The sequence below is a fragment of the Rhipicephalus microplus genome, unplaced genomic scaffold (assembly GCF_043290135.1).
Source record: "Rhipicephalus microplus isolate Deutch F79 unplaced genomic scaffold, USDA_Rmic scaffold_18, whole genome shotgun sequence".
Taxonomy (NCBI): domain Eukaryota; kingdom Metazoa; phylum Arthropoda; class Arachnida; order Ixodida; family Ixodidae; genus Rhipicephalus; species Rhipicephalus microplus.
In genome coordinates this window covers 6257346-6463827 of record NW_027464591.1, presented here as the reverse complement: position 1 = coordinate 6463827, position 206482 = coordinate 6257346, and the positions used below count along the sequence as shown (strand labels likewise).

General features: G+C 45.2%; 6 protein-coding genes across 17 annotated transcripts in view; 2 read left to right on the top strand and 4 right to left on the bottom strand.

The window, feature by feature from the left end:
• Positions 1-8244: 8244 nt before the first annotated feature.
• On the top strand, positions 8245-56489 carry LOC119178613 (GATOR2 complex protein WDR24-like). 2 transcript variants are annotated; one of them, XM_037429826.2, is made up of 14 exons: positions 8245-9329; positions 9417-9533; positions 9614-9691; positions 9776-9920; positions 11340-11556; positions 13019-13220; positions 16999-17321; positions 17947-18181; positions 22802-23109; positions 27073-27378; positions 30095-30197; positions 37348-37540; positions 39834-40008; positions 51587-56489. In XM_037429826.2, exons 1-13 carry the CDS (start codon positions 9224-9226, stop codon positions 39967-39969), a joined length of 2469 nt encoding a protein of 822 aa, XP_037285723.2. In that variant the 5' UTR covers positions 8245-9223; the 3' UTR covers positions 39970-40008; positions 51587-56489. The 2 variants fall into 2 exon arrangements, with proteins under 2 accessions (XP_037285723.2, XP_075739635.1); XM_075883520.1 differs by lacking the exon at positions 27073-27378.
• Positions 48150-107645, bottom strand: LOC119178617 (putative sodium-coupled neutral amino acid transporter 11). Of its 4 annotated transcripts, none has more exons than XM_037429831.2 (13): positions 107507-107645; positions 68303-68338; positions 67988-68075; positions 67774-67907; positions 66656-66731; positions 65188-65253; positions 64980-65086; positions 62816-62895; positions 62670-62740; positions 61895-62056; positions 58245-58357; positions 57480-57617; positions 48150-51923 (listed from the first exon to the last, which is right to left on the bottom strand). In XM_037429831.2, the coding sequence occupies exons 1-13, from the start codon at positions 107555-107557 to the stop codon at positions 51684-51686; spliced, it is 1362 nt and encodes a 453-aa protein (XP_037285728.2). In that variant the 5' UTR covers positions 107558-107645; the 3' UTR covers positions 48150-51683. The 4 variants fall into 4 exon arrangements, with proteins under 4 accessions (XP_037285728.2, XP_075739638.1, XP_075739640.1 ...); XM_075883523.1 differs by lacking the exon at positions 107507-107645 and adding an exon at positions 84604-84749; XM_075883525.1 differs by lacking the exon at positions 68303-68338.
• A 75-nt stretch (positions 107646-107720) lies between these two features.
• On the top strand, positions 107721-134181 carry LOC142761638 (MOB-like protein phocein). 3 transcript variants are annotated; one of them, XM_037429828.2, is made up of 8 exons: positions 107721-107851; positions 108156-108299; positions 108667-108729; positions 108802-108902; positions 109321-109363; positions 112013-112179; positions 118542-118653; positions 132224-134181. In XM_037429828.2, the coding sequence occupies exons 1-8, from the start codon at positions 107849-107851 to the stop codon at positions 132344-132346; spliced, it is 756 nt and encodes a 251-aa protein (XP_037285725.2). In that variant the 5' UTR covers positions 107721-107848; the 3' UTR covers positions 132347-134181. The 3 variants fall into 3 exon arrangements, with proteins under 3 accessions (XP_037285725.2, XP_075739645.1, XP_075739646.1); XM_075883530.1 differs by having other exon boundaries at positions 109321-109372; XM_075883531.1 differs by lacking the exon at positions 107721-107851 and having other exon boundaries at positions 108143-108299; positions 109321-109372.
• A 344-nt stretch (positions 134182-134525) lies between these two features.
• LOC142785104 (ribonuclease P protein subunit p25-like protein) lies at positions 134526-141260 on the bottom strand. Of its 4 annotated transcripts, XR_012888851.1 has the most exons (7): positions 139925-141260; positions 137997-138142; positions 137830-137922; positions 137062-137096; positions 136847-136963; positions 136213-136370; positions 134526-134699 (listed from the first exon to the last, which is right to left on the bottom strand). XR_012888851.1 is itself a non-coding variant. In XM_075883527.1 (6 exons), exons 1-6 carry the CDS (start codon positions 140205-140207, stop codon positions 134573-134575), a joined length of 801 nt encoding a protein of 266 aa, XP_075739642.1. In that variant the 5' UTR covers positions 140208-141256; the 3' UTR covers positions 134526-134572. The 4 variants fall into 4 exon arrangements, 3 of the variants coding, with proteins under 3 accessions (XP_075739642.1, XP_075739644.1, XP_075739643.1); XM_075883527.1 differs by lacking the exon at positions 136213-136370 and having other exon boundaries at positions 139925-141256; XM_075883529.1 differs by lacking the exons at positions 136213-136370; positions 139925-141260 and adding an exon at positions 138529-139910.
• A 5021-nt stretch (positions 141261-146281) lies between these two features.
• On the bottom strand, positions 146282-179455 carry LOC142785105 (uncharacterized). 2 transcript variants are annotated; one of them, XM_075883535.1, is made up of 4 exons: positions 176419-179455; positions 175413-175597; positions 175220-175311; positions 146282-174995 (listed from the first exon to the last, which is right to left on the bottom strand). In XM_075883535.1, the coding sequence occupies exons 1-4, from the start codon at positions 176565-176567 to the stop codon at positions 174984-174986; spliced, it is 438 nt and encodes a 145-aa protein (XP_075739650.1). In that variant the 5' UTR covers positions 176568-179455; the 3' UTR covers positions 146282-174983. The 2 variants fall into 2 exon arrangements, with proteins under 2 accessions (XP_075739650.1, XP_075739649.1); XM_075883534.1 differs by having other exon boundaries at positions 146282-175311.
• Positions 179456-186403: 6948 nt separating this feature from the next.
• LOC119178269 (ras-related C3 botulinum toxin substrate 2) overlaps positions 186404-206482 on the bottom strand; it is a 51066-nt gene continuing 30987 nt past the window's right edge. The window contains exons 2-6 of one of the 2 annotated variants that reach the window (XM_075883533.1): positions 191292-191482; positions 190371-190485; positions 189922-190039; positions 188057-188193; positions 186404-186677 (exon numbers count right to left, since the gene is read on the bottom strand). In XM_075883533.1, the coding sequence (XP_075739648.1) occupies positions 186600-186677; positions 188057-188193; positions 189922-190039; positions 190371-190485; positions 191292-191410 (567 nt within the window). In that variant the 5' untranslated portion in view covers positions 191411-191482 and the 3' untranslated portion in view covers positions 186404-186599. The remainder of the gene's footprint in view (positions 186678-188056; positions 188194-189921; positions 190040-190370; positions 190486-191291; positions 191483-206482) is intronic. The other variant, XM_075883532.1, reaches the window with a different exon arrangement.

Genomic DNA, 206482 nt, shown 5'->3' with positions numbered 1-206482 from the left:
AATCACAAGTAAGGAGTCATTGTTAACCGCCTAAATATGAGCAAGGAAGTGATAACGAAGAAAAGGAAGGCACTGCACTTCCAGATCACGCAACCTTTTAATGCAGCTGAGCAGCAAATTAATGATGGAGCTAACCGGGAGCAGCTGCTTACAACACAGGCGCGGATTAAAGGAATAAGCGACAGTCTCCAGAGTGCGAACGAGCAAATGGAAAAGTTTCTGACAGAAGACAATGCCGAAGCTGAATTCGAAAGGGTCATAGAGTACGATATGAAATGACCGATGACCTTGTCTGCAATAGAATTTAAGCTTCGACAGCCTGCACAATCGGATTCAAACGATAGGACAAGGCAGGTGACGCCATAAAGTACAGGACAAGAAGCAACGGAACTAGTTAAGCTACCAAAGCTTGAAATGATAAAGTTCGAGGGAGAAGCTTTGAAATGGAACCGCTTTTGGGCTCGGTACGAATCGGCAGTTCACCTGAGACCAAACATGAGCAAGGGACAGATTTTCAACTAGTTGTTAGCATCGCTAACCGAAAAAGCGGCGGCTGCTATTGAAGGACTTCAGCACTCTGCGGAGAAAAATTATGGCAACGCATTCAAAATACTGCGAAAAACGTTCGGAAATTGCAAACATGCAATTGAGGTGCACATAAATGAGCTCTTAAATTTGCAGAAAGTGAGGTCTGCTCAAGCGATGACTTAAATAGGCTAGTACAGAGAGTGCAAGTTAATATATTGGCACTCAAGTCCCGAAAAGTGGAAACCGAGAGCTACGTGCTAATGTTGTTACCTGTATTAAAAAGAGCAATTCCACCAGAATTATCGGTGCAGTTCAAGTCAAAAGAGGCTATGAAAAACAGCTCAGCTTCAGAAAACGGTGAGCAAAGCAACCCAACAGGAAAAGCGTGCGAGGAAAAGCTGGACAGGCTTATATTATTCTTAAGAGAGCAAGCAGCTTTTCGTGAAGAAACACAATGTGAACAAGAAAGGATAACTGCAAAACCAAGAGATAACGGCTGACAGATATGCACAACTTCAAGCTTCTATTGCTCAGCGGACAGAATATGCTTATTCTGCAAACAGAAAAACCACGCAACCGAAAACTGTCGTTAGAGCACTCCAATGGATGAAAAAAAAGCTATGCTTACCAAAAATAGAGCATGCTTCAGATGCACGCAACCCAATCACACTGCATGCATTTGCAAAGCCCAAGTGAAATGCAAGCAATGCTAGGAACGACATGCCACATCAGTGTGGAGAACTGTGATGCAGAAAACAAGGCCAGAGCTGGTCTAAACAGCACAAGCCGAAGCGACGACGTCTACGCTACATGCAACCGAAAATATCAAGCATAAGTTTGTGCTTTTGCAGACAGCTGTAGCATGCATAGAAGGAGAAACATGTGGCAGACATTGCCATTTGCTATCAGACAGGGGAAGGTAACATTAATTTATTGAAGCCGGATTAGCGAAAGAAATAGGTGCGAAGGTGTTGCAAAAGGAAAGACTTACGATTGGTTCATTTGGAGGAGACGAAAAGGCCAAGCTAATAAACATGGTGCAAGTGACTATAGGACCTCGAGAAACAATAACGACAACAGTGACTGAAGCGTTACAAGTCGACGTTATCTCGCACAGTTGTATACCCACTCCAAGTCAGAAACTCGGCGAGAAAATTAAACAGCTAAAGATGCAAGTGGCGGATGACAGGATCGAGACGACTGCAACAGATTCTGTAGGACTACTGATCGGCGCAGACTATTATTGTAAGTTCTTTACTGGTAGAACTCGAAGAATCAAGGACAGACTAATGGCTGTCGAAACTATACTGGGACGGGTACTGCAAGAGCCGTCAGAGCAAAGCAAGGCAAAACTAACACATAATCAAGCAGTCATGATTCTGAAGGTTGAAGCTGCGGGGACGGAACTCCAGCAAGAGCTACAAAAGTTTTGGAGCCTGGAGTCAATGGGGATCACAAGAAATAGTTGGAATATCACAGGAAATGAAGTGGTCGAAGAATTCGAGCACAAGATTCTACAACAAAATAGTCGCTACTAAGTCAGCTTGCCAAGGAAACAGGATGTAAACTTGGAAAGCAACAAGAAAAATGCGATAAAAAGACTACAGCAACTGACTAAAAGGCTGCAGGAAAATGAAGACATGCTGCATCGCTACAACAAAGCTATATCAGAGTACATGGCATTAGCAGTCGCAAAGGAGGTTCAAGAGCCATCAGAAGAGCCAAATGCACTTTGCTATTACATGCCACATCATGCGATCATTCAAGAGGACCGAGCTACAAAAAGGTTCAAGTAGTAGTGGTCGACGCCTCATCACATTCTCGAAAAAGCATGTCTTTAAACGATAACCTACAGGCAGGACCCAATTTGAATGAGGACATGCTATCGCTGCTCATGAATTTCCGAAAAGAAAAGGTAGCATTAGTAAGAGATGTTGAAAAGGCATTTCTACAAATCTCTATACACGAAGAGGATAGAGATTCAATGAGATTTCTGTGGTGGAAGCATGACGCTGGGGGAAGGTTAATGAATGGAGTGCAAACATGGTGCATGGCAAGAGTAACGTTCGGAACAACACCAAGCACATTTATCCTGGCAGCCACAATTAAGCTCCATTTGAAACAAGTGGAAGACCGGTTTCCTGATATGACAAGGACACTGCAGAAAGCGATCTATGTGGATGACGTCAGTCTGGGAGCAGCAACGCTTGATGAAGCAGTCAAGTTGTACAAAGTGGCAAAGGAAATGTTCAGAGAGGCAGCGATGAACTTGAGAAAATGGACATCCAATGAAGAGTGATTAAACAAAATAATAGATGAAAATGAAAGGGACAATTCTCACATGGTGATTCGATCTAGAGGATTTACAATGCTTCTGGGCTTGATAGGGAAAATATAATTTTCTTCCTAGTTAAAAAGTAAGAATTCTTATCAGATGCAGCGTACTTGACAAAAGGGGCCGTGTTACAAGCCACAGCGAAGATATTTGACCCGCTCAGTTTGTTGTCCCCGTTCACAGTACGCGCGAAAATAGGACTGCAGAGAGTGGGGAAAATGAACTTCATGTGGGACAACCAGCTCCCTAAAGAAGAATGCGACAAATGGAGGAACCTCCTGTCTGAAGCTGCAGACTTTCGAGTTCTAGAAATTATCCGATGCTACGCAAGCAAGAACCAACCAGTACAAGCATACAAGCTGCAAGTCTTGGCCGAGGCGAGCCCATCAGCATAGAGCGGCAGCATACTTAATAGCAGTATATCGCGATGGAAGCAAAGAATCAAGGCTGGTAACAGTGGAAAGCCGCGTAGCTCCAATTAAAGAGCTGACATTGGCACGACTTGAATTGATGGCCACGGTAATAGCATCAAGATTATGCGACTACATCAAAGGTCACTTGAACCAAAGATTTCAGGAAATACACTTGTGGACGGACTCGATGATTGTGCTTCACTGGATCAAGAGAACAAGCAAAAGGGATTCGTTGGTTACCAATAGAATTGCAGAAATCACAGAAAAAACACTTCAAGAAAGCTGGTCATTCGTTCAAAGTGACAACAACCCTGCTGAGCTACTTACATCAGAAATAAGCGCAAATGTATTGATAAACTCAAAGTTATGGTAAAGTGGTCTCGAATGGATAACATCACTGGAAAAGAACACCGCAAGCATGATCGGCACGAATACAGACGTGGAAGGCCAGCATAAAACACAATGTCGCCAATGCATAGGAAGAGCCGAAATTGAACCAATCTTGGAAATCGAAAGGTATTCATCATATGGACGGCTCAAGAGTGACAGCATGGGTGGGTCAGTCTCATAGACAACACAAGAAGGCAAAATCACGAAGCGCTGCTGACAAAAAAAGACGTAACAAATGCCGAGAAATATTGCATAAGACAGACCCAAATATCACGGAGACAAACAAAGGGTGAGGCCTATTCAAACACTCAATCATTTGAAATTAATGGACACGAAGTCTACCTTGATGATGATTGAATCATCAGACAGAAGGGACGATTGATGTGCAGCCAAGAATTCAGCAAGCACGTCATAGTAATTGCAAATGATGGGCATTTTACGGAACTTCTAATATGTCACGTGCATAAAATGGTATTACATGAAGGAGTTCAGGCGACGCTGGCGCAACTTCGAACTAAGTTCTGGATATTGCAGGGTAGACAAGCAGTGAAAATAGTTCTGAACAGATGTGTCGTCTGCAAGAGGCGTAACTCCAGACCGGCCACTCAAAACATGCCTCCACTCCCGGCAGACAGAGTCACCAAAGCAGAGCTATTCAAAGTTACGGGAGGTGACTTTACAGGACCTCTTTACGCAAAGGACAAGTACCAGATTGTGAATTAATATGTACTGATATTCACCTGCGTGGTAATGAGAAGAGTACATGTTACCAACGATTTGTCATCGTCAAGTTTTCTAGAAGCATTCGGACCATCTACAGCTCGACGGGGAATGCCTGCAGTTATCTAATCGGACAACGCTAAAACATTTACAAAAGCTGGAACAGAAAATCAACAGTCTTAAAGGATTAATGCAGTGTCCAACAAATTAGTGGAAAACGATAGCTGAGTGCGCCCTGTGGTAGGGAAGATTTTACAAGTGCCTCATAAGAAGCCTAAAGACATCGATGCGAAAGCAAATATCAAAAAGTACAGCTTCGGTAGAGGAGCTACACACTATTGTAGCAGAAGTTGAAGGAGCACTCAAAAATAGACTGTTGACTTACGTGTATGGAGAACTTAACGAGCCAATGCCACTAACACCGGCAGACATCATCGGCGGACGGCGACAGCTTCAAGACGGACAAACAAGACTATACAACGGCGACATTGAAGAAGCATGGCAAAGCAGATGCAAACTCGTGCGAGCTTGGTGGAAGAGATGGAATCGAGAATACATCAAGGAAATAGGAGCTATGGTCAAAGCCAAGACGCGGCAAGCAAAACCACTCTCACGGGGTGACATGGTGTTGGTTGAGGACAAGGCTCCAAGAACATTTTGGAAAATGTGCCGGATTGAAAAACTCTATCCTGAGCGAAACGGAATAACAAGAGCTTGTCTCCTTCACACAGACAAAAAATAACTTGTAAGAAGATCTATGAACCACATAATCCCTATGGAGCGTTGTTTCAAATAGCCCGCAAGAGCTCATCCTGTTGCAACTTGGGTGGGCGGGAGCCTATAAAATATCATCTTCAAATGCCAGAAGAAGAATAAAGAAGACTGCTGCCTGGAGCGAGCGTATGCTACTTCAATTCTTCTAATAAACCGTATTCATTCGAAGCAGTTCCTGGTCTCGATTGTCTTAATAGTATCATAGTGATAAGAGACAATACGAGCACAACTGGAAAATTTAGTAGTAACGAAAAAATACAGGTGTGACTGCAAATTGAAATGTCTTTACGCATGTATATGTGGCTTTTCACAAGAACACAGCATACCTGAGCATTGTTCCAACATGCACTACTGCATTGCAGCAATATTATCATGAAATGACCTCAACAAAAATGATGATTACCAAGATTTAAAAAGAAGCTCCATTTCTAGCTGTAATATGAGTGAACTCCTGCTAGGATCTGGCAAAATTCCAGTTAAATATTCATCCACTTTAAGTTGAATTATCAAATCGTAAGTCTTTCCACCTGTAAAAATTCTCATATTAATAATCTATTTGGAAGCAGCACTTGTTCCTCTGGGAATTATGATATGGGGTATTTAATGACATGCAATGACCAGAAGCTGTTTAAGAGTGCATGAATGAACCTATGAATGAGGTTGTGATGGCAGTGCCACTGTAAGGGCATCATTACTTGCAATTAATAAGCACCTTTTGAAACGCATTGCTATGGGGCGTATAACAGCTTAGAAGACTTATGTGTTGCTATGAACATGGTACTGAGTGGCACACATTTTTGCTAAGAGACATGGAGTCATGAAAGAAGCTTAACTAAACACAAGCACCAGTGTTGCATTGCACTCATAACCACAGTCCCAGCAGGCTGGCACATGAGGCGAAAAAGGCCGGCCGACATTACTTTGAGTAATTCGGCATCGCAGTGCAAGTCTCAAACCTGAAGGCCATGCTCTGATTTAATGTTTGAGAGGTCTCACTCCTAGCATGTCTACTTCATTGCAAAACTACGCAGAGCACATCTTTGATATATTTATCCACATTAGTGATGCTTTCTTAATTAGTTTTGGCAAATGGTGTTTTGGAACAACACAAGGTAAATTCAACTTGCAGATGCCTTTGTATTCAGACTACAGCAATGTGGTGCTGCATTAGTATGAAAGATATGCAGTGAATTACTCACGTTGCCATGGAGAAGCTTTTCAGAGCATGGAGAAGTTTTATGAAGCATTAAAATGTGTTTAAACACAAAACAACGTGCTGATCTTACATAATTGAGTGTGCCGCTAGGCCTTGGCAAAATCAAGAAATCTATTCATGCCACTCTGTGTAATACAAAAAATTCGTTGTGTAAAATTAGTTTTGCAGAAGCTGATAAGATGGAGAAAATTTGATGAAAGAAGAAAGCAAACTTGTGAGCCGATTTTCTTATAGCTTCATTCCAGCACAATCATTATCACTATAATTATTATCATAATATTCGTCGTTATCTAGAAATTGTGTGCATTCACTCTTATTGTAATAGATTGCTATACATAGCTAGTACAACTCATATGTTGTCATGCAATAAAAAAGTCAGTTTTCTATTCTGCCACCTGTAACCTAATGGAGGGCATAAGGAACCTGTGCTTGGAGATTTGCTGGGTAACTGATTGATTGATATGTGGGGTTTATCGTCCCAAAACCACCATATGATTATGAGAGATGCTGTAGTGACGGCCTCCGGAAATTTCGACCACCTGGAGTTCTATAACCTGCGCCCAAATCTGAGCACACGGGCCTACAATATTTCCGCCTCCATCAGAAATGTAGCCACCGCAGCCGGGATTTGATCCCGCGACCTGCAGGTCTGCAGCCGAGTACCTTAGCCACTATACCGCCGCGGCGGGGCTTGCTGGGAAACTGACAGTGAGAAATGCTATATTTTTTATATGCATGCACTGCATATGCACATTGACGAAAGAAGTATCTGATGGAAGTCTGAGGCTGGGCCTGTTGGTACATAGTTTGTAAAATCTATAAACCAAACCTTAAAAGACTCGTAGGGAGGAGAAATTTGGACGATCACACACTGGGACTAGCAACAGCTTAATGAAATAACAGCTACTCAAAAGTAAGACCCAGTGTGTTGTGCTTCGTTTTGTCATATGCCTACTGCACTCACTTCTGCTGTATCATGTACGGCACATGCGTGCCTTGGCTTTCCTTGTGAGTAGCTGTTATTTCATTAAACTGTTGCTAGAGCGTATATGTGTTTGCCAAATCTCTCTTCATGTATGAACATCTTTCATAACTGGGTTCGTTGGTCTTTTGAGTATGTGATGCTTGTGTACAAGGCCGTAAAGTGTTTCTATATGTTGTTCTGCAAGAACATCGAGAACGGATATCCCGGTTTTATTCTTGGAAAATAATTGATGCTCTATGTTTTTATAAAGCAAAAACGTACAGTAAATTAATCAACAGCACTTGTGCTAGCTCGCATCAGGAGACCTTCAACTTAGTATTGTAACATATATATCAGTAAGTAACATAAGGTGTGTTTATTTTTTTGCATAATTTGCACCGAATTTCCAGAAAAAAAATTCTGCAAATTAGGAAGCCTAGAGAATCAGGTAAATAACTTAATTATATAGATAACTATCTATCAGCCTGCTTGGTGTATCTTTTAAAACCTATATACACCATGGAGAAGCTATAGAAGCTGGTGTATAGCTTTAAAAGCTATACACCATGAAGAAGCCAATAAAACCGGATGCCTGCTTCGTCCACAATGAATGCAATAAATTGTAATTGAATAGATGTAATATACCAGTGTTTTTTTTTATTAGCGCATTCATGTGCACATGCGCACCCACAAAATCGTTTTCACGTACCATGTCAACAGCTGCAATCATAAGTAAATTACGTGTTAGGAAAAATACTTTTTCAGTGCCAGCAACTTTCATTACATATTATGACACCTACAAACTTGTGAGAACACTGGAATCCCTAATTGGCAGGCATAATTCTAGATGTGCGCGCTCAGCACGTACTACATACGCGCACTTCATGCTCTCTGGCGCGCTTGCCAACACAGCTCAGATCAACAGAAAAGGGCACGTATTTTCGTGTATCTGCTCAATTATTCAACATATACGGGAGCACACATTGAGAAGTACCTTGTCAACCATGACGCGGGTTTGGCAACGAAACCACGCATGTTGTACGTGACCGCTGTAGAGTGTGCTAGATCTGTACCGCTTTCCCGCGCCGCATATAGGATCAGCGCTGACTACCTTGCTAGAAGCGAATGCTGGCTTCACGTTATTCCCACGAATGGAGCTTCGAGGGGAGATCAATCAACACAAAAACTGTCGCATGCTTTTGAGCACATTTGGAGTAACCGCTGCTGCGACATCTCAGCAGTCAAGGTTGCTGCTCGCTGCGCGTGACAACCGAGCGGGCTAAACTGGCAGGTGTTCTGTGGTTAAGCCTTACTGCAAGTTTTATACACGTCAAGCTGCATGCAACCGTATTACAGAAGTTGTTTCTGCGTTTGTAGGATGCTCGAAAGAGACGGTTACTGCACTACGTTTTATAAAGGCACTCTAGTTTCTTCGAGAAAGCGAAACTTGTGAACGGCCGAGTTTCGAAACGATTGAATGGGCAACGAAAGGCCACTGCGCATGCGCGTGTTTTCGTTGGACGTAATGGAGCCGTACACGGCGTTGCAGTTGTTTCATCGAGTGCATACTACGCTTGTTTTAGACGCGTTGCTGTCATTATATTAGACCATCATGCGGAACAGAGCTCACAGCTGGGTTAAGATCAGCTGTGAGCGGCGGAGTATCTTATGCATAGATACGGAAGCATGTAGATATCATTGTTTCCGATAAGGTTAGTGCGACGCTGCACCGACCGATCGTTTTGCGCAAGTAAGCAGTTTTCGTCATTTATTTACACTGCGAATATAGTCGCTGTTGACAAGAACACTGTTCGTATTACCTACTATCGCGCTCCATCTCGCGGTCTTCGATTGACGAAAGAAATTAGTCCACCGGTTCTACAATGACGATAGGGGCAACCAGGACGATGCATTGCACCCTAGAAGGGCCCGCAAACGCCTTGGCAATTAACCGAGACGCTACTCAGGTCGCCGTCGCAGGACGGAATGGTATGTGGCTCTAAACTCTGCTTCAGATCTCTTTTTGTCTTGTTGTCTTTTCACTGATGCTGTATCGTTTGCCTGCATGCCTATCAGTGTTCAAGGTGTTCAGCTTGGAGAACGAGGAATTTCAAGAGAGGCTAAATCTGCGCGTTGGCAAGAATCTCAACCTAAACTTCAGTTGCAGCGATGTCGTGTGGAACATGGTTGACGGTAAGTGTCATGCGAGCGATTGCAAACATTGACGTTTCTTCTAATGAACACGTGCCAATTCTACTTAATTATTTTTCTAGACCATATCCTCGCTACCGCGGCCACGAACGGAGCAGTCGTCACTTGGAACTTAAACAAGAGTTCTCGATCTAAACAAGGTAAAATGTTCGGCGCGTTCTCAAAGGCTCGTATAGTGTGGGATGAGGACATTGAGTAATGAACTCTGGCATAAAACCTTGCAGACATGGTGTTCCAAGACCACAAGAGGACTGTCAACAAAGTCTGCTTCAATCCGTCTGAGTCGCATATTCTGTTGTCCGGCTCTCAGGATGGAACAATGAAGTGCTTTGATATACGTAAACGGGAGGCGGCAAGCACTTTCCACAGGTATGTTTCAAAATTTACATTGAGCTGCAAGTACATTAAGGTCAGCCCATGCTGACTCCTATAGCTAGGGAGAGCATATAAATATACAGACCTGCGCTGTCCAGCGGGCCAGGGAGTTTATAGAGAGGCAAGGTCTTCCATTCTCCATTTGAGTGGTCTGGCCAAGACTAGCAACTATCCAGATTTAGCGAAAACGTTGTTTCATTCATCAGGCTGGTAGTGATTGTGTAGTTGTTAGAGCCTTTAAAATGCATTACAAAGTTCCTGTTTAATCTTGACCATTGATGTCATGCTCACCAGCTTTTTTTTTTTTTACCACTGTGCCATCTGAAGCCAGGGAGGTTTGACTTAACCAGGATCTGTGGCTTCATAGGAGAAAACCTTTGCAATTGGCTTCAAAATACTCTTCTTATGCTCAGTCGGCTAATCAAAGGCTGAAAATTCATTATGAATATCTGACACTTAAAATTGTTATGAGGTCACTGTATTTGGCAATTTCTGTGCAGTACAGAAATTTCTCACGTCTAAGAATTTGGTGCAACATGCTGTGACCAGCAGGAAATTTATTCGTGTAAAAATTAATATCGTTGCTCGACAAAGCTATTCACGTGAATGTCTCACTTTCATAGCACCTGTGTGTGGCTGAGAGCAGTTTTCACGGTGGTGATTTGCTAGAAAGTTCTTGTGCTGACCGACAGCAACTACATGTTGTAATAGTCACTGCAGCTCGCTACTGTGCACACATTGTTTTGCTTCGTGCATAACTAGTACAATAGGAAGTAATTAAGCACTTAACTCTTGTGAAGCAGCTCAGCAGAGGCTGCTTTTGTGATATTTGTGACGCAAAGTTTCGGAGGTTTTACATAGAACGCGAATGAGGCTAAAGTTGGTTGTTTCAATCTATTTCATGGAGACTATAATTGTTGGTGAAAGAAGAAAGGTCAAGGACCTGCAGGACATGGTTTTATTTAGTGTTTCATTGTCCATTTAGCTTATAAATTGAGGCCCACCTTTGAACCCTCAAGCTGTGGGTATTAAAACAGTTGCAGAATAAAAAAATGTGATGTTCTGGCCAGTAAGCACAAGTGCACTTCTTGGCAACTACGTGGCAGAACAAAGTTTTAACTCGCTTGCCCTGCTGGAAATTGGCAGAATGGGACTGCCAAACCTAAAAGTAAGGTCACCGCTCTCTTTTTTTTTTTTTTTTCATGTCGAGATAAAAGATTTGGTCATGTTAGTTGCAAAAACAGGCCTCAGGTCAAATGGCGAATGACTGTACAGCTTGGTGTTTTTAGAAAATAAAAACTTGTCGCACTGCCCTTGGTGTAAGGGCAGTTTATCTGTCATCGACGCATGTGTGATTATGTGAACAATGGGGCATGCAGTCTCGTTGAATAACTTCTGCCTCGTGCTGCACAGTTCATCGGAGAGTGTGAGGGACGTACAGTTCTGCCCTCACCACCACTTCACCTTCGCGGCTGTCCAAGAAAATGGCAACGTCCAGCTCTGGGACCTGAGGCGCTCGGACAAATGCGAACGTCAGTTCACGGCACACAGCGGGCCTGTGTTCACATGCGATTGGCACCCGGAGGAGAAACGTTTTCTCGCCACTGGCGGTAGGGACAAGGCAATCAAGGTAAGCGTCGGGTGTACAGAAATTTGGCTTTCAAAAAAGTTGTTGGTTAATCATAATGATATCTTTTATTTAATGTCCCAAAATCACAATATGATTACGAGACACGTTGTAGTGACGCGCTTTGGAAATTTCTACAATCTGGTGCTGTTCAATGTTCACTGACGTCAGTCACACTGTGCATTGGCCTCTAGCATTCGCCTCTATTGAAATGCAACCGCCGTAGCCGGGGCTGAACCTGGAACTTTCAGATTAGCAGCAGAGCACCGTAACCTCTACACCACCGTGGTGTAGGTGGTTGTTCATTGAAAAGCGCTTTGGTGATACCTGTCCCATTCATCAGACACATTTGTTACATGCAAACTTGTGATCTTTGTTGAAATTTCTTGGTATGACAGACACGAGACCCTGGTAAATTGCCAAACTCTGTGCTCATTAAACGTTTATCTAGGTTGATCTTCTGTGTTTGGCATATCACCAGACGTATTCAAAATAGACAGAGTAAGGGTGTTTGTTTTACAGTGATGCAACAAAGGTGCCCTAGAAATTACTGATGCACAACACGAAGTTTGGTTACTTTTCATGTTGGTGAGGAACTTAGATAAGAGAAAAAAACTCTTCATGTTGTCAGATATTTTAAAGTACAGATTCATTTTCCAGCATTCCTACTCAAGATTTTGTCAAAGTGAAACACTTATTTGCTATACCAATGTCACACTGACTGGGATATATTGGCTGAAACTAGGATGTCACTTGGCTTGAACTACAGCATCTCTGATCAAATATTGTCCCACTAGAAACAATGTCAACTTCGAAGGTATAAAAGTTGGTGCTAGTTGTCCAGCTACGGCACTGAACTGCGATGTTTCGTAAGCAGTTTTAGTTGTGCACTGTTGAGTACAAAATGATTCCGTGGTACAGCACTCCACCATAAGGGAAAGTTGTAGCGTTGTTGTGTTTTGCATGCCCACAGGCAGAGACATGTGGTCGAAAACTTCTGTGGAAGTCTGCAAGGTGAAGTAAGTTTTATATAATAGGGAAACAGATGTCTACACGACATTACTATGAAACTTGTATGTACAGTAGTCACAGATTCAAAATGACATCATATTCTTTTAGATTAAAGGCTGGTATGTGCAATTACTCACGATAGCAAAGCCAAATTGCGAGGAATCTGGTCTGTAAAGATAATGTTGGCTCCAGATGATGCGTTCGGATTGAAATTACTCTGATACGACCGGAATTGAAGACTGGAAACGTGTGTGTGTTGCTTAACTTAAGTTGTCCTATTTCAATCCCTGAGTACTGTACTGTTGAAAACAAGCGTGAGCTCTTTCGTGTGGCTGATGGATTTAAACCGAAGACCATTGTTTTTCAAGTGTAGTTGCTCTGCCATCCGATTCAGAGCTTTTGGTAGGATGGCAAGGCTTGCTTACGAACCAGTCTCACTGGAGGACTTTTCCAGATCTGGGACGTGAGCTACAAACCCGTGCTGCACCAGTGCATTCAGACGATCGCCTCAGTGGCACACATCAAGTGGCGCCCTCAGAAGAAGTACCACATTGCCAACAGCTCGCTGGTGGTGGACTGCACCATCAACATCTGGGACACGCGACGCCCATACGTGCCTTTTGCTGCCTTCACTGAACACAAAGACGTGGCCACAGGTGCCATGCCTACTACATTCATTGCTTTTCGTTGTTATATTTTTATTTATAGGCTTGCCTTCAAGAGATCAATGAGCCACTTGTGAGTGGCATGCTTCTCTACTCTTCTACTACTTTGCTGTAGTTCTTAGTTAGGCACATTAACTGTGGTGAACATGCTCTTTAGTTACAGCTTAGTGCTGTCCAGGTAGTGGTGTAGCTAACGCTTAAAGGGGTCGGACCATCAAATTTCGACGCTATAACTAGCCTCTTGTGGGTTTTCTCTGTATGCGAGGACACTCCACACGAACAGTTGGACACAGCAAGTGTTTAGAATACACAGTAAACCCGTGATAATTCAAACTCTCATAATTCATACTTTTGGTTAATTCAAACAATATTCAATTTTTTGGTTGGCTCTCAGCACTTTCAATGTATTCAAAAGCCTCTTAATTCAAACTCGTTATTTGGTTAATTCATACATTTTGCAGTTCCATACCGGAAAATATCTGCTGCTTTCCCACTACCATTTAAAAATTTGCATGCTTATATAATCTAACAGTCTAAAAATGCCAAATAAGTGCCTTAGGCGTTTGAGGAAAAAGGCTTTGCTAGTAAACAAATGTTTTAAATGAAGCACATGTACGGTAAAGCGTTATGCTTCTCAACTTGTATAAAGAGGTTTGTGCTGAGGGCATATATTGCAAATAAGCAGTTGGCAATTCATGATTTTTTTTAAAGGTCTGATCAGCAGTGAATGGCCAATAATCTTGGGGACCTTACACCTCCGCTTTTTGTTCATTGGGTGCAGTTAGGGTTTAAAAATGCCTAAAAAATTTTTGAATGTGATAAAATCATTGCCTAATCATAATGTGTGGTGTCACTTAGCCCATATTCATATATCTGAGAACTTCTGATAATTCAAACTTCTTTGAAATTCAAACCAAAATCAGAGTCGACTGTATTTTAATTCACTTCTAAGGTGTACCTAAATGCTCATTCTCCCGATCGAAGGCCCCTTGCCAGCGCGTCCAACAATGACGTAGCTCTATAGGAAGTACAGTGAAAGTTGTAGTGACGTCACATAAGATCTGTAGTGAGGTGAGTGGCCTCCAGACCTCCACCATGTACATACCGACAAAGCATCTCGGGTGCCGCAGCAAGCGGGGCATTTGTTTTGCCAGTATGTACATGGCGGAGGTCTGGAGGCCTTTAACCTCGCTGCAGCGAGCGGTGCGTTTGCTTTGCAGCTGCTCATGTGGCACGTGTGTGCGAGAGCAGACGATACTCAGCACGATGTGTGTCACAGCTTCGTGTGGTCACGTGACCAAGCCACTTGCACTGCTACGTCACTCCCCCTGCACCCAGAAACTGAAATCGAAAATTGTCCACATAAATTAGATGATATGTAGGCTTGTGTGAATATTCGAATGCTTCGATTAGCATTCGAATATTCAAACAAATATTCGAACGAATAGTAGGATATTCGAATTCGCTTCGATTCGAATTTATATTATTGAAAATTTCGAAGTATTCGCAAGAAATGAAGAAATGCATATTGACCCGAATATATTGTCTGTAAAGGTGGTTTCACTGCAGTCTATGGGTGCTAAACCATGAAAGCACATGTTCAGGAGAAATCCGCTTTGCCGTTAAGCCCCTCTTATAATTTAAAGGGGCCCTGCAACACTTTTTCAGCATTGTCAGAAAATGCTGCCGATCGGTAGTTGAGACTACCGAGGACACACAAGCTAAACAATATAGCGCAGCACGCGGCGCGTGATTCACAATGCATTCTCAAGGTTGGCTAAAAATTGCTCTCTTCTCTCGGAAAATGACTCCACAAGCTCAAAAAGCACGTGTGACGTATTTTCTTTCCCGGTGCCATCCCTCCCTGCTTAGCTTGCAGCGCTTTCATCAGAATGAGAAGAGAGAAGGCATTTGCAGCGTGCAAGAAATCTTTGCAACTACACATGTACTAGACGGATTCTAAAAATATTTAGGGCAGTTAATTCATGAGGCAATAAATTAGCTTCTTTAGTGTACTCATTCCATAGCTACTTGAAAAAATGTCGCACGGCCCTTGAAATGAAAATATTACTCTCAAATCAATTCATCTTATTCAGCTTAAAAGCTTATATGTTCTAAGTATAACAAATTTTAAAATGTTACGTATTTCAAGGGTTATGACTCTCATTCTGCTGAAAGACAAATCTTGCTACTGCTCAAAGTTCTTCCGACTTTTTTCTAACAAAAAAAAAAAAACAGAATTTGCATAGAGGCCCTATTTTAATTTTTTTAATATATTGTGCAGGTTAGTTAGGTCATTATAAATGTGCCCAATTTTCTTTATATGTCATATATACAGTTCGAATTCGATTCGAAATTATTCGACTAGAATCACTATTTGTTTCGAATTTGCTTGTAACCTCAATTTCACTATTCGTACAAGCCTAATGATATTAAATTATTTAACCAGTATAAATGGATCTACGTGCATGTATCGTGCTTCGTGGAGCTATAAGAAATGCTTGCAGCAAAGAATGTTCAAGTCACAAATAGGTTGGCACCATCCCCATAAAGTTTTTTTGTGCAGTTTAATTTCTATTTGTCAAACATGGATATAAGAAATTGTCAGATAAAACAAAGCAAACCGTAAATTTTTTTTCTGCGGATATTGATGTACAAAAACTATGTATCATTGCGACAAAGATCAGACACTACATCAAACATTTTTATCTTAGCTGCTACAGAACTGTAGCAATACAATTAGTATATACTTTCAAGTGGGATGTTTTTGTTTCTGCAAGTATACTCCACCTCGCAGTGCTTTTAAGGCAGCAGAAAACTGTGGCACAGAACATGTCTGCTTTCACCTCTTATATGTGGGCTGTATGCTTAAAACATTGTCAACAACATTGCACCACAGGCACTACCGAAATGACAGCTGAAGATGCTTGCTATGTATTGTGATAGGGTTGTCACCGATGAGTCGTACTAGTGCATTTGTTAATAGTTACCATAATGTTCTCATGCTTTCCTGGTGCGACGCAGTTGGCGTCATTAGTCGGCTGTTTTCTGCACTTACAGTTAAAGTGGCAGACATTTTGTGGCTCATTTCGGTATCGGCCATACCATGACTTAACCCTCATGTGACATGAATTGAATGTGGTAAGCAGTAATAAAGAAAATATCTTGAGTTTTACATGCCAAAACCACTATATAATTATGAGGCATGTCGTAGTTGGGGTTTTGACAATCTGGTGTTCTTCACTATGCAATGACATTGCACAGTACGTGGGTCTGTAGCATTTCAGCGAAATGCAATGCTGCAGTTAGGGTGGTAAGCACTAACTAGTTGGCATACGATAAGCCACTGAGGCTGAGCGGTCGGCAAATACATAAGGCTCTGTAGAGGCTCAGTGAAGGATTTGGGGCAGCGACATTTGGACAGTTAGTACAGCTTCAATTGGTGCATGATAGCGGAGCTTTACTCTATTAAGTGTTCCTCATTGCTCATCAAATGTAGTTGTTAGTATGTGGCTGTGCAGTGTTGTTGTCTTCCTCTGTGTGGAGACCTTTTTTTGTGCTATAGTTTCAACTTCTGATTATACTATATTCTATAGCAATCGCATAGGGCTGTTGTAAGTTGCTGCCAATGCTATTGGTATATAAAAACTCATGTTATGAGGCCAAATGCAATAGCCACTGAGCCACCAGTTCAGTTGAGGTTGCATGGCTATCCCATGGAAGCGAGATGTAACATTCCGTCTTCGCACTTTCTCATGCCTTGCCATAGGTTTTGCATGGCGAAACAGTTCTGGCGTGTTGTTGTCCACGAGCAAGGACAGCACATTGTTCCAGCATGTCATGAGCGACGCCATCAAGCCGGCGACACATGCCGACTCACTCTCGGTGGCCCACGTGCTGAACCCATCGGGAGACCTAGCCTTTGCATCTAGCGACCGTTTTTTTCCCGAGCAGAGCAGCAGGTCTCGGCCAGGGCCCGTACACCCGGCATCGGCCAGGTTTCCGGCAGTCTTCAAGAAGAGCACAAACCTTGGCGACAAGTTCAGCTACGCGCAGAGCACGTTATGTGTCTTTACCAACAAGGAAGTTGAGGTAGTGTATCATAAAAGTACCACTTATACCATGTACCAGTTGCTGTACTGTTATAAGGAGGCTCAGTTGAGGCCACTTGTTACAGTACTCAAGTGCTGCCAAAATTTCATCTGTGTAAGATAGTGATTCTGAGGCATGAATATGTCATGGACTCCTTGTGGAACGTTATTGCATTCCAATTTGTTGGTATTTGAATTCGCTTTGACAAGAATTACAAGTTTAAAAAGTTATCAATTAGTACATATTAAAGGTGGACGAATATGTAGACATATTTTAATGCACGTAGCCTTCTTGAAAACTTCAAAAAGTAGTTTCACTGCTGTGTGGAACTGTTTTGCCACTGAACAACTTACTCAGAGAAAAATCATGCTGCCATGGTTAAAGTATCATATCATCTCCTTCCTGGTTAGCTTTGAAACTATCATACGAGCTATTCATAGCAAACTTGAAAACATAGCATACTGTACCCCTTATATCATGCACCCTACTACTATAAAAATCTTGCTATTTCTCTCATTTGTGTAGAAATTATTTTATGCTAATAATCATTTGCTTCGGCATCACTTCTAACCAGGAAACTGGTCTTCATATATGCCTACTGACTTGCCATTCATGATTACCGCAGACACTGTCATTGACCTGGCTACGTGAGAGCGCTCTGCGATACCAGCTGTCAGGGCGTCCCTTCGGAGAGCTGTGCGACCGCAATGCCAATGTGGCCGCTGACCTGGGACGCCACCAGGTGGCACAGACATGGCGCATGCTTAAGGCCCTTTACACCCTGCAAGCCAGCGGTCCGGCCGACTTCCTCAATCTTGGTGGCCTTCTCGACTCTGCGGCCAGGGGCGATGCTGAGCGCAGTAAGTGGGTGCCGTAGCTACCGTATGTACCTCAATATTACGGGCGTGAGTTATCTTAGGCCAGGGGTCTCAAACCCACCTCTGCCGGCTGGTCGCCGTCACACAATTTAGTTCCGTAAGTAGTGCTGGGCAAAGATAAAGACATGAAGAGGAGGAGGTAGTTTATGGAAGATTGTCAGCAAACATTATTTTTTGAAACAAAATCCTTTCCATGTCTCAAATTCGGATCATATTAAAGGAAATATGGTGCCAGAATTCTAACATGTCGATAACAATTGCAGAAGTGGCTAAAAATCTTAGTGTCTATCCTGAAATATAGTTTTTGTTTCACGGTTATGTTTCAACTCGTGGTGGCCATGTGGGATACGTCACGAAAACAATGCTTTAAACCAGGCATGCCCAGTCTAGCTCACAAACATGCTTACTATTAAGACAAAAGAAAAAGGAAAAGTAGGATGAAAACAGTCATGTGCGAGCCACAGGCAAAAAAATCGTGTGTCATGTGTTTCCTCTGCCTTAGGTGATACATTCCTTGCTTTGTACCAGGCACAGTGTGATAGTTAGTCTCCATTCTTGCCTTGATTCTGGCCCCTTTGATCGAAATCAAGAGAATATTTATTTGCTCCATGGTAGGATTGAACCTTGACCCGCAACACAAGGGTTTTTCTTTTCTCTGTACCAGCACATAATTTGAGTTTGAGTTTAGTTTATTTACCACATACAGTTGTACAGTAAGTGGCTGGGACAGAGGAAAAAAGCTGTATAAAACAGCTTAACAAAGACCCTGTACAAACAAGGTACTACTCAAAATATATATAAAGAATAAAGCTATACAGTGAAACCTCGTTAAATCGTAGTTGGCCGGAGCTCGGAAAAAGTACATGCTAAACGGTAGTACTGCTTAACCGAAATAGCGTCAGGTCGCTCACTTACCTGTCAAAAAAAGAAACCTTGCAAGCTTCGTTTCGCAAGCTTCGTCTACGATGTTTGAAGTCTTGTTGATGGTGTCACTGACGTCATCTCCGTCGCCCGCACACACACTGAAGCCAGCACGCTTGAAGCAATTTTTAACTGTCGTTGCTTCAACCTGCCACCACGAGTATTCGAGCAGGTGAATCGGGCCAATCAGGTCGATGGAGAATGGAAATCTGCACAGCAGATTCTTCTTGTAGAGCTGTTTTACAGCTCGAATGATGCCTTGGTCCAAGGGCTGGGCAATCGCTGTTGTGTTTGGTGGCAGAAACGCCAACTTCACATCCGTCAGGTTGTCCAGGGCGACGTGCGCCGAAGCGTTGTCTAAAATAATAACTCTTCTGTTCTTAGCCGCAAAACGACGATTGACGAGGCTCACATACTCCTCAAAGAGTTTTGCCGTCATCCATGCTTTGGTGTTGCTGCGATAGATGACCCCTGATGGCAACCGGGTGCCTTTGAAACATCTAGGCTTCGCCTACTTTCCAATCACGAGGACGGAGTTTTTGTCAGTTCCATTCATGTTTACGCAAAACGCCACTGATATTCTGTCTTTTGCATGCTTGCTGCCAATGCACGTCTCACCTTTGAACGTGAGCGTTTTGTCTGGTAGCAGCTTAAAGAATAGCGCTGATTTATTCATATTAAAGATGTCATCAGGTGCGTAGCCTTCCAAGATGTTCTTCAGCTGACCATTTTGCCACTGCTCCGCGCCATCCATGTCAGCAGCAGCACCTTCTCTCGAAAAAGTCCTCGTGGTAATGCCGTGCCTCGCCTTAAATCTGGCCAGCCAGTCATTACTGCACACGAAGTTGTCATGGTTGAGCTACGAGGCAAAATTGAGGGCCTTCTCCACGAGCAGGGGTCCGCTGATAGGCAGATTTTTTGACCGTGCAGCTTTTAGCCACTTCACCAGCACCTCCTCTACATCCGAAAACGCCGAACCGCGTAGCCGGCACCTTTTCGCAGTTGCAGCAGCACTGCTGAGCAACTTTTCTATGGAATTCCGAATTCCACACTCTGTGGTTAACAGCAGGTCCTTTTCGCGTGCCAGCGCTGATTTTTTTATGCCACTTTCAATAGCACGAATTATGTCCAATTTCTCCTCTATTTTTAGCACTCGATGCTTTTGTCCCATCTTCGGCACGACGCAAGTACGAAGCAGCACAAGCACACATACACAACACGTGAAAAACGACGCGAGAGCTGTACGGCACGGATCAACCAGAAAACACCTATGCACGGCGCCAAAGGAACAAAAAAAGCAAAGCAAGTGCAGACCGTGTTTGCGTGTGGCAGCTTGGGCTGGCATGACACTAGTTGGTATGGCATGACGATAGTTATAGCGCGAGAACAAAACGACGACACAAAGGCACGGAGGACACGAGTGCTCGTGTCCTCCTTGTCTCTGTGTCGTCGCTTTGTTCTCGCGCTGTAACTATCGCCGTGTTTGCGTGTTTGTGCAAAGTGCCATCGTGTGGACAACACCAGAAGCCTAGCCGGCCGAGGGCTTCTTGTTGCAGAAAAATCCAAGAGATGGCGCTCACCAACACAGCCGCCATCATCATCAACACAAACAAGCGAGGCGTGTTTCGATCTCTGGGGCTTGCTGTTCTGTCGGGACGCCCAGTGGGGGACGACATGCCGCGGCGAGTGCGCAACGAAAATTGGAAAAACTACTTAATAACCGATACATACGCGATAAGCTGGTATGGCTTATGCGGATACAAAATCCATTATTTTCAATGGCCGCCGAGTCGGGGATTTGACTTCACTACTTTTAAAACGAAACTACTGTTTACGCGGGTACGGTTTAACGAGGTTCACTGTATATCTTTTTTCCTGTCTAAGGGCCACAGTCCTGATTTTCTCCAAGTTTCTTTAAATTAAAGAAAGAAAGTATTCTTGGGGAAATTTCTCAACCACACAGCAGATGGCACATCAACCTTTCAAGAAATGGAGTGTGCAACTTAATATACCATATTTACTCGCATAATAAGTGCACTTTTTTTCCAGAAAGTCCAGCTCCAAGTTTGGGATGCGCCTATTCGTGGGGTAAAACTTCAAAAAATATCATTTCCATCTACAGCATAGACTGCCAATAATGTATACGTCGTTGAAGTTACGAATATCCGCCCTATATCCAAAACAACTTTTTTCATAGGCTACACCAGCTCAAAACATGTTGAGCATGTGGTCTCGCTTGTCCAAGAATTGAGGCATGCGTTGGGTGTGCATTCATATTTCAAAAAATTTAACATCGAAAGACTCACATCGCCAACGAAATGAAGGCGAAAAAAAGAAAAGCACGGCAAGACAGCGCCATCGCAGAAATTCGCCGATTACGTTTAGGCCACCTAGATTATGCGCATTATTACTACCAAAATTTCGTGCACTGTACGTGGTACCAATCGTTTGATTTCGCGGGCTTGCATCGCATATTCAAGACATTGTAATCGAATCGCGAACCACCATTTGAGTGTTGCAGCGCCACCCAAGGCCTATTTTCTCTAAGTAGAGCCATCAAAAAGAGTTTATTCCGTACTAAACCGCAATTTATATCGCCCGTGACCGCCACCGAACAGTGATTAGGCCAAGCCTACGATTCGGCATGTTGTCCCGAGAAGTTTGTACTTGACAACATGAAGATAGGCGGCGAAAAGATTGCACTCAAGCACTCATCCTGGAGTAGTGTGCGTGATACAACGTTTAGGTTTGTGGCCGGGAAATCAACTGCGAAAAAAGTCCACAGAGTTTGTGCAAGTCCGCGTGGTGACTGCACTGACAGCAAAGGTGAAGTCTCACGGCAGAATGCCAAAAAGCTTTTAAATTTGCGGACGAGGTGACAAGCGTGATAACGACGACGCTTTTTCCGACAGGAAGGTCAATGAGCACTTGACGAAGACTTGATTGTTCGTTGGCCGGAGCGAAGCTACCCCGGCCCTGGTGCAAAGGTGACACTAGGCACCATAGTGACACCTAGGCAACCACCCTTCTTCACTGGCAAGCCCGCGGAGCTGCTGCAGCGCTGCCATGGTCTTTTCTTTGCCACAGTTGCTTTCATTTTTGCTGCTTCAGTTAACGTAAGAGGGTGTTGAATTGCAAACGTGCAAATTTGGTGCTAAACTATCAATCAGGGCTAAGTTCGGGCAGTGCTTATTTTGCATGGAAATAAAAAAAAATCGGATTTCTGACCACCAAACTGGGGATGCGCCTATTATGTGAGTGCGCCTATTATACGAGTAAATACAGTATGCGAGTAATCATTAAACAATATAATAATGTTTTGTGACATGTAATTTTTTGCATGGGGTGTCTAGTATTACTATTTATAACTGTTAACCAAGTTAGACTGAAACTAACTCCAAAATGAAGATATTCGAAACACAAGGTACAGTACACGTGGGCTGAAACGCAGAGCTCTATGTTTCACTTTTTGCGTCTAGCTTCGTTCCCAATGTCTACAGTTTGTGCCATATCAGCATAATTTTGATTTGAACAGTTGCACCATAACCACCGTTGCCTTTAGCAGCCACATTTGCCACATCGCCTGCAGTTACTTATAGCAGTTGTTGTTCTTTAAAAAAAACTGATGCTTTATATCAATTTCTGAGCACGGTACAGTCATACGAACATACATGCATGCAGGTTCGCAGGAAGGGAGCAACTTCCACACGAGCCGGCACAACAGTGGCAACGCACGCAACCGCAACCACAGCGGGGGCAAGAAGCCTGCCGTGGTCAGCCGGCACCTGAGCGGACAGGGTGGTCTGGACAGGGGCTCCCAGGCAGGACCCGACGCACAGCAGACCACGGGCGAGGACTCTGCCTCGAGCGGCATTGAGGATGACCAGACACTGGCTTACATTGCCAGTGGCATGGCCAACACACCGGGTGACTTCCTGTTCGGAGATGACAGTGTAGCTTCAATACAGGGGTTCTCCTGCAACCTACAGGTAAGCACACATGTTCTGCTACCATATTCATTCCATGTGATGAGACTGTACAGCAATACTGCGATATCTTGCATGACTACTTAAAGCTCACTGCATTCAATGATAACTGCTCAACAGCTATTCATGCTTATTACATGACTTTTTACATTACACACTGTCTCTGTGATCATGCACAAGCCACAAAAGTATGAGGGCTTCCCTTGGCCGTGATCAGCCCATTTGCCATGCGATGATGTCATCGTGTAATGTCACATTATGAAATTTCATAGGGACACCACTAATTTTGGCAATCTGTGATGTCATGACGACGTCACATGGTGATGTCATCACATTACAGTGAAAGCTCATTAATTCTCAACTAATTAATTTGAACTTCTGGGTTAATTCGAACTGATGTTCGTGGTTTCACCATAATATATAGCATCTGTGGGTTAACCAACTCGTTTATTCACGTGCTCATCGGTTCTCCTATCGATAATTCGAACTGCGCGCCGCTGCGTAGTGGTATTTTATACTGCCGCCGCAAGCTTTTAGGCGTCTCTCATAATCATAGAGTGGTTTTGGGACGTTAAACCCCACATATCAATCAAATCGCAAGCTTTTATGGCTCGACCATAGATGGCGCGAGCACTGAGCGCAGCGCCCAGGTGCATGCCGTCACAGGCATCATTGCGCTCTCTCTTCACATTGTGTGGTGGTTCGTGCCGGACGTGTATGTGGGGCTGTTCAATTTTCAGGCCTCGGCATCTCTCTGGCAGCCAGAGCTAGCCAGAGGGTCAGTCAGCTAGTGCCGGTCTGGACAGGAAACAGCGTTGTGGTCATGTGTGTGGGGAACTCAAGACAACCCGAAGCTGCCCGAAGATCACAATATTGAACACTGGGAGAGATAGCGTAAACGTAAATAAGCTCTACCGTCGTGTCAGCAAACGAAACAATGTGCCCCATGCGCGTTGGTTTTTTTCTGCACTGTCCGCTTGGAAATACGTAGCTAAGCTCACCAAAAAGCTAAAATAATATCCTCGAGCGTACGCATTTGGGGTATTATTTCGTACGCTCGCACAATCACTTGTCGCATCCTCGAACAAAACAGCCAGCTGGCGCATGCCTAAGTTCTAAGAACTTCACGCTCGCAAACATACGACGAAGCGGGCTAGTTCGATCACAATTGTCTTCGCTAAGTGCTCAGAAAGCACGAACGGCTCCACAAACAACTACTGCGGAAAAAATTTTAACAAACTCCAAAGCTGTGTCTATGCGTGCGTACAAACGTGGAGTACATAACTTTTGAGGCATGTGCACGACGCAGTTAGCAGGTAACAGTTCACCGCGTTGTTCACAGGAAAAAGCTTCACGGGAAACATAACAAAAGCGATGCCCAGTAATCGTAATCACCTCATTTCCAAAGGTGGAACAAGCTTTAGAAGATAATGCCACGTGTAATTATAAGCAAAGGTGCAGTCCTCAAGTGCCCTCATTGCAATCCGTCGAGTCCTCACAAAGATGGCGCAGAGCGCGTATTGTACCTTTTCGGCGTCGTCTAGCACGAAACCTGCCCAAAACCTCCCCTTGGGTCGCCAGAACCGTCCAATTCTAGAAAAACGAACGCCAACCGAAAGTGCGTTGTGGGGGAAACGGAGCAGCCCGAAAAAAACAAGCACGCTCTAGCTGGTTCTGGCAGCCCGCGGACAGCCAGAAGTAGAAAATCGAAGAGCCCCTGGGTAGTCTCTGTGCTCTTTGTGTAGAGCACATTCAGTCGCCAGGGCCCGTGTGCATCAGAGCGACGAAGTCGTTCACTGCAGTGCCGTGAGTTTCGTACCATGTGCAGTGATGTTATTGCCTTTGGCTGCTGGACCCAGCATATCCACGCTATGACTTCTCACGGAAGAGGACAGAGCACCAAAACGCTCAAGGAGAAAGTAGAAATCTTTCGTCAAGTGGACAGTAGCAAAACAAGCTAGCTTTAAATCGCAAAGAGGCATGGCATCCCAAAAAGCACTGTTTCAATGTATATAAAAAAAAATGAGAGAACGACTGAGGAGGCCTACGCAACTGATGCGTTCACTAACATAGAAGTGTGGCAGCTTGGACTAGTTGGTATGGCATGACGATAGTTATAGCGCGAGAACAAAACGACGACACAGAGACAAGAAGGACGACTACTGCAACTACTGCGAAGAAGGACGACTACTGCGACGACTACTTGTAGACTACTAGCGCTCATGTCCTTCGTGTCCTTCTTGTGTCTGTGTCGTTGTTTTGTTCTCGCGCTATATCTATCGTCGTTCACTAACAGTCGCAAGAAACTTCACTTGGCGAAGCACCCGGAATTGGAGCACGAAGTGTTCACGAGGATCAAGTAAATGAGGAGCCAAAACATCTCACTGAGTGGCCCTATCGTTATGGCGAAGGCAGCAGACTATGCGCTTCACCTGATTTTAAAGCTTCAGAGGGCTGGCTCCATCGTTTTCGAGAGAGGCGCGAGATTGTGTTCCGCACCGTGTCTGGGGAAGGCAAAGAAGTGAACAGCGAGACATGTGCAAAGGGCCAAAGCGGTGCTTTGCAAGAACACCTTCACGTGTATTCGCCACGCTATATATTTAATGCCGACGAAACCTCATTATTTTATAAGCTGCTGCCGAGCAAAACATTTATCTACAGAGGCGTACATTTAATTCAACTGTGCTGGCGGGAAGAGAAGTAAAGAGCGTGTTACTGTCTTGGTCGCAGCAAACATGACTGGGACCGAAAAACTGCCACTGCTGATGGTAGAGAATGCCCTGAAGCCTCGTTGCTTCAAGAACTTCTGCACACCACTGGCAGAGTATACAGCCAACTGCAAGGCATGGATGACCCCGTAAATATTCAGACAGCGGCTGCTAAAGCTCGGTCGCAAATTTTAATCAGCTAACAGAAGGGTGCTCTTGATAGTTGACAACTGCTCAGCACATGTGGTTGAATGTGGGCTTGAAGGCGATCAAGCTCTTGTTTCTGCCGCCGAACACAACGGCAGCTTTGCAACCAATGGAACAGGGGGTCATTAAGAACTTTAAGTGCTTTTATAGGCACCTTATGTTGAAGCGTTTGGTGTTGTGTGCCGCTGCTATGAAAGGTTACGATGTGACGCTGCTCACAGCCTTGCATATGTAGAACCGGGTCTGGGATTGGGTCGCGGCAACAACTGTTGCCAATTGCTTCTGCCACAGCGGCTTTTGTGGGGCCAATGAGGGCACAGCTTGCGAGCCCGACAAACGTGAGGCCAAGGTCATTCCTGCCTGACTGCAGGATGCGCTGGAGGACGTGAGCTTTGACGACTACGTCGATGCAGATGGCAGGGCAGTGGTCTGCGGCGCATTCATCGACGATGATATCATCATGCAGGTGACTGATGGAGAGGCGGCTGTTGTCAATTGTAAGTGAGGATGATAAAAAGGACGAGACGCTGACGCGGCCCTCAGCTTTGGAGCTGATGAAGGCAATGCATGTTGCGCGCCTATTCTTCAGCTTCGAGGAAGGCGAAAAGGATGCTTCCCGCCACGTTTGTGCGTTGGGAAACAAGGCTGTGGTGATCGCATTCAAAAAAGACAAGAAGACAGGAATCATGGATTTTTCTCGCAGAAAAATATTTTGAGTTATTTTACAACAATCTAGTCTCGTCTTGCTGTTTCTTCAATGAATTTCGTTAGTTAGAAATAAAGAGCTTATACTGTACGATATTTGGGGTCACTAGTTGTGGCCCCAGTTGGCCCCAATGCCGACAGTAGTTTTTCACGTTTGATGAGGCACTTAGGTTTTTCGCCTTCAAATATATGCAGTAACTGCTCACAACTGTTGCTGGAAATGAAACCATAGAGCCACTTATGGGCAGTATGGTTATTGCTCCACATTTAGGCGTATCATGCTGCTCTTCATACCTTTATTTATGTATCTATATATTTTCAGTTTATTTTTCAATGAACGTGGCAGGTTCCTAGTTCTGGAGGTATGGACAATTTGCAACAGCAGCAGCAGGAGTGGTCACTGCCCACCGAGGCATTTGAGCCACGTCATCCTATTCGGGACTCACCGCCCGTGCCAGACCTGGGGCACCCACAGAGCTCGCCCACTAGTGGGGACGAGGAAGACGGACCCGAGACAGTCATGTTCGGTGGCGGCATCGGAGGGGACACCGAAGATCAGGGCAAAGTGCTGACCGTGGTCAGGCCCTTGTGCGTGCCTGCCTGGAATTGCAGAGAAGTTGTTCTCAGCATGCTTGGACACTACGTAGACCAGGCAGGTGGCTTCGTTCTTTGTAAATCTCGCCACAATATATATGATGTTTACTGCATTTGCACAAATATACCGTAATATCTTGTAAACATTAGCTAAAAATATGCGGCAGATACAGTTCAACCCGACTATATCGAAACCGTTTACGTAGAATTGTCCTGTACATCGAACAACTTCTGAATACAGCATAGTTAGTGAGATTATGTAGCGACAACTGGGGTTACATCGAACAAGAATTGCAGCGACTTCCGATATGTTAAACGTCAAGCGAGGCGAAAGTGCCTCGGAAGTTGGCTTTCCCTCGTAGTGGCTGGAGCTTTTTCCAACGCTCACTTCAAAAGTGGTTTGGAAAGCGCATGACCCACACTCCCTACCATGAACTCGCTGCGTTGGTCAAGTTGCCGTCATCCCCCTTGCAATAAATTATCCTGACCCGCCACAGCGTTTGCTGAGACAGCCAATCGGTGCCTCTTGTACTTTCGTCGTGTGAGCGCGTGGGTCGTGCGAGTACCATATTTACTCGATTCTACCGCGCCCTCGATTGTAACACGCACCCGATTTCCACCGCGAAAAAAGAAAAAAACGTAAGACATCGATTGCAACGCGCACCCATTTTTCTCGCTGGCCCGCACGATCACACCACTCGAAAAAACAACTTCTTTCGGGAGCGTCTTCCATTTAAATATGAGGTACGGGCAAAGCTTGTGCCCATCTGACGTGTAACAGAGCATTGCCGTCACTGTAATTTTACCGTGGACCAATGTCAGCACGCGAACTTGCTTCGCCCCCTTCTTCTCGACGGTTGTGGTGCCAGGCATGTCAAAGTAAAGAGGTATCTGATCGGCATTCCCGATTTGCCCATGCAAGTAGCCGTTGTTCTGCCGCAAGTTTAGGACGAACCTCTGAAAACTGTGAAGCTTTTCATCGTACTCCTCCGCAAAACTTTTCGCATATGCATGTTCCCCTTCGGAGGGAAAACCCTTTCCTCTTCATAAAGTTAGATAGCCAGCACCTGCTCGCTTTAAACTGGCTCCACATTAGACCTTTTTCTAAGACTAATTGCATAGCCCGCACTTGGAGCAGTTCTGTCGTCACGGGCCGCTGTGCCGCTCGCTGCTCAAGCACATACTCGCCGAGCAGCTCTTTGATTTGCGGAAACCGACCCTGCTGTGGTCCACTGAAGCCTTTGCGTGAAGCTTTGCTGTCGACAATCTTCTGCTTTTGTTTCCGCCGGTCCCGCATGCACGTTTCGGGAACTCTGAACCACCGCGATGTGGCCCGATTTCCGTCCGTTTCTGCACACGCGATGACTTTTCTTTTAAAAGCGGCATCGTGGTGCACTCGAGTTTTCGGAGTCGGCCCTTCCATGCCGTCAATGCTAATGCACTACTAGATGAGGAACTCTTCAGCACACGTACGAAGTGCCGCATGTGAGAAACACATAGGCAGAAATGGCCGACGTGCCATGCCGACGCACGTAGGGGGCGGCCATTTTGGAATCGCCGATGGCAATAGATTGACCGTAATTTTTTTTTTTTGGTACTCGATTCTAACGCGCATGCGATTTATGAACTCGCTTAACCGGAAAAAAGGTGCACGTTAGGTTCGAGTAATTAGGCTATATGGTGGTTTTGGGATGTGAAACCCCACATATCTCCGACGCCTGAACTCTGTGCACAGCATCTCCGACGCCTGAACTCTGTGCCCAAAGGAAAAGGAAAGTAAAGGCTGCGGTGGAATGTTTTCTCTCTCTCAAATGCCATTCCGCGACCCACCTGTGCCATGCTTCTTCCTTTTCCGTCCCTGCCACGTAAACACCCTTCTCCTTCTTTCAATGCCACACGCGAAGAGAGGTAAAAAAAAAAAGAAAGCTGTCAGGGAGTGTTGGCTCTCTCTCTTATTTGCCGTTGCCACGCTTCCCTCATTTCCCGTCCCTGCCACGTAGACCCTTCTCCTTTCAACAATGCACGAGAAAAGAGGGAAAGAAAAAAAGCTTCAGTGGAGTGTTGGTTCTTTCTCAAATGCCAATCCGCTTCTCTCCGCGTAGCAAAAAAAAAAAAAGGAGACACTTCTTTCTTGTCATGTGCTGGCCAAGCTGCGGCTGTGGCGCATATGACACTAGCAGTAGTAGGGTGTTCTCTGGTAGTAGCGGAGATTCAGTCATTGTCGTCGTCTTTAGAGAGTGTTGGCGCTGGACATTGCTGCGCGCAACTTCTCTTGCCAGGAGAATGTTGAAACCAAAGAAGAAATGCTTTGCAAGCTGGGTACGAAATTGATTGACTCGCTGCAAGGCAAACGTGTGCAGACGCGCATCCCCGATTACTTCAAATAATGACGGATGACCTGTGATTTGTGAATAAATGTAAGTCTTCTACAACTTCCCCCTCATGTGTTAGCTCAATGTACATGCACCACTGCTTGGTGAGCCCTCTGTTCATTTAGCTTTCATTAATTCAAACTTCTTTTAATACGAACAAATTTTCGGGCCCCTTCTATCGAGATTCGACTGTATTTGATTCAGTTCCGAAATTCACTACTCACACACCCCTAGTTGTAAGGGCTGTACCTCTGCTGTGAATTTGTAAGGGAATGTCGCAGCTGTTCAATGTAACTTATGATTCAATTCATTTATGCTTGCTATTTCTGTGTCTGACTGTTAACATGGAAGGTTATCTTTCTGGTAAAGTATGCTGAGCCTATGTTTGCTTGAATGTTGCAGGGTGATGTTCAAATGGCTGTATCGGCCACGATTGTTCTGGGAGACAAGCTCAAAGGCTGCATAGATGAATCGACATTGGAGTCCTGGTTTCTTGCTTACATAGGTAGGCAATGAATCTGCTTTGAGAGTCATTGTAGCATGTGTGTAGTGTGATCTTGTTTTTTCACTTCAGTGTAGTCTCAGTCATTAGTACAGAAAAGGGAACATTGTACAAAGTAGATATACAGGAGGAGGTTTGAAAGCACAAGGCTGCAGGGGGACCTCCTGTTTAAAATTGGATAACAAAAATTATTCAATTAGCAGTAAGAGTTAAAACAGGAAAATGAGTAAATTGATAAAACAAAAGTAAGATACAAATTATTACAGGGGAAGAAAAACATGTAGTAGTTAACTTGACATTTACTTTACTGTATTTTTCTTCTTGTATTTGCTTTGTGGTACTATTGAAATTGTTAACAGATATTGTGAGTTGCTCTCTTGATTTGTTAGTGTGGTGCAGATAAAGTAGTTACTTCAGAACATCTGAATTGCTGACCATGTGATCTGGCGTAATTTTTGTTATTCTTTTCATTTGAAAAGAAACGTAAGAGGATGTAACTGTCTTTGATCATGCAAATTTCACTCAGGAGGATTTCAGTTTACTTACTGGAGGGTCTTTTGTTGTGTAGGCCTCTTTGCATGTCGCAATGGTACTCTTGAAGCAACATTGCTGCCATATAAATGCCATAGATCACACGGTTATTCCTTCCCCTCTCTCCAAAAAACACAATATTGAGCTTTGTTTGATATTAACAGTCGTAATTTTAGTCTTCCATCTGTGATCCAGTAATTCTAAGTTCGTCCCTTATTGACAGAAAGGTAACTGCGAGATAAACACGGTTTTTAAAGTAATCCTGCAACACTTCTACTGCATGGTCACAAGATGCTGCTGATCGTTGGTCGAGGCTACTGAGAACACGCGAGCCAAGCAATATAAGAGACAGAGAGAAAGGACAGAAAGTGCTTAGAGTGTGCAGCAAATTTCAAGTACGCTTGCACTTGGTGGATTCTAAAAAATTTCACAGCAATCGATTCATGAGGCAATAAGCTTTTTTAATGAAGCCATTCGACGATTACTTGGGCGCTTTTCAAACATGCTTTTGTGAATGGGAATAGTCTGCATGCTTCACGTATGATATTAGCAAGCTACATCTTATAGTGTATTGTATTGGCTTGTGCAAATATTCGAATGCTTTGAATTTTGGAACGAATATTACGGTATTCGAATTTGCTTTGACTCGAATTAAATTGTTTAAAATTTTGAAGTATTCGAAATGAACGAATAGCCCCGCCGCGGTGGTCTAGTGGCTAAGGTACTCGGCTGCTGACCCGCAAGTCGCGGGTTCAAATCCCGGTTGCGGCGGCTGCATTTCCGATGGAGGTGGAAATGTTGAAGGTCCGTGTACTCAGATTTGGGTGCACGTTAAAGAACCCCAGGTGGTCAAAATTTCCGGAGCCCTCCACTACGGCGTCTCTCATAATCATATGGTGGTTTTGGGACGTTAAACCCCACAAATCAATCGAAATGAACGAATAGGTGTATATTAATCGCATATAACCTTTTTATAAAAGTTGTTTCACTGCAGTAAAGGTGTGCGAAACTGTGAAAGCACCTTTGCAGGGAAAATCCGCACTGCCGCGAAGCCTTACTTGAAGGTTAAATGAACATCATACCTTAATAATGAACATCATATTGATTCTTCATTTTTTAAGTTTAAAAGCTTGTTACTCCGGCTTATATGCTCCAAGTATAGTAAATTTTAAAATGAACATAATTTGCAGGTTATCGCTTGCATTCTACAGGAAATCATATCCTGCTACTATTCAAAGTTGTTTCATCTTACTATGAACAACAAAAAAAAGAGGCAGTTGCATAGGCCTTGTTTCAATTTTTCAAAAGTAGTGTGCAGTTTAGTTAGGTCATAACAAATACAGTGGACTCCAAATAAACGAAACTCGCTTAAACGAAAATGCTCCATTAACGGAACTAAATGGGCTCATATGGCTGGATTTTTATGTGTTGCGTAGTAAAATTCATCTGTTAATCGAAACAGTGCTTACTGGTCACCTACGGTTAAATGGCACAAACTCTAAACACAGCATAGACTCGCTCAGGCCAAAGGTAGTCTCACAACCGTGGCAACAACTCGAGACAAGCCAATCCAGTAGCCATTCTCGCTTGTGGTGGCTGTGGTAGAATGTACTAAATGTGTTGAGTGGCGTGACCGTGCCTCGTCGCCTGATACCTTCTGCGTTGCCCGTAGCGGCGGCGCTGCAGTCGAATAGTGCTGAAAGAGCCGTGCGCCGCATGCAAGAACTGCTATGAGCTTTGGCTTCTCTCGTGCGCTTTTTTGCTGCAGATTTCTTCGTACCTGCCTATCATTCATGTCTAGCACATGATGTCATAATCCTAGAAGTATGACTGAATTTAAGCTGCGTAAAAGTCCTTGGGAGAGATAGAAAATTATTTAGAAAGGGCGTGTCTTATTATGATTTTATCTGTCTTAACTCTTTCCTCGTTGGACAGGCGTCTACAATATTAAGAATAACTGAGCTGATTTATTGGAAGTTATAGCTGTGCTCAGAAAGCTGTGAGATGAAAAAAAAAAAAAAAAAAACATATGCCATGTCAATCGCACGGAGAACCAGGAGGCCCTAAGTAGAGAGGTGAGGAGAAGGGAATATGAACCTCCTACACAACCAAATTTTTTCATAATTTAATTTTTCAAGGATACTTAAATATTTACACGTATTCACAGCGACGAAAAATTGCCAAAATTAGTCGTTCTGCTGCACCCCCCCCCCCCTTCCCAAAATATCCTGTGTAGCCCTGCGCCGAATGTTTACAGTTGGCAAAGCTGAATATAGCGTGCCTCTGTACAAATGCGCACTATAATTTTCACCTTTTCGACAGTATGAGCTCTCAAAACTAGTTCAAGTCTAACATAGTTGGACGAAAAATGCACAGCGAAAAAAAAGCAGCTGTTTTAAGGGGCATTGCATGGAAACATATATGTGTGTGTGTGTGCGTGTGTGCATGTGTGTGCGTGCGTGCACATATACAAGTTCAATTTCTCAAAACAAAATGCCCCACTGCGTGCCTACACTTTTGACACTTAATAAGAACTTCACCTATAATACTAAACATCGTAATAAATTTGCTGGCTTGCAATGGGGTTATGCCAATAGAATATTTCGAAAGCAGTGCAATTTAAGCTGTCGATAAAAAAATGAGAACTGGTTTCAGTGAATTTACCCCAATTAACAGACAGGCTATATATATATACAACTGGCACTTTTTAACATATTTAAAATAACCCCTTTCTCGTAGAGTTCTTAACTGGGAGGTACAGGCATTCTTTCAGCGCTCGGCTCCCTGGCTCGGTTGCGTGGAGCTTGCATAAAAGAAGCAAAGTGAGTGCGAAAGCATGCGGTTACAACAAGAAAACCTTTCAGAAAGCATTAATTATTATCTTTCGCAAAAGTGGCATAATAAAACAGAGTTGTCACCGATATAAATGTGGTGACATTACTTGTACTCGGGTTTCTCATGAAACAATGGAGCGCATGTATACTTATACGAGGAACAGTGCTCTGGATATAGAAATTGCCGAGAAAACAAGTGCATGATTTAATCGCGGTATTGATGCTTATCTCTTTGTAGTTCGCCAGTAGCCACTTATGATGTAGCGCAGCTCAATGTGCTGCTTGAGCGAGAAGCTAAGTGGATCCGTGCGAATTCCGATTGTACATTTTTTTTTTTTTTTTGTCGGCAGGTTCTTGAAACAGTGAATGTATCGACGCAATTTCGGCGTGCTGCATATTCACTTGTCCACCATGGCGCGTAGCAGGTGCTTCCACTGGTAAAGGCTCAGAAACACATTAAACGCGCTAAAAACGAGCAAATACACGCTTTCACAGGCTACGGCGCGAGCGCTCCCAATGCAGACGCTCTTGAGATCTTCAGTACCATGAAACTACAGCGCCGCCGCTACAGTCACCCACCGGAAAATCAGCCGAGATACGGCACGGCCGCCTCGTTCAATCCACTGCCCCCTTCTGGTACACTGTAACTGTGGAAGCCGAGCCAACGAGTCAGTTGTGTGTTAAGCCTATTTGTGCGGCTAAGTGAGGTAGATCACGGTGTTATTTCAGCCTGATAGAAAGGATGCGGCCGCACTATGCACTCTCGCTTGAAAAAAAGCTGCAAATTCTTCAAGAGCTCGACCAAAGCGGCCTGCCCAAGACAGAGGTGGCGAAAAAAATACAACATCCCGAAATCGACGCTGTGGCGGATCTGCGAAGACAGAGAAAAGATTGAAGGCGCTTTAAAGAACGGGACCTTTACATCTAAGCGGATGCTGATGCGGACGATGCCTTATGAACAACTCAAAAAAGTACTTTTTCTGTGGTTCAAGTGTGCACGGAGTTCCAATTTGCCCATAAGCGGACCAATTCTCGAGCAGCAAACTCGAGAGGTCGCCATGCGAATGGGTGTTGAGAACTTCGTCCTAAATGACGGATGGCTCAACCGCTTCAAAACACGCCATGGCCTAGTCTTCTAAGTAATCTTGGGTGAGAGTGCTGCAGTCAACAGGGACATTTGCACTGACTGGCTACAGGCGCGGCTTAAGGAAATTTTGATGAGCTTTGAGCCACGAGACATCTTCAATGTCGACGAGATGGGTCTTTCTTATAAAGCGCTTCCATCAAAGACTCTCACCTTCAAAGGCGAAGTCTGTAGTAGAGGAAAACACAGCAAAGATCGCATCACCGTGCTGGTGGGTGTGATCATGGCAGGAGATGAGAAATTGTAGCTGTCGGTAATAGGAAAATCAAGGCACCCACGTTGTTTCAAAGGCGTTCGACACCTTCCCGTTGCGTACCATGTGGACGGCAGAGTGTGGATGACTATGGCCATTTTCGAAAACTGGCTATCGGAGGAATATGCAAGATTTACGAGGGAAGGCAGCAAAGTTGTCTTCATCAGGTTGAAAGACTCCAAGCCATCACTCTGGAGTTTTTGCCAGCCAATGCAACGGCAGTGGTACAGCTAATGGATCAAGGGGTTATTTAGAACATTAAAGTTCATTACCGCAGACTATTGCTCCACCGAATGCTGCTCTGTGCAGACAGCGGGAAATGCTACAGCATAGATTTATTGGCAGCCATCTACATTTTGGCTCATGCCTGGGAACAAGTGAAGGCAACAATACACAGATGCGTTCATCATGGTGGCTTTCAAGTGTGAAAAGCAGTACCCCATGAAGAAGAAAGCCCGGTTGATGCCGACATTGAGGTGCAGTATTCAGTGAGGTCCTGCCCTCTGCCCCTTTCACGCTGCTGGACTACGAATCAATTGATGAAAATGCTCATACTTGTCGTGAGGAGACTGTCGAGGAAATGATTGCCGAAGTGCAATATGAGGATCAACCTTCCAGCGATGGATGTGATGACAATATTTCCAGTGTAGTGGTGCCACCAGACAGATCAGCTAAAAAGGCTGCTGAACTTTGCAGTGGTTTTGCAGCACTACTTTGAGCATGAGGCTTGTTCAGAATTTCTGGCTAGTTTGTCAGGCATGGGTGCATATTTTGTGAAAAAACAACTCAAGCTTGCCAAACAAACTACCCTTCACTCCTTTTTTTCTCCTACTCATCCTCATGAGTAAGGTGGGGTTTGTGCAATTTTAATTAAGTTTTTGATTCACTAAATAAGTGTACTTTGCTTAAATGAAACTTCTGATTAATGGAACAGTTTTATGGATCCCCTTCAAGTTCCGTTTAAGAGGAGTCGACTGTATGCGAATTTTTCATTATAGTATATGATACAAGCTATGCAAATTCGATTCGAAATTATTCAACCGAAACCACTATTTGCTTTGAATTCACTTTGAAAATAAAATTCATTATTCGTGCAAGCCTAGTATTGTAATACATTCAAGTTATAGGTATAACTACGTGTCCAGTGACATCTTACTAGACCTTCAAAGATAAGCAAGTAAAATGTAGAAGTTATTTTGACACCACAATGCTTCACTGATTGTGTGATGTGTTTAAGAGTGCGAAAGGAGGGCTTCCTGATTTCCTTTGACATACAAGTAGCCATTGCAAAGATCTGATATGGAATTATTCAACATTGATCTGAATGTGTTCAATTCGCTCTGAAACACACTGCACATCATTTTTTGAGGCTCCGGAGCCCGCCATTACTGCATCTCTTATAATCATATAATGGTTTCTGGAAGTTAAACCCAATAATAATAATAATAATAATAATAATAATAATAATAATAATAATAATAATAGTAATAATAATAATAATAATAATAATAATAATAATAATAATAATAATAATGACATTATTATTATTATTATTATTATTATTATTATTATTATTATTATTATTATTATTATTATTATTATTATTATTATTATCATTATTATTATTATTATTATTATTATTATTATTATTATTATTATTATTATTATTATTATTATTATTTTGAGGCTTCATAACTGCATCACTGGCTAAATGGTATAAATCTATCATCTCATGCAGAGCCCATGTGTTACATCCGCGTTTTTTTACATAATTCAGAGAAATTCATATCTGAACTTCAGCGTGGCTGACACAGCAAATACCGTCTGAAAACGAGATATGACACATGACTGTCCTAGAGTCTCGCTTGTTTTTGATATTGTCAATGCTTTCAAAAGCATTCCAGATAAAGTGGTGTTCATGTTATCATTTCAGACATCACATCGCAACAGACGTGCCTCCGAAGCTTGATGCAAAATAGAAGAGCGCTATGAAACGGGGACATGGATGAGAGGCACATAGAACAGGCGCCTCTTGTGTATGTCCCCGTTGCATAGTGCTCGTCTGTTCCTCATAAGTAGAAACCGACTCTCCCAAGCATAAGTGTTGCTAATCCCTTGAAACATTTGTGCTTTGCCAAAGAAGAGAAGCTTTACGTACACACGTGTTGGAGAACGAGATCAAAGAACACAAGGGGGTGCTTGTGTCATCGTGGTCCTGTTCTATTCTCTTACGCCTGTGTTTGCACACATGGATATGTTCCGCGCCCAATCCCAACTAACTACAGTTCACCTTTCTGTCCTTCATAGCTTCTTTTTTGTTCCCGTTCTTCCACATTGTGTTCCACTACATTCACGTCCCTGTTGCATTTATCCACGCTGCAATGAAACCAGACCTGCTGAGTCGGTTCCAGATGTGGAACGTGATAGCACGGGTGCTGTCACTGAGCAACTTGGCCTCAGTGTCGTCGCTGAACCAGCAGTCCACCATAGTGCACACAGTGTGTGGCGGCTGCCAGAAGCCCCTGGCCCGCTCTGGCTGGCTGTGCGACCGCTGCAAGGCCATACCTGCTCCCTGCGCCATCTGGTAAGCTGCTTGGTTCATGCATGTCTTATTTCATTTACCGTATTTCATCACGTAATGGATGCACTTGCATAATGAATGCACGCCAACTTCAGTCGTCATAATTTTTCTTTTTTTCTCCCGCATAATAACACACCCCTTACATTCATCATATGCAGTTCAGCAAACCAACACCTTGTTCGCGTCTTCTTGCCTGTTGGATCTTTTCCAGTTTTCTTTATTGTGCTGATCCCCCCCCCCTCCCGGGCCGCTCCCCCCTTCCCCCCTTCATTTGCTTCTGTGCACCATTTTGTTTTTCTTTCTATCTGTGTGCTGCCCTCTCTTGTTTTGTTTTTTTTATTATCCTTGCTCCAAGGCATGGTTAATTAATGGTGCATACGGAGAGACATCGCAGCTGACAAGCACACAGCGAGCGAAGGTGACGAAACTGCCCGCACCAACCAATGGTCGCTTCCTGCAAATACAAAAGGCCCAATCACATGCACGCGATTTCCGAGCGATGATGACTGGGTTTGCTATCGCCATGGCTGTCGTGAAGTGCCATTCATCGCCATCACGTTGCAGGTTTCTTGAAATTGAGAAAAGGTCACTTGCCACCCAGAAAAGAGCGTGGCGATTTTCGCAGCATTGCAGCACCTCTGAATTTCACTGCTGTTGCAATTAGATCTTTATGCTTGTTATTCGTGCCTAATTCAAGGAACGCAAGATATAGACTACCTTTTCTACAGTCACTTCTCATGTGAACAGTAAGGTGGTGGCTGTATTTTGTCGTTAATCTTGTTATCGACAGTTCAACTTGATGATGCGGTGGTAACTTGCTGCAATGTTGGTTACTTGCTGCAATTTCAACGGCAGTGGCTCAGTCGTCGTGCGAGGTGTCCACGGAGTTGGCAAAGTGCATCGCAACGTCACAGCGCATACTTATGGGTGAACCATGAGGTCGCAGCGGATATCACTGTTGCAGTTAAATGATTCCGAGAAAAGAGAGCCACAAAATGCTTTTATGGACTGTGCACGGGGCATGGGGGCATCTTGCAGAAGATAGCACCATCAACCACTGAAGATGAATGAAGTGAAACAGAGAAGCTGTTTCCAAACAGTGCATTATATTAAATGAAAGAAGTAGGCGACCTAACTTTTTTTTATTAGCGTATTTTTTGCTCATCCCGAAATAAGTATTAATAACATTTGTCCTAAATAAAAAACGCACCCCTAAATTTGCTTCGATTTTTTGGGGAAAAGAGGTGTGTTAATTACGCGAGTAAATACTGTGTCTAGTACATGCTGCAATTAGAAGGTGACCAGCTTGCCGCGACGTCACGGTGAGCTAGCACGGCACCTTCAAGGCAGCTTGGCTACTTCTCTCTCTCTCTTTTTTTTTCGCTTTTCCTGGTTTGCTAAGTGTCTTGTCTCGTAGCAAGAGTGATGTTTTTGGTATTGTGGGTGGATATAATACTAAGTGAAAAAGTATATATGTTCTGGGCTTTAATTTGCCCAAACCACGATTCCTTAGGATTTTACACTATACATGTTAGTAAAAGTTCATCAGTAATAGAACATGAGTACAAATAATTCAATGACACAAAACATACTTTCCAAGTACAAACAAAATTAAAGAGCCCTGACCAAACTGAAAAGGTTTTTTTTTTAGACATTAAAGTACAGCAGCCAAAATGTCAATTTTTTTTTAATGTGGGTGAACAAAGATGTATGTCAGTTATTGATGTGTGTATAAAGTATGCAGCCAAAAATGTTAGTCATCTAGCCCCGCCGCAGTGGTCTAGTGGCTAAGGTACTCGGCTGCTGACACGCAGGCCGCGGGTTCGAATCCCGGCTGCGGCGGCTGCATTTCCGATGGAGGCGGAAATGTTGTAGGCCCGTGTGCTCAGATTTGGGTGTACGTTAAAGAACCCCAGGTGGTCAAAATTTTCGGAGCCCTCCACTACGGCGTCTCTCATAATCATATGGTGGTTTTGGGACGTTAAACCCCACATATCAATCAATCAATCAATGTTTGTCATCTATCGATGTAGCCCCCGCGCCCCCACTATATCGCTTTCGGCGGCCGCAGGATATCCCATGAATGGAGAGTACAGGATAAATGTTTTAAACCTTTTCATTTTTGTTGGCGCTCTTTCGTTTTTTTTTCTACTTCATGCTTCTCCCGACCATATGATGCTTAGTCAAAACATAGATATCAACACATACTTATCACCGTCTAACACAGGTTGTTCGTTTGTAGTGTCTTTGCAAAACCTCTGAATTGTTTTCTTTTGTGCATTTTGCTTGTGTGCAGCCATGAAGTGGTGCGTGGGCTGTTTGTGTGGTGCCAAGGCTGTGCACACGGTGGGCACGTGCAGCACCTGTCGGCATGGTTCCGCACGCAACGGCTCTGTCCTGCCGGATGCGGGCACATGTGCGAGTACACATAACACTAGCCTTCTCCCAGCTTTGCTGCTCTTCTCATCAGGGTAAGACATAGGAAGATTCTTCGATCGGGGGAAGGTTACCGGCTCTTGCTGTAGCCCGGGAACCACTTCCCGCAGCCTCCCAAGCTAATGCTACGGTGGTAGAGCTGTTACACATTCAGTAGGCTCTCAACAATTCTGTCTCCCAGAGACCATAGGAATTTAACTGTCCGAAGATTTCATAAATATGACCCGGGCAATGACCCGGGCAAGCTTGAAATTTGAAATACCCTTAAATAAGGAGATGGGGGGTACGATGGTGCTTGCTTCGTTATTACATGGCCTATGCACACATGTGCGATGAAGGCACAGTCTTAGTTTACTTTTTCACATGATATCAATGCACCGTGGCGACAGTGATTTTAATGTTTTGCGCGCAATACAGTAGACTCCTTCAAACGGAACTCAAGGAGGGCAAGAGAACGTCTTCCATTTATGGGAAGTTTTATTGAAACAAAGACCACAAAATTAGTGAAGTATGACTTTACTTGAAAAGCTCCAAGCATACTAGCTTTCCCATTTATGTGCTACGTGACAGGCAGCGTTGTGGTTTTTAAGTATCCCGCAACTACCACCTTCCTCTTATCACTGACATCCATGTTGGCACCTACTAGCACCGTAATCCGATTTTCGCAGTGCTTTTCCTCTGCACAGGTTTCCCCTTGTAAACGAGAGTCGTAGTCGGGAGTGCCTTGTAAGACTACCCCATTTCATCATTAAACAAGTCACATTCTTCTTGGGCTTCCTAAATTTCTTGCAGCCTCCACTGCTGGCAGTGGCCTCATACATCTTTGTCTAAAGCTGGACGTTCTCCCGAAACTGCTTTAAAGGCAAGGGCGTGACGCTTTTTTAAATGGCTCTGTCGGCCATTGGTCACCCTGAACCACCTAAAGCCCAACCGAGAAGTCTTTATGGCTTTTTCTTACGAAACGGGGCCGCTGATCGGGAAGTTGGCACTGTGCGCATGCTTGAACCAGGATAAAGCACATCTTCAATTTCTTTGTACGCCGACATTCTCATCCACATTCTGTCCGTGGCAAAGTGTCCAAGCTTCCCTCTGTTCTTGAGTATCCTAAATATAGCACGGACCTATTGACATTGAGCTTTTTCGCATTTTCTGTATTTGACAGGTGTTGTACATTCTTGAATAGTCATTACTTTTGTTACAAGCAGAAGCGCATTGTGCTGCAGTTTTTGTGTTTATTTGTTTCTTTCCATCTCAAATATACAACAGGCCGTCGATCCCTGCACAGCGCACGCAAGCATGTGTGATCGCTGGATTGTCTGGGTTCGGTATTTGTCCCATACATAGTTGCTAGACTTCCATGGTCATTTCCGATGTTAACAGAGCTTGCCCGATTTAGTTTCATTAAATCAATGTAAAGAAAAAGAATGTTCTGATTACCCGAAACTTTTTATCGTTACATATATAGGAGACCAACCAAATGTACAGTACATACTTGAAAATAGGTCGCGCACGAATATAGCTCGACCCCTATTTATACTGTTAAACTAGAGAAAAAAAAAATATTCGAACATAGGTCGACCAATGCTTTTTTTTTCTTTAGTTTAGAAACAGGAAAATCGAAATGTAGCACACTTTTATTTACATAACTCAGCACCCTAATTGCTGCCAAAGCCGTCGTCTTGTCAGATGTGATGTCATCATCGGATTTTTCTCAAGCATCCGCGACTTCCCAAACGACGTCATCCATGTTGCCACTGCTGATGATTGCTGGGCCGTAAAAGGCACGATGCCGACATTTGCACGCGAACAGACGGTCGTGCTGCTTTTGCCAACCCCTAATCAACGTCTCATTTACGCAGAACTCGCACTGCACGGCACAATTGCTCAAGTCCTCGGTAAAAGGTATCACTTGGCTCTTGAAGTCACCTGTGTAGCTCTGCTGACGTGACATAGTCGCAACTGCGCACAACCAAATGGTGGTTACAAAAAGGTGCCTAATTTTTGCAGCTTGGTAGAAAGCACGACGCAGCGTAAATGCGAACTGTCACCCCGTCCCGCTGATCGTACAATGAATGGAGGCGGCGAGCCCTCAGGCCAGTGCCAGTGCGGCTGCGCGCCAGAAAGCAGTACCAGAAGCATGGCTAGTAGGCCAGGGACTTCACGGCCAACACCTAGAGAAATCGTGGGTTATAATCGCAAACACGGCGGAGCGGCTGCATTTCCCGGGGGCGATTTGCGGCTATTGCATAAATAACTTTTTCTCAATTACTTAGGTAATCGAAAAGGAGGAGGGGGGGGGGGTGTCTTTGTTTCAGATTTCAGTATCTAACATGCGTTTGCAGCAGGCACCACTTGAAGAACAGCGGTCGCAGTTGTTGAACGCCATAAACTCAGCACTTTTTGTTGGTTTGATCGTGAATATAGGTCGAGATTCTTTGGTCACGAATATAGATCAATAGCTTGTTTTGAACAACATTTTCGGAAAGAAAAGGTCGACCTATATTCGTATAAATATGGTCCCTTAATAGTTTCGTTTATTGGTTTAACTATTTTTGTTATATCTGTTGTAGGCCCGTGTGCTCAGATTTGGGTGCACGTTAAAGAACCCCAGGTGGTCAAAATTTCTGGAGCCCTCCACTACGGCGTCTCTCATAATCATATGGTGGTTTTGGGACGTTAAACCCCACAAATCAATCAATTATTTTTGTTATATTGAAATAAAGTGATGAAATTTGGCTTGTAGATTTCATTTGTTGTGCTGATATCATAACTGAAATTGGTTTTAAGCGATCTGATGTTTTTCAGTTACAGCACTTGATAGACTCTCATTGTAATCCCAAAATAATTAATTAATTAGACATAAGTTTGTCAACATTTTTGCATAAGGATATTTAAAAGGGCCCCTTCTGTGCGCATGCTATTGGTTTATCTTTAAAGTTCAAGTGAGCACACAAAAGTGCTGGAAATATTGTCTTACTAACAACTTTACAAAATGCCAATTATAAAGCACTGTATATGTGCACACAAATATGGGCAGCTTTATGGCACTCACCAATGTCTCAGAATCAAAGTGCGGGAAACGGAATCGCTATATCTTCATTTGTTGCAAAATGGCACAGAGATGACTGTCAGCAACTGCTCAAAAAATGAAAGCTGAGAAAAGCTCAGTTAAATTGGAGCTGTAAGCTAAGGAAACGGAACTGGGAAGGAAGCAAGCTTTATTTTTTATTGCAGAAACGCAACTTAGTGGTTATATTGAGCTCCGATTTATCCTCTTGGTGATGATGCTAGTATGGTGGCTATGGGCCAAGAGAAAGCTGCAGATTTGCATTTTCTAAAGCCCAATTTTTTTTATAGCATTTGACGACAGCCCACCAGCAAACTGCCTTTTTCTCATCTTTTACTACTTATTTTGGTCTAATATTTAACCATGATGTGTAAAACATGGTCTCAGGATTGCAGAAAAAAGATATTTAAAAAAAATTGAACATTTTGACTAAATTTACCATTTTCATTGCCACGTCCCCCCTTAACAGTGTTTTGTTGAATGGGATTACACTGTAAACCAGACCATCTCGGTTTCTTATGTTTTCTTTTCATCTTTAGTTTACACGTGATTGTTTGTGTGCAGGATTTGGCTAGCTTATCCATGTTGCTCGCAGGTGATAGGTTTTATTTGGGACTGTTAATAATATATTGTAAATATTCACCTGGATCAACAAAAGCAGCAAATATTTTCCATTACAGACAAGCAAAAAGCATGAATTACTCAATTTTGTGCAAAGAAATAGTATGAGTTAAGCTAACCCATGTTGTGTAGGCAAAAAAGTTAAAATTGCAATAAAAATATAGTGGGGCAAACGAATATTCAAATCTGTTTGAATTACCCTAAGTTAGGAATTTTCAAGAGTTTACTGTGTATAAACTCACCGGAGTGCTCTGGAAAGGCTCAATATCATCTTCCGTTTCAGTCTCTCCTGGGCAGTTGTTAACCTTCTCCTTATAAAGCCTCGCTTTATAGCTCTATCAAAAGTGTACAAGCGGGTCGTAATGTTTAGGTTTGATACATAACATTGCATACTGTTTTGTTTCACCAACTCTGCTTGGCAACATTCATTGCAACTACTGCACATTGCACACTCAACATTCGTGCTGCGTGCCGATGCATCAAAATTCCCAATTTCTTGTCTCTCGTTGGTTGCACCCAGTACAGTAGTGCCATCTTGTGGTAATTCTAGTAAGTGTGCACATTGTTCATCACGTGGGAGCGCTACATATGTCGACTCGACATAAAACATTTTCACATAAAAGAGTTTGTTGCAGTTATTATTCAATGTTATATTATGTAGATATTTGAGTACCCTGTTGCATTAATATTGTATAAAAGCTGCTGTGGTGACTAAGCAACGAAATGAAATCTCTGTGCATCACTGCTGTTGTTTCCTATGACCATTTGAATTTATGTCTCTCCAAAATAAGCACTTTGAAACTGAACACGGCGTTGATTAGGAACAATATTTGGCTATAGTTACTGCATCACTAAAGAAAATTTTTTGTATGGTGATGGAAGTTTATACAACATTATAGACATTTTTGTATGTGTTTTTTTCGTGTGTTTGTGTGTACGTGTGTGTGTATGTGTGTGTGTGAGAGAGAGAGAGAGAGAGCGGGGATAAGTGACATGGAAACCGAGCGTTTGCTCTGTTTCTAAAACACCAATCTACATTCCGACATGATGACCTTGTGAAGAGCGTGCTTGCATTGTGTAATTTAGGGGTTCTCAAAGTGGGTTCTCAAAGCAGGCCCCTCCTCGGGGTACCGCGAGCCACTGATAAATTTTCCTTGGTTCTGCACTCGCCCACTCAACTCACTTAGATGGCAATCCCAAGGTGTGATCGATCTAGGGAACCTCCATTATTCACGCCCGAGCGTCAATAATCACATCTTAGTGCTTTTGTTTTTATTAAAAATAAACATGAAAAAAGCCCGCCTTAGGAGGGGGGGGAAGTTCCTTGGCACTTAATGGAGCTTAGCAGAGTTCCCTGGCAGCAACATGCTTGAGAACCCCTGGTATATTTCTTGAGTCACTATAAATGCACAGGCATTCAGTTGCGTCATAATTCGATGTTCTGCTGCGAACTTGTGTCCACTGGCACAAATCCAAACTTCAAGTAGTTTCACACACTACTGCACTAAAGAAACACACACCACACGTTGGAAAAGCGTGTGAATGTGCGAGTGTTTCAAGGGATTTTCAAGTTGTGCTAAATTCACTTACAATAGGACGAATTACCTACTAGCCCAACTACAGGTTTTAATATAATTCAGTTGAATCTCATTAACTTTAACACACTTTATTCCAACTTCCGGTTAATTCGAACTCGCGATAAGATCCCATCAGAGCTATGTGTATTCCAATGGGCGAAAACGCCCAGTAATTTGCATGCGCAAGCACTTGCGATGGTTAATTTGAATATACTGTGCTTCGAAAATGCTCTCAGCACCCTGCCCAATCCAGCGGCGGCACCTGCGACACCTCAATGCTGCGCGCGAAGGAAATGAAAAGGAAAGGACAGGCTGCGGTGGAATGTTTGCTCTCTCTCTCTCAAATGCCGATCTGCAACACGCTCCTCCCTTTTCTGTCCCTGCCACGTAAAGACCCTTATCCTTCCAACGCTGAGCGCAAAAAGAGAGAAAAAAAAAAAGCTGTCGCTGGGTTCAATCAATGTGTGATGGAAGGAAAGGAAAAGGCACTATCTTCTGCTGCCCTTGCCCCTTGCGGGAGCACGGCTCTGCGCCTTGAGGGGGGGAGGGGAGGTCTCTCACACGCCGGTGCCATGCTTTCCCCATTCCTGTTCCTGCCACGTAGCCCTTCACCTTTCAACGACGTGCGTGAAAAGAGCAAAAAAAAAAAAAAACTGCCATGGAGTGTTAGTTTTCTCTCAAATTCCGATCTGCTTCTCTCCGCATGGAGACGCTCTTCCTTTCTCGTCATGTGCTGGCCATGCTGCGACCGCGTAGCGGAGAAGCTATGCAGTCGTTGTTGTCATCGTCTTTAGGAAGTGTCGGCGCCGGACATTTTCGTGCGCAACTTCTCTTGCCAAGAGAATGCTGAAGCCAAAGTAGAAATGCTTTGCAAGCTCGCTGTAAGGCAAACGTGTGCAGACGTGCATCACCGATTACTTCAATTAATAAGGAATGTCCTGTGATTTGTGAATAAATGTAAGTCTTCTGAAACTTCCCCCTCATGTGTTAGCTCAATGCACATGCGCCATTGCATTGAGAGCCCTCCGTCTATTTAGCTTTTATTAATTGGAATTATCGTGATTCAACTGTATACTGTAGTTGTGGATGGGGACAATAAGTGTTAACATTCCCTTTTGCAGAGGGAATTAAATTTATTAATTTAGCCTGCCTGAGCTCATGAGATTTTGCTAGAGTTGTGGCAGTGCGATGTATTGCTTGTCTTTCTTATTCTTTCTTCAATCAGCCTGGACTTCATCTCTGTTTGAGTGCACAGCTGCAGGTGCCTGAAACAACCCCTATACCGTTCCCCCTCCACCTCTTTTTTTCTTGTTTCTTTTCTCTAGTACTCCCGCCTGCCGCAACGACTTGCTAGTTAATGCTCCCAACAGCTTTGAACTCCAGTTCCATAAAATTATGATGCATAGATGTTTTCATACAGTTGTTGCTGGCTGAACGTCTTTGTATTCCAGTGCAGTGTGTTGAGCTATAGCAAAGTAACAGGTGCATGAATGAAGCTGCCACGAAGTACTTGTGAGACTAGTGTCTTATAGCCCCATCTGGTGTGTGAAAACAGCATCGAATATTTCTGTATGTACAAAAGTTTCACATTAAGGAGCAGCCGAACTGAAGAGGTGCTGAACTGTAGCATACAATAGAATATCATTAAACGGAACCTGAAAAGATTGGGAGAATATGTTCTATTTGAAAGGAGTTCCGTTAACTAAGAGGTGAACAGGGGTGCAGTATGCAGGGACGAAACCAATCATATCACAGGCAGTTGTTCTATTTTAGCAGCAGTACCATTTAATAGATTTACATTTGAGAGTCCGCTGTATAGTTTAGCACAGTCGGGTGTAGGGAACGGTCCATGTTATTCGAGGCCATATATTTGCCTAATGCTTTATGCTCTTACATTTATGCACCACGCAGTTTGGCCAACATAGGTATTGTACAGTTGGAGACGTAACAGATGTAATCTGAAAAGCTGTATTGGCTAGACAATATTGCTGTGCGTGCTTTTAAGATCTTTCTGTAACCGGTCCGTTACACATACTACCACTGCTTTGTGCAAACCGCACTCAAATGTTTGGGAAACTTTCAGCTTTTTAGAATAGTCAAACAAGTTTGAGTGCACATTTAGAACAGTATAGTTTATTCTGCAACTAATGCAGCCTGCAGAAATAAAGCTGAAATATTCGAAGCCACATGTGTAAGTGTAGATGCGTCTTACTTCAGATCGGATTACGAACGAAAAACAATTGTTCTCAAGGTTATCGTTGCATCGAGTGGGTGACTTCTTTCTGAGCACAAATTTGCCCAATAAAGTGTTTCATCCCTCTCTGCCGGGATTCTGCTTGCTTCACTATCACAAGCACACCACAATATAACAATCCCTGCATTTACCGCTGCTTTATCAGTTATCGTGAGCTGTAACTGCCTGTTCATTCTAGTGTAAACAAAGATTAATAGAAAAATTGTTATTTTGTAACTGCACAATATTACATTTCTGTTAACTGCATCTGACTGTGCATACATGGTAACCATGACAAATTGCACATTGCTTTTAACCTGTAAATCATTGTTCTGCTTGTGCAACTTCTATTGAACTTGCTGCGTAAACAATGGCGCTTGTTGCTAAATTTGTACGTCATATAAATTCTCACTCTTGTGCAGCGTGTGGCATTGAAATACACTGTCGTGTCCGAATCAGTCCACTACTTGGGGTACTAAGTGTGTACTTAATAATAATATCTGGGGTTGCACGTCCCAAAACCACCATTCGATCATACGAGACGCTGTAATGGAGGTCTTTGGAAATTTCGACCATCTGGTGTTCTTTGAAGTGCTCTGGCATTACACAGTACACAGGCCCCTAGGATTTTGCCCCCACAGAAATGCGAAATAAGTACAGAGAACACACAGAGCCATGTTGTGGTGTAATGATATAAGTTTAATGTTAACGCACAATATTTTCAACAGTGTAGATAGGGCATACCAAGAAGTGGATCAACAACATGCATTGAGCCATTAAATCTCTTAATAGGCAGACATACCTACATCTTGTGCACACAAAAGTAGTATAAGATACATATTGAAGGGAGAAAAAGTCTTGTCGGGTCGCACAACAAGAAAACAGCTCAGCCAAGCTTGGTTGTAAACACTGATAGGTGGTTTGTACAAGGTTTTGGGCTGTTTTGAGAGAGCGAACTTGGCTTGCATCTGAACCTTTATCACTTGCAACACCTGTTTCATAGTTGCTTTTGAAATTACGGTACTTACAAAAGTTAGGTTTAGTAGTATACAATAGCACCCAGCTACATTAAAGAGCAAAAGCTGTGCTACCTGCTGATCCCAACACATGCATTTGAGCACGCACAACTTTTGAGGTAGTCGAGTCAACCATACTCCAAAAACAGTTTTCACCGTATGGATTGTGTTCCCCTACCTTTGTGAAAATGGAGAACCAAGTGTGTGACATATTTTCAAGAATACATATTAACATGTTCGCTTATTCAAATCAGCCGTCTCAGAGGGAACTCGTTACATTGTAAAGTATGCCCTGAAGTTGAAGTTGTCTGCTCCCTCCTGAAGTTGATTTTGAAAATTTGAGCAAGCTCTGCCACTGAGCAAATAGGCAATGTGGCAAAGCCAGCCTCTATTGACGGCAAGCATGTGCAAGATGGAAATGCAACATAAAAGATTGAAACAGCGATTGAAGCTGTGGATTTGTCATTCCTAGAAAATGCTGTCTTTTTATTTTTTTGTCTTGCAGCTTTTTATTACACGTCTCTAGACAATTTCCCTATGTCACTAGTATGCATACCACCCGAATGTTCTTGCTGGGCCCTTTGCTTTGGCGCAAGCAGTATGTGCAACGCACATGATTTTATTTGCTCCAACATTTTTCGTCTACATTACACGCATCACAACCTGTCAGTTATGTGCTAATAGATATTTTGCTGGCACAGCAGGGGTCAACAACATGTCATTGCAGTGGCAAACACCATATCACACTTGTCGCTAGTTAAATTTTTTTCGTTGTAACTTGCAACAAATTATTTATCTGTTTTGTACAGAGAAGCGAGAGTTTGTGCATAACGATAAACTTCAGTTCAAATACAAGACGAGCTTGCTCCAGCCCTAAATGAGAAACTTCTTCACAAATAAAAAAATGAGGATCCTTGTTCTCCTATTTGTCAATGAATGTTGACCTGGGAAGTTGCTTTAACACAATAAATGGAAACAAACAAATTTCTCTATACACATGCTTTCAACACCTAAATATACATACATAAAGCTGCATAATACTCATTGCATGTATGCGTGCACATAGAGAAAATGAACTTTGGAGAAAATGTTGACAACACTAAACGGGCATTATGTGCATATAGATGCCAAAAGCCCTTGCTTCTGGTAGGCTGAAGAAGCTCTTGGATATGTCGTAAATGCGCTAGAGAAATGCACTGTCTATGCACAGTCAAGTAAAGTTACTCAAACATCTCTTTCCAAAATGTACCAGGGAAATAGTATTCATACACTTGAGTTTTAATTGTAGCCAAGTACAAGTAGATGTAAAATAGTACCTTGTGCCCTGCCATTGGTTTAAGTGTGCTGCCACGTATAGGGCATGCCAGTATGAAAGAGACCACACAGTTATCACTCCAGCTGTGACTAAATCAGAAATAATGTGACCACACTCTTTTACACTAGTTGAAGTACTTCACTTTAACACTTTCTCGATTTGTGTGCAAACAGGTGGCCCCTTTCTCAGAAGACTCCTGTACATTCACAAAGGCATCCGTTCATTTGAGTGCTGACGACTAAATGGCAGAATGAATTGTAAACACCAAAACACCAAATATCTTAGGCTTTGAAAAATTATGGGGGAAATAACTGCAGGGTGATCAAAGAGCAAAGTGTATATTTCAAATAGACATTATACACGCTATGTACAGTGTGCCCAGAAGGGCAGAAAAAGGCCACCCGAGAGGGAGGCACCTTACTCTAGTAACTGTAGTAAATGCCCCGCCCTGTACGGCGAGTAGCGTAGAAGAATAGCTGTAACAAGGCGCAAACAAGATCTTTGCTTACTGCACAACCATCCTTTAACTCTTTGGTAAACAACCTCGTACTCTTTGCATTGCGGGAAAAATAATAAATGGCGCGCGCAAACAGTTGCTGAACGTGATTGGTGAAGCATGAAAGACGAAAGTGTTTCCCCACCCATACTCGTCGCGGTGGCAGTTGAAGTATTGGAAATTACACCGGCATACTTCAACGTTCATTAAAAAAAAAAGAAAAGAACACTTGATGTGTTTGCATCGTGTGAGGCCTTCAAATCATACTTGTCAAGATAATAAAATATAGTTAGTATAGATAAACTACCAGGGAGGCATAAAAAAAAAAGGTAGTTTTTTACACTGTGCGGCTGGCATTTTGGAATTGTCAACGTAAGTAAAAAAAAAATTGGGCTGAGTGGTGTTGGGCATAGATGTTCTCCTAAGAACCTAAGTAAGCTGCTCCACAAAAAAAAAAAAAAAAAAAAAATCTTTAAGGCTTCAGGGGTGCAACACTTGTGTACCCCATTTCACCTCCGCATCACTTGATTTTCTTGCATGTGTCCAAGGTGCACGTTTTGCACCAGAATTAAAAATGTTTGTTATAGATAGAATAAAGGTGTAAAAAAAAGGTAATGAACGTTTCATGAAAGTGTTGCCTTACGTGTTCTGTTTGTAACAACTCTCCTGCACGTTTGGGAGGAACAAGACAACCGATGCACCTGATATCCACATGGTCATGTTGACAACATTCTCAAAAAAAAAATTCTCAGCAAATACGCAGTTCACCGGCTCAGTAGTGTCGGTAGCGGCTGGTATGTTGATCTGTCTTTGCAAAGGTCTACCCTTTTTCCTGCGAGGTTCCACTGCAGGCTTTCTTTTTTTCAAGTACAAGTATAGGTGCTGCTTCTTTCTCATTTAAGCATTACGTTTAGCTGTGTACAAGTCACAATGCTTCCAACATATTTCTTGGTGGGTGTCTGTCGGAGCATTTACCACCGAATGCTGGCATAATACAACATTTTTCAAATTCTCACCATGGGTTCCCAGAAGTGGAGAGAACTGCTAGCTGTGAAGAGAGATGGCACAGCAGCATTTGTTGGTCTCGCAGAATTTCCTCTGCCCATCTTAGTACACTCAATGAACGCCTTGCGTAAAAAACAGATTTCGACAACAAGTATTCCTTACCACAACTTTTCTTTGTCATGGATACTGTATCGATTCAGCTAAGTTACTAGTTCAGATTATGGTTGCCACGTTGCTACAGCTCAAGGTTTACAGTTCTCACTTACTTTTTATCTTTTTTCAGCCAACTCATCAATCGCCTCGCGCTGGGAGAGATCCATCACACATCTTCGTACAGCGTGCAGCCGCAGCACAAGAACAAGGCGCACAGCCGCTGCATTCTAAATGGTGATGTTCGCCGCTGGCACAGTGCAGTAGGGCATGTCAGCTCCGTGGCTGCAACTGATTCCAGCATTGATGTCGATGATGGCTACCACGGTGCCGCAGATTGCAACCGCCGCCCCGCAGACCGCCAGCATGAGCGCTGGAAACTTGGCCCACGAGAGCAGGGGCCCGTTTTCCAGCTTTAGGTACGTGGCAGCCGGAAGGATGTAAGCCAGCGGTATGGCAGCCAGAACGCCCTGGCAGGAAAGAGGTGGGAAGTTGAGCGTGGAATGTTAAGCCTTTTTTTTTTTCCTTTCTCTTCAGGTGGGTAATTTACAGCATTGTACTGCTTTACTACGACAATGTCGCTAAGTTCAATGAGCAGCAGTACTGATTGTCCTTCTGTTTATCAGTGCTATCTGTATATAATACTGTACAGTATGCCCAGTTAAGAGACCCTCTATGACAAAGGGGAGCTACGTAGGCCTTGTATCAAGGCATACCTATACGCACAATTAGCTGGAGCAGTTGTAGTCTGTGTAACTACTACTATACTGCATCCACGGTGTTGCAAGCTGCATCTTGTGCTTAAATGCATGGTGCGAAGGTGAGTAGGTTGCACTGCATGTAACTTTAGAAGAGACGGTGTTCCTGTAAAGGCGTGACTACGATGACATGAACAAGCAATCAAGTCACATTCATTTGGCATCCTGAAGTTGAAGCTAGGCTGCTTAATTCACTGTAATAAGGCTGTTTTTTTTTTCTTTCGCATTTTCATAATATGTATACCGTATAAACCGGACTATAGGTCGAGTGGGAATATAGGTCAACACCCCAAGTTCAGGTTACCGAAAAAGAAAAAAAGAAGGAAAACAACCCAAAACTGTTGAACCACATTTATTTGCGAATTGGGCGCACCTTATCCCGATTGTCGGAGCTCCCCTCTACCACCATCGCAATTGTCGTATTGTCGCACCATCACATTGTCGCACCAACTGTCGCACCATCGCATTGTCTTGCGTTTGAAAATGACCAAGGGCGGAAGCTTTCTACCATCTGCCGTGCATGCCAGCATGACGGTGAAGCGGGAGTGCTCATTGCCAGTGGACACCAGCTTCACATCCTTGGTGCCGTGCTGCATGATCGTGGTCAACGAAGGCATGTCAAACCACACGGGGGTCTCATCGGCGTTGCCAATCTGCCCCATCATGTAGTCGTTCTGCTCCCGAAGCCGGTTTACGAAGCGCTGAAAGTTTATGAGCTTGTCCTCAAACTCCTCCGGCAACTTTTGACAGATGGATGAGCGCCGCTGGAGAGAAAATCCTTTGCGTCGCATAAATCGACGCACCCAAGAGTTCGGTGCACAAAACTCTTCTCTCGTGAGCCCAGCTTCCCGAGCGAAGTTCCACGGCTTTCTTGCCAATGGTATCCACGGTCACTGGCAGCGAGCGCGCACGAACTTCCCGCACAAAGTCCGCTAGCTTATCCTCCAGATGCGGATGAACAGCACTTCGTCCACGAAACGACATTTTTCGAGGATTGCACATTTGCAGCTTCCCTTTCTGCGCCCTCCAATAGCGCACGCTTTTTTTTTATACACCAAAGCGGCGCAGAGCAGCCATATTCCCGTTCGCTTCTGCGAACTTAACAACATCTAGTTAAAACGCAGCTGAGTACTGCCTCCTCGCACCGCTAGACATATTCAGTGAACGAAAAAAAAAAAGGGCACTAAAAATGCAGCGCAATGTCAAGCGGAGCGAAAACTCGGAACAGATCAGAAGCAAATCACCAACACAAAGAAAACAGACTGCGATTGGATTTGGATGTAGATATGGCCACGTCTAGCTTCACAAGCACATGCAAGCCTTATGTTGCCAGACAGCGTCGCACTTTCGGCTAGACACCGCTATATAAAACGAGAAGCGACCTTAGCTTATTATTTTATTGAAAAAATCCCGACCTATATTCCGGTTTATACAGTAATTGTTAAACAGACTCTTCACAAATAATTAATGAGATTCAAGTTCTTTGTATGGCTGTGCTAACGGTAAAAAAACATCTGCGAGTTGATGTCCGAACATATAAGTGTGAAATAAATTGCTCGAAATCATTAATATAGTAATGCATTCACAAGTAGATCTATCGCAAGCTGCCATTTATGGATGAAGTGAAATGATTTGTTATTAACATGTTTCGTAACCACGTCATACAAGTAATGCTAATGACCTTACATGTGAGACACCTTAAGTCTGCTAGTGGCATCACTTCTGTGTTTGCTCTTACAAGAGTATATTTAAAGCTTTAACACCACAGGGACTACAGCTACAGTAAATGCAGCTACTTTGTTTGCAAATTGCTATGTAATAAATAACGTTTAGTAGCAAAGAGCTAAAAGAAGCCCCTCCAAAAACATTAGGTTGTCCTACATATTAATACTTCACGTTTGTTCAGAAACGTGTTTGTAGTGTGTAGCCATGAGTTCTAAACCTAAGGACAAGAGCGCACATTCGATGGCCGAGCAAGTTGCAAGCTTTCGTTGCTTTTCTATTGGCGTTGGGTCTTAGTGCCATTACAACCACACAACTGCATGCAGATGGCGATGTGGTGGAAAAATCGGGCCACATTTGCAACAATATTCAGTGCTGCTTATTCTTCATATCGAATAGCAGAATTTTGCTACCGAGAGTTGTTAGTCACCCCAGTAAATCTACATGTAGAACTCAATGGAGCACAGGATAAAATACCCATACAAGCGCACAATTAGTGGTTTGTAAACATTCAAATGTGCACAAACTTTTCGTAGCCAGTCGTCAGATAGAGATAGTGCCAGCACGATCACAATGGGGCCTCAGCATTTGCTGTCAGATATTACCTAAACATACTCTGTGTGCAAGGTTATCTTTAATAAACAGGTTGTATTTTTATGAATTAATATAGTATCTAAAAAGGAGACAACTGTCACTGAGCTCATTTTACAGTCACGATAAAAAAAATTTTAAAAATAGAAAACACCATCATTTACTTTTTCTTTTTCACTTACAATTAGCTATTTTCTTATTGAGGAAGAACTAGAAAGTGCATGCTATGAAACCTGCATATGCGCATGCTTGCTGGTATTTCGCAGCAGTGGGGTATACTTGGTTCTATGATTGCATTACGATGTATCACAGATGATCCTGTTGACGATATTGGCAGGACCATCGCTTGACCACAGGTCAAGACGGGCAACGCATTGCTACGAAATACCAGTTCTTGAGTTGATGGCCCCATGGCCAGTGTGCTATCTCGTGTGAATACAACAATCATGCTGCTTTATACTAACTAGAGCACAAAAGTGTGTTTGCAGTTTAATATTGTTTGTACTCAATGTATCAACTTGTCAAATTGCTGATGGGCTATTGAAGTTCACAGGAGGCTGATCACCTGAAGACTGGTCAAGCTTGCGTTTGTCTTAAAGAGAGCATATATTTTTCTTTTGCTGGTATTTATAGCAAATGCAGAATATAATGAGGGCATTTTTATGCAACTTTCTTGTAACATGGTCCAACTGTATTGCTGCTCGAGACTTCATCATTTGCCAGAATAACTTTTTTTTTGAAGTTTACATTTGGTCAATACAATTGCAAATTATGCGAGCTGGTTTTTCTCTGCATTCGATTATCTTTACCTTATCAATTGTGCATTTCAATCAGACTGACAGATGCCCGTGTTCATTTGTAAGCTTTATTAGATATTTGCATTGTTGTTACCAGCAAAAATGAGCCTATCGATTCAACCTTCTTCTCTTGTATAATTATATGTTCAACATGGCGTTTGCGACACACAATAAGTTGTGTATCATAAATTAAAAAAACATGATGAAATATTTTTCACAAACAATTAATACAACTTCATGGAAGGTATTCCTCAAATGCCTGCAGTTAGTTGCAGCTGGCATCTTATTTATGCCTTCTTGTAGCTGTGTAAACTTTTTGTCCAAGTTACAATCTTCAATTTGAGTACCTATCGAATAAGTAACACACCATAAATAAGACACCTGCACTTATTTATGAAAAAGGTGAACAAATATTGTGGTAGTTTTTGTTTACGTTGTGTCAGTGACAGTTGAAATAATGGTTCTCGCATATATACATCAAACAAGTATAATTTCACTCTTGCTTCGCAACACTTCTCATGTTGAGACTTAAGTACAGCTGTACAGGCTTGCGTAGGTATGTGTTTTCACAAGTGGTGCCATGCATTAATTTGTGCATTTTCCGGAAGTGTTGTGCTCGAGCCCAACAGTTTCAGTTAGCCGTTGTACAGTCTCGAAATGTGCCTTGAATGTGTAAATCTTGTAAATAATAGACATTGCTGCTGTGAATATGCGGAGTTCAGGCAGTGTAGCTTAACTATGGATTAAGTAAAACTTCCGAACACACCTGTTTATTGCGAGAAATGCAAGAGCTCGTACCCTTAATCTTTTAAACTGATGCTCCATGATTTTCATGTAGCACAAGTAAAACTCTAGCGAGGCAGATGTAGCATTTGAACATTCTTGCATCTTTTTTTGCTTGTGCTGCATGTGCGATAGCTTCGAATTTAATCTCTTCTCAGAGACACACGTTCGATTTCATTAGAGTGACTTCAAGACAGATGATATTTCCTTAGCAGGTAAATCCCGCTCAGTTCTGTAGGTCACGAGTAACTTATAATTGTACAGGCAAAACAGCCTACAGGACATACTAGTAGATGCCAGGAAAATGACACAAATGTCATGCTGTTGTGTAGTAAAAGTGCATTTGTTGTGCTGTCGTTGAAAAATAAAGTTCGCAGCGCCTGTAGTGAACCTGTCACTGTCTTATTTTTGGGAGGATTTGAGAGGATGAAATTGAGACTACTGAAAGCCTGTAACTCCTGTCTGTGTCTTGAGACTAGACAAACAACTTCCCAACTTCAAGTCGCCTGTCACGGTCTTCAATGATTCATGTCAGGTAAGCAACAGAAGGCACATATAGCTTAGTTGTAGTAATTAGTGTCAAAAAGATTCCTGTGGCTCTCATACTACTGGAGCATTGACAATGGACTTAAAATGTGTTAATCGTAAAGGTTTGTTTGATCAAGCATTCTTAGAACAGTATTTTCTTTCTTTCTGCTCGTTACTGCAAGTAGAGTCAAGATGCATCGTCACAGAATTTCACAGGAGGTGAGAACGTCCTCATGCAGTATGTAGCAGCAGCTACAAGCAGATTCAGAGACTGTCTTGAACAGCAGTCGGGAATAGGAAGTGAGTCTTTGAAATTAAGAGGAGATAAAGTATTTAAATGTGTTGTTGACAAACCTTAGCACCTTGGATCGGCTTGTACTCTAACATTGATATAACAAACATGGATATAATAAATTATAAGAGATAACTGATTGAGGCATTCTTGGCCGATAGCCATGAGTGGTGAATTGAAACAAGAACCAAATTAAAAGCATTGGCAGAGGGCCAACTCTAGGGTCGTGTACTTTTTTTCATATGTGTCATTTGTCATCATATGCGCACCAAAAGACTTCACAAGAAATAACTAGACAAGGTGCTTACTTGTTGTGTTAATTTGTAGCTGTTCATTTCTTACATCTTATTCGTTCTTGTACGTAATAGGTTTTCAAAGATGAATACATGCTAGTTATGTTTTTACATCTTGCTCCATGTCCATATTCTTTGCTTACATGGTTTTGTTACTAGGGCTTGTAAACTGACCCAAATTCATACATTTGCCAAATTGAAAAAGTCATCATGCAAGAATCTCCAGTCCCCCACAAAATAGAGTATCATGCAAATCACTCACATTGAGTTCAAGGACAATGCCAAGGCAGTCAGTCAGCGTTGAAAAAGCAAAAGTTGTCAGTACGATAAACAATGTCATGATAATGTGCCGCACCAGGTTTGATGGAAACCTAGTCACGAAGAATGCATTGTCTAGAACCTGCAAAAGAAATTTTTGAGCATATGAGCAGCTTGCACTAAAAGTGCAAGGCTGAGTTACAGCAATAACAGTGTGCATAGGTTATATGTTCAGCTGCCTGTTCAACCACAAGTGGGAGATGCATTGCTTCTTATAGCAGTGTAAAGACAGTGAAAGAGTTGGTTAAGTGGTGTTCACTGCAGTGCACAGTTGGCACAATTTCTGCTCAAAAAGGCAGGACATAAGATGTCTTCACTTTTCACTTCATTTTGCTAGTTTTGGCATTTGAATTGTGATTACTCATTCTTTTATTGTTTAAGTAAAGTATTTATGTAAAGGCCAATAAAAGCTATCTTTGCTAATGCTTGAGCATGCCTAATCATGATTCCGATAAACATTAACAGCCACAGCATCAGTGCACAGTTAAAGAACAGCGGCAGTTAAACATTTTTCGTAGATATATCAGCTTACTATTATTGAATTAGACTCCAACTATATATCATGCAGATAATAGTATAGAATGCATGCCTGCCTGGAAATTACAACAAAAACTAAGCACTTCTTTTCTTTGTTACTATTTTCGGTATCCTTTTGTAAAATTTGCTAGTGTGTCCAGATTCTTCGAATGCAAAAGAGAAACATTCTTACCTCCCGCGTGACGAAACACTCGATGGGGTATGTCAGCATTATAGTGAGGGTGAAAAGTAGCCTAGCCACATTGGCAAGGTCATCGTCTTTGCAGTAGTTTTCAAAAAGGTCTCCTGCAAAAATTATTTCACATAGTGCTTAATTTCAGGCAAAGAAGTAGGTCACCAAATAACACATATTTCTGTGCTAAGACAGCATAACATGCTTCATTAAGTCCCAGATAGATATCACGCAGACATGCCATGGAGGACATCAGAACATGGGACCAGTGATTTGGTGCAGTTCTGCGTCAAGAACAAAGTTTTATTGTTAAATCATATGTATAACTTGGCTGATAATACCACGACAATTCTTGACATATTAGGTACATGACGCGCAATTGTGACCTTGTGGCCTGTAATTTGACAATCTCATCACGGTTGCCGTGGCACTTCCAAAATGGTTTGTGACAAAAACGGGACGTCAAAGGGTATTTTAGTTTTGCTACATAAATGACAGCAACTGTTCTATCATCTGTGCTTGTAAGGTATCTTTAGACTGAGTGTTAGACAGTTATTCTGACATTAATGGCTTGCTGCATCGTCTGCTGCCTGAAGTGGGACATTAGCAGGTGGAACATTTGCTAGTAAACAACATTCTGGCACAGGTGGGGCGAGAAACCCCATATAAAGGGGAACTCGGGCTATTTTTCGATATTCGCCGACTTCAATAAAACTGTCAACATATGGTCTCTTCGGTGGTACCTGATATGTACCAAGTTATGTAACCTCTTAAATTATTCAGTTATTTACAAAACGAATTTCAAAAATTGGTAGCCAGTTGCAGAATCACGCTTGTAAACACCGGTCACCCTGGTCATGTGACGTAACCTGCTTCCATTTCTCCAATGCCTCCTCACCAAGCATACAGATGCAGTGCACACTTTTTTTTACGAGGCGACGGCAATGACGGCACAGTTCAGTTTTGTCAGCTGCATAGCGTGTTAGTTGTCGTTGCCATCAGGTCTTGCAGTAAGCACGCACAATACTGAGCATCAAGGAGGTTGATGTTGGGCGTGTCAGCTTCTTCACGCGCCGGTGGGTTGAAATCAAAAGGCGATGCTTCCGTGTTCAGATAGTAACAGTAATAGTGGCTGAACTTGTCACTGGTAAGTTCAGACTGGCTGACACAGCTTGACTCTGTGTCGAATGGCATTGCATTCTTGCGTTTAGCACGACGGAAGAAGCACGCGTGCTTTTGTTGATACCCTGGTTTGACCAGCCGTGGTGGCATGTAGCGTATTCCGTGACGTCATCGCGTACCCAGCCCGGAGCAACTCCCTGTTTTGGTTTCGGTTTTGACAGGTTGTTTATTGTTTACTTAAAATTGTTGACGAATATCTCAGCAAAATAAACCATCCTAGCTGTTGCAGGACTGTTAATACTATTTGAAAACTACATTATCTCAATGTGGTCGAAAATGCATCAGAATTCGCCTTTAAACACATTGTCTTTTGATAGCCACCGCACTGCTGCCAGTCTGTGATAGATAGCCTAGCACCAATGCAGGGACACTACTGCCCAAAAAATATTCTACAAAAGTTCTAAGGAATCCTTGTATGCGTGTCAATATCTGTGTTTGATTATAATTGTGCACAAGTACTGACTACGTAAAGGGGTTGCAGAGTCCCCAATAAATTTTGCTGGAAGCCTTCATGCCTCTAAGACCTTCTCTCCCCTCCATGACTTTAGGCACTGAGGAACTATTCATAGCCATAGCAGTTTTCCGTCGATACTTTTCTGTATTAAAAAGATTTTTTAAGCACTTCAGAAAAAAATTTAAAATCTCAACTATATGCAGTTTTTGTTTGAAAGTATGGACAACTGTTGCAAGACTTGATGAAATTTGTTTTATATGTTACTGTACAACTTATGAAGACGTAATGCAATTTGCTGTACAACTTAAGTTACCTGGGAAGCTATTTTGACAAATAATTGTCAATAGCACCAAAAATCAACCACCTGTAGTAGTTAAACACCCTAAAGCCTCACTAATGTGAAACAGCATATCGATTTAATAAATTGTACTCTGAGAACTGTCATCAATTTTAGTATCATAGATTTATTAATGTAGCAGGAATTCAAGGTCAGAGCATCCTTTTTTTTTTTTAATTTTGTGCCAGAAATGGCATGTGTCTATATCACAGATTTTGAAGTCTATTTTTTATATTTTCGTGACATTGGTTCAAGGGATTCAGCCAGTTACCCTTATGAAACCAGTGGTTACCCTGCCTACGTGCTGATTGCCCAGCCTATGTCGATTTATTCTTCTTGATTTCAATTATGGTATCATTAGCACCTGTTTGTTCTTTGACGTACTCTAACCTCCTTTCTCTTAAGGCTATTTTATCATTTTACTTTCTATTCCTCGCTGCATTTTCCTTAATTTAAGTTGAGCCCTTTTTGTAAGCCTTCAAGTTTCTGCTTCTGCTCTGTAGGTAAGTACTAATAAGATACAGCTGTACCTTCCTCTTGAGGGTAGTGGTTAACTTCGTGATATGAGAATGTTTGTCGAATGTGATCCACCCTGTTTTTATTCTTTTAGTTACTTCGCTCTCATGGTTCGGCTCTGCAGTTATACCTGTCCTATGTAGAGGTATTCCTTTACAACTTCCAGAGTATCGTTACCTCTCGCAAAGCACTGTTCTCTCCTGAGACTCTTGCTTTCATTTAAGTTTTATGCATACCAATTTACAGACCTGCGCTTCTGCTTTCCTTGTCCTATTCAGTAAGTGTGAGTTGTAATTGGTCCCTTAAGTTACCCATCAATGCAATATCATCAGCAAATTGCAGTTTACTGAGGTCTGAGGTATTTTTCATTAACTCTTATCCCAAACTCTTCCCAATTTGGGGCTCAGCAAATCTCCTGTAGCCATATGGTGAATATAATGGGCGAGATCGTGTCTCCCTGCCTTACACCCTAGAAGTGGAACGCGCAGGGGTAAGGCAGCAGAAAAGTAGAAGGCAGATAAGATTAAGAAGTTTGTGGGTACAACGTAGCAGCAGCAAGCACAAGATCTGGTTCATTGGTGGAACACAGGAGAGGCCTTGTTATGGGTAGGTCCGGCTGATGATGGTTATGATGGCTGACGAAATTTCCTGAAACTTGATATGTAGTGCATGGCCCGTTCAAAAGACAATGTACTTCATTTTTACTGATAAAGAACGGTACAGGATTCAGTAGACGCTGTGAAAATCTACAACGACATAGGATGCATTGCGGAAATTTCAAGGTGGCGTCTGCACTAACATTTTCTTTTTGCACGTTTTCCACTTTACCGAGCTCTTTCTCCTGGCAAGTACGGTGACTCGGACTTGAGGAAAAATAATTTACTAAAATGGGAAAGATCTTTTTTTCATAGTTCTTCAGTGGCCATTCCATAGTTCTGGGCACAGATACGGAAAAGTGGAATACGGGCTATGGTACAGCACACCAGGTGAAACAGTGAACACAAACAAAAGGACAGAACAAATGCTTGTGTTGTCATTTTGTGTTCGTGTTTGTCGTTCCACCCGGTGCCCCCTGCCATATGCCGTAATGATGAACCAATCAGCTTACAAGTACATTTTAGAAAAGTGGTTGTCAGTAGCCAAATGACAGAGCTTGCTCACCCTGGCTGTAGACATGGAAGGAGACGTAACCACAGATGCCAAAGAGCACAATGATGACGCAGGAGAGCGATAAGCTGATGTGGGTCACCTTGTTCCATCGCCGTTGAGTTGGGTCTTTCAGAGCAGCAAATAGCAGGAACGAGTTGTGATGACACATGTATGCTGCAAGGATGCATCTGTGGAAGTAAGCTCACCTGCGTTGCTTTTTATTATCATTTCTTTTTCAACGCTCTATTTCATATTATAGTATTGAAATGCAACACTTTAAAAGCAATCTCAGGATCCATAATGGTAGGATAGTTGGCACTGCATATATTGAGGTTTAGTGCACAGGAACAAGAACACGGCAGCACTGTCTCCTTTAGTCTGCTGTAAACCTATCTAATTACTACATGCTGAACCTTAAAATGAGAACTCTCAGGATTATTAACAGAGGCAACCACGCACGCACGTCATCTTATACGCGCGAGTTTAGCATTTCTGTTGCACTCTCTGCCTCCCCAAATTCTACTTGTACAACAAAAAAGGTAGGGCTTGTTGCCTATCTACTCCACTATCTGTTAAGACGTATTCTGAACGCTCACACACAAATAAAAGAAAGCCTTGTGTGAAGGACAAAATTACTGACTGCATGTGCAGCGATGTCTCACTGCTTTCATTCAGTCTCTACACACTCTGTGCAACGCCTCATACGATCATACGTCAGAATTTAATACATGTGGTTTAAAAAAGCTTGTAGCATCTTCAATTGACAAGTTGCGTCACTACTGCTTACCAAATGCGATAACACCAATAGCCTTTGTGATGCCCCTGTTGGCAAACGCGTAAGATTCTGGAGAAGTGGGCCTGAAACGAACCGAAATTCAATGTTTAGGTGCACGAAGAAAATGGTTACGAAATCTCCGAATCAAAAGTACTTACACAACACCTACAAAGTTTCCTAACCGCACAATCACGAAAGTCAGGATGGCGAGGATAATTAATAGTGATGTCAGCGACACCTGGTTGAGAAAAGAAGGAAGTTGAGTGAATTAATTCTCGAGTGACGACTGGATGCGTAAGACTGCGAAGTAAGTATGAATGTACAGCATTGAAAGTTGTTACTCATTACATCTTTGCTGTGTTCGCTGGCCATATTGCCAGCAATCATTTTGCAATTTTCTTCCGCCGTGAATGCGCGCATAGGTGTGTGCATGAGGGAAGGGGGGCCATGTAGTTAGCCCCCATAAATTGACATAATAGGGAGAAAGGGTGCTTCGACTTAGGGGGAGGGGGCAAAGACAGTCCTTTGCATTGACATAATAGGGAGTCATTTGTCTCCGTGTCTTCGTCCTCAGTTTGCAGTAGATGGCATTTAGGTCATATCTCCCCCATCCCCCCAACACGCTTCAACCTTCTCCACTGCCTGGGCCCTAGCAGCACAGAGTTGCACGACTGAGGCCGGCTAGCTGAACTGAGTTTCAGTCCCCTGCTCTACAGCAATGCCATAAACCTGTCATGCAGTTTTGAGACGTTAATCAGCACAAATTAATTAAACAGATTTCTGTCTTTGTAGTGCTCCTTTCGTCACAACTTCCTATTAGCTTTCAATGGTCCGTTAATTAGACAAAGAGATAACTGTCCCGTAATTCCATTTTGTTCAATCCCAGTTTTATTTATTACTTGTGCACTAAAAACTGTATATTGCGTGGTCTACACTATAAGGTGTGTGCATAAAAGAAACTGAACTTTAAGTGCATGCAGCTGTTGGAAAGCACAGGGAAAAGCTGTAATACTTCAATGTAGTATTCTTGTACTACGTTTGCATCTTTCTTGCTTTCGCTTTGGTTCATGTATGGAAATTTCTTATGTAAGCAAGTATATTTGAGTTAATTATTGCAACTAAAGGCATCAATAAAGAGTCAGTGCAGGAACTTGAAGCCCAATTATGTCACGAACACACTCTGTATAGCAGAAGCATGATTAAATAATACAGCTAAACCTCTTTGTTTTTAAGCGTGAAGCTGTTCTAGCTGAGCATAATGTCATCACTCTCAAAACTTACATATTCGTGAACGAGTTATGTGTAGCAGAAGTTGGCTACAGATGGATGGGCATACAGCAAGGAGATGAGAGAAGGAGAAAAAAACGTTGTTTGCAAAAACAAATTTCTTGGGAGTCGGTGTGACACTAACGCATGCACCTACGATCAAAAGGCAAGCATCTTAATCACTATGCTACTTAGGCACGCTGACAGAACATAGCACAGCTTTGTATACTACCTTATAGCAAGCGGATATGAAAGAAAAGTGAGGGTGAAGATGAAGCAGAGGAGGAGGGAAGAGAGTAAAGTATAGCATGCAAAGAATGAAAAACATAAATACAAGAAAGGAATGAAAAAGAAGGAATAAAAAAAAGAAAAAATTGAAATAAATAAAAAATGCAGAAAGTTTGCACTAAGTCACACGTAGCTGGGCACAACGAAGATAGTCGATTCCTAAGCAAAATCTAGTTATAATATAGAAAAATTTAGCAAGAACCAGTTACATCCCAGTATTATTCAGAACCAACAGACAATAATGCCAATGAAAGCATAGGGAATATTATTAGAACTAATTGTAATTTATATTTGAAGAAAGAAAAGCAGACAGAGACTTGCCACCAGCAGGTTCGGATCCTGCCATTAGCAACTTATCTTTTCGGTCACTTTTCCTTCTTAACATTTACAGTACAATTACTTCTAATAACATCCCCTATGCTTCTCCTGGCGTTATTGTCTGTTAGTTCTCATTGATATTGCATCTATGAAAAAAATCGAGCCCTCAAATCGACACTTTCCTTCAGTTACAACATAGCAGCAGCCAGCGTTAGCCGAAAGACTTGAGGATCTATCTTCACTGTGCCAAGCTTTGGGCGACTTAGTGCAAACTTTCTGCATATTTTTTTTAAGTCTCCTTTGAGAGGCGCATTAAAAGGCTGTATTTGTTTGATACTGCTGACTTCTTCAGTTGTGAGCTTCTTGTGGCTTCTTCAGTTATGTAAAAAAATGAATCATTCAATTATTCGATGGCTGAGCTCATACTGAATCTGCACAATTGGCACTTGCCTTGTTGAGCTTCGATATGTTTCTGTGCAGGGAAAGAGGCAGGGTGACAATCAGTGAGGCCATGATAACAATGAAATGGCGGTTGCTGAGGATGCTGTCAGGTGACACTGTAGAAAAAAAAACGACAAAGAAATGGCTTTAGCAAGAATGAAACTAAAGAAACCCTTTCAATTCAGTGGCCTAGGGCAACATGTTCTTCCATACTCACCGCTGAAAACTCGCAGGAGCACCTTTGTGACTGTATCGCCGATTATGACATTGTAGCTGATCATAGCTGTTGAGAGTAAAATACAAGTTGTTATGCTCTGGTAATCAGTCAGGTTTTGAAAAAATTAGGCTTTGTACAAGGTTGTACCTTTTTGTGTGAGTATATACGTGTAAGAGTGTGTGTGTGCACTTTTTTTTTTTGACAGATAGTACTGGTTTTACTTTTTAGTTCATTTTCTTCTAAAATCTGAAATCGACTGCGAGAAAAATTTTGATGTCCAGATACCAGTTAAAGGGGCCCTGCAACACTTGTTGAGCATGGTCCGTAAACGCTGCCGATCAGTAGTAGAGGCTTCTCAGAACACGCGAGCCAAATATTATAGTGCAGGACGTGGCCTGGAATTCACAATAAATGATCAAAGTTAGGTAATAATTGGGTTCTGTTCTCTCTTCAAATGGTGACGCTCAAAAATCGCATGTAGAAGGCCATCTATCAGCCATCGGCTGATTTGAACATGGTGCGCTTGGTCGTTGCAGGGATCGCCGCGTAAGGCCGCGACTTGTTCACGCATGTACGCAGGATCGCATGGAAAAAGCCACATATTCAAAAAAAGAGAAAAAAAAGTGCTCAAGGTCACGCTGCACGCGTGACGTATTTTCTTTGCTCCTGCCATCCCTCCCTGCTTAGCCTCCAGCGCTTTTGCCGGGACGAGAGAAGAGGGAACGTGATTTCAGCGTGTGACAAATCTTTGCAACTACGCTCGTACTAGACGGATTCTTAAAATTTTGTGCCGTTGAATTCGTGAGGCAATAAGCTCTTTCAGTGAATCTATTCCTTGGTTACTTGAAAAAGTGCTTCAGGGCCTCTTCAACATCATAGTTCTATTTTCAACCTATGCAGAAATTGAGCTATTGAAGCCAGTAGCAACATTTGCTTCAGACAAACCACTAGCACATTGCTGTATTCATAGCATGATAATAGAAGGCAGTGCACACATGACATGGACAAAAAAAGGTACATTCAGGACAACACAGTGCTACTGTATTCTTACCCCATAATTCTGTATAAATGTGTACTTGTATTTAAGTTAGCATGTACTTAACGCTGACAGGGGCATTTGGTAAAGTTTGCATGAGTGTGAATGTATTTTGTGGCACCTATTACAGGCAGAGTTTTCCAAAATTGTGATACTATTAGATATGGCTTTTCCACTACCCCGCTTTATATTTGAGTATTGTGATGTGTCCTAGTTTGAAGAACTGGGAAATTGTTTAGATACATTTTTTGATGAGCATTCTGGATAGTGCATTGTGTCATGTAAACAGTGCTTGTCTTTTCGTGTGATCCATTTGGACAGGCCTAGCTGTGATATACGCTCATGTATTATGTTGGAATCTCTTCTAACTTGTACAATCTTCTTATTATTTCTTTTGGAAAGCACATTGTAAAGTTTGGCCTCAGTACGTACCAATGAAAGGATATATAAACTGCATGAAGGTCAGGACATAGAAGCCTGGCAGGCCAAAGGCAGCTTGAACAAGGTCCTATGCATGAGTAAAACAAAATTTTTGTTTTAACAACATGTTACAAAATTTTTGTTTTAATAACATGTTAAAGGCTTCAGTGGTACAGTAAGGTAATAAAGTACCACTGTTAAAGAGTAGCGATTTAATAACACCAGCCACCACGGTGGCACGGTGTTTATGATGCCTGGCTGCTGACGCAAGAAATGAGAGTTCAGTCTTCGTTACGGTGGTCACACTTTGATGGCGGCAAAACACTAGAGGATCGCACACTGTGCCATGGCAGTGTGTGTTAAAGAATCATAGGTAAAGTTATCCAGGGCCATTCACTGCTGTGTGCCTCATAATAATAATGTGGTTGTGGCTCTTCAAGCCCCGGAAATTATTACGATTTCTTAGCACGGTGTTGTGCTTTCTCGCCGGTAAATGTAAAAGTTGGTATTTTTTAAGCCTTGTGCGTGCTAGTTTTTGTTATACCTCGCATAACTGAACAAGCTTTTCATTTATTACTTTATAAATCTCTTCAACACAAATAATTGGAAAATGTTATATGATATTAATTGGAAAAACATTTTTTCTCCTATTAGTAAATTACTCTTTCACAATCTCCAAAGCACTGCACTTGCCACGAGCAAAAGCTTGATAACCAAGGAAATGCACGAAAAGAATATGCGGGTCGTGATCCCACCTTGAAGTTTCTGCACTAGACATCGTGACATCGGTTTTGACGTTATCTACTAGGTTCCTAAGTCATTCTTAATTATTGAAAATGAAGTACATTCTCCTCTAAGGGGCCCCTAAACTTAACGTACCAAGTTTAAGGAAATTTCGTTGAGTAGCAGCCAAGTGACAATAAAATTGCCATGTTACTTTTAACAGTGAGTGGCACTGTACATCAGTCCCATTAGGCACTGACACAGAGTGATCAAGTTGTGAATGGTTGTTATTGATAGATGTGACAGCCTGGAGCTGTAGACTTATGGTACACTGAGATATGAAGAAACAGCCTCGAGCTGTAGACGTATGGTACACCTTGATATGAAAAATGTTAGTGTATACCAACCTGATATGTTGAGGTGCCTGTGCTAATGCCAGCCTTGATTAAAATGCACAGAGAGTAATCCGTGATAGCCGCAAACATTACTAGCAGAATGAGTCCCATTCCAAAGCCAGCTTGCTGCAATGCGTACGCGATTCCTGTAATGTTACAGTAGACAGCCGTCATACTTTGTGCTGAAACAGCACTGGGTCGCTTTCTTGCAAGACATCTTGCTTACCTACAACTCCAGATCCAATAATGCTGTTGATGTAGTTGAAGCTTGTTTGTAATAAACTGCTCGTTTCCTGAGTGGGAGAGTTGTCCTCCTAAGTGATTGGACGAAAAAAATTGCGAGAATTTCGTGAGTGTGGCTGTAAGCCTTTTATAATGGTAAGATCGCAGCATGGTGTATAATATCCTTCTAACTTTAGCGCACAATTCGTGATGGGAGGAGACATTTTCACAGACACATGCATGCACACACAAAAAAGAGGCAGGATAACGCAGGCAGAGGTATATTAGTCATGCTATAAATAATGCAAGCACATCATACCAGCACGAGCTGCTTTGTGTCAGTGCTGTCATCACTCTGGAAGCAAAATATAGAAAGTAGTTTTAGAGACGTTAGATTGATTGCACTCTCAGGCAAAAACACAAGACTGGGATTTGTAAACTTTGACCAGGTTATAAGAGCAGTATGTAAGACTTGTGAGACAAATTTTTTGAAAAGTCAGGGAAGAGCAAGGATTCACTGCATAAACCATGCTAGCAAGAGTTGTAAGCAGCGATAAATTCAAAGTGCAAACGATAGATGAAACACACATCATCTAATGAATTGTCCCCTGTACAATTCATTAAACAAATCTTCCAGTGTACAATTCAATCTAGTGAAATGTTTTTATGACGTGGTTTTGCCTCTTTTATGAACTAGAGATCTGTTATGAGCAGATGTGTGATTGTGCCTTTTTTTAATAGTATAATAACTGTTCATAAATGATAATCATTGAAATTGTTCTTTCAATAGACTACCAAAGATGAGCTTCCAGTGATTGCACATTCAAAATTAATTTGTTCAACAAAGTACTTTAGATGCAGACGAGACAGAATTGTGTTTGAGGACAAACAGTTAAAAGGTTAGCACTACACACAGGGTCAAAAAAAGCTCTGGGATGAACAGACACCACAAACAATAGACACACACACACTACTTACATCACAAAGTATGCATATAAACTACATGTTATGCAAGGTATAATAAATTAAAAAGTGCATAATTCAAAATCAGCATAAAGCTTAGCACATGATTTATTTATTCATTTATTCTGAATATTTTACAGACCCAACAGAGCATTGTGTAAGGGGAGCATAAAAGGAATAGATACACGAATTTGCACAATTTTCTTACAAACAATAACATAAACCAATTGTTGATCATTATACGAGTCCTAACAGGAATAACAGTGAAAAAAATTTATAATTTTAATAGGAATAGAACGGCGATGAAAAGCAAGCAAATCAGCTCAATGTTATTCACACAATGAGTATTAAAGTATTGGGAAGGATTTAAATGGTGGAACCACATTTTAATGGATGCAAAGTGGTTAATGTCTGAGTACCGTGCGATATCAATGCATATTAAAAATGGTCAGAATATCTAGAGCCCTCAGCTATGGCATCTTTCATAATCATATCATGGTTTCGGGAAGTAAAACCCCAGATATTATTTTAATAAATAGTGAAACCAGGGCACATATCTGTTCAATATATTGAGTATACCATGTACTTGTGTTTTCTCAGAAAAAAGAAAGAAAAAACGAGCTAGTTTCAGTGTCAGATACCAAATGCTTGATTCCAAGGTTATTTGGGCAGCCTGCAACTTTGTAATGGATATGTATTTCAAGTGAGAAATGAAAGAAAGCTGACCAAATGTTTTAAAAAATTAATAGTTAGTGATGGAAAAAATACTTGTAAGTATACATGACTAACATTGATATGTTTTTTTTTTAGAAGACGTGGCCTTTTTCTTTTTTTGAAATTTCAGTAAAAATGCCACGAGATGCCTGGTATGTGGTCTACATGCATTTCGTTTTTTTTTTAGCTTTAGTTGAAGAGTAGAAATAAAGGCCAATATGTTTTTGCTGGTTTCATATGGTTGTGTCTAAATATAAAATTGAGAAGAGGGCTCTTCGCCAATTCCTTGTTTCATTCACACACACTCTCTTATGTAGCATGTATAGAGAAGCAGAAATTTTTATCGCGAATTTCCTAGCGTAGCCCACAATTTTATCACTGACAGCCTTGCTCTGTTAATGATATTTGAGAAGATAATTACTCTATTTGCCCCGAGATGCGGCTAACAGCATTATGTTTGTTCTGTCCAGCTACATGTCACTTGCGTACTTTTCATTGCTGTAGTAAATAGACACTCCAGCCATTTTCGTCGTTGCCCTGACGTTCTGTATAAATTCGAAGTCGATAACATCGGCCAGCACATTGTACGTTCAATGTGCGAGTGGAAGCGCACGTGGGTAACATGATCGTGGCTCAAGCGGAGAGTAAATTCGGCAGCCGTATCTTGTCGCGCAAAAAGTCCTGCCCATCCTGACAGAGATTAGCACACGGGTAATACCTTTGTATGTGTTGTTAACGCAGCTATGTCAGAGTTTGCTTCGAAGAAATACCGGGGTCGGCGTCGTTGGTTGTGAGGTGAAAATCAGCGTTGCCCGTGACAGAAAAATCAAGATGCATCTAAAATAAATAATAAAAAAATCTTCGGTTCGAGTGAGAATCGAACCCAGGTCGTCTGCGTGACAAGAGGTGTTCCAGCACACAGCCACAACACTTATTGAAACTGCAATATTTGGGGTGTCAAGGTACTCGGCTAGATACTTGGCTGCGGCGGCTGCATTTTCGATGGAGGCGAAATTACGAGAGACACCGTATGGGATTCGGAAATTTTGACCATCTGGTGTTCGTGCAGTACACGGGCCTCTACCATTTCGGCTTCATCGAAATGTGACCGCCGCGGCCACGGCGGACCCTGCAACATTTTGAGGCCAAAGAAAACCACCTTAGCCGCTGCACCACCACAGCGAGCAGGAGGAGTCTCTTTAATTAACGCATGTAATACTGCGTGGCAGAAGCATAGAATCGCACCTGGCGTTAAAGCATGCAAATGCACTATTGGCGAAAGTTATGACCACTAAAATAAACGTATCTGCATGGAAAATCGCAATAATCCTTCCCCCCACTCCCCCCCCCCCAAAAAAAAAAGAAGCTCGAGTATGCTTACTATCAGCGAAGGTCCAAACTGTGGAACTATAATTGATGCTATCGCATGTACGTAGCCTCATGCTTGCGGCAATACTGTGACACTTTTATTTTGGCGAAATTATATAGGTGACTGATGATGTTAAATATGGGCTTATTTCGAAAGAGCAGAAAAGTGGGAAGAAGTTCATCCCCTCCAATATCGAAAGCAGCAGTAAAGCCCACACATTTACTAACGTGATAAAAGCACAAATATATCATTGATACAACTCGTGAGCTAATAGCACTTGTAGAAGCTATATATATTATGTGATCAAAGACCTACAACCATTTACAAGTATGCCATTCTATCATCTCCCTTCTTCCACAAAACGATGTTGAAATTATTTTCGTAATAGTAGTTACACAAGGCAGCTACTCAGCAGAGACTTAGTTTTTGTAATCAGTCGTTACATACCTACATTCTTTAGGTGGGCTTCAACTAGGCACTAGTCAATAAAGAAAGATAAAGAAATAAAAAGACAGGTACTTGTGAGACGCTTATTCAGATTAGATAAACGCATAACTCTTCGTTTCAAAGCAGAAGTAGGGACTCCGACGGACATTACACATTACGCTGCAGGCCTAATCATTCAACATCGCACGAAAACCATCGCCAAATTCACGTGTAGAACGCCGCTGTAACCGCAATTATGAACCACATGTGCGCAGGCGTTATCTTTGCACCTATCTTTGAATCACTGTACCTAAATGCACTGTAAATATTTGCCACAGCTATGTCTTGCGGAGTCGAGATTGCTGCTTTTCCTAATCAATGTTATATTTGTCATGCTGCGGGCTTATACATTAATTACTCTCTTTCCTTTGCCCAGCCCATGTTGAGGCAATATGGCCATTAGCCAAACACTCAGGGGCTGTGTTTTTTTTTTCATCCTTTTTTATTATTTTCGTCAAGTTCCTGCATGGGCACATATTACGTACATAATCAAAAATATGTGTGGGAGATGGCAAAAATGTTTTTTGAACGGAATTTTCTTGAAGATGGGGAGCTACTATTGAGTTATTGTGATGCGAGTTTAAAAGATTCTGAATAAAACGTTCAATATCCCCGACTGAAAATATTGGATTGGCTGAACTCGGTTCCTTGGTGTGCGTAGTGAGAGGAGCGTTTCATCGTACTGTTTAGCTTGCTTTTTTTGTATGGTTACGCTTCTCTTGCGCGAGGGTACGTCAAGCGTCGGGCATCGGCACTAACACTACGAATGCGCGACTCTCCTCCTCCTCTCTCTCCAACAGCTCCGTTTTACTCTCTCCACTTCTCTCCCACCGCCTGCTAGCGCTCGCACCCCAAATGTGCATGCGCATCCCCTTCTCTCTCTCTCCAACGCTCCCCCTTTCCTGCCTCTGAACGCCGACGCAGGGAGCGTCTGCTAATCTACGCTTGCCCCCCCCCCCCCCCCCCTTCCTCTGCTCTAGGAGGAGGAGAAAAACTTCATTCATCCCAAGAGGGAAAGGTGCGGTGGTGGAGTGTCAGAGGAGCCTACCCAGCGTAGGTCTCCGCTACCCTCTTGGCCCAATCCAAGATCTGGTCCTGGACCTCGGGTGCCGAGCTGCACATAGCAGCCTCCCACTGCTCCTTACTATTAATGTGTAGAGAATTGGGTGGTGGGTTTCGAGTACACCCCCACATGATATGGTCTAGGTTAGCTTTTTGTTGACAGAAAATGCACAAAGAGGAGGGGTATATTGCGGGGTGTATAAGATGGCGAAAAGATTGGGTAGGAAACGTACGCGTCTGTAACTGGCGCCATAGTATTTCATGGTAGCGCGAAGCTCCATTATGTAAGGGGGGTATATAGTGCGCTGTAGGCGGTAGTGATTTTTTATATTGTGCAAGGTCAAAAGACGATCTCTCGCGCTGAAAAAGGCCGCGTGGTCTAAGGCGCCATCAGAGGCCTGTGCTCGGCCGGTCATTCCTCGAGCACAGGTATGAGCCGCCTCATTGCCACTCACCCCCGCATGCGCGGGCGTCCATATGAGAGCAAAGTCTTGCGTGGGAGGATGTTTCTTAAGAATTGAAAGGGCAGTTGATGAGATGCGACCTGCGCTGAAGTTGCGTATGGCAGTTTTGGAGTCACTTACAATCACAGTGATATTGGGAACTCTTCGGAGGAGGCTGCCATCGCTTTAGGTCTATCCATCCCCAATATCACTATGATTGTCTGCTCTAGGCATTCCTCCGCGCGACGTCTCGCAAAGCCGACGCAGGCAGCGCGTGCTAGCGAGTTTCTTTATTGAAAAAAAAAAAAAAAACTCGCTGCTCGCGGTGCACAACCATTCACTAGCCTCCCCCTATCTGGACCGTCAGGGCAGGGCCGGTGGGAGATTCCTTCTTTGCGATGATAAACAATAATGTTTTATTATTGCATATGAATGTTATTTTGTTTGCAAGTTATTGCTGTGTGGAGATGTCGAGCAAAACCCTGGGCCAACTGTTGATGAAATGTTTCACGAGCTCTTGAAGGGACAATCTGATATCCGAGCAGAACTTGTAAGCCTTAGAGCACGTTTAGACTCAACAGAATCATTAATAAGCACCTTTGGAGTGCGTCTGAATAACTTAGAAGCAAATGTTAAGCAACTACAAACTCAGAAGGGCGTGAGCGAATCGATACAGGAGTCTGTAGATTCCATTCAGCAGTTAATTGATATTCATCAGTCCAAGCTGGTTGACCTTGAGAATCGCAGTCGCCGGAATAATCTTCTTGTATTTGGTATCAGCGCTGCTGGTAGTGAATCTGAAGCAGAGCTACGTGAAAAGGTAGTGAAGGGCATATTTCATGATCGATTAGGGGTGAAATGCACGACAATTGCGCGGATTCATAGATTAGGCAAGCCGGTATCAAGCAGACGTCCTGTTATACTTTTTTTCCAAGATTATACGGAAAAGCAAGCTGTGTTGCGTCAAGCACATAAGCTGAAGGGAACCAAAATTTATCTTCAAAACGACTACTGTCCTGACACACTCCGCAAAAGAAAACTGCTATGGGCAACTGCAAAAGCAGACAGAGAAAGCGGTAGCAAGGTTGCTCTTGTTCACGATAAGCTTCGTATTGATCACACCTTTTTCTGTTGGGACGACTCGCTTAATGCGCGTAGGAAAGTGTCACATGAGAGTGCCGTAGGGAATCCCAGCTAGCAATTAGGGGAGCACCAACTTCGTTTGCTTTGCTTCAATGCACGGAGTATAACAAATAAAATTGAAAAGTTGGAAAATATTTTGCTCACGCACGATCCTCATGTCTGTGTGATAACAGAGTCTTGGTTACATGAAGCCATTGGCGATAGCGAGATAGTTCCGCCGAACTACCAACTTTTTCGATGTGATCGTGGTCATCGGGGCGGTGGAGTGGCTGTCATTATCAAGTATGGCATTGATGTAACTATTGCTGAGCGTTTTCCAGTGAGAGAGAGTCTGCTTTTAAAACTTTCATTTGCTGATATGTCATTTTTTCTCTGTGCGGTTTATCGATGTCCTAATGCTGATGATTCTTTTATGAGCGGTTTGTACGATGAACTACTACATCTACGAAGCAAAAATCTTATTTTAACGGGTGACTTCAATCTGCCAGCCATTAATTGGGATGATATAAATTATGGTACTTCTTCCTCGGCTGACACACTCTTAGACATAATGTTTTCTCTAGGCCTTGAGCAAATGGTAGGACACCCCACAAGGGGGAGTTCGATACTTGATCTGCTATTTACAACGGAACTCTTTACCGAAGCGACTATCACAGTTGAAACCGGTATTTCTGACCATAGATTAATATCATTTGTTTGGGACAGGCATGCACGTTGTAAATCAGTGAAAACGCCAGTGGAAAGTGTTGTAAGAGATTTCAATCGAGCGGATGATGTTGCAGTAATTGATTATTTAGAAACACATCTCCCCACATCTGTTAGTGATGTTGATAGAGCCTGGCAACGCTTCCGTGGTATTGTGGACTTCTGTACAAAGAACTTTGTCCCGCTTAGGAGAATACGCAGGCGTTCACATAACCCATGGATAAACCGTGAGATTATAAAGATCAAGAGAAAGATAAAAAGGTTACGAAAAAAACACAAGACTAGTACGCAACATTTTTCCGATCTTAAAGAAAAATTATTAGAGAGTGTTAGCAAGGCTAGGCATCAATTTTTTAACGACACACTACCTGAATTCATCAGGACAGATCCTGATAAATTTTGGCGCTATATTAAGCAAACTAAAGAAGGCGTTTCTGAAATACAAGTTGATGAGGTCACGATAACAGATCCGGCACTAATTGCTGATCATTTTAATAAATACTTTCAGAGCGTCTTTTCCGAACCACAGTATTATGAACTGCGAGACCCGATGCCCATAATCACGGATGATGTTCTGATAACTCGTGAAGGTGTTTTACAAATGTTACTTAAGGTTAATCCTAAGAAATCGTCAGGCCCTGACGGCATTGGTAATTCATTCCTACGACGCTATGCTGAACAAATCACTGACTTCCTTACTGCCCTTTTCAATGTATCATTCAAATATGGTCAGATACCAGCCGATTGGCGTAAAGCTCGTGTTGTGCCGATCTTTAAAAAGGGTAACCGCTATTCCTTGACAAACTACCGTCCTGTTTCTATCACTAGTAGCTGCTGTAAAATGTTAGAGCATGTAGTTGCAAATTACATTAACACATTTTTATCAGAAAATAATATTTTGTCGCCTAATCAACATGGTTTCCGAAAAAATATGTCTACGGTAACACAGCTTGTGTCTACAGTGCATGAATTCGCACGGGTTCTAGATATATCTGGGCAGACTGATGTGTTCTTTTTAGATTTTAGCAAAGCGTTTGATAAGGTGCCTCATGGAAAACTTTTGTTTAAACTCGAAAATATTGGGCTACCTTCGGGCATCGTTAAATGGATTCATATGTACTTAAATAACAGAACTCAATTTGTTGAGGTCAGGGGTTGTTTTTCTTCTTCGCTAAATGTTTCTTCTGGTGTGCCACAAGGTAGTGTGTTAGGCCCCTTGTTATTCTTAATTTTTATTAATGATTTAGTTGATGTCGTACATAAGGACATATCCGTCAGATTATTCGCGGATGATTGTGTTGTTTTTAAAGAAATATGTTGTGTAAATGACCACATATTACTTCAACAGTCTCTTACAAGTATAGATGAGTGGTGTCAAAACTGGGGCATGGAACTTAATAGTGACAAAACAGTTCTCTTGAGAATAACAAGAAAACGAACTCCCAGCCTTTATACTTATTTTCTCCGCAATAACCCACTCAAAGACGTAGAAAAATACAAATATCTAGGAGTCACTTTGACAAAGTCACTTACGTGGTCAGACCACATTACAAGCATATGCACGGCTGCACTTAGGAAACTGTGGTTTCTTAAGAGGAAACTTAAATCCTCAACGAAGGAGACTAGATTATTGGCATATAACACCTGCATCCGATCAAAACTCGAATATGCCTCGGTTGTTTGGGACCCTCAATGTAAAAAAGATATTGCCTTGATTGAAAAAGTTCAACGGAAGGCTGTCAGATTTATATTTAGCAAATATAAAAGATATGATTCGCCAACACAACTTATGCAACTAAATGATATCCAAACACTGGAAACTCGCAGGAAAATTAATCGGTTAACGTTCCTACACAAAATTCTTTCCGGTAAAGTTACAACAAGTCTGCCCAACTGTGTGAAACCTCTATCTTCTAGAAAAACAAGACATAAGCATAAATATTCATTGGCGCCAGTTTTTGCCCGTACCACTGCTTTTAAAAATAGTTTTTTCCCTAGGACTATTGCTGACTGGAACTCTTTACCAATAAGTGCTTTTCAGTCCGAAGATATTGAAAAACAGCTTGAAACTTTTTTTGTTTAGTTCTGAATGATGTATCCATATGGTGTGTATTCGCAGTGCCCGAGTAATGTAGTTAGTTGACTTCTGCTGCGCATGAGTGTTCTGATCACTGTTTATGTGCCGTAACTCTGTTGTGCAAGTGCACTATAAGTTGTCTAATTAAGTGCTGTGACATTATACTTTTTTGTTGTTTTTGCCCCTCCTGCTTGGGCCTAAGTATAGGCCTGCAGAACCTGTAAATAAATAAAATAAATAAATAAATAAAAATTCACAGCGTGCGCGTTAACTGAAAAATTACACGATCTTACCGAAGCGCACCATGGGGTGATGCGGAGCATCGCGGGAGTTTCCAACTCAACATTCCCGGGATGCGTGATAATGAACCATGTTAACAGCTTAATAACACGCAAGGTTCGCCGCAAAGAAACACCGCAAACCGTTTAAGAGCGCCGTTAAAAACACCGTTGAAACTTCCCGCGGTGCTCCGCGTCACCCCATGATCCCCTTCGGGGAAGATGGTGTAATTTTTATTTTGTACCCAGGGCCTCTAACAGTTGTGTCGTCACGTTCTTGTGGATTTCTTTTGTTGTTGTTTTTTGTACTCCATCCGTTTCCGCGCAATAGGGTAGTACAAATAAACGCAAGCGCTTGCTTACCCACGCCGCTATTGTGACGTGAGCCGCGTTAAACACCCTGAAGTGGTTCTTGAGAAAAAGGAAGAGAAAAGTGAGCCCCGTTATTGTCTGCTTCAGTGAGCGACACCGCCACAGAGCTCACAAAGGGATGGGGGTAAGGAGGGATAAAAGGGTAGAAGTAATGGTATAGGAAAGAGGAAGAAGAAGCAACAACAAACTGAGGGGATAGGAGAGACAGGAAAGATGGAAGAACGGTCACTGGAGTCCGAGGACGGGGAACACTTGCGAGAGATGGTGTCGGCGTCTGTAGATGGCGTAGAGCAGGACCAGTAAATCAGAGCTGCGCTGTCGTCGAAGGTCGTCGGCGACAGGAGGTGACGTAGGACGAGCCCAGTCGGCCAGCGCTCCCTGGATTTCGTGCCGACCGGTTGTGCGCCCGCGCGCTCCGCGCGCTCGCGACCTTCGGCGTCATCGTAGCGTTAAACACCCTGTCACAATGTCTAGGGACAACCTAGCGTTCCATCGATCGGCCATATGGCCCGCCGCGGTGGTCTAGTGGCTAATGTACTCGGCTGCTGACCCGCCGGTCGCGGGATCTAATCCCGACAGCGGCGGCTGCATTTTCGATGGAAGCAAAAATGCTGTATAGGCCCGTGTGCTCAGATTTGGGTGCACGTTCAAGAACCCCAGGTTGTCGAAATTTCCGGAGCCCTTCACTACAGAGTCTCTTATAATCATATGGTGGTTTTGGGACGTTAAATGACACATGTCAATCAATCGGTCGGTCACATATATGCGTGCGAAGCTTTTCCCATTCAGATGGAGGGAAATTTCTACGTTTGATGTTTGGCGCTCAGATTAATTTGTCATTTTTTTTATTTTTTTGCGTATCAAAGGAAACGGACACGCCATACATAAGTCACAGGTAAGTTAATCAGTAATTATCTTTAAATTTCTCGTTTCCGGCCATTAATTACCCTACTTATCAAAGCAAAAGTTTAATTTAACTACAGTGATTACATTAGTCTCACTTCGCTGCTGCGTGGTCCGTTTTTTTACGTCCGTCCGTACCCAGAAATGTTTTTCGAGGCGTGTTAACGTGCGAAAAGGCTACCTTTGACAACTTTCGGTCGGTGTGATAACGTATCAATACTTTGGTATACCCCGGATTGTTAAAGCACGAAAATATTTGGGGGGCTGCCAGAACCCCCTCATCTCCACACAGCTATACACCTTTTCACAGGAAGGAAAAAACTTCCGCCATATCCACGAAGTGAATGATGATGAGTGGGCGAAGCTCCGGAGGTAAACCTGGTAAACCATGAATCCTCTGTACATTTTGCCCACTCGATTTTATTACATCGCTCCCCCTAGCGTACGTCGCCGCACTAAATCGAACGATTGCCTTCAACCAATGACACGCGCCATATGTGACATCATTCCTATTTTATAAGATCTCGCGTCTTTCATCAACTACAAGTACCGCTTTCTAGTTTATAACATCTTGCATCTTTTCATCATCAGCTATAAGTACCACCATCTAGTAAACACTACAAGAACTAAACGAGAGCTGGCTACATGGATGGATGGATGGATGGATGTGGCTGTACCCTTTAGATCGGGCGGCGGCTAACGCCACCTAGCCGTAATACTTAGTGAACTAACCATTACATTTATCTTTTTTTTCCCTTTAAATAATGAAGTTGAGGATTCGTACTTCGCAGTGAAGGGTTTAATTTTCACTCGTGCCTTGACTTTAGCCACCAATCAGATAACCTCCTTCTAGTTAAGTCTACCCGCTTAAAGTCTATTTTGCCCTCGCTGTCCCTAAATCCCAGTGCTTTGAAAAACTCTGCGCCATCATCCTGAACTATAGGGTGAAGCCCTTTACAGAACATTATCAAGTGTTCGGCAGTTTCTTCTTCCTCTCCACACGCACTGCATACTGTGTCGACCCCTTCGTATTTGGCCCGATATGTCTTGGTTCGCAGTACTCCCGTCCTGGCCTCAAACAGTAGAGAACTACCCCGAGTATTATCATAGATCCTTTCCTTGGCAATTTCCTGCTTAAAAGTTCGATAGATCTCTAGTGCGGACTTCTTAATCATGCCCATTCTCCACATGTCAGTCTCCGTTTCCTTCACTTTTTTCTTAACCGATAGTTCTTTTTGGTTTGGCCACCTGCTGTTTTCTAAGTATTTACCAGTCAACTTCCTGGTTCGCTTCCTCCATTTTGTATCGACATTCTTCATGTACAAGTAGCTGAAAACCTTCCTAGCCCAACGCTCTTCCCCCATTTCTCTCAATCGCTTCTCAAATTTTATCTTGCTGCTAGCTTTCCTGCCCTCAAATGATGTCCATCCCATATCACCTTGTACTCCCTGATTTGGTGTATTCCCGTGAGCTCCTAAAGCAAGCCTACCTATTCCACGTTGCTTAATTTCTAATCTTGCTTGAACTTCTGATCTCATGCACAAGACCGCATTGCCGAACGTCAGCCCAGGAACCATGACCCCTTTCCATATTCCTCTCACAACATCATACCTATTGTAATTCCACAGTGCCCTATTTTTCATGACTGCTGCATTCCTGTTACCTTTAGTCGTCACGTATATTTCGTGTTCCCTCAGATACTCGGTCCCATTGCTTATCCATACGCCCAGATATTTGTATTTATCTGTTATCTCTACCGTGATCTCCTGTATTCTAAGCTCACTACCTTCGTTGTCATTGAAAGTCATGACTGCTGATTTTTCCCTACTGAATCTAAAATCTAACCTATCTCCCTCATTACCGCAGATGTCCATCAATCTCTGCAAATCTTCCTTGTTGTTGGTCATTAGCACTATATCATCTGCGTACATTAATGCTGGTAGTGCCTGATCAATAAGTTTTCCTTGTTTGACTAAAGAGAGGTTGAAGCCCAGTCCACTTCCCTCTAATTTTGCCTCTAATCCTTGTAGGTACATCATGAATAATAAGGGTGACAGGGGGCACCCCTGCCTAAGCCCCCGTTTTACCTCTGCAGGCTTGGATACCTGTTTTTCCCACTTTATGACTACCTTGTTACCTTTATAGACACCCATTAAAAGATTAGTGACTACATGTTCCACGCCTAGTGTGTCCAGTATTCCCCACAATTCCTCTTGAACCACGCTATCGTACGCTCCCTTGATATCCAAAAATGCTAGCCACAGGGGCTTGTGTTCTTTTTCTGCTATTTCGATGCACTGCGTCAGTGAGAACAGATTGTCTTCCAACCTCCTGTGTTTCCGAAACCCATTCTGCAGTTCCCCCAGCACCCCCTCATCCTCTATCCACGCCTGCAGTCTTTCCTTTATAATCTGCATCGCCAGCCTGTAGACCACTGATGTCACTGTTATAGGACGGTAGTTGTTTATGTCAGCTTTGTCCCCCTTTCCTTTATAGATCATGCTCATCCTGCTAAGTTTCCATCCATCGGGAACTTCACCATCGATTATTATTGTACTCACTGCCTCTCTCAAAGCCTGCTTAGACTTCGGACCTAATGTTTTTATCAGCCTAATTTTAATGCCATCTGGGCCTGTTGATGTACTACTAGGAACCCTTTTCTCAGCCCTTTCCCACTCTTGTTGTGAAAATGGAGCCATTGCACCACTTGATTCGTCTTTGTCTATTGTGGTGCATAAAGTACTTCTTTGTTGAAATTTTTCTGTCACCCTTGTTCTTATATATTCAATAGCTTCGTCCCTTTCTAGCCTAGCACCTTGGGCTGTAGTCATAAAGTTCTGCTCTAGGCTCGTCTCATTTCTTAGGGAGTTTAGATGGTTCCAAAATTTCGCAGCTGCCTTTCTATCTTTTTTATGTACTTCTGCCGGCCACTGAGCTCCCTTCCTTCTAACCTTTCATTGATCAGAAGGGATGCATCCCTTCTACAGCTTAGAAAGGTTGCCCATTTTCTTTCCACATCATCTGTCGGTTCACCCCGCTGCTTAGCATGTCTGTGTTTCCTAGAGGCTTCCTGGCGTTTTGCTATGGCTCTCTTAACTTCCTCATCCCACCAACTTTTGCGTCTGTGTCTTCTTTTCCGGGGTGACTTGTCACGCGTCTTAGCAAGCTCTATCTCAAAGAGTCTAATTAGATTCGTGTATGTCCACACTGTCTTATTATCCTCCGTGATTACTTTCTCAATTTGTTTCGTGGCTATTTCAATTTGCCTTTCTGGATAAAAATTTTCCTGTAGTTGCTCATCTTGTCTCCTTCCCACTTTCACTGCTCTTCCAAAACTTAGCTTGATACGTTTGTGATCGCTACCCAGACTTCTGGAGCCACCTTCATCTATGTGCATTCCCCTGAGCTTATCATACATCCTATGTGACATCAGTGCATAATCTATCGTCGACTGAAGCCTTCCTACCTCCCATGTTATTTGCCCTTCACACTTCTCGGTACTGTTGCAAATGATCAAATCAAGCCTTTCACACATATCCATGATCATTTTGCCTGTCGGGTCGGTATAACCATCTATATCTTCTATGTGCGCATTCATGTCTCCTAGTATAATTATCTCGCACTCTTTTCCTAACTCCTGAATGTCCTTTGATATACACTCTACCATTGCCTGGTTTTCCTCTCTGGCCTTTGCTCCCGTCCACAAGTACACGAAACCAAGGAGTGTCATTTGACCTGCCACTTTCCCTTTTAGCCATAAATGTTCCTTGCACTCCTGCTTGACCCTTTGCCAGTCTGTACTTTTATGAATGAATGCCCCAATACCACCCCCCTTTCTGCTGCCTTCTGTTCTATTACAATATTCCCACGCGTAGTCCGGATTGTTCGGAGGTTGTTCCATGTCCCTGAGATGTGTTTCTACAAAACCGTATACCATCGGCCTCTCTTCGCTTAGCTGTTCTTCTATCTCTTCCCACTTCAACCTGTTCCTACCACCCTGCATGTTAATATACCCTATGTCTGAATTGGCTCGGCGCTCGTGGCTACATCTATTTATGCCCCGGACTCTACGTATCTTAGATATTGGTGCCACTTTGGAATCGTATCTGTCCATACCACCTGTCGAAGAGTCTCCCTGGTTGTTTTCCTCGTTACCAGCTATCCTGCATCCCGAAGGGCTCGCTTGCCCCCCAAAAAAGCTACTGCGAGTCCTGCAAGTCGCCAACCCACCTCATGACCTAGCCGCCCATCGAAGTGAATTCTGTCTCGTTGAAAACCCCCCACCTATGCACCTCTCTGTTTATTTCCACCACCTCAAAGCCTTTCTCTCGACTCATCCGCCATATCTCTTGGTTTGCGTTGACCACCGCTCTTTGCAGGTTGCTATCACGCACCGGTATTTCCGGTATCGTGCATATCACTACCTGTACCTGAGGAGAAGAGGCGCGCATGTCATCGACGCCTTTCGCCTGTGTGGCTGCTAGTCCTGCTGCATCTTCATTTAGGACATCGTTTAAACCGCCTGAAATTATCACGAGGTTGCGTCTATCAGCTGTCGTTTTGAGCTTTGCGCTCGCTTGCTTCATGACTGCTTCCAGCTTGCGTCCTGGAAACGCCCCTACTGCAACCCTCTTGTCACCTCTTAGCCTCTCTTTGATGGCTTCTGTGCATCGATTTAAATTTGAGTCCCCGGCGATTATCACATGCTGTGACTTTTCCGCTGGAGCGTTCTGCACCTGGGGGCTACTTGCACCTGTGACGCTGGCTGCTTTGTTCCCTTCCTGCCCCACCACTACCTCGCTGAAGCTGGGCCTTGCGACAGTTGAACCGGCTAAACCTGTTTTTTCCAAGCTTGCTTGCTTTTCCTTCTCCACCGTTCTGGTTGGCGGTTCCCTACTGTTCTCTCGGTAGGTCGCTTCTTTGTTCAGCTTCGCTAGCACTTCCTCGGCGGACTTCAGTCTTTCTCCCATTGCCCTCATTTTTTCTTGCTCTGTCGCCAACGCAGTCTCGAGTTTGGCGATTCTCATCAGCAGTTCACTACATACAGGAGACGGTACCGCCATCTAGTGAACACTGCAAGAACTAAACTAGAAGTGGCTACATACAGGGGACGGTACCGCCATCTAGTGAACACTGCAAGAACTAAACTAGAGGTGGCTACATACAGGCTACAGGGGACGCACAGCCCACGCCCTAAGGAGCTCCGCCCCTAAAAAAACACCGCCATGATGGGCTGTGCGCGGGAGTACAAAGGCTAAGGGCGCAGCGTTGTCAGTGCATTTTCGAGGGGACGCGCCAATTTGCACAGCCCAAGGAGGACTATGGCGGCGCCCAGGGAGGCGTTTATGAAAAGGTGAATACGGTGCTGCCGGTATCTCTGTAACGCTGCTGCGAGGCCTTCATTCGTTCGAGGCTGGTCGCGCGTGCAGTAACGGGACAGTGCACGAGTGAGCTGGGCAAAGAAAGCAGCGAACGTGACCTTCGCGAGCGCGAGCAATGTAGCGGTGCCAATACGCGCTCCTTTTTCGCGAACCACTTCATCTCACGATACGGGCGACTGTAATTGAACCACCGTCTGGGCGGCGCCACGGATCTATTTATATCCGCGCAACTATGCGTATACATGCAAAAGTGATGTCTCGTTGCCAAATCATATTATTATGCCGCTATGGCGATCGACTTAAATACTCAACCACAGGGTCGCCAAGACTTTGTATCTTTGTTCAGCGGTCGGCAAGTCGGAGGCAAGCGTTATTATTAGCCCAATGTCGTAGCGCAATTACGACACGCTCGGTGGCCTATATACTCAATATCACAAATGTGATCCGTCGATGTTATAAACGTGTGTGAGCGTGCGTGCGTGTGTGTGCGTGTGTGTGCGTGCGTGTGTGTGCGTGCGTGTGTGCGCGCGCACGCTATTTGTGAGCACATTAGATAATGATGAAGCGGACACCATTAACCCGCCCAAACGACATATATTACGTCTGTCTTATAGACGGCACAACCAAATACACATAACAAGCTCTTGCTCAAGCGGAAATTCAAGCAGCGGTGAAAGTCGCCTGGTGGTTACATAATCGGCACGCTCTAGAACCCAAATAGTACCTTTGCCGGTGCGCCCTTTCCATCGTTCTCCTTCTTGCCGTCGACGTCGGCTTCGTCGGGCAGCTCGACAGTACGCACCGTATACTTCCCCTGCATTTTGCACGACTTGCACTAACAGCAAACTGCCGGGTTTCTCCCGGCCGAGAGACAAGACGGGCCTTCCAGCGCATGTATTGCCGAGGCCTTATCTTCACCGTTGCGTCAGGGTACTGCTCTTGTTTGCGGAGACATGTCGACGAGGTGTGGCAGCGGAAACTGCCGAATTACCCTTCCCTTGTAATGTTCTCACGTGTAGCGGTCTTTGTGTATCGAGACATGTCGACGAGGTGTGGCAGCGGCAACTGCCGAATTACCCTTCCCTTGTAATGTTCTCGCGTGTATCGTCTCTGTGGATCGTATTTCTCAAGGTGGGTTCCGCGGAACCTATAGGGGTTCCGCAGGCCCCTCCGCGGGAAGAAAAAAAAAAGCTATTTGGTCCAGTCAATATCACACTGGTATGTGTTCTCTGGGTCACTTGGTTAAAGCGCATACTGAAGCGTCGTTTCCCTTTGACTTCCGTTCCTCGCTGCCGGGCTCATACACATTTCCTTCGGCAATTCCGTGCTTACGCTGCAAACCCTTCTCCGCTTTCCGCGACCCGCTGATAAATTTTGCCTCCAGTTGCGCACCCGAAGTGTGATCGTTGTATCGAACCTTTATTGCTCACGCCTGAGTTTCAATAAGCACATCTCAGTGCAGAACAGCTACAGAAACGCGCGAGCTGCGCAGTGAATCCCGCCAGCAGCTTGTACTACCCAGCTACACTCCGAAAACGGGCACTTTTCTTATCGCGAGCTCGACATAAAGACAAAAGAAAAAGGCATGAAAAAGACAAACACGTTTTTTTCTCTTTGTCCCTTTGTCGAGTTCGCGCTGAAAAAAAAAGTGCCCTAATTTGATCTACCAACCAGCCCAGTTTGCGACTTGTTCCGGAAACAATCCGCGCGCGTAATCTTGAATCTGGCAAGCCTTACAATTTATTACCACCACGCGCATTTATCCTTTTTGAAGGCAGGTGCCGAAGATTGGGCAGCGGACATGCTGAAACCGCTCGCAACAAAATATGCTTGTGAGCAAGCATATGCGACACTTTATAGTCTGTCGCAAAAATCAGTACAAGTATCAGCTGAATCTAGTAGCAGGCGACATGCGGCTGGCCCCGAGGGTCGCTAAGCCTCGCGTCGATTTGTAAATGGAAGGAAATTTGAGTTCGGCTCCGCGTCAGTGAAGGCGCTCGTTCGTATACCCCTGGTTTTGAATTTATTGCGCATGTGAATGTGGCGTGAATTGAAATGAAAAATGCTTGCATACAAGCGGCAGGATGAGAAGAAGGGAGGGGCGGGGTTCCCTGGCACTGGATGGCGCTATGCGCAGGGATTCCCGAGAGCAGCGTGCTTGAGAACCCCCGCCGTATATTATGTAACTTTGGTCGCTAGTCTGAGAAGCTGCAACTGCCGGCGTTTAAATGTACCGACCATGTTGCTTACTTCCGCAGAATGAACTGTGGGTAAAAGAATTTGTACATATTGACAGTCACATTAATGGTTCATTTGTTTACATTATTTCGCTACGCTATTAAGGTTAGCTCAGCTTCCACTCCCCCCCCCCCTCCACGCCAGTCCCATATCTCCCCCATCCCCAGTGCCTAGTAAAATATGAAGCGTGGCCAAAAGCTTTGGCATTTGCACATCGTTATATATCTTGTGTTGATGCGGTGTCCTGTAAGGTATTGGCATTCACCATGGGGGGGGGGGGGGGGCAAAGCCTGCTCTATACTTTGCCCCATACTTTGTCGTGATAAGGGAGGGGGGCGCTGCTATGAACCACACGCCTGAGCTGTATAGGGTACGTTCTCCCCCGTCCTGTGCCCTCTTGATGTTCAAAATGTACTGCCCACGGGTGTAACCGTGGTGAGGGCTCAACTTCTTTCCTGTTACCGTATACAGAACGCGACACCCTTTATAATGTAAAACGGTTACAGTGAATGGTAGCAGCAAGCAACTGGCCCAGAACACCACACTGCTTGAAAAAGGGTGGCATTTCGCTAGTACATGTGGCGGATGCGAATTGTGGTTGTGCGACATTTTAAAGTTATGCGAAAGTTCGTCGATCTCTAAATGTTGAAACTGCCGTTAAATCGCCGATGGACGCTTGTACCGACTTTAAGCGTTGAAAGACCAAGTATGCTGACGTTGTTGTTTCGAAATAGAAGAAACGACAACACTGCACGCAGGCCCGTAGCCAGGATAGTGGGGGAGGCGGCCCCCACCCCCGCGCCCCCTTTAATGAGGGGGTTGTTTTACTGAAAATAACGGGGTTTTCATGGCTTGCAACAGGTGCCCCCCCCCCCTCTTCGGAAAAAAAAAATCCTGGCTTCGGGCTCGGCTGCGCGGCTTCTGGCCGTGCTCGGGGGTGGCAGTCGCAGCGATCGATTAACGGTGCGAGCCAATGGGTCATCACGTCATGAAGAATCACGCATGACGCCGCGTTGATGAGCAGGCACTGAAAATGAAGTCCATAGACCAGAATTTTCATCGCTTGTCGATGGCGGTCTTATTTTTGCCGGATGTTGCGAATCGGATGTAACGAACGACCGAGATTATAGCGCCCTGCAGCCTATGTGCGTTTGTCGACACTGTTCACTCGTTATCAGCGGTTACGCCACCGAATTCGCAGTCCCTGCAACTGGCCGCGCCGGCAGTCGCATAGAGTTAGTACAGAGTCTGTTCTAATGAAGAGTCTATTATAGCTCTATGAAGACATGATAACTGTCAATGAGTGCTTGCTCTAAAACATAGGCATGAGAATAACAAAATTAATATGGGTCTGTCCCTATTAGAAGAATATAAACCTTCGCGCTAAAATTCTCCGCAAACTTCCAGCCAATCTAGGAACCGAAGATATAAATAGCGAGGGCTGCTAGCGAGTAGCAAGGATTTCATAAGCCATGGAAGTTTTGTCAAGAGGATGACTCCACAGTGAAAGACGGCCGCTCTGACTATATAGTGTCTATGGAAGGGTTTTGTACACAACTGCAAATTGTACAGAATAAAGGTGAAATGTTGAATTCATCTTTTTTAACGAACGAACGTCAACTGATAGTAGTGTCGCTCTCGCATGTCTATAGACATCAGACTCTGCCAGGCGGCGCTACGAAAAACGCCGCCATCAGCGCCCCCACCGACGCGCCGGCCATAAATGGGTAGTGCAAAGCGAGCCGTCCGCAAACGAACGTGCATAGGCCTTCCTCTCTAGTTGGCCTTAGGGTGCGGTTTTCTGAAAATCAAGAACCTGGCAAGCTTCTTTCTTCAATACAACCTCGATTTAGAAAAGTAAGAAGCTCATCAAAACAAACTGTGGGTACAATGCGAAAGGTGTTTCAGTTAATTCGGCGTACTGCAACTGGAACGCAAACAAGCAAATGCAAGCGAGCATCGCATGACATCGAGTTTGAGGCAAGCACTCCGACATGCTGTAACGCCTAAATGCGTTAAACTTGGGCATACACGCGATGCCAAAGCCATGAAGTGCATACATGAGCAATTTATTTTACGACCAGTGGTACGAAGTTCGCTTTATCAGGCACGAACACCTTGGCGACTTTAGCCTTTGCAGTTGCATTCTCCGTCGATCTCTCGCTTCCTGTGCGTTGAACTTTTTTATTACGCATGCTAGAATGTCCTCTTGACGGTTGTCTTCCGTTTGTATGTACTGCAAATGGAGATACATGTGTTTCCACTTTATCGGTGTACAACGAAATGCAAAACTGAGGCCCCCGAGATAACTCGGGCAATCGCGGAGACCAACGGTGAGAAAAAAAAAAAAAAAACTTCTTGTGGTCACAATCATTTTGCGATTTGCCTGTATGACGTGCATGTTCGCATTTCACAGATAAAGCCGGAACTTAGAGCCTTGAAAGCCCTCAGGCAAATTGGCGTGGAGCTTCAGGTTATCGGCAGTCGCGGCGTTATCGTCGCGTCGCCTGTCTACTGCTGCTGCACGGCGCGCACCGCAGTCAGAGGCTCTGTTAAGCTTCCCAATCAAAGTTACTACGATATCAAAGCTACTCAGAACAATAACAGGAGACCTACATTATCACACTCTCACGCGAACGACTGTAGACAACGCGAAAGATTTGCTTATACCCAACACAACAGCCCACGTCCAGTGCTCTCACCGTTCTGCTTCGCGAAAGCTGCGAAAAACAGTAAAACGAAGTCCTTAACGTTCGTAGCAATTCACAACGCAACTGCAGCGTCGGCTGTGGTCTTTTTCGTAGATAGAGCGTGGAGCTGTTGCGTCTACCTTAGTTGCGTCTGCTCTTGTTTTCGCCGTTGTTCTGGCGAGTGAACCAGCAAGCACTTCACGGCGGTCAGGTGACGCGCCTGACTAGCGGAGAAAAACTCGTAGCTCTTTTTCTAAGAGTTCAATGCTCAAATACACCTAATATTTAGCTCAATCGCTCTTTTTTTTTTTACGCTGTAGTTGCACCTAGTTGCGCAGCAAACTGAGCAAAGAGCTGGGCTTTGCACTACTCAAAACTGCGACGACAGCTGGCGCTGCGTGTCCGCAAAACTCCAGAGGCGGTCGTCTATAGTGAATATACGGCGCTCGACAGCTAGCTCGATGGCCGCGGGATCTAATCTCGGCTGCGGCGGCTGCATTTCCGATGGAGGCGAAAATATTCGAGGCTTATGTTCTTAGATTTATATGCAAGTTAAACATCTTCAGGTGGTCGAAATTTCCGGAGCCGTCGTCTATACCGCGTCTCTCATAATCATGTTGTGGTTTGAGGCGTTAAACCCCAGATATTATTATTATTATTATTATTATTATTATTATTATTATTATTATTATTATTATTATTATTATTATTATTATTATTAGTCCCGCTGCAATTTTTCCGCGTATTGCGGTCGGTTTCTTTTCGTTCTTAGAAGCAAGGACTGCGAAAACGTTAAATTGGGATGTTATATACAAATTAAGGCTAGCTGCTCGCTAATCCTCTTTAGAAGCGCTGCGGCGAGCGCGGCAACATTCCCGTGGTCCTTGGCTTCAACGCGAATTTCGCGATGAGACCACAACACGTACAAAGGTGCGAGCCGTCTGCTGATTCCCTCTAGAGGCCCACCCCGAAAAAGACTCCTGCAGGGGTATGGCCCTGCGTAGGTATCTTTCTCTGACCCTCTCCACACACACAGAAAAACAAAACACACCGCAAAGAGGTGACCTAAAAACACTAACAATTATTACTGTACGTGACCTCAGATCGGGTAAATCGGATCAGCCGCTGTCATAAGCAGTGTCGCTATAGTCCAGAAATTCTTCAACCGTTCACGCGCGTTTGTATGCGTATATATATATATATATATATATATATATATATATATATATATATATATATATATATATACAAAACTAAAAATTTTCGGGAGAGAGAGGGCCTGAACCCTCCTCCCCCACCTTTGCCTATGTCACTAGTCATACGAAACAAGCTCTGACCTACATGTGCGCTGCACTGAGCTACTTCACCTAGTTTAGGGTGGCAAGAAAAGGGTGGCACTCTTCACGCATTCGTATTCCTCAAATTCTTTTATTTCAGTTGTAAAATGGATGTCTTCTCGACGAAAAGGCCCTTAAAAAACCCTTGGGGTCCGTTACTGACGAAAGCGACCTTCCCGTGTCCTTGTTTGCTTAAAAAGGGCTGCACGATCGAAGACCACACGTGCACGTATTAAACCCAACAAACAGGAAAGGTACGTGTGCAGCAACACTGGGAATTCGCGGCCCGTTTCTTCGAAATAATCTTCGGGGTGGCGGCGCGTACGGCGTTGTAATTAAGTATAGCGGGCACCGAGACGCGAATATTACGCTTCGATCCATGCATGTTTCGATTCGTTCCCGAGAAACTCTGTGCGCAATCGACGAACTGTAAACAAGCAGATCTTGTACGCGCGAATGAAAAAAAAAAAAAGGAATCCAAAAGACACCGTATAGTGCATGTAACTCAATTATACAACATATTTCCGTTCCTGTGCGCGAGTAGTATGTGAAAAAAAAAAAAAAAACGCGTGTAATGAAGCAGAAGATGTCTGTAAGCGTGATCCGCCGAAGCGGCTGATGATATACGTATACAAGTATACCTCGTACGTGGAAGCGCTGGGGAAACGGGGCAGTCATTCTTTGTGTCTGGGAAGACGCTACGACAAGCATAAGCGTGTGCCGTGTTTCCCTTCGGGAAGGAGGGGTGCTTGAAGGTTTGTCGCAGCACCGCTCCCCCATTTCCCAATTGCATAAATTTATGGGGGAGACTTTATGCTTCGCCCACCTATAGGTGAATGAGCCCCCCCCCCCTCCTCCCCCCATCTCGCGCACACATATATTAGAGAGTTTTAGTACTGCGGAATGGTGCTACGTACGCATCGTGCAAGCGCCTTGCGTTACGTGGCGTCGTTTGCCACTAATCGGCTTCTAGTACGCCATAGTACCCGCGTACGTAACGAGCGTGAAGCGTGTAGCGTCATCTGGTAGATCAAAATAGAAGCACGTGTTGTTGACAGCCAATGTGAGCCAATCCAAGTGTTATAGCCAGAATATGGCCATATTTTAAGCCACGGAGCCAGTCGGTGCTTGCCTTCGATGCCGCCATTTTGCAAATCGAAGTCTCGCGCTGTCGCAAACTTGTTGGAGAGGGGCGCGACCAGCTCATACGTACGCACGCACGCATCTCATGCGTGCGTACGTAGCGGCTGCGTACGTACCGCGATACGTGCGCGTTGCGGTCTGCGCGTGCGCACTACGCAGAACGTGGCGTCCTCACGTACGCAACGCCGCCACGTACGCAGCATACGCAGTACTAAAACTCTCTATTGTGATAAAGAATCACCGGGTCGGCTCAGGGAAAAGGATAGAGAGATTAGCTATTACTGCTACTGGGGAGTCCAGACTAGCCGCATGAATCTTAGGCTTGAACGTACACGCTGAGTTCTTTTGGAGAGTCGTGCATATAGCTATTTATATGGTTGATCTGTGAGGTTCAATTCTGTAATTCCCACTCTATCATATTTGATACATTGAACATGATACCTCAATAACGCTACTAAAAGCTACTATAGGTGTTACGATAAGCAGCTATTGCAGATTGAACATGGTATCAAGAAGGTACAGTGACTTACACATTACATGATAGTAATTAACTATTTCCAATTAGTACTAATCAAGTTATGCGTAAAACAAAATTTAATTCATATTTTTCTTAAAATCAGTAATTTTCCCACAATTTTTCTGAAGGCATAACTGTTCGTGGGCATTACAGGGTTAACGACCCAAAACCACCATAAGATGATGAGAGACGCCGTAGTGGAGGGCTCCGAAGATTTCGACCACCTGGGGTTCTTTAACGTCCACCCAAATCTAAGCACACGGGCCTACAGCATTTTCGCCTCCATCGGAAATGCAGCCGCCGCAGCCTCTTCATAAGGTTGCATGTTAACCCCCTTTTCGGGATCACAGTACGGCAGAACAGCTGCTTGCCACGAAGAAGGCCTGGGGGTTCGATCGAATTATCGTTCGAGCCGAATATTTTCATTATTTATTTTACTTACATCTTGTAGATTTTTCAGGCACGTACAACGCTGATTTTCTTCGCTCATAACCAACAACACAGACGACGACATAAGAGTTTCTGCGAAAACACGCTTTTTAGTGATATTGCGTTATAAAGTGATGCCTGTAAATTAATAAAATAAGTTATGTGCAGGACTGAATTCAAGCCCTGCTGGCGTGTGCAAAAAAAAGGGGGAGGGCACGCTCGAGGCACCCTCCTCGCCCTTTTTTTTTACACACTCCAACGGTCACGGTACAGGTACATGTATATATATGCAGAGCTACAAGCCTCGACCGAGGGATTAAGAAAGCACGTGCTGATAAAGTTTATGACAGCGGGTATTAGCAGCTGCACGACATGCGTGTCAGCTGATACGTCGTTGTACTTCGACACGTACGTTGCGACCATGAAGCTAAGTCCCGGCTGAGTGGACCAAATGGGTCCCGCTTAGTGGAACTCTGGTGATTCAGGAGCGTGGCTAGCGAATCTCTGCCTGAATGGGCCCGTTTGAGTAATATATTTGTTATGGTTAAAACGTCCCAAAACCAAGCTCTCATCATTAGAGAAGCCATAGTGGAGTGCTCCGGAAATTCCGACTTCCAGGTGTTCTTTAACGTGCATCTAAATTAAGTACACGTGCCTCCAGTATTTTCGCCTCCGTCGAAAAATGCGCCGCCGGGATTTGATTTGGCAACCTGCGGGTCAGCAGTCGAACACATAATCAGTAGATCATCCTGGCCGGCCCTCGCCTGAATGAGTGCCGATGAGGAAAAAAATTATGCCGACTGTGAACCTGAACGAATGGGGTAGAAGTTCGGTGTCGATGAATTCATATGAACACGACTGAATAAAACGTGCTGGTGTAAGTACGTTCGCGGTTACGCTTGTATGTGTGCGTGTATATACACATGCAGAATTGAAAAAATTTCGGGAATGAAAAAAATGTTGCCCCCCCCCCCCCCACACACACACTTACGGCTTCGCCATTGCTAATAAGTTTCGAAACAATTGCGCCATAAGCAATATTACGCACTTGTTGCGCTGAGCTCCGATTACCTTGCCCATGACTCGGCAGATTTCGCCGACATCGTGAAACAGAAAGGCTGTAGGTACTAGCGAGAACAACAACAACAAAAAAAAAAAATAGTACTCGCGCTTCACCTTTGTTAAGATCACGCATGACAGTGGCAGGGACTGTGGGAACGAAACGAGCCAGTGTGTCGGGAAGTGATGACGCACCCACTCGTGTGACGTGGGTACAAAAATAGAAACTGATTGATTTGTGAGGTTTAACGTCCCAAAACAACCATATGATTATGAGAGACGCCGTAGTGGAGGGCTCCAGAAATTTCGACCACCTGGGTTTCTTTAACATGCACCCAAATCTGAGCACACGGGCCTACAACATTTCCGCCTCCATCGGAAATGCCGCCGCCGCAGCCGGGATTCGATCCCGCGACCTGTGGGTCAGCAGCCGAGTACCTTAGCCACTAGACCACCGCGGCGGGGCACAAAAATCGAAACTATAGACTTTACCAATTCGTATGACAAAACATGGAAGAAGTTTACACTAACCGTGCAAAGCATAACAAAAATACTTAACATGGCTTTCTTGGCCGACGGTACGTTTTTTCTTGGTGTATAGACAAGAGTCGAGTCAAACCGTGAGCCTGTCACGGACGACGCGATAATTTTCGCAAAAAGTACCATGCGAACCTGGCTGTATGGCACCCCCGGTATAGAAATGCGCACATTTCGTCGCTCGACCCCCGATTGCTATCTTTTCCTTTTTTTTTTTATGCGGTCACGTGGGGATTTGGTGTGGCGCGCCGCATTTTTTTTTTAGGTCAGCGTCTGATGAGGCAATAAATGCCTTCGCTAAGGCATTTAGTATACGAGAAAAAATATGTTCATGTAGGAGGGCATTGTTGGGAAAGTCGGAACACTTCTTGCTTCGAATATTCTGTTCGCTTAACGTATGGTTTCTTTCTGGTCGCCTTCGTAAAGTCGAGCTCTGCTGGTTTCCATGAGCCGAATGGATCTGGCCACCAATATATAGAATGTCTTTATTTTTTGTTTTGTTGCATGTTTTTGTCATTAGCCCCGCCACGGTGGTCTAGTGGCTAAGGTACTCGGCTGCTGACCCGCAGGTCGCGGGATCAAATCCCGGCTGTGGCGGCTGCATTTCCGATGGAGGCGGAAATGTTGTAGGCCCGTGTACTCAGATTTGGGTGCACGTTAAAGAACCCCAGGTGGTCGAAATTTCCGGAGCCCTCCACTACGGCGTCTCTCATAATCATATAGTGGTTTTGGGACGTTAAACCCCACAAATCAATCAATCAATCAATCAATCAATCAATCAATGTTTTGGTAATTATCCTCTTATCTCTTACTTTGTCTCTTATTTTCATTATCGTCCTTTTCATATTTTACTCCTCCTATATCTCCAGTCTCTTTTTGCTCTCCAGAAAAAAGTATAAGCAGCCGTTGTGTCGCTCTATTGGTGGCAGTTAATTGTCAGCCTGCTCTCTCTTCTGTGTACACATATGAAATCATATATAATAAATACCGTTTATACTCGCTTAGTTGACACTTGCTACACGTTGTTCGCAAGCGCAGAAAGACACACAAAAGGCACAGGTAGGACACACACGAGTGCGAACTAAGAAGTGTTTAGTTGATGGAAACATCATAAACACCGAGCGAGTCGCAAGTGTCAACTTTTGTTCAACTTATACGCTGGCCCTTCTAGCCGTTTACTTGCACCCTATACACTTCGGAAAAAAAACCTGCCGAGTGAATGTAAAGGCACGATGGCTAGCGCTTCACTTTCCGATGCTGGCAGGCGCTGCCGTTGTGTAACGCGCAAGCTTCTACAATTGGCGAACCACAATTTTCGCCGAGTTTCGCTGCACATATGCACTGATTTGAGAACAACGAACGTCAATGTCTCGTTTGTGTGAGTGCCAATTAGCATGTACGTTACGGCACGAACGGTTTGCGGTTAGCCCGCAGTGCACAGCCGAAATGCACTGCTTCCAAATGGCGACGCCCCTGGACACGATCGACTTGCAAAGGTGTACACGGTGGCCTTCAGAGCGTTGTTCCTTCTGCCGTGCCGCCATAGGGCTGCGTGCCAACATTTTTTCGGACACGCATGCATATCTGGAACGCAGTCTAAGGACTCGATTCTAGCGAAACAGTGGTCATTCTGTTTCGTCCTTCGGTCGACCGTTCTCACTGGTGTAGCCCTGGAGGAGGAAAAAGGGGGCCGACCTCCGTTCTCCGATTTTTCGTCAATTTTGCATGTGTTTATTATACACGCATTCATACAAACATGCACGCGCACGATTCTGCATTAATGGCGGATAAGCTCCCCTCCTAGAAGAAACTTCTGGTTGTGCCTTTGCCAGCTCTGTAACACTTATAAATGTCATAGATGTTTTTCTCTTTTTTTTCCACCGCAACGCTCAGGCAACTCCACGTAGCTGCAGTTTCTACCTCGGCATGTGGAGACTAAACGCAGTCTGTATGAACAGTCTTCTCTTTCGCGGACTACAACGCCGTGGAGTCCAGCTGCGGAGCGAATAATCTTGCTTGGAGTTGTTTGAGTGTCCAACTTGCAGATAGCCTCTACTATGTTAAACCAGGCCAGTTTCCGTGAGGTATGGGTTAGGGGAAGGGGTCGTGCTCCAGTTCACCTCAGATAGCTCGCCTCACCTAAGCTACTCACATCTGCTAACGGGCTGTAGCCACGAAAATTTGTTCCCGTAAGGGCTGCAGGACCACGGGGGAGCCGAGCAGATTGTACAAAATGTAAGCGGACATTGACATTATGAAGTGTGTGTGTGTGTGTGTGTGTGTGTGTGTGTGTGTGTGTTCATTTGTATATTTTCCTACGATAGCTCCCCCTTTTCATGTACAAAACACTCATATAAATTCGGCTCATCAGCAAATTGACTGCCTCAGCCCAATTTTCCAAGAATACCGGTAACAAGTACATGCATGTTAACATTACTAATTTGAAAATCTCCCTGAGCACGACACCTAGAGAACCGCAGGACATCTACAGAGTATACTGTAAAGGTACACCCTGCGGTTTGTCATCACACTCGCGGAGTCTCTATAGGTTGATCTACGCCGTTGCGTCAGTGCGTCACACACACACTGTCGAATATCAAGCGTGTTTGCCATTGGCAAGATATAGCGTTTGCTGCGAGCAGACGCACCAGCACGTGCCACGTTGACGAGCAACACGTACACATGGCGAAGGTAATGCGACCGATCTTGGTATTCATACAGTATAGTCACAACATGCACTATCGAATAGACGCATGTATACGAAGGCTGCGGACGGTACACAAGCGCCACCGTATATAATACGGTGGCGCTTGTGTACCGTCCGCAGCCTTGTGTACCGTCCGAACATAATGCCCCAGCATCGCGTTTCTTGCTGCTTTTCCCGACCACGTGTGTGTATATATATATATATATATATATATATATATATATATATATATATATATATATATATATATATATATATATATATATATATATATATATATATATATACACACACACGTGGCCGGGAAAAGCAGGAAGAAACGCGATGCTGGGGCATTATGTTCGCAACAACAATATACAGTGGACGTAAAGCGGCCAAGGCCGGATAAAGGGAAAGCGGCCACCCATCGCACATCTCTGCGATTGTTCAATTTCCACAAGAGAGAATGTTCATTGTCAGTGTTATGGAATGCCGTTGATTATAGTAAATGCATAAGTCTAATAAGGTTCTCGCAAGTTTAATTATTGCGCCTAATATGCAACTTTCGAAGCACTCATGGGGGAATCGTCATCGCGTCGCGGTTCTCAGTCAGCAGTGTTGTTACCTTGCGTAATAAATGAATAAAGATCATGGGCAGGGCAGGGCAAAAACCCCGTGGCTATCTATAGAAAATGCCCCGTTCGCATTATATGCAAACGAGTACACTATTGGTCAACTGCTTTTCGTGCATCTGCTACGGAGCCTATTCTTACCTAGAAGGCACCGCGTTCTGGTTTAGAGGGGTGGCGTCTGAGGAGGCCATAACTTGCAAAGGTTATAACCAAAGAACATAACGATCCCTCGTATAGTTATGTTTTTACTTCATTTTAGAATCACAAGTCTCCATCCACCCCGTTCCATCGCAGCTATAGTTTTATTATTCCACCTTACTCAATTATTTTCTATTACGTTACAGCAAGCGACAACTCGACCTTGACATTGTTTTTTTTTCTGCTCGTATAAGCTATTTAATTCGGCTCAATGCTAAGCTGACGCGCAATTAACTGCGTGAAAATCTGTCCGAAACAAACAACCAAGAGAGGACATGCACACCTTTTACGGTGTTATTTCGCACTTCGGTCGTTGAGAAATTATCAGTAGTGTTTCTTTAGTGCAAAGTGACAGCGCAAAAAAAAAAGGAAATAATAACAGCTGGGGTTTCGCATCCCGGGACACCAATATGGTTACGAGAGACGCCGTAGTGGGGCTCCAAAAAATTTCGGCCACCTGGCGTTCTCTGAGCATTTCTTCTCCATCGAAATGTGGAGATCGACCCCGCGACCATTTTCGGGCCAGCAGCAATCCACCGAGGCGGAGAGCGCAAGAAAGAGGAAGAACATAGCACTTTGCGTTTGTTTCGCCATCTGTTTTCATGTCGCTTTGCTTGAAAAAAAATAAACAAAACGGTCGAATCCACAATAACGCAGCTGCCAACGCATTGTGTTACAACAATAAGTTGTGCGATTTTTTTTTTCTGTTCTATAGCCGTTCACTTTCTTTAAAACCACGTGGCGTGCTTGTCTATTGTTATCGAGCTATAGCGACGTACGATCGCGATGTTTCTGTTGAGAAAGAGCTCAAAAAAGGTCGGTACATATAGCATCAGTTCTCATCAAGAAAATTTTAAAGCTATTGCATACCTATGTTGTTCTATAGGTTACAGACGCGCGGCACACGAACGTATAAAACGTGTATCGGTGCTTCTAATGTGGTATATCCGATTTCGCATTTCTAAATTTGAGACGTCCGTGAAAGAAAAAAAAAAGGTTCGTGTCTTAATCCTGAATGAATATTCAGGCAAATTGGCACTGATATACTTCATGTGCTTAGTATACTGCAGATTGGGCAAGCCGGTGCATTATAAGGTGCAGCTCAGTTTCAGCATGAAGAAAAGAGGTAAAGCAATGAAGGGAGACGCAGGCCATGGGATGAGAGCTAATTTATGCGCTTAGAATGAATTACATTTATCATAGAGTTGGACATTCTTTTTATGTAAAAAATTTGTTTCGTATTTTGTATCCACTCATGCGATAGCCTAACAAGGCTGCATCATGTTAAAATAAATAAATAAACCAGAGGACACGTGTAATATGTGCTTCAGTGGCCAAAGCAAGTGCGAATAGTTCGATCTGAACATTTCATTTCACCGCTAACAACGATGCAAGTGAGCGCGCTTTTTTTATTCTCTGTCCTTTGTTCAAGTGCGCACTGCTCACAGATCAAGCATCCGGGAAAAGGTGACTGTTTGGATTAATTCATGTTCTAGAACTTAGCTATGTGCAATACGACTTATTCGGTCGTCTAATTGGAGAAGCGATTGGAATGGAACATCTCAAGCATGATCGCACTTTCGACCATTGCAATCTCTAGTCATCAGAACAGAATGTCTTCTTCCGCGGTTGCATCTCCGACTCGGCAGTGACATATTGCCGCCTTTGTTTCTTTTTTGTTTTTGTTCTTTTCATTTCGTAGTGTGTCCATGATTACTAACAATTTTCAACATTACGTACATAGTTCGTGCAATAAGAATAATTTGCAAATGCTAACTCAGTAGATCAATCCAATTATATTGGCGAAAAGAAAGGGGAAATAAGTGGGCCGCTGTGGTATGCTTAGACAAAATCGTCTAAGTTTGTAACACCTTGCCAATTACTGCAATTATGGAACCGTATCACAGTGTCGCATCTTTTAACGACTTGGTAGTGAAAAACAGCTGTTTTCAAGAAAAGGGGCTCAAACTGTTCCACGTGAGTGCCCAAAGCTTAAGAAATAAGCAAGCTGATATACAGAGACGTACATAGCGCAGCTCAATTGTTACTTTGATTTTGTAGTTTTTTTCAGAGACATGGTATGCGGCTCAGCATGACGTCATTCATTTCTCGGACTACAATCACATTTCAGTTTATTGTTCTCGAAAACGAGGTGGCGGCGTATCTATCTATGTTCGCAATTGTCACGGTTGCGACATTTTGCCTGAATATACATGTGTTACTGGTGATTTTGAATGTGTTGCTGTAGTTTCTCAAAATATTCTGATTGTTGCTGTGCACCGCCCACCGCGAGGTGCGTTAACAGGATTGCTTCATTACATAGACAAAATACTTGAATTTTCTAACATGAAAAAAAATTTCATTCGATTGTTGTTGGTGATTTCAATGTTGACTTACTTTCAAATAATAATGAAAGCATCTACTTTATTGAAACTTTGTTAGCAAATGGTTGTGAAAACCTCATTGACCTTCCTACGCGAATAACTCCGAATTCAAAAACATTGATCGATTAATGTTTTACTTCTTTCACAAAGAACGAAACATGTTCTGGAGTGGTAAGCTCTGGTATTAGCGATCATTTGCCGATATTTGCTGCGATACCACTCTGTGTGCGCATTGATAGAAACAACTTCAAGCGTGTCATAAATAGCAGGACCATACAGCTGTTTCAAACATTGATTTCCAATACGAATTGGTCTGATGTTTATGCGGAAGGAAACTTCTCAGCAGCATGTGATCTATTTGTATCAAAAGTGAAAGAAGCATACAACATTGCATTCCCTCTAATCCCTGTCATGAAGCATAAAAGAGCTAGAAAGGAGTGGGCAAATCATGAACTATATAACCGCATTGACCACAGAGACAAACTATTCGATCGATTCTTAGGGACCCGTGACCCTCAAATATTTGAAGAATTTAAACAAGTTCGGAACAAGCTGAACAGTGATCTAAAAAAAGCAAGGTCTGAATACTATACGCGTAAATTTGAAGCTTCCATGAGTGATGGTCGTAGACTGTGGAGCATATACCGCGAGCTAATAAGTTCTTCTTCTTCAAAAATAATAAGTTCTTCTTCTTCTTCAAAAAAAAAAATGCGTCATCAAAGATTTTTGTAAATAGTGTTAAATTTTGTGCTCAAGATGCTGCTATTTTATTTACTAATCATTTTATCAACGCTCGTGCTCCAGCCTCGACATCTGGCGTTTCTGAAAATCTAAATGAAACTTGCATAGGAAATCATGTAAGACTATATTTCTTGCTCCTACATCTGCAAGCGAGATTCTCTCTATTTTTTTAACTCCCTAAAAAACAAGTCAACCGCTGGAGAGGATGGAATCAAAGCTTAACCTATTAAAGCAGTTGCTCACTGGAACATATCTGCAACTGTATACTTGCTACTGGAGTTTTCCCTGAAAAAACCAAGATAGCTGCAGTTGCAGGGGTTCTTAAGGGTGGTAATTACAATGACCTAAACAAATATAGACCGATTTCGGTACTGCCATTGTTCTCGAATGTAGCTGACCGCATTATATATAAGCGTTTTAATAGTTTCCTACTAGATAAACATATTATTTCGGATAAACAATATGGCTTTCAGGAGAATAAGTCAACTGAAATGATATTATTAAGAATCAAGGATACAATAATAAATAACATCGAAAAAACTTACTATCGGTATATTCTTAGATTTACGTAAGGCCTTCGATTCTATAAAACATGAAGTATTACTTGCTCCAATTGTATGGCATTCGTGGGACAGCATTAGAACTTATGAATAGTTACCTAGAATCTCGACTGCAGTACACTTCCTTGCAAGATCACAGTTCAGAAAAAAGCGTAATTAAATATGGGGTACCACATGGTTCGATATTGCCCCCCCCCTCCCATTACTGTTTATCGTATATATCAATGATATAGTGAGCATTCCACTAACAGATGAAATGGTAATATACGCGGACGACACAAATGTATTCTTTTCCGGTGCTCACTTTCAGAAACTAGAAATTACAGCAAATTCACGGTTGAGCGAACTACACCAACGGCTACAATGAAATCAGCTTGACTTAAACGCGAAGAAAACGAAATCTACTGTTTTTGTTCTAAGAATAAAGAACTGAGCCATCTTGTGAAGCTTTTTTACAATGGATTGCAACTAGAACATGTGGCAAGTCATTCTTTTTTAGGTGTTGCATTTCAGAAAAACCTAAGCTGGACTGAGCACATAAATAAAGTTTGAACTAAGGTTGAACGATCAGTTGGCTTACTACAACGAATTAGATGCTATGTGCCTCTTAAGCTCGTCAGACAACTATACTTTTCTCTTGTACATTCTCATCTTAGCTATGGCTTATTAGTATGGGGGAGTGGAAACAAAACCGACATTTAAAAGCTGGCCGTGCTACAACGTCGATCTGTTCGTTTTCTAAACTTTTCAAACGAATACATAGGGTCTTCCAAATTATTGGCGCACTACAGTATTCTTAACATTAGAAACTCTCACAGAGCAAAAATCCGCATTCGACTATTTAAAGTAGTCTCTACAAACTTTGAGGCTGTTTCAAACCGGTACCTCAGTCGAGACACAGGATACAGTTTACGCCGCACACCAATGGTAACTAAAAAACCCAGGACAAAGTATGACATCCAAACCATCGAGTATGAAACTATGTGTTTATGCAATATGTGTCCTACCGTTGTTGAAGTAGCCAGAAATTGTAAAACGATTCAAGAATTTGAACATTTAATAATGAGCATGTTTCTTGAGTCGGATGCGGATGTGTTGAACAATTTTTCATGTAACTTTCACTATACAAATAATAATGATATTCGGCGATTGCATCGTGTTGCTATTAAAAGTTACTGTTATTAGTAAAACTAATTACCACTATTGGTGTTTTTATGTTTTATTGCATTAGTGCTTATATTCTTACTATGATTATATCATTACTTTATGTTCGTTACTGTCGTTACGTCATTATTATTATAATTGGTGATTATATGCTTACTATAATGTGATTATGTCCTTGTTGATTCAGAAATTTCAAAGTTGAATTGTTGTTCTCAAATCCGTCGCTTCTGCTGCCCCAATGTGGTTGGGCCTGGTCAGGAGGTTATGATCCTCCTTTTGCCTTACCACTCGGGCAAACCATGTCTACGTGTTATGCCAAAAAAAATAAAGAATAAATAAAGGCGAACCTGGTTGTTACGATGCAGCATTCGGACCATAAGTTAGTTTGTTACATCAGATATTCGTTGTAACGGTGCATATATAGACATTGACACAAACTAAATTGGTGTTCGTACTCGCACGAACATGTGATAATGAAGACAAAATATTTTAGGCTCTCAATAACCTAATAAACTATCGATCCGATTTCAACCCTTTTCTTTGCGGCATTTTGAAGAGACCGAAAGTTGAGAAGGTGAAATCACGACAGAGGAATGCTCGTTGCACAGAAAGGGCATACTTTCACATTTAATTGAATCTAAGGATGCGACCGGATTTTAAAACAAATTTCATTTGCCAAAACCACATCTAAAAAAGTGGTTGGGAACATATTTCAATAATTGTTTTGCCTAGCTCTATTTTGAATTCCGAGCCTAGCGAGAAAGGCAAGCATATCCTCGTTATCTAATATCACGGCAGCACTGACGTTTTTCATTATATAATAGGTGTTCCTGAAATAAAGAGCGACCAACCAAAATTCGTACTTAGTTCTCTATAACCGATAATCCATTATAATATTGTTCGTTGTAACGACGTTCAGCTTTGATTGGATCTGGACTCTCCAGCTGAGCGACCATGTGTTGGTCCCTTTCTCTCGCGTTGTTTCTTTCACTTTCTCTCGCGAGCATATGTGTTGGTCCTCGCTTTGCGCTTACAATACCACAATGAATGTGTTCGCCTAATATCCCGATTTTAAACCGACACAGCGGCCGCAGCGTTATTGTTGCGCGGCTACGTGGTGCACGCGTGCCTTATACGTTCGATGTTCTGAAACAGCGTACGTGACACCGTTTGTCACTTCGGCCGGACCTCCTCGTTTCTGCCACGAGAAAAAGCTCCGCGAAAAACAGAAGAGAAAATAAAGGGAAAAAAAAAACCACGAAGGGGCGTCCTAAATTGTAAGCTGGCTTCTGAAGTTTCGCAACGCTTTTACCGTATATGGCGAGAAAAGGAGAGCAGCTGCGGCTCCCAAACTAACTCGGATTTACATGTCTGGAAGTAAGAAGTAAATGCGTGCAAGGAATTGCGGGCTGAACGACGGCCGTACCCAGCAATTATTTTCGGGGAATGTTTAAAGTGTCGGTGGGCTAAGTTTGGCAACTGTGTAGTCGATGTGAAGACATGTAAATCCTTTAGTATCACCTGAAAAAGCCAAAGCATGATAAAATTTCCTGGGATAGAATGTCAGAACCCCCCTCAACTCCCCACAGTTTCGGCTTTCAGGTGAACAGTGCATGTAAACAATTTAAAAACGCGCGCGCGCGCGCGCGCACACACACTCACACACACACACACACACACACACACACACACACACACACACACACACACACACACACACACACACACACACACACACACACACACACACACGCGCACGCACATGCACACACACACGCACGCACGCGCGCAATTGAGTCATGCGTTTATACGCATGAATCAATTTTTGAGGCATTGTAAACTGTGCTAAAGCAAGTAAATTGTTATATCATTTCACGCATTCCCACGTGTAATGAGGAACGGCGTTGCGCGAAGCAAACCTAGTGCATATAGTTCCCAGTACGCTGAAGTAGTCGCTACTAATTATCGTTAATGAATATTAACTAATTAGTCTAATTATATTTGTTACTCAATAAGTACTCCGCTAATTCTCAAAACGTCAATGAAGCAGATGTGCACATGTTGAAATGACATCTGTCTGTGCTACTTCCAACAACGTATTAATTGCGCGCTCATTTTCCCCCCTCTGTGAATAAAGAAAACCCGCGAAATATCAAAAATAACACGTGACTTTGCTCACACCCGCAAAAGAAAGCAGCGCCCTCGAATAATCTCGCTGGAAGTACGGTGCCTCTGGAAGCAATCGCTTTGCCTCTTTTCCGGTGCCAGAGACAGCGTTTTGCACATTGGCAAGGGTCGGGCGCCGACAACACGTGTCGTAGTTTTGCGGGGATTACTTCCGCTTGATTGCACGTCGCTATCACCATTCACATCTCCTGGTCAACTGCTCGCGGTCAAATCAGTTTTCTGATAAGAGCGATTACAGCCTGACTGTGCAAGATCAAAGCGGCGCGTTTCTTCGGGCGGGAAATGGCAGATAACGCGATGCGTTTTTTTTTCTTCTTTCTTTCTGCATTTCCTTCATTGCTACTGACTATCTGAAAGCGAGCTTGTTTGAGAGCGCTTGTTTCTGATGCGCGCAGCGGTCTGATTGATTGATATGTGGGGTTTAACGTCCCAAAAACACCATACGATTATGAGAGACGCTATCATATAGTGGAGGGCTCCGGAAATTTCCACCACCTGGGGTTCTTTAACGTGCACCCAAATCTGAGCACACGGGTCTACAACATTTCCGCCTCCATCGGAAATGCAGCCGCCGCAGTCGGGATTCGAACCCGCGACCTGCGGTTCAGCAGCCGAGCACCTTAGCCACTAGACCACCGCGCGCGCGGCGCGCAGCGGTCTAATCACGTGCTATTTTTTCGTATTTCGCGGGTTTTCTTTATTGACAGGAAATAATTAGCGCGCAATTGGTACGTTCTTTACAGTAGAACAGACAGGTGTTTCAACATGCGCACATCTGCCTCATTGAAGTTTTGTGAAGTAGGCGAGTACTTTTCGCAAATACGACTGTTACTAAGTAATTAATTCTAATTGACGAAAAAGTTAGTAGCTGCCACTACAGTACACTGGGAACAATATGTATTAGCTTTGCATCGCGCAATGCCATTCATCTTTTTTTTTAATCGTGCGCGTGATAATTGGGACGCCCTGTAATGATTAAACTGCCTTCACACGTACGCTACATGAGCTCATTGCAATAATTAAACAATTGTGAATAGCATCTCGCTAGATGTATGTATACGACGCAGAGTACATACGTTTCGTTAAGTGGGTTAGTTTTAGAAAATTACACTCGAACGAAAATTATTTGCTACATAGATAATTCTGTTCAAGGATACTAGTTAACTATCTTCTGGAAAGGCGCGCCTCCCGTGACATTCCAAAGAGAGTATAAAGATCCAAAATAGAGTTGATGCGAATCTTGAAATATAGTTAAACAAATGACAAGCCGGGACTCCCAAAATAGAGCAACAGCTACACGTTTTTAATTTTATTTTAGAGTAATACGCACAGACCGTCTAATCGTGGCCGGGACCATGTCGTTCTGTTGGTTTCACCGACATGGAGATTGATTGATTGATATGTGGGGTTTAACGTCCCAAAACCACTATATGATTATGAGAGACGCCGTAGTGGAGGGCTCCGGAAATTTAGACCACCTGGGGTTCTTTAACGTGCACCCAAATCTGAGCACACGGGCCTACAACATTTCCGCCTCCGTCGGAAATGCAGCCGCCGCAGCCCGGATTCGAACCCGCGCCCTGCGGGTCAGCAGCCGGACATGGAGACCTGAATGATAATTCTGCACCTGCGTAAGCGTGCGTCTAATTGATTATAACAGCTGATATTTTTTTCCGCTTTGGGTACGAAAATGTAGTTACGTTGCATTTCTTAATGGCTGACCTTTACAGTGGACAGGGCTATAAGTATGCGCACGACAGCACTCGACGTTCTTAAAGATAATAATTGTTTGCCTGCCTAAATTAAGACAACATATTTCCGCGGTTATTTACTGAATTATAAAATTATATCTCAGAAGTCATCAGTGCTGCATCTGCGCAACGAACTCGGTATGATTCTCCTGGAATCATCTCGATTTCATAATAAATGTGCATGACTTATAATAAACTCTCTGCCTCCAACAAAACTGCTTGTCTTCTATAATCATGTAAAACCAATACTTTGCACATTCAAACAACGAAATAGTGGACAAGAATTTTATTGCAAATTTCGTACATGAAGTGTTCTTCCGTTGCACGCGCGGTAACATGCTAAAGTGTTGCGAAGCGCGTCAAATATTTAGGCGCCCGGACCAACTGCATCATTTAGAACCTAGCCGCCGCCTCGCCCTCTCGGCCTGCGAGCGCGCTCGCTAAACCCGGGACGCCGCATTGTTTTGGCCGCCCAGTTAGCGTCCGACGCGCAAGGTTCGAGTTACGTCCTGCGCGTCGTCGGCAAAACGACAACTGTTTCTCGAGTCTTAGCGGTCCGTATCAAGTTCGACAACTTTGATCCGCCGATCGCGAGCTGCGGACTTGGCGAGCCGCCAAAGCGCGCCGCGAGATCGAAACCAGCGCCCGCAACAAGCATCGGCGACTGCAGAGCTAATTACCCACAGTTCCCGCAGAGCGCGCCCGCTCTAGTGGCGGCGTTTCGGCACCTTAAGACCCCCCCCCCCCCCCCTTCTATTATCGAATGTCTTCGAGATAAGAGGTGCGACCGCCGAAAGCTCACGCGCCCTAATCATTTATAGCACCTCGTTTCCTTCAGCTGATTTGATGCACTGCAGAGAGTTAGGCCGGACCGGTTTTCGCCGGACTGCATACAACTAATGAGCGTCGTACGCTCCCGAGTAACCGTTACGACGACCTTTCTCGGCGCGTGTCTTTTAATTCCAGCTGTGAGAAAGGCCACAAACGACGCTGCATCCCACTGTACGAAGGCGACATATGCACGATGCCAAAAATGTCGAAGGTCGCCCGCGGGTCCTCTTTTATTTGGCCACCGGACGCATCGATCAATACATCTGTGGGAAAGCGACGGACGACGTCGCATGTCTGCGCGGCACAACGCGCAAAATCCCGCACGATCGTTACGAGAGCGCGATTTTGATGGAGATATACGTCCGTACGAAAGCGCCGAGGGCACTTGGCCAAAGAGCAAAATGTTCAACTGCACTTGTTGCAATGCCGCGGGGCGCGCACAGCTGACCGTGCGGCTGTCACGGGCAGGTCCGCGTTTTGCTCTGCCACAAATCCGCCCGGCCCACTTTCTTTTTTTTTTTTTGTAATTTCTCTCTCACTCACCTTGACTGATTCTCGTCTATCGAGGATGTAGGTGCTCTCTGTGCTTGCCATGGCTAGTGGACTGCGTCGCTACGCTGACAGGCGGTCCGTTGCAGTGAATGAGTTTTTCAAGCCAGGCTGCTTGCCGCAGCGCGATCCATATGCGGCGCTCGTCGCTCTGCAAGTACGACACCGCCAGTCGCTACGAGTTGAAAGTGCTTCTCCTCGCGACGCTAGCAACCTACGCTAAACGTGTGACACGTTTCGTCGCGCAGTTCTGGCTTCAGTGGTGCGCGCGAGGCATTTTGTAACCCGTATAAACCACCGCTCGTTCGGATATCTTGTCGGCTGCTAGAGCAACAGATGGTACGTATATAGCTTTCTCAGCATCCCGCTTGGTGGCGCTAGGGTGTAACAAACAATGATATGAGAATAGCATGGCTAAGCGTGGTTCTAGCAACAAACGTTCCTTAAGAGAATGCGCAGTTTTATCGCAGTTTCACTTGATACTTATAAGTGAATAGAACCTTTATGGCTTAGATAACGTTTATTAAATAATATAAACCACGGTTATTTTTGTATACTGCGGCGATTGGCAATTTAAGTACGAAAAACTACACAGCTGTGAGCGCACTATACTCATATATACGCTATCGACTCTACTCTTCAGGCGGCGCAACGAGCGCAAGCAAAAGACGCAGCGAAGACGAAACAAGCTAACGCACGCACAAACGCTGGTTGGAAACACGGCAACATGAAGATGGCTGACAGTGCGGGTGTTCTTCGGCGGAATCGACCGGGAACAAAAGCCGAGGTGACAGTTTTTGTCTCTGTAACCCCGCTTCGGCCCGTTACCGGCACGTAGAGTGTTCAATCGGTCCATTATTGGTTGTTTATTCGTTGCCTCGCGTTTACGTCAGCGGGGCCCGATCGAAGGCCTAGCATGATCAATGTTCTACCTCCGATACCCTTCTCGACAGACGTTCCGACCAAACTGATAGCCTGACGCATCTTTCTGTTTCATGGGCAGCTCCGTAATCGCCGTCTCGCCGAAAGTTGAAGCTAGTTGGAGCGTTCCAATCGCTACTGGGCTGTCGAGCTAACTGTTGGTTCTGCAAACTTTGATTGCGTTTCCCGTGACCTAGACTTCACTTTCTGCTTGTTCATTTCTCGTTGACCAGAATTTTTCAAGCTGGCCCGATGAGCCGTTTGACGAAATGGACAGCACGCTCGCCGTTCAGCAGGTATGTAACGTGCTGGTCATGTTGTGACGGTTTCGAGTGGCCGTGCGGTGACATGTTCTTCCGGTGAAACAGTTCATCCAGCAGGCGATCCGCAAAGACCCGACGAATGTCGATGAAATATTGACGCCTCCCGATGGCCAGGACGAGGGAGTGTGGAAGTACGAACATCTAAGGTGCGTACTCGCGTATCGTGGTTGGATGTGGCGGGGCCTCGAGGGAGTTAGCGAATTGGGGTGCTTTGCTTTCGCAATCGCTTTGAGATGTCACCAGTGCGAATGCACGTAAAGCCTTGGTACGCACGCTACTCAAAAATAGCGTCCGCACCTAAGGCCTTGTTTGCCAGTTGTAAAACTGTCATTTCATTACTTCAGGAGTATTACCTGAAAGAATGAAATTACTGTCTTGATTATATAGGTTACACACTGTGTGGCCGTAATTGGTAGCTCCGTCATGCACTGAACTGTGTATTTGACATTCTTTGACTGGCGTACAGCAGCAAGAAGCGACTGCTAATCGAATTTATCGTCATGTGTACATTCCAGAACAACCGTCACCCATGTGTAAGCCTGTTGTGTGATGTTATCTTTACAGGCAGTTCTGCATGGAGCTAAATGGTCTTGCAGTCAGGCTGCAGGTATGTGAGGTTTGTAGTTGCTTTTAAATGGCTTATCTAATTGCATGCATACCACTACTAACACCTTGTGGCTTCTATCAGTACTGTCTTTGCATGACTTGACATTTCAACTGCAATGAACATGTCCACAACAAAATCGCCGATGAATGCCTCGCGATTACTTTGACGGGGCTTGCAGTTATTGAAAGTGCAGTGACAGTAGTGCAGGTGATGCACTACGTTCTGTGGACTTGTTGACAATTCAAGCTTGGTCCTGGTTTGTCAATCATGTATCAGAACCAGTTGTTTGGTTTGGTGTTTCCACAATAAAATATTAGGTATCTTTGTTTGCATCATTTGTTATATAGTGTGGCAGATTAGTTCATGTTCTTCTGATGAAAAATGTCTACTGCGGAAGCTTGTTTAATTTTTTGATAAACAAGACCTGTAATGTCATACATACTGTAAAACATTGTAGAACAAAAAAATGCTCAACAGACCTGCAGGTCGCGGGACCTAATCCTGGCTGTGGTTGGTGCATTTTCGACAGAGGTGAAAATGCTGTAGGCCCATGTTCTCTGATATTGGTGCACCCTAAAGAACCCCAGGTGGTCAAAATTTCCGGAGCCCTCCACTACGGCGTCTCTCATAATCATATGGTGGTTTTGGGACATTAAATGCCACAAATCAATCAATCTTACTCGTGAGCATACAGTTCTTAAAAGCTTTTGGAGTAATAGTGCAGCTTACTGTACCATTGTCTGTCTTGCATTACATTAACGAATTGCTATTCAATGTGCCTGTATATGTTTTTTTTTGCTTTACGAGGCAAGATTAGTTATCTTCCACTCATTGAAAATTCATTAAGTGGAAGGCATGAAACATGCTGTTCTGATTTAAGGTGAACAGACGACATGGTCATATGCAGTACTTCTACACGCAGCCGTGGTCTTCATTGGCCACTGCTGGCAAAACCACTGCATCAGATGTGGCTTTGCACTGCTTTGTTATGGCTATGACTTTGCAAATACTGTTCATTAGGCTGCAACCTCAATTACAGGCAATTTCTCGTCATTTGGTATTGCAGGCTGCAGCATCTGATTTAGTGCCCCAGTGATTCGAATTCAAATAAGTGTAAATTGTACTTTGTACCACCTGGTTTTTGACCTGCTCTAATGTCCATGCTTCCGTGTCATGTAGTCACCGTCAAAACGTAATTTGCTGATCAGCAAGTAAATCATGGCTAGTAGAATTTCTGTGCAGTGTTTGTTAGCTTGTTCTATGGTTTTATAAATTATTTGTTAGCTTGCTCTATAGTTTTATAAGTTATTTGTAAATTTCAGTGAAAATTGAGTGCTATTTGTGAGATAGTTTCAGTCTATCGGTGTCCTACCGTTTCGGGGCCTCTGTTATGACCAAGCCTATTGCGCGAGATTTGGAAGTTCATGAAATGACCACTGAGCAAGTTGCCAAAAAAGTTAGAGTGATCTCAAAACAGTCTGTGGCTTGTTGATTTTATCTGCTGTACCATGTTCGCTGCTGCTTTGTGTGCGAATCTAGGGGTACATGCGCATCTAAAAAAAAAGTGTGCTCTAGTGACAAAATAAAGCAAAAAAAAAAGCTGCTTGCTTATTTTCCTTTCCTTCTCATTTTGTGTCTGCATGGCTTTTTTGAATAATTAACATTTGCAGGTTTTCCAGGCGTGGTTGCACATTTTAATAAGCTACATTGTTCTATCATTTTATTCCTAACAGCAGTGGGCAGTTTAGGCATTATAGTAATTTCTGTAGCTTCAGGCAGCTTTGCTTGCCACTGTAGCACTGTTGCCCTCCACCACTTCATTTTAGTGGCTAAAGGATCCCATGACTGAGCCGGAGAGTGCAGCTTCACTTCTTGTCCACTGTGGCTTAATTTAAAGGAGTTGGAAGCGCTAAACCAGCCATGGGCCTAGATCCAAGGGGTGGTTAATTTTTGAAAATACTGTTGTTTTAGCAACCTATAAGAAAGCATGGCACAACATTGAACGCAGCATTGTGGTGGAAAAGTAAAACATAGAAGATAAATAAGAGGCCATCTTTTCTCGTCTTATGTGTACCTACACCACAGAGCTGCAGATTTGTGTATCCTGTTCTCATTAAAAAGACTATTTAGTGCATCGTGACAGTGGGAATTGAACTCTGTACTTGCTTTGTTGGATGTGCACACTCTGAAATACTTGACTACCCCTGCCACACCTCAGTGAAATGTATTTGCAGTGATATCGTGCCAGTGGTGTGCCTCACCCCTGTATTGTGGCTTCGGCACTTGAAATCGCAGAGTTTGATTCCTTAATTGGGGAGACCAGTGGCCGTGTATTTTAGTTTCTAAATACCAGTCACTGGTTCACAGCTGCATTGCTAAGGGGTGACATGCAAGTCTCTCTTCTGTGCATGAATTCAGGTGCTTGTTCTAAGAACACTTCAGGCGTTTATAGTGATTCACGAGAGTACCCCACTACGGTATGCTTCGTAACTGAGTTTTCATTTTGATACTTATACCCAAGAATTACGATTTTTTTTTTTTGTGGAAAACTATTTGTCTAGCAATGGAAACTTCTGTGTACATTGTGTTTGGATGCACGTCACTGTTGGCCTTGATAAACTTCTCACTGGCCGTGCTCCTTACTTGCAGGCTGAATGCAACGCAGATAGCTGCACCCAAATGACGGCCACGGAACAGTGGATCTTTCTTTGCGCTGCCCACAAGACGCCCAAGGAGTGTCCAGCCATTGACTACACGCGACACACCCTTGATGGAGCTGCATGTCTCCTGAACAGCAACAAGTACTTTCCAAGCCGGTACGAGACCAGTTGAAGTAATGTGTGGTAACTCTTACGAGACGGGAATGTTTACTGAATACTTTCAAGCCAAGACATCATTCTTCAAGGGCATTGGTGTCCTTAGTTTTGTAATCATAGGTGCTTTATCAAAAGAGGAAGTGAAGGTCAATATTCTACTTCTAAATTTCGTGCTCAAACCTTGGATGCTGGTATGTCTGTGTGGGATTGTGGACTTCAAATGATCTTTTCATATTTTGTCCTGTCTTGATAGAAGTTTCCAAAAGTACCAGTATTAAATGTTTGGCTGTCTTGGAGTATAGTTCCTATCGATGAAAGGTGACGCATGCTCAAGAAGGCACCCCGGAAAAATTTGTCATTAATGTGAAATGATGCGGGACATATTTCATGGAAACCGTGGTGTGTGTACGTGTGTTTCAAGTAAGAGAAAAAAAAAAGAAAACTGGCACGAATAAAAATCAGGCTAATGATAACAATTTAAATCAGTCACTTGATACCTTCAATATGTCACTTGATACCTTAAAAATTTAAATCAATTTTTTAAATTTTTATGGTATAAATTAAAATCATTTTTGTAATTTTTTATAGTATAAATTAAAACCAATATAATTTTTTAGTAAAATTAAAATCAATTTCATAAATATTTATTGTATAAATTGCAGCTTGAAACTGCAGTACAAACTGCAGCTTAAAAATTTATGATGGTCAAGTTGGAAAACTTGACCATCATTGATTATTCAAGCTGCAAAGTTCAAGCACCCTTCATTAGAGTTTTTCTTTGCAAGGGGGTTGTTTGCTGTTATATAAAAAAAAAAGATTGAGGTTGTCAGTTTTTGGAAACTAACTTGCAATCTGGACATTCCACATGCAGTAAAATTTCGATACAATGAATCTCGAGGGACTGCTAAAAAGTCACAGTTTCGCCACATGGGCGAAGCAATGAATGAGATAGCAACATCTTGGAGTGTAACGCTGAGAACGGCAAGCATATCGAAATGTGCAGCGCGCTGCTCACGCACAAATGTTGCGCGAAAACAACATACACAGGACGAGAGCTAACTAGCTACGTTTACAGCTTGACACTTGACGCGCTGTTTAAATAAAAACGATGCGCGAAACTTGATCGCAGGTACTGATATGAGTGCGAACTAACAAGTGTTTCAGTTGTTACTTCGCTGTGTTTGAAAAGTGCACTCTTTTCGCAAATGGGGCCTGTCCAGCGAGCGGATGGATCTTTGTGCGCACGGCAACTAAACGCAATCGTTCGGATGAAATCCGAAGGCGCCCAATTCTCTCCCACCACAGCATAAGTGCACGGATGAGGCCCCTTTCCTCCATGGAACAAAGCACGCGTGGGAGATGAGCACTCATCAGCGCATCGTGACGAGCTAGGGGCAGAGTTTTACGCTGAGCCTGTTCTTCGCTCCATCTCGCTGGTAATGCTGAAAACACGCTAGTTCCCCCAAAATAAAGATGGCAGCGCTAAGTGGTAGATATAATAAATAGTTTGCCGTTTCAGCGTTGAAGTGCTCCTTCGTGGCTCAGTGGCTAACGCCGCGCGCTCAAGAACGAAAGCTTGGGCCTTCGTTTCCGCGCGCTGTCTTTTTCTGGTTCATTTTTTTCTTGCGTCTTCATATATATAGTTACCTATACATATACGTTGAATGATGGCGGCACCGACGCCGGTGGCAAATCCAGCCGAGAGTGTCCATGTACTTTGTAGACCACTTATAGCGTGAACGTGTAGAGTACGGTCTTTTTCTACTCTCGTCTACCCTCCCATAGAACCCCATGTATACACATACCGCTTACTGTGCTGTCCGTCAAGACGAGAGACCGATTATGATGCGGTTGCTAGAAATTGGGACAAATGCGGTAGTGAGTGCGCTGCTGAAAGGCGACGCGCTAGGTGCGCTGCTGGGGAGCGAATGACGCGTCCGTTACAGAGGAGGAGGAGACACGGAGTGAACGAACGAAGGGCGGAGGGAAGAAATAAGACTGCAGGACACTGCGCGGGCTCGTCAAGTAAGGGAGGAGGACGGTTGCCTCGGTCACCGATAAGCTTTTGCACCGGCGCCGATGCGACTACAGCATACTACGTAGCTAGCGTGGCTTCGTCCGCACACCGCTCAGCGTGGCACGTGCGATTCTGTCCTTATAAACTGCATGCGCTTAACAATTTCTTGGCCCCGCCACAGTGGTCTAGTGGCTAAGGTACTCGGCTGCTGACCCGCAGGCCGCGGGATCGAATTCCGGCTGTGGCGGCCCTATTTCCAATGGAGGCTGAAATGTTGTAGGCCGGTGTGCTCAGATTTCAGTGCACGTTAAAGAACCCCAGGTGGCCGAAATATCTGGAGCCCTCCACTATGGCTTCTCTCATAATCATATGGTGGTTTTGGGACGTTAAACCCCACAAATCAATCAAATAACAATTTCTTGACAGGAAAGGCGTCATCATTATCGAGCTTGCAACAAATATCGCATTTGCTTCCTTGTCCGTAAATTGGAAACCTTTTACGCTTTTATAACGTGAGCTTTTACTTTTGCTGCCAGTGCGCTGTCTTATGTAAGCTTGGCGATTTGTCGTCTTTGCTGATCTCCCGGCCGCGAACGCGAACTTTGTATCATGCACGCTGTTCTTGGTTCACTGCTAGTGCGATCTTTTTGACGCCAAATCTTCATGTTTCAGACAAACTTTCCGTGACAATATACCAAACGGCAAGCTAAGCCTAATCGACGTTGGTTGTGCTTCAATCGATAGCGGTCGCATAAATATAAGTTGCAACTTGGTACAGAATCAACGAAACTTTTTGCGGTGTCCACACTAGACAGGAAGGGATGCTTATCGTTCATAAAAATGAGAGCGGCACCTGTAGCAGTCAAATAGTGGTTCGTGATTCGATTGCGATGTCTTAAATTGGGTACGCCCGTGAAATTGAATAGTTGGCATCTTTCAATGCGTCAAATTCTGGACGTGATTCGAAATAGTTTCTGCATAATGCACATAATCGAGGCGTTCTGGTATTCGGCGAATTTCTGCGATGGTGGTTTCAGTTATTAGACATCCCCCCCCCCCCCCCCTTTCGCATTCAATTCATTGGCAACACGTGTCTTTGGACGTTATATTTTTTTAACATTCAGAAATTGAAATCACGCATCGCATATTCCAATTTTTGAACACACCAAGCTGCATGCTGAACACGTTTTGCGCAAGTGCGACTCTTAGAAAAGGTTGTTTTGGTTATAGTGTGGTACCGCTTATAGTGCAGATAATCGCGACTCCCGTGACTTACATTATAAGCAGTCTATATATTACTGTATATGCTATCGTAATAAAAGAATTTGTGCAAAATCATACGTAAATGCAACCATGTGAGTTTCCTACCTGTGCTAGGTACACATCCGCAGTCGTGTAATGCTTTAAAGGAGCACTGACATCAAATTTACTCATGCCAAGATTTTTGCGTCAGCGAGTAGCTATAGACCCTGTAGCAGCGATTCGCGACCTAAAACAACTGAGGGATGAATAACTATCACTTTTATTGATTTATATCACTGGTATCTAGCACTGTTCAAAACTGACAGCGATCTCTTCATTTTTAGCGCTTGGAGCACCAGCAGTGGCGCTACGTCGCGGTCACTTCCAGATCACGTTACAGCTGACCACTTCACAGAAAAGAGTGACGTCAGGCTCAGCTACTCCGCAAACATTTCGTATGCTAGGCGGACACATTCAGATTTGCCTTGTCACCTGCATTGCTGTCGTCGCTGTACAAAGTGTCGACTCGGGTTCAGTACGATAGTCTGGAGCTTGGAATTCGCGATGTCGCGAATTATTTTTGCTTCGATCGTCCTTTTGCAGAGTAGTGATTCTGAAATGGACGCCGTTGCAAGCAGCACTGCACAGGTGCTTGAGGATGCACGCTTCAGTTATGTTCGCTCGTGTGTCTCAGTTAGCTATATTGGTGTGTTTTGGCGTGCAAAGAATTGAGGTATACGCAGAAGGGTCAATGCACTATAGCTATCGTGTATGAGCATCAGCGGAGCAATAGAATAAGTTTCCTGCTTGCCAGGTTCTTTTCTGCGCCTCCAGATGGCTCCACCTATCTAGCCTCTCGCAGTTGACATGGTATTACCACTTTTGCGTGGACGCAAAGTCTACAGGTGAACTAAAATTCAGCGATACCTGCGTGTTACTTGTTAACGATGATATCTGACTATACGCTGTCCCACTTTTGATAGCTTGTGGTCGTGTTGATGTGTAACACATACGTGATAAGAAAAGACACCCTCATTGCGCTCTTTCCGTGCTTCAAACTATACGACTCCAACTCACCTGCAACCCACATTGATTCACCGACATGCTGACCGACAAGCACCTGTTTAATCATGCTCTTTCGCCGTTCTCTTAAAGGTGGTTTTTAGCTTGATAATTTCACGAAATCATTAAAACCGGTGCAACAAAGATCAGATGCAACGAGCAAGTGCGTTTCTGCGCTTCGGCACCAGGATAAGAACACTCGGATCGTACACGATATTGCTAATAGGGCATCGTCACTCAGGATGGTATTTGTGGAATGTATCACACCGAACACGTAGCACTAGTGTCGATGTCGCAGGGCAGTCTATTTTTCATTTTTTCTCCTTAGCTTTTCTGCGCTGTTTGACATCGAATTAAAGTAACTTCCACGCGACGGATGCCGTTCAAGTTTGTCCAAGAAGACCAATGCATACCAAGCGATTGAATGATGGGCACATCTCGATCTTAAAATTTGATGTCAGTGCTCCTTCAGTGAAGAACAAAAACAGTGTCAGTGATGTCAGCGAAGAACAAAAACAAGTAGGAAACACTGCGAAACAAGCTGACGTTTATTTGTGGAAGTGTGCAATACTTGCCTGAAGGGTGCAGCTCGACTGGAGCAAGACGAACTTACAATGACAAACTTCCAAATGCGTGTCCTTCCAACGCACTTTGAGGCAGAAATGTTAGATACTGATTTTTCAAATTGGTTTGCATGCACTGTTTCAGTGTCATTTTTGCTGTCATTGTCGTCATCGCCGTTTCCTTATTCCAACCAATGGCGGCTTAGCCGACAGTATTATCATTCGTCGGCCAAGCCGACATGCATACTTCGTCGTCACACTGTGTGTAGCGTTGAAACGTTAGTGAGGAATGCATGGTTGATGATTGGTGACTTCATCCCATAGGTCACTTGCCTCACATTTTCCACTGTCGCTGCATTCCTTTGTGCTGCTTTCGGAGATCATAGTGACCGTACAACCACAAATCCAAAGGGGAGAAAACGACTGTGTAACGAGTGTGCAGGCAGAGCTGGCCAACGGAACAAAGGCAACCCAGCAAAGCCTGATGCAAAAAACAAGTGCATGAAATGGTGATGGCGATGAGGCTGTCGCACATTTAAGTAGGGTATAGAGAAATACATGGATGTTTTGATGATGGTGATCGTGTCATGTGTGCAGCAGGGCATTGATTTCACAGCCAAGTAACTTTTTAAGATTGCTATTCATTATTTTGAAGTGGTGCAGAGATATAAGGGCAGTAAACCTCCATGTGTTATTGTGAAAAATTTGGCTTTTTGACATTCATAGTAAAATAATTTTGCACTAATCCAATGGAAGTTTGGAGGGGAATTTTCGAAAAAAATTTTTAATCTGAAAAAAATAATGTTCATCGGAGGTTTGCTATAATAAGATTTTCCAGTATGTCCTGTGTATCTTGTTTAATTTTCGGCAGAGGGGGGCTGAAACACCTTTTCAACATCATAAGAAAATGTTACGTTACTAATAGACAATGCTGATGTGAACCGGAAGGACAAATGGTTACTTCAATGGGGTAATGCATCTGTGATGCTCTTTGGCTTGTCCCTCAATCGCTCTTGTGAAGTTCGAAGGTCTCTGCTTTTTATTTTTTTCTGCCCTGTCTGGTTGTCCTGCGAATTACATCTCAGAGTTCTTACTCCTGTTGTATTTTATTGTAAGAATGGTGCATGCAATGTTTATCTTTCTTGGCACAAACATATCACTTAACAGTTTAGCTATAAACTGAGGGAGGGGTGGAGGGCTATGTTAAATATGTTTCGCTCCATTCTGTGAAAGCTTCCACGGTTTCTCAAAGCCAGAAAGTTAGAGAAACGGTGCTGTATTTTTTTTTTTTTTCATGAAAGGGATCGCTCTAAATATAGTGTGTCACTAGGTTTCAAGGAAAAGGTGTTTTAAAGTGCTTTTGAATTGTTTGACTGTGTGTTTGGGCTTAGATGTGCATGTTCCATTGAAAGACGCAAACTTGTGAGAGACTGCTGCCCACAATTTGTCATGGGGTATTGTTACTTTGTTTTTTGCAGAGTTAGCATCAAGGAATCCTCGGTAGCGAAGCTAGGTTCTGTGTGCCGAAGAGTGTACCGGATATTTTCTCATGCGTACTACCATCATAGAACCACTTTCGATGAATTTGAGGTAGGCATACATCTTTTCTTTTTCTGGTTTTTCTCTCCATGAGATGCAGGCAACGGGCTTCATTTAACATGCAAGTTACCGAAATTAGGAATTTAGAAATGAGTAATGGTGCAAATAGTCTGGTGATTAGGGATATAGTAATGTGTAATGGTGCAAATAGTCTGGTTTTGAAGATAATTGTTAATGCAAAATAGCTTGATGGCAGTGCAGGGACAATCTGTCAGTGTTCTGAAAGCATGCCCTTCATCTCAGTGTGCTGGCTTGCATAAGTGAAGTTCTAAGAAGTCATTAGCACTGTATAAATGCACTTGCGTGCGAACAGTGCACTCTCAGAGCCATTCTGTTCTGCCTGACGAGGTATAGGAGGAGGAAAGAACTTTATTCAGAGTCCGGCGAGTAGATGGGGTGGGTGATTGGCCCCGCCTAGGTTACGGCCAGGAGTCCTTGAATCCTGGCGGCTTCCTCGGCCCGCTGGACGGCCCACATTTGGTCTTCGAGGACGGAACTGAGCATTGCGGCTTCCCAGCGCGCGCGAAGGCTGTCAGCAAAGGCCGCATACTTGTTATGAGTACTAATCCCTCTACATTTCCATAACATATGCTCCAGAGTGGCTCTGGAGTCGCAACGCTTGCACCTGTCCGTTTTGTATAAATCGGGATATATAATGTGCGATAGTGCAGGATTTGGATATGTCCTAGTTTGTAACTGCCGCCATTCGACAGACTGTCTTTTTGTTAATTTTGGGTGAGGGGGCGGGAATATGCCCCTCTGTAATCTATAATGTTTTGTAATTTCATTGTATCTGGTCATTCTGTCTTCCCACTTCGTCTGCCACGCCGTAATCACCGGAGGAGGCTGGGGCGGCACTTGAGAGGGCAGCTCGGTCGGTGAGCCCTCGAGCTGCGTCATGTACAGCCCCGTTGTTGCTGTCCCCCGCGATGGCATGAGCAGGTGTCCATATAATATATGTATTTCTGGGGCTTGTTCGGCATCCTCCTTTGAGAATACGTAGTGCCGCCGGGGAGATGCGGCCGTTGGCAAAGTTTCTCACTGCCGTTTGAGAGTCACTGACTATCACGGTTGCGTTTGTCTGAGCTACAGCGAGCGCTATGGCTACCTCTTCCGCTGTCTCGGTACTTGTGGTCCGTATGGTTGGGCATGTCGTACAGCGTTTGTTGCTATCGATTACGGCTGCGGTAAACCTTCGTTTGCGCTTGTATCGAGCAGCGTCTACGAAAACTGCGTCCTTGTCATTACCGAACTTTTTTTGTATTTGTTTTGCTCTTGTCTCTCGTCTGGCTTTATTGTGTTCGGGGTGCATGTTTTTTTGGCAAGGGTGGTATCATCATTGTTTCCCTGGTCTCTTTTGGAATGTCCACCTTATCGCCGTGTTGTGTGTGATACGTTATGCCTAGTCGCTCTAGAATATGTCTTCCTGCTCGTGTCTTAGAGAGACGTTCATATTGCGCCGAATGCTGCGCCTCAATAAGCTCATCTATTGTATTGTGCAGGCCCAGCTGTAACAGTTTGTCGGTGCTTGTGCTAATCGGTAGCCCTATAGCTAGTTTGAATATTTTTCGAATGAGGCAGTCTAGCTTGATCTTTTCTGCGACTTGCCATTTTAAGTATGGCGCTACGTATACTATTCTGCTTATCACGAATGCCTGTATCAACCTTATCGTGTTTTCCTCCCTCATGCCACTGTGCTTAGTTGCTATCCTTTTTATGAGTCTCATTATTTGGGCTACAGTTGCATCCAGTCTCCAGAGGATTTCTCCATTGTTGCCCTTGGCTTCGATGAGCAGACCCAGTACCCTGATCCTGTCGACTATGGGTATGGTTCTTCCATCGGCTGTTCTCAACTGTATTTCTTCTCTATGAGCGAGATCTTGCAGATAGTTGCCTGGTTTGCGACCTCTACGAATAGGTCTGTACAGCAACAGCTCTGATTTTTCCGGAGAGCAGGCTAGCCCAGTACCTTCCAGATACCGCTCGACCGTTTCGACTGCTGTTTGAAGCGTTTCTTCTATTTCGCCATCACTACCACTTCTCACCCATAGGGTGATGTCGTATGATTCAGTCGTATGATAGTATGTATGATAGTGTCGTATGATAGTATGATTCAGTTCTTCGATTGCTTGGAGTTTGGTTGGCAGTCCAATTAGAGCCAGATTGAATAACATAGGTGATAATACCGAGCCTTGCAGCGTACCTGCACTGCCCATCTCAATTTCCTCCGAAACTAGGTCCCCTATCATGATCTTTGCCTTCCTTCCCGTCAGGAAATTACGCACGTAATTGTACGTCCGTTGTCCCAGATCTAGATCGTTTACCCTTTTTAGCATCGTTGCATTGGTTACATTATCAAAGGCCTTCTTGAGGTCTAACCCTAGAATGGCCTTTGTCGCTGTTCCCGGATTATCTATAATCTGATGTTTTAACTGTAGCATTGCATCTTGCATTGAGAGGTTCCTCCTGAACCCTATCATTGTGGGTGGAAGCGCATCCCGGTCCTCGAGATAGGTAGTTATCCTCTCCAGAATCACGTGCTCCATGAGTTTCCCCACGCAAGATGTGAGAGATATGGGTCTCAAGTCCGCAATCTGCACTCGCTTGCCTGGCTTGGGTATTAACACGATTTTTGCCGTCTTCTATTGTTGCGGAATCTGTCCTGCCTTCCATGATTTGTTAATGAATTCAGTTACCTTGGTTATGGGCTCGTCATCCAAATTGCGTAGCGTTTTGTTAGTTATGCCATCTGGTCCAGGTGCTGCTCTAGTATTGAGTTTTTGCAAGACGGCCCTCACTTCTGCCTCCCCGATCTCGTTGCCTAAATCATCATTTGCCAGCCCTGTGTAATCAGGGTGTGTAACGGGAAGCGCTTGAGAGATTTTTCTTGATTTCATTCAGGAAATCCTGCTCTGTACCTTGATATCTTTGTATTAACCGATTAATATTGTGCCTTTCTGCCAACTTGTTTCCGTCCGGGTTTAACAAATGTCTAAGGATGGTCCACATTTTCGCCATTCCTATCTGGTTGTCCATGTCATTGCACTTTTCCTCCCACTGTTGTCTGCACAGCTGCTGGGCGTATTGCTCTATATCCCTGTTCGATTTGGCTATCCTTCTACGAAGTGTCCGGTTGTGCCTTTGGTTTTTCCACCTCCGTTGTAAACCTTCCTTAGCTTCCCACATGTGGAGAAGCTTATTGTCTACATACTCTAGCTGCGCCTCCAGTGGCACCGTTTGTGTAGCGGCCTCCACATCTCGTTTTAACTTTTCGGTCCATTCCTCAATACTCTGTATCATTTCGTCGGGCTCCTCTCTGATGTTCCGGAACTTGTCCCAATCGACAAGTTTAAGTTGTCTGCCTTTTGCCTTCCGTGGCCCTGCCCTCACCGTTATTTCAAGTATAAAATGATCGCTTCCCAAGTCATGTTGTGTAATGGTCCATTGCGTGTCCAGTATATTTTTGGTGAACGTCAAATCTGGCGTGGTGTTCACGCAAACGCTTGTACCTGTTCTTGTAGGAATGGATGGATCGGTCATGAGCGTCAGGCCCTCCTCCTGTGCGTCCAACCACAAGTTCCTGCCTTTCTGGGTTTTGATCCTGTATCCCCATGCACTGTGTGGGACGTTGAAATCTCTTCCAATCACTAGCACCCGGTTGCCCGTTATAGCGAGGGTTTTTCGAAACAGCGTGCGGAATTAGTGCTTTCTGCATTTAGGACTGCTGTAAATATTCAATACAAAAAGACTGTCCTCTGTTTTTCGCGTGGGTATGAGTTCGAGGAGAATGTGATTTATTGCCTTAATTTCTTTGTCATGTTGCACCACTGCGTGATTTCGCTTAACCAACGTTGCTAATACCTTTGTCTCCCCATCAGCACTGCCGAATGACTTATATCCCGACAATTTGGCCAGCCCGTGCGTTTCTTGCACCATTATAACATACGGAGTGCTGGCGTCTTTAAGATTTGGTTGCAAAATGTATCATTTTCGATTATATCCTTGACAATTCCATTGCCAAATCGTGTAGCTATTTTGTCTGTCCATGGCGGCGTTACAGGCTCTATAATCCCTTGGTGGGCACCAAGGTCCTTGCGTACGGTTTGAAAGACATCTTAATCGGGCCCCCACCACTTGACTGCGATCCCCATATTGCTAGCTTGGCGTCGAAATCAGCCACCATTTGCTGCACTTTCTGCAATATCGTCTTGCCTAGCTCCTCGATTTTGGCCTCTATGTTTGCCTCAAATCTAACTTCTTGTTGTTCGAGCTTAGTTTGCAATTTTCTTTCAATTTGTTCCATTTTGGCTTCCATGGTGTTTGCAAATTCCTCCCGTCTTTCTTGTGGCGTCACCACTGCTTTTGGTTTCTTTACCACGCTTTTAATCGGAGCGTTCTCTGGTTTACGTTTAACAGAGGTGAGGGCTGCTACCTCTTCGTCCATTGCTGCGCCTTTTTCCTCCATTATAACTTGTGAGGTTTCCTCGTTGCATGTAACCCCTCCGTTTTTCAGAAAATCATTTTCTTCCCTGAGTTTTCTAATCTCATTCATAAATGCAACATTGTTCTGCCTGATCTGGGCCAATTCGTTCTCTAGCGCCTTAATCCTACATTGAAGAGCAGCCTCCGCGCGCGCCCCGGAAGCTACATCAGCCCAGCTCACCTGGAAGGGTCCCGCGGTGCCACGGCGCCGCTCGGTCCTTTTGGGCTTTGGGATCCTCCTCCCTCCTGTGATCGGGGAGACCCGGTATTGCCGGTCTTGGGTCTAGACCTCGATCTGGACCTCGATCTGGATCTCGACATAGACGTGGTGGTAGTAAATGTAGAATGGTTTTTGTTTTGTGCTTGAAGCTTGGTGAAGGCTTCTGGTCCGGATGCGTCCTGCGTCCGATGTTCCGATCGTTGACCTGAGTCGTCCCATCTTTGCCTGTGAAGTGCTTTCGCTTCTGTCTCGTAGTAAAGTGCTTCTTCTTCCTCCCGTCGGGCTCGTTCCCAGCAGCGTCGTTTCACCAGGTACGGTACCTTAAATCTCTCCTTGCAATGGCGATCTGCCGTCGGGTGATCTTTGCCACACAACTAGCACTTCACTTCGCACTCGTGCTCCTGCACTGGGTTCTCAGTGCCACACCCTCTGCGTATTGCGCTATTCGGGCTCGGGCAGACGTCAGCTCTGTGACCAAGGCGTCCACACTGGTAGCAAACGTCTAGCACACGTCTATTTTCTTGCAGTATAGTGAGCACTTGACCAGTGCTGTTCCGTAGCTCACATAACTTGGAACGCGATGCCCATCAAAGAGGACGATGACGTTCTTGGTGTTTCCCACCCTCTTGGCCATGAGGACTGTCGTATTTCTCAAGGTTACCAGCATTTCCACCATCTCTCTTGGCGATACGTCCTGCGTTACTTCTCGGATCACCCCTTTAGATGTATCTTCCGGAGCTGACTCGTACGCATTGGCTTCGAATTCCTTGTCCCCAATCTTCAGTTGAGCGATGGTTCTGTATTTTTCGGCGCGCTCCTCTGATGGTGTGCTGACCACTAGAATGTTCTGTTTATAGTTGGCACATACCGTGTCTTCTTCCGATTCATTCCTGGGTATTTTAGCGGTGTTGGCGACGCAGCATTCTAGACGATTGATCCCGTAGTCAATGACCTTGAAGCCGTCACGTGGGCGCACAATTATCTTGAAATCTTCCTTCGGCAGACGGGGCATCCTGCTCGCAGCCACAATTTGTCTTGCTCTCTGTCCCTTCCTCCATTTATTACTGACCACGTTCTCGCTTGAGAAGTGCGTTTCTTGGTCCTTGGCTTCATGCGCTGTGGTTTCTTTGTTGGCTCATCCTCTTCTGTTCACAAGGCGCCAACCTGCTTCGTTCTCATACTCTTGTTGCGTGATATCTTCGCCATCCACGCTCATCGTAGCCATCCTGCGGCATTAACCCGAGAAGACGCCGCCTTGAAGGGGCTCAAGACGCCAGCATCCATGGGCTAGGCCAAGTGCATTATGCACAGCAGCAGGAGGCAACGGCGTCGTGCGTTCGTCGGCGTTACAGAAATGTGGTTGATGTGCCAAAAATTAACCGTCCACATACTTGAGAGTGGTATCGCGGGGTTCCGTGGAACTTCCACTTTCTTCACTGTAAGAAGGCGTTCGTCAATTCTTCGATTTCACACTGAGAATATCTGAAAATCTGCAGAGCCGACGCGACATGCGTGTCTGCACTCCCTGACGAGGTATAGTCTACGTTCATTATACAGGGCCCGTGTACAACGGACCTTGGGATACAACGAACCATTATCTAGCCTAAATTTGATCAGTGCGTTAAATTAATGGAGTGAAGTTCACTTTTTATGAACCGCAACACAACAGGCTATCAGCTACAGTAGGTGAAATTAGCAGTATTTTTTTTTAACTGGGCACATAAAGTGTACTTCTGCCATGTTGACGTGGGCTGACAAGAGACTTGACCACATTGCTCTCTGCGCACCAAAGCCATGGCAATTTTAAATTGTGGCTGGCATCATTGGTACCTTCCCTCAAAGCCAAGCTTCCAGCCATGTCCGTTTGAGAGCACGTTAGCATAGTGTCTCAATGCTTTTTACTGGTCACGAAACTTCCCCGTCGCTCTATGGGGAGCTTTGAGTGCCACCAACTTTGACCGCGGCGCGGCGCCACCAGTGTTAAGAGAGCATTCATAGTACTCTTCGAGGCCACTGCGGACTCTCTCAGCGAGGCAACGGTTGGGCGAGCTGTATAGGTGTTATGTGCGTCCTGCTTTATCGCGTGTGCATGCTGCTTTGTGTGCGTCGTATCATTTTCAAACGTAACAAATAATTATCGGCTGCATGACGAAGAATGCAGAAGACATCCTGAGCGCCACACAGTCGCTCGGGCTACCAAGATGCTCATCGAAGCCAGCGAAGCGACGGCGTTCTGTGTTGGCTTTGTTGGTGTCGTTTTATTGCATGTGTGCAGTGCTGTGTGTGTCTGTGACTGCTTTTGTCCGCAACGGACAGTTAGCAGCAGCTTCACGTACGGTGCCCAAGACATGTTGTGTGCCACACTGTCGCTCCAGCAACAAAGGAACCGTTGAAAAGGTGTCTCTGTTCGTGTTTCCCAGTAACGCTGAAAGCCGTAAGCAGTAGAAGCGGGCGATACCGCGTGAAGAAACCGGCACATTCTCGTTCAGTTCACCAAACGTACGAGTATGTGAAAGACATTTCTGTAACCTGCACATTATTCGCGCAGACGAATGCGTTATAGAAGGCACCATTGTTAGTTTGTCACGCGGAAGAGCGAAGCTGAGGGCCAGCACAGTTCCGCGAATATTTGAAGGTCTCCGGGCTTACCCGTCAAAAAAGAGGACACCTCGGCAGTTGCCACACAGGCTGCCGGTAAAACGGCCTCGGGAGTCTTCACAAGATTCCAGTGGGGAAAATAGTGCGCAGAGGGTCCGCATGTACAACCCAGACGATACGTACGTGCACCTGTGTAATGGCAATGTTGGTTGCGGTTCTTGCGCTGACGTCGGCTGCAGCCTTGAGAAAAATAAAAAGCTATACGAAGGCATGACCAAGTAGTGTTTGCTGAATCAGCGTGCGGGACGTGGCTGCACGCCGATATCGCTGCAATAGAAAGGAATAGAACACTGCGGCTACCGAACAGACATTTATGGTCGCTACGCGCAGGTGCGAGTACGCTGCCTGTACGCAGTTGGTGACCAGTTCATAAAACACCACGAAAATATGTCCGTGAAGCCACCAGAGTGAGGCTCCGCCAAGGAAGCCTCTTCACGCACCAACAACACGCCATTTGAGCGTCTGCCCCCTTGTTTACAGTGGCGCCCCTGGCGGAAGGCTCTGTCCTTACTCTGTCCTTATAACAAACTTGGCCCGAAGTTTCGTGACCAGTAAAAAGTATTGAGGGACTATGACATTAGTCACGCTCAGTCATGCCGATGGTTCAAGCATTGCAGCTGAGTGAGATGTGGTGTGAAGTGAATGCATCATCACTCTCATCACTAATTGCATCACCAGTGTTAGGCAATCGCGACCAATGTTTCGAAAGTAGGACGTTCTGGTGCTCGTAGCAGGTGAGTTCCACTGTCGAATTAGAAGATAATCTGAGAAGTGTCTCGGTGCTGCTCAGTTCAGAACTCTCAGACCAACTTTGGACCATCCGGCAAGCTTTGGAGGCTGTGTGGAAGCAACAGCTCTCAGCAGCAGCCTTAAGCAGATATGCCTTCCCATCAGTACAAATGAGAAAGAATTTGAAACTGATTAGGAGAAAAGACTGAAGAAACTTGCTATAAATGCTTTATTATCGGGCTAAGCTTTGCTGTTGTGCAGGGGCCAATAGCATCCCTGTACCTACTGTAACAGCACTCGCTCATTAATTTGAGCTTGCACTGCAGTTTTGTTAACAACTGCTGCTGGTGATTGAAGTCTTTTGTAACCACGCTGTCGAGTACACATAGCATGTATCAGCAGTAGCCTGCCCAATACTGCTGAGTGTACCGTATTTACTCCCCCAACTTGGTTTCTAAACAGTGAAAAAAAAAAATTGTTTTTAATGTATCTGTTCATATTATTCCAGTGTGATAGCCAGTGCTGTTGACGATCGAACCAACGTTAAATCAAGCCAATATATCACAAAATAGCGATGTAGTGAAAGTATAGTTTTGCAACCATGCTAAACAGTTGCGAGCAGTGCGAGCGCAGACGATGTTAGTCAAAATTTAAATGTGGCATCTTTTGAGGCACAGCATCATTTCTCCAATGCAGAAGAAAGCTCTTTGCTAATAGCACCACGCAAGTGCAGTGGCACGAAAAAAAACCACTCCAACCACGGCCACCGTGTCGACGGCTCAACATGCTCTTGCACATTTGTGCACCGCTATCGGACGCTGTGTTTTTGTTGTCGGTTTTGTCGCGAATTGAGTTGGACACCTGCTGCGTAGGGCACGTTCGGTCTGTATGCTACCTACACTGCTGGTTTTAAACTTAAGTTGTGCTACAGAAATGGAACCGAGCGGCTGGATGAAACATTCGTGTCTCGCATTCGTTATGGGAGGAAATAACAGCAACAAAAAAAGATTCGTCGCACATTTTGCGGGTGGAAACAATAGGTTTAGAGGTTCCATAGTTCTACAACTGAATTAAAGACCAGTAGCGATTGGAAAACTTTTGCTGCTCTCTATATATATGTATGCGCTACAATTGCAGCTCTGAACATCGGCAGTCGTGCTCTTTGAAACAGCACACCTACAGTGGAACCCCAATTATACAACTTTTACGGGACCACGCAAAACCGTCATATAATCGAAAAACCAAGAATATAGACTGTGACACTCAGCCTTGCCTGAAAAACGAGTACAGACTGCCTGAATAAGCCCACGGCACGACCTTCTGCCTCTGCAATGAGGGTAGATTAAATTATTGTTGCCAGTGGTAGCTAATGGCAGCAATAATTACTTGGAGGAGGGCCGAGCGAATTCTTATTTACAGCGTTAAAAACAATCAAATTCAACGCGCATCTTTCTGCCGATTAATGGAGTGCGAAAATTGTCTGTGCGTGAAAACGAAACCGAAACCGTGTTGCCGTGAGCCTCCCAGCAGAAAAGTCGGACACAGTGCCATCGCTATTGCATAATGGCGACGGACAAAGAGTTTATGTACGATGCGTTCATGCGCAACTGAGCTGTGCGCGTTTAATTTGTTGCCCCGTGAAGTGCAACTAGTGGTGTCCCACTGTTGTTATGAACACTGACGTCGAGTGAAAGTAATTTTGCACGGCAAAAGCAGCCACGTCGTGCCTTTATGCGTGCGCAAACCAGTGTCTGCGAGTGTGACAGAGGCAGGACATAGCCGTATATCGACCAGGAAAAAAAATGCAGGTTGTCGCGAAACGGAGGGACGTATAATCGAAGTTCCACTGTACTCAACAAACACGCCCTCTAGACAAGCATGCTTGCGAGTCGAACTCCCTTGACTTTTTTTCTCCCACTCCCATTGGAGTCAGTTTTTTTGAAAAAGAGTGGGGCTGACGACATGAGTATTGTAAAAGCCGTAATATACCGTATATACTCGCATAATGATCACACTTTCTTTTCAAAAAAATTGAATCTAACTTCGGGATGCAATCATTACGCGGGTAAATTTTCCGTGAAAAAATATTCCGAGCACTGAAAACGCAAAAAAGTCGCTGATCAGGGTTCTTACGATAACTATCATGAACATAACCAAAAATAAAAGTAAATTAAGGCTTAACTTTGTAATAAAATGCACGCATTATGCAGGAGCTACATGCATGGCACACTGCCCTTTTATTTTTACCTCTCTGACCCCCTAACGTTCACTCAGACTCCGAAGCGTCACTGGCGTCAGTGTCGTCGCCGCACGATTCCCTGTAGGAACCGGCAGTGTCTTCACTGTCCCTCAGACGGTCATCTTCCGTTCCGCCGAGCGCGTTGGAAATGCCAGTCTTTTTGAAGCTCTTGACTACCACCTCGTTGGAAATGGTACTCCACGCTTCGAGAATCCTTGAGCGGAGGACTTCCACGGACGGTCTCCTGATTTTGCCACTTGGCGTAAAATCGTGGTCGCTCGCCGCCATCCACTCTACATACAGCCTTCGGACGTGTCACTCCTTCGGACGTTGTCCTTGAATGGTTTGTTCAGTGACACGTCCAGAGGCTGTAGCAGCGAAGTTAGACCCCCAGGGATCACTGCGATTTTCGTGCGCCGCTCCTTCAGCTCGGTACAGACAATGTCAGCGAGATGGCCTCGAAAGCTGTCCAGCACAAGAAGTGAAGGAAGCAGAAGTGCTCCTGCTCTTCGCCCCCAAACTGTCTTGATCCAATCGACCATGAGGTCTGCCGTCATCCACCCTTTCACTTGAGCGCGGATGTGTATGCCACGCGGAAAGTTTCCCTTCGGAATTGTTTTCCGTTTCAGAATAACATATGGCAGCAGCTTCCGCCCGTCTGCCGTCACTACGAGCATCACGGTGCATTGCTGCTTCTCCACACCACACGTTTTTACGAGCACGCTTCGAGCACCTTTCTCGTTCACAGTAGTGCTTCGAGGCATGTCGAACGTCAACGGCGTTTGGTCGGCGTTGCCTATCTGTGACAGCAGGAAGCCGTTCTTTTGATGTATCCTCTTGACGAACTTGTGGAAATCGATCACCTTGTCTTCGTATGCGAATGGAAGTCGCTGGCACAACGACGTCCGCCGCCTCAGCGACATTCCATTCCGCCGCATGAAGCGTGTCGTCCGACCGGAACTGGCGTGGAAGTCCTTTGTGGCCAGCCTCCGGGAAACTCTGCGCGCCTACGTCCGTATTATGTCTGATGACACTGCACAACCGTCCTTGCGCATGTCCTTCATGTATTTGAGGACTGTCTTTTCAATGTCAGGGAACTTGCCAGATTTGGGTCCGCAGAAAGGCCATCGCGTGCTGTTAGTAGCCTTGAGCTTGTCGCGCTGTTTTTTCCAATATCGGATCCGGATTTCGTCGACGACGAAATGTCTGCTGGCAGCGCGGTTGCCGTGCTCTAGAGCGCAGTCAAGCGCCTTCAGCTTGAATGCGGCAGTAAAGCTCGCATACTGCTCCATGGCGAAACAGCGCTTCAACAGACGATCACAAAGCACACACACACAAAAAGATGTGGTCTCAGGAAAAAAAACATTGCTGCGGGATGAGCACAGGTCGACCAACAGGTGACCGCCGTGGTAACTGTGCGGTATGTCAAAACAAACATGGCGGCTGACGGAGCGGAGCGACCGCATTTTTTTTCTTCTTTTCGTCAGTTATGGAGGTTGTGAGTACGTCAGGCGCGTCAAAACAGTTTCTTCCATCTTATTAGGAATGCTTTCATTTAATTCAGTAAATTTACGTCATTAGCATACTGGCGCCTGCTTTCAGATCACAGAAACAATGATAGGCGCGTTCAGCTGCCACAGACATAAAAACACATGGCAGGCATTCAATGAAAACTGTGGCATTTGCCCTTACTGCAATCCTAAATGGCACGTTTCCGCCAACGGTGGGCAAAAATTAGGAATATGTTTGGTGCGTGCAATTGGCGAGTTTCATTCGACAGGTAATAAAGGTGATGATCAGTGGCTAGACTTGGCACATGACATATCGATGCGGCAAGTTCAGGAGGAAGAATAAATGAGGAAGGACAGGGAGGTTGGCCAGTTCTCAGACCGGCAAGTTCAGGGTGCGATCATTACGCGGGGGGGAAAAAATCGTATTTAGACGACAAAACTCAGGGGTGCGGTCATTACGCGAGTGCGATCATTATGCGAGTAAATACGGTAGGCATAATTAAAAAATAAAAAGAAAATGTAATAAAATGTCGACCTTCGTCTAATATACCGCTCATTGGCAGAAAGGAATGTGGAAGTCTTGCAACAATGGGAAGCTGAAGTCAAAAGCCCTTATTGCCATCGTGAGTATCGTTGAATAAGGCTAGGCAAGGCCTACGGTGTTCTAGCAACGCCATTTTGGCTCGGTCATCTATTGTCAGTATGCTGTTTTCTTTCTTGAATAGCTTTCAGAAATTAGTGGTAGTTGACAGAAGTTTACGGTAGGCTTTGAGATAAAAAGTTATCCGAGTATGCCGAAGTTCTTGCAGACCTGGCAGTGCAATGGGAATTCAGTGCACTGGAAAAAAGATTTGATACTGGAGGAGCCAAAAGCAGGGCATTACATCCTGCAGCAACGAAAAAAAACATCGTTTCGTGGATGGACTGCAGTGCACCCTGAACTGGAAGCGCTACTCGCCGAATTCATCTGGCAGCTGTGTGCAAGGTTGCTACCCATAACAGCGGTGTGCATCCGTGTGAAAGTTCTCGAAATAGTGCGGGACTCTAGGCTCACGAGGGTGCAATTCAAGGGATCACATCGTGGTTGCGCCGATTTATGAATCGAAAGAGCTGAATCAAACGCCTTCTCGTAATCTATGAAAGCTATGTATAGTGGATGGCTATATGCTGAGCATTTCTCTATTACCTGATTGATAGTATCAATGTGGTCGATTGTTGAGTAGCTTGTTCGAAATCCTGCTTGTTCCTTTGGTTGAGTATCAATGTGGTCGATTGTTGAGTAGCTTGTTCGAAATCCTGCTTGTTCCTTTGGTTGATTGAATTTTAATGTCTTAATTCTGTTAGCAATTACCTTTGTAAATAGCTTGTATACTTGGGTAACTAGCTGGATTCCTAGAGAAAGCAAGCAGGTTAGGGGGAGACAGAAAGTTAGGTGGGCACATGAGATTAAGAAGTTTGCGGGTGTAAATTGGCAGCAGCAAGCACAGGACTGAGTTGACTGGCGGAACATGGCAGAGGCCTTTGTCCTGCAGTGGATGCAGTCAGGCTGATGATGATGATATCTCACTAAAGGCACCACTCACCGTTGCATTTCTTGTGCGCACCTATAATGCCCCTGGGCACAGTTATTAAGAGTGATTGTGAATGTATCGTTTTAAACAATCTTTCTCGCGTACTCCTACACTACCATTTTGATTTCTCTCATGTGTGCTCTTTCTGCAGAAGCAGACATGCCTGTGCCGCCGTTTCACCACGTTCGTGACCAAGTACAGCCTGATGTCCAAGGACAATCTCATCGTTCCCATCCTTGACGAAGAACTCACCGCTGGAGAGAGTGAAGCCTGAGAAGTCTTGCCAAAAAGATGGAGCCGAATCCGCACTGCAATGTCGCCACTCGGCAGATGTCCTCTTCTGTTGACGGGGCCGCTGGTCGCCCATAGTCTGTCGCTGTGCATTTCTCCCAGTAGCATTGTTTCAGCGTTTCACTTCTGCGTGTTCCATCCACTCTGCCCACACTGGCATGAACTATTGTCGACCGTGGTCATGGTGGTGTCGTGTACATGCGCTCTAGAAAATGTTGCTTTAAATTCGCACATCAATGCGCAACACCGTGGTGTGTTACCTCTGTTATTATGTATTGAATGCCTTGCCGCACTTTGGCGCTGTGCCAGTTCCAGATGTATTGGTTGGCGGGTAACGTCCATTGAGCAGCAGCGCTTATCGTCACTCCGAGCTATCGTAGGCATGCTATGCTCTTCGTGCATCCTTAGAAGTAAAGACTGCTGGTGTGAATTGCAATGTATTTAGCGTAGCGGCTATCTGGGAGCCTGCACAAGGACACGAGAGGAATCTGGGAGAGTTGTGCTGTGTCTGTGCAAATACACTTTCCCCTTATTACTCTTCCCCCAACTTTTTATAGTTGTCTCTTGAATGTCGGAATGTCTGCGTGATGAAACGGCGAGCACTTTCTTTTTCGTTTGCCTGAATATATGGGTATTTAGTTGTTTTATTTATTGCTTCTGTACGTTTGCCTGCAAAGAGGTCCGATAGCACAAAAGGGCCATTAATGTGCAGAGCAATGCAAGATTGTTCTTAAAGAGGCAGAGGTTGTTTCATACTGTTGTATACCTTGAGAAAGCCACCTCTAGGATTCATTATAACCAAGTCATACAAGTCGCATATAAACATGATCTTCCATTCATAGCAGGAAGGTTTTATATCTTTGCACAATCATTAGAAGAGTTGCGGTATTGATAGTGAGCTCGTGGTACATGGCACTGTAAAAAGAAGGCAGTTTTTCTTTGCAGACACAAACTACTAGTGTTATCCCAAGTGAGCAGCTGTGGTATTACATACACATCTGTGTTTTAAAAAAAATAATTTCGCTTATATACTTGCATCTTTTGCACAACACTGGTTGTCATATGTTGGATGAGGCGATTAGGTTAGGAGATGGTACCCAAAAGCTGCAGTTTTCTGCGTATGTTTATTTCTCATTCAATTTACCCTTGCCTAGTCCTTAAAATGTTGCACTAGTTAGCTTCATTTTTTCCCCTGTTGCGACTTCCAAATGCTATAGCTAATTTCATTGCTTACTGACTATTATGGGAATGGTTGATACTTGCCACTGACATTTGTAGCACGATAAAAATTGTACTTTGGGTGTAGTCTTTTATCTGGACAACATTTTACTGGGCTTTTGTGGCATACTTGCATGTACATACACGATGAACAGCAGCTACGGCTGTGCATCTAAACTGGAGATAAGAGATGACTGCAACAGAATCGCACTTTGTCTCAATTGCTTTGAAAATTCTGAATACTCGCCTTTTTGTTATAACCTGTCATGCGAGTAGCAGAAGCCTCTTCAGGTAGTCCACCCTAACAGACTGAACCATGCTTCGGGCCGTTCTTTTAATTGGTTGGAACAAAGAAAACTTAAGACATTTGAAGCAGTGCCGTCATGTACCTGGTGAACGCGGCAAACTACACTGTTTGCAACTTCACGCGGGAAAGATTTTCAGTTGTGGGTTTATTCATGCATACTGCAGCCTTGCTGTTCATTTCGTCATTTGTGAAATAGGTTGTTCAGAGTTCCCAAGGACAATTTGGAATGAGAAGTGCACGTTTCATTGCCAGCTGGGTACCAGATCAATAAAAAGAATGTAAACAATGGAGAAGTGATTTTTTGCTTCGGTGGATTGCATAAGTGCTCAGAAGTAAACGCATGTGCCGTCTGCAAAAATACAAGCAGTGAAGCAGCATGATTTGTCATATGTTTTCTTGAGTAATTTTTCTGCACATTTTCGCTATAAGAACGTAGTATACTAGTCTGCACTTTTTATTCTGTCTCTGCACTAATACATAGTAGCCTGGAAAACTTGCCTATTTAGTATGTTTGTCACTCGGTGTTCGGAAGTTCATATATAAAGCCAGTGCAGTGCTCATCTCTCTCAAACAGGCTGCTTATAATCAATGGAATACGAGTTATTTGCATTTCTTCTAGCGAGACAACTTAAGCAGAAAACATTGAGAATGGCTTTATTTACAAGTACGTTCTCCACTGTACATTCACTGCTCTTCAGACTGCTGTGTTTTCTGTCTGCGAGGTGTCCTCTTTGGGAACTGTTTCTTTCTCGGCTTCATTGACTTCTGTTCTGTAGACCAGCTGCCATCGGTGCATCCGGGTGCCTGGTACCTGAAGAAATGGAAACAACGGATGACGACAGAAGATTGGCTCCTGTGAACTGTTACTGCAAACAACAGTTCAATAAGTTAGTAGAGGCTATAATTTTATTCAGACATTGGTAATGATCAATCAATTTCACGGTTTAAAAGTCATAAATCAGCTAAGACTAAGTTATTTTTCTGATCAATTTTGTAATTAATTTCAGAACTTACGTTGGTTGGCTATCACTGAAGGTCAGTCTCATTTTACACGAGATCACAACAAGGGTTACGTGCATTGTAGTTGCACTCGGTTGTGGTGTCTGTAACCACTATCACGCAAAATAAAAAAATTGCCAAGAACATAATAAGATTTGAACCCAGGTCCTCTGTGTGCCAGTCAAGTATTCTATCACTGAGCTCGTCGGTTCTTGGAACGCTGTTGTAAACTGACCATGGGCAGGCTTCGTGTCGGGAAAGGAACCGCATTAATGTGTGTAATACAGCGCTTTAGAACTGCTAAAAAACAGGCACGCGTCGCACATTTTGAATCGCATAACGAGTGGGTTATTGAATGGTACAACCCCCTTCACTATAGCACTAGGCATAATTCTTCCACGTTGTCGGCCACAGCATAATAAATTGCGCAATATTATTTGCAAGTGTGTAGCAGGTGCCACACTTATCTAAAGAATGACGTAAGATGATCTAGTGAATGCCTCCCTACAACACAAATAATTTGGGGCATAGTGGGTACCCTGCAAGTGTTCATGTAGCTGTTACCCAAATAGTGTTCAAAAAAGGCTCTGAAAGGCCGCTCTTCAGCTTTTGCTGTGACTGCGCTGCGTGTCCCACGCAGGCAGGGCAGCTTTTTTTTTTTTTTGACACTCGAAAATATTGGGACCTGAATGCTGGGATGACATCATGAATTTGACGCTTTTACTTTTTTGCAGGGGTGAAGGACAGTGGCTGAACCAAACTTCCCGAACCTTGCCACCTCGTGCCTCTAGCTCCATTCTGACACACCATCAATTTTCACCAATAAAATGCCAGGTCTGTGAGAAACGCACAGCACACCTGCAGTGAAAGCTGGAAGAGCAGCCTTTCCAAGCCCAATGTAAACTCCCGCGAGGCGACTACTGCAAGTGTAGTTGTCGCACACTGCATCACAATCATCATTTCACAATGTAGGGAAGTGCCCAACAAATTGCATCATATCACAGAATAGGAAGATGCCCCCTGCACATGTATAAGGTGTTACTTGTGTAGCTTAGTGAAGAAAGAAAAACTTAAAACTGCCAGCTGGCTTTCATATCAGTGTTACCTTAAATAGTTTGATTGATCAATGTCATCTTTCCTTTGACCACGAAAGAGAAAATATTTCTGAATGGAACCATGGGCTGCCAACCTTCATGGCTGCGTATCAACTGAATCCTTTTCGTAGGGAAGCACTGTAGTATGTGAAAAGTGAAGGCTACCAAAAAATTCAGGAGCTTTTCCCAAATTGGGGAAAGCGAAGCATGGCATGGGTATGACTGACTTACTGCTTTTCATTTCTTTCTTTCTTCGTCCCTAACACACTGTTTTCAGCTGGAATCACCATGGTGTCTTTCATGCTCTTTCTATGTTAATCAGTCAGCAGAACAGCCCAATGAAAGGACCATCATGCAATCATTCAATTTTCTTGGAAGTCTGGATTTTTCTGAAATGTGAAATTCCTGATATCAACCTTAGGCGTTGCCCAGCAATTTGCTTTTAGTCCACCAACGTGAAATATTTCTACGAAGCGCCCACTGCAAGTGAACTGTTGGCCAATTGTTTCTTTCATTGTTGCTAGAACACATCCATGTCCTTCAGTTCAGTTCACAATGGGCAAGCATTAGCGTGTGGCCTAATGTTCGAGGCACTCTCTTTCATACCGGGAGGACCTAAGTGCAAATACCCGACAAGGAAAGAAAATTTGCTTTGTTTTATTCATTACTTCTTTGGTAGCCATGGGTGAGGAGGTCTCTAGGAACACCACCAGCTGCACAGGTCAGTCAATACGAGCTTGGCTTAATGCGTAAAATTCAGATAAACATCTCCTTCATTCAATAAACAGGACATGCAGCAAAACCATACTTGCGCGCATCGCCCACTGCCTACAATGCAGCTTTAGCCAAAGTCGGCACTACTTACCCTAGCTGCGTTGTATCAACTGGATCTTTGCTCAGAAGTATGTGCATTGTCGGTATTTCTCGGACAATTTTCAACCTGTCAAATTCCGGTGACTTAGGTTCCCAGCAGTCTTCGACTCTACATGACAAAAATTAATGGCAATAAGAACCCTTGTCCATTTCACCAAAGTGTGTGAGAACGAACACAATCACTTTAAAAGACATGGCACTACTCACTTCTTGTACAGGATCTTGTTCACTTGATGCACCCCCTGTATGTGTATAAACTCGATTAGTACCTTCTCAAATGAATTATCAGATGAAGCATAAAGTAAAACGGCATGCAAAAAAAGATATGAGAAACATATAAGGCAACAGCTTATCATGTGTTGTGCACAGTGTGCTACTTTCCTTGTTCTTAAATGATTTGTCACGAGCATTCTCATATGCCAATTTGACTTGCTTCGACAAACATGACAAAAAAAAAAAAAAAGCACCGCCCCCCCCCCCCCTGTCACTTCTGCCTAGAGTTGTAGAACACTCTGCTAGTGAATAAGAAATACTTGATTTAATGACAGACTGACTTATGTTCTACAGCAAAGTGCCACTGCTTAGCCTCTTCTACATGAACAAAACATTGATGAGAGGAGCTCATTCATTGTACTTTTTTTCTTTCACTCTGCCATGGATTAGTTCGCTTGGTCTCGGCATCTTTCAGTGTTTGTGGGAGACTGTGCCATGCATATCGTTCGGAAACAAATGTAGACACCAGTTCATACGCAAAGATGAGTTAAAAAATTTTGGCAAGAAATGTAAAAAAAAATCAATTTGGACAGCTTTAGTCTAAATCGGGGTTAAATATGACACGAAAGGAGTTATGATGAGCCACATTTTCCTGCAGACCACACATTCTTGTGTATCTTGAATCTAGAGAGTGCTGCAAGGTCGCACTTTATTTCCTTACAGCACTCTTTAGACAAGCTTTGCAAGAAAAGAGGGACCTGCCTTGTGCTTTCGCTTCATAATTTCGACGCACGAGATGGTTTTTGCTAGAGCGTGACCAGAGCCGGTGAACACCATCTGCCTTTTTGCTTCGTCCTGTAAAACAAACAGCGTTGGCGAATAGACTCTCGAAAATAACTTACCCTCGTTTATATTGCTTGAATACTCACCTTGAAAGCTTTTTTGGCATACTCTAGCAGGTTTCTAAGCTTGCTGTTGGGCTGAACTTTCATGTGAACAAAGTCATCTCGAAGATCTTTGAAAGGTGGTGGGTCGACACTTTCTTCGGTCGATTCCCCTTTCGTATAGTTCTCCACTGAAAAAGAAAGAAAGAACAGATGCCTAGTGGCATAAGGCTGAAGCTTTATGCTAAGATAGGGGCAGGCGCAGAGGAATTCAACCACATTTGATGAGCGTAATTAAAGAGAGGACGGCGGAGTGGATTGGAGTAGCGCGCTCTGTAATACTCCAAGCTGGCGATGACATTCGATGCCAAAAAAAGAACGAACGCGGTTTTAACTACTACCAGTAATTTTGAACCACTGGGTAAGGTGATCGTTCTGTCCTGGACATAAATGTGGCGAATGATGACGGTGTGTGAATTGTGAGGAGTCGACGAGCTTAAACGGTGTATGCATTGTCAAGGCTGTCGAAATTAAAAGCGTTCGCAAATGAAGGCGATGATGTCGAAACAGTGCATACAAAATTTTTAAGCCGAGTTGCAGCGAGCTGCAACTTACTTGTAGATCAATTCTCGGAGTGCCCTGCGGTCAAGATGAGTAGTCTTATAACAACCGTCGCTAGAGCGGAGGCTTTGTGTCAGCAGCCTTTGTGCAACAGCCTAACCTACTCTTGTGTCGCTAAACTAAGCATAGACACTATTCAGGACAGCGATAAGTTTGCATTTTCTCTCCCGGCTCTATGAATGCTCGTTCCAACGCCTGTTGCTCGTTCGCACTCAAGAAAGCCGCCGTTACTGATGCGTCTTGGCTACAAATTCTTCTTGCGCAATCAGTTTCGATTTCGCTCAAGGTTCATTTATTTGCAAGTGTTGTAATATCTAAAAATACTTATGGCGTGAAAAAGTGCACTATAATTTTATAGTATAACTATCTGCCTTCAAGTTGCTAAATAAAAAGTTGAAGTTAAGGAGTATTTTCTAAAACTCAGCCGCAACGTGGCGCAGTGGTGTGCCAGGCCAGGCGCCACTTTCGAGATTTTTCACACAGCAGACGACTCATGCTTGCCGCTGTGTCTATGAGATAGATGTTGTGTGTAGTTCCCTGACCTTCCTCGGTTCTCGTGCGTTGCAATACTGTGGCATTGGAAGTTTCCTCTACTTTTGCGTGCTCCATGGAATACCATGGACTTGTGCAAGTGACCGGGCAGCAGCACGTTGTTACTACGTGCTGATAACGCGACGAACGCAACCAATTGTGTCGCTCTGCCGTGGTGCCATTGGCGTTAGAAGGGTGTTTCAAAAGGGGCTCTTGCCCCTCTCGAGCTACAGGAACCCTTGCACCACACCCAAGCTACGCCAGTGCCCCCGCCCCCTTCCCTCACCACGAGGCAACACAGGCTTGCACACCCCAATAGGAAATCCTGCCGATGAACATGCGAGGTTCAGCTGCAAATATGCTGCTCAGTTACAACTCAAAGTCGCTGTCTGACCTCGTCCACAACGGGTGCATTACCGAAGTGGCGAGAACCATCGGCGCTATCCGACGCTTACTTCACAAACGATGTTGGTTACCATCTTAGTGTGCATCTCGCGGATATCATCGGCTCTCTGATTCGCGGGACACACTTCGGGATGCGGGGCCAATTAGACGGCTGCAAAGCAGCGGGGACTCATAATTACGTCACCAGTGGTCTCGTGAAGCAACCACGGGTGAAGATCTTTGTCGTCGTCGCTGCAATGGTAGGCCGTACGTAATTTACCGCATGTAAGTGACTGGCTTTTCCTAGCTATCCGTAAAGTTAGCGACAGAGCAAACAATCAATCGCTGATGTGGCAGCCAAGTTACCTCGTGTTTTTCGCACCTGTGGCCGTCCTCACAGTATCTAATCACGTAAGCTAAACACTGGTTTATCTTACCGACCGTGCAAGTCCGCCACATCCAGGCATTCATTGAAAGGCCGCTGCAGCCGTGGCGACTGAATAATGCTGACGGAGAAGTTCTGTGCAGGCACCGCGTGTTCTTAAATGACATCGGTAAGGCGTGCTCCCATGTTGGAACTGTGAGCCTCTCAAACTCGGTAGTACGACGCCGATTCGTCCATGTCTTCGCGGTGAGTTTTGCTAAGCTATAGAGCTCTGCGCCACGATGACAGCTTCGTTGTCTTCGCTCACGCTCGTAGCTTGACTTTTGGCACCACATAGAAGACTACCCGTTGATAATTTTCGTCGTTGAGCTTGCTGTTTGTGCGGTACAGTGCTGTTGATCTTCGTTGTTTTGATGCACTTTCATGAGTAACAATGTACTGCTGCACGGTTATTTATACAAGTCCATACAGCACGCCGTAGTAGTGGAAACTTCCAGCGCTGCCGCATTGTAAATGGAAGCACCAAAAACACGGAAGGCTAAAGAACGCCACGAAAACCTCATAAACACAGCAAACACAGTGGCAATTGCAATGGTCGTCTGCTGCGTGACCTCAAAAATGGCACATGCTAGGCGCACCGCGGCGCCACATCGCGGCTGAGTTTCAGTGCATTAACTGCCGCAAGGTATGATCCGCCTTGATGTGGAGTTAGTGTGCGAAAGCGACAGGTGCTGTATGCTGTGTTGGGGGCTGGCTGGTCCCGACGAAGCAGAAGAAGAAGACGGCCGACGGAGATGTACGCGACCGGCGGGGACGCCGACCAGCCAGAACACGCGGTTTGGCGCGAAGCGCCTAAGAAAAGGACAACAACCGCACTCCACGGTTACCCGACACACACACTGGTTTTATTTTACAGTCGCCTTGAAATCCTAGATACCAGAGCAGCGCCCCCTGGCATCCTCACATCTCATTTCGAAACCGAAACCGAAAACCCAGAACACAACACTGTACAATCTTAGTATTGTTGTAAAAAAAAAACGTACGTTAACAAAAAACGTCCCGTATATAAATGCAATTAAATTACATGCACCCCCCCTCATAAAACTATTTCGAGACGTTTATCTTGTCACATTCATGTGGAACAGTCGTGCAGAGTGACCTTGACAAAATAGTACATCGGCGTCTGCTCTAGCAGATGAGCGCTAGTACTACTACGCGTAATAAGATCTGCTTCTTTTTTCAAACAAAACAAATCGAATATTGAACATAGTAAAGTTGAAAATACAAGGCTAAAACGTTGCTCGCTGTATTTTGGTGTCTACTTCACACCGAAACAGGGGAAAGAAATTGCGTTTTTACAGCCGATTCGCCGTGTGTGTGTGTGTGTGTGTGTGTGTGTGTGTGTGTGTGTGTGTGTGTGTGTGTGTGTGTGTGTGTGTGTGTGTGTGTGTGTGTGTGTGTGTGTACAATAAAAATTATCATCATCACTATATCAGGCACTGTGCTTGAGCGTGCGCTGTACAGTCAGATAACACCTATGGTACAGTGCCTTACATTCTAGGCACTGTAACTCAAGGACCACCGAAAACGTGACACAAGCAGTCTGTACACATGCTTAAAAGAAGTTAAAACGTATACCGGCCAGCTCCGCTGTCACAATGCATTGAGGGGCTTACTTCAGCTAAGCATATTTTTTTTTAAACAGTGAAGCGGTTCTTATAGTCGAGCCTTGCATGTCCAGGGGCCGTCGTAGATCGCAAACGGGTATGGGTCACAGAAAGCGAGTAGATCCCACTGCGTATATCTGTCACTACATACCACCACTCACTACTCTCATTGCAACGCCCACTATTAACTCCCGCCAATTACTTTCACTTCATTCCCGCTTCACTCAACCCTACTGCATTCGAATTCCGCTTCATTCAACCAGGTAAAATAATTTGCGAGGTGAAGGCTTCTTTGCATCGCTTTTTCATCAGTGTTCGCCATGCGGAGCTGGCTGAATTTCTTTTTTGTTGAACAGTTTAAGAAAACACCGCATTTTTGCATGACAGGTCTATTCTGCATTACGCGCACTTTGGGAACATCAGCAAGACAGATACAAATTTTAGAAAAAAAATACTACAAAATCGGGCTGCATATCGTTCGTTACAACCCTTTCTGAAGCCTGCCCGTGTAACTTGGGCGCACGCATACTTTTCAGCCACGAGACCTCTACGGTAATATGTTTTATAACTACAGTGTACTTCTAATATACTGTACTTACAACGTAGCTGCTGATGTCCAACAAGCTCTCGCCAGTTACTTCAGGGTGCTCCTGGGAGGCCCTAAAAGACATATGATTGGTACCTCCATGTGAACCTCAAAACCTAGGCTCTACAGGGCGCATCCACCGAGGCCATCCTTAAGTGTCAGGGGTGTAGGCAGAATTTTTTTTTTCGGAAGGGGGGGGGGGGTCGTTTGAAGGGGGGAGGGGCTTGGAGGCAGATGTTGTCGAGTGTCATTTTGGGGCCATGGCGAAAAAAATTGGAGAGTGGGGGGGGGGGGGGGGGGCACGACAAAGGCTCAGTGTGTGACACCCTGGCTGCGCCACTGGTGTCAACATACTTTTAGTTTAATAAGATTTATTTCTTCTCATCCATAAACCCACCACCGCTTCACTAAAAATGAAATTCCCGCGTGCAAAACCGTGGGCTACAGAAACAGGGCATACACCAGTATACTCACTTAGAGATACAAGTAGTTGAGCCAGTTGGTATGTAAGTAGTATTCATCCTTAAAAAACAAAAAAAAACAGGACGTACCAAATAGTTAAGCTTTCTGTTATTGTAAGCTTTATTTCTAGTACTCTGAGCCATTTTCCAATGTCTACTTGTCCGAACAGTCCGGCTTCCTTGGCTTCTTTAATTGCTGTGTTTGTTCCGCGCTAAGACTGTGTCAAAAAGTAAAACAAAGAAAAAACATGGACAAAAAAGAACATCGCTCATATTTCTGTCATGAAATTTGATATAACACGAAAGTGAAACGAGTATCCACACAGGTAGCTGAGCGATTACTGTGCATTGGTTCGCCAAAAGGGCGGAGGAATGAATGGTATAGCAACAAACTGTAATGACACGCGAAGAACGGCAAGCAGCTCGACATATAGGACGCACGGAAGGAACATACACAGGGCAAGTGAGCACTAACAACTGTCACAGCTTGACATTTAGAGCGCTCTGACTCTGCTCAGACATAAAGAAGGACGCACCAATATGAACATACAAGCATACATAGGACGAGCGTGATTGGATTGGATAAACTTTTATTTGGCCCTCCAAAACACAGATCACTGTGTTGCGGGCAGCTCCCACGTGGGGACTGAGATGCTAAGCTCCTCAGCCGCCTCGCGGGCTTGGTGGACAGCCCCGAGCTGATCTGCCAAGGACGAGCTGTGGATTGCCGCCTCCCATCTGGCAGAGGTGATGTACGAGCGTGAACTGTCAGAATTGTTACTTGTTTGTGTGCGGGCAGAGCTCGCTCCTATCGCAAACGTCACAGCCGAAGCGAGTGAAGTGCGCTTCGGCTGCGCTTCGACGCATGGAAACGCGTGGGGCAATGACCTTTTAAGCGCGCTCTTTGCGCCATCTCGCTATCGATGAAAAAAACAGGCCGAAGTTACCGATCCACTTGATTAACAATGAATACGAGGGTCGTTTTAGCTAATACGTGATTTTATAATGACGTTTTGCATCGCTTTTCCTTTTCTCTGCGTGTCATCTGTAAATGTGCGCTGTGTACTACCTGACTTCTTTTCCGAAACGTTCAGCTCACAACAAAAGTGTATTCCTTTTAGAAGTTACCGAGCTCTGAGTGCTCTAACCACCGTATTCACAAACCTAACTCCACGGACTGAATGATGATGAGTGGGGCGAAGCGTTTGTCAGTCCGTCCACGATTTAATCTATCTTTTCATTCTTGCTTCCGTCAGTCCATGCGTTCATTCGTCCCCCCGTGTTGCCGTCCATGCGACCATCCGTTTCCGTGCGACCGTCCGTTCACCCGTGCTTCCGTCACTGCGTGCGTCCGTGCGTCAGTCCGTCCGTCAATCTAGTGAACACTCCAAGTACCGCTATCTCGCATCTTTTCAGCATATATTCATCATATAGAAGTACCGCCATCCAGCGGAAATTCCAATGACTAAATGAGAGTTGGCTATCTACTACTATACGACAACGACTACTACTAGATACATCGTGGACGCACGACACACAGCATAACGAACTTCGCCCCTAAAAACTATGAACCATCTCTCTGAAAGGAACCCCGATGGGTTGCGAATCAGCAGCGGTGCGCACGGCATTGACCCTGTTGAAACGGGCGTCGACGCGGGTGCTGGAAGAACGGTTTGAAGCGAAACTCAGTGTAGCGTTCATGAGTATGCGTTTGTTTGCAACGCAAAGACACTGGAGGTGGTTTGGGTTTCGTGTAAGTTTGATCGCAGATAAACGAGCCGTAATGTTTCCACTCGATGTGCGGTCGAGCGTTGCAGGCGGTGGAGAGGGTGAAGTGAGTGAAAAGTGTGTTGTGAGCTGGTGAAGGAGCCAGCAGCTGCTGTGGGTGAGAAAGAGTGGCGTCAACGCGCACCTTCGACCTGATATACTTGGCATCGTCCCAGCAACAGCGGCGAGGGGAGCGTGGTGCAGCGCGTTGTCAGGGATACATGGATGGACAACGTTACACAGGCTAGTCAAAAAGCTGCTTTGCATTTAAAAAAACACAGCATATCCACGGAGTGAATCATGATGAGTGGGGCGAAGGTTCGAATAGTTTTATTGGCAAACCGTGAATCATCCGCTGGCCGCGTCTGTCCGTCTGCCTGTCTGTCCGTTGGTCTGTATTTCCGTCTGTCCGTCCGCCTGTTCGCATGTCTATCGGTCTGTATGCATGGCCGTCCATCTAGCGAACACTCCAAGTGCCGCCATCTCGCATCTTTTCATCATATATTCGTCGATAGAAGTACTACCATCTAGCGGACATTCCAAGGACTAAAACGAGAGGTGGCTACTACATACAGAAGACGCATGACCCACTTAAGGAGCTTCGCCCATAGACAAGGGAAACGGCGTTTGTGGTATCTTGACTTCTTGTTTGCACTCCCTGTTTTTTACAATGAATACCCCTATGCACCACTGGTCCACTGAAGTGTTTCTAAACGCTGAAGATGTACTGTGCCCTGTTGTCACTGCACTGGATGCGGGCTTTCTAAACGCTGAAAGTGACATTAATACCTATGCTGCTCAAATAGCTCCCTGAGGTCACACACGAAACGCCACGCGCACTGAGCAATTAAGCCGGACAAGACGAGGCATGTTGCGGCGAAAAGAGGTGTGTTAATAATGATTGTTGGGATAGAACGTCCCAAAAGCACAATATTATTATGAAAGACGCTGTAGTGGAGGGTTCGGTAAGCAGACCAGGTGAAAATATTCTTACTGGGAACAACTGAGACCAGTTCAAGTGGTTTGTGGTCTCATTCCCAGTGGAAATCAGTTGCCAGTGAGTTCGAACTGGGACCCGTTGGCAACTGGTCCCCACTGAGACTTTGACCATAAACCGCTTCAACTGGTCCCAGTTGAGACTTATTTAAAACTGCTCTCCACTGGGAATTTGACCATAAACCACTGGAACTGGTCCCAATTGTTTCCAGTTGCCAGAGGACCCCTGCAGTACATATAGACGAGGAAGCCTGGCGTTGAAACTTGCCTTCATTTTTTAAATGAATGGATGGAAATAACTTATACATCCTGTACAAGGTGTAGCCACCTGCATGGCTAATCCCACATTGGGATTGGGAGGTCAAGCCTCCTAGCCCTGTCTTTGGTGTATTGGACAGCCAGGACTTGGTGTATATGGTCGTGAGACTTTATCATATCTGTAAACCGTTCCCGGGAAATGCCACGGCCAAGCAATCCACACTCCCAGAGCATATGCTCAAGCGTGCATACTTCTTTCTTGCACGCCTTGCAAAAAAAGAAGCATTTGCCTAGGACTTAAGTGCGCGACCCTAGACGAGTACCTTTCCGAGCGGTTGTGCTTTCCGACGCGACCAGGCCCACCGAGCTCCCGTGACATGTATGAACCAAACAGACCTGGCCACCCGTTAATAGTAATAATAATAATAATAATAATAATAATAATAAATATTACCTATTTTTTTTTATTATTATTATTAATCTTTTTACTCATACTCGTCGAAGTCTTCGATATTTTTTCCTTCCTCACCTTCTTTCCTCTTTATCCCTTCTAATCTTTGTTCGCTTTGTTTCTTCCCTCCTCCCGAAAGAGTGGGCAGGTGTTGTGCCCCTCCAGGTGGCAGTTGCCAGCTTGCTCTCTCCCTCTTTCCTCTGTGTCCTTGTGTATCTGTGTATGTAAATCGAATAAATAAAGAATTAGATAAACAACATCCATATCTTTCAAATCGTACCATTCTTTTGCCTGTGCCGGTGAGTAATAAGACTGTGGCTGTGATTGTCTAACTGCGACCGCTTGGGCTCTGTTTGTACCGAACCGTGAAAACTCGTCCGGCGCTCCAAGAGCTCCACGTTGGGCAGCCAGTGTGGGGTCTCGACGAGGCGAGCGCCTCGCCATGCTCTTGGAGTGAACGGACACAGCAGACGTGGTTGGTACAAATCAAACAATTAACATACATACATTTATTTAACAAATTTAGACGACGATATCGTCCGCCGAATGATACATCACTTGTCATTAACACGCTAGGACACCCACTCCATGACAAACACGACAAAACTTACAATAAAATGACAAACACACTAACACAACAAAACATACCCAAGGCGGCGGCACCAACGCTTGACTTACCACGAGGGCCCCCGACGCGCAGGCCCGCGGTGCCCCGCGCCGAGGACCCACGCTAGAGACAACCGTTCGCGGCAACTGCCACGCGCAGAAGAGACTCGCTCAACTCTCGCCCGCCACCAAGGCTCGCTTCCGCCAGGGGTCACTGCCAGCGCTACCCCATGACGATGATGATGATGGTGGAGCTCAACGCAAATACAACGCCACCTATCGCCCGGTGGTCGTCACCCGAAATGCGGCTTTGGGGCAAGACACGTGCGCCACACGGTGCAAACAACTTCACAGGGGGTGTCAGCACCCTCATCCCCACAATATTCATAAGTAGACTACGCAGCGGCTGGCAGGAAGGAATCCAATGGCAGTGTTGGTTCGCGTCCAAATCAGAGGGTAAAATGGCGAGTACCCAGCAGTGCCATGCCGGGAGGAATCGTACGCGAACGTCACGTATCATAGGGCAAGGTTCCAATCACGATGGTCGGCCGAGACGTATTTCGATAGCATGTTCGTCATGGTGCAGTTTAAACATTCTGTAAGCCCGTTTGTCTGGGGGTGGTACAATGTCGTGAGCTTATGTTGGGTAGAGCAGGAACACAGGATATCGTGAACCACTTTCGAAAGGAACGTACGGCCTCGGTCTGTAAGCAGTCGGCTATAGTGGCTCCATGCACTAAAATGAGATCGCGTAGTAGAAAATCAGCGACGTCTGTAGCGCAGCTTGTTGGCATATGGCTCGCGTAACTGCATAGCGAGTCAGGTAATCTCTAGCAACCGCGACCCACTTGTTTCCGGTGGCGGATGTTGGGTAGGGACCGAGAAGGTCCAAACCAACACGTAAGAATGGCTCCGATTGGATGTCGATGGGCTGAAGATACCCGGTGAGCTGTGTTGTGGCTGTGGATTGACTACTGTTATTTTCCACGTAACATTTTGGTGGAAGAGCTGGGTGCTCTTTTGACAACGGAGCTACGCAATGGACGCCTCCTTAAGTCTGCTATCATGGCTCCGGGTGAGAATACGTACGCCTTTGCCACCTACCCCGGCAACGACAGCAACCCGGTACGTCGCCCTAACGCAACCCCGTGATCCCGGTAACTTTACTGGAGAGAACAACGCGAATGTGGACGAGTGGCTTAGTATGTACGAGCGCGTTAGCAAGCAATATGGCTGGGACCCAACCGTTATGCTTGCGAATGTCATTTTCTATCTTGACAAGACTCCTCCCATCTGATTTGAGACCCACGAGCACGAAAGCACAAGCTGGGAAATGTTTGAACAACAGCTCCGCGACCTTTTTTGGCAACCCGTTTGGTCAACAGCTTGATGCCCGAAAGCAATTGGCCGTACGTACACAGACGTCAACTGAGCCCTACTTGACTTATATTCAAGACGTCTTAGCGTTGTGTCAAAGGGCTGATCCCAACATGACTGAGGATGACAAGGTATCGCACATTTAAAAAGGAATCGCTGACGATGCGTTCAGCCTGCTTCTATTTACGAACGTAACGACCATCGACGCCGTGATGAAAGACTGCCGCCGTCTCGAGCAGGTGAAGAGTCGACGCATTTTACACCAGTTCCAGCGCCTACCCAACACCTCTACAACGTCGTCTTGCGAAGCTACTCCTTGTCACTGTCTACAACCGAAGACGTGACGCGCATCGTCCGACGTGAACTCGAGGCCGCTTGCCCGGCTGCCAACAAACCGACATTGCCCGACGCCTCAACGCCAGCTCTCTCCTTGATCCAGGCTGTTGTCCGCCAGGAATTCGCTAACCTGGGTATCCTGTCCACTGCACCCACCCTGGATAATACTGATCCCTCGATAGCTTTTGTGGACATGAGACGTCGCCGTTCGTACTCTCTTCAAACCAAGAACCCGTCTGAATGGCGAACAGCTGATGATAAGCCAATCTGAATCCGCTGTGGTCGTGCGGGACACATCGCTCGTTACTGCCGCAGCCAGTGGCCATCTATGCCTTCTGGCTCGTACCCCACGTACAGTAACTCATTCCCTCCACCGAACCACCGTTATACGACCCGCACTGAGTCTACAGCATTCACTGCCCCTGAGGACTACAGCAATCCTCTGTTGCCCTTACGTTTGAACCGGAACACCCTTGAAGTATATGTTGATGCCACACCTGTTATAGCTTTGATTGATACGGGCACTCACGTCTCTATTATGAGTTCGCATTTTCGTCGTCGCATGAAGAAGGTCCTCACGCCCCCCTTGACCAGTGTCGTCCAAGTTGCAGATGGCGCAACAGTCCCTGTCATCGGTAGGTGCACCGCTCAACTTACCGTAGCCGGTCATCAAGTGGTCGTCCTTTTAGATGCGAAAGCATCTTATACCCGCGCCTTGTAGTGCGCCGTCCGCGCCGTCCGCACCGCTTCTCGAACATTCGACAGCTGACGCGCGCGCATGCACCGTCGCGCCGTCGCCCACTCTTCCACCATCTGTGCATCCCTTCCTCCTCTACACACAGCGCGCGCTTCACTCCTCCACCATCTGTGCACCCTTCCTTCTCTACACACCGCGTTCGACATCTACAATTCTCCTGATTCTCCAGTGGACGCGCATGTGGCGTCGCGCTTCGAGAACATTCAACAGCTGACAGTGCATGCGCCGTCGCGCTGTATATATACTCAAGGTCGGCGCTCGCTCGCTCAGTTGCCGCTCGTCGGTTGGTTTGTACGGCGCGTCGACGTCCAAGGTCGCGGTGAAATGAATTCCAACGAATCCACAAACACAATGATCGACGTCCCTTCGACCAGCGCCGCCCTTTCGCATACGTGTGTACGTGTTCACTCATTTAACACCCCCTCCTACAACCACGTTAACCAATTTAGCCATCGACCCAAGTAAGTCGCAATTTAACACCCCATTTCACAACCACGTTAACCAATTTAGCCATCGACCCAAGTAAGTCGCACTTTAACACCCCGTTAACCAATTATATGCTCCGCATCCTCCTCAGTGTTCCCCCGAGGGAAGCTGCGGGCAATTTTTTTACCTTCCTTGCAACATGTCCCCACGACCTCATACTAGGCCTCGATTTTCTTGCCGCCAATTCTGCTTTGATTGATTGCTCCGCTGGCGTGCTCCGCCTTGAACTGCCACAAATCAGTGACACTCGTACCAACCTACATGCCGATTACAATGCAGCGACGTTGTTCACCTGCCCTCCAAAATTGTGACGTACATCGATTTCCTGTGCTCACCAGCTGTGCCCGGCGGTGACTATTACGCTATATACGCCTCTCACCGACGTACTCGTTGCGCATAATGTGGCAGTTCTCTACACGGTGCTCAGCAGTGTCAGATAACAGAACTTGTTTACCCCTTGTAAATTTTGGATTCATGAATCAAGTGCTCCCACAAGGCATTTCTGTGGCCCACCTGTGCCCGTTGCTTGATTCACAAACCGAAGTGCTTGCCTTAGACACCCTTTTTTCAACGCAGCGCACACTGCTCGCAGCACATTCCGGGAGCCGAAACCACGTAACAATATGAAGCTAGCGAAACGGCCGCGAACGTGCTATAAGCGTAGCATGTAGTCATGTTTTACATGAAATCCATATCATGATTCTCATATTTGGACGTGTCATTTACATTCACCGTCCATTCACGTCACGTAATACCAAATTTAGTATGTGTAGAACTAGTGAAACGGCCACGAGAACGCTATGAGCGTAGCATGTAGTCATGTTTTACATGAAACGCATATTATGATTATCAGGTTTGGACGTGTCATTTACCTTCGTCGTCTATTCACTTCCCGTAATACCAAATTTGGTACATGTGGAGCTAGCGCAACGGCGGCGAGCGCGCCATGAATGGTCCAATATACTCAGACGCAATGTTAGTTGCTAGCGTTTTGCTAGCGGGGCGACGCCACGCTAGCAAAACGCTAGCACTCTATAGTGCGATGCCAGGCGCGAGCGGCACGACCAGCGTCCGTCGGCGCAGGTGGCAACCGGCGCGAAATTCGACATGCTGCATTTCGGGGGGGGGGGCACTGCAGGCGCGCGATGATGTAGGATGTGCTATGCTTTGGCTTCGCTGATTTTCGGCTAGAACCACGGGCAACTTCACAGTACCCTGTCAAGATCAGCATCAATCGTTTCGGCGACTCACAGGCAACACGTGGATACCAGTGGCACCCAGGTGGGCCGGTTTTTAACAACTTTACGGCCGATCATCACCCGACCACGTTGGCGACGCCGTTAAGCCAAACGGCGATGCCGACGCCCGGTGGCGTGGGACCGGCTTTCCGAGGCAACATGGACGCTACTCTCATGCAGCGTGGATACGACCCACATGCCATGACGTGGGAGACGATTACGACTTCTGAAACGCCAAACTCTGCTTCTTCACCGAGGTTTCGTAGCCAAGCTCTCAACGACGCGGTTGAACGCCGCTCGCAAGCCAACGCCAAGAAGGCGGCGTCCACCGCTGCCCCGGCATCCGGCACGCCAGTTGACAAGACGCAGCCTCCCGGTTCGCGCGCTGTGGGACGCAAGGGCAAGAGAATAAACATTTATTAATAACAAATGCACACTGAGCCTTCTTTGGGTGGGGCCCTCAGTCCAGGGCTCCATTGCCTTGCGCGACCCTGCGAGCCCGCTGGACCAGCTGCTGCTGTTCCTGCCGGCGTAAGCTGAGCAGTGCAGACTCCCAAGAGGAAGGGGTGGGATTGGGAATGGGAGGCACGCCCTGTGGGGCAGAGCATTCTCACGTGGAGTGGTACACCGTGAGGATTCGCTCGCAGGATTTCAAGCTGGACAATTGTGCCCTCGCGATCTCCGGCATCAGCGTAGCTCCCGCTGACTGGTTCGCCCTCCGCGGTCTCCTGACGCCGTGCAGCTCTCGCATTGTGGCGCCCCGCCCTTGGACTGCTTCGACCGGATCCCCACCTTCCTATCTCCTTCTTTTTTCCGCTGCTTGCCTGTCTATTTCTTCATCTATTTTCCTTCTATTCTTTTTATCCCTCCTTCCCCCCCACCCCTATAAGGCACTGCGCCGTGTCGCCTGAAGGCAGACAGAAATTAGGTGCCTTTTTTCTCTTCCTTGTAACCACTACCACCACCATCACCACACCGTCGGTACGGATCCACAGAAGGGGCAGTAGGAGGGGTAGAGAGTCGGATGAAAGCGATTTAGCATATAAAGGCAAGGAAACGAATTGGTCTGTAGTTGCCGCCAAGCGACAGCATCTGCTCTGTTAAGTGAAGGATGAGGGGGAGGATACGTATAACGGCTCTGTCGATAGTACTGCAGTGTAGCGTTGTAGTTTAGTGGTTCTGTCGATGCGTCGTCTGGATTGGACAGCTCTTCCAATGGAGCCCGGCCGGTCAGCTCTCGGGCAACCGCATGAACGCGTTCATTACCATGGAGAGAGGCGTGTCCAGGAGTCCAGACGATACGCAAAGGACGTAATGCGGATGGTGATACAGAAGAGAGGATATTGTGTGTATGTGCAGCCACAAGTCCTTGAGCGAAAGCACGGCAAGCAGCTTGTGAATCTGTTACAATAGTGACAGGGGAGTTATGTGACAGTGTCGTAGCGTGAAAAATTGCCAGAGCGAGAGCTCCCTCCTCTGCCAGACCACTGTCTGAAGTGCGAAGTGTGGCAGACGCCACAAGGGCGTCTGTGTCATCTGTCACGGCTAAACACATGGCTGACTTCTCTGGGTAGCGTGCTGCATCAGTGTAAAGTACCTGTAAGTCTTATGTACCATCACCAAAGACTCGTGTCATAGCCTGAACTCGGGCACGTCGACGACCGGCGTGGCGGGAGGGATTCATATTGCGTGGAATCGGAGGCACTTTGATGAGTGCGCGGACAGTAGAAGCAAGTTTATGTCGCGGTACTTGTGCGGGTTTTTAAGGAATCGGGTAGCCAAGACGAGATAGGATGGCGCAGCCCTGACGGGTCTGCTTGAGCCGTTGGAGCTGACTGTTGTGCTGGGCCTCGATGAGTTCGGTTATGGTGTTGTGGACTCCTAATTGAAGGAGGCGTTGTGTAGATGCGTGTGGAGGCAAGCCGATAGCTGCCTTCACAGCTGTCCGTAGAAGGATGTCCATCTTTTTTATTTGAGCTAGAGAGAGATTGTGAAAGGGAAGATGATAGGTGAGCCGACTAACTATGAGTGCTTGTACTAAGCGGAGGACATCCTTCTCACAGAGGCCTCTCCTGCGATTGGTGATGCGTTGGATCATGTGTGTAATTTGAGTTATCTGCTGAGCCAGAAGGTGTGTAGTGTACGAGGCCTTGCCGTCGGACTGAAGGTAGAGGCCTAAAATGCGTATTCGTGGTACCAGAGGGATAGGATGGCCATCAAGAAACAGCGAAATGTCAGGAGAATCAGTTGTTTTGCGGCGCCGCTTGTATACCAATAACAACTCCGACTTATCCACTGAGCACGTAAGGCTGCCGGCAGCAGCATAGTCTTGCACCACAGACACAGCTTCCTGTAGGGCGTCCTGAATGGTTCCGTCTGATCCTTTGGTCGCCCAAATTGTAATGTCATCTGCATAGATGGCATGCTGGATGTTGGGAACCTGTTGTAATAGGGAAGGGAGTTTAGCCATAGCCACGTTGAACAAAGTGGGCGAGAGAACCGAGCCCTGTGGTGTTCCTCTGCCTGCGAGACGAATGACGTCCGAACGGAGGTCTCCAATCCCAATAGTGGCCGTGCGGTCAGAAAGAAAGGACCTGAAGTAATTGTAGATACGTGAGCCACACTGAGATGAAGCGAGATTGTCAAGAATAAGGTCGTGGGAGACGTTGTCAAAAGCAGCTAGGGCAAGGTTCTCACCAAATGGAAGCCTCGCCCGTTTCCGAAACCGAGTCCGGACGACTATGTAATAGTCGTAAAGCCACGAGAGTGCATCTCATTGCATGATGCTTTCTCAGAGAACTGGTATGGGACCGCGTTTAAGGCATACCGCGGGCCCGAGCGAGCTGACACGCTGACAGTTATTCCATCGAGAGAGCAAAATTTAATCGTGATTCACACCCCGGACTCTGACACGGCGGACAAAATCATCGGGGACTTCGCGGTAAACACCGAGCACAGACAGGTTCTGTCAACGGGTACCTGCGACAAGATGGTAGCAATGTCTGCCACGGAGTCATCGTAGTCCGCAACACAGATACGACGGAGACGCTCTGAGAGAGCGTACGCTGGAGGTCAGGCACCATCGTCAAGGTGCGTAAATTTGGCACATCGAACAAGGCGCGTGTAACCTTCGCCGGCAAGGAGAAGCCACGCTTCGTTCATGACGACACAATGCTGATCCCCGTCAAACCATACTACCGGACGATCCCGGGCTGCGGCAAGTGCGGTGTCGTCGGCCATCGGATGGACACTTGTCCCAACCCACGACCGGATACGTGTGACCTGGGTGGACAACAGGTTCCGCTTGTGGAGGAAGGGGTGCGGGCCCCTCATGAATGTGTACCCGTATGTTCTGTGTGCGGTGGAGCACACGCCACAAACTCTCGAGCATGTACGGCCAAGTACCGTAATTCCAAGGTGGCCGCACAACAAGGCGGATAGCCCAAAAGGGCGTCCAAGAAACGACGCAAAGATCAGACCCCCAGTGAGCCACCACGCCGGGAACTCGCCAAGACAGACAAGCCTGCTTCCCCTACTGGAGGAACCGGAAAGCAGCCGACGGCGCAACCATGCGGCGAAGCCGGGTCATGGGCCAACGCCGTCAAAAACGGAAACCAGGTGGGTGGTACGGGTATGGCTGCCTCCTCATCCCCCCCTATCATCCCCTCTTCATCACGTAACGCCGACAAAAATATTATTGCCAAGCTTCAGGCACAAATCGAAGCGTTACAAAAAAGACTAGCGGCAGCCGAGGCCAAACAGACCCACTAGTCTCCCCTCCTCCTCCCCCTGCAGTAGAGGTAATGGAGACTGAGACCGGGGCGGCGGCAACGGACGCGGTAACCGCACTCGAAGCTCGTGTGAACACCCTTGAGGTCCGTATGGACAGCCGTATAACTGTCCTCGAAACCCAAATCTCAGCGGCTGTAAATGCCACCATTGCTAAAATGACAGAAACCATCCCAACCCTGATAGCTTAACAAGTTGCGCGTTTCACCAAACGAGCCGGCCCAATTAAGAACGTGTCCGGCCGGTACCTCAAAACGCCTCGACGACAGATCGAATTTGAGGATGATGACAGCTGCTCCGTCTCCGGAATCGAAGACAACCCCCTCTCCGCGAGTGCTGGCTCGGGAGCACCGCCACCGCAATCGCTCGTTAACTCCACTGACCATGGTGGTACCCTTAGAATTCGGATGTCCCCACGATCCACTACGGCCACTCCCATCCAAATCACCCAGTGGAATTGTCGGGGCTTTAAGGCTCACACTAAGCGGGTCAACCTCCGGCTTTTCCTCGCAGCATTTCAAAACCTTCCTGCTGTGGTAGCCCTCCAGGAGCCAGGGAGTGCTGCCACACCCACAAACTATACTACGTTTCAGCAGGACCGTTTATCTTGTATCTGCGTGCACAAAAATTATACGGCCAACCTAGTTGATCTCGACCTTAAGCCAGCTTTCTCGTACGTGATGGTGACACTCCTTCCACTGCGTAAACAGGACCCGCCACTGCACGTGCTAAACATTTATTGCTCACCGAAACTAAGCAACATTACATTCGCAGACCTTTTTAGCCGCGCCTTAAAGGCTGCAGGCAGGGACCCTCCGGTGATCTGATTGTAATGCGCCCAGCACACTTTGGGGGTATGCACTTGAAGAGAAACGTGGACGTAAGTTGGCGGAACTTATATGCACGCTGGGCCTAACCCTTCACACCGACCCTGTCTACCCAACTCGCGTGGGTAACTCTGTGACCCGGGACACATGTCCGGACCTTACCCTCAGAAAAAACATCCAGTATGCGGATTGGGTCAACACTGAGGAGACCCTCGGCAGCGACCAATGCATACTCAACACCACCATTCGCACCTATCCTTTGGCAAGACCCTACGGAGAAGCAAAATCACCCGATTAGACGAAGTTTCGGCAAATATACGCCAACTCGACACCCATTGAGGAGCAAGGATACCATACTTGGTCCCAGCAACTGGTTTCCTCATTACGCTCCACAGAAACACAAATTAAACTCTCCGAGGTGACTGCGGCGGTGGATAACCACTTCCTTCATCTCTGGGAGGCCCGGCGCAGCCTCGTCCGCCGATGGCGCCGGCAAAAACACAACAGAAAGCTCAAAATTCACATCGCTGAGCTCACCCAGCGAGCAGCAAAGTACGCGGCCCAGCTCGCTGACTCTAACTGGGTGGACCGTTTCAACACGTCCGTTCGACAAGTGTCCAGCCGGAGTACCTGGCGCCTCTTCCGCGCCTTGATTGATCCGACCCAAACTCGAACAGAGACACAAAAGCATCTGCAACGAGCATTTCACAGCTTTGACGGAGACACAGCCAAATTGGCATGTAAACTCCGAGACCAATATCTATGCACACAGCAGGACTCCCGAGGGCCGGCGTACTCGTATGCAGGTACCGAGAACGCGGAGCTAGATCAACTGTTCCAGTTACACGACCTGAAGGCAGCCCTAGAAAAAATGAGGCGAGGAACGGCGCCGGGAAGGGATAAAATTACCGTGAAATTACTTGCCAATCTTCCTGACTCGGCCTACACCATGCTCCTTGCCTACATCAATTCCACTTGGATCGAGAAAACAAGCCTACCAATTGAGTGGAAGACCACCCTGGTCACCTTCATACCCAGAGCGGGCAAAGCCATTATTAACACGGACAACCTCCGCCCCATCTCCCTTACTTCTTGTGTGGGAAAATTAATGAAGACGATGGTGCGCGACAGGTTGTCCGCGTTCCTGGAGACCAAAAATGCATTTGCAGACACCATGTTCGGGTTCCACCCACACCGGTCCGCGCAGGATGTCTTGCTTCAGCTCTACCATGAGATCCTCGATCCAGTCGAGTATCCCCTGAATGACAAAGTTGTGCTCGCTTTGGATCTGAAGGAGGCCTTTGATAACGTGACCCACGAAATTATTCTAACACATCTCTCACAGGTGGATTGCGGCCAAAACACTTTCAACTATATTAAACAATTCCTCACTGACCGACAATCATACATTCGGATTCAGGACATTGAAACCGGCCCTTACCGATTAGGCACGAGAGGGGCTCCACAGGGAGCGGTCCTCTCGCCCCTCCTATTCGATGTGGCAATGATGAGACTTCCCGCTCAGCGGGCGAAAGTCGAAGGCATACAGCATGTGCTGTATGCCGACGACATCACCATATGGGCGTCACACGGCTCGGCAGGAGACAGAGAGGCAACCCTGCAGCAAGCGGCGGTTATCGTGGATGACTATGCCCGTCGCTGCGGCCTTCAGTGCTTCCCGTCCAAATCGGAATGCGTGCATATACGTATGCCCATCACCAAAGTGCACCACAAAAATCGACCTCTCCCTTCACAGTGGACCCATACCCGGACGCGATGAGATTAGAGTACTAGGGCTTTTTATACACAAAAATCACAGAGCAGACACAACATTGGCCAAATTGCGTAAGGTGGGGGACCAGGTGGGCCGGATGGTCCGCCGGGTTTCCAACAAGCGCGGGGGGTTACGATGCAAAGATGCCTTGCGGCTGGCGCATGCATTCGTGAAATCCTACGCAAATCCAACGAGAATGCACTCGAAGTCATTCTCCGCAAAATCTACAAGCGTGCCCTCGACCTTCCTGTCAGCACCTGTAACCGGCGCCTTTTGGGCTTGGGAATGCTGAACACCTTCAAGGAACTGAGAGAGGCACACTTGACACACCAATATACTAGACTCTCTAAAACACCGTCGGGTCGCCGCCTCCTTGACCGGCTACACATCAATCATTCAATACACACGGAAGAGCGCGTACGGATTCCAGAAGTTTGGCGATATTCCTTGCACTTGCGCCCTCTTCCGGCTAACATGACCCGAGACGACTACAGTGGCCGACGCCTCGCGCGGGCGGAAGCCTTGGCTCGACACTACTGCCACAAATTCGGAGTATTCTACGTGGGCGCCTCCGGCCCGAACCACGGTGGTTGGCACATGGCTGTGGTCGTCCACCAAAACACCGTTGTAAACAGACTCACATTCCGTGCACATTACATTACGCATGCGGAGGAGATCGCCATCGCACTAGCCGCCGCAGATCAGTACTCGAGGGTCATCATCACCGACTCAAGGGGTGCCTGTCGCAATATTGAACAGGAATACATCCCGTACCTTGCTTATAAAATTTTGCAGAACAGCAGCTACCTGGGTGCCCCCGCGCACCTAACGATCATATGGGCTCCGGAGTACACGGGCCTCGATGGTAATGAGACGGCCGATGCCGCCGCCCGCGCGCTTACTCTCTGGGCACCATCCTCGTCCCCTACCGATCCGGAACTCGAACCCAATCCCGCCTACACCTTTAAGGAGGTCACACAATTTTATCAATCCGGCCATAACGTCTATCCGAAACCATGTAAGGGCCTCACGAAGGCGAAGGAGCGAATCCTCCTTCGCCTTTATACCAAAACTCTATTGTGCCCGGCAATCATAAAACACTTTGACCCCGCTTGCACGGGGAAGTGCCCACATTGTGAGGAAAATTCCTCTGACATTTTCTACATGGTGTGGGCATGCCAAAAAAACCCGAACCTTACCCCACTACCCAACCCTTCGCGGGAGGACTGGGAGGCAGCCCTGCTCGGCTGCTCTGACCTGATGGCCCAACGAGCCTTGGTCGAGCGTGCCCGGGCCGCGGCCAACGCCAATGGGCTCCCGTAAGAGGGAGCCCACCTAGTGTTTGTACGGGGCGGACCCTTAAGGACCGTTCCCACCCTCGCGGTAAATAACATCTGTAAATAAATGTTTTTCAGCAGCAGCATTTCGCGCCGACGATGTTACTTATACAGCACCGCATTTGCTTCTCTTTGTTTCGGAGGGACGCCGTGTGCGCTCAAATGCGCATGCGTCAAAGCAATGCAGCGCGGCGCGCGCCTGCGAGTATACGGCATGCAGATCCACAATGAAGGTCAGTGGGCAGATTCACTGATCTCTGGCGCGACAAAATGAACGCCGGTGCGCACGCCCACCGGCTCACGTCGAAGTGTATTGGCACCTTGAGTGTGCCGTGTATAATGTTCTTACATAACACGTACGCGTCTCATGATTATCATGTTTGCACCCGTCACATACCTTCGTCCTCCATTAACGTGACATAATACCAAGTTTTGGCATATGTGAAGGTAGCGAAACGGCCACAAGCACATCATGAGTGTGGGAGGTAGACACGTTGTTATATGACATGCATGTCATGATCATCATGTTTGGACGTGTCATTTACCTATGTCGTCCGTTCGCGTCATGTAATACCGAATTTGGTACGTGTGAAGCTAGCGAAACGGCCGCGATCGCATCATGAGCATGGCATGTAATCATGTTGTTACATAACACGCGTGTCATGATTTTGATGTTGGGGTCTGTCACTTGTGTTCGCCATGCAGTCATGTCATACCATACCAGTTTTGCAACATATGTGAATGAAACCACCGCAAGATCAGCAAGACTATGACATGTAAATCATGACATTTGTGACATGCATGCCAAGATTTTCGTGTTATGACTAGTCAGTTATGTTTGTCATACAGTAATGTTATATCATACCAAGTTTGGTATCGATACCATAATCGAAACGGCCAGGAGAGCTAAAAGTCGTAGGTGTCTAGATAGATAGTGTTAAGGGCCGATGATTGATGGTATGTACGGCGGGTTTGTTTACGGTATCTGGCTCCCCGCTGTCGTCCGCATAGCCGATGGTCGCCAGTGAGGAGACGCGTTAAAAGAGACTGAACTAAAGTTTATATATATGATAGTTGAAAGATAGGAACTGTACAGGGATTCAGAAGATCCCGCATTGTGTACAACAGAGATTCAGTTCATGATTCAGCTCTGATTTACAAAATGCTTCGGCTTTTACAGCCCGCCGTTTCCTTACACGGAGGTGTGAAGAAGGTGGTGACTACTCTTGCCACAAGTCAGGTGACGCAGTCTCATTGATCCATCCACCAGAAAGGGTCCAGATATTGCACCACTCGGCTAGGCGAAAAGGTCTAATGGTAGCACGAGCGCACCACACATTGACGCACCCGGCCCACGCCTTGAAGGCACCGCAGGGCGATGAAGTAGAGTCTGCAGAGGTAAGGTCGAGCTCCTCTGGGGAGATGGCCGCTAACCCGAACATTAGCAGTGGTCCATGCTGCTTTTAGCTTCAGGCAGTCCAAACGCTCGATCCCTATAACGGCTCCTTCGACGTCTTCCCACGCTTTCGGGCTGTAGGTGCTTCGCAATGTCCTCGCGTATATGACAATAGCCGAGTCAAGAGGTTGTCTTAATGAGACCAGCGACAGTGGCGTCCCCCCCCCCCACGCTGTTCGAGCCCGTTCAACAAGAGGCTTGTCTCCCGAAGCTTTCGTGGAGACCCGCCTGCTACCTGGAACATCCACAGGACAGCGTCTTGCAACTGGGTGCTGATGGGGTTGAAAGCATCCCTAACAGACCGGCTTACGCACAATGGCGTCTGCCCAGATGAATTGCCGGGCCAAACGTAACAATAGATAGATAGATAGATAGATAGATAGATAGATAGATAGATAGATAGATAGATAGATAGATAGATAGATAGATAGATAGATAGATAGATAGATAGATACGCTCAAAGTCGGCGAAGTTCGCTAAGAAATGCTTCGCACTTAATAATTAACTTTTTAATTACGACAATAAAGTTGTGTTCTCCCTCGGAGAAGGTGTCCCTTCCCCCGAAAAAGGAACGCTGCTGCGCGTCGGCTCACATACGGCGTTCCTGAGATGACCGCTTCTTGAAATGATTTCGCCTGGAAATTCGGCCCAATGAAGGAGAATTCCGGCACTAGTGGATTTCTGAAGTTCAAGGGTCATCTGGATAATGACACCTCATCGGTGGGTGAATATTTTGTGGTGGTGGTGGTGCGAAAACTTCTTTTATTGGCCGGCAAATTAGTGGCCTGGGCTCAGGTCTTCCATGCCGAGACATCAAGGCCTAGCCTCTCCGCCGCTTCACGGGCCTGCTGGACTGCCCAGAGTTGGTGGGCGAGCTTGGAGCTCCGCAGAGCGGCTTCCCACCTTGTGAATCACGAGAACTTTTGTTTCCGACCATGCCAGCGGCACGCTAGCCCTAACGCCGCCCGGCGCGGCCCCAACTGTGTGAGGCGGGGAAGAGCGGTGCGCCCTGTAACATGGCATGAGCTATGCATGTCACCGTTGAAAATGAATACATCTCGCCGGAGGACTGTAGAGAAGATGCTGGATGGACTTCTGCCATCCACAAGAAAAAAAAGATTGGGAAATCAAGCATACAATGCGTCAATCTGCCAAACAACTCCGCCCTGCATGGAGGCCGGAGAAGTGAAGTCAGCGCCAAGAAGCGACTCGTGAAAGCTTCACGACTACGGCGGCTACCGGAAGAGCATATTAGGATTATCATCAGACCAAGAGGAAACTTGGACATAAAACTTGGCGACTCTAAAACTTCCAATGCTATAGCAGCAGTGAAGGGCCTTACAGCAAATGACATGGCAGATGACATTATATGCTCGAACGTTAAGCAAAATATAATGATCGCCAGCACGACCGATGAAAGAAATGCGAAAGCATATCCCAGAATAGAAGCCATTGCCATCGGCAAAGCCATGTATGAAGTAAGTGCACACATAGCCGCACCTAACAACACATTCAAGGGTGTGAATAGAGGCATCGACCCAGAACTGAGTCTGGATCAGCTTCGAGATCTCATAATACGCACAAGAAATCCAAGTGTATAGGATGTCAGAAGAATAAAATCCACGAGCTTGGTCATCATTCACTTTTATAGGCTTAAAGTGCCGGATTATGTCTAATGTGGTCCCAGTCTGATGAAATGCATGCTATAATGCAGGCAGGCGGATTGCTGTTATGCATGCGGGAGATTGGGCCACAAAGCAGACGTATGCCTCACACCTGGAAACGGCATATGCAGAGGCTTCGGCGCAGAGAACCCAGATGACACACACGTGTACACCCAAATGCGCGTTGTGCGGAGGGCCCCACCCGACTGCTGACAGAGCATGTAGAAGCCGATTCCACGTTCCATATGTTGTCAAACATAGAGGAAGACTACGAAGAACTCGGAACCACTCAAGCCCCATAGGAAGATTCACCAGCACCAAAATCAGCCCTCAGCAGAAAGTCAAGATCAAGAAGTCACACACCACAACCAGCCCGTAACCCATACACATCGGCAAAGCTAGAGGACTACACCGGAGCGGCGGAGACAAAACCCCGAGCCAAGTCTTGATCTGGAGCCGACCCTTATCGAAAGTATTTCACCATACCATATTCAAGTCCCGATCTAGGTCGAAAGGTGCATCGGTACACATCCAGCCACCCAAGCTTGGACTCTCCTGGGCAGACAGGGTCTGTGGAAAGAGTATCTAGGCTGATGGAGCTCAACCGAATCCAGGAGGCATAACCGAATCTTAAAGGAAAATGGAGGAGTGGCACGTTCACGTGAGTACCGGGTCCCGTGAGCACATCCCAGAGCACAATTATGAGATAGAAAGACTTAAAAGTGACAATGCAGAGCTCAGGGCAATGAATCAAAATATGCTAAGAGAATTAACCGAAATCCGGAAGTGACTTAGTGAGGAAACGCAATCAGAAAGCATCGATAAGGAAATACCTATCCCCGCACTTGCTGGAGACGCAGTTGTTTCAGCAAAGTGGAGAGCAGTTAAAGGTAGACTAAAGAGCAGTGAAGCACAGGTAGAGGAAATGGAACAATCGTCGTCAACTTTCTCAGAAAACATGAAAACGATTGTGCACAGCATCACACAACTCACCAGTGCCATAGAACAAATTCAAGCGACATTTAATGACCTCAAGGAGGGCCTCAGAGCCTTCAAAGGAAGAATCAAGACCCTAGAAATGATTACCATGGCTATGAACACTTGAGAGCAACGCGGGCGCCCCTGCTCCGACCAGCCATTCTCACCCCCGAAACAGGGGATACAGTGCCCAATATGGCGCACACTGAAAAAGAGTTCAAAATCTGGCAATGAAATTGTCAGAGCTACAATAACGAACAAGCCACTGTCAAACAATACTTGCGCACATCCGTTTACAAGCCGGATATAATAGCACTGAAAGAACCGCGAACGGTCACGTTACACTCACGGGCTACAAGGCGATAAAGTCCCAATCTATTGACAGGGGCATGTGCACTCTAGTCAAAAAGAAACACACATATATTACGCATGACCTAGAACTCAGCACAAAATACTTGGAGCACCTCTTGGTAGTCATACCAACATGGAAGAATCAAAGGAGGAACAGCCTCTTTATTCTTAACGTTTACAGCAACCCTAGACATGAGTCGCACTTCCGCGAACTGCTTGGAAAAACAACCAGTATAGCTGGTAGCAGTCCATTAATTATTGCCGGTTTAACGCACGACATCAGCTATGGGGCTATATTACAACGCAGCTCAAGGGAAGAGATCTGTGAAAACATGCAAACGAACTCTACCTAACGCTAATAACCGACAAAGCATGTCCAACTATAATTGGCAACTCAGTCTGCAGAAACATTACACCAGACTTTACGTTCACCAAAAAATATAGAGAAGGTTTAGTGGATAACTGCAGGAATGGAATTAGGTAGCGACTATTATGTACTGGAGATCACCACGAAAGTCGCCTCGCTAGAAGGAAAGTATTCTCACTTGTTAAGTGTTTCGCAGACCCCGATCCTCTAGACAAGGCGTTGGCATCCCACAAAACGTTAATGAATTAACCATTCAAATTAGAGATGACGTAAACACAACTTTGAAGAAAATTATTACTGACATAAATACTGAGGTTATGGACGCCAAACTAGCGCACATGGTCGAGAAAACGCAGAATATAACGCTGGATTGGAACAAACGCCGATTAAACAGGAATCCAAGGAAACGGATTGCCAGCTTAAACAGAGATATTGAGCAATATTGCTCATACCTAAATCAACAACAATGGAATGAGTTTTGGGAAAGAATTGACGGACAACTTCGAAACGGGAAAGCATGGAAATTAGTCAAACACCTTGACGAAGAGAATACTAGGACTAATCAAAGACACAACTTTGTAGGGTCATACATATTGCTCTGAAAAGCAAGGACATGGGAACGGCCATGGAAGAACTGATCCTAAAATATCTCCCATTGAACAAGGGTGAAATAAGCAACTGTACAATTACATACAAAGGTACGCTACAGCCAGATTTATACAAGCCTTTCACGACCAGAAATGTAGGAAGAGTATGAAATGATTTAAACAGAAGATCCGCCTCAGGTCCAGATGGTGTAACAAACAAAGCACTTAGAAACCTAGATAAACCCTCCATCGAGCTGCTAACAGAGTTCATCAATGAGGCATGGACTACTGGCACAGTGCCAGAGGAGTGGAAAGCATCACAGGCTATCTTAACCCCAAAGCCAGAAAAACCACCGACCTTAGATAACCTGCGACCGATTTCTCTTAGATCGTCCATAGGTAAGGTAGCTGAACACGCTATTCTAAACAGGCTGAAAAACCATTTAGAGGATAAGCAAATATACACGCCCAATATGATTGGCTTTAGACCAGCCCTGTTCACCCAGGATGCTATGATGCAGCTCAAGCATCACACACTGGACGGACACTCCAGAACCACTAAAGCCATCCTAGGACTTGGAAAAAAGCTTTTGATAACGTCAAACATGAATACATTTTGTCCACAATCGTGCACTTGGGACTTGGGGAGAGGCTATACGAATATGTAAAGTCTTTCCTTCGGAACTGTACTGCGAAGCTTAGAGTGGGAGACAATGAAACGAAATTGCTACAACTCGGATATAAAGGCACTCCACAAGGTTCCGTTCTTTCTCCAGTACTCTTTAACGTATGCATGATAGGTCTCTCCAGAGCTTTGAATAAGATGGATAATATTGAACACACTGTTTAAGGTGACGATCTCACCATCTGGTACTTACACGGAAGCGTGTCAAATACAGGATCCATTAGATTAAGCAGTCAGGATGGTGGAGAAATACCTAAATCCCAGGAGGCTAAGATGCTCCTCACACAAATCGGAGCTACTATTATACCGGAAGGAAAAGGGGGGAAGACCAAAAGGTTGGCAACCACTGTCCGAATGCAAGATCAAATTATGCACCACCAATGGGGACAAAATCCCCAGAGTGGATGAGATTGGAGTCCTGCAATATTTTATCGATGCTAAAGGAGGGAAGAACAGTGCGCTTAAACAGATCATGCTCAAAACCGAGAACGCGTACAGAATAATCAAAAGACTTGCAGGAAAACATAGAGAGATGAAGGAAGACAATCTCCTCCGGCTTGTCAACTGCTTCGTCCACAGTCATGTAGGGTCAGTGGCAATGTATAATTGGTCGCAAAACTAAGCACAAAAGTTGTATGCTGCTATCAGCAAAGTAGTCAACAAAGCGCTTGGCCTAGCCATGAGCACTAGTACAAGCAGCCTGTAAGACCTAGGCATTCACGATACCCTAACTGAAATAGCGGAAGCCAAAGAACGTCACAGCTAATGCGACATTCCTCAACTAAAACAGGCAAGGACATTCTTGATAAAATTAAGATCAATAGCAACTGAAAGCTACATTGAATCACAGAAACAGATTATAACTTATATAGTGGTTGCTCTGCTACTTAGAAACATGCACCCTACCTATAATCATGGAAGTGGGATGGCTCGCGCTAAAGCTTTGATTCAGAGACTAGACAGAGCAGGGAAAGGTGCCTGCTTTGTAGGTGCTGCAGATTACAGGGGCCTGCCCTGCTACTCTGCAATCGTAGTCAATCACGAAGAGGACTGCAGAAACGGTGCATCAATTAACACCAATAAACCCGAGATTGTGGAGCAAGAAGCGATAGCCATGGCATTGACGAACAATAATTGCACAGAAATTTATTGTGACTCCAGGCAGGGAATCACTGCTTTTAGCAGGCGAAGGGTTGCTCCGCACGCGGTCAGAGTGGTCAGTACAATAAAAATCATATATATTTAGTACATTTACTGGTTCTCCGGACACATAGGTGGGAGACTCGCTCGCTGGATTCCGTGCCAACCGGTTGTGCCCTCGTGATCTCCGGCGTCAGCGTAGCTCTGGCCGACTGGGCTCGCCCTACGTCATCTCCTGACGCCGATCTCCGACGACAGCGTAGCTCTGACCTACTGGACTTGCTCTACGCCATCTCCTGACGCCGACAAAAACTCTCGCAAGTGGTGCCCCATCCTCGGACTCCTGTGACCGTGTTTCCATCTTTCCTATCTCTCCTATCCTTCGATATGTCCTCGCTCGTTGTCCCAGCGCAACTCTCTCTCTCTCTCTCTCTGTCGATACCTTTAGTCCTATCCTTTTAATCCTCCTCCCCCCCATCCCTTGTGAGCTACTGTTGAGGTGTCGCACCATGATGCAGACAGTTACGGGGCTCACTTTTCTTTTCCCTCTTATAAACATAAACACTTCCCCCATAGGTGGAATCGAAGGCCTATACGAGTCCATCCAAACGAGTCGGCCAACAGCGTTGCCCGCGATCTCACCGACCAGCATGCTTTTACAAATGGCCCCGACTCCACTGGATTGATTCCACTGCACAAACATAAACTCACCATATATAATGAAATTGCTAAACACTTCCATCTGGGCAGAAAAATTTATTCGCACCCACCCAGAATGTTAAACACAGAGCACAAGCCATAACACTTAGACAACTACAAACAAAATCGTACTATTCACCAGTTAAAATGAGTGAGTGGTATGGAGTGAAAGAAACAGAAATTACATGCAAAGCCTGCAAAAAAAATGCATGTACATTGGGCCAGCACATTCCCTGGGAGTGTGGTTCACTGGGGCCCGGTATTAGGCGTGAACGCTTCGAAAGGCTCATCAGATCACCAGCTTACGACAATCAAATCCTGGCAGTCCAGTACACCCATGAAAGGGCCAGGAGGCTCGACTTCCCTGTTCCGTCATGAGAATAGCCAGGTTGACGCATTCGCGTCATGTACATGATAGAAAAATATGGTTTAAAAAAGGAAAAAAGAAGTTCTTTCTCTTCTCGATGTGCTGAGCTCGTTCCAGGACCCGTAGTTTTGATGTCACTGTCCGTAGTGGAGAGCAGGGCATGCGTTGGCGGCATTTAAAAGACACGATTCAAGGTTTTTGCATTCATCGGCTTGTTTGCTTAAAGAACAAAATGTAAACTTAATATATTGCTTTGCAGTACTTTTTATTGGGTTGGTTTAAATAAGCCCATTCGGATAGACAAAACAACTCCGCGGTATAACCAGATCGACTAATGAGGCTTTCGAGGATGACCTAGAGCTAAAATTGTGTGGGTAAGTGTTGTTGTATTAGACGAAGTACATTAGTGCTTCGCAGTGTGTAAGTAACTTTGTTTTCTTCAGTCTATACGCTCTCCCGTAGTAGAGTACCCAGTACTCTAAATCGTTTTCCTCTTTTTATAATCACAGTAATATAAAAAAAATGTGAGACTCAGCGCTCCCATAGTAGAGTACGAAGTACTCTAAATCGTTACCACTTTTAAGTGCGAAGCATTTCTTAGCGACCTTCGGCGACTTTGAGTTTATCTATCTATCTATCTATCTATCTATCTATCTATCTATCTATCTATCTATCTATCTATCTATCTATCTATCTATCTATCTATCTATCTATCTATCTATCTATCTATCTATCTATCTATCTATCTAGCCGCCTACGACTTTTAGCTCTCGTGGCCATTTCGATAATGGTATCGATACCAAACTTGGTATGGCATAACATAATTGTATGAAGGACATATTTGACTATTCATAACATGAAAATCACGACATGTATGTCATGAATGTCATGATTTGTATTTCATGGTCCTGCAACTCTTGCAGTGGTTTCATTCGCATGGCATGTTGCAAAACTGGTATGGTATGACATGATTGCATGCCGAACACAAGCGACCGACATTAACATGAAAATAATGACATGCGTGTCATGTAACAACATGACTACATGCCACGCTCATGATGCGCTCGCGGCCGTTTCGCTAGCGTCACATATACCAAATTTGGTATTACGGTACGTGAATGGACGACGAAGGTATGATAGTGGTCTAAACATGGTAAACATAAGATGCGTGTCATGTAACAACATGACTACATGCTACCCTCATGATGCGCTCGCGGCCGTTTCGCTAGCTTCACATGTGCCAAACTCAGTATTACGTGACGCGAAAGGACGACACAGGTAAATGACACAATCAAACATGATGATCATGACATGCTTGTCATGTAACAACATGAATACCTACAACACTCATGATGCGCTCGCGGCCATTTCGCTGGCTTCATATATGCCAAATCTTGTATTTTGGACGTCAATGGATGACGAAGGTATATGTGACTGGTGCAAACATAATAATCATGAGATGCGTGTCATGTGAGAACATGACTACATACCACAGTCAAGACACAAATGCATTTCGACGTGACGTGGTGTGCGTGCTCGCCCGCGTTCATTTCGACGCGTCACGCCGGCGTTGCGATGCGAGGTGGCGGTCCTGCCATATACTCGCAGGCGCGCACCGGGCTGCGTTGCTTTGACGCATTCGCGTTTCAGCACGTACGGCGTCCCTCCGTCACGAAAAGAGGGATAGGCAGTGTTGTCTGGGTAACGCATCGGCTCGATATGCAGCTTGTCGCATTTTGCGCCGGTTGCCATCGGGCCGCGCCGACGGACGCTGGTCGCGCCGGTCGCGCCTAGCGTCAGACTGTAGAGTGCCCGCCTTTTGCTAACGTAGCTTCGCTGTGCCCAGCGTGCGTGCGCGTCAACGCTACATAGTATATTGGAAGATCTCACTGTACGTGGGATCTGCCAATTTTTTTTAAAACACAGTATCGTCGAATATCTTTTTTTTTTCTTCCTGACGCACCGGCTGCAGGCACCTATAATGTGCCGAAGTAGTTAGTACACTAAAACGAACTTTCACGGCAACTCCGCACATTGGACCATAAGCAGAAGTTCCGCTTAAGTTTTACAGAGCTTCTAGTGGCTTTAAAAAATTATGGAGCAACTCCCTGAAAGAAACCCTAATGGGATGCGAAGCAGCAGTGATGCGCATGGCTTTGAACCCGGTTGAAACAGGCGTCGACGCGGGTGCTCGAAGAACGGCTTGAAGCGAAACTCGGTGTAGCATTTACTCGTGTTAACGTTTGTTTGAAACGCATAGATGGGAGGCGGATCGGGTTTCGTTCAAGTTTTACCCCAGATAAATGAGCCGAAAGAGTAGACATATCTAGTTGCGCATCCGCAGCAGCCGTACGGACGTTGCCTGCAAGCCATTCGCAATGGGAGGCTGCGTCCGTATAGTGCCTAGAATATACAGGGTGTCTCAGGTAACTTTAGCCAGAGTTTAAAAATATGTCGGAACACGTAATTACGACGCGACCAAATGCATGTTGCTCACCGTTGCCTGGAGTTAGACTATTTTTCGTGTTCTCAAATAGTGTTTAATTAGATCTGTTTATTACCTACCTTTTCAAGAAACGAAGATAGGTAAGAAATTTCAATGAGAAAGTTGTAGATCGGTTTGCAAAAACTCCAAATGGACAGTTTCGAACTTTATATCTGTTGGGTATTAGTGTTTTTCTGCTAATTACAAATGCCCGCGAAATAAAAAAAAATACCACGTGACAAACCCGCTCGTGCGTCAGTGCGCACGATGATTCTAGTGATCCCTAACGTTTCGCGTACGAACTGCACGCTTTCCTCGCACCGGTTCATGACAGCGATAAGCAGTCACAGCGGTTATCGTTTTTGGGGCCGATAGCAAAACGTGTTCACCGTAAAGCCACCGCCATTGTTGCGGCCCTGCCGAGACACCACTATGGGGCAAACGCTATGGTCGTTCGTACGCGGAACGTTAGGGAGCACTAGAATCATTGTGCGTACAGGTGCACGAGAAGGTTTGTCATGTGGTATTTTTTTGTATTTCGCGGGCATTTGTAATTAGCAGAAAAACACTAATACACAACAGATATAAAGTTCAAAACTGTCTAATCGGATGTTTTGCAAACCGATGTACAACTTTTTCAGTGAAACTTTTTTTATCTATCTTCGTTTCTTCAAAAGTTAGTTAAATAAACATATTGTTACGGGAGGGCACAGAGAGAAACGAGGTTACAGTTGTGATATATTTGCACGACGCCAAGCCTAAGCCCAGATGGCAAGCAAGAGCATGCCCCACATCCCAGAATCACGTCGTCTTTCTCGCTGTCTGTCTTGCTTCTTCAGCGTGATGTAGTCTTGTAACATGACCCCCGAGTGCAGAAGCACCGTCTCGGTGCTTTCTATGGCGTTGCGGAGTGGTAGAGTTTACGTCGGGAGACATGAGCAATGTCTGTAGACAATGGAGCGGAGGGAGATGACGACTTCAGCGGGGCTATCTCGTAGATAACGTCGGTCACCTGGCGCAAGACGTGGTAAGGCGCTGAGTATACCCGGGAAGCAGCTTCTCAGAGAGACCAACATGCCGAGTCGGGGTCCACAACAGCACAAGAGAACCCGGGGCGAAGGAGACGTCGTGATGATGTGCATCGTAACGTTGCTTCTGTTGCTCTTGCGGTGCTAAGAGGCGCTTCCGAGCGACTTCTCCCATAGTATATTGTACATATCGTCGAACATTTGTTCTAAACGCAACCTGGACGGCTTACTCTTGTCCCATAGCGGGGTGTGTGTACATCGAGCTGTTAACCATTTCCTCCAAACATGTGAGGGGTACACACAGTGAGGGACAACTAATGGCTGTTGTTGATCTCGCGGTTTCTCGATCGAAAAATACAGCGAAGCCGACGTGTGGCCGAATATGAAAGTCAACAGCCTGAAATGCGTGAGAAGTGCTTGACGTCACTTAAATAAGCAATTTCAGTTGCACGGGGCACCAATGCGAATTCTCTGTCTGTGACAGTGATGTTTGCGGCAGCTTGCGTCTTTTCTTAGGTTGTAATCGCCTGTACCCAGTAGCACAGTGGTGTTACAGTCAGCTTGAAAATGGCACTGTCAGTCGTCTCTGTTTAAATAATGCAATAACATTACTTGCTTATTGCGCCCCCCCCCCCCCCCCGCTGTCGCCAGAAAAGTTTTGGCAGAAAATCGGGTCATACATTACGTCATGTTCGAGGGCGTGCACGTCATAGTTCTAAGAGTTAGAATGCAGAATGCTGGCAGGCGATGATGGCTAGATGGCGCCCTATAGTGCTGACAATGCTAGAATTAGTGTATATGTTCCCTGAAGAGAAACATTAACTCTCCCCTAAGGGAGCACATACACATACGTGAGCGCATGCAAGATTCACTTTGAGGGAGAAGGGGATGAAGGTGTACGGAGCATTCGTGTGAGCGCCTTCTCAAATCAATCTATGGAGGAGAGTGGGTGCACCCCTCTCTCAGGTGACTAGGGAGAACGGCCATCCCCCTCTCCCCCCCCCCCACGTGCGCACGTCTATGAATATACAGTTAACTCTAGCTGAGAGGGAGACTGTCGATCTGCAGCGAGGCAACAATAATCTGGACTATAGAGAAGTCTAACTTTTTAATCTATATACCTGTAACGATTAACCGCTCGCCGACGTGCGTTTACTTTTTTGTCAATTAATCTGCGCTTTCGGCAGGCGCTTCCGATTAAACAAAGAAATGAAGAGGCGGCAGGGTCAAGCGTCGATTTCCAACTCAAGTTTGTGTACGAACTTGCATATATATAAGCAATGACGTAAGTGCGATATGACTGGTCGCGAATCCGCTGGGTAATGAAAGCAGGCAGTGGCAATTAAACTTTTGTTTACCAAGTTAAAGCATCAATGATTAGCGAACAGCATAGTATATTGCGCGAGTAAGACCGACAGCGTGTCTGCTAAAAGGTATCGATTCTCGGGATAGAAGAAAAATAAGGAAAATATGGTTCTTTCCCAGGTTCATGGTTTAGTTCCAAATCCTGCACTTAAAGGAACCGAGGGTTAATTTTTGTGGTGCCTAATTTATTTTGGCGCTACGGAAAGCTCAATGGGGAGAGCGTCTAACCACAGAATGATAACGTGGAAAACGCCGCGAAATATTTGTAATCATAATTTTTCTATGTGTGGCAAATATGAAGTCTTACACGCAAGTGACAACACTTGCTGCTAACGGTGACCACGAGAGCGGTCCGCATTCGAGCACGGTGGTTCGCTGCACATGCCTGCACTCTGTGTGCATGCGCCACGGCATGACATGTTCCACTGGCTACCGCTAAAGCTGCGTTGATTGTCAGCGTGCGAAACTGTACCTCGTAGTAGCACAAACTAAGAGCAGGGATAGATAATAACAGCTTGCATACCCTAATTATGGCGCAAGTGACAGCATCAGTGTACGTGAAGTGATCGGCTACAAAATACAGCTTTAAAAGGACGCTAAAGGCAACTAAGAATTTATGTGAGAGTGAAAGCTCAATATATGACAACATCTAAAACGGCAATATTATCAACAGCAGTGCCCTACTTGCCGAAAAGTTATTGTATATGTACAAGAATACATGTGCCACAGTCGGACATTCTCAATATGATACCGATGACGTCAGGCGAACCGCCTACAGTTAATCACTAGTAATCAATTCAGCTGCACTAAAACAGAGCCTTCCGTGCATCAAGAGACGCAACAAAATGCTGCTTGTTCGTTTCTGTTTGTTTCATGGAAAAAAGAACCGCCGGACGTTACTGTGAAAAATGGCGCGAGTGCTTCAAAAGTTTAATTTACGCGTGGTTACAGTGGAGATGTCGTTCCATCTAGCGGGGCCCAGTGAACTAAAACACGTCTGCAATCTCGGAGCCAATGGCAGGAATTTGGTCAATGGCCGTTGTTGTTGCTGTGGCTCTCGCTGCTTTCGTTCTGTCTACTAGTGTCGGCGACCGCGCAGTAAAGTCGGGCAACGTTGTGCACGGCAACAGTGACGTGAGTCGCACCACTTCTTGAGGCGGATCATTTGAAGAGTGCTAACCTCATGCGGGCCACTTAAAAGTAATTGTATTTCAAAATAAGCTTTTTCTTTGCAGAAGCACTACGAGCTTCCTGAACCGCCATTTCAACAATCAACGTCGACATTATAGTTGCTTTTAGTGTCCCTTTAAGGCTATTTTGTTAGGATACTGCCAGTTTTGTGTCACTTTTAAACACTTCTTTATAAGCCTTACTCGCAACACGAAAAGGCGGATGGAATCTGTCACTACATTTAACGCTCTTTTCATTTAACCAAAATCAAACCCCACGTTCTGGCCACTTGTTGGTCCCTTTATTGTGTAGCAGCTCCACTTGCGCGAAACATGAGAAAGTGTGCAGCACGGGCAGCCGGGCGATTCCTTTGTCAATCGCGCGCTTGCTGAGGTGGTGGCGCCACTTCCTCCACAGCGCTCAAGTTACTTTTTATATGCGCCATGCAGGACAGCTTGATGCTTCTAAGGTTTTTTTTTCATGATTTTTTTATTCTCGGTTATTTCTGCAGTTTATACTATTTTAGACAATGCCAGCGTCTCCTGCTGTGGTTTTCAGCATTGTTTGCCAATAGCGTCACCAGAGATTTTGTGGGGGGAATGGTCAATCTATAGAGTTTTCTAAAATAATCACCGAGGACTCTGGCACTAACTTTCTTGTTGGCGCTGTGATTGTTCAGTGACCATGGGAATGATGGGTAGTACACGGATTTGCCTAGTCTTCGTTTTTGCGGGCCTCGAATCGCACTTGTAGCTACGTTCATTGTTGTGTTTCAGTTGCTATGTTTCAGTTTTGTTTCGGAGGAAAAAAAAATAGCCCTTTTGAGCTTTGTGACTCTATATGAAATGGTAAGGCTAAAAAATTATAATGGTGAAGCGTAACCACTGAACATTTGCTGATTTTTGTTTCGTGCCAAAACAGCTTCAAGCCACGCGAAGCCAAATGAAGCCAGAAGTACGAAGGTTAGACAAATCCGTGTACTACCATCATTCCCAAGCTCACTGAAGCGCGGTGCGTTGCAAATCCCATAGACGCTAGCGTCAGAGTTCCCTCTAGGATATAAATAGGAAACTCCGTGGGTCTTATGCATATTCTTTAGGCACATTCGTGCGCGAGTTTGTACTTGTGCATTCATATATACATAGGCGAAATGAAAAAGAAAATTGAGGCGAGACGAATTTCTCTGCCCCCCTTTGGCTAAACCAGTGTTGTTAGCTTTTTTTATGCCTGTATTGGCCACTGCGTGACAATGCGGCATGTAACAGTGGATAGACGACAAGCCGAGCCTAAAGAGTGCTATGTGCTCCTTGTGGGCCCAAACATGGGTTCGGGATCAGTCTTGAGAGCAGGCAGAAGTGCCTTTTGTAGCAGGGTTGGAGCATCCAGAAAGACGTCCCTGGGAGCAGGTGAAAGTACCCTTTATAGCAGGGTTGGAACATCCAGAAAGACATATTTGAGAGCAGTCCTGGGAGCAGGAATAGGTGCCTTTTGTAACAGGTTTGAAGCATCCAGAAAGACGTTTGGGAGCAGTCCTGGGAGCAGGCGACAGTACCTTTTGCAGCAGGGTTGGCATCCAGAAAGGCGTATTCGGGAGCAGTACTGGAAGCAAGCGAAGTGCCTTTTATAGCAGCGTTTGAGCATCGATAAAGAGGTATGGAAGCAGCCCTGAGAGCAAGCGAATGTACATTTTGTAGCAAGGTTGGAGCATCCAGAGAGACGTATTTGGGAGCATTCCTGAGTGCATTCGAAAGTGCTTTTTGTAGCAGGGCTGAAGCATCCAGAAAGATGTTTGGGAGAGACCTTGGAGCAGGCGAAAGTACCTTTTATAGCAGGTTTGAAACATCCACAAAGACTTACTTGGGAGCAGTCCTGGAAGCAGGCAGAAGTGCCTTTTGTAGCAGGGTTGGAGCATCCAGGAAGACGTTTAAAAGCAGTCCTGGGAGCAGGCGAAAGTACCTTTTGTAGCAGGTTTCACCCAGAAATAAGTCATTGGGAACAGTTCAGGAAGCAGGCGGAAGTGCCTTTTGTAGCAGGGTTGGAGCATCCAGGAAGACGTTTAGAAGCAGTTCTGGGAGCAGACAAAAGTACCTTTTGTAGCAGGTTTCACCCAGAAATTTAAGAAGTCATTGGGAACAGTTCTGGGAGTAGGCGGAAGTGCCTTTTGTAGCAGCGTTGGAGCATCCATAAAGATGTTTGGGAGCAGTCTTGAGAGTAGGCAGAAGGGCCTTTTGTATCAGCGTTGGAACATTCATAAGGACGTTTGGGAGCAGTTCAGTGAAAAGGCGAAAATACCTTTTCTAGCAGGTTTGGATCATCCAACAAGACGTATTTGGGGGCAGTCCTGGGAGCAGGCTGGAATGCCTTCTCTAGCAGGGTTGGAACGTCTGAAAAGATGTATTTGGGGTCAGTCCTGGGAGCAGGCAGAAGTGCCTTTTGAAGCAGGTTTGGAGCATTCAGAAAGACATTTAAGAGCAGGCGAAAATACCTTTTGTAGCAGTTTTGATGCATCCAGAAAGACGTACTTGGGAGCAGTCCTGGGAGCAGGCAGAAGTGCCTTTTGTAGTAGGGATTGAAACATCCAGAAAGACGTTTGGGAGAGTCCTGGGCGCTCGCGAAAGCACCTTTTGTAGTAGGCTTGAAGCATCCAGAGAGGCGTATTTGGTAGCAATCCTGAGAGCAGGTGAAAGTGCCCTTTGTAGCAGGCTTGCAGTATCTATAAAGACGTGTTTGGGAGCAGTTCTGTGAAGGCGTGTTCACACTAGAGAGACACGACACCGATTATGGTCTGCGGGCTGTCTTTGGAAGTGTTTTTTCTCTTGTCGTCGTCATATGTACATTACAACGACACAAACAGTCCGCGTGTGGTCTCTCAAAGACCCCGCCCGCACCTTGCGTGCTTACTGTCTTTGGTTGGCCAATTATGTAGTCATATTGGAGATACACACAGCGGCACCGAATAAACTTGCACACCTGCACCTCATTTCCAGCCATGCTCCCCACTCTGCCATTGCCCCTCTCAGGCTACGTACAGGGCGCAGCCCCCGCCATGGTGACGAGGGACGGGGTGGTGCACGTGATAGGGAACCCAAGAAAAGACTTCCGTTGGGTGCTCGAGCTGCATATTCAGACGCCGCGTAAGCCTGGGAGAGGGCATCGTTAACTCCCCCAAGATTGCCCGCTTCGTGGTCGTTTGAAGCAAAGACGTGGGGCAAATTTTCGCTCAGCCGCCGATCTCCCGAAGAAACGCCGATGACAGGTCTGCCGATGCTTTTTGCTGATGCTTTCGGTCTCTGATCATGTTACACTACGATGGCATATACTGTATTTTGAGGCGTCGTCGTCGTCGTCGGCCTAGTGTGGCTATGGGGTCTGATGACTTCGTCGGCGGGCGAGTCGTCGGCCGATGGTTTGCGTCTGCCTCGTGTCTTGGGCGGACTCGTGTCAGTGTCGTGTCGCTCTAGTTTAAACGCGCCTTGAGTAGGCAAAAGTACCTTTGGAGCAGGGTTGGAGAGTCCAGAAAGACGTATTTGGAAGCAGTCCTGGGAACAGGTGAAAGTAGCTTTTGTGGTGTTATTGCAGCATCTCGAAAGACGTGTTCAGGAGCAGTCCTGGGAGCAAGCAGAAGTGTCTTTTGCAGCATGCTTAGAGCATCTAGAAAGACATATTTTGGAGCAGTTTTGGGAGCAGCCAGAAATACCTTTTAAAGCAGGTATGGAGTAGTTAGAGAGAACGTTCAGAACAAATGTAGCCACATGTTTCACAGTACTTGTGAAAGAGCATTTGTCCAATGCTTCATGCGGCAAACATTGTATATAGGCTGACATATAACTATGCATGTGCGCGCTTTCAGGCAGTCATTTTTGTTCTGTTTTAAAGAGTTAGTCTCCCAACGGCCGAAGCCATGATATATAGTACAATGCCTGCAGAAATATGCTCGTATCCTGAAAGTTTTCATTTAGGTCAAAAGTCTCCAGAACTACGAAAAATGGCATTTCGATATTTAGGTAATATGTATTATTGTACACAAAACACTAATATTCTCAATGAACTATTCTTTCATGCAAAAGATACTTTGGAAAAATGGGATTAAATATACAAGAACAAAAAAGAAAGATAGATAAGAGCCTGATCTTAACACCTGTGAGACCTGTGTTCTTTTTTGTTTATGTTTTTCTTTTATTCCATGGCGCGTAGTGTCTACTGAGCCAACCTCCGTATTTGATCACAGCCTCGATGAGCCCGAAACCATAACGGTTTTGATGAAACCGAGAACGCGATGTTTCAGCCATATTGAGGACACGGAGCTTGGTGGCTGTTGCATCTTGCGCACAAATCAGGGTGCTGCGGCGCAGTAGGATGCTGACAATCGAGTTTGGCGCAAGAGGGGTGGTTCGTTGCAGAATGGCCCAGGTAAACAAACGTGGTGCAGATGTTCCACCCCATTTCATATCCTGAGATGAAACGGTTCCTCCACTCTGAGGCAGAAGAGTTTGGACTTGTTTGGGTTCGTATATTTCACCAATCCAAGACACCCAGCCATTGCGCACAGGCAGTGCATGTATGTAACTTATGCTAAGAATCTCTGTTAAGTGGCAATCGGAAACCTAAGAGTCTACCACAGTGATGACAAAGCAGTTATGAATGTGGTTTCAAAGTAAAATTTTGATAAGGTACATTTACTTTGTGGTAGAGGTGTGTGATTACTGAAACTTAGTACCGAACCGAAGTTAGGAGGTCCCGATTCAGTCTATCACTATATGACCTCCTTCCGTATACACAAATACTCAGTTGATTTCATGACTCATCATCATCAGCCTGACTACGCCCACTGCAGGACAAAGGCCTCTCCCGTGTTCCGCCAGTCAACACGGTCCTGTGCTTGCTGCTGCCACCTTATACACGCAAACTTCATAATCTCATCTGCCCACCTAACTTTCAGTCTCCCCCTAACCCGCTTGTCTTCTCTGGGAATCCAGTCAGTTACCCTTAATGACCTGCCTTAGACAGGCTTGATGTCGGGAAAGCAATCACGTTAATACGACCTATAAAGCGTTTTAAAACAGCGAAAGAACAACCAGTCACCGTCTAATGCTCCAACCCATCACAAAAGCTTGTTCTTCTTCTCCTGTTAACTGTGGCACATACTTACTTCAGCCATAATTCCTCATCGTCGTCAGCCACTGCATGAACAATTAGCGCAAAATTCTTTGCAAGTGTTTAGCGGATACTACTCTTCTTAAAAGAATGACGAAAAATAGCGTAGTGAATTCCGGCCTACTACTCAAAAATTTCATTACTAATGCCATAGTGGATATCAAGCAAGTGTGCTTGCATGCAGTAGTTACCCAATGAGGTTGTGAAAGGCTCTTCAAGTTTTCGCAGTGACTGAGCAGTGCCTTCCACGCAGGCCTGTCGTTTTTTTTTTAATTTAGGATAAATACAGCAATTGCTTCAGTTATCGAGGTGGGACTTTGTCACCAGCTTCGAAGTATTACCAAGGCCTAAAAGTTAAATAATCTTTCGTAAATAAACACCATGAATCTCATGATGGGACACAATCGCTTTGGAGACGCTGTAGTTTTTGCATATAGGTGAAAATTCTTTCGTCCATGCATTAGTAAAGCTTCGAAAGACCTTTGAAAGCTTGAACTGCATGTATTTTGGCTAATCACTCGCTAAAAATGATTTTCCGTACCTCCTACAGGTCGTTGCTTCGGAGTTTTCCCACCGGGAAAAATTCTTTGATAAGTATATTGGAAAAATATTCGGTAATTCGAATATGCACTATTAGATTTGAGTCCCCAGTCAAGATACAATGCTATACAGTTCGTTATCCGAGTATTTTCGAATGTTCGCACACTCCTATATTGCAGTTTGTTCAAAAGCGACATATTATTGCAAATAAACGAGGAAAAAGGGGCGGCGGGCACGAGCAAAAGTCGGGCGCTGGCTTGCTCAGTTCAGACGATCGGGTTCGGGTCTCCTCTCTGTTTTACAGCGAACGTTATTATGAGATCACAACTAGGGTCACGCGCAGTTGTCCGCCGTCGCCGCCCGTGTCCGTAACCTGGCACTAAGGACACAGTGGGGCTCGAAGCCCGGGTCTGCTGGTTGCCAGCCAAGTATTCTACAACTGAGCTACGCCGGTGTTTGTGACTTGTTGGCAAACCTAGCACCAAAGACACAGTGGGGCTCGAACCCGGTGACTGTGCTGCACCTTCCGCGCAGGCTTGGTGTTTGTCACACTTTGTTCTGGTGCCGAAGCTCACCCGGTCGTCTGGCCCTCGACTTTCTACAATGGGCCACATTCGACATCCTACTGGCCAACTCGATGACCCCGGCTCACAGGCTCCAGAAGGTCATCGACATTGTTGTGGCGAAACACGCCCACCTCATCACCTTCGACAAGGAGATTCAAGCTGCGCTACACCTCGAGGCAGACTTCACAACCACCAGCGAGCTTGAACTTCATAGGGGCCAGGGGCGGCGCCAGGATGTTTTTACTGGGGGGGCAACCACGAAAAGTGAGTTCCTCCGGGGGGGGGGGGGGGGCAAGCCGTCGGTTGCTAGCTCTGCTCCTACTAGGTTTTCAATATATGCTTCCGGGCACTTGGGTGGGCATAGGGGGGGGGGGCAGGCGAAAATTTTGGGGGTGCTCCAGCCCACCCTTGCCCCCCCCCTGGCGCCGCCCCTGATAGGGGCTTTGTTTGTTGCCTGACATCATCTACGATGAGTATTTCGGGGCTACAACCGCCACCTCCGTTCCTGTCGTCACCAGGACACCCCGACATCCCATGGGAGCAATGAGTCCTGGTTTTCAAGAACTACATGGTGGCTTTGGGCACCTCCGACCTACCTGCAATTCGTCTGAAGGCGATCCTGCTGAACTGCTGGGGCACGGAAGGACAAAGTGTCTTCCAGACTCTGATTTCGGACGACCCGTGCCTCATAACTGCGAGTGCTGCGGGAGCTACACTGACGTCTTCTAGCCCTCATGAGCTCGACCGTGCCATCGCGACGCTGGAAGGTCACTCCAAGAGCTCGTTGATCGTCACTGCAGCGCGTCACCGTTTTCTTCGGCGTACACAGGCCCCACGTGAGACTGCGGCTGATTACGTCATCGCGCTGAGAAGTCCTGTAGGAGCATGCAATTTTGGTGACCTAACGGACGACATGATACGCGACAAGCTCATAGAGAAAACAACAAGTGGATGCTTACGTGAACGTATTCTGCTGGAAGAGTCTCTCACGCTTTTTAGGGCACTTACCATTGCAAAACCGCATGATAAAGCGACTAAGGAAGCAAGAGAACTAGTACAAAGTGACTCGCAAGTTCATCGTGTCAAAGATGAGTCAAATCACAGAGAAAGGCATTGCAGTACGTGTACTGCAAGTACACGTACTGCATTTTCGCTCTCTAAGATATCTGAGAGAGCAAGAATGTAATAGTTGTGGTTCTGTGACGCACCTTGCAAATAGCTCTCAGTGCAAGGCCAAGGCACATGCACATAAGCGTCGAAATTGTCAGAAAATTGGCCATTTTGAAAAGCTGTGCAAGTCGCTGCGAAAGTTGGCGAGAAATGTTCAGCATGTCACGGATGATCACGATATACAGTTGACCATGACAATGACTTAAGTGTTTGTCAAATATTGAGCCGCAAAAAGGGAATCTAAGCAATATTAGAAATTGAGGGAATTGTGTCATTCTTGATCGACACTGGATCGTCGGTTTCAATTCTGGCCGAAGACCTTTACCAGTGCCACTTTCTAAACTGTACCCTCTGAGGTCTACTTCTACCCAGCTCCTCGATTACTCCAAGTCCGCAATTCATGTTTAAGGATGTTTCGTTGCTGCGGCATCATTCCATGGTAGATCCACCGCTATATTACTGTACGTTGTGCCTGGAGGAACCACCATCCTTGGATTAGATGAAATCGTGGCTCTGGACATGAAAATTCAAGGCTCACCCCTTAAGTGTCTTCTCATGTCACAAGAAGCACCTGTACTACCTCCAGTGTTACGTTCTGAATTTGAGCATTTATTTTCGAAAGAACTCGGAACAGTTAAAGGTTTCTGCCACAAGGTCAGGGTCCGCGCTTCAGCGCAGCCAGTGGCCAGCAAGCTGAGACGACTACCACTTGTCATTCGTGAGCAACTTTTGGCAGAAATATATAAATTGGAAGCCCAGGGCATTATTGAGTGCGTTGACTCTTAAGAGTGGGTGTCACCAAGTGTGGTTGCTAGGAAACAAGATGGCTCCATTCACATGTGCGTTGACTTACGGGAGCCAAACAAAGCTGTGGTTGTGGGCAGTTTTCCTCTGCCACAAACTGAAGAACTACTGAACAGCTTGGCTCGGGCACAGCGATTCTCGAAGCTTGACCTATAGCATCTGCGTACCGCCAATTACCACTCAGTTCTGAGAGCCATGACCTTACCGCCTTCATAATTCACGATGGACTCTTTCGTTTCAAGAAAGAGTCCATCGTTTCGTAATTTGCTTCGGACTGGCGTCGGCGCCCTCGGCTTTTCAAAAAATGATACATATGATCCTAAAAGGGTGCAAGTGTGTCTTAGTTTACATTGACCGTGTGTGTACATTCCCGAGAGGATTATCTGCGCAATTTGCGCGCTTTTTTGAAGCGCTTCTCTGATGCGGGCCTCAGGCTCAATCACAAGCGTGTTTTTAACGTCGCAGAGCTGACTTTCATTGGTCATGTTGTCAGCGCTATAGGATTATTTCCACTAATGTCATCCATTGAGACAATAACCAAGCCACCATAACCTAAAAACATCAACAAACGGCGTTCTATGCTGGGACTTGTAAATTTTTACTCCAATATTATTCCACACTTTTCTGACGTCGTGGAGCCAATGCGTACCTTGCTTCGAGGAAATGCGCGGTTCGTTTGGACTGCGGCAGCACAAATCAGTTTGGAGCAACTGAAAGCCCGGTTAACATCTTGTGATGTGCTTCATCTCTTCGATCTTCATACACCTGCGTATGTTACGACGGATGCGTCAGGATATGGACAAGGTGCGGTGCTTCAGCAGGATAACGAAACCTCACTGCAAACTGTCGTATTCGCCTCGAGCACTGTGCAACCGCATGAACGACAGTACTCAGTCGGCGAACGTGAGGCTCTTGCTTCCGTCTGGGCTTGCGAACATTGGCACGTTTACCTGTGGGGCAGGCCATTTATCCTACGGACTGAACATGCAGCGTTGGTTACGCTCCTCTCAACAAAAGGTACAGGTCACTGTCTATTGAGGATAGCGCGCTGGTCCTCACGGTTACTTCGCTACAGCTACACCATGTAATACAGAAAGGGCAGTGAAAACTTTGTGGCTGACGCTCTCTCCCAGCTGCCTGTACAGAGTTTACTCCCCGGTGCACCTGAGAAAGAATTCATATGCCTTTGGTCTCCAGTTGCGACCACGCCAGAACTTCAAGAAGCAAGTGCCAATGATCAGGCTATCTGTCAAGTTAAGCACTTCACGACTACCTCTTGGCCTGACAAGAAATCCCTGTCAAAAGAGTTGCTATACTTTACGTATAGCAACGTATAGCGTGAAGGCTTAACTCTCTGCCGTAAGTGACATCCTATGTCGGGGTGACAGGATTGTCGTGCCGGCGACTTTGACACGTCGTCTTATGGATCTGGCCCACGTGTCACATCCAGGCATTAGTCGTGCCAAAGCTCGCCTGAGAGAGTCTTATTGGTGGCTGTGCATGGATAGCCACATTGAGAACTGGTGCGCATATGCGTGATTTGCCAGTCTTGTGACAAGTACACACGTACCTTTGCAGCGCCCCTGCAACCTGTTCCTCTTCCTGACGCGGCGTGGGTAAAACTGTCATCGACATTGTGGGACCTTTCACGCAAGCTTTGGCCGACGACTGTTTTGCAATTACTGTTATTGACTATTATATCAAGTGGCCTGAAGTGGCTTTCGTGCGAGATGCGACCACGTCTATAGTGAAGAAATTTTTACTTGAACTTTTTGCGCGAGAAGGATACCAACGTAGTATTGTATCCGATCATGGACCACGGTTTTATTCAGCAAGCTTTTCTGAATTGCTCACAGAGCGTGGAATAACGCACTACAACTCGTCTCTGTATTACCCACAAGCTAACGGCTTGGTCGAAAGATTCAACAGGGTGCTGAAGCCATATGTTCAACTAGCCCTGTTTGAAAGTCGTGATATACGAACTGTCATGCTTGATTACCTGCAAGTATATCGCTGTACACCTCAAGGGACTACTGTTGTGGCACCCGCAGTTCTCCTTCATCGACGCCAACCTCGCACCAGACTTGTCATAGTGGGATTGCCTGACAGATGCTTCAGCACGGACCCGTCAAGAATGATTGAGCAGTTGGGAGAGCACGAAAAAAACGGGAAAATGATCTCGAAGAGCTATACCGATAAAAAACGTGGAGACAAGAAACGCAGTTTTGTCGTTGGTGATTACGTGCGTGTTTAGACACCTGCCGTTCACGGCAAGCTGTCTCTACAATTCTCTGCGCCCAAGGAGATCATTGGAAAACGTGGACCGGCCTCGTACCTCTTAGACAATGGGCGTGTGTGGAAAAAATCCAAGTTAGCCGCAGTTCACGCCGGAGCAGTCAACAAAATGAAATCAGGCACCTCTGCTGTTATGAACTAGACACCTTCATTTAATCAGTCTTCTGATGCACCACAGCCTGAGACTTCTGCTCTTACGAACTGGTCACCTGCATCTGATCGGTCATCTAGTGCGCCACAACCTGACGCATCAAGAGGGGATGGTCATGAAAGTGCAAACCCGGATTTATATGCACCAGAAGGCACGCAAGCTTCAACCAGTCTAGGATTCAATGCACCTGTTAGAAAAAGCAAGTGTAAATGGAAGACCCCGAAGAAATTGAAGGACTTTGTTAGGGAGTAGAGTAAAAAAAAGTTCTCGTGTGTGTTTTATTGTTTTATTTTCATTCATTTTTTGTAAGAGGGGATATGTGATATAAGGCGTCGCTATCGACTACAGCGCTGTGCGATGGCACGTGCTCGGCGGCCGCCACAGGCAAGAAGAAGATGGAATAAACAAGATGTCCCTGTTTATGCTGTGACTTTCATTATGTACAATGTAACACCTCCGTTAATGTGTCACCAACCCACAAAGTGACACTTTCAAATGCACGTCGCAGCCGGCCGTGACATTGCCTTCGCACAACCTTCCGACTCCAACGACGCCATCTCGCATCGTACTGCTCAAGCTACACATCCCTAGTTTCTCTGGAGAACGTCGCGACTGACAAGGATTCTGGGACCAGTTCCAAGCAAGCATCCACAACAACGACTGGATCCCGAAACTCCATAAGTTTCAATACTTATTAACATACCTGAATGGGGCAGCGCAGTCAACCATTCGAGGTATTCGCCTGACCGAAGCGAACTATTACGTCGCCATTCAAATCCTATCGCACCACTTCAGCCGTCACGGCATGGTAGTCGATGAACATCTCGACAGTTTGCTGTCAGTCGCACCGATTCAAAACTCCGCCGACGTGACCAGGCTAAGAAATCTTTATGATGAAACGACCTTCCGCATCGAACCCTGTAAAGTCCTGGAGTGTCTCCAGGAGAGTATTGCACAGTGCTGCAGCATGTCCTCTTGAAGGCGTTACCTCCGGACCCCAGCATCCTCTATCAGCAATGGCAAAAAGAAGCAATATGCTAGCTGAGAACGCCATAGCACCCAAAAAAACACAGTCGAAACAAGTGAAAGACATCATAACTTTTATCAATGTTCAAGTGGAATTACGGGAAGAAAGCGGTCTCATGGAACCGGCGTCGTCTTTAAGCCGGCGACCTCCACAGCGAGAATTGAGGACACCCCAGTGACCCTGGTCCTCCAGTGCTGCTTTATCAGCAAAAATTCGATCTCCATACTCACACCCCTGCGTCCTGAGCACCTCTACCGAACACACTGTCCAGCATTGCTCCGAACATCTTCTTCTAGAAAAGATGCGGAAAAGGCTTCACGCAGACAAGTTACGCTTTCGCTGCACCAAACGCAACCATTTCGCCACTGATTCTCGCACGACCAAAACCAAAACGACATTTAACTTTGCTCATTTGACATTTAACCGCTCGTTCAGGTTTTGCCAAGAGGAATTTGACCCGTCTTGATGGCACACTCTTGCTTGAAATGCGTCGAAATATTTTCGTCCCGTTCACAAAGGCCGAAAAACTTCAATAATGATCAGGGTCATAACACCAAGTCGTCAGGAGGCTCCCACATCAACGTTTCTAAAAACGCGGCCATGAGTCAGACTCGTAGACCCGCAAACGTCATCTTGATGTGCGCGGCAGCGGAATGTCAGTGTCCGGAACGGACACCGACATTCCGCTGCTGGTAACAGAGCAAGTGGACGAATCTCTGCTGCTTTCGAACGCGGCGGCCAAGATTCCCGTCCTTGGCGAGGTCACTGCTTGACGGAACCAAGATGCTTCGGCACCATCGTCATCCTCTTCGAGCGAGAAAGCAGAATCACTGTCGATCTTGTAGTCTTCATCCAGCTCGAATGCACCTGTGAGCCAGACATTCACTCAGGACTACTTGACACTCCAAGTGGTCAAGCAGCGCACGATCATGCAGGTACTACGAAGGCTTCAGAAGCGATACCAACAGTGGTTGGTGAACAAGACTGTGAAAAAGCACGTGAATTATCGAGAAACCTTGCGAGTCTAAGACAGCGGGCCAACATCTGACTCCTCCTGCTACAATCTACGCAGGAAGAGCAAAAGCCACCACTATCACCCGAAAATGGCTAACAACGTGACCACCAAGTATTCTCGACATCCCAGCGAGATTGGATGACTTTCCCCTCGAGACAAGCCACCGCCTCCCCAGAGCATTTCATCGTCGCCTTCTAACAGCCCCACCCTTTCCATCGTTCATGTCTTGCTCGCCAATGTGCGCCGGAACTTCTGCCGCTGTGCACCCGAACAATGTCGCGAGTTTGCCCGCCGCGAGAGTGTGTTGCAAATAAAGGAGGAAGCAGGGGCGGCGGGCACAGGCAGAAGCCATGGACGCTGGCTCGCTCAGTTGTTCCGTTTACCTTCGATGTAGCCAAACGATCGGGTCCGGGTCTCTTGTTTGTTTCTCACACATAATATGCTGATCGCAGTAGCTTTATCAAAACTAGTGCGACGTGAAGCTTCGCTGGCCATCCATTCTGACAGCCCTATATTTATTTTAAATTATCTCGTGTCAGGTCACATTTTCATCTTTCTTTTTTTTTCTTCGGATAAATTTGTGTTAGCAGCGCGTAAGTAAAACGTGGGTTTCACACACACATTGTGGTTAAAAGAAATAGAGGGCAGAGCAAGTCGAAAGAAGACCCAGGAAACTGTTCCACTAAGTTTTTCTCAAACGCTACCGAAAACCACGGCTAGAAATTCTTGCAAAGTGAAACATTTTCAATACAGCTGGATGATTGACTTTTACTTTATTGCAACACGCGCATACTACAGTGCAACTGAGTAAATTGTGTGTACGAAGAATGATGCGCTGACACTGATATATGTACCTATATACAAGAAAAAATAAAGATTGCCGCGGCTTTTTCATGTACAGCGTGCTAAGTGAGTGAGACACATCTCCGATGTCACCCACGAGGCCGTGCCTATAAGATCTTACAAGCTAACTTCTTCTTTCTTGAGGATTTTGGCTGGAGTACTGCCCGGGCAGCCTCTTCAAAGACCTGCGAATAGGAAAGACAAATGATAATTTAGTGTAAGGAAGGTACTTCGCACAGCGTATTCTTAAGATGTGACAGTCAGAGCTAGCTACATTCAAAGTATAACCGCCCGCCACTGCTGCGGCAGTAAGCGATTGAGCATGATGTGAAGGGCTCGATACCAATAAGTAGCGGCTACGCCATTCAGATGCAGACAGAAAAAAAAAATGTCGAGCGATAGCAGCATCTACCGCAGGAAGCATGCTGTGGCGGTGTTCCACCAACGCCCCCTAGATTCCTAAGGCATTTCCGATGGTTGCGTGACGTCACACCATGGGTCCGTGCGGGCGCCGCGTTTCGTTATTCTGGAGCGCCGCGCTCGCTTCTACTGGTTTGTGGAGCGTCTGCTCGCGTGGCAGTTTGGGGTGTTGCTTTGCCGTGCTTGTAACAGATGGCGCGACACGCTTTCTAAATATGGCAGCAAGCACCGACGCTTGTACACGAGAACACAACAAGCTGTGTTCTCGTGTACAAATGTCGTTTGGGGCCACCAAACAGCATATGAAAATACAGAAAAACAATACGAGCTCATCATTTTCTCTTGACGTTTTTCGCCTGTTTGGTGCACTTCATGATGCTATGTAGGGGTATTCTCGTGACACCGTTAAAATATGTGATCTCAACTAAAGGCCTAAGCCAAGAAACTTTTTAGGGGGGGGGGGGGGAGGCACTTAAGTGAGGGCCTTGAATAACACCTATTTTCTTAATTTTTTTCGAAAACACCCCCCTCCGACCGAATATCAGGAAGGGTTAGAGGCCTAGGGCTTCCTCCCTCCGTGGCTAGGGGCCTGCTCAACTGGTTCATGTACGAGAAATATCAGTTGTGAAATGGTCGCCTATGCTGCTTTGGCGTGCAGTCGCCCGGCCGTCTTTAGTTATCTCGCATGACTATCATGTGCGATCAACCGGTTTCGCTTCGCTTTTGTATATTTTTGACCATGGGGGAGGAAATAACAGCGTGCGGCCGACAGCGGCCCATCATTATGACACCAGTTGTCATGGACAGGGCTCATAATGAGTTATGTTTCTGAGATATCGACGCAAAATTTCGCTCAAGCTTCGCACTTTTGACATCTGTCTCCTTCCTGCCATGTTTAGACGTTTCAAACAAAATGCTTTCAGACAAACTTTCAAAGTGCTTTCAGACATACTTTTACGAACTACTACCAACCGTAAGTATATGCGTGTGACACAATGAATTATGTGCTCTTAGATATCTCTGATGTATACTTATTACATGTATACTTATTACAGCTTTCATAGAAGATACTTGATGAATTAGAGCATACGCTAGATACAACTCACTGTTGTAAAATGAGCACCGCAAAGCTAGAAACACACACCTCCCTGACACGTTCTCCCGTCTTGGCTGAGCACTCGACGTAGCTGTATGCTTTAATCTTGGAGGCCAGCTTCTTGCCCGATGCTCGGGTCACGAGCTCCTCGGCTGAATCCTCTTGGCGAAGGTCGGCCTTGGTGGCTGCAATAAGTTCGAGGTGAATTGCTGACTTCAAGTAAAATATAGCTATCCTGTTTGTATGCAGCAACAAAGAACACAAAAAAACGTGCGCTCCACTGTCAAAGCATATAGTTAAAAGGGCACGCGGCTCTTCATTTGCTGCATTTTAGCAGAAATACTGGCGGAAGTGACGTCTGTGCATCGCAGAAGTGTTCGCGAACGTGCTAGCGCCACCTAGCAGGCACGAAGCCCGGTGATTTCATAACTTTCAGAGAAGAAAATTTCCACTGATGTGTTCCCTTTAGCAGTGAACTACTCTGTAGTGTACATATCTTCAGACATGCAAGCCATTTCTTCAAAGCATTCGCTCACAACAACAGCGTCAGTGAAGCACATACCTCTGTAGTTCGGGACTGTATGAGCGGGAACGCCAATGTGTATCTTTTATTTATGTAGCGGCCGTGGTGCTATGTACCTGTATAGCTATATATAAAGCGGTTGCTTTTGCCTCAGAATTCCTGCCAAACGCGTACAGTATTTCGTTGTCTCTACTTCAAAGTTTCATACTTTCAACTTGTGTTCTAAGCGTTAGTAATTAAAGCATAACGTCGTCATCATTGCTTTTGTCACACATGGTAATCTGCAGCAATTGCGGCTTTAAATTTGGGTAGGTGAACGAGCCAGTCTTATCTTGGCCGTGGGTTGTCTTAGTTTATTCTTAATCGCGGGCCGCCGCTCCATGCTTCTTCAGTAAAGGAATGTGCATGAAATATCGAGGTAACGTGAGGCACACCACTTCGGCAACCATCAAGCAGATTCACGAAAACGTCGGTTGTTGACTGCTTTGATCGGATGCAGACATTTCGATGTGCCGTAGATGTACAACTTCTGCATTTTTCCAGAAATACACATCAAGAGGCAGAACAGCTTGTTTGCATTGAAACTTTCTGTGGTGGGAGTACTTGATGATACTAAAGTGAGTAATATAATATTATGTGATATGTAGTTATGTAGCACTAGCATGTCCAGAAATTAAAATAGATAATACGTGAATAATGCGTAAGTGGTAATGTCGAGGCTACCGAAGGAATACAAGTACAAACAGTGCAAAGAAGTGAGAACATCAAAGTAAAGTAATGAATGTCTCGTGATAGCATAAGGTTTTACGTGTGCTCTCCTTAGCTATAGCGACTGCAACTTTTATTCTCCATCAGCAGCGTGTTTATGGCCAATTAAATAAAACATAATTCGCTCTAAGGGAATGTGAATGCGGCCAACGTGGCATGCCTTCGTCCTCATGTTAAGACCATAACATAAGACCGTAACGGCAAGATAAGACCGATAACGCAATAAGATAAGACAGTAACGGCAAGAGCCGCGATGGATGAGGCAGCCAGTTCAGCTGACAGCTAGAACTTTCTCAGCTCAATGTGACTGAAGCACTCAAGTCATGATCTACCTGAGAGGTGAGAAGCGATGGTGGTAGATTATTGACGATGATGACGCTTAAAAAATAATACTAAACAAGCACGTGGTATGCTTTATTATGTAATTTTATCGGCGAATGTAACTTTATCGACAAATTCACGATTCCTGGCGGCAGTGTACGCGTGAGCGCAGTCCACCTTATCCGCAGTGTCAACCACGTGCTCCAAAAGTCCATAGCAGCGGCGGTTACAACAAAGTCCCGCAACGTCCTGGAAAAGAAACAAAAAATAACAGGGAAAAATGATGTGACAATAACCATACCCACTAAGACGTACGGCGTCGAAGGGCAATGATGCTTGAGCTCGGGTTGCCACTTTGTCAAGATGTTATTATACGACGCTTGGCTGCTGATGCTGTAGCACAGCAGGAACACGTCCGACTGCACGCAAGAGACGAAGACGAATGAGCTGTCGCCAGAGTAGTTTCCACGGTGCACGCAAGAGCGTTTCACGCAAATTAGCATGAGCTTCCTCTTGTACGTCCAACTCTGTTCTAGCATACAGAAGTCTAACTGCTGGCTAGAATTAATTAAGGGCTGTGTGGTGATCCCTATATGTGGTAGTAGCCAGGTGGCGTGGGATCCAAATAAAGTTTTCATCTTAATCACGGGCTGGCAATTCTCATAAAGAAACCCATTGTCCGTTACAGAGGTGTCTATTCAATCAATCAATCAATCAATCAATCAATCAATCAATCAATGAATTACTGACCCCGGGGTAAGAAAGCGGCCTCAGCTTCTCGTAGTCTTCCTGTCCCGCGGTGTCCCACAGCGTCAGGTTTGCAGTGACGCCGTCCACAAGTAGGCTACCGGCGTAGTTGTCGAAGCTGCGAATCGGTCATGTGCGAGAGTGAATGCGAGAACGAGGTCGTCGCTTGTGGCAGAACGCCCCAGACTTTGTATTCATGCACAGCCCGAGCATAAACAGTGTTTGCAACAAGAGATGCATCCATGAGCCGACAGATGGATTGATACATACGCATGCGAATTTGGTAGAACAAAAATAAAAAAATAACTCAAATGACATGCACGACAACATTAAGGAACGTAATAGCAATAACAGTCACAAATTAATTAATGCACATAAGCAACACATTCATGTTTAGCATCATTTATTAATTAATCTCCGTTATACGTACGTTTTTCAGAAAGAACGTAGGAAAAGGTACAGTCCGAATTCATTAAACAATCGCGCATTTTCGCTTGATAACGATATCGCGAACATTCAGGGCAGGAAATCGTACGAAACAGGAACGTATCATTGAGGTTATACTGCATATTGCAAGTGCCAAATAACACATCACTGTTCTGCCGCACTTCCTCGATACGTATGATTTTTGTTCTCTAATAGCAGACAAAGTAATGAATATTTGATTAACTACTAAAATGCAATGTTCTTTTTCTTTTTTGTTTCTCGAATTTACAATGCACGAATGTTAACTGACTAGACACAACTACACAGTAGCACGTGACGGCGAAACTGCGCGACGCCAGATCTTGTACGTCCTTGTTATGATACGGGTGCTCGGTACAAACACACCATGTGAGTGAGCACATTGCGTGCTCTTATCGAGTGAGAGGCCGTGGTTGCATGCACATATACACATATGAGTCGAAAGACGCTGCTGCTCACACTGTGGGCTCGTAGTCATTGCCGGGAAAGGCTCCGGTGGTGAACGCGACCAGCAGGCATGTCTTGCCCACCATGCCGTCTCCCACCACCACCATCTTGATGGGCCGACTCTGCGCCATGCCTCGAGCTCACCGCCCACCGCGGGCCGCCGCTGCCCCTCCTACAAACCGAGTAAGGACTTGCTCAGATACCTGCATGTTCATTATTATTCCCTGCTGTTGATGTTCAGTCAATGTACGTTACCTTCAGCCTTACTACGTCCACTGCAGGGCAAAGGCCCCTCCCATGATCCGCCAATCAACCTGATCTTGTGCTTTCACGTTATACCTGCGAACTTTTTAATCTCATTGTCCCACCTAACCTTCCGTTTCCCCCTCGTGTGTTTGCCTTCTCTGGGAGTCCAGTCAGTTACCGTTAATGACCAACTGTTCTTCTGCCTATGCACTACGTGCCCGGTCCTTGTTCATTTCTTCATTGTTAAATTCAACTACAATATCCTTAACCCTGCAGTTTGTTCCCTGACCCACTTTGCTCTCTTCTTGTCTCTTAAGGCTACACCTATCATTTTCCTTTTCATCGCTCGCTGCGTCGTCCTCGATTTAAACTGAACCCTCTTTGTAAGCCTCTAGGTTTCTGTTCTATAGGTAAGTACCGGCAAGATGCAGCTGTTATATACCTTACTCTGGACGGTTAGTGCTATATTGCCATTCACTATTTGAGAATGCTTGCCGAATGTGATCAACCCCGCCCCTATTCTTCTAGTTACTTCAATCTCGTGGTTCGGCTCCATGGTTACTACCTGTCCTAAGTAGACATACTTTTTTTACAGCTACAAGTGCACTGCTATACCTGTCTCGAAGCACTGTTCTTTTCCGAGGTTGTTATACTACTTGTACAATTTTAAGACCTTCTCTTCAGCTTTCCGTGTCCAGTTCAGCCATCATAAGCAGTAATTCATCCCCTGAGTTACTCATCAAGGCAATGTCATCAGAGAATCGCAGGTTACTAGGATACTCTCCATTAACTCTTATCCCTAACTCTTCTCAGTCTATGGCCCTGAAAACCTCCTGTAAACACGCTGTGAATAGCATTGGAAAGATTATGCCTCCCTGCTTTACACTCTTCTTTAGTTGGATTCTGTCGCTCTCTTTATGCAGAGCTATGGTGGCTGTAAATCCGCTGTAGATTTCGTCCAGTATGTTTATGTAGGGTTCGTCGATGCCCTGATTCCGCAGTGCCTGCAGGGCATCACTGCTGATGTCTCCACTGAGTTAAACACCTCGTAATCTATAAAGGCTATGTATAGGGGTTAGTTGTATTCCGCGCATTTCTCTATCACCTGATTGATAGCATGAATATGGTCGATTGTTGAGTAGCCTGTTCGAAATCCTGCTTGTTCATTTGGTTGATTTAATTCTAATGTTATCTTAGTTCTGCTAGCAATTACCTTTGTAAATAACTTGTATACTACGGAGAGCAAGCTGATCGGCCTGTAAATATTCAAGTCCTTGTCATCTCCTTTTTTATGTATTAAGATGATGTTGGCGTTCTTCCAAGATTATGGTATGCTTCCCGCCAAGTGACACTTCTTATATAAGGTGGCCAGTTTTTTTAACACAATTTCTCCGCCATCTTTCAGCAGCTCCGCTGTTACCTTATCCTCACCAGCGGCTTTGCCTCTTTGCACTACGTCTAGGACTTTTCTTACTTCCCCAGTCATTACTAATAGGATGTCGCATTCCGCTGGGCTATTACTGCTCCTTACGATTTCGTTCTGGTTGTCTCGATTGGATTCTATATAGCTCTCTGCAGAACTCCTCCACCACCTCAACCATCCTATCCATATCGATTATGACATTGCCTTCCTTGTCTCTTAATGCATACATCTGATTTTTGAGTATGCATAAGTTTGCCTTCACAGCTATTAGGCTTCTGCCGCATTTTACAGCCTGCTCGGTTCTCTTCATGTTACACCTTCTCATGTCGGCTACATTAAACCTGTTGATTTACTCTCAAAGCTGCACTAGTTCTATTTTGTCGATTGCATTCGAGGCTTTCATGGTCTGTCGTCTCTTAATGAGATTTTTCATCTCTTGATATAGTTTGCTAGTGTCCTGTCTAGTGACTACCTCCGACTTCCATTGCACACTCTTTGATGATACTAGTAAGATTATCCTTCATTGTGTCAACACTAACGTCGGATTACCTCGTTTAGAGCCGCCAATCTATTCTGAAGCAAAACTCAGAATTCCTGTAGTTTTCCTCTCACCGCTATCTCGTCAATTGGTTTCTTGCGTATCACTTTATGCACTCACTTTTTTTTTAAATCTAGGTGAATACGAACTCTTACCATTCTATGGTCACTACATCTGATGTTGCCAACTATATACTTCTGCATCTTATACAACGCTTGGGTGTGCACACAGAATAATTTCGCCATTAAGACTCCATCGCGTCCGCTGATGGTTAGCCCGTTTTCTGAAGTAGGTATTCAAGATCCGAAAGTTATTAAGTTCTGCGAACTATGATACCTCCCCTCTGGCATTTCTAGAGCCGATGCCATATTCACCCACTGCATGGTCTCCGGTATGTTCCTTGCCTACTTTTCGCCCATCAGTATAGTATACTGTGTCTTTACTTGTTAATTGCGGACTCCACATCTTCATGGAAGCGCTCAACCAAACGATCATCATAGCTCGATATAGTGTACCACCTTCATCTTGTACCTTTGTTAAACTTATGTTTGATACTCGCCACCTTTTCATTGATGATATAGTATTTCTCCATGTTGCCAGCGATATTCTTGTGTATAAGAAACCCAACTCCTAGTTCTTTTCTGTCAACTGATCCACAATAACATAGGACGTGCCCGTTCTAGCCCTGTATAAGCCTCAGGTGTCCTCTCATCTTCGCTGAGCCCTATTACATACCATCAAACACCTTCTAATTCCTCTAATGGCACAGCTAGACTAGCCTCACTAGATAGTGTTCTAGCGTTAAGGGTAGTCAAGTTTAGACTCTATCAGCGGCCTGTCTGCACCCAGAGATTCGTAGCACTCTCCGCTGCGTCGCAGGTCTGACCGCCACCTTGGACAGTTGTTTCGCAGCCGCTTGGGACTGAGGGCCAAAGGTTAATTGGCACGTTCATAATGGAGGTGATGGCCTAGTAGTATACATCAGAGTGGCCAATACTGCTCTGGTGAGGCAGCTCCCCAGATGTGTTCTTTCCAATTTGTTTTAACGATTCCTTCATCAAGCTTTTTATATAAATATACGATTGGCAATGGTCCGGCATCTGCATTCAAGCTGAACTTTGCCATTGCATGCTAGGTTGCTGCGCTATCTCTAAGTAGGGTGGTTCTGTTGCACTTCCTTAGCATTGTAGAATACCACCTCTCAGCTTCGCATTACTCGTAGCTCACGGGGTCTTTTCCTAACTATTAGAATGAATGTACCGCTGTCTGCGTGAAACAAACCCAGTACTAGCACACACAAACACTCTCTGTGAGAGCAAGTACACACAAACAGTTCATCCCAAATAATTAAGTATCATAAATCTAGCACTTTGGCTTGTCCATACAATGCCCCACAATGGGGGGGGGGGGGGCTCATTTTACGCCAACTGCCCCAACCAGGACGCTCGCCAAAAATCAATTTCAATCAAATGGATTCACAAAATTACACACACACAGGCATTACACCTAAAGTATTTTCCCAAGATATTTTGAGCGACAAATATTTTTGGCGCCCATGACCGCCACTTGAAAATCATGAAATGTTGAAAAAGCCAGGTACAAGAAAACAATTGTCTGTAAGTTAACCGTATTGCAAATTCTCTCAATACTAGCTTTTTGTGTTTTTAGAGTAACTTGCTTTCATTATAAAACAGTTGCTCATGACAGCTTCAAAATGTTCACACTTTAGAGCATAGTCAAAACTATGTAAATTGTAGTGTTTTTGATAATTTTACTACAAAAAACAACCTTCGATAGAATCCATAAATTACTTCTATCAAACTCTAAATAACACCTTCTATTTACGAATATTTTGTTTTGCCGGTTTGTGGTGCACAGAATCTAAATGAAATCCAGAACTTCGTGAAAATGCCCCATTGGTCTAAGTTTAGACGTCTGTAGCACCCTAAGGTGGTCCAATAAAAAATAAGGAAATAAGCGCATATGATTTAGAATCATAGTGGCTTTGTTTGCAGAAAGTTCAATTGCAGTCATTTTTTGTTTTAGCAGAGAAAACATTTTTGAAGTTTAGTTCAATCATTGCATTGTTTTGCTGTGGAGCCAATACAAGGCAACTTATTTCACTGCGTAAAGAAGAGTGGTAGTGCATTTACAAAATCCTTAAAAGTCAACTTCTTAGTACTCTCTTTTGTATACTACATACCAAGGCAATATATATATATATATATATATATATATATATATATATATATATATATATATATATATATATATATATATATATATATATATATATATATATATATATATATATATATATATATATACGGAAGCAAAAAGGCACGACTAACGAGGAAACACTTTTATTAATCACATACGTTTCGGCTGGTGGGCCAGCCTTCGTCAGTGTGCGCTTCCTTCCTCGCAACGTCTATATATATATATATATATATATATATATATATATATATATATATATATATATATATATATATATATATATATATATATATATATATATATATATATATATATATTCGCGATGACTGCAGCAATCGCGCATTAAGCTGTCGTTCGTGTGTGCCCATACTACAAACGTACTTTTGGCTCTAATAAAACTGTTTCGTGGCCTAGTGAGATTCCTGTAGCGAGATTTAGCTCGCGCCGAGAGAGAAGGGGAGGAGGAAGGTGAGGGCAGGGAGCCTAATTCGGAAGTAATTAGCTGCCACATGAACGAGAAAGAATGAGAGGGAAAGCTTGAAAGAAGCACATGTACAAGTAGGAAAGTGTGCTTGTTTTTTTTTTATTCACTTCATTACATTCTTTCGCTTGAAAGGGGACGCTTACGCCCAATCTTTCTTGAAGTGATCAGACAGTACGGAGATAGTGAGGTGGACGTCTGGAACTCACAGGCTATAGCAAGTTCTACCCTTGCCACTTCAAAGTACTGCACGTAGGTTTCACTTCTTTAAAGTGAAAAGTGCAGGGGAGTTATAACAGTCTGCGCTAAATCATTTGGACAATACATGTGGTTCGTTTTGAGCGGTACTTTCCGTTACAAATTTCGCAGGCTGTCTCCGTGTCGAATAATAACGGTCAGTCGTTTCAACGCGCACCACGGAGCTCTCCATAGGACTATGCCCGCTATTCGATCATTCCAGCGTCTATAGGCGGCGCAGCGGAAGGTCAAAATGGCGGACGAGACGGTGACGTCGCGAGCGTTTACGTCAGCGTCGCAGAACGTGAAGACGCGTTCATTGGTTCATGACTACTGAGAGACCGAACTGCGTCGCAGATTTATCACTCACCGTGTGACAGCTTCGGAGCACGGCTGCAAGGCGCCGCCTGCGTCGCTGGAATGACCGAATTAGAGGTCATAAAGAATACAGAATAAAGAGCGATGCGAGCGGAGAAGGGATATGAAGCCGCAGTCACAGCAACGACCGCGGATCCCTCATCGTACATTTCGGGTCACGCAGTACACGACTCCGTACTCCGCACACCTGCCAGCCTACCACTCACGCGCGAATCTCCTCCTTGTCCCCGAAGCGTTTTCGGGGCAAGCGCTCACGGAGAGAGCACGTCACGGCGTGCACAGTTGCACGACCATCAGCTGTGCCGGGGTGTATCTCTCACGCAGACGTCACGCAGGTTCAGCCGTATACGTGCAAAAAAAAAAAAAAAACACGTTCCAGTGGGACGCGCGGACTGGCAGATAAATGGAAAAGCAGAACAGACGCACACGTTTCTGCGTGCAACGATTCGCGATCTCGGGAAAAAAAAAAAAAAGCCACGAGAATTTCACCTGCGTGCGCACGTTTCACGTAGCTTTCAACTAATCTCAAACCTTTCCCCGCTCTCTACAGCGACACATCACCACCGACCCGAAAGAGCACCCAGTGTTCCCGAACAACTGACCAATACATTTCTAACATACAGTCGTAGCAAAACAGCAGTGTGGTTTAGTTGGGTAAACCAAATGTTCTGGTAATCAGTTCTGATAACAGCCCGCGAAAACCAGGACGCATCGACAGAAAGGCTCGCAATCGGATTCTGACTTATAAACATGAGTCGGCGCTGGATTATGCGCCGCATCGCGGCAAGTGCTATAGCGTTCGAGTACGCCCGAAGTTGGACCACGTGATAGAAAGGCGCGCTAACGTTACGGCACGCTCGCGCTCCTCTCCAGTCAAGCAGCGATTGAACATACAAAGTCGACCTTCATGTAAGGGAAACACCGTACTATGTCTAAACTCCGTTTCACAAGCTGTTGGGCAGTGCAGTGGAAGGTACGGACACCTTCAGACAATGACATGACAGAGTGCTCTACACAATTGTGTTCCTACGCGAATGTCGCTTCTGTGAATTAGACAAAGGGCCACGTCCGCGTGGAAAGGTGTGTACCATACTAATTAACTTTTTAGTTTTGTAGCAGGTGTAACTTGGCAGCTTCATGATCAGTTAAGTCTATCTTTTGACAGACCGAAATTAGTTCCAAGAGAACTTGCCTGGATTTGTGTATTTATATTTAATGGTGCCTGCTTATGTGAGTTCTTGTCACATCAGAGCTTTTTTAAGTGTTCATGCCACAAGTATACAAAAAAAATCTTCACTTCATTCGTTAAATACATCAATTTACATGAATAACTGAGTCAGACAATCCGAACCTTTATTTCCCGACATAATAGAACATGCGTTACTTTTTGTTCCCGTGTTTTATACTCTCACTGTGTAGTATTGAATGATCCCGTCCTCCACGCACCATGTAATCATTGGCGTCATATCGTTAGAAGGGTTCGCATCTCCTTGTGCTCGTCCCAACTTGAGAATGTCATGACGATAGTTATAGCGCGAGAACAAAACGACGACACAGAGACAAGAAGGACACAAAAGAATGGCATCGCAGCTCCGCTGAAACTGGCTGCGACACTGCACAATGTGCGTGGATTCTGTGAGAAGTGCGTCCCGAGAGTATATTCCTTGTAGATGAAGTCAAGCTGCTTCAACATCCAGAGCTGCATTGTCGTCGTCAACACTATATGGAGGAAAACCTGGCATGGTCGGTAGCGTCTCGTCCTCTTCGAAACGATCTTGGCGATTGTTGGAATTTCAACCCTCAAAAACGATGTGCAACACGCATCGAAAGACGCTCAGCTCAAAATCGTCCAGCTCTTTCGCTCGATCACGGCCTTTCTCATAAGATCGCTTGCTAGGTGGTATAGGACTTTGCCCGCGTTATCTGCCATCGTTTTTCGCCGACGAAGCGTTCGCTCGCTCACCTGGCCCTTTTGGTGAATGGATTCACGCTCGCATTCTGCCCGCACTCGACGCGAAGCACTTGAAGAACGTTTAAAGCTTTCCGATTAACCAGCTTGGGAAACTCACCCACACCCAATGGATAGCACATCGGAAACAGTTTGTTGGACGACGCGTTGCAGACGCACGACCACAACCTCCCAATAAGCATCCGCTCTGCTGCATCCATGTGGGCTTTTTCTATTCATTTCACGAAATAATGAAACATTTTGACGCTTTTTCACATCAGTCATAACTGTTACTTTATGTGTATTTATATTTGCAAAATTGTTCTGGATTTCGAAAATAGTTCATGGAGTATTTTCTGTGCTCACACGGCCCTGGCTGGACGAAAGAGCTCTACCTTACACAGCGCTGCTGCCAACAGCTTTTGAAACGGAGTAATATAGTATTCAAACCGGTATAACTGTACAACATTTCTTCCTTGCTATGAGAAGGATGAACAAGAGGAAGAGGATATATATATATATATATATATATATATATATATATATATATATATATATATATATATATATATATATATATATATATATATATATATGTGTGTGTGTGTGTGTGTGTGTGTGTGTCTGTGTGTGTGTGTGTGTGTGTGTGTGTGTGTGTGTGTGTGTGTGTGTGTGTGTGTGTGTGTGTGTGTGTGTGTGTGTGTGTGTGTGTGTGTGTGTGTGTGTGTGTGTGTACACTGTCGGGCGTTGCCGACAGTGTCCCGTTATTTAGGTGATAAATGCGCAACTTGCGAATACATCACTACGGAAGGTCTCTTGCTACAGATGTTCGTCCTCGACGACGCTGTTGCAAGCTGCTTCCGAGATACGTTGCCTCGAGGTTGTCTGAACTTGTCCCGCGCGCGCGAAGGGCGCGCTTTAATGGACGTCGCTCCACTGGTTGCGATACGTGCGCATCGCAGCGTGAAAGTAGTGACCATATAGTATATACACCTGTACAATCTGTACTTAGACGCAGGGTAGCAAACCGGCTGCCTATAGGCTGGTTAACCTCCCTGCCTTTCTTTTCCCTCTATTTTCCTTCCTTCCTTAGACGCCGTGTGTGCGCTTATCGCTATGGAAGCGCGAAATGCGTCGAGCAGAAAAAAAGATTATATATATATATATATATATATATATATATATATATATATATATATATATATATATATATATATATATATATATATATATATATATATATATATATATATATATATATATATATATATATATATATATATATTCGAGGCTGTATGGATTTCATGAACTTACCTCTGCAACGACGATCACTCCGTCGCGAAGCTCTCAGTCAGCAGACAAGCTTGTTCTTGTTTTTTTTTTTTTTTCAGCAACTGGCGAAGTATAGTTGTGCGCTTCCACTGGTTTTAAAGCCTTTAATTCGCCTAAGTCACAAAATTTGTGCTAAAAACCAAATTGTTCACGATGTCACCGTATACGACACCTCTGCGATCGCAGAAATATTTCAAGTAGTGTCCGTTCCGGGTGGAAGTGTGTACGGATTTACACCGTCGCACAAGTCCACCTTCTTCTCGTACCGAGAATTACGCGTTTTTTCTTTAACAACTCTAAGTAGTGCACAGCATTTAACGGCTGCCTTGTGCCAGCCGGCAACATGATGCACACACACACACAAAAAAAAAAAACGATCGCGAGAAAGATAGCGACAGTGGCAGTGCGGCTCCGTCGTACTGAAAACTGCAATCGCACGGCTCGCGCACACGGCTGGTATGAGCGGCGGTTCATAAAGACGGCCACCGCTATAGGACCACCGCAACAGTGACATATTATAATCCCACAATGGCATAACATAATCTCACAGCAGCAGAAGAGCGACGGGGCATCTATTGTGAGCACGAGTGCCATCGATCGAGTGAACGAACGCATACATGGTAAATCCAGATAACATTGTTTATATCGTCTGCATTCTCGAACATTTAATTTGTGACTCAATTTTCTTGTGTGTAGCCCGTTCATTACGTCTATGTGGAGAATAATCTCCCACTCGTCGCGCCCATGGTTGTCCTGCTTCTCGCTTCCGCAGCTTGGGATTCGCTTGCATTCGGCATTGTGCTCAGACAGACGCTGAAGCGCAGCACAAGCACGGGCTTTTTTTCGCAGAGACATAGTTGTGCGGGCGGTCGGCCCTTCGTCCACTTCATCGCTTGGCTTCTCGCCGCCGACTAGCGTCGCCGGCAACAGCCAACGCCACAGCAACAGTTTGACGTAAACCATACAGTTTCTCAAAATTAACTAGTGGGCACTCTGGCGCTGCGATCGTTCAGCGACCATGAGATTGATGGGTAGTACACACATTTGCCTAGTCTTCGTACTTGCGGGTGGCGAATCATACTTGCGGCTTTGTTTATTGCTGTGTTTCAGTTTTGTTTTGAAAGAAAAAACAAACCCTTTTCAACTTAGTGACCTCATTTAAAATGGTAAGCCTAGAAGAATAAGGTTGTGAAGTGCAAACGGCGAACATTTGCTAATTTATGTTTTCATGAAAAAAAAAACAGCTCCAAGCCACACGAACACACACGGAGCCAAAAGCAGGCCAGAAGTACGAAAATTAGACAAATGTGTCTACTACCCATCATTCCCATGCTTGCTGAAGCGCCGTGTGTTGCAGCTCCCATAGACACTAGCGCCAGAGTTCCCTCTAGTGTATATTGAGAAACTCTATGACGTAAACGCGCAGTGCACGCGCCCTCTCTTTTGCGCGTAATACACATTAGACTGCAGAGTAAAGCCGATGGGAGGCATCGGCTGCGCTCATATACGCATTCTTCACTCACACACTCACAGCTGTTACCGCACACAGCGGCGGAGGACTTTTTGACACCCACGGCTGAAGCCCTTGCCACTCTCCTGCATGCAACCAAAGTCGGTTCAATGGCGGGAATGCGTCCGCAAAGTTCCGTCGACCTCTTTTGGAAGTTGTGCACAACGATTATGTAGGTAGACGCGCGTACTGCGTTGACCTACTTCTTCTCTGGACGTATGCACCAAGACCATAGGCAAACATGGATAGTCAAATCGTTTATTATGCCTCGTTATATGCATAGAACTTCCGGTTTTGGCTTTGCCCAGTTTAACGATTATATATATTTGCTGTGACGCTTATCAGGCTGTGAATGTGCGCGAGCATTTAAATTTCCGCAAAGTGCCGAGTAATCGCTGCACAGAGAATGTCACTGGACTTCATGTTTCGACACTGTCGAAACCTTTATAAGTTCCAGCAACATTCCATTTTCAGGGATCCCTTGTCACTTCCAAGAATCCATCTTCCCTTGAACTTCTGTCCTGTTCGGATTGAAAGCTCGGCGGCACGTGGAATCGCTCTCGTGGCAAACGGTCTGAGCATGCGCAACACCTTAGCCGCAGAGCTATAAGCGGGTAAAGTTCAGTGGAAAGCACACTACCCATGCACGGTTGCGTGGATCACTTTGCACTTAAAAATTTGCAGATCCCACGTACAATGGAAATCGATGATATGTGAAGCACGAATGAGAAATGTTGATGTGTCATTTTAAAATCAGCACAACGTTACGAGGTGGAGGTAAATGATGCCGTACATGACTTCCGTGTCACGATTATCATGTTTAGATGTGTCGTTTACCTTCGTCACCTATTCACGTCCCGAGCTACCAAATTTAGTATATGTGGAGCTAGCGAAACGGCCACGAGCACGTTATGAGCGTGGTATGTTGTCATGTTCTTACATGACACGCGTGTCAGGATTATCATGCTTGCACCAGTCATATATTTCGTCATCCATTGACGTCACGTAACACCAAAGTTGGTGTATGTGGAGCTAGCGAAACGGCCGCGAGCACATCATGAAGTGCCCCATATACTCCAATGTAGCGTTGACCCGCGCGGCCGCGCTGGACACACAGCGACGCCACGCTAGCAGAATGCGAGCGTCTGACGCCAGATGCGACCACCTTCCGTCGGCGCTGCTCGACAGCAACCAGCGCGAAACGCGACATGCTGCATTTCGCGCCGATGCGTTACCCAGACAACGCTATGTCTCCCTCTTTTCGTGACAGAGGGACGCCAGAGACGCTGAAACGCGCATGCGTCAAAGCAACGCAACGCGGCGCGCGCCTGCGAGTATATGGCAGGACCGGCGCCTGGCGGGGCAACGCCGGCGTGACGCGACGAAATGAACGCCGGCGAGCACGCACACCGCGTCACGTCGAAATGTATTGGCGCATTGACTGTGGCATGTAGTCATGTTCTCACATGACACGCATCTCATGATTATCATGTTTGCACTAGTCACACACCTTCGTCATCCATTCACGTACTGTAATACCAAATTTGGCATATGTGAAGCTAGCGAAATGGCCGCCAGCGCATCATGAGCACGGCATGTAGTCATGTTGCTACATGACACGCATCTCATGATTATCGTGTTCGCGCCAGTCACATACCTTCGTCATCCATTCACGTACTGTAATACCAAATTTCGTATTGTCACACTAGCGAAATGGCCACGAGCGCATTATGAGCGTGACTTGTAGTCATGTTGTTACATCACACGAATGGCATGATTTTCATGTTAGGCTTGTGTCGCTTGTGTTCGCCATGAAATCATGCTATATGATACCAGTTTTTCAGCATGCCACGTGAGCGAAGCCAGCACAAGAACTGCAGGACCATGATATGTACATCATGGCATTCATGACATACATGTCAAGATTTTCATGTTATGACTAGTAAAATATGTTCTTCATACAGTCATGTTATGCCATACCAAGTATGGTATCCATGCCATTATCGAAACGACCAGGAGAGCTAAAAGTCGTAGGCGGCTAGATAGATTGACAGACAGATAGATAGATAGATAGATAGATAGATAGATAGATAGATAGATAGATAGATAGATAGATAGATAGATAGATAGATAGATAGATAGATAGATAGATAGATAGATAGATAGATAGATAGATAGATAGATAGATAGATAGATAGATAGATAGACAGACAGACAGACAGACAGATAGACAGACAGACAGACAGACAGACAGACAGACAGACAGACAGACAGACAGACAGACAGACAGACAGACAGACAGATTCAAAGTCGCCAAAGCTCGCTAAGAAATGTTTCGTATTTAAAACAGAATGAAGATTGCACTAAACACCTTTAGGGGCGAAGCTCCTTACAGCGGCACCCATTCGTCCCTCGTAGCCGTTGTAGTACGTAACAAGCATAACATTTTTGACCTCTAAGGTTGTGCCGGTGAGAGATTTTTTCTGTGCGTTGTTGAACACTAAAAAATAGTGCTCAATGTACATGGCAATGGCTGCTAATGGGAAATGAGAGAGAGCGGCATTCGGCTTTTAGTTAACGCGCACCCTGCAATCCCCATTAGCAACCAATGGCATGTACATTGCGCACTATCTGACAAAAAAGGGTTGCTACGTTATACTCACTGGGTGTAACCTCCTTAAGTTTTAGAAAGGTTTAGCGAGCGTTGAGCCGCAATGCCATGAATACAATGAAGTAGTATATACCATGAATTAACTCGAGGTGGTTGAAGGTAGGAAGTAGATACGAAGCGCAAGCAGTAAGAAAAGAAAAGCCGAATTCTCCTGTCTCTCATTTCCCGTTAGCAGCCATTGGCATGTACATTGAGCACGATCTGACAAGAAAGGGTTCCTACGTTATGCTCGCTGGGTGTAACCTCCTTGGTTTCAGAAAGGTTTAGCGAGCGTTGGGCCGCATAGCCATTAATACAGTGAACTAGTATATACCATGAACTCGAGGTGGTTAAAGGTGGGAAGTAGACCCGAAGCGCAAGCCGTAATAAAGTGTGCGTGTGCCACCTCTCGTTTAGTCCTTGGAATGTCCGCTGGATGGCGGTGCTTCTATATGGGGAATATATGATGAAAATATGCGAGATGGTGGTACTTGGAGTGTTGAATAGATGGACGAACGGACACACAGACAGATGTATGGATGGACGCATGAACGGACGCAGGGGCGGATGCAGGGATGGACGCACGAACAGACGCCCGCACGGACGGGTGGATGGACGCAAGGGCGGTCACACAGACGGACGGATGGACGGACGGAAGCAAGAACAAATGGACGGACGAATGCTTCGCCCCACTCTCCATCATGCACTCCGTGGATATGCTGCCATTTTTTTTTCACTCAATGCTCCCTGGGTGCCACCATAGTCCTATCTGGGCTGTTGTTACCAACTTGTTAGGGCGCCGTTGTTAGTGCACTTACCCCCCCCCCCCCCCCTCAAAAAAAGAAATAAGATGCACTGCCGAGGCTGTGACGTCGGATTTCGTACTCTCATGCACAGCCCAGAAAGAAAGAAATCCTTCTCTCCGTAAAAAAAAAAAAAAAAAAAAAAAAAAGGTCTGTAGTCTGGAAGACCCAGCCCGCAAAACGAATTTTCTCAATACGAGTTTCTTTCCCCTGTTTACGCTTAGTCTTGGTGGACAGGTATGTGGGAGCCGCGCCTCATGGGAGCAAGGCTTGAGAGCAAGCTATGCGCTGACGCATCGAGATCGGTGGCGTTAGAGAAACAAATACAGAAAGAGGGGAGGGGGTGCGCATAAATAAACCGAAGCAAACGAGGCCTGCAGAATAAAACAATGAAAGGAAGGCTTCTCAGTGCACGAGGGACGGAGGACGCGAAGGAAAGGGGGGGAGTACACATCACACGACGCCGAGCTCAGGGCGTGCGCGCCTCTTATGTCACGTCGTTGTATGCTCCCACGCCAACTCAGGTGCGGAGTCTACAGAGACCGCGGGGAGCCGTACAGCAGCACGTCCGAGGGTATCTGCAGGCGCGTCTTTTGTTTAGCGCGCGTGATGGACAGACATGGGTACAGCGGCGCGGCTCTGGTTTCCCTTACCTAGAGACAGGGAGCATATACAGTAACTCTACTCTTACCAACGTCACCGCATCCTCTGGCGGCGTTGCTTTCGTCAAGCGCTCGCAATGCAAGCATGATCGCGAATACGTGGAACTGCCGCGGTGGAACGGCCGCGCTGGACTGTATATACAAAAATAGAAGTCAGTACAACCATATACCGCGTTTACTCGATTACAACCGCCACGTTTGTGTTCTCTAGCAGCGATTCCGAGTGGCAGGAGTTCTGTGTATTAACGCGACAGCGTTAAAGAGCTCGTGTCGAAGAAAACCCGCCGCTGGCGACAAGCACAAGCTTGTCGTTCAGTGTTCCTTTACTTTGTGTGTGTGTGTTATTTGCGGCCAAAGCATGTCATTAAGCAAGTACCAACTAGACCAGCAATCAGTATTCTTACATGATGGGATTCTCAGACAGACATTTCGGATTTGGTAGCAGGGTGCGCGATTGGCTGCGTGTGGTTAAACAGCCACTCTTTGCACGAAATTTCTTGGACAAAGGACCAAACAGACACGGACAAGCGCGTCCTTTGTCCAAGAAATTTTGTGCAAACAGCTGATCATGGAGTACCAACTAACTTCAACCCACACATGGTTAAATAGTTCTGCATCACAGTGCTAAACATGATTAAATCGCTCACATTTTTTTCTTCTCTCTTTCAAAAGCGTGTAGCATTCTTCGCTCTGCCGGACCGGCGTTTTCTCTTTAAACAAAGGAAAAATCTTCCTTCTTTATCTAACTTGTCGTGATACACCCAGAAGAGACACA

Excerpts from the sequence above, each read along its gene's own strand:
- LOC142785104 (XM_075883527.1), bottom strand. The coding sequence starts at position 140,207 with ATGTGGTGCCAAAAGTCAAGCTACGAGCGTGAGCGAAGACAACGAAGC. Across the intron at positions 137,923-137,996 it reads ATGCCAAAAAAGCTTTCAAG|GACGAAGCAAAAAGGCAGAT; the intron begins GTGAGTATTCAA and ends TTTGTTTTACAG. Across the intron at positions 137,097-137,829 it reads TTATGAAGCGAAAGCACAAG|GGGGTGCATCAAGTGAACAA; the intron begins GCAGGTCCCTCT and ends ATACACATACAG.
- LOC142785105 (XM_075883534.1), bottom strand. The coding sequence starts at position 176,567 with ATGCTGCAAAAGACACTTCTGCTTGCTCCCAGGACTGCTCCTGAACAC. Across the intron at positions 175,598-176,418 it reads TCTCCAACCCTGCTCCAAAG|GATTGCTACCAAATACGCCT; the intron begins GTACTTTTGCCT and ends ACCTGCTCTCAG. Across the intron at positions 175,312-175,412 it reads CATCAAAACTGCTACAAAAG|ACGTTCCAACCCTGCTAGAG; the intron begins GTATTTTCGCCT and ends ACATCTTTTCAG.
- LOC119178613 (XM_037429826.2), top strand. The coding sequence starts at position 9,224 with ATGACGATAGGGGCAACCAGGACGATGCATTGCACCCTAGAAGGGCCC. Across the intron at positions 13,221-16,998 it reads ACACAAAGACGTGGCCACAG|GTTTTGCATGGCGAAACAGT; the intron begins GTGCCATGCCTA and ends GCCTTGCCATAG. Across the intron at positions 23,110-27,072 it reads GGTTCTCCTGCAACCTACAG|GTTCCTAGTTCTGGAGGTAT; the intron begins GTAAGCACACAT and ends TGAACGTGGCAG.
- LOC119178617 (XM_075883523.1), bottom strand. The coding sequence starts at position 84,699 with ATGCAGGGGAAGTATACGGTGCGTACTGTCGAGCTGCCCGACGAAGCC. Across the intron at positions 65,087-65,187 it reads GCTCCTGCGAGTTTTCAGCG|TGTCACCTGACAGCATCCTC; the intron begins GTGAGTATGGAA and ends TTTTTTCTACAG. Across the intron at positions 58,358-61,894 it reads CTTCCATGTCTACAGCCAGG|GAGACCTTTTTGAAAACTAC; the intron begins GTGAGCAAGCTC and ends TAATTTTTGCAG.
- LOC142761638 (XM_075883530.1), top strand. Across the intron at positions 108,730-108,801 it reads GCACGCTCGCCGTTCAGCAG|TTCATCCAGCAGGCGATCCG; the intron begins GTATGTAACGTG and ends CCGGTGAAACAG. Across the intron at positions 112,180-118,541 it reads AACAAGTACTTTCCAAGCCG|AGTTAGCATCAAGGAATCCT; the intron begins GTACGAGACCAG and ends TGTTTTTTGCAG.